Source organism: Trachurus japonicus, chromosome 13 (genome assembly GCF_045865225.1).
Source record: "Trachurus japonicus isolate A0001 chromosome 13, Traja_1.0".
Taxonomy (NCBI): domain Eukaryota; kingdom Metazoa; phylum Chordata; class Actinopteri; order Carangiformes; family Carangidae; genus Trachurus; species Trachurus japonicus.
The window spans coordinates 34,352,055-34,640,412 of NC_140919.1; the positions used below are offsets into that span (position 1 = coordinate 34,352,055).

The 288,358-nt window shown below is 41.5% G+C and overlaps 2 protein-coding genes across 2 annotated transcripts; one reads left to right on the forward strand and one right to left on the reverse strand.

Moving 5' to 3' along the window:
- Positions 1–8,327: 8,327 nt before the first annotated feature.
- rtn4rl1b (reticulon 4 receptor-like 1b) lies at positions 8,328–165,954 on the reverse strand. Its single transcript, XM_085796155.1, has 3 exons — positions 164,940–165,954; positions 11,406–11,857; positions 8,328–10,785 (listed from the first exon to the last, which is right to left on the reverse strand). Exons 1-3 carry the CDS (start codon positions 164,950–164,952, stop codon positions 9,889–9,891), a joined length of 1,362 nt encoding a protein of 453 aa, XP_085652281.1. The 5' UTR covers positions 164,953–165,954; the 3' UTR covers positions 8,328–9,888.
- A 761-nt stretch (positions 165,955–166,715) lies between these two features.
- dph1 (diphthamide biosynthesis 1) lies at positions 166,716–225,037 on the forward strand. Its single transcript, XM_085796156.1, has 12 exons — positions 166,716–166,795; positions 168,126–168,275; positions 178,697–178,760; positions 201,308–201,429; positions 204,788–204,942; positions 206,328–206,449; positions 210,482–210,550; positions 211,110–211,266; positions 215,317–215,417; positions 221,023–221,101; positions 223,650–223,784; positions 224,182–225,037. The coding sequence occupies exons 1-12, from the start codon at positions 166,744–166,746 to the stop codon at positions 224,260–224,262; spliced, it is 1,287 nt and encodes a 428-aa protein (XP_085652282.1). The 5' UTR covers positions 166,716–166,743; the 3' UTR covers positions 224,263–225,037.
- The last annotated feature ends 63,321 nt before the right edge of the window (positions 225,038–288,358 follow it).

Here is a 288,358-nt window from a genome sequence, read left to right on the forward strand (position 1 = left end):
TCTTAATGATACCACATTTCACACTTGATCTTATTTCTCTTCATCCTATCTTTTAATTATGCAGCATTTTGGCTCCCTCTTCTAACGCTACAGTCGGCATCCTACCTGTCTTTACACAGAGGATCTTCCAGCTGAACTGGGTCCTAACTGTATGTATACACTGATTGCTCCTAGATTTCCTGTGCAATAGACAATTACAATTATCTCTGCCTTTGATGTGCTTTCCAAAGAAGTGGGTCACGTCAGATGAGAGTATGTGAGTCAGATTTTAGTTTACCTCCAAGTTGAGGGAAATACAACGGTTCTTTGTAAAACTTTGTAAAAGATGAGCTGGAAATGATCACCAAAATATACTCAAGTGCTGCTTATTTTCAGGTTTTTTGTCTGACCTTACTCCAGTTTTATCAGTCAAGCAAATAGTCAGACTAGTTTCCTTCAAAAACAAATGCTTTGGAGAACGTCACTGGTGATTATGTTAGTGAAGAAGTCTATATTCTGAATTTGTATTGCAGTAAAATGCTCATAATAAATCCATAGAATTTACATATTGAATGAATAAAAACAGATAATGACTTTAATCTTTTTGTGTAGTTTTTACTATGAAAACATTTTGAATAAGTTACAGTATTTGCACATGGAAAAACGTGTTTCAAAATAGTCACATTATAATCTGAACTCATTAGCTCGTTCACACCTTTCAACCATGACTGATGATCTGCAGCAGCAAATAGACCTGACTCAGTCATTACCATGATACATTCAGTACGTGTGTGTAACAGAGGACACGATAACAGTTTGTTGTTGGAGGAGGAGAGATGGTAATGTCTGTCGGTCTTTGGTGATGGATCAGAATGTCCACGCTGATCTTTCGCCGGTCGTCCAGCGTCTTCTTGTCAGCAATGATGACATCGACCCCAGTTCATGTTCAGAGCTGATGCTTGGATCTAGCCAGCGTTGTCAAGTCAGGCGTCGGCACTTACCACAGAATTTCAACACCTCAAAAGAAAAAAAAAAAGATTTGTTCAACAAATACTCATTTGCTTTCTTTGTCAACAGTTGAGCCCTTTTCACAGGAAGCAGTGAGCGCACATGTACCATATGTGTTGCGCAGTGCAGTGCCGCTCTTGCGCGGAAGTTGAGCCAGGCTCCAAGAGGACGGACTCCAGAATTCGGGAGTTGAAACTCTCTCAATTGAGCCTCCAGGGTTTTTGAATCCACTCCCTCCCCCTCTTTGTGTTTACTGCTACTCGTCTCCTTCTCAGAGAAATGAATGGTGGGACTTTCTTCGGCATATTTGACAGATACTGTAGATAGGGCATCGATATTCACAACATAGGCATAGGTGGAAAGAACCACTTCCTGACGTCATTTCGATCACACACGTGATTTGCGCCAGGGTCCTGGTGCACATGGAAAACACTGCGTCCTACTGTATGTATGCTTTACAGTGAATAAGAAATTTAGTTTATTTATTTATTTATTTATTTTTTTTTATTTTTTTTTTTATTTATTTATTTATTTTTATTAATGGGAACAGGCATATACAATGTATAAACCGACAATACACTGACCAATACACAAACAGACAGAAGACAAACACACAAAACACTACAACAACAACAAAAAAAAAAAAAAAAAAAAAAAAAAAAAGGATGTGAAACTACTAAATTTATATCAACAGTAACTACTTAGTATACCTTCACTCAAAAGTAAGTTTTTCCCATTTTTTGTTATGCATTTCTATCTTGTCTTGATTGGATGCGATAATTTTTTCCAAAAGAAATTGGCATCGCACTTTATTTCTAAAAAAAGCCAAATTCAGAAGTGTTTTTGTTTGGGTCTTAAAAATAAATATTTTCCCCAAAAGGATAATGGTGTTCACAATCTGTGGGCAGTTTATCTCCAGTACTCCCAACAAAATATTTAGTGGTGTAAATTCAAAGTGAATATTTTTGGGTCTTAGCCACTTTTGAATGTCTAACCAAAATCTGACTACATGTGTACAATAAAAAAATAAGTGTAACTGATCCTCCACTTCTTCATTGCAAAATTTACATAATGGAGAGTGGTTAATATTAAAAATATTTAATTGTTTATTTGTGGCGGTAATTCTATAGAAAATCTTAATTTGAAAAATTCTAGAATATGAATCAATTGTTCTTGTATAAATGGACCTAAAATAATCTTTCCAGGGAATCAAAGTGTTAAACTCATCTTCCCAAAAGGAGCAGGCTGCGTGTGGAAAAAGAGACAGACATCTGCTAAATAAGAAAAAATTATACATCATTTTATTTATCTTAATTTTTGTTAACCATTTAAGAGTTTTTTGAACTGGGGCACTAACCTGCTGATTGTTACTAGAATTTTTTAATTTCCTCCTCCAATTTAATGGCACTGTAGAAAGCAGTTGATTAAAATTATAACTGTCACATAATTGTCCATATTTTTTATTAAACTGTTCATATGAAAGAAAGTTACCTGCATTATCAAGAAGATCATTTATAAAAATAATTCCTTTACTCTGGAAATGCTTCCATAAGAAAGGTTTTCCATTAATTAACAGTGAAGAATTCATCCATATTATTTGATACTGGATCTCGTTTAATGAATTTGGGGGATAGTACTGGAAACTTAACCAAGCTTTGACTGCATCTTTAAAAAATGGCGAAAGGTTACCCAGTGGTTCTTTTAGTAGCCAGTCCACATGTTGCGGCATCAACTGAAAAAAAGGAAACAATTTACACTCAAAAAACGTGTATACTGTAGCTAACGTTTGGCTTGTTCTCCAATGAGTATTGTGGTAGATTTTGTTAACCCAAGATGCTTTCAAGGCTAGATCCATGGCTACAATGTTCTTCAAATTTAATCCACCATTTTCATAGGAATTATATACATACTGTCTTTTAATCTTGTCAGGCTTATTGTTCCAAAGGAATTTAAACATTTTTTGTTCAATAAATTTAAACAAGGATGCTTCCGGAGAGGGAAGTGTCATGATCAAATAAATAAACTGGGGAATTACCAACGTATTAATTAATATTACTCTTCCTTGTAGGGACAAAATATTTCCTCTCCACGGTTGCAATACTTTTTCTATTTTCTCTATTTTTCGTTCATAATTTATTTTGACTAGATCTTTCGGATTTTCAGGAATATGAATGCCAAGTACATCAATGGCGCCGTTACTCCATTTAACTGGAGCAGGGCATTGTAAACTGAAATCTGTTCCTCTTAATGTGCCTATCCTCATGATAGTACATTTCTCAAAATTAGGCTCTAATCCGGATAATCTGGCAAAAAGTTTTAAATCCTCAATCAAAGCGTGTAAGGAGCTTTTTTCTGGATGCAGAAAAAAGATGGCATCATCTGCATATAAAGTTATTTTTGCTTCGAGATCATATGGTTTTAAACCTACAATACAGTGATTATTTCGAATTCGATTGGCTAAGATTTCAATACTAAATAAAAATAAATATGGAGACAGTGGACACCCCTGGCGAACTCCTCTAGCAAGGGTAAAGGGATTAGATAGATGTCCATTATTAATTATTCGACTAGTTGGTGAATTATATAACACCTTCACCCATTTTACAAGACTTACCCCGAAATTGAAAAAGCAAAGTGTTTTCTGGATAAAGTCCCATCTTACTTTATCGAAGGCTTTTTCAAAATCAGCAATAAATAAAAGTCCAGGTTTTTTCTCTTGATCATAACATTCTATAGTGTCAAGGAGATGCCGTATATTATCACCAATGAAACGCCCTTTAATAAAACCTGTTTGGTCGTATTTAATTATTTGATCAATTATTCTTTTTATTCTTAATGCGATACATTTTGAATATTCGTGTATCAACGCAGAGAAGTGTCAAAGGTCTCCAATTTTTTAAATATCCCGGATCTTTATAATTTCCTTGTGAATCCTGCTTTAATAATAACGTAATGATGCCCTCTTTTTGTGTCTCAGACAAAAACCCTAGATTATAGGAAAAATTAAAAGATTCTAACAGAGGTTTTTTAATTTCTTCAAAAAATACTTTATAAAACTCAATAGGAATTCCATCAATCCCTGGTGATTTACCAGAGGAAAAGGAATTAATAGCGTCTAACAGTTCTTCTTCTGAAATTGCACCTTCACAACTTTGTTGTTGATGTACCGAAAGTGCATAATCACAAGCATGTGGAAAAAATATATTAACATTCTGGCCACCGAGTGGCTCTGGCTCCTTTTCCAAAGAAAATATTGTTCTGAAGTAATCTACCTCTTCACGCAATATGTCCTGTGGCGCCATAAGTGAAACCCCTTCCGTCGTATATAACTTCATTATATTTTTCTTAACTGCATTGCTTCGATTTAACCTCAGAAAATGGGCAGTACATTTCTCACCTTTTTCCATCCAGTTGGCCCTTGCTCTATTAATGATACCATTGACACGCTCAGAATATAGGTTTTCCAGTTCCAATTGTTTTTCCTTAACTAAACAAATCATTTCAGATGAAGGTTGTTGTATTTCCTCCAATTTACTATTCAGCTCATTTATTTCACCAATTAAGGTCTTCTCCCTCATCAAGTACATTTTTTGTTTATTTTTTATTATATGGTCTGTACATGACAAAAATGCAACTGGAGTCAGTGACGACAAACAGGTTAACAGCTAAAAAGCTAACGATCATAACAAAATCTACCAGCATCCCTCTAAAGCTCACAAATAAACACATTACCTGTTGTTGTTTTAAATGAAAATGAACTGTTTCCATGCCAAGATATCAGTCTCCTGGGTGTGTCTTCATTTTTAAGAGACAGATATGACAGTGATTCTAAAATCTCAGCTGATGGAGACTAAACACAGGTTCATCCAGGAGGAAAACCGAAGTGGTGTGTGGCATTACAAGCATGGAGTGGAGCCTGGACAAGCGACTGAATGCTGAGCGCTCTCGCCCACATCTCATGATCTTCAGATGGCTCAGATATCTTCATATGTAGTTGTACAAGGGCATGGATTGGCTGTGGTCGGACGCTCCTAAATTGATCTCGACACATTCTGATCCCTAGGTCAGAAATAAATATCTTAGGTAACTCTGCAAAGGGTCGGTTAACAGGGGTGGAAAGTAACTAGTTACATTTACTCAAGTTACTGTAATTAAGTAGCTTTTTTGTGTACTTGAGTACATATTGTTGGAAGAAATTTACTTAGTTACATTTTAAATAGCTTAAGTTACAAAGTAAAAAATATATAGCTAACTGTGTGGGTTGTCAAAAGTAGCTACGCTGCTGCCGCCTCGATTTCTCCCCCTTCACAGACGCACACAGCAGCAGGCAGGTCATCTATGCAGGCAGGTACACACCTCTTTCCCCCTCACCGCTACGTGAGTTTGTGCATAACAGGGCTCGTCGCTATGTTGTCGTCTTATATTAGCCATTAGCCACAGCTAGCGGCTAAAAGCTGACGTTAATGATTAAAGACAACGTTATCAGGCATGTCCATCTATTCGGCTACGTTTATGGTGACCGTGCCAGACACACCGGGGCTGAAGGCCGGACCGGCAGTCCGTTGAGTTAAATGTAGGAGCCCAGTCAGATCCATGGCCATGCTCAAAAGAACAGACAAGCAGCCCACTGCTTCAGAGCAGTTACAGTAAAGAGGCAAGAGAGAGAGAACCTACAGTAAACCCCCCCCTCCTCCTCCTCCTCCTCCTCCTCCTCCTTGAGAGCAGACAGGAAAGACAGTAAAAAAACAGGTGTGTGAGTGAAAGAGGGAGAGAGAGATTTTTCTTTTCTTTTTTTATCCGTATTGAAAATGGTATTGAGTATCGAATATTTTCCTTAATATTGATATTGAGTTGAAAATTTTAGTATCATGATCATGGTCGTGACAACCTTAGTGCCAGTAACTGTAACTGTCCATCTGATTAGCTCTGGACAACTGCAGTGTCAGAAGGTCAGAATCAAGTTGGTGCCACAGGAGCTAAAAGATGATGGAGACCAGTGTATCGATGGAGAAGGGACAAGTTTGAAACACAGAGACATGCACGGAGAATGTGAGGCCAATCTCTGGCCATTATACCCCCCCCCCCAAAAAAAATAAAAAAGTAACGAAGTAACTTTTACTCTGAGTAAATTTTAAATGAACTACTTTTTACTTTTACTTGAGTAGATTTTTACACCAGTACTTTTACTTTTACTTGAGTAAAATTTCATCAAGGTAACTGTACTTTTACTTGAGTAGATTTTTTTGGTACTCTTTCCACCCCTGTCGGTTAATAATTTATTCAAATGGATCTTTTTCGGTTTATATTTAAAAAAAATGTTTTAGCTTCCATATGAAGTTGAAAATTAGCCATGATTTTTGATTTAACATAGTAAACTGTATACATAAAAATGTAAAATGTTATTTCACTGCATATAGGCACTTTAATCCTCAGATTTATAATATTCTGTGCACATCATTTAAGTACATGTTTAAATCCCCCACCCACCCCCAAACATTACAGTGATGGATGTTTATCTGCATGTGAACAAGCTCATTAGAAAATCCACACCCCATCAGCCCCTGCAAATAGTTACAAATGGATGCAGGGATACCTCATTTTTTCCTGTTGATCATTTAACATCTCATTCAGCTCATTCAAACATAGTAAATAGAAAATCACTCTTTTGACTTGATCATTATGGATGAGATTGACTCGGCATCCAGGCAAATCTACATATGCACCATATATTTGGACACATCTGTGTCCATTAAAACTAAAAGATTTTTCACATGAGAAGCATTTCACTGCGCACATCATCATCAAAGCCAGAAAGCTGGCAAGACGAAGTCCACTATAATTATGCCAACCTGTTGAATATGTAGCTTGATAACTGATGTGTCTTTATGAATTGTATTTAATTGTTTCATTTTTTGTTTTGGAACTGTTCTGGGAGTAAAGTGTTTAAACTACCAAAACAGAGGGTTTTAGTGAGCAGCGTAAAGCAGAAAAGCATTCGCAGCTAGAGTTAAAGCAGTTACGCCAGATGCCAGACCTGCTATCAATTTAAATATAATTATACAGCACTCTCATCCATGCATATAACCTCTCCTTCTGTGCTCATTTATCATTTAACAGAATTTGAGAAAAAAAGTAAAATTGGACACTTACTTGTGGATCAATTTCTATCATGGTGAGGGGTATTTAGAGAGGAGGAAATGGAATTTATGTTCTAAAGGCCCATTAATAATAATAGCTTGGAATATCTACAGATTCCATGTGACACTTTCATTAATATCCTTAGTGCTTTTCAATGATTTATTGAACTGCAGTATATCACAGCACAGGCTGCATGTCGTCTTTGAATTTTATTTTTCTTCCAGGTTGGTCAGAAACTTATTTCATGTTGAACTTCTGTGTGTTGTTGATAACATGGGGGTTTTAAAATCCCATTTGTAGCCAAGCTTTTACTAATATTTGCACAGTATACTGTACATGAATCCTAGATATGTACAGGGGGAGTGGATCTGTTTGTAGGAAGCAGCCATTCAGTAGTTTAGCCGGCAAGGTCTGATCAGCAGAGACAGATTGCACAGCAGAGCAAAGATAGAGGAGGAAACAGGATGGAAAAAAAGTTACATTTGCTGACAAAATCAATTTCTGGTTTAAATGAATTAAAAGGAAAGAGAGGCAAGGAAAGTGGGGATTGAGAATGCCTTTTACTCTCTCCAAATAAGCCTATAAAACCTTTAAATGCAGCAATAAACAGACTCAGATTGCAACGGTAGACATAAGAAGATATAGATTTTAATATCTTTATAAACATTTTTGTACTGTTCTCTGATGATAACTTACTGAACAATTGAGATATGGCAAAGAAAGAAGATGAGTAGGCATACAGTAGAACAAGAAAGAGTGAGGTGGAGAATTGTGCCTCGACAAATAAAAGGTTCTAAAAATATAACATGAAAAATACGTAAATAAACAAATCACCAGAAAATCAAAAAGCTCCTCCTGACGAGAGGAGCGAAAAAACCCTGTTATCATCATTGATGTCACTTATATTGTTTTTCTCATAGTAATACAGTAAATGATTAATATCAGCACTGCAAGAAGTCCTCCACCGTCTCCACTGTTACTGGTACAGTTCACATCATTGATACAAACACCATCTTATCTGTAGATTTATGGGAGGCACAAACGCTGCAGACGTACAGCACATTGTTCTGTAATTGTCCATCTGTCAGTCTGCATTGTGCCGCATTCCCTCGTTACTTCAGAAGCGATTGTCTTGGTCTTGGATCCTCACATCCATGGACAATCACATCAGTTAATTAGGAGGCATAATTTTCTCTGCATGATCCCTGTTTTGCCATGCTCCATTCAAATTGTTTTTTGAATGTTTTTTTTTCCTTTTTTTTTTTCTTTTTCGATCACGAGTCATTTAAGGTACACACACATTTTTTTTCTCCAGTCTTGTTCTTGTATTCCTTTTGAAGTTCAGTAATTAAGAAAAAAATGTGTTCCTCATATTCTCATTGAGGAAAGTATGCCCTCGCTTTTGAGGGATCAGTTCAGCACAACCTCACTGGGAAACTGAGAAAGCCCCGTCTGACCCCCGACCTCTAAGGCTCCTGTTGACCCTGCAGCAGGGATCCATGTGTAGGTCCATTTTGTGTCTTAGAAAAAATCAAATGAACAACATCTGACACAAGATATAGACAGACTCTTCAATATTCACAGCTTGATCTCCCAGAGACACACAGATTTTCCAAGCAAATGAAAATAGCGCATGGCAGTCCTCGTCATCTTGAGACATTTAGCAGCTTATTATTCAGTTGCACAGGAGGAGGAAAGTGATGGAAATGAAGATGGATGAAGAGGTGTGTGCAGAAATGCAATAAGAAATACAGCAAAATAATGGGCAAAAGGGTCAGCGGGGGTTGCCCGAGTATCTCACCTGTTAGGGTGCACCCCACTAACAAGGCTGAATCCTTACCGCAGCTGCCTGGTTTCACTTTCAACCTTTGCTGCATGTCATTCCCTCTCTCTCTCCCTGACTTTGCTGTCATTCTCTACTGTCTATCAAATAAAAAAGCAGACATGTTAAAAAAAAACATAAAAACTAAGAAATAGGCAGAAAGGTTGGTACAGCACCTGGAAAAAAAGCCAGCAATATGTAAAGAGTAGTTGTGATTTCTTACAGCTTCATACAGCGTACAAGCTGACTGGTTGTTCTGTTTATGGCCTTAATAAACCTGTGGCTATAGATTTCCATTCTGTAACAAGAATGACATTCTTACGTCTGACTCTGACACTAACAATTTATTGCCATGCTTACACTTTACATCTGTGTTTATGAGAAATGCATCCTGTTTGGAACAGCAGGAAGGATGAGAGCAAGATGGGGCCGGCACTGAAGGTTTCATTTCGTGCCTTCTTGTTTACGGTTTACAAACAGTGGATTAAAAAATTAAAGCTGGATGCAGCACTTGAAGATGTAGCTCATCTGTTCTGAAGCTAACTGGCTGACTAGTTTTACCTCTCTTTATCTCTCACTCTTTTCACCAAATTTTGGTTACCCCAGCTCCGTTTGAGTGAAGAACCGAAGTTAAAAAAAAATAGATTAGATGCCATGACATATGAAGATGAAATCATACTGGCTTAAGTGGCAGTGCAAGCTTGGTCTGTATTCATCTTTTCATTCTCAGTCCCTCCAATTTTTGTGCTGCGAGTCTCTCCGTTGTAGATGTTTAATGCTTTGTTTGAATCTGAACAGTAAAGCTCCCTACACAACATTTACACATATAATCACACTCACACACACATACATAAAAGACACACAGGCCTTGTAAGTGCAGGAGCAAGAGAGGGTCTGAGGGCTGTGTTTTTTTTCTGTGATTAACATTTGCCCTCTGAAGGTCAGCGGAGGATGTAGTCAATATTTGTTGTTATCAAGGCCACAAAGAGGGCGTAGACATGTAGTAAGGACTGGGATAAGGTTGCCCTATTGTTGGCTTGCTGAACCCCACTAGGGGGGCGAACAGTGGTCCGCGGAGTGCACTTGTGCTTCCTCCTTGTGACGGTGCCGTCAGGGGACGTGTGGTCATGTTTCCCCCCATCTGTGAAATCTGAGGAGGAGTCCTCCTTGTCTGCCATCACCTCCTTTGAGTGGTGAACCTCGTTGTCACCCTTCCCCTTGCTCACCCTGTTTCGAGGCTTTGTGCAGTTCCGAGGACGATTAGGCCTCGAGGGGTGCACTATGTTGGTCTGCCCTCCAGACCCCCCCACTGCTACTCCACGATTCATTGATGGATTGACCGTGCCAGATAAATTGTTAGTCTGGGCTCTGGACTCAGAGTTGGGAACAGTTGGTGAACAGTTGGGGAAGTCCTCCTTGCGCAGCTCTTTGAGGTCTTTCCCAACCATATTAGCCGGTGCCTCGCAACCCACTGTCGATGTTGAACCTCGGAAACGTTTCAACCATTCCCATAGCGTCAGGGCTTTGCAGTCACATGACCAGGGGTTGTTGTTTAGGCGCAGGTATTCGAGAGCCGGCAGCATGTCCAGGCACTGTCCGGACAGCTGTTTCAGGGAGTTGTTGAAAAGGAAGAGGGTGGTGAGACGTTTCAGGTCATGGAAGGCCAGGCGGTCAACCCACTCAATCTGGTTCTGGTGCAGGAGCAGTCGGTCCAGGGCTCGTAGGCCTCTGAAGGTGTTCTGGTTAAGGCTCCACAGACGGTTTCCATGCAGGAACAGGTGGCTCAGGTTGTGGAGGTCCATAAATGTGTCATCCTGCAGGAACTTGAGGTGATTATCCTGAAAAGACACAGAGAGCATACAATCACAAGATCACAAATTACGCAATTGTTTCATTGCAGTATACTGTAATTGTTGTAATAAGTTTTGTCTGTATGAGATGAGATGAATACAGTGAATTAGTATACCATGCACACAGTCTGTCATCTTTGAACTACTGATCAAACATGGACAGAAATTACATATTGTTATCATAGTGATCATCTGTTCAAATTCAAAGTTCTCAGTCAATAAGTGATAACGGCTGGGTGGGTGGGCGTTTAAACTGACCAATTGTATGCTCTTTTGCATACAATGCTGCTGTTGTACAATTTTGAATGGATAATAACAATTTAGTCCCATCTGAATAATGTATGGAAGTATGCCACCATCTAAGAAAGTGATGAAACTAGGGAAGCTTGGTTGCTGTAAAATGCAACAGCATTCCAGTGATATTAAAAGATAAAGTCATTAATTTGAGGTAGCTGGAGAACTGCACATACTGTACACTCAGCAACATTTTAACGTATTTCAGGATTAGGTTACATGGGTTGATGTTTGAATGAATTTTAAGTTCAAGTGACAGCAAAGTTTGAGTCCTTATTGTAAAATGAACCACATGAATTGTGAATTAAGCGCACCTGCAAGTAAAGATACTGTAGATTTCTCAGGCCTTGGAAAATGTTATTAGGAAGTGAACTGAGTCCACATCGGTACAGATGAAGTGAATTGAGCCGACTCAGCCCGTGAAATGTGTCCTCAGCCAAGGAGCGCAGGTGGCGGTTGTCTCCCAGATCCAGCTCCTCCAGCAGTGTGAAACCGTGGAAGGTGGAGGGCTCGATGTACGTGATGTTGTTGGAGTAGATCCAGAGAGTGACTGTGTTGGAGCTGAAGTGGCCCCGAAGTAAGCGATGGATCTTATTGTTCTGTAAGAAGATGCGCTCGCTGTCAGGAGGAATGCCTTCGGGGACAGACAGGAAGTTGTGGGCTTGGCAGGAGACGGTGCTGGGTGCAGTGTAGCAGACACAGTGACGAGGGCAGGACCAGGAAAACTCAAGTCCACAGAGAACGAGCAGGAACTCAAGCCCGCAGCCTGCAGTGAGCACACACACACACACACACACACACAGGAAAGGTTGAGAGAGATTAGACAAATATATCACACACACAGACATGAAAGAACAAGGAAAATGAATTAAGTGCATAATTCAATTTAATTTCAAAGTTAGACTTAGTGCCTTCATCAAAACCTGAGGAGGAATATGCAGGAACACAGGAAAATAATGACCATGTATACAATCGCAACAGGTTGAGACTGTCAGCATCTTAGTTCAATGTGTTTGAAAGTAAAATGAAAGTCCTTTAATCCTGAAACATGAGTGTCTTTACAACCAACACGTTCTCACTCCCAGTGCGTCAACCCCCTGACGAACGGTCACTGTCCCTCCTCGTCACATGCCTGACTCATTAGGTACCCGTTTTTCGTCATGAGGTGACGAGCGGGGATTTCAATTCATTCCAATGCAACCCCCTTCGCGGCGATATGTGACGCTCAGAGTAAAGTGATCCAGCCGACCGGACGCGGCGCTGAACGACGCACTGAGCTGAAAAACTTTTTTTCCCCTTTGAAGCTTTATTGAACCTGGTGTGTCTGACATAGCTTTCATCCAAGCCGTCATTTTGGTTATTATTTATTTACTGATCTTGGCGTTGGTGCAGAATAATAAACAAACAAACAAACAAACAAATAAATAAATTACATCCTTGTCGGAAGACCAGACGGGGTGGGGGTGTATAAATAAATAAATAAATAAATATTTTTTGTCCCGTGCGTAATTGTCAAGATCCGCATTTCGATTAAACTCGCCTTTCTTCTTTTGTACGAGTTGTTGGACGACTGCATTTTCATTTTATTTACTTATTTCCCTGTCCTAAGTCATGTTTATGGATACACAGTTGAACATATTGTCATTTTACCCTCGGCATTTTCCCCTCACTTTGCTGAATATCTGTTGATTCATGTCATAAACACGTTTTGTTCATTAAAAATATGTGGTGTTTATTAAAAATATGTTGTTCATTCAAATCGGTTGTTGTTCATTGCAGAACAATAGAATATTAATACGGTGATTTATATACAGATATTGATCGCGCAGTGTGACCACAATCACTACGCACGGAGGCGTGAGGGACATTTGAAACAGCTGTATCAATCGTCCCTGCAGCGACTACTGACACTTCAACCTGTTTTGGCTCTAAACTTCAAAACTATGACATTGCATAGTTTAGGACCTGTTTATGTACGAATTCATCTGTTGTTAGGTCATATTATTATTGCATGAAACACACAATACAACTTTTGATCACAAAAAAACTACCGCACGTAACATTTTACTTTCCGTAGTAAAAAAAACAGGTTCGCGCTAATAACTTTTGAATGGCGTGACGTAATTTCACAAGCTTTCCCAGGATTGGTCGGTGTTGAGTGCTGAACTAGAGGATGTGACGTCATTGCAACGGCGCCACCATAGACTGCGACACTGCCATCTACGGCGTCTGGACGGAACTACAACACCTTAACAGTGTGTTTGTGATCATGAGGAGTGGAAATTAAGCCATGTTGATTTAATTCAACAGCATGTGAATAAACAGTGAGGAATCAGAACAGTTAGACAGCTCTTTTTCAACAAAGTCCAAATAATTCAAGTAACTCAAGTCATATAGGCCTTTTTTTTTTTAATTGCAGAAAACAACATTTCTCCCCCCTTCTCCCTCCTCCCGCCCAGGAACCTTAGTTTATAATATAGCGTAGAATGAACCCGTCCACTGTAGTAATGTTTATGCACAACTGCACCATTTTAGCCAGCTCCTTTATTTCTGGTTTTACATTGGACAAACTGATTAAGGCTCCATTTTCAGGAGACACAGCTATTCTTTAATAACTTCCACATTCGTTGGGTTACGTTCAGAGGTTTATCAGGGCAGGGCCTAGGGTCATCCAGTGTTAGCAATTACAGACCCATCTGACCTTCACAGGGGTCACAGGTCAACTTTTCATGTGAAATTTGACGATTTTTGCTATCAATTCAGGCATAAAACAACAATACTTGGAGCTGGGAAGCTGAAATCTTTAGATTCTAGTCCAGACCTTGGAGCAGATTGAAGATCAGAGCTGTGCTCCACTCAGAAGTGTCCAAAATGGCCATGGTAAGTGTCAAAGGTCACAGGGGTCAAACATCAAAGTTAATCCTAACAAAACACACACGCTTTAAGTAATCATCATGAAATTTAGATGAGTTGTATATCAGAGAGTCCTCTATCATTATATTGTATTCCCATTGCTCTGGGGGCCACGGGGGGCCCCTGGGGGCCACTTCGCTTTCCCATGCTCTCACAGATTTGGGTGTCGGGTCAGTGGATAAGGGCCTCACAATGAGTCCACAGGCCAAGTTTCAAGTGATTCGGTTGGTTTCTATGGAAACAGCGGCCTCCTGGAGACAGAGGAATGTGGCTGTTTGAAGCCCCGCCTCTCGAAAAGTAATGGCTCAATCAGGACCGAACGCACATCAACGCGTTCGTCTTGGGCCCCCGGAACCACTGATATCAAATTCAGAACTGTACGACTTTTAGAAATATATTTCATCCATTTCAGCTTTTCTGACTCAGAAGGTCTCTCAGGCATTAAGTCTGAGAGGCTCTGAATCTCAAAAGCTGAAATGGATGAAATATATTTCTAAAAGTCGTACAGTTCTGAATTTGATATCAGTGGTTCCGGGGGCCCAAGACGAACGCGTTGATGTGCGTTCGGTCCTGATTGAGCCATTACTTTTCGAGAGGCGGGGCTTCAAACAGCCGCATTCCTCTGTCTCCAGGAGGCCGCTGTTTCCATAGAAACCAACCGAATCACTTGAAACTTGGCCTGTGGACTCATTGTGAGGCCCTTATCCACTGACCCGACACCCAAATCTATGAGAGCATGGGAAAGCGAAGTGGCCCCCAGGGGCCCCCCGTGGCCCCCAGAGCAATGGGAATACAATATAATGATAGAGGACTCTCTGATATACAACTCATCTAAATTTCATGATGATTACTTAAAGCGTGTGTGTTTTGTTAGGATTAACTTTGATGTTTGACCCCTGTGACCTTTGACACTTACCATGGCCATTTTGGACACTTCTGAGTGGAGCACAGCTCTGATCTTCAATCTGCTCCAAGGTCTGGACTAGAATCTAAAGATTTCAGCTTCCCAGCTCAAAGTATTGGTGTTTTATGCCTGAATTGATAGCAAAAATCGTCAAATTTCACACTAAACCTTGACCTTTGACCCCTTCTGAATGTGGGATTGGTCTGAAATTGCAGATAATGGGTGGCCCTAGGCCCCTGACAAAACCCTGAAACTTTCAGACTTCTAGCTCAAAGCATGTGGAAGTTATTAAAGACTATCTGTTGAATTTAGTCTTGTACACAATGGGGGATTAGAAATGAACACTGCTTTTTGGCCATTTTGGACACTTCCGAGTGGAGCAGAGCTCTGATATTTGGCACCGTCAATCTGCTCCAAGGTCTGGACTAGAATCTAAAGATTTCAGCTTCCCAGCTCCAAGTATTGTTGTTTTATGCCTGAATTGATAGCAAAAATCGTCAAATTTCACATGAAAAGTTGACCTGTGACCCCTGTGAAGGTCAGATGGGTCTGTAATTGCTAACACTGGATGACCCTAGGCCCTGCCCTGATAAACCTCTGAACGTAACCCAACGAATGTGGAAGTTATTAAAGAATAGCTGTGTCTCCTGAAAATGGAGCCTTAATCAGTTTGTCCAATGTAAAACCAGAAATAAAGGAGCTGGCTAAAATGGTGCAGTTGTGCATAAACATTACTACAGTGGACGGGTTCATTCTACACTATATTATAAACTAAGGTTCCTGGGCGGGAGGAGGGAGAAGGGGGGAGAAATGTTGTTTTCTGCAATTAAAAAAAAAAAGGCCTATATGACTTGAGTTACTTGAATTATTTGGACTTTGTTGAAAAAGAGCTGTCTAACTGTTCTGATTCCTCACTGTTTATTCACATGCTGTTGAATTAAATCAACATGGCTTAATTTCCACTCCTCATGATCACAAACACACTGTTAAGGTGTTGTAGTTCCGTCCAGACGCCGTAGATGGCAGTGTCGCAGTCTATGGTGGCGCCGTTGCAATGACGTCACATCCTCTAGTTCAGCACTCAACACCGACCAATCCTGGGAAAGCTTGTGAAATTACGTCACGCCATTCAAAAGTTATTAGCGCGAACCTGTTTTTTTTACTACGGAAAGTAAAATGTTACGTGCGGTAGTTTTTTTGTGATCAAAAGTTGTATTGTGTGTTTCATGCAATAATAATATGACCTAACAACAGATGAATTTGTACATAAACAGGTCCTAAACTATGCAATGTCATAGTTTTGAAGTTTAGAGCCAAAACAGGTTGAAGTGTCAGTAGTCGCTGCAGGGACGATTGATACAGCTGTTTCAAATGTCCCTCACGCCTCCGTGCGTAGTGATTGTGGTCACACTGCGCGATCAATATCTGTATATAAATCACCGTATTAATATTCTATTGTTCTGCAATGAACAACAACCGATTTGAATGAACAACATATTTTTAATAAACACCACATATTTTTAATGAACAAAACGTGTTTATGACATGAATCAACAGATATTCAGCAAAGTGAGGGGAAAATGCCGAGGGAAAAATGACAATATGTTCAACTGTGTATCCATAAACATGACTTAGGACAGGGAAATAAGTAAATAAAATGAAAATGCAGTCGTCCAACAACTCGTACAAAAGAAGAAAGGCGAGTTTAATCGAAATGCGGATCTTGACAATTACGCACGGGACAAAAATATTTATTTCTTTATTTATTTATTTATTACACACCCCCACCCCGTCTGGTCTTCCGACAAGGATGTAATTTATTTGTTTGTTTGTTTGTTTGTTTGTTTGTTTGTTTATTATTCTGCACCAACGCCAAGATCAGTAAATAAATAATAACCAAAATGACGGCTTGGATGAAAGCTATGTCAGACACACCAGGTTCAATAAAGCTTCAAAGGGGAAAAAAAGTTTTTCAGCTCAGTGCGTCGTTCAGCGCCGCGTCCGGTCGGCTGGATCACTTTACTCTGAGCGTCACATATCGCCGCGAAGGGGGTTGCATTGGAATGAATTGAAATCCCCGCTCGTCACCTCATGACGAAAAACGGGTACCTAATGAGTCAGGCATGTGACGAGGAGGGACAGTGACCGTTCGTCAGGGGGTTGACGCACTGGGAGTGAGAACGTGTTGTTACAACAAGTCATACAACACAGGTCAGGAAACAAGCACTGAGCAGAAGCAACAAAAGACCTCAAGTCTCAATTTAACAAATGAACTCTTCATTTGATTTTGTGTCCATTGGAGACATGGATCGCCTCTTATAGGTCCATTGTCTCCGTCTTATCTGTTGCACTTGTGGCACAGCCCATTATATACATAGGACCTTCCTGTCACAGTCTGCAGCCCAAATCTACTGAGTTCATTTAAGGCGCACTCACACTAGGCCATCGTAACGTGCCCAAGCACGTTTGCCCCCTAAAGTCCGGATTCTATTGCTAGTGTGAGTGCAAGTGTACCGTCCTTGAGTACAGTACACTTCCCTGGCCCGGTACGGTTGGAAGAGGTGTGCTTGAGCATGGTACACTTGGTCGGGAATGGGCACAAGCACGTAACGCTTCGGGTTCGTTCTCCATCACGTTTCTTCAACCGCATGTAAACAACAGTCACTTAACGATTACATTGTGCCATGCATATGTCAACATGGCTAGTTAAAGCAGAAGAAAGCGATCCGGTCGTTTTGGCTAACTTCTTGTCAGCCGATGGAGTTAGCAGTCGCCGCCCTCGTCATGGATCTATTGGTCCTCGTCCCTACGTCACCACATTCACGCGCATCCCTTGGCTGCACACACAGAGAGGACCGCCCCTTTATGCCGTTCTCTCTCCTCATTGGATAAAGGTTGTAGGATACAAGGAAAGTTTTCTCCTCGGCTCAGAGGAGAGCAGAGTGACTGACAGACCCGTGTTTCAGACCAAACACTCTATATAAATGATTGCCGTCGGAAGATATAACTATTTAAGACTTATATTAACACAAAAATTCTGCTTACTTCTGCTTTAACATCGCTTTGAGTAAACTTCCAGATAACCATGACAACCGGTCATACAGTTAAAAGGCGCCATTCTTTCTGCAGTCAGGTTAAGCTCGCATCTGCCGTGTTGGTAAACAAATAATCCCCCTATATCAACGTGATGACGTATGTGTCAGAGGAAACCGTGCTTGAGCACAATTGGGCTCGGGGTGATGTGAGTGCAGGCCGGCGGGGGGCAGGGGAGTGGGCATTTGTACGGAACAACTGGCCCTAGTGTGAGTGCGCCCTTAGTCCAACAATGAGGAGTCTGCTGAAGAGAGCAAACAATGACACCTGCTCCAGTGAGTCACACAACGTCCTAGTGAGGCTGATTGAATCCCCAGTGCAACACTTGTCTGATTTGAAACATATGCAGCCATTTCAGAAATCACCCTTTCCAATATTCTGCCACCTTGGGGAAATGAGCTATTAGGAGTCCAGTCTCTTTCCTGAGTCCATTGGCAGTACTTTGCAGTGAGCAGAGGCTGCCATCAGTCCGTTTGTGTTGTTAAATGGGGCGTGGAATGCTTATTTAAACTCGTAGTAAGCTGCTCTGAGGCGCTTTCTGATCGGTGACATGATTCCCCAGATCCTTGAGTGGGAGATCTGACTTATCCATGGTCTCATCTAAAATGAGCACAGCTCACTCCCCCTCATCACGAAAGTTCCATCTGACAACCCCTGGCTGTCTTCTGCTTAATTTATTATGCACAGCATAGCGGACGCCCGATTCACTGCCTCTAATCGATAGGCCTCTGTTGCCTTTTAACTCACCCTGTAATCCTGGGTCTTTTATGCTAGAAATTCAGGAGCTGCAGAATTACTCTCCACCAAGAGACAGGCGTATTTATCTGAATGTATTTTCTCGCCAAACTGTGGCTAAGCTGTGACATTCAGCGTCTGACTCCACTGACCTTTAACAGTAATTCTGTGTCTAGTTGTGGAGCCGGAGCACAGAGCCGTGTGCCACCTGAACAGGAGTGTGCTCGTGCACGAATCTAATCCTATTTGTTAAGCCCTGCCGCTGGGCAACAATGGAAATGCATGCATCCTCCTAAACCAGAACTGTGGCCACTAAATGAGGTGATTCTTCACGGTTGAACACTGTCAGAAGGTTGAACGTGAGAGAGTGTTCACATGTGCAGGTGAAATATTGTGTTTGAGACCATAATAATGTGCCGTTGCAGAGGGCTGCAACAGGCCTTGGCTTTATTTGAACTTTTCATTTTGATGCCCTAACCTGCATCAGGACATGGACCCCTTACCATATCACTGGCTACATCCACATTTGTCACACCGTCAAGACCAAACAAGGAAGCCGTTTCACTATTTTGTCACTTGCTTGCTGTTCTCTCTACTTGCCATCTCCATGAAGATGTATCAAGCATGGCACCCGCTGACTGAGTAAATAGGGGAGAACGTTTTTCATTACTCTTGGGAAATAAAGGTTTGTTTTATTTATCAGATAAATAAGCAAGACAACACAGGAAATTTTCCAGCTGCTCTTCAAGGAACATTTGCATAAATCAGCAGCCACCAGGTAACTGAGATGCAGCTTTCTTCTCTCTGAATTTGGTATTAGTGTGTGCGCGTGCGTGTGTTTAGAATGTACAAACTAAAAGACATGTATTTTGCCTTCAGTGTTTACATTTGTTCTGAATATAAATGACTTGTAAGTCACCTGCCTTGTCCTTTCCCTGCAGTGATATAATTCAAGGCCTCACACAATTTCCATTTACTCTTTGCTTCATGCATGTCTTCCTCAGAATTAGGTATCAGATATCTAACAAGCAAATGATCTGCGAAGGCAAGAGACAGACATTGATAAGGGTGATGCACAAGGAAAGTGCGGGAATGAGAATGTAGATGCTGCCAAGATAGTGAGGCGGTTTGAATCAGCGATCTGCTAATCATGTTGGACACATAAGGATGCGCCTCCTCTCACTCTCCTCAGCTTGTCAGGACAAAGTAATAGATTCTTTACCCTACTTAATCTATTCCTCTAAAATGTCTGTTGTCGGCGCTTTGCCACATGTCTCTCTCTCTTTGTGGAGGAAAAAACACAGGGAATAAAAACATGGTGTATGGGGTGTAATGTCTTCCTTCCTTTTCTGCCTATGAACAAAATCTATTAATGTGAATCTCCGTGGAAGCTTTAGAAGTGAACTTATGATAGGCCCACTCTTTAGATGCCGAAAGTATCTCATACAATCTCTTCTGCATGCAGATTGAGTGACTGGAGGGGAGCATACACCGTTTCCTTGTTTTCAGCCACACCAAGGGCATGTGTGCTCTTTTGTGTAGCTGGCATAACATGCACTTCCACTGGAGACTGTAACGCCTGCCAGCTCCCTGATCCCAGCACCCATGTGTTTACAGCGCCAAACATTTCTTTAAATACAGCTGTTAACAAAAATGCGCACACGCATTCACACAGCACAATGTCACAAATATGTATATGTGCATAAGCTCTCTATACAGTCTCAGATACTAACGCGTGCGTCAGGTTTGGAACTGAATGCTGCAGATCATGTCAGTGTGACAAGCATAAAAGGCTGAATGACACTTGTTTACAGAGCTTTGAGTAGGGAGTCTGGTTTTTAGCACTGGGGAAAAAATAAGTATTGTGTGGGAATGCTCTCCTTAAATGAAAATGTAAGAAATTAACGTGTGTCATAACTACATTGTGCGTTCACACAATTGAGGCATTCAGCTCAAATTGTATTATAAAAATAGCTTTGGACACAACGGAGCATATACTATATGCCAATAGTGCCTATTGGAATTTGGCAGAATAAAGGAGCGGCTCTAAAAGAGAAATAATGTGTTTTTGGAAAGGCGAAGGCGCAGCTATTTCTGGTGGTAGGAGACTGAGCTGTGTATTAACACTCTCGTCACAAGTCTCTCACCTCCAAGTCTCTCTCGATGCAGCTTTCTGTCAACCCCCTTTTTTTCATGCCTACTGGTTACTGATGACAGATGCTATTGATAGCTCTTCACAGGGAAAATCACGATTGACACTGTGACCTCATCTTCGCCAAATTTCCTTTTACCTTTGGCAGTGTAGAAGGGAAATGGATAAATAAATGAATAAAACAGAATGGTGCAGGTCCCCTGACAGACAATGAGAAGTGACTGAGTAGAATATCAATGAAACATAGTTCACACTAGATTTGCCCTCATGAATAACCCATCTCTGCTAATAGGAGAGAAATGGTACGTCTGTAAAGCTGCGTGACTCTGCCCATCATTAGACTGGACAAACTCAATTTCCTGTGTCTCTCCAAAGACTCAAATAAGCACCCTGGTGTTTTCGCTCCTGTTATTGGCTGGTTCTAAATAAGATCTCGATTCCACACTCAGATGGTGTTCACAGTCGTAGAAAAGCTCACAATGGTTGGTTAATAACGGCAAACTGTGTTGAATTTAACGGTGTAGAGCTGATTCAGGTTTGATCTTGTGGAACGTATGTAGAGAATATTAGCAATACAGCCATACTATATGTATCTGTATCGTTATACTACAAAAATATCTTAAGTTATACCATAAGTCTGAACCAATTACTTTACAGTGGAGGACGCTGAACTACAGCTAAACAACCCTAGAGAGAAATCTAGCATGTGTATACAAAATTACAACAAACAATACAGAAAAGACACACGCAAAAAGTAGCTTCATGTTCACAGTTGCTTCAAAAAAAAAGTTTTAAAAAATGGGAATGTGCTGCATTGGCTTTGCTGGAAACAATAGCTGCTTTTGGCTGTGGTGATTGTTCCTGTGGTTATTGTAGGCTGAGGAGGTCTGTCCATGACGATGCTGTCACGGTGTGAGCACTGGCTTTTGCTCTTGCACTACACATACTGCAAGTGGTGACTGCCTGACGAATGAATTGCCTGGACATGGCTTCACAGTGGTTGGGTGGAAGAAAAAGGAGTCAGTGCTGGTCAAAGGGGTTCAATCACAGTAGACATGCAACAGCAAAAAAAGTAATTCAACAACTTGAATCAGTATCCACATAGTTGTAGTTGAAATACCAGAAAGCTATTGTTAGACTACTACCCCAACACTGATGACACTTCAGCCATGTACGTTTTATTTGCATTTGAACCACACCTTCTAAACCCAAATCTATGGAGGATTTAACCACTTTTTTTTTTTTTTTTTTTAAGTTGGAGGTAAGGTTAAAAAAGCTATGAAACTCTGAAAAGTTATTTCATACATTTTGAATGCACATCTGATACCACAACTCTTTACTTGCCCATCTACTGTCAAGTCATGCATGGTGCCAGGATTCAATATGATTTATTCATGATTTATTTATTTTTAAAATGCTATGGAACATATTAATAAACATTCAGAATGTATATATATATGTGTGAGATTGTAGCTCCGTGGCTAATTTCCATCTCGTCCCATTGACCCAATATTAGATCATGTGGTTAAATGATTAATAATGCCTGTCATTACTGCAAAAAATAAAACATAAGTGGCTATTCTCATTATGTAGTCTATTTGTATTCCTTATTATAGATCTCTAAGACACAGTTTAATTTCTTTAGACTGTAAACTTGACAAATCAGGGTAATGATAAGGAGTCATATCTAAAACTCAGATATTTACTCTTAAAGGATAAATAAACATCAATAGAGACACAATACTAATACTCACAATAATAATACTGAAGCTGTTTCTTATCTTTTGTCTCTGTTGACTTGTTAAAAATCACTGATTTACTTCCATTATTTTCTGACTGAACAGCAAACTCACACATGGACGACCAAGCCAGTAGCTGTGACCAGCAACACTTCTGCCTGGGAAATATTTGTTTTTGTTTTGTTTTTTTCACAGCCAGTCGCAGAATGTAATAGATTTTGTCTCATTTGCCATTCTCCAGCCCCAGTGTAAGCCTCATAAGGCTGTCTGACTATTCTTCTAGTGAATGAAAGGAAAATGGGAGAGAACAATGACAACGCTGAGATCTGGGAGAGAAACAGAGCAGAATAGAAATATTTCAGAGATGCATCACTTTACTGTGATATTCTTCCAGTGTAGTCTCTCTCTCTCTCTCTCTCTCTCTCTCTCTCTCTCTGTTTGTGTGTGTGTTGGAGCACACTGCTAATAAATTAGGTCACCCAGAGCTCAAAGTGTAATTATTACGTACAGTGAATTTACAGATTCTTCCTGGTGAGTTCAAGCCTTTTTTGTTTTTTGGAAAATCCTCTTTGCAGTTGCCAATTTACTCTCTTTGTTTCTCTTTCTCCATCTTCTTTTTTGTGATTGATACATTTTATAAGACTGTGTTTTTTTTTTTTTTTGGGAGAGATTAGTCAGCGTTGACTTTAATTGACCTCAGTACTCTTCTTCATAAAAAGATCAGATCATAGTGCAAAGCTGGTCCTCAGGGTTTGTTCTATTGATTTTGGTTGTTGTTGTGCTCCATGTTTTATTCCTTTGATTTGTGGCATTTGTGTTGGCACAGACACTGTGAAGTGTCAACACACTTAACATTATTGTCTCTTCCTGCACAGTAATTATGATTTGATCATTCTTCTCTCAGTTTGGCCTCACTTCAAGGCACTGAACTCATGCCTCGTGTTTCTAATTGTATCCCTGCAGAGACAGAGGAACAGTTACAGTAAAAGAAGAGCACTGGAGCCCATTCACAAGCAGGTTGGCATACAGAATGCCAAGTTATGTCAGGGTTAAATGGACCAGTGTATTCCCCACTGCATTGATGTAAAGTGCTATTTTATAGTTGTTTGATATTGTGAGTAGCAGTAATGAGGTGGACCAGTCGATCCAAAGGGAAATGTAGAGAGAGAATAATTACGACTGTGCCCCAAGGAAACTGTGACTGTGGTCTCTCTCACCTGGAGACTTGGGGCAGATACTTGAAATTGCAGAGTGTTGAGGATCTCATTGGTAAGAGTGTGGCTCAACATAGCAATCAAGTAAACCAGACAGAAGTTGAACATGAAAAAGGCAGAGATGATGTGAATGACAGCACTGTTTCTCAGGTTGAAGAATCACAGGGTCCTAAAAATAACTGCACCATATGGAGCATGTACAGAATAAAGAGGATGATTTGCGGATAGTGTGCAGGTGAATAAAACTAATTTATTTCAAATACAGTATTTGAAGATGCTGAAAAGCCAGGCAGAGAGGCACGAAGCTGATGGTGAGCTATCCAGTTTTTTTTAATCTACATTTTAATTAACACAGTTAATGGATGTCTAGTAGGTGCTATATGTTTGGGAGCACATCTGCACCTGCTGCTCTTCTACTCTTAACACCCTCGCAGCATTAAATAGATAGATGCCATATGGGCTACATGCAAGCACATGCATGCAAATGCATACACATACTGTGTACACACACACACTAGCCAAATCACCACTGTTGGGAAGCAACACTCTCAGCCACCGACTACATTAATTCATGATGACAGCACAAAGCCAAATGATTCAAATATATTGCACTCCCTGTGGCGGTACTGCACAGCACTGGCCAAACTAAACTAATGGTTCTGCCAAACCTATATAAATCATCCAAAGTGTATCCATATGTAGTTCCTATACTGTAGTTCCATTAAAGTGATAGAGAGCATTTATAATGCAATTCCCGTCAGTGAAGTGGCTAATAATTATCTTTCATAGTTGATGGTCTGCACCTCTCAGAGGTGTTTGATATAATGTAGGGCCTTTTAACAAATGTAGAGAAATATTTACAGTCTCTTTCACAAGAGACATGATGGGTCATTGGTGTCGGCATCATCTCACAAGCTGAGTGTGGCCAAAACGGTAAATCTGTCCCATTATCACATGGGAAGTTAGATTTTTTTTCCTGAATAAAAGTGCAGTAACATATTATACATGCTGATCCTGGTTATTCTGGTTATAACCACTTTTTTCTTCTGGACATTTTTCCTAAGAGCAATTTGCTTTGAATGACACTAGTCGAAGTACAGCAATTTACCCTGTAGGCAATATGAGGCAACAAAACCCTCATCATGATAGACTTGTGAGTATGAATCAATCAGTCATCTACAGCAGAGTCTTTGGTTAGCAGCACTTTAATTAACAATTTTGATCAAAAGGTCTTGAACCACTTGTAGCTACTGCTATTAAAAGTTTAGGGAAAAAATAATAATGAAAGGACTTTAATTAAAGGCGGTAAATAAAGGACTTAGAATTTGTAATTATTTCCCTTTTTTCCCTAATTCCTTTTTATAGATAAAAATGGTGATGATAGCGTTAACTATTCCTCAGAATTGCACAAAAGTACCTTACTTAGTCCTACGGAAATGTTTAGCATAGTAAAATGTCTCTGTTTAAGGAGTGCAGCCGTTGGTTAGAAACCTTTTTAGAGCAATGCACGGTGATTACATCATGGCATCTAACGAGCAGCAGTTACCTCTGACATGACGGAGCAGTCTTCTGCTGTACTTTTATATTTGATTGTCATTGGAATTTGGATTTAGTGGGCAGGACATCTAGACTTAATGTGGATAAATCACATTTATTTATCCTTGATTAAGTTCAATCAATGGAATAACACTCATTTTACTATTTTAAGTGTATTTTTATACAGCAGATTCAAGCCCAAGCCCTCTGATCACACCTGTTGCCAGAGTTTCATTGTGTTACACAGTGTGTCAGTATGTTTGTCTCGTCCAGTGTATTCTCAATCATGTGCGTGTGTGTCAGTGACAGGGCCAGCACGGTCAATCATTGTGCGTCTCTGTCAGGGTGACAGCTGAGCTCTGGTGATGCTGTGTATAGCAAGCGGACGGAAGGCAAGCAACCGGAGAACAGATACTGCCGAAAACTATTAACCATTCTGACTAAATCTATGTGCACACACAGAGAAGGAAGAGAAGATGAGTTTATTGTGCACTGGTACTGTAGTTACTCCCTGAACCACATGACCTGGTTACAAGCCTTGTGTCAGTGAGCTTCTGCCTTATGAAGAATCTGAGCAAAGGATTGAATCATTACCAGCCCCAGGGCTGCTGCTCTTTAACTGACCCCTTGCTTTGATGTTTCTGTTGCAGGGGGCAAACAAAATAGTGAAATCTCCCCATGGACTTAATGAATTACCACTGTGTTTAGAAAAGCAGAGCAGAATGGCCAGTTCAGGGCTGCAGCCAGAAGAGAAAATTCATACAGTGATACAAAAATATAACAATCTATTACATTTAAAATTCCAATCAGTCTGGCAGCATGCAGATGTACCCTACAATTTATCTCAATCTGCTCTGCATTTTTATCTCTGTGTGCTTCATTTCAGATACCTGTCAGCTCAAACACTGTAATCCTCATGAGTATAGCCTGAGAGCAGTTTACTGCATGACTTAAGTGTCCATGTGCTAACATGAATAATTTCACATTATTTACCAGACACATATTCAATTTGTTTTAGCTCTGGAAATGTTATTGTGTTGCTTCTTGGTTATCAACAGCAAATATAGAGAGTAAATTATGCTGCTGAGTGTTTTGTTTGCTCCAAGACAAATTTTCTTTTTCTTTTCTTTTTTTAAATTTTCGGTCAACTTCTGTATCACCACCTCGTTCCCAAATTTTCCTTCATTTTCTGTTTTTATGCCTCCGTGTCAACGACAGCCATGACCACAGGTGGTATGTTTTCTGGTTGTTCACCCATCCATTCCATTCCACCCTTGTCAATGTGATGTCTCAGAAACACCTAGGATTTCTTCAGATTTGGCCAAAACATTTACTTGGACATGAAATGAATGAATTGGTTATATTTTAGTGGTGAAGGGTCAAGGTCACTGTGACCTTACCAAAAAAGAAAAAGGAAAAAAAAGAAGATTGAAAATATTATGATAAAATAGTATCCTTTTAAATTACTTCAGTGTTCAGTCTGCACAGACATAGATTTAAACTGCAGCTTGATTGCTTGGTGAAGGCATACAGCCATGAGGTGGTAATTGTAGTTTATGTCATACATTGTTGTAATTCAGCACATCAGTCCCTGTTTGACTGCTTTTTAATATTGTATAATGTTGACATGTAGGACATTCAGTGACCTTGGAGACACACACAACACTTTCAGGCAACAGTACATGCCGCTAAAAGCTTTTTATGGATTAATGATTTAGAAGTTGCAAAGCTCTCTTTGGGAACCATCAGGTCAGTATAGACCTAAACCTGCACTGAGCGGCGGCATTTTCCACTTGGCTGGTCTCCACCTCCTGGTACCCCATACATATATCTCTTAAAACAAACTGTAAGGTACCTTCATTCTGCAGCAGCTGCCTTCTTGCATATAAAGCTCATGCGCCCTAGATTCAGCAGATCAATTATTTATATCAGGTGAGAGGTTGATGCTCCATGTATGTAAAGGTGCGCGCACACACATACAAAGGGGCTTACCAGTCTTAGCTAATGGCTTCAAAGAGGCAAGCAGAAATGTGAAATCAAGCAGAAAAGTGTGTGAGGGACGAGCGCTGCGTTGTGGCTCGTTAGATTAGGAGACAGTTGGACAACCAAGAGACCAAAGTGTTCGACAGGATGTTAGTGAGAGCTGAAAGACAAGGTGCACAGATGTTTGAAAGGTGTACAAATGAGCACACAGGTATATGCTTCTGTAACTCGTGAAGTAAACAATGTCCTACTGTCTTGATTCTTTTTTACTCTTAGAGAATATTCACCAGTTGTGATGGAGTCTCTAATATACCAAAACATTCACACAAACTTGTGTTGCACCACAAATCTCTATGCTTAGTGTACGCAATAAAATCAAAGCAATCCAAACAAGCAATCAACACAACAATTCACTGCTACATATCCAACACATGGGTCTTTGGTTGACACTTTGGAGCTGTGAAAAGGGAACAGCATAACATGGAAAAGATGTGTTTAGCTAAATTGTAGAGAAGCTGTGAACCACATGAACAAAGCACTGAACATTGATCAGTGGTTTGATCATTCTGGAGAAGTAGTTTGTGATGTGAATCAGTTGATAGTTTAGTTTAGTGGTTTAAAATATAAAGAGACAGTGCACATTAACAAACATTTCTATAAACATGCCGGTTTATCCAAGTTGGCTAATTTTCAACCGTATGTCACTGGGGCAGGTGACTTGAGCACTACAATAATTAAGATGCATTATAAAACAGTACTATGCCTATACTTATTACAATACAATATATTACAGTTCATACAATAAAATACTAATACATTACAGTGTCAGAGCGGATGGTCACATACTTGACCTGCTCTAAACCATAGTTTCAAAATTCTTTTAAAAGAAAGGTAAGTGTCATACTCCCTGAGCTGCCCTGGAAGAATATTCTAGGTGTGAGTAGCTGCCTGACCAAAAGCAGTCCTTCTGTTTGGAACTACACAGTCCCCTCTGCTGATAGACCTAGGCCTGTCAGTAGATGTTTTCTTTGTTATAAAAGCACCAAGGGGGGGAGGAGCCAAGTCATGCAGGATCTTATAAGTAAGACAGGCATCTTTGAATTTAGCAAAATTGTCCCAGCTCACTAAACTGTAGTTTGTAATGCTGTGACAATGATGATGAGCATTTGACTTCTTGTCCAGTACTTTCACAGCCTGATAATGGACTACTTGTACAGACTTTAGCGTTGTACAAGAGGCTTGTGCCCAGCTAGTCACACAGTATGACAGGTGTGACATTATAATAGCATTAAAATACAGTACTGCTGCTTTTGTTGATGGAAATTTGACAAGTGAAACTTTGCTGTTTACTCTAACTCTTAGTAAAAATCATGCATACCGTCTTCTTAGTATTTAGATGCAGACATGAATTATTCAACCATTCAATGACCGGGGTCATCACTGCTGTTAACTTATTTGCAGCTTGCTGCTTGGTTGCTGCATGAACATAAATGACTGGGTCATCTGCATACATCTGGATGTCAGACTCATTGCATACAGATGGAAGATCATTTATGTAAAGACTAAACAACAGTGGTCCCAATACAGATCCTTGGGGGACACCAAAACTACAAGGGCAGAGGATAGCTCACCATTGATCCTGACACGATCTGTATATGAAGAAATTTCTCAGAATGCATTTTAAACATTGGACAAATTCCTGGTTGGGCTCAATGTCAAATTCCTACAATCTTAATATCTTTACTTTATGTCTAATGGCACTTTTCCACTAGTACGGTACGGTATGGCATGGCACGGCACGCTTTTTTTGCTTTTCCACTAGTACCTGGTACCAGGTACTATTTTTAGTACCGCCTCGGCCCTGGCTCCGAGCGTCGTCACTGGAAGAGTGCTACGTCCGACATGAGAATCAAACCGGAAATTTCAAAAACAGAGCGGCAACAGTGACCAGTGATCTGTGCCGAGATGTTGTTATTCCTTCACCCGAGTCAAATGATGTTGTGTGTAAAACCACACTGTGGTCTGTTAACGGGGTGCAGACGAGTGAGTTTGGAGCTGACGAGAGGATCGAAAAAAGAGACACGGACAATGCGGCCCCGCGATCACCTCCGCGACAACCCCGCCCCCGCTGAGGAGGAACTAGAGAACTCAGTTGTGGTGGAAAAGCACCTTTACCGAGCCATGCCGTGCCATGCCGTACCGTGCCGTGACTGTGTAGTGGAAAAGCGCCATTATAATGTAATAATAATTTTATAGTGTTTTCTCTCCCCCAGTCATAGTAAAACAAATGACATTTGGTATTTTCACATTTCCAGACAAACTCTGCATTTAAAACAGCTAGCTGGTGTGGCCTTGTCAGACTGTGGACATAATTAAAATTTTCTTCAGAGAGGGTGGGGATGAGGGGCGGGAGAAGAAAACACAATAGAATACAAAAGAGCAGAAAAGAAGCAGCAGAGGGGATGAAGAGAAGTGGAAGACCTTGATCTTAGGAGAGTAATCCCTTTTCATTAAGTGTAGTTTTTCAGACCCTGAGAGCTTCACCATTGATCCTTGTGTAATGTTAATTCATTAATGTAGCAGGCCTCTACAGGGCTTATCACCTTGAAGGCCTTCAACACTCTCACCCAACAACCACGCTCAGCATTAACTGTAACTTTCTCACAATGCGAAGGGTGGAGAAAAAAAACCCTGACTACTATACTGTACGTTAGATTCTCATCAAATCAATTTTAAGTCTGTTTTGTTCCCAATTTGATTCCATCTTGATTTTTCCGCTTTTTTAGCCCCACTGTTTTGTCTTCATTCAGTCCATCTTTGGTTTCATAAAGTCTAGCTCCAGCTAAGGATGATAACTTATCATCATTTCATCCGCTCAATTCTCTGCAGTGTATTAGAGTTGCCCTTGAGTCACTGTTGTCTCTATCTAGCAAATGTACACATACCTGTGCCTGTTTATTGAGCCTACACTCCTGAGGAATTTACCAGCTTTCATTGTGAAATCTTTTTAAAGTCTAACCAGCAGTAGTTTCTGGATGTTACATTTCTATAAAAGGATATACTAAATGTCTTTCTCGCTCGTTCAAATTGCTGTTCCTCTTTACGACCTGTCTCTGCCATTATTTACTCCTCATCCTCCCTCCCCCTTGGCGTTTAATTGATTCTGTTGTTGTTTCCCCAAACTACAAAGCAGGAAGCTTCGCTGGATAAAACAGTCACTGTCTGGTTGTGATTAAAGAAACCCCGGTCTGGCCGTTAGAGATACTATAGCAGCTTATGGGATTTAGTGAGTCACTGAAAAAGCACAACACCAAACCAAGGATTCACTTCAAAGTGTTCCATCACCAAAACCTTAAAAAACATACAACCCAATAATGAATTTCTTACTCCTCTTGCTTTGCCCAGATGCTCGTGTTTTATCCATGAAGTGGAATTATAATCATGGCAAATCACTTGATCTTTTCACAAGACGTTCTGCTGTGTTATCATATTGCGAGGGCTGCTTCTTTTTCTACAGCTGCTGCCATTTTCTTTTTTGCTTTTCCTCCTGTCCATTGTAAACCTGAACCCTCTGGAGGCGAACCACACAAACTACTCAGCTTTGTGAGTGCTCCCCCCTCCCTTTTAGCTGCTTGTCTGCATGCAACTACCACTCACTAGCGAGTTCTCCCAATCCCCTCTCCCCTTATAAAGCTAAGTGCCTTGCTGCAGACGTTCCACAGATAAGTGGTTTATTTTTCCCCCTCCACAGTGATGGCCTTAGACTAATTTTTGTTGCAAGTAATGACGTGGTCCCTTGAAATTATTTGACATGAACCAAAAAAAAAACATAGCTTTCTACTGAATATTGCACCACGTCATAAAAAACAATGATATTCAGACAAGCAGCTGCAAAAGAAGATGTCAGGCTCCATCTCAGTTCATATTGCTGGGTGATGAAACATGATTCCCTCCAGCCACCCCCCCCCCACCACCTCTCCTTGAAGACAGATAACAAGAAGTAAAGTCAAGGACAGAGGGTGGGAAGGAGGGAGAGAGAGGGAGAGACAGTGAGGGTTTTGTTTACACAAGAAATTGTGAGTGTGGTATTTCAAAGATGGATGGAGACGCAGAAAAATGAAGTGATGTGGCAGGGAGGAAGACAATATGGAGGAGGAGAGTTAAAGTGGAGGGGAGATGTAAGTGGAGACAGATAAAGAAAAGCAATGGATGCTGAACTGAATTAAGCCCATTTCGACTTTTAATGAGGCTCTGAACACCTTAATCTTTGTCCACTCTTTGCTCTTATTAATAGCATATGCCTCCTCAACTACCATCAGTATGGAAAGAAACCCTATGCGTAAAGTCTTGTATGTTTTTCCTCATATTAGTGGAAAACCTGAGAGCGCATGATTTCCAAGTAAATTTACCTAAAAACTTAAGCTTCCGCTCTTCTGGTTCTTTCTAAGTGGGGAAAAAAAACAGAACAAGCCTGGACGTTTCAGGCCAAATTGACTTGGACAACACTGGATGTTGTTATTTTCCAAAAATAAGCAAAGAACATTGAACCAATTTACCTTTTTTTTTTTTTTTTTTTTTTAATATGACGAAACTGGCTAATTTGACTCAGCCACCACATTGGGTTAAAAGCCCAAGCTCTCATCAAAGCTCTGTGTTGCTATGAGGAGATAACTCCCATCAGCCAGCTGGGCGTGAGCCTCAACTCCTCCAGCACAGCTCTCGCACAATCTGGACCAACCACATTACAGCCAAAGAAGAACATTCATCAGCCGCTGGACATTTATAAGAAATACTCTATGCTATTTAGCACTGAATGGATGATACCAACTGGCAGATTGTCATGAGCAACAATAAACTGAGAAAGACCAGTAGCGACTGAGCAACCACAGTCTGGTCACCACTAAGACTGGTGGACACCCACAAACCTGGTATCCTGAGAAAACAGACACATAGCCGTGCCAGCAGCAAGATAGAAACACTGCAGTCTCTAGAAACACATAGGCACTGAGTTCTTTACCAAAATAAACTCCCTGACACCAAAACAAAATTCAATATTTACTATTGGGGGAAGTGGTATTGCCATTGAAGCTGCAAAATATGTCAGAACTGCACCAATCCCCCTCAAAACTTGCCTCCCCATTTCTGTTTTTTTGCCCTTATAGGTGTCATAAACATTAACATTAACATTACAGTCATCTCATCATATCATACGTATATACGAAAGTTTTATTTTGATATGTTTCTGGGCTATTCATTGCAGTTTATACTTATTGTTAGTTATTGTGCATGCCTGCGTGCGTATGCATTCATAAAGGCAGGTACTTTATTTATCCCATTTATTTTATAAATTGCAGTAAAAGACAGAGCAGCCATGCACATCCAGTAAAGTAGGTGCTGAACTCAAAAAACTAATAACCAGGATAAATAAATGACAAATAATCAGGATAAACAAAAGGAAAAAAGATATACTGTATTTAGCACATGGGTGTGCTAGATAAATGCACTGAAAGGGGAGCTGAAATGTGCAGACTTTTTTCCTTTTGTTTATCCTAAAATGTGTGTAATATAAATATGAAATAAAGTAAACCTCAATGATGAGAAGAATGTATACAACTGGTGATGTGTGCAGGAAGAGAGAATGTAGTGATTATTTCTAACATAATGTTGTATAGCGTGTATAATGAGGTATGAGCAAATTACATGTTTCTTGTTGTATTCAGAATCATAATACGTATAAAAGAGAAAAATCTTGTAACGGTACTGAAATTAATTTCTCTATGGTCATGCCAATAAAGCAAATTTAAATTATAGATAGGAAGAGAAAAGAGACAGAATGAATATGGAAGACAAAACAAGAGAGAGAGAGGGAGTGAGAGAAGGTGAGCTGCAGAAGTAAAAAACTGAATAAGTTGAAGATTACTCTTTCAGTTTCTGTGTGCAATACAGGACTCCTTCACAGCAGACTGACCAAGCCTCATAAAGCACCCCTGCCTTGCATATCTCCCCATTGGGGCTATTATCTTCACACCTCTCTGCCCTCTCTACCACCACAAATGTTACCTCCTCACCATGTCACCCTCTCTTGCGCCCACGTATACCACTCTACCCTAAGGCAGCATTCTTGGTGAGGCCTGTTTCAGAGGTTAAACTGCTCCCAGTCAACCATGATGAGTCTCTCTGCTGAGCTCACACTGTTGACAAAATAACAAACTTGACTTGTGTGCACCACTTTCGTTAAAAGGAAATGAAATATACTCTGCAAAGGACAAACAGACAAAACCATTAATAGAAACAATAAAATGTCATGACTGATCAGATGCAGGAATAAACAACCTGCATGCAAACAGACATCTTTAGTACCTAAATGACAAAACATGTCATTTAATCACCTTCCCGCAAAAGGCCTTTTTGTTATTTTCTTAATCTGCCTGCCACTATGGTTCAAATTCAGGCAATTTACAACATGGTTCAAGGATGAGGCAGAATAATTTTGTCATTGTCAACAAAATTAAATGTCATATTCAGGTTATGCTACTACTGTAACTACAGTCTGTTCATCTGTGGCACAGACTTTCACTATTAAAAACATGAACTGCTGCACTGGATGACATGTGTTGGTTCAGAAAAGTTCATTACATCTCAATCCTGCTGCTGTAGCTTTGACTCTGAATACAGTCCTCAGAAAATTCTTCATTGGTTCCTTTTTGAGTAACATGTGCAAAAACTACATGTTCCAGCTGTTTTGTCACTATTTTAAAGGTTCACATTTTAGGTAATGAATAAGCTTAGAGCTCCACTGACAGAAAAGGGAAGTAAAAGTATTGAGGCGATATAGTCTTGTTTAGTATAGGAAAATATACAATAACCTTGTTCTTCACGGTTAAAGGAAATTCACAGTCATTGTTATTAGACAGTCTGTTGCTATTAAAACGAAATAATTGAAACCACTGTTTTACTGTGTCAAAGATGGGCAAAATATTTGCAAACTGCAGTTACAGTGCACCTCCAATATCAACATACAATTTTAATCTTTTGCCTGAATCCTGTACTAATTTTATTCTTATTTTTTTATACATTAATTGTAAAAGTATGTGTTTGCACTACATTTCTTCCAAGGGTTGTTGACCTAACCAGCAGCCTCGTCGTTTTGGAAAAGGGAGAAGAAAAACATAAAAACATCTTAGAAAGGACAGTTTTCATTAAAAGAAACAAATGACAGAACATCTGCCTCAAATGTTTTTCTCAGTGAATATGGTGAACAAAAAGATCAGCAAGACAGTAAGAGAACAAGAGATAAAGTTCAGTCATTGAAACCTCTCAGGGCCATAACAAGATCCAAAGTTATGCAGCAAATCAGCCAATACTTGATGTTCTTGGAGCTGATTCTGGATGTTCTTTCTACTTCCCTTGTGGAAATGCTCACAATTCTTTATAGAGATTTTCTTTCTGAGTGGAACCCCCCCCCCTCACATTTGGCTGCATTAAAAATAGGGATGTGTGGGTGGCTGCGTAGGCGGGTGGGGTAGAAAGGTGGTGGTGGTGGGGTCTCTATAGTACTGTTTGCCTACAGTGATGATGTGGCTGATTAATATACAGTACGTGGTTATCTTGTCTCGAGAAACAGAGATTAGTACAATGTTAGAGATAATTAAAAATAGAGGAATGTGAAAATTTCATGGTATGATAATCTACGAGGAATATAACACATAATGCAGATTTCAGGCTCTGTGTTGACTGTGGCTGGGATTCCCCTACAACTGAGGCTTCAGTTGAAACCTAATTGCCATTCAAATATATTTCATGTGATAAATAGTTGAAGTAGTATCTCACATTTATGGCTGAGGAAAGGGAGTAAAGAAACAGTGAGTCAATAAGCGGTAGATGCAAATAGTTCTGTCTTTTTCTGTCTTCTGGAAATGATCCACACCACTGAAGTGTGCAATTATTCTTACAGTTAAAATTATGATGAAACATAATGTACATTGCATTAGTGACTATCAATTTCAACATTTAATACTTTTTTTTTTTTAATCTTCTGCATAATTCTAATTCTCCATACTTGAAATCTATCACACTATGCTCTCATCCAGGCCATTGCTATGAATGTAATGAATCTTTCTCTCACAGAGACATAATATAATCTTCCTTGTTTTTCTCCCCTCCCTCTGCCTCAGACACTCACTAACCAGTTTATTAGACCCCTCTAGTTGGTGCTGTGGTGGTTGTGTGCTGCTGCTTGGCTGTGACTGTGGCTGTGCAGGCTTCCAGCAAATAGAGACAATTGAGTGAGATGTTGTTGTACTTGTACTTGATGGCCAGTCAAGACTGACATAACAATGTTGACACCATAAAACAATATGTCCATACTATCCAGTATCCATGAAAAGACTGTAGCACTATAGTATCTTTAAGATGAACTAATGTGGCCAAAACTGACATCAAACCATACTTAAAGCAGAAGTAAGCGATCCGGTCGTTTTGGCTAACTTTCTGTCAGCCGATGAAGTTAGCAGTCCCCGCCCTCGTCCCTATGTCGCCACATTCACGCGCATCCCTTGGCTGCACACACACAGAGGACCGCCCCTTTATGCCGTTTTCTCTCCTCATTGGGTAAAGGTTGAAGGATACAAGGAAAGTTTTCTCCTCGGCTTACAGTAGAGCAGAGTGACTGACAGACCCGTGTTTCAGACCAAACACTCTATATACATAAAGGGGCATTGTGTAACTTCTCCTGTTATCTATTCATGAAAATTGATTATTTTGTTCAAAAGTATGTTTTTCATTAATCAGTGATCACCCGCATCAACAAACTGAAGTGTTCCAGTAAGCTCTGAATTTGCCGTTCATATCATTTATACTATACATCGAGTGGGCGTTACACTGATGCTGCATTCACATGCAATCGGGCAGACGGCCGTCGGTAACAAACCAGGTGTCATTTTAGTCACAGAAGTCGAGAGAAAGCCGGTAAAATGTGGGTCAGGTAAACAATTATATATATAATAATATTGTCACATGTGTTGTTTTGCCTCGTGCTGATGGACCACTTGTTTACATAGAGGCTTGTTTATGCCGTTACGTGCAGCGGCTGTCGTCTGTCTGCCGTCTGCCCAATTTCACGTGAATGTAGCATGAAAAATACGATTGAGTTGCTTGCGATATACAACCGCAATGCTAGATGAGAGTAATTTCTACACAATATACCTTTAAACCATACTTAAAACATAAAGTTTGAAACAAGGCTAAAGTTTAATACATCTATGAACATCAACTAATACATTCATTATTGTGTCTTACAAAAAACATACAAATCACTTTTTAAGAGTCATAAAATAATTTTTTTTCAAACAAATCATGCTTCTCTGTCTGCTTGGATCACTGTGGTACAGGCGGCTCCAGATGCTGTTTATCACAACCCATTGTGCTGATAAATTCTTCACTCACCGTGGCATCTTCTATATAAAAAGGTGGGCTGATGCTCTCATGAAAAACAAAGTGTCTGCAATGTCATGTTGAAACTGAGATTGGGAACAACTAGTTTCAGACACTGTGCCAGCAGAGGCACAAACAAATTAAACAAATGTCTAACAGAAGCTTGTGGGTGTTTGGTGCTTAAACTTAATGTAAGGTGTTTACTCTAAAGAGATCAGGGTTGCAGTGAATCAATGAAAACAGCATGTGTGGTCCATTGGTCAGTGCAAAATGAAAACATAGTAAATAAAGATTCAAATTACAACTCTAAGCAAATTAATATTTTGTTAAAGAATAATAAAAAAAATAAAAACAAATTTAAAAAAAACTTTCACAGTCACATTGTTAGCTAACTGCCACTGACTGGAGCTGGTTTGGCAGCCATACAATCCATGCGCCAGACCCAACTCACAGTTGGTCATCTGCTGCCAGAATGCTGCAAACACTCAGCTACAACCAACACAACTTGGCTGGTTACCTGGGAGCACCTGAATCCCTCTGCTCCTTTCTGCCTGCTTAATATAGAGAAGCATCGCTGGTTTCAGAAGCTGCAGGAGATAATGTGATCACTTTAAATAAAATAAGGTAACATGTCTTATAGGCTGCTCTCAGTTTGCAGCTGCCTTCCAGCCATCTGCATGTGACACATTTTCATTTTATTTTCATGTTTGCAGGTTCAAAACTCTTACAGCATTCCTTCCAACATCTGAAGATATTTGTGCGCTGTTGAGGCACTGCATAAAAGCCAGGCTGCAAGTGTGTGTGTCTATCTGTTCATGTCTAAAGCTTTTTAGGATGTCATCTTCTTAAAGGCATTATATAGTGAGCGCCTTCCTCAGAGAAATACAGTGTGTAGTCATAAACCAGGCAGGTTGCATGTTGAACTAACAAGTAACGATTCTGAAACCAAGTCCAAAACCAAAAGTATATTGAAATTAAATTAATTCGATTTCCTACCTTTTGTATATTATTCGTATCATACAATCACTGCTTTCAGGTAGTAACCTTTTCTCAATCTTTGGTTATCTTTATTTCTTAGCTGTGACTAAGAGTTAGTTTGAAGACTGCAGGAAACTTAATAATGAGAAATGTGAGATTGATTTTTTTTTTTTTGAGTGTGTGTGTGAGAGAAATCTGAAATTACATGATGCTCCTAGAAAACAGCCATGTTTTCTCATTTTTCCCCCAGGTTGGAATTTCTTAAAACATAGCTTGTGACTTTGATGCCACTGAATGTCAAATATCCCAAGCTTCCTTGAACAAACCAAGTTTTCAAAGCTGTCTTCACTTGCAGCAGCAAGATGGTAACATAGCTTTGTAGCAATGAAACATATAATGGGCTAAAACATGAAAAAAAAAACTATGATTTAATCAAATCCACATATGAAAAAACTAGTTTCTAACACATTTTTATCTAGATTAAAAACTGACATTGGGGGGGGGGGGGTTTATCTTAACTTTTATTGTGACTGCCATGGTGTGAATGTGTGATGATGAAATAATAAGAAAATGCAAATAATTGACTCATGTCCCATTTCAAGTTGCCATTGCATCACCTTGGCTCAAATAAATGTATCATGGGATATGAACTAGGTATGCTGATTTTGTCAGTAAGTGAATGAGTGACAAATGGCACTACTTTCATTACATCCAATGCCTCAGCATTATTATCCCCATGCTGCTCCTCCACAAATGACAGGCCTCATGTTTGAAAGTGTAAATCTGCAGTGCGATAATGCACTGTGCGCTGTACTTGGAGGGAAAAAGAAAATTAAGCTTTTTTTTTCTCACCCAGAGACTAATGGCACCAGGGGAGTTTGAGAAATAGTGATGGAGGAAAAATTGTGCAGCAAATGCTTCTCAGTCAAGAAGAATTATTCCCTGTTAAGCGCAGGAGATTTTTTGTGTCTGTCCCCCTTTTCTCTCCCTGCCTCTTTACCTCTGTGTCTCTCTCTCTCTTTCTTTCTCTCTCCGACATGTACTTTGGTACTCCGGGAATTCATTCAGTAGATTGCTCCAGTTAGAAATGACAAAACAGAAATTGGAAGCATATTTCTCTTACAGAAATAACTGAGCTGGGGCTGTGGAATGAGAAGCATAACACTGATGTGCTGAGGGATAGAGGGAGGAGCCTTGCATGGCGTATGAAGCATTTCAGATTTTTACAGTCCACCTGTCTCACAGGCATTAGCAGTGACGTGCCTCACACTGATGAACTCATTCATGTTAAATGCTGTAAAATCAGCCGGAGCTCTCTCAGCTCCCTGTAGGGGCTGAAATGGAATCTGTTTTGCACAATTGAGTTGGTTTTGAATCACAAACTTAATATCGTAAGCAAAGGAAAGAAAAGAAAAAGCAAAACTTCATTTCTGCATCACTTTTCATTCCAGGTGGAAGCAGAATGTGCACAATGCTACCATGGATGTGAATAGTGGAAAGATAAAACATAAGTGAGCAAAATGAAAACAAACACAGAAATTATACATGAATTAATGAGATGCAGAAATGAAAACAATAATTATGATAATGAAATCATAAAAAAAATACACATTCGTAATAAAAATGTATGCAATAACCTACTGTTTATGTAGTTCCACATTTTAGTAATTCAGTCCCCTGCAGAGTCAGTGAGACCTTGGTCAGCCATTTTGGATGTACAGTGCAAATTATTTTCCAAACAAATCAACACAAGAAAGAAAACTGAGTGGGAGTTTGAATTTAATTTTCTATACTTTTTTATATCCTTGTAAATACTAAGCTTCTGATTGGCTTGTCTTCTTGAAATGAAACCCTGGAACTATTCAGTAGGATTGTCAGCATTTTTAAGTACAAATATAGATGTCATGTTTTGTTCCAATGAGAGCAAGGTTGCCATTATTTTTGTGATTATTATTTGTTATCCTTGATTTCTAACGGTGTAAAAAGCAGAACCAAAAATGATTTCACTCTCAATCAACAACTGTTCCGTCACAAACAAACTGGAACAAACATTTGGGGCTGTTTTCTTTGTCGGGTTCCTTCACAGTCACACTTACTATTATCCTGTCTTGACAAACTGTCAGTGGAGTATAAAAACATACTGAGTTACCAACGTGGCAAAGTGGGGCCAAAGACCACCGACACCTCTAAAACACAGGACTCCATTCAGTCACTGAGCTCCAGTCTGGCACATTAATTCCCCTTGAAAGTAGATGATGTTGTTTCTACACCTTTGTTTTGTTACAGATTTAACAGACAAAATCTAGTGTGTTAGCTTGTGAGCTTTTGGGCTGCTGGAGGTGGATGTTGGCGAGGGTTGTTGTTGTTGTTGTTGTGGTGGTGGTCAGTGCGAGGATACTGTAGCTGTTTGACCCTGTTTCCTGTCTTTGTGTTAAGCTAAGCTAACTGGCTCCTGGCTGTAGCAAATGTAAATTATTCCTTCAGGTGGGTCCTACTGTATATTACATTTCATAACTTGACCTCAGGTTTGAGGAGCTGTGTGTCAACATCTGCATGGCGCATAGTGATCAATATCTTTGAGTTTAACCAAATCAATCAATATCATCAGTCAAGTAAGGGCCGGTCCATTTATATCCCAGTAGCCCCCAAGCAGGTTATGTGAGCAAATTACATTGTACGTTGTGTATATTGTGACAGTATGATAGTGGGTGTCTAGAAAATATAGCAGAGGGCCAGAAACAATATAATAGTGCTATTCAACATTATGATAGTGTTTGGAGAACAAGTAGATTTATGGCTTCAACAGTCTCTCTCATATAAACCTTATTGGTCTCTTGACAAATCTGTCCGCATATTCCCACTTATGTCCCTCTCATATTTCGACTTGTTGTTCTTGGTGGTCAGTTGGCATATATTGCCTTTTATCTTTGCTTCTTCCATACTTTTATGATTCAGAGTTAACACATAAAATCTGCTTTGTACATCACATAGTAATATTTGTGTTGCATTGCATTAAGCTATTAAGCGTTGATGCTTTTCTAGTCCTGAAATAGCAATAAAACACAATTCAGAGGAACAACACTGCACAGCTAGTGTAGCTATATGTTTATGCATTCACTTGTGTCTTTTAAAGAATTAAAGTCAATTCAAGTTTTTCATCCATAGAAATGATCTTTTTTTTGCAAGTTTTCTAACCTTGTTTTATTTCAAGCTAGAAGGAAACTTCTGTTGCTGGACTTTTAGCTTGAAGTTTTAGATTAAAGTTACTGTTGGGGGGAAATCTCTGCCTCTTGTTGTGATTTTCTCTGAAAATTTATGCAAAGTGTTAGTTGTCGAGAGAAGCTTTCGCTTTCAGATTCAGGAGGACTCACAACAAAATTGAATGTTTAGCAAGGATGCTCTAGATGGCAGGAATACCTTCTACTATCAGACTCCTGCTGGAAGTAACCCACTGTCTTCACGTTTATGTTTGAACCTGGGGCTAAAAAACAGAGGTGAAAAAATGTGCAGACAGGTGGTGGGTACAGCAAGTCCTCCACATTAAACAACAAAATATGTAATTTGTCTGTGCCCTCCAGGATGACACACAGGAGTGTTTTTCTGCTCTAACAGGATGCGATGATGTTATGTTCGCCATGGTAAAAGTTTGGCTCAGGTACAGAATCAGTGTGGAGGGGAAACATCTAATCACAAAGCTTAAATTTAAGGGACCTTCGTCCTTTTGGTTAAGGTTGTGTTGGGACTCAGCCCAATCAAAATGGAGTACAAGACTGCATGGCTTCTTTGTCTCCCAGACAAAGGAAAACCATTGAACTCAACCTCCCAGCGTCCTTCACCTTTTCACACTTAGGTGTGGAACCTCCACTACTGACCCCCCATTGGTCAGGTATGGCCCCAGGACCTGTGAGGTCACAGGCCATATAAAAAGGAGAAGTTCGCTTCTTCTCTCGCTCTCTTCGTCTCTTCTCTTGCCCGCTCTTCAGAAGGAGCTGCCGCTCCTCTCAGCTCCTCACCTGGAGCTACTGCTACAGCTCTCCAATCTCCATGAGGCCTGCCTGCACAAGGCAGACGCCTCCACTGGTAGCGCCGCGAGTGCCTACCAACGGATTAAAGAAAAGGAACCAGCTAGCACGACGCAAGCTCTGCTAGTTGAGCTACGGAGCCACAAAACAAAGCAAGCAACCAAGGACTCTCCTCAACAGAACTCAAACTACACAGCCAGGGCGGCTGTAGTTCACTGGACAAAGACACAATCACTGGACTTGACAAACCGCAACAGGACCGGCAAAACCCTGCAACCGCAGGATCCCCACCAGCACCGGGATCTTCTCGCCTTCATGTGACTTGGTAACGTAACTGGGCCTAGTTAGATTACCTTGCACCTTGACTAAGCATAGAGTACTTCAACCATGCCAATGTATGTATTGATTGAAATCAGTTCAAATACTTGAGCTTTGTTGTTGTTGCTTTGTTGTTGTCAGCTATAGCCTCATATTTAGTTAACCTATGTTTAAAATGCAACTTGAGCGTTGAACAAAGGACACACCTTTGTTCACCTCCCCCACATCACATGTGGTTGGTCTTAGAGGCCATCTTGGAGGCCATTTGGTTGTAACTCCCTTTGTCTCAGGACAAAGCAACCATCCTCCATCTTTTCCATTGTCTGAGGTCACACTTCACACCTCACAGACACATGGTCACCCACACTTAGTCACACTCTCACCAACACACACACACACACACACACACACACACACACACACACACGCGTGTACATAGTGTATGTAGCTTGTCTTAGTTTCATGTTTTGTTATTCCATTTTCTACATGTGTCCAATAAACTTCCTTGAAACTTTACTTGTCTGTTAATGTTGTACAATAGTGAGTATGCCAACCTCTACGCAGTAGAACTTCTAAATCCTTCAACTTTGCAGCTATTGATAATGTTAATTTGTTTATAATTATTAATTTAATCATTAAACAAGGTTCTATATTAATAGTTAGCACACCCTTATGAGACTGATTTTGGTACATTGGCTGTCTGGTGCCCCGAGGTGGATTTAATAAAATTAAATCCCATTAATAATTTTTATAGTAATTATTAATATTTTGGTATTGATATTTTACTAATTTGATAGCCAATAACCCTCTTAATAACACTTTTCTTATAAGTTGGTATAACCCCAACATAAATGGTGCTTCCGTTGTGAGGCATCTAAATATTCTTAATAAATTACCTATAATTTGTGTTGGAGCACAACATTAAATGGTTTCCCCGTGCGAGACATAATTACACTTTCTCTTTAGTTGTGCTAGAGCACAACATAAATGGTGCCCCGTGTGAGGCTGTGTACTGTTGGCATTTATTCACATTTGTACAATATTAATTTTGAGCAAAAATTTGGACATTACTGAAAGTGAAATCCAAAACTGAACTAACCCAAAGGTTGCCTAAAACAGAGCTATTCTGCTACACGAGTAGACATCTGACTTTACATGCAGAAAGTGAATTGTGCTGAATTTTGATTTATTCCTGAGTTTTGCTAAAACTCTTTTGAGAATTAAGCCCATTGTGCTGCATCAAGAATTTGCGACTGTTGCTAGTCTTTCCAGTTGAGTCTTCTCTGTAGGAACTTTAAGAATTCCTGTCCCGCATTTGAATACCACGTATTCAATGCTACTTTGTTCTGTCAAAATTGGTTGTTAAGCTAAGTGCTCCCCTGACCCTTAACTTTAAGACACAGCGTGCCACCGGCCCTGTGTAACCTTGAGAGCTTGTACCGGTTGTCACTGCCATGCATTTCAACCTGATTAAGAATAGAGCTTGAAGATAGAGCCACAGTGTGCTGCCAGCCCTGTGAAGTTTTGTACCTTGCTGTCACTCCCAGCTTGAGTCACTGTAAGAAACCACTTGAGTAGTGCAGAGCCAAAGCTACACTACAAGGTGTCTGCCAAGCAACACCACTGCAAACAATTTGCTTTGTTTTATAGGTTTCTCATATTTGCTTAATCTCACCTCCCAGAGTAACAATGGAGAACCCCTCTGTAGAGCAGTTCATGTCTGCCCTGGCTCAGAGCCTAAACCCCGGCTACTCTGAACTCATCAACAAGTTGAATCTCAGTGAGTGTAGGAAAGAATTGGACTTGCTACTTAATGACAGGTGTGATGCTCAGACAGCATCCAAGGGCCCGTTGTTACGATGCATGCTTCTGATCTGCCACAGACAGGCCAGTCTTTCAGCTCAGACCAAAGCAACTCTGGAACAAGAGGTAGAGTCCCTAAGAGTGCAAAATGCTAGTCTACTTCAAGAAGTGAAGACAGCAAATCAGAAAGCCTTACGTTACCTAGAAAGCTTGCACTCAGCAGAGTTAGATCTCTGCTCACAGAAGGAGGAGTTGTTTAAACTTAGGTCAGAACGCTCTGACTCTCCACAGTCTTTCAGACAAAGTGATTCAGGTTACTCGGATTCACACTCCTCCCTTGGAGAAAGGTTAACTCCTTCCCCATGCAGATGGGGACATTTCCCACCTGACCTGAAGTCCTTGGGAACTAAGCCAGCTCCCCAACCTCCACTAAGGTGCAGAGGTAACAGCCACCTGGCTTCCCATCTTTCTCACGTAGATAGTGAAGAGACATGTAGCGTATCATCTAGTGTATATACTGCACCTCATTCTCAGCCAGTTAACTATGCTTTCACCCGTGCTCAGCCCTCCAAAGGGGGGACTAGAACATCTCCGAACTGTCCATCCTCTTCCCTGCAGCACCAGGAGAGTGATGACAGGTGTTCAGTCCTTGCCTTCCCACCTGTAAGACCCAGAGCACAGGCGGTAGATGTCCAGGATAGCTTAGTCTCGCCTTCATCCGACAGGACCACCCAGTGCCCCCGCCTTGAAGTGCTTGAGTTCATAGCTAAAGACATTGAGCCGTTTGATCCCGACAATGGTGATCAGAACATCAATGATTACCTCAGTGAACTAGACAACAGCCTAGTTGACTTACCAAGCGCGACCCACAGGGAGAAAGTCAAACTTGTGTGGAAAACCAGCTCAAAAGCTGTTCACAAGTTTATACTGTCACTTCCTCCCAGAGTCAAAGACAACTACCATGATCTTTGTCAGGCACTATTAGAGGAATTCTCTTCTCCTGCTGATGAGATCTCAGGAATAGTTGCAGCTTCTCAAATTAAACACTCCCGTCTTGAGCATCCTAGAAACTTTTACAAACGTTTCAGACATGCATATTTTCAGGGAAAGAATGCACCAGGCAAGGAGGAAAGCCCCCTTTTTAAGTCTATGTTTGTGAAAAATCTTCACCCCTCTATACGCACTCACGTCACACTCATGACACATAATGGTAAGCCCACCACGCAGGAAGTAAGGAAGATGACACAGGTTGCCTGGGAAACTCTCGTCTCTTCCAAAACACAGGGGCAACCAACTGAGCCCAGCAGATCAAACACCCATGTGTCACACAGACCTGCAAGCTCAAGACCTCACCCTCGCGACACGCCAAAGGGGGGTGACAGCCGGCCACGTCCAGACACTGAGCGCAACCGCCGTGTCCACCAGCTGCATAGAGACAGGCATTCACACAGTAGAAGCTGTAGGAAGCCTTATGATGAAATTGTGGCCCAAAACTATGACCAATCAGATGACAGCATCTCTGACCACAGTGAAGAACATGGTCAGCACATTTCAGATAGTGACACTGCTTCTGAATGCCTCTCTGTCTCCAGCTACCAGGAGCGTTACAGCCCTGAGCCAGGTGTGAGGAAACACCAAAGACACAAAAGCTCCAGAGCTTCCTCCTCACACCACAGACAGTCAAACAAGTATTAGTGCAGGATTCCTTGATTTCCTTACAGTTAGAGCTCAGCATGGTTTTGTTAGCAACAGCAGCAAATTCTGATTTGATTCAGCCATCACTGTGATTTCTGCAAGTAATCTTGGATCGACTCCTCTGCAGTATCTTATTAATGGCATTGTATTCACTGTTAGACACCTATAATGACATGTCATTCCAGGTGCCACACCCCTTCTCACCATAGCATCACTTACACTTATGAATAACTAGAAGATGTTATTTGTTGTGTGTTATGTTTCATTCTGTATGTAAGAGGATTTTGTTCTGTAGCCTGTCTATGCTTAGTCAAGATAGATAGAAACCAAATGCCCAGTTGGTTTGTGAACTGCCCAGACATTTTGAATGGACTATGGACTATGGTGCTCACAGGATCACACATCACGTGGGATCCTGAGACCAAAGGGGGGATGTTGGGACTCAGCCCAATCAAAATGGAGTACAAGACTGCATGGCTTCTTTGTCTCCCAGACAAAGGAAAACCATTGAACTCAACCTCCCAGCGTCCTTCACCTTTTCACACCTAGGTGTGGAACCTCCACTACTGACCCCCCATTGGTCAGGTATGGCCCCAGGACCTGTGAGGTCACAGGCCATATAAAAAGGAGAAGTTCGCTTCTTCTCTCGCTCTCTTCGTCTCTTCTCTTGCCCGCTCTTCAGAAGGAGCTGCCGCTCCTCTCAGCTCCTCACCTGGAGCTACTGCTACAGCTCTCCAATCTCCATGAGGCCTGCCTGCACAAGGCAGACGCCTCCACTGGTAGCGCCGCGAGTGCCTACCAACGGATTAAAGAAAAGGAACCAGCTAGCACGACGCAAGCTCTGCTAGTTGAGCTACGGAGCCACAAAACAAAGCAAGCAACCAAGGACTCTCCTCAACAGAACTCAAACTACACAGCCAGGGCGGCTGTAGTTCACTGGACAAAGACACAATCACTGACTTGACAAACCGCAACAGGACCGGCAAAACCCTGCAACCGCAGGATCCCCACCAGCACCGGGATCTTCTCGCCTTCATGTGACTTGGTAACGTAACTGGGCCTAGTTAGATTACCTTGCACCTTGACTAAGCATAGAGTACTTCAACCATGCCAATGTATGTATTGATTGAAATCAGTTCAAATACTTGAGCTTTGTTGTTGTTGCTTTGTTGTTGTCAGCTATAGCCTCATATTTAGTTAACCTATGTTTAAAATGCAACTTGAGCGTTGAACAAAGGACACCTTTGTTCACCTCCCCCACATCACATGTGGTTGGTCTTAGAGGCCATCTTGGAGGCCATTTGGTTGTAACTCCCTTTGTCTCAGGACAAAGCAACCATCCTCCATCTTTTCCATTGTCTGAGGTCACACTTCACACCTCACAGACACATGGTCACCCACACTTAGTCACACTCTCACCAACACACACACACACACACACACACACACACACACACACACACGCGTGTACATAGTGTATGTAGCTTGTCTTAGTTTCATGTTTTGTTATTCCATTTTCTACATGTGTCCAATAAACTTCCTTGAAACTTTACTTGTCTGTTAATGTTGTACAATAGTGAGTATGCCAACCTCTACGCAGTAGAACTTCTAAATCCTTCAACTTTGCAGCTATTGATAATGTTAATTTGTTTATAATTATTAATTTAATCATTAAACAAGGTTCTATATTAATAGTTAGCACACCCTTATGAGACTGATTTTGGTACATTGGCTGTCTGGTGCCCCGAGGTGGATTTAATAAAATTAAATCCCATTAATAATTTTTATAGTAATTATTAATATTTTGGTATTGATATTTTACTAATTTGATAGCCAATAACCCTCTTAATAACACTTTTCTTATAAGTTGGTATAACCCCAACATAAATGGTGCTTCCGTTGTGAGGCATCTAAATATTCTTAATAAATTACCTATAATTTGTGTTGGAGCACAACATTAAATGGTTTCCCCGTGCGAGACATAATTACACTTTCTCTTTAGTTGTGCTAGAGCACAACAGTTGGAATGACTGTGTGAACAACATTGTACTGTACAACAACAACACTAGGACACAAACAGTGGTCTGCTGTGTGAAAGTCTGATGTTTTATTCATCCATCTTCTCTATGCGCTGTTTCTCCATGGGATAACAACATCACCTGACTTATTCCTTTGCCCCCCGTTATCATTTTTACAAATGCTAAAGGGCTTTGTCACTTGAATGTAAGCATGTGTCCTTGTGGTAACGAGTCAACTGCTGCTGTTGTTCCTGCAGTGCTCAATGTCATTTGCAATTGTTTTGAGATATTCACGCAAGATAATACGCTGCCAGTTTATTTCCTAAATGACAGACAAATAAGTGAAAAATAACACTCCGTAAATCATTCATTCTCCTTTTTAAGAGTTGATATCAAACACAAACTTGTTGTATCCCCGTCCTGCTCCAGCCCTGAACATCTTAGGAGTCAGAGAATGTGCTGCAGCTCCATCAACATAAATAATGCCCATAACTTCACAAGTGGGTGTACTGTAGACAGGTCCATGTAACAAGTGCCTTTTCCAAGTGAAAACCCAGTGGGTTAACACCTGAAAACTGTGAATGCCAAGCTGGATAAATGAAGTCTGTCTTGTTTACCCTGATAAATGCTTCATTATGCAGCTGCCCACTGCTTTTGTTACTTGCTAAGGTGCCTGCTTTCCACCCTCAACAACCAGTCTATGACTATATAGCCATCTGTCCCATCTTGCCAGTGACTACAGTTTGCTCCGCTGTATCACTCACCGTCTGCATTGGCTCAGATTCACATTCAGTCTTCTTTTTATCCACACTATTTGGGCAGACTAGATTATTCATGTTGCTTGTGGGAGTTCAGGTTAATTCATCCTTTTTAAATACCACACTGACATCTGATCCTCTGCGCTTATTATACATATTATATTCTTATGCACATTTAAAATACACTTTAGTGCAATTTTCACTAACATTTGCTTTTCGTTTACATTTGAAATAGATGTATGATGAAGCACATCTGTAAGGAAGTTAATTTCCAGTTGAGTTTAAACCCTGAAATGAGGCAATTAACTTATATTAATGCTTGATATTATATGTTGCATATTATGAGCTCTGTTTGCATTCCCTTTTCCATCCACAAAATTACTTCTGAAGCACAATTTCCTTTGCTTTCCACTATGGAAGTCTATCACATTAAAATAGGCTGTCTGTAGTTGACTCTCATATTGCTGCAAACCGGCATCCTCATATTCCACAACTGATCAGGGATAAAAACCAGTGCAACGCCGATACAGGCATGGTCCGACATTTGACCTCTATATGTGTTTTTTTGGAAATCCCAGATAAGCTGGGAGTCACCTCTGAGCACACAAAGTGATCCATTGTGAACTTGGAGAAATCGTTCCAGGTTGAGGGAACCTTTTGCTGCGCTGTGAAAACATGCTAGGACTTCTTTCAGAGCAGTGCCATTGTGTTTTGACTGATCTGCTCTGAACCCTGTAGTACTGTAGCTCCAAACATCCAGCATCTCATACTTTTAAGCATTTATGACCCTCTCCCCGAAGGGCCTCTCCTTTTTAGTACTCATTTTATAACCTCTCCACATTTTCTCCTCACTTCCTCCGACTGTCTGTTTTCATTCACTGTTGTCACCTGTTGCCGGATGCATTGGCTGTACTTTCACTGCAAGAACTAACAAGCCAGTCCTACAGAGGAGACATTGATTGATGACATTTTTACCAATTTCCCCACTCACTATTCATGACAGGCAGCACTGCCTCTGAGTTCAACTTGCCACTTGGTTTCTGTATGCTACGCTTTGATCACTGGCCCGTGCTGCTGGTCCCATTATTAATCTGACTGTTAAAGCACTGGATGTTGTTCAGACCCTCCCACAAGGTCACACTTGGGTTTGGTTCAAACACAATATTAGAAGAAGTATTTTCAAACTGAACAAAAAGAAAATGACCACAGTGTAAAAATACTACAACATAAGTAAAAATAAAAGTATTTAAGTGCATTCTTCCTATCCAATTGAAAGTATCAAAAGTAAACAAAACAGCAGTGTGGTAAAAAAGTATATCAAATGTAAAAATTGTAACTCCAAATTGTGCTGTGAAACTTAATCCATTTTGATAATTATTTGATAAATAATTAGAATAATGAAGCATTGAGGTGAGTTTAGGTTGAGTTAAAGCAGAAGAAATAGCCCCTCTGTGAATTTCAGGAAATCTAAGCTGCAGAAAAACATTTGTAAATTAGTTTCATCCATTTCTTTTTCTTCTGAAAAGATAAGTGGCCAACTAAACCCTCAGTTATAGCAGAACATGGATGATTTCAGAGTTTGACAGCAGAATATTTATGTTGTTGGTAAAGATTTTGGTGTCAGCGTCACAGAGTGAAACAGCAAATTATCCCCAACCACCATTTACACTGTCGTTGGATGCTCATACAGAGGGAAATGTGTCATATAAGGGGCAGAGATGCTGATTTGTTTAGAGTGACCTACATACAAAGAAACTCCAAAACATTTTGTATTTAATGTTCCAGGTTTGATGCTCACTTTTCTTCAATTGGAAAAATTCTCTCTTGTTACCATTGCTCTTAATGTTACCGCATGTAACTGAGCTGAATGCATCATGGTGTCTGTCTTTGTAAGCTGTTGAAAGACATTCTGTAAATCACTATTTTAAGCTGGAGATGTCAGACCAGGTTGAGGCAAAGTGAAATGCAACAGGTGTTGACACGGAATGCAATATTTTAATTTTTATGTTTTAGACATTATGAATGTTTTTATTGCCAAAAATTCCAGGCATGCCGCGGATGGTAAAACCTGCATAAACTTGATGAAGTCAGCCAATTACACCTAATAAACCTGAGAATGTGGCTGCAATTAAAAGAAATGTAGCCAGAGGAGAAGTTCTCACTTTGAAGAGAGAACAACCCTGCATGACATTGAGGTAATGAACTCATAACATGGATTAAAAGGCACCATCTGTTGGAATGCTATCCATGATTTGGTACAAGTGTTTATGAAAGTTTTTAACTAGTTTCTCTTGATCATGGAGTGGCTCTATTTTCTGAGTCATTTGGTGATGTTGTGCCACATTTTGTACTAACCGCCAATCGGAGCATCCTGAGGGGAGGGACTGTCTGGCCATATTTGAGTGAGACACTGTTATTCAGCGATGTCCTGGTATAGAGGAAATGGAAAAAAAGTGCATAATTGCTGCCCTTAAATGTGACAGGCTATCATTATTACTGGACAGCGGCTCTCTTTGAGCCAGGTTCATTCTTTTATAGAGTATATGATGTGGTAAATATCGAGTGGACACAAAGCCCCATATAGTGATTCAACTGTGACGCCTCTCTCGAGCCCAAAACACTTAAAAGCTACACTGTCAAGGCAATTACAGTCACACAGCTCTGATCATTTGCCAGAAGTTGGATATTTAATCTTATCAGAAACAATCAGCACAGGAGCGGCTTCCGTATGCCTGATGAAAGAGTGTAAACGCTGTGTCTGTTGATGGGGTTTCATTTTTATTTTGAAAACCATTAAATTTGTATTTCTTTTTATGAATTAGGCTGTCTGAGCTCAGGAAAGTGCCAGTGGCTCTGCCATGCTCCATTACGGCTAAGCATCCTGGGTTATGACATTCCCAGCTCATCTTCCAGAATTCTATTATCACAAACAAAGCTTTAGATTATTTTGTTTATGTTTGCAACAGAACAAAACTACCTGATAATTCAAACTCTGCATTTTGTTATTATGTTTTCATTGCTGCAGTATCATGTCCTAATTAGGGCTACCCGTGAAAACAGCCTCTAAGAAAATTGAAAATGAACAAGTGCAGACACAGCAGGACCTTACAAGATGTCTGCAAACCTCTCAGTAGATGTGTGGACATTACTGATTATTCTGTATTTGTAAGCTTGTGGACAGCATCCACTAGATAGTCCATTACCTCATGTAATGCCTTCTCCAAACTCTGGCCACTAATGTCTGCAGCTCTTCCTCTCAGACTACATGCAACCACAACAACCTCCTCCTGAAAGATGAAACCCAGGGCTAAGATACAACATTTAATGTTTGTTGATTGTATAAATTTGTTCATTAAAGTTTCCTCTCTAAAAGTGAACAGGACAAAGATAGGATTTTGTAATAAAATGTGTATGATGTGAACTGTCAGTTAGCCATAAAGCCAGCTGCCATAACACTCAGAGGGGTTCATGCACTTGCACACTTGAGCTAACAGCTAATCACCCTGTTTGTTAAACCAAGATCAGAAAATTATGGTCTGATTTCATCTGAAAGAACGCAGACGCTGTGTTCCTGTACCTTGACCTAATCAACACTCGGTGAAAAACTCAACATGATTCCTTCATGCACTAACAGAACACATTGATTCTATGTAGGCTATCTTCTGGCTCTTGCCTCACTTCAATCAACAATCCCAAATGTTACTTATACATCAAATGTAAGTGATGTCTACCTAATGCTTTTCTGATGAGTAAAGGTAAAGGTTTGAGTTTGGCTTCCAAGAGTTAAGTCAGGCATCCAGATGATGCACCCCCCACCAACTCCACCCTCCTCCTGCTCAGGGAGGAACATGTGAACACAGGAGCAGAGGCAGCATAATCACCACATGACATGCATCTGCACTGCCAGACATTAAGGCGGATTAGGGTCCTTCATGCCAGTTTAATAGCATCTTCATGGGACAGAAATTTTGTGTCATTTTATGGAATCGGGAAAAAAAGCGTTCTTCACGTGGTCTTTACGGACAGATTTGTCATCTCACAGATGAATTTTTAATAATGACCCAGGGAGTTTTAAATCAAAAATTCTAAGGCACATACAACACTAACTTTCTTGGCATTGCTACAGTGAGGAAACCTCTCTTGGTCTAAGCTCTTGCGATCTGCAGTTTCCTCTTCAGCACTGGAGGTTGATTGACTTTGCTGTGCTAGAACCCCGCTCTATAATTACCAGTAATTACATGTTTCCCCTTCCATGCCAGTGTTTACATGTGTTGTGTTTAATTTTAGATTGCACCATTAAACGATTCCCAACTCTCACTTATTTGTGAGAGCAGTAATAATTATGGTGATTGTCAGTGCTGGGTAAAAGCAGGGAATCAGAAGAGGCTTTCAGTATTGCGTGAATGAGGGCTGCATTTCCTGTTTATTGCTGCTGCTGATAGAAGATGAGGGGTTAGAAGCTGAGTGAGGTGACAGTTTCAGTCTAGACCCGTTTTTTCTGGCGTGTGCATATGCAGATCTGTCTATCTGTCCGTCTGTCAGTCGGTCTCTGCAGTCTCATTTGGTTGCTGGCAGGTGAAAAGCCTACAGAGAAAGGAGACTGTCTTCCCAAATGTGGACAAACACCTGTCTCCCCAGCCTGAAGATTGTTGTTTTTAACAAACTTCAATTATTTTCCCTTAATGAGCTCCCGTAGTGGTAGATCTGCTCCCCCATCATCATTACTGTAGGGACAGCAGTTGCAGTGCTGGGCCTGACTGGCAGCTTACATGGACCTGTTTCCCATGACTGACTGCAGGCTGCACTCCCTGACAGCTGGAAGCCAACTTCCTGGAGCAAAGCGCACTCACTCTCTCACTTACACACTCTCACACACAAGCATGCAGATGGATGAACGTGTACTGTATGACCACACTAAGTAGATATTGGAATTTTGCTTCAATATCAGGATTCCTTTAAATAGCAACAGAATCAATATTACTATTGCATAACATAGTGTTTTCCTCTCTTATTTCTTCTATTTGAAGATGAAAACCATGACTCCACATTGTTTTGTACCTGTATCATTCCATCAATGGTCAAGGTGTATTTTTGGTTCCTGGCACAATTTTGGAAATTAGTGGGATCTGAACTCTCCAGCACCATCAGTGCAAACTCAGATTAAACAACATTGTCTGCCCTTCAGTTTGATCAAGTTACAAAATAACAAAAATGACAAACAATGGTCCATGATTGGCTTCAGGTGCCAAATTCCCAACCATCTTGGGTGCATTCAGACTCCAGGTGGCCACATTTTAAACTTTATTTCAAACCAACAACTAGAATGAACAATCTGTAACTTACTCAAGTCCCACTATTTTAATCCATTCATGTGTCTCTATAAACCCTCTGAAGATGATATTGACAATGAATTTGAGCTCACAGAGGCTTTAGCTTGCTCACTTGATGAAAGTATTGAATATTTATCAAATGAAATCTCAACTTCAATCATTCAAATTCCCTCCAATTCAATCTTAAAAGAGAAAATAAGGATTGCACTTATTTGTGATTAGTACACAGAAGAGTCCTGTGATCAAAGCAGTATAAAAGGCAACAGCCATAACAGACCCATACAAGGCTGCTTTTAACCTACAGTAGCATTGTGCTCTCAGTGTCTGTGTTATAAACATAAATACAGTGGTAAAAAGTTCCCCTGTCTTTTATGACTTTTTGAGAGACTGTGGTTAAAAGTGCAATAGCTTATTTCCAAAATATGTCATTCTGATGATTAATGTAACTTGCATGGCTTCACAATAGCTTTCACATCACATTTCACAGTATTGACTCTGCCTGCCGGCGTCGCACGTAGACAGAACTGAAAGAGCCTGAAAGAGACGCTGGAGGAGAGAGTTATGGCGCTGCAGGGTGCTGTATCTACACTGTCACCTGGCTGAAGGAAGGACGGTTCCTTCCCCATCAGACAACACAGTCCCTGTGCTCCAAAGAATGGATGTGACTTGATCCTGCTGATGATGTTTTCACCCAAACAGTGTCAGGTGACAGAAAAGAGCTGACACATTCACATCAAGGTAAACAAGGAGTTGCTTGAAGTCAGCACACATTGTTTACTTGTGTAGGTGGTTACTGTGAGGTTGATGTTTGACAATAAGTATGGTTGGTTTAATCTACTCAGGATTAAGCAGATACAGTACTTCATGTTGGGGACACAGCTGATCTCAGTGCTGCAAACTGTCAAACAAACATGCAATGAATTCACTTGACTTGCAGTGAGCCATGACATATTTGTGATCAGGGGCCCAAGAGCCATTGGCCACTTTGCCTGGTTGATGATTAATCTTAAGTATATATGTTCACAAGCACAATGAGATCGTCTTCCACCGACGATAAAAAAGAGCAGCATAGTGAGGAATACTGATGTCTGTTTAGCTAAGTGTTTTGTGCTTGTGCACCCTGGATATGCATGACGGCATAACCAACCTGCTGTGCCTCTCGTGCTTACAAAGGCTGCAAAGATATCAGCACGGATTAAGTATATTTCATTAACTTGCCTATCATTTCTACTGAAGTTGTCTTAATATTTTACATTAATTTAATTTCATTTGGTTTAGCTGTTAATCCCCAGTTTATTCTATCTGCAAGAGAATCACAACAGACTGCAATGTTTATTTATAGTTTGTCTCACTGTAATGGATAATGACAGATTATTTTCTGCCTTTTCATATGTAAAATTAATTGTGGTTGCCGTGGTGACTTAATGCTAATTAATTTTACTGGTGCTCTGTGTATGCAAACCCTAAAATGCACAATAACCACTTACGATTTTTTTGTGCTTCTTCCCTAAAGTATGCAGTGGAACAATACATGGCAATTACCTTCCCACCATTAATGGAAGAAGTATCCAATTTAATAAATATACTGTAAATGTAAGCAGCCCATACATACTACTGTATATATATCATGATCTTAGTGAATCGTTATTGATATAGGAAGAATGCTTTCTCAGTTTTCCATATACTGGACCAATCTCAATGCGTTTACAAATTATATCTGACATAACTTGAGTAAAGATACACATTAAGTAACTGACTCAAGTTATTGTATGTCAAAGTTTCAGTTTAGAAAACTACTTAAGTAAATGTAGCGAAATTGCATTACTGCTTCTAATTTTATATTTTATAACCCTGCCTTTTAAAAATAGACTACAGCCTGAAAATGACAATCGATTTGAGTGTTCCCTCTGACAGAACATTATTTATCATGCCATCCTGTCATGTTGTATGAGGCGTGTTTGTCACTTATAGTTGGATCTCACAGTCATGCTTCAGAATTAGCACACATAGCTTGGACTTTTGACCGTTTTGAGAGGGGACTGCTGGGAAATTATAGTGTGTCCTACATATCCTACATACAGTATGAGTGGGTCTATTATAGTTACAACACGAATATTTGCATGGAGGGGTTTCTACATTAAGTGTCACCATTGTCAGCCACCGCAGCTCCTAATGCCACCTTTGCTGGTCACAGGACTCTGGATATCTAATGAATGAATGAAGGCCAGCTGTGAACAGTGGACCCATGAGCTGCCAGCAGCATCACGCCGAATGAGCCGAACACAGTGACCTTGATAGCCAGGCTCAGTGTGGGAAAAGAATGAAGATTGACAGAAATGTAATGAAGTGTTTGGGAATATTAAGTGCCATTCTCACTGACATTGGATTGCAGTTTAGAGGAGATATTATTCCAAAATTGCCCACTGCAACTGTGGAACGTCTGTCCAGGACTCAAAGTCACCCCATGAACCACATAAAGAGTAGAAATCAAATGCTCTGGGGTGATATTGCAACCTGTGATGAAATGCAGCCAATTCCCTGTTTTGCTTTGATTTTTATGTAGTTGAGATACAATCGCCAGCATCAGAGCAGACTTTAATTTCAACACTGGCAGAGGTGAAGTGTTTGTGCTACTGCTTAATTGCCCAAGAGGTAGAGACATTTCACTCTACATATTACATGTAGGCAGACTGTGCAGTGTGCTTCTGTTTCCCCACAGAACTATTTGCCATCCTCCCATTTTTCTGTGGCCAGGATCCCCACTCCGTCGAACCAAGATTGCTTCTTGATAACACTGTTCTTACTCCTCATTCCCTACTACTCACAGCTGCAAACACTCCAACAAGATTCAGAATGGGAAAAAGAAAAAACAAAAACAAAAATAATGGCAATAGGTATCTTACACATATCTGGAGATGAAAAGTAAGATTTGTGTGTTCAATCTCATACTCCAGGTGTGCTTCATCTCTAACAGTGATGTCAAATTTCTTGGATTTAAGGGGAGCTTTTCCATCAGGGGACTATTCTAGCCAACACTGTTGAATCCAGTGAAGTGCAAATTATTAAGGATGGTATCTAAAACTCTAAGAGTAATCATACTGTTTCTGACAGCAGGCGTCAGCATGGACTACACCAATTTACAACTACTTTTGCTGTGGATGTCGAATAATGAACAATATCAGTTTCAGATCATCTTCGTTGTGCACAGAATTTTAGAGCGTCTCGTTCATCAAACCAGGCATTAAAAAAGGACTGAACTGTGCTCTCAGAAACTCTGGTGTTTTTACCTTTCAATCATCTGAATACTTTTATCACCAAGAATTTAATTATCCTAAAAACCAATCAAAATCATCTCAGGAATACCTTTCTGAGATTTAGCAGGTTTAAAAGGGTTTGAACTTATACAAAAATGAAAACTTTGACTCTGCATCCTCAACTTTCTGTCGCTGTGTGTTCTCCCTGGTGTACTAGTTCTACAGCTCCAGTGCCACTGTCATTCAGGAGACCATGTTGATAAAACTATTGTTTTGATGGATGATTCAGGGATGGTGGATGAATCATTTTTGATGCGCCTTCAGGAAATTTGCACCATCACAGTGACAAACCGAGGGTGCAGGAAAACTCCCTGAAAAACTCAGCAAAACAGAGGAAATTGGAAGCAAGTCACAAAAAAGAGAAAACTTTGTGGTTTATATATCCGACAATGCAAAACTATTTCTCATGTTTTGTGACCCAGAAATAATGCAATGTCTTCAAATCATCAAATCATAACTACAGGTTGCCCAAACGCCAGCATAGGTTGTGACCAGTTTGGCTATAGAAGTGGGATATTTATTGACATATTTTTGTGTTGACTTACATAATAAAAAAAACAAAGTCTATAAACAAATCTGAAGGAATAAAGTCAATATTCGGCTGTTCCATGCATGAGGACATTGCAAACAGACACTTTCACACAGGTAGCTGGTTTAGAATACTTCTTAAATCTATCCTGCAATATAGAGAGTAGTGTTAACATTTTCTCACTAAAATCACTGGGGCACAGTAAATGTGATTTTTCTTCATCAATAAATCATTAACAGTGCCACTATGAACTGTGTGGTGAATTTTAAACCCAAATTGTGCATCAGTTCCTTGCTTCTTATTCCTTCATGTGCAAACTCATACATGTGCATCAACAAAAAGTGGAGCCCCATCTTAAAATCATTCCTCCATTGCGCTAATAGGGATCAAATAGTCACACAGACATGCTGAAAATGTTCACAGTGGGTATAGGTTTTATATCCCACAACTATTTATTTAATTGTTACAGGTATTTTCTAGTCTATTTCTACAGTTTGTAGTCCTTTTTATGTCCCACTACTATTATTACATTAGTTTCACCTCAGTGGAAGCAGATATATTCAGGATGTTCTGGGGACTGTGAAGACAGTTATTGAGGTTTACACAGGAGCCACCTGTGGATTTTCAAGCTTATTCCTCTTGTGCGATGTGTTGTGTTTTCTGTCTCAAAGATTTGTGTAGTGGCTATGTGCACTCTAAATTGATTTGTTGGGATTTAAATCTAGGATATCACTGAGCCCTGCGCTGTGTGTGGGACGGTGAATAAGTAACAGGCTCCTCAGGAAACCAGTTGCCGGCAAGCAGGGTATTTTTGCCCCATAATGAGCTTGTGACTGATTTAAGTAGAAGATAATTATAGATTAAACATGTAATCCTAAAGCTCCAAAGGCAAAGAAAGATAGATTGCTAGATTAGGTTTTCAGTAGAGCAAGGATTTGGGACTTTGCAGGTGATAATAAGGTTGTAAGACAGAGACCTGCACTGCTCTGATATGCCTCTAAGACGGGATTGGATTCAGAGGAACCCCCATGAGAGGAGGTGTCCCACAGTGACACATCTTCTTTCGAGAAAATGGGTTGCATAACTCGGAGTTGTCATCCGCAGTGGTATTCAGGAACAGTCACCTCTTTCATCCCCGTCTAACTCGGCTTCATCACAATTGCTTTCTGTGACATGGCCCACTTCAACAGCAACACAACACACACTCAGGCACGGTTTATTTTATTCAGCCTGCATACCAGTCCATACAAGCTATATCCAAATGCCTAATTACTCCTCCTCATAAAAATTCTCTCTGCTCGTCCTTTTTCACTCAACCTGACACACTGTAGAGAGAGTTTAACTGGCAAGAGTTCAGGCAGTGAGAATAACACTCAACCCACCTTCATCTCCATTTATCTATTCCTAATACATTTTGCATTAATGCTAATATTTGTAAATGGCGCGCTGAAATGCAGCTCAATGTTGTTTGCTGAAATGCCTCACTGTTTGCGAATACGTCGAGCAGAAAACAAGGCTGAGCTAGCTTGAGGAGATAATGGGGAAGGAGTGTGTGTGTGTGTGTGTGAGAGAGAGAAAGAGAGAGAGAGAGAGAGTGAGTAAAGAGAGTAAAACTGCAGCTAGCTGGCACCAATATAGACTGGATGGACAGGCCTGGCTGGTCCAATTATACTTGAGCTGGGGTCAGGAAGAGTGAGAGGTGGTAATGCAAAGCATTCATGTCACCTTGAAAAACTAGAACGACATGCTGACGGGGTTTATTACAGTTTCACTGCCTTTACTGTGTAGAACATAAATAAGTGCGGTACACAGATCATCACAAACAAGAGTCTGACAACAGAAGATCCTTTTCCATGTCAGCCGCCACCCATTGCTGATGTGCTTCAGTGCTACTAGCACTTAAAGCAGAAGTAAGCGGAATGTTTGTGTTAATATAAGTCTTAAATAGTTATATCTTCCGACGCAATCACTTACATAGAGTGTTTGGTCCGAAACACGGGTCTGTCAGTCACTCTGCTCTGCCGTAAGCCGAGGAGAAAACTTCTTGTATACTTCCTTGTATCCTACAACCTTTATCCAATGAGGAGAGAGAACGGCATGAAGGGCTGTGTGTGCAGCCAACGGATGCGTGTGAATGTGGTGATGTAGGGACGAGGACCAATAGATCCATGACGAGGGCAGGGGCTGCTAACTCCATCGGCCGACAAGAAGCCATCCAAAACGACCGGATCGCTTACTTCTGCTTTAAGTGTTGCTCTGCATGAAATATTTTGATTCTTAATGACTGGCTCAACAAAAATCAAGATTTTAGTTCAAGAGAAAAAAAATCTAATTTAGTTGGCATTCTTTAAGAGTTTAGCTCTCAAATAATAGTCTAATTTACTTCATTAATATTGTGCAGGTGTAATTTGATCATATTTGATTGACAATGGCAACATAAGCAAACAACCCCACAGCTGCCATCAGATTTAGATTTATTGTTAAATCCTTATCATTGCAACACCATTCCTGCTGTCTTAAAAACGAGTGAGAAAACATTCACCAAGACACACAAAAGTTTTCAAAGTTCTAATGTTTCCTCTTTTAACATATTGTGTTTCCCTGTTAAAAAGGGTTAGGGTTAGGGTTAACCCTACATCTTGCTATTTCAGTCCCATAATTCTTTTACCTTCTCTCATACTATTTTATGTCAATTCTCATTTCTTTATGAATGTGGTCAGGCCAAGCTCACTGAGCAACACTGGCCAAAACTATCTGCAAAGCTGGGCTACATTTTGCTGTGTCAGGGTAAATAGTGATTGTAACTGGCTCCTTATTCACAACACACAGTAACAAAATCCAGACACTTTTTTCCAACAGGACAATACAACAGTATTGTTTGGGGGATTGCACAACATATTCAGGCTCCCCTGAGGATGAACCAATCATAGTGTGTGATGAACACTGCAGCTTGTAGGGTTGAGCTTGATATTTTAGCTTGAACACCAGAAAAATATATCTTTTAAGCATCAAACAGTTTATGCTTGTTTTGCTGCATTTTCCACTATCATCCCAATTGCTATCAACCGAAAGCTCCTTCTTTTCTGGGCTACAAGGGAGCAACATTTTTGCCTGGAGTGGGTAAGTTTGATACTTGTTTGATGGCATATCACTTTTGTTTATAGCTCTGGCATTTTACAGAATCACTGGATTGTTTCAATGTGTCTGCTGATTTCAGAATAGAATAGTAATTATATTAACGTTTCTTGTGTTTATCCAGAAGGTGTCATCTCTCATTTTGTGGTGGAATTCTAACATGCACAATTAACATGGGAACAATGTTGTTAGGAAATGCATCAATTTTCTTTTCATTTGCTTTGATATTGCTCAATGTTCTATTACAAATGGGACTATATGTGAACACCCTTGGTATTGATAGTAAGCTATTTTCTGGCAAATTTCAACTCTGTGAGGGCAGCTGATTAGTCTGACAGAACTATTCCTCCAAGGCCTCTTCTGTCTTGTGTTGTGGTTTGTTTATGTGTCTGTGTTTGTGTGCATGAGCCAAAGTCTGCTCTTGTAATCAACCTGTTTTATTAGAGAGCTGTGCAGTGCATAGGTTTTTTTGTATTACTGCGGGAGCAGGTGGTTTGTCATTTTGGCCAATCGATATTTGATCCTTTTGTTTGTTGCATGATGGTGCAATAAAAGCAGGAGGCAAAATAACAGGGTGCTCCTGTGGGGCACGAGGTAGCCCCCAAGGCAGACAGAAAAGCCCTTTAAACTTCTCCCCAGGAGGCACAATGGCCGTGAAATTGTTGTGACAGACGGAGGAGTTGCAGAATGGATAAGAAGGAGAGCAAAATGGAGTAGGAGAGGAAATTACATAGCGGGGAGGGTTTGACGGAAGTGGTGCTAACTTGTTTAGTGCTGGTTTAGCCAGAAAATGTTGCTCCTTTCAGCTGCAGTATGTGAAAGGCTTGCCTCTGCTGATGAATGTGCTTTCCCCCCCAAGTCTATCTTTAATGAGTATTTTTCAGATTTCTTACTGACCACTCTCATCTGTCTGATGCATGTGATTGGTATTTGGTGGATCCCTGTGGGACAGAGCCCTTTAGAAAACCGACTCCAGAACTGCCCTGCATCAACCATGGAGCTGCACTGAACTAATATGAGGAACTGACCACTCTCACACTGGCTAACTTAAAGCAAACTTGTTCATTAATTGCCTGTTTTAAAATATCAGGGGGCAATGTGTCTGCACAGACTGCAAGCTCTCATTACTCCGGCTCGCTCTCATCATACCAACTGAAGTGTCAAAATATGCATCACAAGAGCCAAAACGATGACACTGGTGAGCATATACATAACAATTTTGCTGTCTGCAAGATTGGAATGGCAATTTAGGAATAAATAATGTCTGCATTCTACTTCTGGGGCATTAAGTGGTGTTTATGCAGGGAGATTGTCGCTCAACGTAAATATTTATTTGTTGTCATGCTTCCCTTGATTGATTTTCTGGCAACTCCTTTCTCTGGAAAAAAAAACAGCAGAGGGCTTGTACAGCATTGTTAAACACAATTCCCCTGAATAGCTTCTAACTGCAGCCACAATCCCATACAAATCCATGATGACACAGGAGTCTATCTATTTAATTTTTTACATGCTGCCTCCATTGTCCTCAAAATACAGCAAAGCCAGCATGAAATTGCAGATGCATTTCTCTGGCTAAATTACAGCTAGCGGGCTCGGGCAGCGCTTCCTAAAATAGATGAGAGACAAGGGGTCAGTTACACTTTTGTCATCCACTGATAGGAGCTGCTCATTCCAAGTCTGGTCCACCTACTTATGTCACCGGAGACAATTCCCACATGTGTGATGTGCACAAAAGCTGTCGCTTTGATTAATGAGACAATAACATTTACAGCCACTATTGAGTTTATTCTCCCTTCAATGTGTCCCCCTGAACTATGCAGTTTTACTGGCAGATATTTTACTTTTATATCTGGGGTGATATGAGAAAAATAGTACAGGAAATTCTCACTCTTCCTTTCTAATGACTTCCCCTCCACAATGAATTAACACATTTGGGTGATCTTATCCATAGTCAGATCGTCCTGTTGTCACACAACATCCCAAATCTCGACTCCTTCTGTGGTGCTCTGAGCGAACACAGCCACAATAGGATGACAAATACATTTCATGGCTGTGTGAAAACTAAGCAGCACTGTCATCACAAACAAAACATTAATTATTTATATTCAATAATCAGAACAGTCACAATAATCACTCAAAATCAGCAGGGGGAGATGTAGAAACAGCCCTTTCTTTCCTTTTCTTATTGACTGTCTCTTCACTTTCTTGGCTGGGACAAAAGTTAAGTTACAACCACACAATTCAAAAAAGCTATTAAACTGAAATAAGTGACATGTTCTGTCGGTTGATCAATCAAGCAGGTTGATGTTGCAAGCATTTTTATATGCAATAGATAACAATATTTAAACATTACCGGGAAAATTAAAGTTAATTCAAAAAATTAAAAAATATCAGAATAATGATACTAATGATAAAGTTAATATTCTTGTCAAAAAACAAGCCAGATATGGACTTGACAACAGTCCAATTGACTGATCATCGATCACAGAGACCATCCTCAATTCGATTCACATATGAGGAAAGCAGAGCTTAATTCTCATAGCTGATGTTAAATAAAGCTTAAAGCCAGCAGCAGTAGTTTAGCACAGAGACGTGGGATTGTGTATGTGTAACCTGAAGGGGGGGGTGGGTACAATGAAGCCCTAAACCTAATTACAATTTACCCCCAACCTTCAGTGTCACTCCCGGGGTCCCTTGCCACCACACCTCCTAGTATACGATTGATCTCATTTTAACTCTGCTCATCCCTTGTGCTCAACCCCATTTCATCCATCCCACCGATTCATCTCATCTCTCTGTGCTCCTCTATCATTACCTGCCGTCCGAGTAAAATAACTTGCATACTTAAATGATGTGGTCTTTGTCCCCGAATCACAATAAGATTCTATTCCACTCACAATGCCTTTAGAATGTGTGAATGAGATTAGTTTGTTCATGTGGGTCGATGCCGATTGTGTGCGTGCATGTGGGAGGGAAATGAATGGTTTGCTTGCCACGGTGCACACTGAGTTTAAATGTGTGTTTGACTTATACAGTATGTGCATACGTTTGTCCTGAGCTGTCAGGCTGAAACCAGGGCAGTGACAGGTCCTGACTGTGAGATTGACAGGCCTACTGGGAGTTGGACAAGAGATGGATTTGGTTCCACTAATTGAACTGTAAGAGCACTGGAGCTTTCAAAGCAGCCAGACCACGCTTTGTTTTCACTTTAAGATGCCTGTGAGTGTGTTTATGTGTGTGAGAATGCATGTGCGTGTGCTTGTAGCCTGCATGTGTGTGTTGGCGCATTTGTATCCTTATTAATGACTCTGCATTCTGCCAGTGTTGATGACAAAGCATGGATGTGGTTCATGCTTTCCGTCGAAAGAACGCCTTGATTGAGATTTTCCTTTGTTGCTGTGAATTGTTTTTGACAGGCTGTGCCGAGGCCCCATGCCTCACCATTGACAGCTCTAGCTTTAGTCAGTGTTATGTTACATTTGCTATTTATCAGCAGCCTCAAAAGCCGACTTTATTAGGCCTATAAGTCGTTCTGAGACCTCAGCAAGGATATTCCTTTTTTGAGGGCATTGTGATATCTACTGTACAGCAGTGTTTAACACAAAAGGACACACGCAGGTCACCGTTCAAAGGTTGCACTTGCACATACTCATGCACGCACACGCCATAGCCCTCTTCCATGACAGATTGATGAATCTTTTATATGTTTATCCATTTTAACTCCATGCCTGGTGTATTATTAAAGCGCTAGCGTGCAGCTTACATTAACCCTCTCAGACAGGGCAGAGACAGGCTAGGACAGGGAATGCTCTCTCTTGCTCTTGCAGCTCACTGTCCATCATCTATCATCATCTGTTCATGTGCCTCTGTCTGTTTACTAGCCCTGTCTCTATCCATCTCTGTCCTGCCTCTCATCCCCCGTTGCAGCTGCCATCTTGCTCCTTGCAGCACCTCTGCAACACACTGCTTTCAGTCACCCCCACCTTCGATCTTCAGTGTGTGGGTATATATATCCATGCTGTCACAGAGTCCCTGTGCTTTCTCTCTGTCTCTCAGGAGTTATCCATCAAGACGAACTGTCTGTCTTTTTCTCTCTGTGTGTCTGTGCCAGGAGACCCAGTCCCCCTCATGGACCGCCTTTTGAGGCTGACTCTGCTTTGGCCATGGAGCTGTGACAGAAACTTTAGAGGGTCTGTCTGGAGCAAGACAGTGAGATGAAATTGAGAGGCCATTGAAGAGGTTATGGATCCCTATACCAAATCCTCTGCTGACAGACAGCACATCCCTCCATGCTTCCAGTCAGAGGCTGAGATGGATGTGGGTTGGGGGTATTGGACATGTCCCAGCTGGAGAGACAGCTATGAGTGGCGACAGTGGTGAAACAACATCGACAGGGGATAAACTGAGTGATGAAAGATTTTTAGGATGACACCATGAGCGTGAGCGTGCGTATGTTTATTTGCAGCTACATGTTCTTGTCTCTTTGCATTCATTCATACGGGTGCAGGCGAGGGGGAGGAAACCAGGAAAGATGCTAGCAGTGCTGAGGCACTGCAGAAGGCAGCTGTGTGGTCTGTGAGAGACAGAGACGGAGAGAAATGGAGAGAGAGTAAATGCGAGATTGGCCACACTGTTTCAGTAAGCTGTGCCTGATTATGGCCTCAGCTTCTGTCATGCCAACCTTCCTATTGTGATACACCTTTCCTGGCACCGGGCTCCGGTTTCCGCTCTACCCGTCCCACCTGGGCCTCGGGAGGAACTCAGTTTTCCCTCTACACAGACATGGCCTATTGATTGCTGTGTCAGAGGCCATATTATACCATCCCCTCACTGGACTGGAAGAGCTTTTATTCAGTCTGTCATGGGCCATGTGAACAGCCAACAGATGACATTTAAACTATGGCTGGTGCACGCCTGCTGGACTGGAGCTGCCAGCCTTACTAATGGCTACTTTACAGATGGCATTTCACTCTTGGCTTATGAACACTATTAAAACACAGCTTGTTCACATGAGGTGAAGGCCACTCGCATTGTTTTGGCCAGATACTGTACGTTGTCGAGCAAAAAGGTCTAAATATGGCTCATTAGTTGGAACTTTATATAGCTCTTGCGGAGTAACTGCCTTTTCTTTCCTTTCTGACCTGTATGCAATGCTACAGCAACACAGAGAGAGAGGGAGAGAGAATCATCGAGGGATGTATACACAAGCATGTAATTGACTTGATCTACAGTACTGGTTATGCACCTCATACAGCGAACATAAAGGTCACACTGGTGCTCTGTAATACATGAAGCGTCCCAGAGGACCACCATATAGCCAAAAGTTTTACAGCCAGTCCACAGACAATGAAAGCTGGGGTACCCATTAGCCGCTAACCTGCTCTTTTCGTCTCAGCAGTTCAGCCAAGCGCACCAGCTCATTTAGGTCCCATTTAGAGAGGAATCAGTCATTATTGTCATGGTATTAACCTCCTTGATGCACACCGTAGCTCAAAGACATGTCAGAATTGGTTTAACATACATTTAGGTCTAACTAGGTATAGCTCCTGGGGTGATTGATTCTCAGCTCACGTCTGCAGGCAGGTGATATGGTTTCATGTGGAAAGAAAGGATTGCCTTGATTGTAATGGAAACCTGATTATTAAATACAAATGGAGCAGAAATGACCATAGACAAATGCACATCGTCACAGGAAACAGCCATTGCAATTGTTTTCATGCTCTGGCAATTTCAAGATACTTTTTGTCCACACAATCTCATCAGATGTCTTGTTTGTAGAACCATGATTTACATGTAGAGCATGTGCCATGAAAATGAATAACACTGGGACCAGCATCTAATAATTGATGATGCAGTGGGGCTAACAGATTGCGGTTATAATGATGTCCTTCAAGGGGATTGAAATACTGAAAGTGATGCAAGGTGCTGCTTTTACCTGCAGGAAAATGGCTTGTTAATACTTGTCGCCTAACAACAGGGCATCCCAGAGGAGATTTATGCAATCCTAAAATTACAATTGATTAGATACATAAGTGATTTAAATAATGTAAATGGATGTTTGAAAATAAAAAGGTTTTAACTTTCTTAATTATTTGCTTTGCCGCAAATCAGTCCATATCATGAATTAATAATACAATTACTTTACTCTACAATTTACCATTTACTCATCCGGTGTCTCTGTTTAACTTTTCAGCTTCCTTAATTTTCTGGGTTCCAGTCTGCATTTAAATCAAATCTTATTTCTTTCCGTTCAGTTTCAATCTATTTCTTCAGTTCCCACATAAAACGTATTACCTGTATTAACCGATGGTGAGGCAGGAATTGTCATAAGTGAGATTTTTTTTTTTCAACACACAGGAGCCTCACTGCTATGTAGCACAATAAAAAATATGAACTTATTTGCCAAAACAGCTTTTTAGTTATCCCATTGCTGCATCCAACTCATTGCTAATAAGGAATATTAAACATACATCTCTTGTAAGGCTTGTCAAGCATTTCTTATAGGCCCACATTGCAGATGAATAATGATCTGAGTCCAAGAGGCTGTAAATGACGCACAAATAGAGTGAAAATGCATTGTTAATTTGTTTCTTTTTTTAGAGTGTTTAGAGGCAGAAAAGACTGTTTTTATTTGCATTATTTAACTTTATTATTTGTTGTGAATGCCATTAAACACACACTTCCTGTTGGTGATATTTGTCACCTTTTGGATCCCATGGTGAATCTATGTTTATTTCACAGCTCCTGTCTGTGCTCACGCCTCTTTGAAGGTGTGGTATTTATAACAGCAACACCTAGGACAAACAACAGCCATGTGACATTTTCGTTCACATAATTAGCTTGGTATAGATGGATACTCAGTAAACAAATGCAGTTTAATCATCGCTAATAAGGTGATAAATAGTTGTAGTCACTGTCCTGTCAAAGCAGGAGAGGAGAGGAGAAGAGAGGAGAGCCATCCGTTGGGAATGTCGGGGGTTGGGGTGAGAGCCGGAAAAACTCACCCGCACCACTGTTGGGGGAGAGAAAACATGTGGAGTGACAGAGGACAGAGGTGTGTGGGATAGCGGAAGGAGACATCAAATGGGAGAGAGAGAAGTGGGATGCTGTCATTACCCCTGAGAGGACAGGTGTGGACCACGATTAAGACTGAGTTTCACTGGCAGCCATCTGGAAACAGTCCTCAACATCACCCGCAAGGGACAGGACATTTGCAAGCATCCACAGCTGTGTGCGCACACAAGGACACACATTCAGATGCACGTCTACACGTGCACACTGAACATCTTTATGAGCGTGCTGCTGGGGTGAAACAAACAAACTCCATGATGGTGAAGTTGAGTTTGAGGCTAGAGGGATGCTTGAAATGAATTATGAATACAATAATATTTCCCTCCATTTTAGATCTTCCTGTTCCAACCCAGCCTCAAAAACAGACACCACCCCTGCTATAGGTCTCAGTCAGTCTGTCCTTACTACTCTGCTGGCTCAACTCAAATCATTTCCCTTCCTTTCTGAGCTGCAGGGTAATAAGGGAACAGGAAAAGGGAGGGAGAGAAAGAGGTAGAGTCTAAATGAAAAACCAGCCTCGGTTTAACATCTTCTCTTTCTGGGGCATGGCTAAGCTTTATTGGATTTTTTTTCCTCCTACTTTCGTCAAATCAGAAAGAATTTTCTCATAACCTTTGGCACATGTGCAATGTCAAATTTAATCACTTTCCTTGTCGAAATTCACTGGACAAGAAATTAAAATGCAAAGACATGGACAAATAATAATTTAGTGTCTGACAAGTATTGCATATTATCTGGTTCCCTCACCTTCTTCTCCTTGTTGGAAAAAGTCTCTGTTCTATGTCTTAACACTACTTTAATCAGAAGATATATGAGTCTCAGGAATCTCATGAACCCACTTAATACCAGGCTTCATTGTTGTTGCACTAAAAGATAATCCTCACACTGCTCTCTCTGATTGGAGACAGTGCACTGATACAGTCAATTTCAGGCTGCATACCATGAGGGTCAAGAGTCTTGCTGGAGCCAAGGCCTTAAAATATAATAGCATGACGCAGTTTGGGCTGCTTTTAACAGCACACACTGCAAAAACTTTGTTTCCTCATTTGTAATGCCAGCCAATCTCAGTAGAAGTAAATCTTGCAGCTGTGGAATCGAGGCCAGTCTGAGTTTTTCTTAAACATTTCTTTCCTATTTTTACAAACGTGCAGCTATTCCGTTCACCCTTCCTCCCATTTCTGCATCCATTCATTCACCCATCAATAATGCACTAATATAATTTGCAGATGAGGAGATGTAATACATGTTAAAGGCCGGTCATAATTGCCTCTAATGGCGCGTAGATTATGGTTCTAAACTAAAGTGTTGCCCTCTTTAGATTTTATTGCAGTCTCTGTCTCATTAATTCTAGTCTAGTTTTTGAGAGGACTCCATATCTGAGTGTGAGCTATGATGAGCGTGTGTTCAAATGTGGAGGAATTTAAAATGGTACAATTCATGACAATGTTTAAGCCTTATTCATTACTGTACTTATATGAACTCATCCTATGCTTTTCCAACAAGAACACATTGGCATGTCAAGCGTATGCTAGATATGTTGTCATCAACTTTAAAACTGAAGTGGTGGAGTGGCATTAATGATTAAAATGTTCAGCGTGTGGTCCATATTGCATTTCAGTGTTTTGATATTGATGTAAGAACCCAAACTCTTCTCAGTATATAAATAATTGATGATAATAACAACAGTGTCAATAAAAAGACATTAAACAGTCTGACCAGTGCATTAACTGCAAAGCTGCATTTGAATGGGCTTTATATTAGGCTTGCTTCCTGCTCGCTGACCTCCTATTAATGGATAGTTCATCACCATCAGAAGCTCAAAATCCTTTCTGCCCAAAATGCTGCTAGTGCAAGTCACTGGGATGGAAAAGAAAATCATAGAAAAGTAATATAATTCATATCTGAATGGTCTGTTTTGGGGAAGGGAAGGAGATCATTGGGCATTGGTAAACACTGAGTGTGAGTTCCTGCAGAAAGCATGCAGTTATTCAAACCAATGCTCACAGTGCACACTGATGCACTTCTTCATCTGATGGCTACAAAACCATGGCTGCAGCAAATAATATTGAAGAATGTTTTAAGGTGATATACTGTATGTATTGGAAATGAATCATCATATGCGTTAAACAAAGATGATTATAAGGAAGTCCTCACCTTATTTTAATATAGGGAAAGGCAAGAATTCATGTGGTCTTTTAGAATTGACTTTCTCTCAGTAATGAAAATAGATAGCACAGCAGCATCAAGAAGTAAAGTGTTCTCAATCATGCATGAACTCTTGAGGTGGAGCCTGAAACGAAAAAGTTGCTCTCATGGAAAGACCTCATTTGGTTACAGTTGATAGTGATAGCTGATATGATGTTTTGCACATGATGCACATTTTTTAAAGTAAGCGTTGCCCTCCTCATGATAAATATTATTCTCAGTAAGTTCATAGATTTACTCATAAGAGTTGGTGTTGTGGTATTAAGATGACTGGTGGTTGTACACTTAAAGCAGAAGTAAGTGGTCCGGTCATTTTCGCTAATGCTGCGTTCAATGCAGGCTTTTGAAATCGTAAATTACAGCTTCAAGTCACAACTTACGACTTTGTAGCGTTTCAGGCAACCCACTCGTGTTTTTCTGACCTGTTTTACCGGTGAAAGTCACTATAACGGCCACTCGTAACTTCCGACCGGTGAACTCGTACCAGATCGAACTGGTACCATTTCACGGTCGGAAAAATACGAGTTTCCTTGAACGCACCATAACAGTCCTCGTCCCTACGTCGCCACATTCACGGCGTTCCTTGGCTGCACACACAGCCCTGCATGCCGTTCTCTCTCCTCATTGGATAAAAACTGTAGGATACGATAAATGTTTTCTCTTCGGCTCAGAGCAGAGCAGAGGGACTGACAGACCCGTGTTTCAGTCCAAACACTCTATGTAAGTGATTGCTGTCGGAAGATATAACTATTTAAGACTTATATTAACACAAATATATCACTTACTTCTGCTTTAACACTCATTTGTTTTGATGGGATTTATGAAACACCCTATGACCCCAGGAAACAACACTGATGATGCATCCCAGTGCATCCAGGAGATAATTCTTAAAATGACTGTGAGCACTGATTAATAAAACACACCAGTTTTTAAAGTCTAGTCTAGTCTATAAAGGCAGTAACAGTAAACCCTAAATCTTCTTTGAGTCAATATTATATTCTATCACCCCAATTTTTATGGGGATGGAGATTTAAAAAAGAGAACGAGAAGAGAAAAAGAGATACAATAAGATAATGAAATGCATTTCACATGATACAGCTCCTCAACCTAATGATTATCTAAAGGGCATGTGTCCTAATGTAAACTCATAACATCTCCTTTTGCTGACGTCACAGACTATATAGTATGTATTGCATCTAATGTACTACACCATGTTCTTTAGCAGTCCATTACAATAGTTCAAGCCTGTATATCACCTGTCCGGCTAAGATGACCTTGAGCAAGATGCTTCATTTCTACTCACTCCCGAGGCACTCTTCTTTTTCTGTCACTCCAAGGATCAATGTAGGATCACAATCACATCCTAATAACAATTAGTATGATTGACTGTCACAATCTAAGCTATTATAAAAGTGCCAGAGAGGCAAAACCAAACCCTTTTTTTTTTAATCATATCTTGATCTCCTGTCTATTTTAAAACAATCCCCATTCATTGCTCAGAACTGTATATCTACTGCATATTGTACCATGTGTGAGCCTGGAACATCTCCACCCAGTCAGTAGCAGTTTAAACCAGGCGGCCAGCTAATGGGCCAACGTGGTTCACGACAGGGGTAGGCGGTCCTAATGACCCGAAACTGAGCGGCACTGGGCTGTACTGTAAGAGCACTCAGGAGCCTCGTGAAATCTAACCCTGATCTGATTCTGGAACAGCTTCCTCCATCGCATGGCATCACCAGTGGTTGTGAATATTAGATGAGCAGGACCGAATCTGAGCACACAGGCTGACACGAACGATGCTCTCTTTACTACATTTGTTAGAGCAGGGGTCGCAACCTTTGGCACGCCGCGGCATAGTCATTGGCACGTTGGCACCTCCACCGCTAAATTTCTCACCGCTACCAGCTGACGAGTCAGAGTTTTTTTTGTTTAGTTTTTTTCCCAGGTTTTCTGTGCATTTATTTTGAAAGGACAGCTGGAGAGAGACAGGGAGGGCGGGAGAGTGAGAGGGGAGATTGACACGCAGCAAAGGGTCCGCCGGGTGGAATCAAACCCAGGGTCGCTGCAGCGGGCATGGACGCTCACGGCTCGGCGTATTTAATCAGAGTTTCAATCAAGCATTTCAGTGACGGTGAGCGGCCTGACGCTGCGTCATTAATGCCGCTGTTTTATTGTTGGGGCAGACGCACTGTTACCGTTACCTTACCAACGAGCTATGTGTCCCTTTTTAATCTCCTCTCCTTCATAACTGGGATTTTTGTTTTATTGTAGTGGCACACTCATTGACGAGAAAATTTCAAACTGGCACTCCATGTCACAAAGGTTGCCGACCCCTGTGTTAGAGTTACAGAATCATCTCATGCCTTGTGTTGACCCACTGGCATTGTTGACCAGCTAACACAATCTGCCCTGGCTCTGAGATTTTAATTTTAGCCCACATTTAGTCAAATCTATTTCTGCTTCTCTAAAGTCACTCCTACGTGCACGAAGACCGGTTCAGCTATAGTCCATTGTTGAAGGAGTGAGAGAGCCAGAGAGAGACTGTGCTGATACTTCACAGCCCCTAATCGTATTGGAAGTTAGGCCTGCTGTTTCCCTGTGTTGGCCCTATCAGTCACACTTAGATGAAGCCTGAGGGGAAGTAATATGGGTAGATTGGGCCTGAGCGGCACAGAGAAGTTGCCAGGGCAGATGGGAGACTGCGGAGTATTACAGTGTGAAGTACCACAGCCAGGGGTTCAGCTCACTGTGGATGGATGTATAATGGTAATGAAGAGAGATGAGATGAATCTGATATTCAGGGGAGGGAAATGTCTCACACGCACACACAATACTCTCAAAAATGGCCGTATATGGATTATGCGCTGAAACGCTTGCTAGCGATAAACATCATTCAGCCCGGTGCTATTTCTGCAGTGTCTCCACTTTTAAATGTTTCAAGAGAGATAGTGAGAAACTTAGAAGAATAGAATGCACTGATATACATGTAACCCAGGTCCCATGTAGTTAAAAATAAAGCTAGAGTGGTTAATACGATGAGACTGGGCCTGGGCTCGTTGTACGAAAATACAACTTTTTTTATGTTACTTCTAGAATGTGTACCTTTAATAATGTTTTCTACTTTAATAATAATGACCACCACAACTGTACTTTAAATGCAAAAATATTCCTTTCACAGGTATTTATTGACAGGGATAGATAAAATAAGACTCAAATGTATTTTAGAATAAAATATATATAAAATAAAAACACAGAATTACTCACAGTATGAATAAAGAGATTTTTCAAATAAAATTCAGTTTCTTTTGATTTCACACTTTCCTTTAACTTAAAAGAAAACCCTTTTTTGTTAGATACTTTACAAAATAAAATACCTTTAGTACCTTTTTAAATACTTTTGTTACAATCAAAAACCTTTACTTTTCAAAAGAAAACCTTTTGTTTTTATACTTGAAAATAAATAATATTAATCCCTTTTTTAGAATCTTTAAGTTACCTTCAAACAGTACTCTTTAATTCACAACAACACAAAACTCAAAAATGTACCTGTGGGCCCACACACATTCATATGAAACACTTAAATGAGATTTAACCCGTTGCAGGCCTGTTTATTGAAGCTTGTGTGCGGTGGGGCCTAAAAACTGTAATGGCCGCTTCACTCAGAGCTGAGCACAAAATAAAAAGCACGTGCATGTGTATGTTAGTACTCACGAATCCAGGGTTAGTTAGTAGGGGTAGAAGGGGAATGGGGGATGAAAGTCTCACGATGATAATGGCAATGGCGGTGGCAATGATGATCCAAACACACACTCGCGGGCAATGGCGTAGCGAAGGAAACACACAGCAGCAGCAGGACTCGGCACGACACAGCCGAACGCAGAACAGGGCAGAAGAACACACACAGCAGGGCCATTGGCTGGAAAACCCGTCTCTCTCTCCAACGTCCGTCTCCTTAAAGCATATTATCCGAATTGAGCCACAATATCAAAAGCTATCTCATGGCGAATTAGCATTAGCTTTGCTTTAGCTTCAGAAATATCACAATGCAAAAGCTACGATATGCAGGCACATTAGCACTAAATGCTACCGCTAGCTAGCACGTCGCTAACCTCGTTACACATTCAGTCTCAGTTCACTATAACTGTTAGATATAGCACAAAATACAGGCATACACATTATATTCACCTCTTGCAGGTCACACAGAAGTTTATATCAGGACCACGAGTAGTCGACCTCCACGATAAAACTTAATGCTTCCCACACAACACGATGCCTCCTCTCTTTAGCTCTCTGGTCGATAGCTTCTGGTTCTTTCCTCATGCGTGCTCACTACTTCCCACACTAACCTGCGGCACTAGTCCCGCCCCTTACACGGTGACTTTACTCTGATTGGCTTGCGAGTTTAACCACCAAAGGTAAAACAGGAATGAAATGATTGACAGGTAACAGGTTAGGTTACACATATAAACACGGCTTCTTCCTCTCTCTTTTATCTCGAATCACAGTTATTTTACAGATTTAATGAACTTAAAGACCTTTATATGAATTTATCTTTTAACTGTAAAAAATCTTATTTATTAAACTGTACATATTATATTTATGCTTTTAACCAGCACACATTTTAACAGTTTTTAACTATTATGAACCCTATTTATTTATGAACTTTTTTTAATAAAGCATATTATTATACTGTTAATTACTTTTTATGCTCTGTAACTTATATGATTTTTGTACAGGGCTACACCCTCCCTCTTCTGAATGTGTAGATGTCCTCATCACACCTTTTGTCTCTCTTCAACTTGGAAGGGTGATTCCTTTTCTCCTCCTCCATGTACCTTTTGGATGTTTTGGACTTTTTCCTTGGTTCTTTGTCTTTGTCTGGTGTGTTCAACTTGAGTTGGATGACCATGCCATGGTGCATGATGGTAACTGGTTCACAAGATGGATGACCAGGTTTCTCATAAGTGAATCTCATGGATGGCTTTGGTTTTCTCAGAGATTTCCGGACTGTAGAAGACCTTTCACTTTCACTTCTTGCACTTTTAGCAGCTTTGTCATGTCTGGTTCTGTTTGACGGAGGTGAGCTTTCTCCCTCTTCTGAATCTTGCAAATCTTCTCCCGCAGATTCAGTATTTGTCTCTTGGATATCAGCGTCTGACAGAGGAGGTGCAGCACCTTCAGGCGGTTCCTCATACTCTGTTTCTCTAAGTTGTTGATTTTCTGTAGCTTCACAGATTTCCTCTTCAGATTTTTCATCCTCTTCAGAGCTTTCACTTTCCTCCGAACTCTGACTCTCTTCATTCTCCACAGATCTTTGATTTTCCATGTCCAATTGTCTCCTGACTTCATCCACATCAAAATCTGGAGGATTGTGGACAGTTTCAAACTCTGAGTCTGATGACTCCAGGTCACTTTCTTCAGACTTGGTTGGTTGACGTTTCCGGTTAAGTTGAGCTCGTGTTACAGGTCTCCGAACAGAGTTTGTGTCGTCTGATGGGTTTGACATCCTGACCATGTAACCGATAGGCAACAGGTGGTCTCGATGGAGAGTTTTCACAACACCTGTACCATGCTCTGGTTTGACCTTGTAAACTGGCAGATTAGGCAACTTTTCCACAACAACATATGGTGTTGATTTCCATCGATCTTGGAGCTTATGCTTGCCTTTGAGACCTAAATTCTGAATGAGAATTCTGTCTCCTTTCTCCAAAGGTAAGTCTCTCACACGGTGATCATAGCGTGCTTTGTTTTTCAGATGACTCTTTGTAGCAGCGTCAGATGCCAACTGGTAAGCTTTTTGCAACTCTTTCCTCATCCTGGTAACGTACTGTTGGTAGGAGGTTTCACTTTCACCATTGGGCGAGATTCCAAAACAGATGTCAATGGGTAACCTTGCGTCTCTTCCGAACATGAGTTGATACGGTGAGTATCCCGTGGAATCGTTTTTTGTGCAATTGTATGCATGTACCAGGTAGGTGATATGTTGACTCCAAGATTGTTTCTTTACAGTGTCCAGGGTACCAAGCATCGCTAAGAGTGTTCGATTGAACCTTTCTGGTTGTGCGTCCCCTTGAGGGTGGTAGGGGGATGTTCTTGACTTCCGGACACCAAGCATGGACAAAAGTTCTTTGATCAGGCGACTTTCGAAATCTCGGCCTTGATCCGAGTGTATCCGTGCAGGTAGGCCGTAGTGCACAAAATACTTCTCCCACAACACTCTTGCAACGGTGATAGCCTTTTGGTCTTTTGTAGAAAATGCTTGTGCGTAACGTGTATAATGGTCTGTCACTACTAACACATTAGTAACACCTTTAGAGTCAGGCTCTATTTGCAAAAAGTCAATACACACTAAATCTAAAGGGCCATTACTTGTTATTTGGTTCAAGGGCGAGGCATGCTGAGGGAGTGTCTTCCTGGAGATACATCTACCACAGGTTCGAATGTACTGCTCGACCTCAGCTGTCATCCGCGGCCAATAAAATCGGTCCTTGATCAGTTCGGTGGTGCGTTCCATTCCCATGTGTCCGCACTCATCGTGTAGAGATCTCAGCACCATTGGGCGATATCTCGCTGGTAAGACCAGTTGTTTGATCTGTTTTCCACACATTTTTTCTTTTACTCTGTAGAGTAATCCATCCTTTAACTCCAACTTGCGACTTTCACGTAGGAGCAACACAGTCTCAGGTGAGTCATTTTTTGAGCGAGTCAGTCCTTTATTTTTCTCCAGTGCTTTCTTTAATGGTCCAATTGTTGGGTCCATATCTTGTGATGTCTGGATATCTTTTGGACTTAGCTGGTCCAGCACGTTCATGCTAAGGTTCACTGGGAACACGTAGGCTTCTGGTACAGCGGCAGCAGGAGCTCCCAACTGATCCACCAATCTGTCGGGCTCATCTGTTTCTTCACTGATGCAGGCTCTTTTGCAGAGGGCTTTGATGCCAGTAGGTGGAACACTAGTCCACTCTTTAGCCTCCTCTGGAGTGTACTGTCGAGACAACAAGTCAGCATCGATGTTGTGCCTCCCAGGACGATATTGGATGGTGAAATCGTAGGTGGCAAGGGCGGCGAGCCAACGATGTCCGACTGCACTGAGTTTGGCAGAGGTCAACACATATGTTAATGGGTTGTTGTCAGTTCTTACAATAAACTTAGCTCCATACAAGTAATCGTGAAACTTGTCCACGACAGCCCATTTTAATGCCAGAAATTCCAATTGATGGACTGGATAGTTGTGTTCTGAGTCTTTAAGCTTCCGACTGGCGAAGGCTACTGGTCTGAGGCCCTCAGGATATTCCTGGTTCAAGACAGCGCCTAGGCCGTTCATACTGGCGTCTACGTGTAAGATGTACGTCTTCGTGGGGTCAGCGAATGCTAACACTGGGGCATTGATCAAACAGTCACGGATACGCTCAAAAGCGTCCTGGCAGGCCTGAGTCCACCGTTCTCCAAAAGGCTCTGATGGCTTGAAATAGACTTTGCTTGGGTCGACACTTTTTTTGAACTTAGGGTCTTTCCAAGTGGGGGCGTAACCCTTGGTGAGCTCGGAGAGAGGACGGACAATGGCAGAGTAATTTGCAATAAATCTTCTATAATAACTGCAGAATCCGAGGAAGGACCTAAGCGGTTTCAGGTGAGTGGGCTCTTTCCAATGCTTGACTACTTCCACTTTGTCTGGATCAGTAGCTATTCCATTAGCGGAAACAATGTGACCCACATACTTAACCTCAGGCTGGCAGAATTGACATTTATCAATAGAAACCTTCAATCCGACCTCCTCCAGTCGATCCAGTACTTTGAAGAGACGTTGCTCGTGCTCTTCAAGTGTCTTGCCGAAAATGATGATATCATCCAAGTACACGAGAGCTTCCAGGAGATGCATATCGCCAACAGCTTTTTCCATTAAGCGCTGAAACGTTGCCGGCGCTCCTGTGATTCCTTGTGGCATGCGCTCAAATTGATAGAAACCGAGAGGGCAAATGAACGCCGTCTTCTCTTTGTCCTCCGGAGCCATCTCTATCTGGTAGTAGCCACTGCGCAAATCTAGGACTGAGAACCATTGGCTGCCTGATAGAGAATCCAAGGCGTCGTCGATGCGTGGCATTGTGTACTGGTCTGGTGTGGTGCGGGTGTTAAGAGTTCTGTAATCAATACAGATTCTGATACTCCCGTTCTTTTTGCGGACTACGACGATCGGTGAGGCGTAGGGGCTACGGGACTCGGTGATAATGCCAGCGGCCAGTAGTTGTTGTATGTGCCGCCGCACATCGTCAATGTCTGCAGGGGCTAGTCTCCTTGACCTTTCCCTGAAGGGTCTGTTGTCATGCAGGCGTATGTGGTGTTCAACACCCTTGGCGCGACCAACATCCCACTCATGAAGTGAGAAAACATTCCGCCTCTCAGCCAACTTCTGCTGAAGCCGACTCTTCCACTCTTCGGGGATGGGGGAGTCTCCGAAATTGAAGAGACTTGGGTCTATGGTTTCAGCTGTGAGGTCGGAAGGCTGGACTGGGGTAACTGTGTCCACAGCATACATCTCAGCAACAACGGTCCCAACTGGGATGGAAGTTGTCTTTTTGGACTCATTCTGAATGAGAACAGTAAAACTGTTGTTGTCTATGTCGGCGTCTGAGAGCACACCAGGCTGTACCAGCAGACCGGCAGGGAGTAACTGGGCAGTGGGTGCATCAATCAGTACAATGTCTTTGGACGGGGCACTCTGTCTTTCCACTTTGCACGTTGCATAGTACTTTGCACCTGGAGCAATGGAGAGTGAACCGGGTCCTTTCCACTTTATCTGTCCCAAAACTTCATTTTTTGTCATCTGTTCTTGTGCTTTAACAGGAGCGTAAACAGACTGAATCCTCATTGAGTGCACAGTGTTCTTGTCACTTTTTGTCTTCACCAGTTCCCATAGGCGGCGGAACAGAGATGTGTTGGTTCCAACCAGCACGGGGGTTTGTTGTTGGTTTCTTGGCTCAGGACAAATTAAGGCGAGCACTTCTACACGTCCCGACACACCAGTGATCTCCTCTGCAAACTCCATCTCAACAACAACGTATCCTTTGTAAGGATACTCGGCGTCAGCGAGGCCCCAAAGTCCAAGGCCAGAGAGGGGTTTTATCAGGACATCAGGTAAGTGTTTGTTGTACCAGCTTTCGAAGATGATAGTCACATTAGACCCACTGTCGATGAGAGCATCGCAGACCACATCATTAACTTTGATGGTGTGAATAAATGATGGACCTACAAGACCTTCAGGTAAGTCAGTGTTGTTCTCTGGGACTTCAACCTTATTGGTTCTAGCTACACACTGCTCTTCAGCTGTAGGTTTTGGGCTCTCTTTGCTGGGGGGAGGGGAAACTCGCACCAAGCGTATGAGCTTTCTGATGACTTTTTGAAGATTCTCAGGGGCAGTACATCTGGGGGCTATGTGGCCATTTTCCCCACACCGATAACAGAAAAACTCCTCATTGTCTTGACGGGGAGAGAAGACTCTGGACTGAGCGGGCTTGTGACCTGGAGCTGCTTTGTATCGGTGGGGCTGGGGTGTGTGTTCTCGTGGGGGGTCTGATATGTATTTTACTGTCATTACACTCATTTTACTTTCCAGGGCTTTCACTTGTTTTCTCAGTGATTGCAGTTCACTCTGTGACTCATTTTTCGGTTTTTGTTTCTCTTTAGGACCTTTAAAGGGCTCATCAGATGGTGACTGAGGTTGTAGGTTGCTTCTCTGCTCTAACTGCGCTCTCAATTCTTGAATCTGAGCTTGCAGTTCACTCCTAGAGACTGATTCAGGTTCTTTCTCTTTTTCAGCTTGAACGGTGCGTACACGCTGAGGACGCAGGTGTGACACTTGGCTTTGTCTAGCTGACTGGCGACCTTCCTCTTCCATTACTTCTCTTAACAGGTTCAAGAATGTAGGGGGATTACTACTTCGCTCCCTAATTTTCAACTGAAGCAACATGAGTTCAGAGGTGGACCCTCTAAGAAGCTGCTCTAAACGAGCGCTGTTGGCAGCGCTAACAGGTAAACCACCTCCATGTACTACTTTGACAAGGGATCTCTCTACTCTTCGTAGGAACTCAGACAGACGCTCACCAGGCTGTTGGTGGAGGGCTCTAAACGACAGATATAGTTCTTCTGGGGACTCTACTGTACCAAAAATGCTCTCTATAGCCTGTACGTACTCACGTGGGCTAGCATCAGGTTGAGTCAGGCGGACAGCTTGAATGATTTCAAAGGCGGGCCCTTTGAGACTTTCCAGTATCCGACGTCGTTTCTCTTTGTCTGAACACTCACCTTCCTCCACTAAGAGTGTTGCTTGCTCCAACCAGTTGTCTAAGGTCTCTTCTCCAGCGGGGGTGGGACTGATCCCGGAGAATGTCCGCAGACGTCTGTATGGTTGATTGTCAGGTGGCTTGTTTGTTCTGCTCATAACATCACCGACTGCACGGATGATGTCTTCAGGGTTGCTGTTACTCTCTTTGGTCTCTGTAGGAGGGGGACATAGACCTTGGATGTCCTCTAAGGTTCTCCCTTCACTCTGCAAAAAGGTAAGCAACTTCTCTTCAAAGTTATCAGACTGAGGCTCTGTGTAGTAGACAATTTTCCAACCACTTCCTTCACTTACAGGCATTATCTCAGGTGGGATTTTAGAGGGGTCGATCTCTTCACGACACTCACATAACACCATCAGCGATTGTTGTTGAGGGTGAAACATTTTGCCTCTAACTGTAACTTTTCCCAAGGCTTTGATGGTCTCTGCTGTGTCTTCAATGTCTCCTCTTGAAGCACTTTCAGGCACTCCATATAACAGGAGGGCATGCTTTAAGTCTACTGATTCTCCTATGCACCAGTTAATTAGCTCACGTTGTGATGGACTGCTTGTTTGGACTGCCATTGTTGTACTTTACTTTGGTTACTGTTAGCACGTTACTTTTACACTAATGCTCTAAAGTTGTGGGGTCAAGTTACTTTTGCTTGTCTAATTCATTTTACTTTAATAAATCTCAGTTTATGTTAAATAATCCCAGCGGTGCCTCCATTTTATGTAACCCAGGTCCCATGTAGTTAAAAATAAAGCTAGAGTGGTTAATACGATGAGACTGGGCCTGGGCTCGTTGTACGAAAATACAACTTTTTTTATGTTACTTCTAGAATGTGTACCTTTAATAATGTTTTCTACTTTAATAATAATGACCACCACAACTGTACTTTAAATGCAAAAATATTCCTTTCACAGGTATTTATTGACAGGGATAGATAAAATAAGACTCAAATGTATTTTAGAATAAAATATATATAAAATAAAAACACAGAATTACTCACAGTATGAATAAAGAGATTTTTCAAATAAAATTCAGTTTCTTTTGATTTCACACTTTCCTTTAACTTAAAAGAAAACCCTTTTTTGTTAGATACTTTACAAAATAAAATACCTTTAGTACCTTTTTAAATACTTTTGTTACAATCAAAAACCTTTACTTTTCAAAAGAAAACCTTTTGTTTTTATACTTGAAAATAAATAATATTAATCCCTTTTTTAGAATCTTTAAGTTACCTTCAAACAGTACTCTTTAATTCACAACAACACAAAACTCAAAAATGTACCTGTGGGCCCACACACATTCATATGAAACACTTAAATGAGATTTAACCCGTTGCAGGCCTGTTTATTGAAGCTTGTGTGCGGTGGGGCCTAAAAACTGTAATGGCCGCTTCACTCAGAGCTGAGCACAAAATAAAAAGCACGTGCATGTGTATGTTAGTACTCACGAATCCAGGGTTAGTTAGTAGGGGTAGAAGGGGAATGGGGGATGAAAGTCTCACGATGATAATGGCAATGGCGGTGGCAATGATGATCCAAACACACACTCGCGGGCAATGGCGTAGCGAAGGAAACACACAGCAGCAGCAGGACTCGGCACGACACAGCCGAACGCAGAACAGGGCAGAAGAACACACACAGCAGGGCCATTGGCTGGAAAACCCGTCTCTCTCTCCAACGTCCGTCTCCTTAAAGCATATTATCCGAATTGAGCCACAATATCAAAAGCTATCTCATGGCGAATTAGCATTAGCTTTGCTTTAGCTTCAGAAATATCACAATGCAAAAGCTACGATATGCAGGCACATTAGCACTAAATGCTACCGCTAGCTAGCACGTCGCTAACCTCGTTACACATTCAGTCTCAGTTCACTATAACTGTTAGATATAGCACAAAATACAGGCATACACATTATATTCACCTCTTGCAGGTCACACAGAAGTTTATATCAGGACCACGAGTAGTCGACCTCCACGATAAAACTTAATGCTTCCCACACAACACGATGCCTCCTCTCTTTAGCTCTCTGGTCGATAGCTTCTGGTTCTTTCCTCATGCGTGCTCACTACTTCCCACACTAACCTGCGGCACTAGTCCCGCCCCTTACACGGTGACTTTACTCTGATTGGCTTGCGAGTTTAACCACCAAAGGTAAAACAGGAATGAAATGATTGACAGGTAACAGGTTAGGTTACACATATAAACACGGCTTCTTCCTCTCTCTTTTATCTCGAATCACAGTTATTTTACAGATTTAATGAACTTAAAGACCTTTATATGAATTTATCTTTTAACTGTAAATAATCTTATTTATTAAACTGTACATATTATATTTATGCTTTTAACCAGCACACATTTTAACAGTTTTTAACTATTATGAACCCTATTTATTTATGAACTTTTTTTAATAAAGCATATTATTATACTGTTAATTACTTTTTATGCTCTGTAACTTATATGATTTTTGTACAGGGCTACATACAGTGTGAAGGGAAAGTGCTGACATAATACATCGTCTGTACTCGAAACATGGATGCCTTGTGATAGGCAGCGCCACATGGTCCACACGCTGCATTAGTGGGTAATAGACTTCCTTTGGTATGCATTGAATAAGGTCCGCGGGAGATGCAGAGGGAGATTTTCAAATGTCTACACTGGCTCTGAACTCTATCTAGCTTGATGGGACCACAGTGTCAATGGGACGATGCACCATGCCTATTTTTCAGCATCTACCAGACACTTTTAATGCATGGCTAGCTCTTCTTTTTTTTCGCAGAATGTGCTGTGACTTTTAAAATATGCAGTGAAAGATGTCACATTCAGTCATAGAGTTCATTTCTTTCTGGTTGCAAATGAATAAAATAGAGACATGATCTATTTTTTACTGAATTTTATTCCAAGTGCTTAAATAAGCTGTAATAAAATCGATAAATGGACCTTTGACAGTGCTTGTTATCTTATTAAGAGCTAAGTAAATACATCCAGTGCTTTCTCAGAACAGCTCTTCTAAAGCCCATTGAGCTACATAATGAGAAATGAAAGAAAAAAAAGAGAAATTATTTGGAGTCTGTTTTCCTACTCTAGCCTGGTAGCTAATGAGCTCTGAGCATCTAACAATGTCTCTCAGAGAATGAATGGGAGGTTGGGGTTGCACTTTTATTCAAATTAGGGTAAAAAACCATCAATAATACTGTTTAGTCGGTTGCAAGGTGCAGATTAGTGCTTGCACCGTGACTTCAGACATATCCCTCTATATAACAAAACACTCCTAAAGAATCAGAAAATAGCTCCTCTCTCATATTCTACCTAACTAATGAAGATTTATGGCTGGTGTTGTCACATCATAGATGATTTACATAACACAACGTGTAGCCTGCCACCAGTGGAGGAAGAGCGGGGAGGGCTATTAAGAACTTTGAGGTTCTCCAGCAGACATGATGCCCCATTAAGATGCACACATGCAGTATGTGCCTGTGTGAAATTATTTAGGGCATGATCATATGTGTCAGATTCATGAAGCACAACAAATGCAAACTGATGATATAATGGTGATTAATTCACTCGTACTTAGTGCCTGCAACTAAATAAGTAAAAGTCAGAGGCAGTCTTGGTTTATAATATCAAACAAGACAATTTGTTTCTAATTTGCATGCTTTCAGCTGAACCTAACAGCAGCCTTAACCCTCATACTTCACATTGTTTCATCAGCTTGAGACCAGTTTAATAACAAGGGATGTTTGGAGTCTCAGGCAGAGAATGTAACCTCTCCGAATTCTCATTGACCCCCAAAATAAAGTGACAGTTCTTTGTTTGTGAAAGACGTGATGGCAAACAAGTTTAATATATGCTTTGTTTGTTAATACAGTAACTAGCCCATAAAATATTTTCTCAAATGTCCCTGAGGCTGTCAAATGTCCCTGCCAGTATCGTGTTTTATAGCCATGCGATTATTTTGTTATCTCCATCAAATATGCAACCTCTGTTTTTTGGCAAAGGGAAGGATTTGCACTTAATTGCTAGGTTTTTAGAAGGTCAGCAGAAGAGAAGAATGGCAGGAAAATATAGTTGAATTTAAATTATCATAATTTTCAGTACCAGAATTATAGCCTATAAACGATTGGAACCTACCAACCAAGAACTGTTTTTTTGTTTTTGGTCGGAGTAAAATCTGTGCAACCCCTCTATGACTGATTATTACAAACAGTAAAAGAAGGTATTGAAATGAATGTAACCCTCGTCTTTTATACCGGCCAAGACAAGAATGATAGTCATCAAAATCTCATTTCACTTTGCCTTTTAAGGTCCTGAGAAGCGGGTGGACATTCCAAAGCCTAGAGCTTGGAAAATCAATCAGGAACGTAAGCGTGAATTCCACACAGTTCTCTTGTATGGCTGTCTTGCTATGCCCAGGTTAGCTTTAATCATCACTGATCCCTCGCTGCTATTCAGAAGCTCACAGCTCCTACTCCTGCCCTGAAAGCCTTTGATATGGATAGGTGTGAAACTGGCTCTCACTGCTGATCCCTACCACCACCAGGCTCACCATCCCAATAATTCAGTTTGCAGTCTCCGGTTTGTGAATTGATTACTTTGCTTTGCCTCTTTAAATTGGTGTCTGGAGAGTGGATCTCTCTCTCTCTCTCTGTCTTCTCAAAAAATTCTGCCATCAAATCAAATCTAATCTAGGAGGGTAATGGGAATGGGCAGTGGGTGACCTACAGTTCAAAATGTGTGCAGGTGATGGTTTGATGTCTGTAGACATGCATCCCACTCGTCCTCTGGTGGGCTTCTCCCAGGGTCTTAAACATGTCCACTGCACTCAAAGCCAGCAGGCCTGCCTTAAGGGCAACACAGCAGTGATACATGAGATCTATGGTCAGATTTCTAGCCCTCTCCTCTCCTCTCCTCTCCTCTCCTCTCCTCTCCTCTCCTCTCCTCTCCTCTCCTCTCCTCTCCTCTCCTCTCCTCTCCTCTCCTCTCCACCCATTTTCCCCTTCCCTTCCTTGTATCCTGCAGCTCAGGCCTCTTGAGAGCACTGCTTGATGTATGTTGAGATTACATGCTTCATGGCTTGCCAGCACTTTGGATTGTGACTGCCAATGCAGGAGGAGGTTGGGTGAGAAAAAGGGCCACATAGTAGGAGGTGAGAAATTAAGGTCACTATAAATAATTATGCAGGTATGTGTCAGTCTGACTAGTAAGTAATGCATGTGAAGTTCCCAGTACATTTGGACTGTCTAGACTCGCCTCTTCACTTTGAGCACTACACTTTTTGCTGTGTTGCCGTTTTGCACATTCATCTCAACTTTCCTCCGGCTCGTTTCACATTTCCGAAACCCTGTGTATCTCAGTATGCCACGCCACATTGCCATGTCTAGACAGTCACCGTTGAGGCAGACATTGCCATATCACTGATCGATGACTCACCCGGGGTGATACATGCAGCACAGCTGGGCAGTGTCTTTTTCCTAGGAGGCACAACTACACAAACAACGCATGCAAACAAAGGTTTTTGCTTTACATACTGACTGAGCCTACATATAGTGTAATAGATGAATATCATCCCTATGGGTTTCCCTGCACACCAATCAATGCGCCACATGCATAATATCCTGCTGCGGTGTTATTATTGTGCATGAGGAACGCCAGTAGGATGGAATTTCAAGGAAAAGGGCATCTGAAGGGCAACTTTATCCCAGTAGGTTAGAACACAACCCATGAATTACTTATGGTGTTGTTGCAACAGACATGGCCACACTCAACATTCTCACACTTAATCCATCCTTCCTCAGTGTCAGCTGGATATTGTGAAACGTCACTGACCCCATACCGGCTGCAGCCCCGATTCCTAACCCTACAGACCAGCTGTAGTCTTTGTGGAGGCTGTGTTGACATGCAATTAAATAGGAACAGAAATGTTGTTTAAATATTTCATCACCCGAGTGAGGGAAGAGCAGAACTAGAGGACGGTGTCAGTTTTAGCGCATAGGCACAATTCTCTGAGAGCTAAGACATGTTTTTTTGTGCGTGAAGAAGCCAATGAATGAGGAATGTGAAAAGGGGATGGGAGAGACGGATAGATGGAGAGGCAAAATGTGACAAGGCAATGGCACATGGGAAAACTGAGCGAGAGAGAAGGGAGTGTAAATAGAATGAACAAGTCAATATGTTTTTGCTTCCTGACTCAGAAAAAAATGGCCTAAGGGTGTGAGGGTGCCTTAGCTTAGCCACACCTTTGTGAAAGCATTACGCATTCTGAAAGCAGTGCATATACTCAGTGAACATACACAGCGAGCCATAATTGTGTTCCTGCTGCAAAATTTAAGAAGATTGTGTGATGAAGAAACTTCACCTTGGAAAATAAAACACAATCCAACACGAAGCACTCACTCAAGGTCATTCCTTTTCTGCTCTCACAACAGCCTTTTCAAAGCAGAATCACTTTGTATCATGCAGACCTGAATCACAGTTATATTCCACACACACATGCATAGGTTACAGAAGCAGCAGATGATCAATCATGACTAAGGGGTCTGCTTGATTTTTTTTAGCAAAAGCAGGTTAGTTTGCCAGGAGACATCAATATATCAGATTACCTGCAGCTCCGAGGCGCTTTGTATGTATAAAAATGTGTTTTTGTATTTCCCTTGTTATATAATTGTGTTTGATCCATCAACAGTCGACTACTGTATATAAGGAATATTAAAATCAAAAATAACATTTTTAGTAGCACAAACTGAGATTTTATGAGGACATGAACATCTATTTTCTCTTCTGGCAGTTCTGTAGGTTACACTTTAGTTTATGGGTACTTCATAACACTAGTTATTGCCTAATTATATTCTACCTTGAAACGGGGGGAAATAAACACTGCCAAATTCAGACACCCTCCCCACTGTCACATATTATGTGAACATATATCTTTTAATTCTTCTTCCAAGAGAGAAAAGCCATAATTAATAACTGCCTCAACTTCCAGCTTGTGAAAAACCTCTCGAGATTGGCGAGGCAACAGTGGTGCAAGCAGAGCCTTGCATGTCTTCTTCTTTGTGCAGCCTACATTTCCATCTCCTGAGATTGGTGTCTCCCTGGCGACTGTCTGATCCAATTCAACCCAGTGCTGATGGCCTGTAAAAATCCCAGTTCCTGGAGCGCTAGCTTCTAAAACATTCATCATTCCCTCACCTCCCTCTTGGTGCAGGCTCAGCCTACATCAGAGGATTTGACAGGGGCTTTTTCTTCAGCCCTATTGGAAGACTTTACAGAGTCCCCCCTCTACCCAATGCTCAAAGAGCTTTCTAATCGCAGTTCTTTTCCTCTCCCCGGTCAATAAGATGGCTGTGTCAAGAGCTATGTGCTTGCCATGTCCTAAAGCCAGCTTGTGCTGACTCACCTGGCATGTGTCAGAGTGTTCATTGTCATCTTCAGGTAATGTGGCTGTGTCACAGCATTGGGGCAGACTATCTTTATGAGATTCTCAAGCAGGTCTGAAAGATCATTACTCACAGCTAACACTGTGCAAACGTTCAAGTTTACTTTTTCTTACAGCTCATTTCAGCAGCACTTAATCTGGACTAGCTGCATGGACGGGAGCCAACGTTTCGCTCGTGGTGCTCAAATAAACATATCCTCGCCTGATGGTGTGCATGACTGGTTTCAGATGAGGTGATGCGAGGTCATTTTCTGGCTTTGATTCACTACTGTAAAAGCCAGTGCTCACACAATTATTAGTTGCCATTCAACACCAAGCCGCTCTGCTGCTTTACCTACACAGAATGAAATTAGTTGTTGCTTTAAATCAGCCAACGGTGACAAATGTGCAGTTTTCCACAGTACTCACCACACCTCTTTACAGCCTCAGGGCTATTTGTTGCTAAATAACGATCGATACAGAACAAGAGATCCATGCAGATACTAGTACTCAGGGACTTCTAGTCATTGGTTCTGCGCATTTGTATTTGAAATGGTCTTTGTACACAAATGATTCTCCTGCTATGGAGACAAAGGTGTAAAGAGCGAAGAGGAAAATTAAATTACAAATTAAACAAAAGGCAAATTAAAAAAGGAGATAATATATTGTGATCTAAATAGTTGCTTATGTAAAGAATTGTGCAGGGGAGCTACATTATAAAGAGGTGGCGCCCAGAAACTCGCCTTGCCGAGATATAGTACATGAAACTGTAACCACTCTTTGTGTTGCTGTTACGGCTTTGATCGGCGCAAACAGAGCACATGTCCTTCACTTGCCACCTGCGCCACAATTTGCAGGCTGTTCTCTTCTTGCAAAAATTCAAACACCCTTCTGATTGTGTTTTTCTCTCATAAAACACAGCGTTCATCTTGTTTGATTTTATCTGAAAAACTGTGATTAACTACATTAAGAGTCAGTTCAGAGACCTGGGCGTGTGCACAGTGTTTGTGCAGTAATCCAAGGCTGGGCCCTAAACAAATGTATCTCTTCTCTGTTTCTGCTGATGCAGTCTGTTGATACAGCCCTAAGTGTTTTATCACTACTCCTCTGGGAAAGTCCAGCTAATAGAATTAATTGCATTTCATGTTCTGTTTGTATTTCCAGTTGTTGCGCTCGTGTTCTTACGTGCTCTGTTAATTCCTCCCCGTGGTTGTCTTTATCAAGGTAAAACCTAATATTTAAATGGCCTGCCTGACAACAAACTTGCTCTCTCCAGTCATCCGTTTGCTCTTGGTCTCTGCGTGTGATTGTGACCTCTGCTGCAACCAACCATGAAAACAAAACATCCTGCTGATAAAGAGGAACAAAACACCGAAAGGCTTCACATCTGAAAATCCACTGTTTCTCTTAATGTCAGTTTTATCCAATACAGTCAGACAGTGCCAGTCAGTCAGATGGGCAGATCGGCATCTTGGGCACTGGAACAGTTACTGGTTTGTACCTGTCACTGATAGTGCCCAACATGCCTGCTGCAAGGGCACCTTAAAACCATGCACAATACTGTATGTGTGCTGATGTCCCCCAAGGTCTGGTAGTGGATGCTGTCAGAGTAAAATATAAATTACGCACACATAGACACACACACACACACACACACACTGTGTCATAGACAGTGTAGGCAGTATAGCTTCCATTTCCCCTGAATATAAAACAATTTACAATCTTGCCCTTGGTGAAAATGCAGTGGACTATCTCTTATCTCCTCTGTGTGTGTGTGTGTGTGTGTGTGTGTGTGTGTGTGTGTGTGTGTGTGTGTGTGTGTGTGTGTGGGTGTGTGCATGTGTGTGTGTGTGCGTGAAGCAGTGAGGTATTAGAATTACAGAGTGGCTTGGTTAATCACCCTTTATCAACCGCTCCCATCAGCTCCTTTGCAGCCCCCTTCACCGATCAGCCTGACGCAGCCACTGAGACACACTAATAACATTGCTCATCCACACAGAATTAAACCTGTAGGGCCTCGGCTATTGGAAAGATCCCTTTGGAACTACAGCTCAAAAGCTTGGACGCAGACATCACACTGGGACAGTCTAAAGTGATTTAATATGTTCATATGGATCCATCCAGCTGAGAAAGTGCAACATTCAGCATTTAACAAATATCCGAACGCTCAGTGTTTTTTGAGGTTATCCGATTACATGAGTTATAATGCAGCCATATTGGAATCAGAATCCCAAAATGTTCATAATGTCTAAGCTCTTTGGTCCTCATAGCAGTATTGTGGTGTGAACAAAATGACTGCTGCATTCAGCTATTGTGCAATTCAAAGCCTATTTGAAAGGGATAAAGGGCTTTCTTATGAAGTTCATGGGGGAGTCAAGTTCATTAGTGGTTTTGATGGAGTAGGAGGTGTGAATCAAACCTGAAGCAGAGAGAAATAAAGAGAGATGATAACAACCATTGTGGCTTTCACTTAGAGCTGAGCAAACCACAAATGGGCTCCAAAAGAGCTCGTCTTTGGGACCCACACAGAAAAACACACACACACACAGTTAATGTTACAATGATCACCAGCTTCACATTATTCCCACAATCCATTGCAATTTCCCTTTTATTTGTCATTGTTTTATGTTATGTTATGCATACATGTTGTTATTTATAGCCACAGAGACACTTAAGTAAGAGTCGACAGAACTGGGTCACATGCAGCACAACAGAATACAGCCAGTTTTCACTGTGTAATCTGGACTAGATTGTTCCGATAAGGTTGTCAGTGGCGAACACTTCAGATGGTGTCAGCCTGCATTTTCTAGTGTGATAACTTCATAGTTTCAAAACACTCTTTTTGATTCCCAAAGCATGTGTTGACTGAGGATGTGTACCGTTGCCAAGTGCAGTTAATGGAGTGCCAAAAGTTGCATCAGTTTTGGAAGTAATTTCACCATTTACTTGCAAGTTTCATCATAGGGAGGACATGATGAATTTAATTGCTGCTGAAATCTACCAGGTGACACAAGTGGCTAAATGACTCTAAACTTGTTTTAAATAAACCCGTTCAAGCTGCAAATTTTAAGATATTCAGCCGTGTATGCTGAATATGAACCTCATCTCAACAGAAGGGAGATAATCTGCTCATTCTGCAATGACGTAGCATTGACGGTTCACACGTTTTAGAGAGCAAATCGACAGATAAGAAGCTAACAGGTCAGCAGCTATGCAGACATTTTTTCCAGCCATTTTTCAAACATGATAAATGACATAGTTCCACTGGTGGATATAAATGAGCTGGAAATGAAAGCTCATAGCAACTTAGCAATAAAATTACTTTTCAATGTGTAGGCTTCCTGTCATGAGCAGTGGGAAACAGGCCCATTAAATCCAATAAAACAAACGAGACTGGAAGCACCTTGATGAGATAGTATCATTTGCTGACAGGCCTCATACATCTGCGAAGAGGCTACTGTAACGTGAAGCAGAGGCTACATGGTTTAACCTGAGAGCTTCTCCCTCTCAGGTAGCATCAAAACAACAAGGGACAGGGACTTAAAATATAAAGGAAAGCTGCAAGGTCACTCTTCACAGTGTCAAGTTCACATGTCCAATTTGTTCATCAAGAAGCTCCCACTCTCCGCTGTCTTATTTCATTCAGAGCGAAGGCTGGATGAAGGCTCTTGCTGGGCTCTGCTGAAGCATTTCCCTACCCAGTGGTGCAGAATTAGTGTGCATGACACAGGCAGGAAATTAAAAATATAAAATGCTTCCAAGATATGCAGCCGCGGTAAGTCAAGTAGAACCACAGAACTGCACGACCTCAACACTGACATTCAATCAGCACTGAGGGGGCGTCTGGGTGAGAATAAGCTGCCTGACTGACGGTGCTAAAAGGGGTCAGGAAGTCCAAGGCTACTGATCAATAAATGTGCACAAGTATACAGGGGATAGAAGCCTGACATACACATACGCTAAAACACACTCATTCCCTGTCTCTCTCCCTCCACTGGATATATACCTCATTTTAGAGATTTCATGAGAAATCACTACTAGACCCTCCACCATCTTCACTCCCACACATCTTTATTCCATGAATGGGGAGGATAATAATAGTGGGATGACACCAAGCCTCTTGTTCACACGTCTCCACATCTCCTTATTGTGTATTTACTACATCAGACCTATGATTGGGTTTATGTTATCTCCCCCCGAAGCCGACAAAGCATTTAGCCATCCTCCTCCCTACATTATTAAACATGCCTGTCATTGTTTCTGATGACTTCTCTCAGGCATTCCTCTGAAAATAGAACTCCCTTGTACAGTGGCTGCCAGGCGAGAAAAGACAGACAGAGAGGGCGGTGGTGCTGGTACTGCTGGAAAGGAGATGGGTGAGAGCATGTGTAGTGGAGAGAGGGGAAAGCTGATCAAATGAGCCAATCCCCATGTTTGGTACTAATGATGAGCCTGGAGGAGAAGCTTCTACCCGCTCACCAGATGTGTGTAAGATGATATCTGGGGTGATAAAGAGATAAAGAGAGCACGGGCCATTATGGGTAACTGCCTCCACTAAAACCTTACCATAATGCACAGTGGAGGCTTTACATTACAGTGAACTATTTCGAAAGAATACCACAATTTCTTGACTCATCTCCTACCTTCCAGGCAGCAATTCAGTTTATTTCAGAGTGCTATTAAAATCAGCTTGAACAGACTTGATATTTGAGTTCCATTACATCTCCAAGCTATTCGTCACAGTGAATGACTCGACTTCTTTATTTTTTCTTCTTAAAGTTTCATTTTTGTTATGTGACCATCTTCAGCACTTGTGGCGATGGTGCATTTAAGAAAACTTACGTTTAATCATCTGGCAAAAAGAAGTGATGAGGGCTGTTTTCAGGCAATCTCATCTTGAGGACAGAAATGCACAAAGCTCACACTGACAATGTGAAAAGGATGCTGTGAATTTCCTAATTTCTTTTTTTCGATACCAAAGAGGATTGCTGATGAGCAGAAAACTATGAAATTTCAGATGGCGGAGAATGGAGGGTTTAAGTTCTTGCATGCAGGGACATGTGACTGTAACACTAGACACTGTCATCCAGTGAGAAACATCAATATTTTTGCTGAAACATCAGCTTCAGCAAATGAATTATGGCTCTGTCCTGAGAGGAGTAAAAGAGGAAATGGTGTGATGTTGTTATGGAGCCGCAAAGACTGCAGAGGAAGGAGGTCAGAGTCGTTAGATGGGTCAAAAAAAGGTCAGACTTTGACTGTTCAAGATGACTGAGATGACAGTTTGCTGACAGTCAACCTTGGTTTCCTTTATCATTTTGGTATTGAAACCTTCACCAACCTGCACAATAGATCAGAAAACATTTCTATTTTTTTGGTGGCTTTGCACAGCACTGACAAATCATTTTCTGAGGGGCAATTAAATTCAACACATTTTGGATTGGATTCATTGTAACTTTCACACAGAAAGGGGATTTGTTGTTTTCTGTGTATGCAGAAAATCAAGTAGCTACGGCTCAGTTTGTTTTAAATAGGCTACAACATCTAACACCACTGATACAGTCCTTTTAAAATGTATCATTTCCTGTTGGGGACCAACTAGAACCTTTTTTCTAATTCTAATAAGCTATGCTTGCAAATAACTAACTTTCTTTGGGCCCAATTACCGTCTATTTATTGAACAAGGCATTGCTGATTGATGTGCGTTCACAGCGGACGATCCATGATTCATAACCATTCTTTCTTTGAATATCATCATGTATACTGCACATGTACGTTAATGAGTCATGGCTGTAATTAGGTCAATGTATAATTCATTTTGTTGGTATTGAAACATTTATTCCTGCACATACATGCATCAAGCACATGAGATGGAGTGTGTCCTCATGCCCTATTTGCCTTACAATGGAACAATGAAAGGACATAATGAGTGCTGATTGTCAGGGCTTTAATCTGATTTCCCTTTAAAACGGGGCCAGATGGAGCCAGCTAGCAATTTCTGGTTGACTTTGTTGGAGAAAGTTGTTCTACGTTAACAATGATGTAAATAACCTCTGAATTTAGTATTGAGTGTATAGTCTTCTGTTTTAGTTATAAACATGAGCTCCAGGCTTTATAGCAACATACTATGGCTCCAGCAGCTGTAGTGTTTCCTCCATTTTCTCTTTGTCTACTTAACCGTTGAGTGGCTAGTCTACTTCCACTTACATCTATAATCTGTGGCTGCATGCTGTGAAAGGGCATAAGATTCACATGTTAGCAACCCGGTGGGGTTCCCTTGAGCCCACCGTTAAGGCAGTAAGAGCACTGAATGTTTCCTGGTCCCAGCACTACCTCCAGCCGTTTATATTACTGATGGGTATCATTCTGCTTTTCACTCATTCCACTTCTCCTCTTTCCCACGAGATGCTCGCCTGAGTGTCAATTCCTGGAGAGGACCCATGGAGTGATTGAATAGGATAGGTCCTCTCTAGCAATAATCTACACACCATCTCTCGAGACCTGCTCATAAACAAGAATTCGCACATGTGCTTGCGGGTACACGGCCACACACACACATGCACAGACGCTCTATACCTGTTCCCCCGTTCAAGCGTGGGGACCAGCACGATTTCTGCCTCATCTCTCCCCCACTCTGCCCTTTGCTCCTCTCATTTTCCGCCTGTCTCTGATCCTCTGCCTCTTTTACAATTCAATCCAGTGCCTGTTCCTTCTCGTCCTGACAGGAAAGTGAGCAGAGAGAGAGGGAGAGAGCGGGAAAGAGGGAGTTGTCCCCTTTGTGTAGCTAAGCGATTACTGTTTGAAAGATCCAATCCCTTGCATCATACCTCTCTCAACCTCCTCTGCTCTCACATTACTCTGTGGGAACCCGTTTCTGCCTCCTCTGCACGTCTGGCGCCTCCACTCCTCTTTTCTTCATCTCCCCTTATCCGTTTACTCTTACTTCATTTATGACTCCCCTTGTTGTCTCTAATCCCACCCACAAGTAAGCCATTTAATTCATGCTTATGAGTTTCTATGTTTGGGCTGTCATTATTCCTTGTGTATCCAAGCACCACACTGAAATATACAGTACTGCAGGCCATAACCAGGCATTTAAAACTACAGAAAACAAGACACACAGGACTATGAGAAAGAAAAAAAAACATCTTTTTTTACATACTGTACCTGTAGCTGTAGCCTATGTGAAAATCCACACTTACATTTTGTGCCTCTGTGTGTGTGTGTGTGTGTGTGTGTGTGTGTGTGTTTATATGTAAGCACATCCCAGAGTGTGTGAGTACTGTATATGATTTGAGCTGCTTCAGGAGCCGTCTCTGCCTGCCTTATCTGGCTGAGTGGTGCTGAGTGCTGGCTGCTCCAGCAGCAGAGCCAGAGCCCACTGCCCACTGCTTAAATGGAAGAGGACTAATCCCTCTTCTCAAAGCCCACTCTAGTAAACACCACTTCTCCAAAGCCACCCATGCACACGCAGCCTTGTCCAGCCAGTCCAGCCACGGTCCCCAAATACTCTGTTTTGGTTATGTGAAGCCGGGGGTAGGTCCATGACGGGAGAAATTATTGCAGGCGCCTGATCTCATATCAAATAATTACCAGTACCATGTTTCATTAACAGTTGAGGGAAAAGAGCTTTTTGCACATACCAGCTCACAACAGTTGTTTGTTCCTGGAATACCGCAGTGAGGCAAAGCATGCCCATGTGCACTTCCCTGCACTAATATACTAATCTGCCACGTTCATTATCCTTCATCTCCATGATAAAGGGAGGAGATATTGTTATGGAAAATGAAGCAACCGGAGTTTGAACGTCAGAAATCTGAGGCCATCTAACAGCTGGAAGCTGGAATAGATGTGTTTCTAAATGGGTTTTCGTTTTAAACTGGGTGGGTGGGTGGCTCGGGGTTCAATTTTTTTTTTCAGCTGAGAAAACTATCTTGAGCTGGGTGTCTTCGAGGTACAATTTAATCTAATGGAAATTGATTACATCTTGAATTAAAAAGGGCTCCATGCTGACCAATACACCACACGGGAATCAGCTCTGAGACAATCAAAAGATCCCAGTTTTTAATAACTTGCACCCATAGTATATAATATCTGTTTAAACTCACATCTCATTCCAATCCCTGTAACACTATAGTCCCAGATGCAATGGTTAATACCTTGCTGTGAGGGGCATCACTTAGCACGCAGCACTAATGAGAGTGCACGATGGTTTGGCTCATAGGACCATTTATTTTTGGTTGAAGATTTTGTTTTGCTGCTCTCTGTGCTTTGTTTTGCACTGTAGGAAGAGTTTGATAAAACAGCAGTTCATAAGAGCTTTTCTCGCCCCTGCAGTGCAGCTGAAGGCCTTTATCTGCTTACCTTGCCGCTATGAAACAAGGTATTTAACAGGAGAAGGTCAGATGCAAAATAGAGATCTGCCGTAAGGCGTGACGAGTCTTTGATGAGGAAATTCATCAAAATCACTTCTGTATCTGGCAGGCTTGTGATTTTTCGCCATAACACTTCCTTTAACCATTTTGGGTACATTTTTAAAGGTGGGCTGGTTGATAGAGGGACAGGGTGGTAGATTGAAATTCATTAAAGTGAGCTTTGCATACACGCTGCACTCTGCTCTGCATGGATGGTTGGCTCCCTACTCAATCAAGTCTGGTAAAAATTGACCCACATCATCCATTCCTCCGCAAGTCAGGAACAGTGTGTAATGCAGCATGCTTTTTCCATTATTTCAGGGTGGTCTTTTGATTTTTTCTTTTTTAGATGTAGAACAATTACAGTGTCGTCAGAAAGCATGAAAACATGCCCCTCTATGGCACAACTCTACTTCATACTGTACTCTGTAGAAAGCAGCTTTTCCATAAGACAAAAAAAGCATATTTAAAATGTGTTTCTTCCTCTTTAAAAATGATGATGGGAATTACTTTGTTTAAAATGAAAGGGATGCTCAAACTCTTTGAGTCAGATTGATTGGTTGTGGTGTTTCAAAACAAAATGCAGTATGAATCAAAAGTCAATAAACACCCTATGTAGATAATAATACCCCATTCATCTTTTTTCTTTCTTTCCAGCATCAACAATTAGACTGAAAGTTCATTTATTTATTTATTCAAGCTGACTGGCGCACACTCACACAGCTTCTCCAGTGACCTTCTGTGCTGGAATTAGGGTTAATCAAAGTTCAAGTCTGTTGGAATCCCTAAAGAGGACACTGGGGAAACTGTGGATCGAAGAGTAATCATTATGAAACACATGCTGACAGGGGAGGGCGTCACATTCTACCGCAGCCTGGGTGGAGCAGGAGAAATTATGTTGAACGACATCAGAGCTGGATTTGTCGAGTCAGGACAGAAACGGGTCCAGTCAGGATGTACTGTATCTAGAAGTTCCATTAGTGGTCCGGTCCCCTCCTGCACCTGACTGAAGAGACTGAAGCACACTCTAGCTGCTCATCAAGCTTTCAGGACATTGTCTGTGAATGCTTGGTGGCTCTGGAGCTGGGTCACTGCCAGATTCTGAGCTGGTCCAAACAAGCAGAGACAAGCCGCAGCAGCCGGCTGAGCTTGGCTGGTCTGCCTCGGTCTGATGGAAGGGCACACCGGAGGAGCTCAGCCTGTTTGTCTGTCTGCAAAGCAACAAAACAGTCCAGCTCAGCACAGTCAGGGCCAATATTTTGGCCACAGTCAATGCATGCAAGTGTGGAGGACGCTTCAGTAACAACAGGGAATGTGCAGAGCTGGGAGGACTCCAGGAGCACGGAGCATGATGGGGAAAGTGCGTTTCACTCTGCCAGTGAAACCACACAGCACTTTGATCTTTTTTTTACTCATCTAACCCAATACACACAAACACAGAGGCTATCTCAGACTGTCTGTCAACTGTCAGAGAATACACTTCAACTGAGTGCTGTCTTTTTTATCTTTTTCAAAGCCGGTCACCCCACAAAAGCTGGAATGTTATTTTCTGTCAGAAATCCGTTATAGGTGTAACCCTCCAATGGTACTGTCAGGGAAAACTAATGAGCATCAATTCTCATTCATCGCTTTTCACTTCACGCAGACTCATCGCCGCACACCCATCAAATCTTCAGCTGCACCAGCCGTGGACATACTCTACTACACAGCAGGAGCAGACACTCTGTTTGCTGCTGATTCTGTTTGTTTCTTCTGTTTGATGAAGTTGAGTATCCCTCGGGCACAGTCACAATACTGTGGGCAGCCACAGAGCATAAACAATCTCTGAGGTTTGCTTTTTAGGTTGTGTTCACCATCACAAAAAAAAAAAAAAGAAAAGTTTGCTTTGCACCAAGAGGCAGTTTCTGGCCCATAAAAAGCAAAGCTCTGATTGTATGTAGATTTAGGCGAAAGCAGCAAAATGTTTTATACTGAAAACCACTATTAGTTGTGAAGCATTGTGTGTTTCAATAATGATGTTCGCTGCATGAATATGTTGATTTTTGCAAAGTTAAATGGGGATAGCATCCTCAAGTGCTATTAAGCCTTTGGATTTCAGAGTGGCTTCAATTAACCTTTTTAGTGATTGCACTGGAAGACACATTGGAATCCATTGTTAATCCAATAATTATTGTCTGGCGGATGTACTTGACTTCGCCCCGTCAGCCAGCTAATTCACTTCATGTGTTTGTTTGCCGGAGTCAATAATTCTTCTGATTAGAATTGGATTTGCTATTTAAAAGGGGAATGAGTCTATCAGGTTGCTCTCCACACACCAGTTAACATGCCAAACACATACTCATTTACCTGTGAGATGGCAAAACATTAAAGACCTTGCACACATTATCTGTCACTTTAAATCTCAAACACATTCAATAATTTACGATAAATATAATGCTTAAATAAAAAGCATATTAACCCTGCCATTACCTCCTCATTCTTTTAGCTCCCACAGACCAAAACATTAAATGTGTTATACAGTAATAGTAACAGCAAAATCAACCATCATCTTCTCCTCTGACCTTATAAATATTCAATATATACTGTAGAAAATTGCTGAAGTGGGAGCTCATCACTTTGTCACAACGGAGCTTGCACATAAATGAGGGCAAAACAAATACATCATGAAAAATGGTTATTAAACCAAACAAAAAAATAGCTCATAAAAGTTATGCATGAATAAATATGTACTCTTAAACTACCTGTTTGTTGCAGTAAACTCAACATTGCTGACAGACAAAGCATATTGCTCACTACTGTATGTTTAGCAATGTTTTATGGACAACAAAAAAAGGGAATGTGTCTTTTTATTTTTGTTTTGGGATTTCTGAGACACGCCACTATCATGTTTATATAGAGGGACACCATACAGAACGTTTTGATGGATATATAGATGCCTTGAGGACGAAATGAAAAGCTCCACTGTTCTTGAATCCACTTGAAATTTCTTACTGAATTGGTCTCACAGGCAAGTGATGAGCTTCAAACCACTATCATCTGTCTGCACTGCTCCACAGCATCATAAGAGCACTCACCATCACGAGAGCACTATTCCCTGTCAGCTGCAGTTCAGTCAGTGAGACCACAACTTGAGCTGTATTGGCCGCCCGTCTCAGAGCCTTTTAACGACTCGCTTAAATGATGCCCTGTTGGCTGTGCAGCGCTGATGCTTTCTTGCTTATATGTTTATGGAGAACTGAGACACAAAGTATTCCTTTCAGAAAAGCAGCTCCGTGACAACAGCAGCCAGTCATCCCTGTCCTCCTCTCACCATGCTTTTTCTCCTCCCCTCCAGGAGACCCATCTGTTGTTAGAAATCTATTTATTGATAACTATTTGCTCCTCTTGGTTTGCATTTGTGCCTCAATTTAGCTCCTCGAGCTGTTCCAGCACTGCAAGTGTTTGACTATCAATTTGAATGGCCTAGAATAAACCACAAGGGTGTAGCCAGTGTGGAAACCCTGTTAATATTCTGACAAGCGACAGCAGAGGGGAATTTTGAAAGCGGGGTCTTTTTAAAGTGGTTCATTTAGCTGGTGTGAGGTGACTCTGCCCACACTAAGACATAGAAAAAAGACTTACAAGTAAAATCCCAATCAAGCATTCAAAGGCTTTTCTATGGCCATTTGCTAAAAATAAAACCGTCTCTGTTCCTGCATACTCTCTCCTGCTAGAATCTGCTAAAAAAGATGTCTCCAGAACTAGAGGTACATGTTATGACATAAGGTGTCTGAACCAGAACGGTACAGCATCTACCCCACCTCATCACCAACAATGAGCCTTCAATGATTAAAGCAGTTCTTTTGCCATTTCAGCTCAGCCGCTCAGAGTGAAAGGTTGGCTTCTGAATTTTGATCCAAAAAGGGTAAAATGCAGAATGTGAGATGGAACTGAGGCAGGATTTTTTATGGGTGACAGTAAAGGTTGAAATTAATGATGATGAAACACGATGAGAAAATGAGTCTGAAATTTTCTACCGACGCAAAATGGCTCTAATGAAGTGAGACAATATCAATTAATGAGAGTGGGAGGAGGGGTGGAAAGGAGCAGAGGAGGTGGAGCAGGAGCAGGGGATAAGACACTGTAATAGTAAAAGAGAATGTAATATAGCAAGTGAATGTTTTAAAAAATATTGTTTACACTCCGCTGCATGGCCAAAGAGGTCAATTTGAGCATGGCAACAAACGGCTGCGTTTAATGATTTATCTTCCTAATCTGATGCAGATCATTAGGCGGAAGCCCCTGTACAACCACAACAAGGCAAGCGTTAAAACATCAGTAAATCTGTTTTCACTAACAAAACATCACAATTCTTCCCATCTGCAGTACTCGCTAAGTATGTTTGGCAGTCTGCTTGGATGCATAGAGTCGAAGGAACGGATCCAAGGTCTGTCCTCCTTCCATTGAGGACTGCCAAAACCTGACTGTACAATGCTGAATATGTATAAGTCCTATTTCAATGCAAGCTTCTCCTCCTCTTCTTTACTTGGTCTCATTTTTCGCAGATAGTGGGAGGTGGGGGAGAAAGGGTTGTGTGATGGGCTGATGATTGAATTTTCTTATTAACAGTGACTGATCAGGATGGGTATGAGGCAGCAGGCGGCAAGCTTTGAGGGAGAACCAGCCCAGCTGAGACACAGCCTCACTGCTGGGAAGTCACCAGCAGGACAGACACACATATGGAGGAATGCATTCTTTCCCGTGGTGTGGAATTTGTGTCTGACTGTGTGTGTTTGTGTGTGTGGACAGTGGAGTGTGCTAATGCTGGAGCCTGTCACATAGGCTCAATTATAAATGAGCATGGCTTACAGGGGCAGCTGGACCAAGCATGGGGCAGCTGGGTAATTTGGAGAGTTGTGGTGAGTGGTTTGTTGGCCCAGCTGTGCTAGCTGAGGTGGCAAAATGGGTCTGAGCTGCATGATGGAATGTGTGTGTGTGTGTGTGTGTGTGTGTGTCCATACATCGATGTCCACTGCTCTGCATGTATGCACACGATTCTGCAAGAATGGCAGCACCAGGGGCAAATCATCTCACATGCTTGATGTAGACAGCAGGAATAAACAGGCCTGGAACTGAAATGACACTTCACTGAAATATTGATCATCTTCCACAGCAGAGGGAGAATGCAGAGTACAGACAGACACAAAGATAGATAGATGAAACAGAGTAATGCAGATATGAGGGAATAGGTTTCTCAACAAAACCTTCTGGAAGCACAAAGCACTACATAAACATGCTTTTTTCCCCCTACCCTTTGAACCCCACACTGATAATTTGCTGGACGTCAATAGGAGCTGCATAATTTATTTTGATGGATTCTGTGTTGACAACTCGCGTATGGAGGGTCCTGATATGTAGTATAAAACTTTAAATAAATAAACAGATGATAAATAAACAGATAGGCACACCAGAGAGCTGTGGAGGGAAATGTTGCGACTAGTCTGGCTACTCCAAACAAATAAATTATTCAGCCTTACAATCAACTCACAATCCCTGCTCCTGTGCGCACACACACTGCAGGTGCAGGTAGGAACAAAGGAGGAGGAGCTGCTGCACCACTCGCCCTCCCTGTCATTTGAAAAATACAGCTACACATTGTTCTGTCTTGACACAGTTAAGTCCTTTAAATACCATGAGGAACTCTGTGCCTTTTAACATATCAATTAGCACTATCTCCCTGTGATCCAGCAGACTGAGGAGTGAGAGGGAGGAGAGAAATCCAGAGGCACTGAAAGAAGAGAGAGGACATGTGGAGGGGAGAAAAAAGAAGAGAAAAAGAAAAGAAAGGCCTTTGTTTTTCTTTTTCTTTGCCTCACTCTAATTAGACAGGCCAGTGTGAGCAGAATCCCAATGGCAGGATGTAGGGAGTAACAGATGTAGAGAGGACGAATGAAAAGCAGAGACGGGGGTTTACCATGACTCTAACCTGAGACTACACACAGGGAGGAGAGCTGGGAAGGTAAATATGGTCTTCCGCCGCAAGATGGGCTGATAAAAATCTGGCATATGTAAAACAGACAGATGGGGAGGTTGAGATTTGCTTGGTTGAAAGAAAGGAAAAAAGGATGAAAAAGACAACCAACCAAACTCTGTGTGTGTCTGGCTGCACACAAAAGGTAATTTAGAGATGCCGCAGAGTGCAGAAAACTCCTCATCTTGTTGAGTTATCAAAGACCGTGATGGTCTTTACTAGTTTTATTAATTCTATGTAACTGGCTCACTCAAAGTACAGATGTTTCCTCTGAAGATTACCCTCATGCGTAACTATTTAGCATGATCCCAACATGTAGCTTTTGCACGAAATGTAATGTCATCCAGATTAAGTTCTTTCACATCAAAGTCTCTGCACAACTTACGTGTTCAAAGTGGTCACAGTCAATGTTAGGGAACTAATCTGAGGAGAGGATTGTTGTCATTAGTGAAATGAAATGTTAAATGAAAGCGAGATGGGAGACAAATAAATAAACAACCATCCACACACCTTCACTCTATAAACATCACATTTCTTCCTCTGCTGCCAGTTTTGCTTCTGAACATAATTTGTAATTGCAAATCATTAGCATGAGAATGTAATTTGACGGTGAAGGGATTGCAACAGCGCTTACACACATAACATCCCTCCTATTAAGATCAAACAGGCCATTATCACAGGTTGACTATCAATTAAACTGTCTTTTGAAGCCCCATCTAAAAGTCCTGTGTTTTAGAGCAGCCACAGGGCAAGAAGAATACCTCAGCTGGTGTAGTAATTAAATAGCCCTGGATCAAATGAAGCCAATATCAAGACAATCTAATACATTTCTGATGTTATAACAATTAAATTAACTTTGGAGCCTTTCTTGTATTTTCTTGTCAAATTAGAATAAGTATTTGTGAACTAGGAACAGCAAAGAACATAACTGATTGAACGATAGTGGAGTCAGATCATTCAGAACAACTGATCTAACTCTTGTCTGCGTACTCATGGAAATATGCACATCATCTGTTACCCCAGACAAAAAGTGATCAAAGCTGAAGATCTGTGCCGTCATCAGAATCTTGTGCATGTGACAAATAAACCTTTGAATCGTGAGACACATGAGTCTTTTGTAACTTTTTTAATAAGTGACAACTCTCTCTGTTCTTCAACAGCAGGGCTGTAAATGTCGCTGTCAGCCTTGTCAACTTTGAGCATAACTATGGAGTAGGTATGAAAAAGGGAAAAAAAAAACTCTACAGAATTTTTTTTGGGGGGGGAGCAAATGGATTATATGCCTCAAGCTCAGCCTCGTCGTCATAGGCCAGATTTGTCATTCTGCAGGATTTGAAATGTCTTCCTCCCAGCTCTTAAATTCCTTGATTTGTGCGACTATTTGGATACTCGAGCCTGCCGATGAGTCAACACGAGGCGAAATTTCGCAGGTGCTGAGAAGAGGATTTCCAAACTGATAAATTCAAGCAGACCTCACCTCAGTTAAACATCATCAAAGCCATTCTCTAATCAAAGACTTTAATACTTGAAATACACTCTGAGAATGTGCATCATCACATGGCAAATGGGATAAAGTATGAAAATAGAGCAGTTCAACTCTTATATTTATAATGACAGAGGAGAATCTCGTACAGATTGTGCAGCTTAATACAGTGGCTGCTTACTAAGATCTGAGGTGGCTTCATCAAATATTGAGCAGCATTTCAAACAGAACTGTCAGACTATGATTGAGAATAACACACTTGAAAGTGAGATAATCCATCAACACATTTGAACCTGCAAACACTGATGGCCCATTTCTCCCTGACACCTGTTTCAACACTTCAGTTGAAAGATGCATTATTAACAGTATTTATCTTTCACTTCCTGAGCGAGTGGGTGAATGTGTCTGTGTGCGTGCGTGTGAGTGTGCATGCGTGCTGTTTATAACAAAGAGAAACAACTCGTGAAAATATGAAAAATTAATTCAGTGACCTCTAACAAAGAGATAATAACGCTCCCTTTTGACACCTCTTAGTATTATACAAAGACTGAAAAAAGAATTTTACCTTTTCATATTTAGACCGACAGCAGGTCATGCCAAGAGCCAATGTAGCTGACATTTGATTGCAACATTTGAGAGAATGCTAGTTTTTATTATGTAATTTGTCATCTTGTTTTTCAGCCCTTTTAGCCAACATTTTAGAAAAGGTTTCTCTTTCGTATAAGAGCTTTAATTCAGCACAATAGCCTCAGAATGACAGTGAGGTCCACATCCCTGTGCCACATTAAATGGACTTGTTTAATGGTGCATTTTGTCTAAATCCTGTGTCTAAATGGAAGCGGGCAAGTCTTAAAACTGTTCTGGAAATTTCCTGAAAGCCTCCCACCCTGAAACAAAGCTTCATGACCACTGTGGATAATCCATCTGATTCAAGTTTTTTTCAGGAGCCGTAATTAAATTTCCTAACGATCGAGGCAGTATAACAGACGGGGACCGGACACTGAGTGGAATTGAAGTTCAGAGGAGCGAGACCTCTATAATGAAGCTTATTCATTTAAAGAATATGGCATGCCACTGAGCAGTACTATCTCACTTTTACCATGTAGTCGCCAAATGACCTGACAAAAAAAGAAGAAAAAAGAATGATATACTGTACTGTATGTGGCAGCAGCAATAATCCAGTTTAATATAAAACCTAGTGCAGATCGCAAAGACACAACACATGTTTTTTAATGAGGGAGGCAATTAGGCTGTGATTCTGATGGTCCATGTGAATGAGATTGTTAATTTCAATTACAGGATACATCAGTATCCACCTCAGTTCTCATCCCCCTCTGTGGGGAAATCTTAGAAGCTTCACTATATTATGGAGCATTACTGTGTTGAGAGTAGAGCGAGGGGGCATGGCTCAGGTGGTTGAACAGTTTGGCTGCCGTTTCCAGGATTGGCGGTTCGATCTCTGGCTCCCCTGATCCCACTTTGTTTCCAGGAGGGCATCCTGTGTAAAACCTATGCCAAATTGAATATGCTGATGTTGATCTACTGTGGCACCAGAAAGCCAACAACAACTGTGTCAAGAATAGTTTGGTAAGCCTGCAATCAAACCCAACAGCACACAGTTAAACCAATTAAAGGAAGAGACAATAGAGAAAAATGCCTCTACTTTGAAGATGAGAAAACAACTCCGGCAAATGACATTTGGAGAGCAGTGGCCTTGGCCTGAAGATTGAAGTGATGATGCCTCTTTGTATTCATCTCAGTTTTTTGTTAGTAAGTTAAAATAAAACATTTGATCAAACAGTAACTGCAGTCATACACACATTTTGCCACGTTGCAGTACAAAAAAAGGCTCTCCTTGTAACAGGTAATCTGTATTCTACACCTCACATGTTGCCACACGCTGTGCTTAGTGACTGGAAGGCTAAGATTGATCCTGAGGGAGATGGTGAGGGACTCGAGGTAGAGCGGCTGCTCCTTAGCATGAAAAAAACACCAACTGAATTGGTTCAGGCATCTGATTAGAAACCCTGACAGTTGTGTCTGTTAGGAGGACATATCTGACAGTTAGGTGACACTGAGACAGCACCAGCTTTTACTATAAGGTAATTGAGAAGTTGTGATAATTTGCTTGCTATCTGACTTCATTGTGGATTTGTAAAAGACTAATTCCTTTGGGAGCCTTGAATAGTTTGCAGGAAGACATCTGGCCCCTGTAGTCTCAAGATGAAAGCTGGGTTTACTCCAGTTTGTGGTATTTTTTGGAAAAGATCTAAAGGAGCACCCTACAGATGTCCTATTCAGTGACATTTTGATTGATCTGGGATGGCTATTTGCAGATGATGCCATCCTTCTGGCTTAAGACGGTTTTGATCTTCAGTGCATGTTGGCACATGTTGCCGCCGAGTGTGATGAGTTAGGATGAGCGCTGGCACCTGAAAGTGTGTGGTTTTCTGGCTTCTCCATCCACGTGAGAGGGGATAACATGTCTTCAAAGTCTTACTCATGTGTGACAGTAAGAAGGATCATGGGATTAATGGGGGGTGGGGGGGCAGGGTGTCAGTTACAGTTATTGCAGGTGTTGTGTTGGGATACAGTGGTGAAAGCAGGCGTGGGTCACAGACCCATGAGGCTTACTTCACTGCCACTGGTTACCATTGGTCAAAAAAGACAAAAAGAGAATAGAAACTGTGCTGAGGTTTCATTCTACATGATAAAATGTAGACATTAACTAAAACACACACACACACGTCACACACACATGCACACTATAAGAGGGTAAAGTTGTTGGGAAAAGAACATCTGGCCTACTCCCTACCGGCACTGCAACATTTAAAAAGATTACTGGGTGAAGATGGATGGATTAATGGATGCAAGAATAGAAAAAAAAAAACGAGAAACATACACACACCCACTTCCACAACTGCTACAGCTAAACTGAAAAACATCAACATGAAGGCTTTGCAATGGCAACAAATGGCTCAACTCCTTAATCTTTACTGTAATGCCATTGTTATTGGTGACATGGTGTCAGCTCAAAAGCCATGATATGGAGCATCACAGAGTCATTTTGTGTTCATATTTCACCATTGGATGGGGAAAGAGCTGCTTGCTTGAAAAAAGGAAAACAAAATTAATCTAACGAGCTTTCGCTTGTTAAGTACGTGCTCCGTCTCCAGCTGAATGACAATGACGAGGCATCCGCTTACCACGATACACATTCCATTGTGAATAAATGAATATGTGAGCACACTACAAAACAAAAGGCAAATGGTGGAATTAATTCAATGGAATGAAAAGCCTGCATTGCCAGATAAGCCATACGGCTTCAAAATATGACAGCATTTGGTGAGTCTCATGGATGCTGTAGCTGGGTCTGCATGTTACAATCTGTCCATGCAGTGTCCACTGTGGTAGGTTTTTTAGCTCCAGGAAGAGTTTCTTGCATCATTAATTCAGCATCTCCCTGGCGTAGTGTTTTGGCTGCTTTCTCTGCATATGGACGAACTAAATGCCAGGACAAACGGAGGTAGGAGGGCAGCAGAAAGAAAAAACTTTCACAAGAAATGTAACTTGCTCTCACAACCTTGACACACGTCTATACTTTGCTATTGAGAAAACAAGAGTTTTGGCCCAAGGGATCTGTAAACCAAATGGTGGTCTGTTTCGAAGAAGTTTGGCCTAGACCAGGCCCTTAAGAATAAACATGTGTTTGTGTGTGTCTACTCCCAACTACAGTGGAAAAGATCAGAGAGGGAATCCACAGCAAGATCCACATTCAGCCAGACCCACAGCAGTGCATCAGAGCCAGCAGCTGGCCAGGGGGTGGGAAGCTGCACGTCCAGCCCCAGCAAGGCCACTCGGCTATCAGGACAGCTAAAACAGGCGGGCTGTTTGGCACTGAGCTACAAAGAGCTTAGGCCTGCAGGGGGACTCCTGTCTGATGGGGAGGTGATAAAGATGGACAGTCACCCTGCCAAGTACCTCTAAGTCATGAAGCAGGGACAAGTTGTTGGGGGTGGGCAAGGCGGGGGAAAAAATAGCAGTAAGATAGAAAGAGCTGTATGGTTTGAGTATTAGCTGCACTGAGTAGCTCTGAATGCTGGGTAATTAGGATAGGAGAGCCCTTGATGAGAGTTTGCTCTTGGAGCTGTGAGGATGAGCTGAAAGTGATATGTTCCGCTGCCACGTACTTTATTTCCTACCGTAACTCTGCTGGATTGCTTATTGAGAGTTTGACTTTGTCCTGACTCTGTATCACAAACCAGACTCAAGCCATTTAAAGAGCTGTGGTGAGGGCAGTAAGGAGGCGTTCAGATGCCTGTAGTGTTCTTACTCCATAGAAACAAAGAGAAAAGAGAAGACAAGGGTTTACATTATATGACTTATCGACTTTACGAGCTATGGCAGCAACCTCGCAGCACGCTGTTTCGCCTGAATGAGCTCATATGGTGACCAGCATGGTGGGAGTCCTTACCATTCAGCATAAACAAAAACAGCTTGTGATGTGCAGTGAGTTTCCAGGAAGCCACATCTTTTCATGAACTAAGTATTAAATGAATTAAAGTGATGTGGGGTTAACAGCATGACTCTGACATTTCCTTATCCACACAAAAACACAGGAATTTCCACAATGTGAAGTGAAGAAAAATGAATGTGCCTACAGGGCATCTGCAGTGTGAATCTGTTGACTTGCAGCAGCTTAAGTGGACAAACTGCCATACACAGTATGAGCATTTAAGAAGGTTAATTTTTCTTTTTCTTTTTTTCTATTAACTATATTCTTCACACCGATGGCTCAATAATAGATTCTTTAAAAAAAGAAGCATGGAAAGATGAAAAATCAAAAGGTGTAGACAGGCAAGAGGCCACATTAAAATGCAGCTCAGCAAATACTCATTATTTCTACACTTGTACTGTACAGTCAAAGAGGAGGAAAAAACTCTGCATTATATGAGGGTAACACTTCAGATTAGTGGAGTGTAAAGGGAAAAAAAGGAGTGAATTTGAATGTATTCCATCTATGGCTCTCAGTTCTTCCCTCTGAAGTGTTTCCAGAATGAAGGGAAGGTACATGGAAAAGGTATTTAAGCATGACAGTGGAGCCGGAATTAGTTAAAGCTACAAAATACTGCTGTCAGAATCCCTTCTGTTCAGTCACACAGGCTAAGCCAGGCCTGCGAGTGACCTTGAATACATACATAAATGTATGAACACATGGAGATGCTATAGAAACATTTACATTTAGATATACTGGTTGTCCACTCTGGCCTATTCTCAGTTTCAAGTTGACACAACTTCAACATTTCATTGTCCAAGTGTCAACTATGCACTGTAAACAACGTGTGCAGATATGAACTGTGATTACCTGAACCATAAACAAGTTTTTCTATCAGAGGTTTGAAAAAAATTGTACAATGAGATATTCAGGAAAACACGTCATAACTCCAGTGTCTCCACCTCTGGTGAATCCTTAGATACATGAAAGAGATGAAACATGTTAAAATATAGAATAAAATTTGTGTGCCCATTATCTCAGAATCAGTTAAAAAAAATAATTTTGTTGCTCTTTATTTACTGAAAGAAATGTGCATCACTGATTGAACATATAGTGAATTTTAGAGGGAAAATTTGCCAGTTTTACACATCAAAGTCTGTTTACAGGTTTGCTGGAGTGCTACAGAAGCTGAAAGAAGTTAGGCTTTTTATTTTTTAAGGAATTAAATTTACTGTGTGTTTCCCAGTGCTTCCATTTGCTTCTCTGTTTTCAACTGCTTCGGAGGACTGTCACATTTTATTTATTCATTGACTGAAAATGTAATATTTTTTCATACGACATAAAAAAATCTTGGACCACTTAAGATTGAAAGCTGTTTCAACCACTGGATATCTGAATGCGAAATAAAAACATTTGTAACTAAAGTAAAAAAATTCAAGCACTGCATCATTCATTCATTCATTCTTAAGGCCAACATATTGTCAGATCCTTAAGAAATATAGATCAATTATTTAATAAATTGGTCACGTTTTCAGTGTATTTTTTTCAGACAGGCATCAGCTCCGAGTCAAGGTCAGGTTCTACACAGCCTCCTTACAAGGTGATTTAGCATATTATTTAGAGCTGTAGGCGTTGATGCACATCATTTCTCTACTGGTCTCGCTGCCATTTTTAAACATTTATTTAGCCTGAGAAAGTTGACTTGGCAAGCCTGCCCTTTCTCTCCAAAGCCCTGCTAAACAGTCATACAGCTACACATATTTACACCTGGGACCTGCACAGTGCAACTGCAGACCTCCGCTATTAGTCACTGTGTCACTTTGAGGCAATTGTTGGATCAGTGTTTTTCTCAAAGGATCATTAACAGTGATTGTAGGAGGAAGGAGGGATGTACTACAGTACTTGATTCACTGCTCCACTTTTGAGTCTTTTATCCACTCATCAGGGGGCATTACCTTCTTTTGGTGACAAATCCAACTCTCCACCTGCTTAGCAGTGTTGGGGGAGACTTAAACTACACGTATAGCTATATATATATATATATATATATATATATATATATACGTATATATATATATAGGTATATATATACCGTATACTTGCTAGTAGTTAAACTCCATTCATATTTTGTGCTGCGTCAAGTATTTCAACTACTTTTTGGGTCATTTTTTGTAGTTTAACTACTCAATTTACAAACTACTGTAGAATTTTGGCCAATAACATGAATTTTTTTTGCCTATATAGGCCTAATATAAATTTTATTTTACCATACTGTGTTCCAGAACTCTCTTTGAAAAAAGGCATGAATCATGTCATGACATGCCAAGCCAACGCTGCCTCTGATTGGCTGGCCCTGGCGCTCCTGTTTTAAACATTGTTGTTCAAGATACACTGATCTAGAATATGCCTACCTCTTTGTATTTTTTATTACATTTTTTGTTGACTGATTTACATTTCTGATTTACAAGTGGGTATTGAGGTAGGATTGTATTACCCAACATGTCTATAGATTACCCTACATATCTGTGCTGAACCCACAGTATGTTGACCAAAAATGTCAGCTCTTTTTTTTTCTTTAAAAAATAAAACTGAGTTGAGAGGCATATTTCTGCTGGCATGTGAATATTTAGGCTATTATATTGAATTTCATATACACCACATGCTGATTTATTGAATGCTGAATCTATAATGTGTTGCTAAAACTACTACTACTACTACTTTTTAGCTGTAGTTTTACAAACTACATTTCTCCAGTGGTAGAAATGTAGTTTGTTCTAACTACTGCCAGGCTGAACTACATGCAGTTTTACAAGCTACACTTGCAAAGTAGCTTCCCCAACACTGCTGCTTGGCCACTCTTTACCTCCATCATCAAGTACTGAATTGACACACATATTTGTGTGAAATCACACATTCCTTTCAAATTTAAGTCCAATCTGGGTCACCTAAGACATTATTCAGTTTTTGTTTCCTGGCTAATGCTTCTAATTGAGGCTCACATTGACATTGTCATGCAGCCAGAATAACAAAAAGCAGTAATGACTGTATGACCTGTTACTGCCTTCCCTTTGTTTCCTCTCTCTCCCAGTCACCAATGGCAGCGCTGTTTATCCCTTATCCCCATGCTATATATTTGTATCACGCCATATCATGCATTCTCAGTCCACCACCAGCTATGTTAACCTTTGCACACTGCGCAAGAAAAAAAAAATCCACAATGAAAATCTCGGGAAGTCTCAAGGGGTGAAAGGCCATTAAGTGGTCTACAAGGAGCCTTAAATTCTGCCACGCCTGCCTTGCCACACTCCCTTAAGTCCATTACAGAAGACGAGGGGTAATGCAGATACCACTGGCTTTTTTCCCCCCTTGTTCCCAATAGAGAGCTTTACACTTTCAAGATCTTCACAACCCACTGACCACAGAGTTCACCAGTGTTTGTTTGAAGTCATGACAAGACAGGAACCCTTCAACTATTTACAATATGACTGCGGACTGGTGCAGTTCAGTAAACATCTACAGCATGGATTGTTCAACCAGGAGGAAAAACTCTCTTTTGATTTGGGGATAATATGAAAGTTGTTCAGTGCTCTCTTTTATTGTTGCTCATGGAAAACTAATCACCAGTGTAATATTTCCGTGGTCAGAAGCTTCTACAGTCTCCTCGACTGCAGCCCTGCCACTCACAGACTTCCATTGTTGTCAAAAATTAATTAGAAACAGCTCGCACACGCACACTGCAGCTTAGACTGATGTAACACATCATGATGAAAAGCTTGTGTACTGCAGTTCAGCTCCAGCAGAAAAGAAGCAGTTTTGATACAACTGCAGTGATCTTAAGGAGTGATGGAGTCATGCAAAGAAAACTTTTCCTTGTATGAATTAATTTAGCTGTCTGAGCTGCCTTTCATGGACTGATGACAACAGCAGGCATCTGTCATGTTGATAGGAACGTGTAGTGACAGTAATGGTCTCTGATGTGTTGGTACTACACTATTAATTGGCATGGTTTCCATTGTTATTGTTATTAGTGGTGTTATAAGTTGTATATAGCACAGTACATTTCTAATATGAATATCCAACATGTAAGAGGCAGAAGTCAATTTTAGTTAAAAGACAATATCTGTGATTCTGCATGTTTTTACTCATTTAATATAATTATTTTTTAGTGTTTTAGTGTTTCTCTCTCCCTTTTCAGTTTCTTTTCACGAACCTCTTTATTTTTGTTTCAAATTGTGTCTATATACTGAAAGTGCTTTAAGCAATAATATATTAATGCATTAAAATGAGTAGGAGCTTCAATGGCATTTTAATGAAGAGGAATCTGAAAATATATAAACCTAAGAGTCAGCAGACACTGGCCATTTCCATAAGCTTGTAATTAATATCACAATCGAGTATGAGTAGTAGTACCAAACTGGAAAATCTTCTTCGGAGCACTAGAACCAAAAAGCTGTGATTTGTTTCCAAACACCTCCGCCCACATGGATGCAGCAGAAGTAACCTCTAAAGTCAGTGAGAGGGTGAATGGCCTCCAGTATGAGGAAGAAAAACCAAACTTGATCCAGCAGCCCCTGAGGCACTGGGTGTGTGTGTGTGTGTGTGTGAGAGAGAGAACTAAAAGTGCTCTGTAGGCCATTGTGTGCACTGGCCTACATGAGTTCTCTTTGGCACTGCAGCTCACTGTACACTGCATTTAGTATTTAGCCAATATGGTGTAGAACTATACACACCTTTTCCTCATGTTGTTATAGGGCATCAAAGGTTTGTTTGAGTATCTATCTCAATTATTTAAGCTGGCCATGGTCAGTGTTTGCTGGAAAGATAATTTATTCATGGCAAAGTGCTGCTGTGTTTTATTCAGTGCAGGTTGGTGGGGATGAAGTGAGAGACTGCTTTGTTTAATTTTACTGGTGAGATTGACAAGGAAATGCTTTGCCCCATCCCTGCCTTTCATCACCTCGCCATCTTACAGTAGAGGAAAAAAATCCATCCTCAGATGCTCTTACACTGTTACACATCATCAATTTGTGATGTTCAATTTGCGATGAAATGTGGTAATTGTCTTTTTTTTTTGCCGGGCCCCTCTTTGTTTCAACTTGCCTCATCAACTTCTGCTTCAGTCAGTGATTTCCCAGAACGACTTTAACCAGCTGCCAGAGAACAGCAACAGAAACAACCATTGATTCCCTTCTCTCCAGGTGGGGGCAAGGCTCATTAATTGTTAACCTATTAGATGTGTTATCACAATCAGCAATTCTAAATTTAGATTATTATGTGATCCTGAGCTCGCCTCTCTGTTTCAGCATCATTCAGCACTCTGGTACAACTGTAAAAAAAAAAAAAAAAAAAAAAAAAAGACGATAACAGAATTGTTTCTGCAGCCATACCTTGGTGCTGCACTGCAGTGTGTGTGTGTGTGTGTGTGTGTGTGTGTGTGTGTGTGTGTGTGTGTGTGTGTGTCACTGTGTAACTTTTAGAGAATATATGTCTTACATCTTACCTGAAAAAAGTTATCTGGCCCAAATTTAATTATACTGGTACCACTTAGTTAATATATTTATTACCAATATAAATTATAATTTGTTAGATATTATCATTAAAATATTGGTAGTCAATAATTTAGTATTTGTAGGTTTCACATTTTATAATAAGATGAAGTTTACAGATTTGTTTTAACAAGTTGTTAATCCCCCTCAGGGTTTTCCACTAGTTCTCCATTAGAAAGTCTTCTAGATGAAATAAAAAGCTAAACGTGTTATAGGTAAGATAAATAGCAGCCAGAAAGATTTTTTTTATAGCCTGGCAACCTAAAGGTTGTTCTTATTTGTGGTTTAACTGTCCTATAAAGCATTTGTAAAGTCTTCTTTAACTATCGATAAAGCCATGAAACAAACATTTATGAAGGGGGATTTATTAGACAGTTACTGTTAAAAGCATGTGTGTTTGAAATAGAACAAATGTTTGCCATAGTGGGAATCCTGGAAATCTAAATAAGTACACCTTTATATCAAAGTTAACTTGTCCAAGATAGCTCAATGCCATTCAAATATTCTAGATGAACCCATATAAAATTAGACAATCTTGGTCCTTTACTTTTAAACTTTCAAATTCTACGCATGGTTGCTTTAAGTAGGACAAACTGTATCCGCCCCTGGCTCACATAAAAGTGAGATGATGCATTTTTGGCACTGCTCTCTGACATTTAAGGAAATACACTGATTGTCCTGATGGGTACAATAAAATGTCAATATTTCACAGTTTATAATGCACAGGGTTGGGCATCTTCATTGATCGATCCAAGGGAGGGGGCTGCATCTCTTTCCTGATGTTTGCAATCAACAGCAAAACCTGTCCAAGTCACTTCTCTTCTTCCGCCCACCTCCCTCACTGCTGCACTCTTCACAGCCCAGAGGACCTTACGCATTGTCAGCAGTTGCTGCATGCATACTGTCTTCATTAAACACTTTTATGATGGTGATGAAAGAAACAAAATGCCATTTAAGGAACACATCAGGACATAAATCACAAGAGAGCTCTCCAAAAACTGTGGTGCGTTACACAGATGGCACGGCGTCATTTATCACTCTCCAGACCCGTGGCCGTTTGACGACTTCAGGTTGGCAGGCATCACTTTCTCTCAGTGTTTCACCTCCAGCACAGTCAGCCATGTCATCTGTATCTACTTCATCATCTGTCTCGACTGCATGTCATAACGCATATACAGTCTCAAAAATACCTGTATCTCCTGTGGTGAATAGTTAGGGGGGAAAAGAATCATGTCTATATATAACTGGTAAAATTCAGAGTGAAGGTGCAGATCAGAAGTGATGTAGACTGCCTTATGTTTTTCTTGCAATCGATCACTCTGATGTAGACACACCCAATGATTTATGTTGTCTCCACACAACACTGCTGAGGAGAGTAAGACGTGCTACTCTTTTAAATCCTGCCTGCTAGGAACCCAAATAATAAACAGTGCACAATGTAAAATGTGAACTTGAACGCTTGAATTCTTTTTCATTTACATTCAGATCTTCATTACTGATAAAAATCATTTTGATGTTTTGTAGTCTCTGTTGACAGAGGATTGCCAGACAACGTTGCACAAAGCTGTAGTGACTGTGACACACACTCACACAAAAGGAGTTAAGATCTGAAGATATATTTAATGTGATGTTATCACAGCAAGTATGACAGCTGACAAAAATACAGACTTAAGCAGTGAAAACTCTATTTTATCAGTTAAGACTTTTATGTAAGTAATTGTGTTTAGCAAATGAACACACAGCATTGAACTGCCTGCATTTATGTAATCAGGCCATACAGTCATCATGGGGTGGATTTGTGGTGGATGATGTTCTTATAATGTGGATTTATTAAGGCCCAGAGCCACCTCGCCCTGCCGTGTTGAGCATCACTCCAATCTACGCCCCTCTCCAGAACTGCAGCGTCCTCTCCCTGTTCACGTCTCTGTCCTCTAATCTAACAACAGTTTCTAATAACACAGAGATTATGTTAAACAGAGCTATTGTTCTGCATTACAATGTCTCAGATTGCCCACTGTATTTCCATGCATTGTCATGTTGTGATCACAAAGGTTAATTACCTCATAGAGTAAATGGATGGCAGAGTATCTTGGCAGGAAATCCTGTTAGTCTCTTGGATCGTGCACATTGGCTGCATTGTCCACTGAGGGTTCTATATGGCACGTGCATGACAAGCTAATGAGTGGACAATGAAAATTTGCAACAACTCATTCGTGTCATGTAACATGAATGTATTTCAAAACAAAAGGCTCCTGGAAAAAAAGGTTTGGTTTGTTTGCCTGTAATTCCAGTTCAAGTGTTTGTCCTGTTTTGTACACATGCCAAGAACAACATAACACACTCAATATTTTTACAGGAAAAAGCTTCCTAGTAAGAGGATTATTTGTTCTCATGTAGGTAGAATCACCTCTGTGTGCTCTAGAAAAGGGGCATCCTTCTATCAGTGATGGAGAAAGAGAGAGAGAGAGAGGGCCATGTCTCCATGACCCCTTCACACAACAATGCTTATTGATTGATTGCCAGTACCACAGTTAGACCCTTTCCAAGGACAAGTGACTTCACACACTCATCGAACACACACGCACATGTGCACACACACACATCGAGCGCTCACACAAGTCTCCACAGCTCTCGCTTTGAAGTCCCTAAAGTACACTGTGCACACCTTTGTGTTTGATGGCAAATTCAGTACAGGAGCTGCTGCAAATACAGAGTGTCCCTGTACACCAAAAGATAGCTCAACAGAGTCAGACCATAGTGCTGCTGGAGGACACACTTCTTGGTGTGTATTTTGTGCAAACTTCAAATGCAGCAATCTGACACTTGAGCAAGTACACTTTACAGACAGGCGTGTGCACATGTTTTCATTCTTTGGGCTGCTTTTCATGGTTTGGTTTTAGTTCCAAATGAAGGAAACTCTTAATGAAAGTTGATTCGACATCAGTGTGCTTTTGACTTTGTAGTGTCAGTTTTGGGAAGACCTGTCCAGTTTTAACATGGGAGTGCTTTTCTGTACAAAGCAAGGTCTATACAGAAATAGTTTTCCTAGTTAGCTGTGGAAGAACTGAGCCCATGACCTGAGCCCCATTCAACAGCCTAGGAATGAACTCAAATACTGACTGAACCAGGTCCTATCGACCAACATCAGTGGGTGAGTTGACTAATGCTTGTAGCTGAATGGGAGGGAAATTGTGCCAGCCAGGTTCCAAAAATGTCGTGAAAAGCCTTTAGAGAAGAAGGAAGCTGTTATAGCAGTAGATTAAGTGCCTTGGGTTTTAGAGTGAGAAGAAGAATCACAGTTGAGTGACCCTTTGTTCAGCTGCCCTCCTACTTTTATATGTAGGTGCCAATAAATTCAAACAAATAACCTGCCTGAGTCCACAAGTGTTCTTCTGTCATAGGCACTGATGAATGTGCCTTTCCGTTCACAGGGGATTTGACTCGGGTACATAAAAGTGCTGCAAATCAATGGTTCCTAACAGTAACAATGTTTAAACTACAGTAGAATTGATTTGGCAGACAGACTTTAAAACCTCTGCAAAAATGCTGAGCTCCAAACAATAACTTTTTTTCTGACAGCTGTAACAGCACAACCTCTGCTCACAGTACACTGTGTTAATACATCACATTAATCTTTGTATCATCAAGCAGCATTTATTTTCTGCTGAAAAATGCAGTGTACATATACAGTACACGGTTGACTTAATCGCTCTAACAGCGAGAACCTGGCTGGTGTGTGTGCATAAATATATTTGTTTTCCAAGTCTTTTACTTCCTTCTTTTCTTCTATCTTTCTTTTGCTATCTATTACAGAGGGATTTTAGTCAGTGCACCCCAGCTTCCATGTGAACATCTACAGCAATCATCGACACCGTTGCAAAGCCTGCATGTATCACAGGCCGATCACAGATACCCTACTGTCTGCTTTACTCTCATCTACTCTCACGCCTGAAGGCATGTTTGGATTGTACACATGCAAATAGACAAAAAACACCCAGTGCCCTAGGGTGCATGAATATATGAGTGGAGGAAGCGATGGGTAGACTTATGAGGTTATGGGTGGAGGCTGCAGGGCAGCCGGGCGAGGGATGAGGAGTGGGGATGGGTTGTGGGGGCAGTGGAGGGACAGGCTGCCACCAAGCAGCTGTTAACTTCTGCTGGCCCGCCGTGTGTTATTTATTGCAGCACTGGTTAGGATCTCAGCGTGGTGTCTGCAAAGTGGGTCAGCATATTATCTACCTCCCTCCTTTGCTCCTTCCCTCAGTCACTATCTCACAGTCTTCATCATGCAGCCCTTTCACTAACACTGACTCTGTCTGACATGTGTTTGACTACACATCTCACATCTTGTCTCCATTCACCCTTTTCCCCTATCTAATACCTGTCCATTAAGCCTCTCCTCTCCTCAAACTTGACTTGCCCCCTTCACACCAAACTAATTCCTTTTATTATCATTCCTATCCTTCCTCTCCTGCCTGCCTGTCTGTCCGCCGATCGCTGCCTTATCGTTGGTTCATCTCTGCAGGTTCCCTCGCCCCCCATGCAGTTTCAATGGGAAAGTAAGAGGGAGAGAGTTGGAGATAGGTGGGGGTATAGCCAGTAAACAGCAGGAGTAAACTACTGCAGCCCAGACACCCAATGAGCTTCATTAGCAGCCTACCACTGCGATTCAGGAATTACATTAAAAATAATAAATGCGCAGTGCTCACAGGAGAGTACACACTCACATGCATATCCTCACGCTCGCACACTGAAGCACACATGAATACAAACAAAGTCCCATGCTCAAAGGCTTTTCAACAATCAGAAGTTCACGGACATTTCACTGCAGTGTAAGAATATGCTGGAGCATGTTCTGAATTCTCTCTCCTGACTTTGCAAATCCTCCTCGCAGCACTTGATCATCAGGCCACGAGGCTATAACCATGTACCTGCTGAGTCATCAAGGTTTCTCTTGAATCGTCGTCGGCTTCGGTTTTTGGACCCTCAAGGTTTTAGAGCTGCCAGGTTCCCACAACTCTGAAGAGCTGCACTGATGATTTTCAATCCCCTCTCCGACTGGCCTAAAGCCTTAATCAGAATCTCAATCCCAGCAGCCCTTGGGGCATGGGCGGGGCACTAGCCTATTCCCACAGCCAGGTTGCTAGGATACAACACTTGGATCTAATAAAAGTGAGCACCTGTGTATGACTTGCACCTGCTACTCTAAGGGAGAAATTATTAAAATCTATGCCAGCACTTCTCCTCTAATCTTTCTTTCCTATTCAGCCTCATTTGAAGCGAACAGGTTCAATCTCTGAAGTCATTTGAATAGTTCGCAAACACAGTCAATCCTTCCTCCTTCTCCAATGACAAAAATAAGCATATCAATCCCAGTGCTACTAAACAAGCTTCATTTCAACAGTTTTTCCTCAACCTTTCATGTTTCTGGACTGACTTGGAAAAAAAAAGAAGAAACAACATTGAATCTAGGCCATGCAAACTGAATGTTTCATATTCCGCATTTGGGAAACACACATGCACGCGCAGTGAGGATATGATAAAGAAAATTAAGACATTCCAGCAACTCTTGCAGCTGTTCGTTTTTTCCAGATCCCCCTCCTTCTCCCTTCTTACCCATGGTTCCTCCCTTTCCCCCCTCCTTCTTCCCAACCCTCTCCCACCCCTCACCCCCCCTCAGAACAATACAGAACATGTGCTGGCTGTACAGCGAGAACGGCTTTGGAGGGATTGCAACCAATTAAAAGGAGCAGGGCTACACTTTGAAGAACTGGTGCACACAAGACAAAGCGGTGTGTTTGTAATCTAGCCCAGTGTCTCCTCGCTGGTCCATGCTCATCAATCCTGGCTCCAGCGGGTGGCAAAGGGGCAGGGAGGAGAAGAAGCAGCGCTTTGCACCAGGGTCACTTCATCATAACCCTGCACAGACTGAACTGCATCCCTCGCCCCTATTGCCTCATCCACAAGGCACTATAAATGTCAGCAGTGCCCACCCCACTCTGTGGCCCATGCCCATATACTGAGAATCAGCCCCCTGGGACTTGATACATGTTCCTGTCCTTCTCTGTCCACTCCTCTGCTACCCCGGAGAGTGGAAGGCTACACTCTCCACTGCATAATGGGCATCAGTCATGGAAGCTCATTCATTCTGCTGTGAGGTTGTGATGGTGTTTTATGGTGACAGCCATTACAGGTGCTGTGATTCAAACAACCAATCAAAACTGCCGGTTCAGTGTTGCCCGAAGAGTTTTAACAAGATCACACATTTCGCCAGAAACAACATTTGCTGTTTTCTTGCATCCTTGATAAACAGCAATTTGTCAGCACTGTTATAGCTCCAAAAACAAAAACAAAAGCTGCTGCATGTCCTGTGGCATAAACATGTAAGATTTGCCTTGACACTGGCTACTCCTGCTTGGCCCTGCTGCAGATAACAGCTATTTAAACAGTAGACCTGCAGGGCTGTGAAACAGCAAATGAAGCCCAGTGCAACGTTGAAGACAGTATCCGGTAAAGACCTACTAGCCATGTGGTACATGTCCCACTGGACCACTGCTCATCTCCTCCACTCCTCTCCTCGCTGACATTTACTTACTGCATGCCTGTGTCCCTTCCTAATATCTTTAAAAGAAATTCCTTGTCCATCTGTCATTTTTTTCATCTCTTTCATTCTCCTCAAGGGCGATGGATATTTTTATCCTTTTGTTTCTTGCTTGTGTCCTTTTTTTTTTATTCTGCGGAACACCCTGCTCCCCTACAATAGGATCCCACTGTTCTTTTTGGCCTTCACTCAGTGTTTCTCAGCCTATATCAGCAGTAACCTTGTCTCTAGGACAGAAAATGTTTGTCTGGATTCAGTTTAGTTTTTAAAATATTCTTTTTTCTTTAAGTTTTTTTTTTTTGTCTTTTCATGCCTTTATTTGATAGGACAGTTGAGAGAGATAGGAAATGGGAGGCAGAGAGAGGGGGAATGACACGCAGGACAGGGCCCCTCAACGCGGAAATCAAACCGGGGCTGCTCGCAGTGAGGACTACAGCCTCAACACATGGGGCGGGTGCTCTACCAACTGACGTAACACCGCCCCATTTTTAAAATATTCTTAATCACTTTTGATAATAGGTTAAATCAATTTAACCATTCACGTTCAAATGTGACCATGTGATACCACACCAAATTACATTATTCTAAATTAACAGTGTACAATTAAATCTCTATCAACACATTGGAAGACATCCTCTTATTTTTCATTCATTTCTGACACAAAACGTAAATAATAATTCAAGGAATATCGAGATAAATGGATTATGAAAATTGAGCTGTTTGTTATGGCCAGAATTAACAAATGTATGCATGCTGCATAAAAACAAGTACCCACAAACACACATGTGCATGTGTATGATAAAGGAAAATGAAGACGCCTCAGCAACTGCTTTGCAGCTGTTTGATAAATCTTCTTCTTCTCCCTTTCTCCCTTTACTTTCCTCTTCGCCTCTCTTTTTCTGACCCTCTCCCCTCAAAACACCATAGAGTAGAACTGTTGCTGGCTGTGCACAGAGAACAGCTTTGGAGGGGTTGGCTTGAATCCATTAAACCATCAAATTAAATTAAGCTCTGCAAATGGGACGATTTGATTCTTAACATCACTGTGAATCACCAATTTGTCCATAGACAAAGTACGGTACACAAATAAACTTGACTCACTTTTTCAATACTCACACTGAATTCCTCTCTCATGTTCATTCATGCTGATGCTTGCATGTGTGTGTGATATTCCATTTGCCTCTTCCTTGTCCAGCCTAAGAGCCACCACTAAACAGTGTACTTTCTTAGGCAAAAGTAACCTTGTAGGCCAATTGACAATATGTTACGGGTTGCAGTGTGTGTTATGCAAACTCTGCTGTCAGGCTGGCACAGTCTACGCTAACAGTGACAGGTACTGAGAGAGACAGAACAAAGAATGGGAGAGATCAGGACTCACTTATTATCACCTCCAGTTACTGCATAAGCAGCATGCAGACTATGGACACATGGCATTCGGATGGCTGCAACTACAGTCATGCAGGAGCTTTATTGTCTCTGTCAGCACCACGGACAGCTCCACAGAGGATATGATGCCCTGTCCTTTCATAGCACTGAATAAGTATTGCAATCCTTCAGTCTTTATTTCAGTGAGTCAGTGATGGGGGAAAAAATTATGCGTATGACAGAAAAATGAGTGTATGAAAGCCTAAACCAGCTGTGGCCTGAATGTGTCAGGTTCAAACATCACTTTGTGTATTGAATGAGGAATGGAACATAAGCAGGAAAAGCACAGAGAAGCTTTATGGGGGCGCCATCAGCCTTAATGGAGTCTGAGAGGCAGCTATGTACACCACGTCCTCTTGGATTGTTCTAGCATTTTTCTCTATGTCCCTCATTTTCTCCACCATCCCTCAGTGGCCTAAACACACGTTTCAGTGCTTATTAGAAAATGTCAGTTAGAGGGAGCACACAGAATAATGCTGGGGCACATAAATATTGACTTGACATCCATATTGCAGCACACTTTACTACTGTTATCCTTGCTGTCACATTTGGAGTAATTTCATTCGTATACTCATCACAGAATCATGTTTCCTCTGAGGAGCAGATAAACTCTCATACATTGTCTAGATGTGAATAAATATCATTTCCCTCTTGAAGCCACTGCATCTTCTTAACTATTTTTCATTGTTCAGCAGAGGCCAGTGGTGTCATAACGACTGCTTGTACTATAATCCACTATAGTATATTCTGAAATGGCTCCCTCTTCTCACTTTACCCCTCCTGCGCCGTTTGCCTCACTCTCCCACCATCCATAGCTCTGTCTTCCCAACATGCAAACGTGCGCACACAGTCCATTCAGATACCTCCTCCCATCACCATGACTACCACAACACACTTACTTGCTCATGCACAGTTTTTCACCTAATGATGTTAAGAAAATGCACATTTTTAATAGGCCCAAACTACAGCCGCTGTATTCATGGAGCATTTTTCTCATCTCATTAGTATCTCCCTTCCTCTGCCCACGTGAAAGCAAGAAGAGAATACAGGCTTTGTATCGTTTGGTGCCCTTGATGAGGTTTGCCGCCATAAATGAAAAATAAACATGTCTGTCTGGCTTGCTCCTTGCAGTTCCTACATTAACTGCAAAGCCCCATGGAAAAAGGAGTTTGGAAGTGGTGGATTAGCTCCTCCTGACATGATTTTTTTTATTGCTGTTTGGTCTGTCTTAGAAAAAGCAGTTGACTGAAGATCATGTGTGGTACAAAGCTCTGTCCTGTGTACCCCAAACATAGACGGTTGTATGCCAAATGCCTGCCTGAGCTCAAAACAAGTGCAGACGAAAGACAGGCTCTGTTTGCACACCACCTGGAAAACATGCAGTTTGAAAACACACACAACTGTAATTAAGAAGAGAAAATAAAAACAAACACGGACTGGGTGAGTGATTTTCTGTTTCGACTTTTGTCCACAGCCAGCAAATTGGCAGTGCTCTGATTAGATGAGTCTAGATTGGTCTGATTACAGTTTCACTGCTAAAGGACCATAATGATCAGGATCAATGTGAAAAAAAGAAAAGATAATAAAACCAACAACTACAAAAGGACATGGCTGCTGCCGCTGCCTCTGCTGCTTCTGCAGACAGCCCACTCTCTTTGATGCACCCAAAGCAGAAGTTAATGTGAATAGCTTATTGGGCTACTGCTGTGCCATTCTTTGAAAAACATATTGGACATGCATTTAATTTAAGCTCTGAAGCTCGGCAAGGCTTTCTTCCTGGAGTAGAAGGGCTGAGTTCAGAGAGACAGAGAGCTGAGTGGCTGGGAGCAGACTGGGCTACACTAAAGAGCTTCCAAACAATAATGACCGATTGAATAATATTGAATATTATTTTTTTGAAAAATACTCTGTGTGCACACACTTGAATTAATACACCCGAGCATAGTGGTGCTTTCGATGTAGCTCTTTTTATCCTCTGTTGATATATTCTTTCCATGTTCTGGCATTATCACTTTCAAACAGCACGGCCTCCAAAAAAAAAAAAGATTTAAAAAAAGAGGAATTACCGTATTGATAATTATTTTTATGCCATGATATTAATATATTTAAAATATAAAGAACACCACACCCCAAATGTATACATTTATAGATATAGAGTCAGTAATAATTCACCAGTCAGGAATCATTCCTTCACAGCAGGCCACCAGGAAAAAGGATTCATCCCTAAATAGATAACGTGGTTAATAATTTGCACGTTGCCCATGTAGTGTAAATGCTCTCGCCTGCACATGTCTGGGAAGCACAGACCGGTTAATCAAAGCATGCTGTAAACAAATGGATGTGATTGGACAGTCTACCTGCTCTGATTCACTAAACCAGATCACACACTTGAAACAAGAGACATTATCACAGCTTATCCTGTAAAATTATAGTGGGCTAATAATGCCTGTTGAGACTTTTGTGTGTTGACTTTACAGCATATTTCTTTGTATTTGTGAATATGTATGATGGCACTTTATATATTCCACATCAGAGTGAAGATGATAGTAAGAGAAAATGAGTCTGGAGGCTGGATTTGATGAGATGGCGTGCACAGTTCTGAGATAAGAAACATTTTATCTACTGACTATCCATCAGCAAGCAGACTACTGTTTGCACACTACTGTATATCATATAATCAGGACTCCACACATGAACAGATGCTGATGAGGAGCTGGCACACCAAAGGCTCCGATCGAGAGGATTAAAAGCTAGATATATGTGTATCTATATTCATGAATTACGGTGCATCACCCCACGAAGGCTGCAGAGGGAACGAGAAGGGAGGAGCTAGGATATGGCTGGCAGATGTGCTATGCAGCAGGAACACAGGTGCAGGTTGGTATAATGAGCAAAGGGAGGCCATGTGGACTAAACTCCCTCATCTGTTGCCATCACACCTATGATGAGTCCATTTTGGGGTCAGTTCCGCTCCGTTTACCCCCCTCCAGGACAAACTGGATTCCAAGCCCAGCCATATGGAGGCCGGGCCAGCAGAGGGAAGCTCTTGGCTCTGACCTGTTGAAAATATATCACTGGTGAGCAGGGCTTACCCTAGCTTATGCGGGGGTGTTGATACTGGTATATGTTTACGATTACGGGTAGAGCACTGAATGGAATGGATGCCATATACTGTATTTACCTTCAAATGTTTGTTATCACAGGAGGGTAAGGCACTGTTATCTCATATAGGTAGTGTCTGGTATTTGGCATTCAACCAGACAGTTGCACAGACATAGTGGGAAGTTTAAATTGTGTTTTCCTTAGACCAGAATTTGAAACTCACTGTCAATCATACAGCTTTATAAAGATCACTTGGCGTCTCACTGCTGCCCTATGGTTCTTGCCACCCAGAGTTACGGTCACTTGAGATTATTTACGGGGAAACTATAATGTCAAAACCTCTAGGGTATGCAGCACAAGGAGAGGTTTTTGTGTTTCTGTTATCAGAGTAAGAATATAGAACAAAATAAATATGGAGTTAAAAGAGTGCACAACCCTAAATCAATTCAAAAAATGTAAGGAAATTGTGTTTATGCAATATAGGAGTGAGGAGGGTGTTTAAATGTCACCAGGTTGTCATTGTTTTTTTCTTTCTGAAGCTATAACTGCATCCATTGTTACGGCAGATTGTTTTCTATTTGTTTTTCCTCTGTTCTGATTTACAGAACAAACATATCAGCTGTATGATGCTGGTGCTACATCAATGTTCTGCTTGGGGTCACATGCAGGGACAAATGTAGGGCTGGTCGTGGGCTTTTTTGGAAGCGGATAAAACTGCATTTGTGTTTCTGCCTTTTTGAAGTCACTCTTGTCTGACACGGCTGTTACGGATGGGTTGCACAGCAAATAGACTTAGCCAGGGCAGGGCACACGTGGGAGATGGCGTATGGGCATGGACGGATGAAAGATGGTTTTGGTAGCCTGCTTGTGACAACAGTCACAGATCTCTGCTTTGATGGCGGCACCCTATCCTCAGCACCTGCCCCATCCTGCTAACCTCCTGGCATTCCTGTGGAGGAGAGACCCACCATCTCTCTCTGCTTTCTGCTCTCTGCTCTCTCTCTCTCTCTGTTATTCACCCTCGCTTCAGCTAAGTATCAAGTTCTTTGTACTTCATACAGTGAACCGTCAGATCCCAAGCATCACTGTTCATTACCATCAGCAATTACAGATATCTGAGATTATTACACTGGAATAGAGCTGGATGTAACTTGCTCAGCATTGATTACAATGACTGTGAAATTGGAGAATTAATGGCTCTGGGTTATCACAGTGATTTATCAAAATCATGTTGTGTGTCTGAATATGTGTCTGTCAACATAGTAGACTGTGGACAAAATATTGTTTGTCAGAAAATAATTTGTGTTTAGTCCATTTCACATACAGTAATGCTTAAAAAACACAAGTCTCTGGCACCACGTAAAACATGATACAAATGTTTATTTTCTATCCGGGTAAGGAGGACTGGGTTACTCTGAACTTTGGGAAATACTACCTTATTTTTCAGCTCTGCCTGGACTAAATAAGATGTGAGCCCTTTTATGTAAGCCGAGACTCTCTCTGAGTACATTTTGAGAGGTTGAATTTAGTTAGTCTCCATGGATCCGGAGATGCCGATAAGATGCGGGATCACATGGACAAATGGTCCTTCCCTCGATGGGGAGTTATATGAGAGGATATACTGCAGGTCATTTAGGCCAAAGAAATAAAAGTAGCCCTGTGGTTTTTGCATCCCTCTCTGCATTTGACCTCTGAGAAGTAACACAGTATTCACTACAGATGGCCTGCATGCGCCTCGCTGCTCATTGCTCACTCAGGTACCATCGCTGTCACCTTGTTACCCCCAACTCACATACACCAGTCACATAGCCAACTGACAAAGCTAAGAGCTGGCATGTGCCCAAGAGCCCTGGGCACACCTCAGTGCAGCTGGGGAAGCTCTTACACAACTCACTTCAGAAAGCGCTTGGTCAATACAGTCACGACTGCCTCAAATGCAAATACAAGCTTTAACTGTGTGCCACAAATATTGCACACCTCTGTAGGACTACTGATAACTCACTTTGAAGACCCAAGTGGAACACCTGACTAAGAAATTGAAGTGCAGAAGTGGATTTTGGGAGAAACAAATCCTGTTTATCTTCTGCTTGTACAATCTACAATAATGCTTGTGCTTGATTATGGTGATTATATGCATCTCTGCCCCGCTCATTTGAAAGCCTCTTAACTCGGTTCATCTCAGTGCACTGTGTTTTATTATAGGTGTCAAATTCTTGTCTCACCATTGTGTCTTATTAGAAGGAAGTAATTTGATGGTCCCTATTTAAAGGAGCTATTTGTAAAGTCCTGCTGGTGCTACAGGGCCAACTTTTACAGCTGTTTACTTATTAGTCTAGAAGACTTTCATTCTAATTGAGTTCAGCGTTAAACTTAATTCCTTAACCCACCAACAACAAATAGATACTGTCACTTTAGCAACCTACAGTATATTAATATGTGTTGTAAATTGTAATCATTTTTTTGTAAATACAATCGAGGCTGAAGCTCATTGCAAAAGACTATTATCACCATCATCACATCTCTTCATGTATATCCAAACGTACATACACTGTATGGTCTTTTTTAAGTATAATATTAATATTACAATATACTGTAATAAATCATCTTTACAAATTCAGCTTGGAAAAACAAAACAGGTTGTGTGATGCCCCAATTAGTATGTTATAGATGTTTATGTAAACTCATATTATTATATTAGTGGGTAACTTTGTGTGCATATTACTGAAAACACTACCTTTAATTTAACTATCAGTAGTTGGTGTTGTACTACTATACAACAATAATCTATGTGTAATTATCTGCTTAATCATTACTGCAGGAAAAACAATGTGGAAGCACATTGTGGTTTATGCTGACAGATGCTGCCTTTGTTCATCTCAAGATTCAAACTGTTCTGTCACCCACTCACCTTCTCCCCGCCCATCAGGCCGCCACTTCCTCGCTGTTTGTCAAATGCAGTAAAACACCCCCTCAAAAGTTACATACAAACAGTGAAACATATGGACACACAAATACATAGCAACTCTGCACCCTGCAGCATTTTCATCTGCAGAGTCACAGCAGCAGAGAGAGACTGAAGGAGGGAGTGAGACAGAGACAAAGAAAAAGAGAGAGGGAGAAAGAGATAGATCACTAGAAGTCTTTTTGGTCATTGTAACAAGCATAGTGCACTAGTGCCTCCAGTAAAGATAAACACAAAATGCAAAATACACATATGCAGCCATTAGAAGGGAAAAAAAAGTCTGTGAAAAATTTTTTTTCTAACATGCACTACTCATTCGTACGTATGAATTATGCTGTACAGTAATTGACAATTTATATGTAAGAGCACTTATTTATATTAGTATTAAACATATGTGATACAGTCATAGACGTATGGATACAATGTATTTCTTTCTATATCTTTCAGTTTGTTGGGCTCTAATTGGTCCATTTGTAATTGGCTAGTTTCACAGAACAGACATGATTCTGTCACTGCGTGATGAGAATATATTAAATTAAATCAAACTGTTGGTGCAGAAAACCTGGCACTGATAAAGCTTTACCGACCAGCTTTTGTGCCAGGTTTGGCTTGAATCACTACCTGCCTATCTGCACAAGGTTTTCGATTGTTAAGTAAAATTTAAAGCTGCAGTGAATCTGTATTTTCATGCTATGATCGGTCAACCTAGATAGAAATGATACCTCCTGATGGTCAGGATGTTGGGTTCTTTAAGGATATATTACTTGGCAGAGTTGCAGGATGTTTTGAGAATCCTTAGGGAACCATTACTATAGGGATACATACAGGGAACACCCTGTATGTGTGCATCACATTCCCATAACTTCTGCAAAACCTTCAGTGATAACAGGAACCTATACGGAGCCACGCAATTTCCTTTTTTGTCCTTGCACCACCTTCCCAGTCTTGCAAAACTTTTAGTAATGTTACAGGAACTTCTGCAGAATATTTAGGGGACAAAAATATTTTTAAAAACATGTTAACACCATAAAACATTCATGTCTAATGCAAAACATTCTCAGCATTTCAGTTCTTATAAGTTATTTTATTGAGTGTTATGTTAACTGTTGCTGTGGTAGAAGAAGGCTACTGCATAATGCATCTTGCATGACTGATAATTTATAATGAAAGATTTCATTTCTGTGTATACTGCTGAACTTGATATCCTTGAAGCATGCAAGAAGTTACATTATCTCAGTTCTTTTACAAATCAAAGAGGTTTTTTTAATCATTTTTTTCAAGGGTGATGTGTGATGCGTTACTGTATGTCTGATTAACACACTGGTAACTAGATATTGTCTATAAATGTCTACTTAACAGCAGGGTGAAGGATATATTTTACCTTACTGAAATCTATTTTGTATCAGATTTAATGAAACAGAGTGTGGTGTTTCTGGACTGAACAGAGACTCAGATGCAGAAAAACAAATGAGGAAAAGTCTTATTAATGACTGTAGTTTTGCACATATAGCCCAATTCAAGTAAATTGTCAGATTCTCAAAGCAAAGAGTCAATCAGAGGAACATTTCTGGAAAGTGATAAACACGCAAGGATGAAAAAAGAAATATTGCAGGGAAAGCAGGGTAGTATAGAATACACACAATGGTTGGCTGACAGGAAAGCCAGAGGCAGATATAAGAAGTAGAAGTGGAAGTGGAAGTAGGTGTGAATGATGAAGGGGAAGGAATTGCATGACAAGACATGGGAGGTTTCCAAAAAAACTGTAAATAAGACATGTAATAATTCCACTGACTGCCAAGATGTTACTTACTGACTTGCCACTATTTGATTGATGAGTTATTGCATTAGTTTTCAGGTGCACAAATGGTCATTTTCAAGAGGCCACTGGATGTAATTCAAGCAGGCTACACTCCATCCACTTGCCATTCACACATAGGAGTCATTGGAATTACTGCATAGAAAATGATCAACCATTTTATCAGCTTCATGATGTTTTTGGTCAGCACTCGGTCAGGGACGTGTAGTGGAAGAAGTATTCAGAGGTGTTGCTAAACTGAAAATATCATCACAATTTAAAAATACTTCAAGTAGAAGCCTTGCTTTAAAAATATTTTGAAGTTATAACATGAGTATTCTCAGAATAAAATCTCCTATAAAAGAACAAAAGTAAAAAATGTCTCATTAAACAGCAGGATGGCTCTTATAAGTGATACTATATTATATAATTATTATTAATGGTGTATAGTGCAGAATTTCCATCTTAAACGGTGTGTAGTTGAAGTATAAAGTAATATTCATTTACCATCAGCTGAATTCCACTGAGATGGAAATAATGTTTTTGAGAGAAAATTCAATACAGCTTAAAAATGTAATCAACAATAAGTCATGACCAGATATTCCAAGAGGAATTTGCAACACAATTTAAATAATAAGAATATAATATAATAAAACAGAAACTCAAAGTAGCCTTCCAGTCTAAATTGTACTTAAGTGCAGTGCTTGACTAAATAAACTTACTTCCCACCACAGGGAGCAGGCTGTTGTATTCAGTGAGATGGTTTGTGTTTACCATACACTATACACTGCCTGCCAAACCCAAATTGGCAAACAGACAAAGTTAGCACCTAGCTAGTAAACAAAGTTTTGGTGGATCAAAAAATTTAACTAAATAGCATCTCTTGAATAATTAATTTGTTAACATATTGTCAATAACAACTTTGTAGGGTCAGTGCTTTTGTTTGTTTTTTATTTAGTTGCACCCACGTGGCTAAAGAAATCAGACATTGCTTCTTCAAACTTGCTTTGCTTTGTTTCCATCCCATATTTCAAGCCAGGGCTCACCACAGTGGGGCTGGCTCAGGCAGACAGTGACTTTGAGATGTAAGTCTGTGTGCCTGTGTATAATTAGTGATGCATGACTGCATCAGCGAGAACAACTGTCTGTCAGATAAGTCAAGGACCTAATATGATGTTGCTTTAGTGCAAATGAAAACAACAATATCACGCTGATAAAATCCTCTTTCTTTCTGTCAACTCATCCTCTAGCAGTATTTTGTTTTGGCTCCAGCCCACATCCCGTGTTGGCTTCAAAACATTTCCTCTTTTGATTTGGTCCCCCAGTAAAGTCAGCAGTGGAGTGAGACAGGAAGAGTATGTTTATAATCTGAGGCTTGTTTGTAACACGTGAACACACCTATGTGCTCACATGTGCCATCATATACTGGTGGTAAGCAATGGTGCAAATACCTTTTAGGTTATTAATAGTGTCCTTCTTGACATTCACCCACATAAAGAACATAAGGTAGCTTGCATGTGAGGGGAGACACATGTGAGTCTGAACTGTGTGCTCTTTCAGATCTTTGGCTTAGTGTGTGTGCGTGTGCAGTGTGTTAATGTCAACTCAGGGAGCAGTGGATGAGGCTCATTGTCTTTGAAGACGTCAGAAAGAGATGAAAGGACTTACTCTCACTGATGCTGCCCCTCCCTGTTACCCCTTTCTACCTTCCTAGCCCTAATCCAATGATGTGCCTAGCTCTCCCCCTTTCCTCCTCTATCCACACATTGTCATATTGACATGCTTAGGCCATACCTTTCTCATCTTTAAAGGAAAATAGATTTTGCAGAAGTGAGTCCTGAAGCACTTTTGCTATGTTGAATGTCCCAAGGGTTTAGCGAATGGATAGATCTTTCCTAAGAGCAGGTAGAAAAAGAAGAAACCCCCTTTAACACACACACAGACTTAATCTTTTAGCTCTGCATCCAGCTCCATACATCTAAAAGCACCCCGGCAACTGCAGAACACTGACTTCAAAAGAGATATTTACTACTTCCCTTCCCTACATGTAAAGGTTAGTAAGTAAAGGTTACCCTGGGAGAGGTGAGTAAAATGATTTTTTTTAAGTTAAATTTTATAATGCAGGCATTCAATGCAGTCATTTGAATCACGTGTCTGTCTTTTAAAATCCTTGTTGCACTTCTGTTTGGGATGATATCAGGATGCAGAGCTGTACTAGCACAGACTGCTGCCGTAGGATAACGAACTTCTTTGTTGGGCTGAGAAGTGATGTACCCAGGTACTTTTTGGTCTTAAGTTTGTACTGAGGTGTGAATGTAAAGCGAATTTCAGAGGAGGTACGGCTGCATATAAAGTCAATGCAAAGACACAAGTGAATAGATATGCAAATTCAATCTCAGAGGTTGAATTAAGGTTAAGATCCTCTCATGCAAGTTCCTTATCCTGAGGCGCTGTGACTCCATTTCTTACACATAGACAGACAAGAAAAAAAAAAAAGGAAGGACAAGGGTTTAGAGAAAAACAACAGAAATAACTGGACACCCTTGTAAGTTCTAAGACCTGTCAGGGGCTGAGCTGTCACTCAAACACAGCGCAGAAACACCAAACACAGTGTGGACATTGCCAGAGAGCTAATGTCTTTTAACACTGCACTGTCTGTTTGGCTTGAATAACAGGAAGTGGTAACTTGTTTTGCTCGCTGCCTGAACCAACCCCTGGACATCTACGGCCCACCGGAACCAGACTGCTTAATTTGCTGTTACCTAGCATTTAGGTCAGTACATCAGGGGCCAGCCAACATCCCCTCTCTACCTGCTCTCACCGATGAGACAGGCTCAGCCATTCAATTACTCAGTCAGTTAGGAGGCACTGGCACAAGGGTGAGGTAGTAAAGGGCCGAAGATGAGTCCTCCTCCTCAATCTCTGCCTTACGCCAAGTCGGGTGTCCTATATTCATCAGCAGCAGTGTGAATGTCAGAGAGGAGAAGAGATTAGCACAGTGTCAGCTCTGACGGAGGTTAATGCAGGAGCAGGCCGACCATTTGTAACCCAGATTAATTACTGTCGGACTGTGCGTGCGTTAGCTTGAGCAGTGACTGTTTTGTTCACTTTGCTGGCTTTTTTTTGTTGTTGTTGTGTTTGTACTTGTTTCTTAGATTGAAAATCTAGCTTCAATAGGAATCATCTCTTGCTCTCCCTGGTGCTATCTTCCCTCAGTGTTGATCACCCTCACCACTCCTTGCATCAGCATCCACTGCACCATTTTTTTTTTTTTTTTCAAATTAGAAAGGGCAGGCCATTTTGTTTTAGTATTTTATTAGTTTTTCAGATACACAGAGAAGACAGATTGGGAGCTCGAGCCAAAACACACCCACTGCTACAAACACTGCATTGTAAATTCACTCTTTAATGTAGGCTCTGCCTTACTGGGCAACATTTCCTGTCACAATCTGTTTTGTTTTTGTTCAGTATAACCCTCCCAGCAGCTCATACAAACCATAATGTATCTAAGGTGAGCTCAGTGATCAATTTCACAGACGCTAAGATTAATATACCAGGTACAAACAATATGGTCTTTCACTTTCTACCACATATTTTAATTCTTGGAAGTTTTTAAAAGGTCACTCACCCAAATTTATTCTCAATTTTTAACTTGCAGTCAGTCAAAAACGGCACTTTACCTGAACAACCAGCACTGCAGGCGGCAAGCATTCAATCATTTCCATATGGATATCTTGCATCTCTTCCCCTGAGAATGTTCTACTTTAAAAATCAAGCTGATAGGATACTATCCATACTTGTGAAAGGAGCAAAGGAGGGAGGTTACTATAAGATGCATAGTTCATGTGAGGGCTGGGGAGGATATTGGGCTGGATTGATCAGTCAACAATTCACAGGCCTTGAACATTGTACACTGTTGATCATTTGACATTTGAAAGCAACAGGCATCATCACCAAACCATGATCTTAAACCAAGTAGGCATGATGGCTGCTGCTGTAGGGGTGTTGTTTTCAGAAAAGCCTTGAAGGGTTGTATCAGAGGATAGGGACAGATAGCTTGCATGGTTGGAGGACCAGTTGCATGAATTCTTAATCTTTTCAATTTAACCTCTCACTAAACTAGCTAGCTGTTTTGTTTCTTGACTGTTTAAACAATTCACAAGCCACCATAAACGAAAAAAGAACAAGTATTGAGGTACGGGCTGAAGGCTGATGACAGACTTTTGTAAGAGGAGACCTTATGATCTAGCAAATTCCTGCTACTAATAAAGGGCTCTTAAAATTTGTAATAGTGCTTCAAATGTCAGAGGTTTGGGAGACTATTGAAATTGCAGTTTTATTTGGGAAAAATGTTTAATAGTTTTCATTCTCCATGTAAAATGGGATTTCAAGAAGACGGATGTTAGGGGTCGCGCTGGTTCAGGGAAAGGTCAGTGTAGGATTTGAAAAAAAATGTGGTACTGTAAGATGTGGAAACACTGACAGCCAGTGACTCTGGATGTGACATAAAAACTCTGTAATTCAAAAATTGCAAGTTGAATTGTATGATTTCTGAAGGACAACCAACCAAGTAAAAGACACAAAGACAGTGAAGAAATGGTTGGCCACTAGATAATTACTCTAAAGCTTTAGTTCCTAATTTGTTTCAGTTTTATTTTTTATTTCATTTATTTTAACTTTTTTTTTTACCAGGCAGATTGCTTGAGATAAAACATTTCTTTTCCCAGCAAGGCCTGGCCAAAAAAGCAGCAAACAAAATATACACACAAAGAAGAAGGGACAGACATGAGAGGGAGAGAGAGAGAGAAAAGAGAGAAAATAAATGGTAAATGATGTCCAGAGCCCTATGTTCTACATTAGCAGACATACTACTGTAGCTGGACTTCACCAATATGTTGCTTCAGATGATGCTGAATTATTTAATGGGTTAAATTATTCTTAAAGATTATGTAACTAGCTATCCACGTAATAGGGGATGTCGAGCACTGCATTTCTTTTCGAGAAATGGTCTATACAGTCTCTAAAGGCAGATTTACACATTGTGGATCCCTGCAGATGGGTTTTCAAGTGGATCCGAGGGGCCAAAGCCCTTCAAGGTCATTTGGAAGACAAAGTGCTACAGAAAGACAGTAGAGGAGAGAAACACTGTGTAGAGCAGGAATATATTATCTTTTCCACTGATGGTATTTAAGGGCAAATAATAAATTCCAACCACTGAACACCAACATCAGTGATTATCATGGGAAATCAAGTGTCGGAGTGAATTACAGCTCACAATAATCTCAAGGTGCAACACATGTTTCTCACACAGCACCTGGAGCAGAGCAAAGATCGTGGTGGTGAAGCAATTTGTACCCTGTCACATGCTGACATTCTCTGTCTTTTGCTATTCAGCGCGGGTTTCCTTCCACTGATCCAACTGTGACAAAGCTGAGTCACGTCCCACTGTTGTGGAATAAAAGGTGGGAGATGGAGGATGCTATCCGTCTAAAGGTTTGCATGGGGGGCAGCTTGGAGAGAAAAGGCTCATGATGGCACAGTAGGTTGTGCATTGTCCCTGTGGTGACCCAGTCTGATGAGAACAACAACACTGCTAATTGACCACAGATGTGCCCGCACATATGTGTTTTCTAACAGAGAAAATAGGGACAATAACCTTTTCCACCTCTCCTCCTGTCTTGAATACCCACAGGCTTTATCTGTGGTTGTGCAGGTTATCCTGCTATGATCCATCCTGCATTTAGCAGCTAATTGGTAAAGCTGCAGCAGCAGGTACTGTATAGTGCAAGTATCCTTGCTGATCTTCATCATTTTAACTCACACATGCACTGTGATTTCCTGACATTAACATTCCTAGGAGTCGACCTAAGCCAGGGTCCATTTCACAGTAAATTCCCATTTCAATTAAGTGTGTCAAAGATTGTTTAATCTAGAATCAGATACAGCTTCATTTGAGGGGCTGCGTGTGGTTGGAATTAAGGCTCAGTGGGAGCTGCGGTCCCAGAGGGAGGCAGGGTCTCTAAGGTCAGACTACCATCACTGTCTTCACATGTGGCCTGCCTGCCTCCCTCTGCACTACAGAGAAATCTGAGCTTCCAGGCAGGTGACTTTATTATCAGCAGCCTAATTGGGAAAACATGCTTTTCATTGGCTGGGTAATGACTGTGAATGGTTTTATAGCTTGTCAAACAACAGGCTATTTTCAATTACCTCCAGACCCAAGTGTTCAAATGCCATGAAATCGAGCAATGGAGGAGTTTAGGTGGGGGGGGGGGGGCGCCTTTTGATGTGCCTAAATCTGTTCATTTGGAAAATGGACCTCTAGCACTGATGGTCGTATAGTCACAGCTGAAAATGTAAAAGCCTGACTACTCCCAGATCACCAGTAATGACAGTAACGGGTGCATTTTCACCTGGTTTTATGCACACTTTCAAACTGAGCAGGGGAGAGAAAAAACTGGAAATGCCACTTAAAAAAATGTATAACAGGCTGTGGTTGTAAGTTAACATACTGAAAAAGAGAGAAAGCGATAAAGGCTGATAGAACTACATTTTTCCAATATTCCTTGATGTTTCTGTGCCTTCTTTGTTGATTTTAAACAACACATTTATGTCATGTTGTCACTTACTGTTACCTGCTTCCACTCTACCCGAAAGCCATAAAAATAAAGAATGAAAAAGAGCTGGGATGCCTGGATTAATTATGTAATCTTGTCACATCCTATTGAATACATTTGCATCTGGTGGAGTTAATGTGAACACGGTTAATCATTTTGTAGTTAGCACAATGCTCAACAATTTGTTTGCGCCACGTCTTAGTGGAAACACAACTTGTCTTTCAGCTTTACTTTGGCCACTGTGAACGGCACACTGCTCTCTCTATCTAGGGATTTCAGCATGACAGTTAGAGTTTCAGGGTGACATTAGAGAATGGCTGTACTGCCCTGATCTGACCTACCTGTGGTCCCACTTGAATTCAGTCTTTTCGCCTGCTTGACTTCCGGCGCATAAGTGAAAATGGATTTGGAGCTGAGTTCTTAAGTGTTGAGAATGGCACTTTAACTTCACTTTATCTCTGTCTTGTTTTGTTTTCTCTTCACAACGTTTTATTATTATTGTACAGCAGCAGCAGCAGCAGCAGCAGCACATCTTCTGTTTTTCTAAGCTCTTTCTCCTTGACTCATCGTTCCAGCTCTGCCTCTTTTTTCTCTGTCCCTGCTTCATTAACCCTTCCCACATTTCTCTTTGCTCTTGTTCCTCCATTCACATCACTTCCACCCTTATATGCTGTCACTCTTTATATTCTCCACTGCCCAGTTTATGTCCACTAGAGGGTGAATTCTCTAGCAATAACATTGCGATGTAAGGAGAGGAAAAAAAGAGGCAAAGAAAGAAACAGTGTGAGAAAACAAAGGAGGAGCGTGCACCCAATGATTCCATGTCTAAGACATGGATGCCTGTTGCATGGCAAGCCGCAGTGGACAGTATACACACCATAGATCCTACTATTACAAAGAGCTGAGCCTCGTCCCACACCCTGAACCCCTAAAGCAGTCATAGCACTCCTACTTTAGCAAACCTGTGTGGGTTTAATAATGTGCACAATGGGGTTTAAAATCCAGGCATTCCCTCTGGACACTGTGAATCACAGACAGCAACAGCTCACACTGCTTTTGCTTAAAATTCAAGCTACACGCTTAGATTTGTCTGTTTTTCAGTTATATAATACTCATAAAGAGCATTAAGAGAGAATAAATTTGAAGAATCCCTACATTATCACCCTTCAAGAGGAAAACAGGCTCAATGTTCTAAACTAAGAACTAATTGGCACCAGCGCATATATTATTATTTCTTTTTACACTTTTGTGCATTTGTTTCTAGTGTGGAGAATGTTTATTTCATTAGGCCTTTATCTCACGATGCCAGACGCAGTATTTTTATCCCTAGCTCACGTTCGCTTACAATGAAGAAGCCATTTGGAGAGTAAAGAGCCGGGGAGCGAGTGTGGTTATGAAGGAGCTGACAGGAGAGACTGTGTCTCGAGGTCAGCTCAGCTGGCGAGCAGGCTCATTCAATCACTTGAACACAGATCAGGAATAGTGAGAACTTGCATTTCTTGCCTTGAAAATAATTTCCTTTTCTGTCTAAAAAAAAAGAAATGCAAATAAGTGGCTGCAGAGAAGAGGGGCGAAGGAGGGAGCAAGAGGTTCATTTTTCTTACACTTAGTGTCATGATGGATATGTAGCTGGAAGAGAGCAATGATAAATCTGCCAAAAAGAAGAAGTATCATGGTGGAGAAAAAAACAGGAACAACTGGAGAATAAAGGACGGTCTATCTGAGATTGTAATCACAGTATTGCAGAGCTCGAGGCATTACTGAGTGCCATATCTGTCATGATAAGGTGGCAGGAAAATGATCCTGTAAACTGATTCAGAGGCAGTGATTGCGATACACAACAAGTTTGTGTGCACATGAGCATCTTAACTCAGATGTGTGCAGCTGGTAGTTTATATGTTGCACTGGTTTCATGACTACTTAAAGGCTGTGTTGTCATTACTCTTTATTGTTGTTTTTAGCCATACCTGCAGCACTTTGACCAAATCACCACTAGAATATCACATTTTCTTTAATGAGGCTTGAACAACAATAAGAGTTTTGTGTAAGTTACAATACTTTCATCAGAAAGCACTGAACAGTTTATGCAGTTTCCATGTGTGATTGCTATATGGCACCATAATTTAGATATTTCTGAGTTGACTGTGTTCATGAGCAATCTGGGTGAAAAATCAAACCCAGAGAATAGCAATAAGCATAACAACATGATGGGAACTTTCCTGAGCTTCTCTTATGTACTGAGCATCCTTGAATGCAGCACTAAATAAAGTTTTCAAAAACAGAACAGAGGTTTCCTGGAGCAAAAACTAAAATTAAAGTGAAAATAAGATAATACCTGAAATTGCCAGGCTCCAAAACTGAACCATTTACTTTAAGTAGTACACACTGACAAGAGGGCTATGTTTAGAGAAGCTGTGGGCCAGCGAAATGTAGATGGTTTTTCAGGCTGTAGCGTTTTTGTTTTGTTTTTTTTTAAAGAAGAATGTGGGAAAATGAGCAGATTTGTAAAGACTTCATGCTGGGCTCCGGGTCACGACAGCAAGATGTTCTGTGTACTCAACCCCACTGATTACCTGTGATTGCGGGGAAATAACAAAGCCTTTATGCCGTCTGAGCCCATGTGTCATATCATCTGATTCTCAAATGGGCTTTGAATTATATGTTTGAATATGGAATATGTGGTTTTCAAGACACTTAACACGGAGCGCATGAAAAGGTCAGAGAGAGGTGAGATAAAGCAAGAGGAACAACAAAGAGCACACGGTAATGGACACAAATTACATGCGCCCAGTCAGAGTCATTCAAATACATGAAAAGATATTTTCATGTGTGAGAAGGACTTGAGCTTGTTTAAAGTACCGTATATAGGTTTTGCCAGCTATTGTTGCAGTGTGTTTGTCCAAGGAGTTGTGTGTTTGGCTGCTCATTTAACCTGACAAACAATCTTTTGTTTGATTTTGTGTTTATTTTTTTCCCCACATGCTGATATCATACACTTACTTGTTCTGTTGTTGCTGCATGGCTGCCGTTTCTTATTAATGTCAGTCGTGATGGTTTTTCTTTCCTCTGGAGTCTGTGCCCTGACATCTCAACACTCACAACCTTACCCTGTTTATACTTCAAAACCTATTAGTCAGTCCCAAGTCACAAGAGGCCAAGCACTCCCTACAAGTATTCTGAAGCTGCTATCACAGGTCTGTTCTACCTCTACGCAGCCATGTCCAGTCCGCTGACTCCACAGCTGACAAAGGCACCCTACATAGAGACACTGACTAACACATTATCACAGACACACACATGCACACAAAATCCAGGAGGGGAAAGGATATGGAGCTGTAATGTATCACCCCCGCTGGCATGGCCTTTTCACAAGCTGTTGTGGGTCTCTTATCGCCCACACTTCTCTCATGTGCTGTGGCAATATTTCTACACTGAATGGCTCGGATGTAACTATACATCAGCAGAGACTCTGTGGTCTCTGTAGGAGTGTCCTAGAGGACAGAGAGGTAAACAGTTTCAGGGCTTGCTCGGATGTCTCTCTCTCTCTTATTTTTTTCTTTTCCCCATCCTGTCATGTTGCAAAGGAGAGGGTGAGCGGAGATGGGAGGAGAGGATGCAGTGAATAAAAGGGATGGGTGAGAGGCAGTGTTTGATGTGCATTAGTACACAGGCATACCTGATTAAACAACAGAACAACAGCATTTTGTGGCTTTGCGTTTCAGCTCCTCCTCATTACTCTCTCTTGCAGTGTCAATAACAAATTGTGCTCTCACACAGTGCAGTCTGCAGTGCAGGGGTAGCAAGTAACTAATTATAAATATTTATCGACTCCCAGAATAAAACTACTTTTAGCTAGAATTATAGCATGGCTACAGGTATTCTGTTACAGTACATTTAAAGTGTGGTCAACTTATATACGTATGCTCCCCGTTACCAATTAATGTTTGACCTGACAGTTCAGTTGGACGAGGGCCTGCAAAACTTTGAGGCCGCAGAGTCCTGCATATTTTATATTGGGGATCAACTGACCCCTAATTTTGGAATTACTGAATGTAATTTGTTTTGACTGTAAAACTTCCCTGCAGAATGATACGAGTAGGAGAGGCAGAAGCAGTGATGCTGCTTGGCTGCAGTAAAAGCAAGGACAATGATACAAGATAATGACAATGAAGTGTTTTATGAGACACTACAATGTGCAGCTTGTGGAACGCTATTATTAGCCTGCTAGCATTGCTAGCTAGTACACTTTATGCATAGGCACACACTGCAAGCACTATTTATCCTTCCACCTGCTTTCCACCAGTGTGTGCAAGTACATTTTGCCTTAAGTCCATTTGCCTTAAATGCCTTATCCCTCGTTAGGCAGTCTTTTAGAATACCGTACTAACTTATGATTATGTAATTAAGTTAATGTTACTGAGCAAGTTCTTCAAAAGAGCTACTTTTCTCCTTGTACTTATTACAAGTCAAAGCCAAACTCATCTTTAGATGTCACAGTAACAGTGATCAGTGACGGGCTAGAAGTACATTACTTTTCCTACTCCTGTAGTTAGTTGTAAGTGTAAAACCTGTAGAGTATATTTACCTGATAGCCAATGCATTCATTTTAACTGCTGCCTAGAAAAATCAATAGCCCTCTCCCCATAGGGTTTTCCATAGTTGTCCAACATAACCATAACCTGTGTGTGTATCTCTGTGTGTGTGACCATAAAACCTTATTTCTATCTTTTCCCTCTAGCTAAAATGACCCTGAGATTGTAGTTTAAAGTCAGAGTATAGAGATAAGGGACAAAGACAAAGGCTTGCTTGGCTGTCTCAGCTGTATGCCACTCTTACTTTCATTAAATTCCTATCCCTGTCTTATTAACACAGCTGTCATGTTTCATATCCACCTTCCACCACCATTCTCCTTGTGTGTTGTCTGGATGTGCCCGAATTTGGATTTTCTCCTTCCCCGTATCCTCCACACGTTGTCTCGTGCAGTTTTATAGCCAGACAAAGACCTGGCCACCACATAAACCATCTGGTCCCTTATGTCCTGCAGAGCAAATACCTCGTCAGGATCAATCAGGTAGTTCACTGGAGCCAACGAATATCAGCTGCAGGGAGGGCATGTTTATTCGCCAGCATATTTTAGATTCTGTTGCAGTCACTGCAGTATGTGGGCACCTGTGAGCAGTAATACATCATTTTAAAAAATATAAACTTTGGGTAATATTTTTAATTAACTATGATTCTAATTTATAGAAATGGTTATGTCTGTAAATGTTTTACTGATGATTATGTAATAGGTCATTTATTACTTATAACAGTCAATTTTCCAGAATAATCTGTATGAACATGTATATATCTGCCATCTATATATTTGAGTTTCGTTACTGGATGTCCATAAAACTTGGCAGGGAAGATAGACTATGCATTTAGAAAGCCTGTTAAAATATTTATCTACAGACAAAGCAGATTGTTTGCACAGGCTATGACCCGGTGGAATTACAAGCACTATGACACTGTTAAGCCGTTGATCTGCGAAACCCCTCGAGGAGTTGTTGCCTTCAAAACCAAAGAATGTAGCGAACGGGTTATTGACAAATAATATATTGCTGCACTTTCTTGGAAAAAAAACAATCAGGGTGCATTGTCTTGTAGCAGACGGGAGATTCGATATTGTCAACACACTTGGCCTTTTACAACAGTCTCTTAAATTACTGGCCTTCAGAAGAGTGATATGCCTGTTGGAGACATGGAGGAGACATTTTGAGTCTTAGTGGAAAGAATGACTGGACTTATGTAGGAAAAGTATTCAGGTCTAGTATAGAGGAATAATCACTTGTTATGATTACATGATTAATGTGTTTAATATAAATGTAATGTTCATGATTACTGTCTGAAGAGTACTATTAAAATCGTATTTGAGGCCAGGTAATAAAGCAAAATAGAGGACACTATTATGTTTTGTTCCATAATCATGAATACATATGTGTTACTCACAGATTGACACTAGAATATAGAGTAGCCTATTTATAGAATGCTGCATTCAACAGAAATTATTATTTATTTTTTTTAAAGAAATTAAATATATGTAGAAATGTGAATAATTAGTACCTTCTATAACTTAATAGAAAATGCATAAGGAAAAGAGAATTGAATGCAGCACCTACTGTACAGTAGAAGAAAGGTCCATTTCAAAATTGACGCCAAATATAAAAAAGTAAAACATTTGCAGACAATCTAAATTTAATTATGATAAATCATCAACTGAAAAACAAAACAAAACATTAAGCACAATGTAGTTAAAGCAGAAGTAAGCGATCCGGTCGTTTTGGCTAACTTCTTGTCAGCCAATGGAGTTAGCAGTCCCCGCCCTCGTCCCTACGTCACCACATGCTCGTGCATCCCTTGGCTGCACACACAGAGAGGACCGCCCCTTCATGCCGTTCTCTCTCCTCATTGGATAAAGGTTGTAGGATACAAGGAAAGTTTTCTCCTCAGCTTACAGCAGAGCAGAGTGACTGACAGACCCGTGTTTCGGACCAAACACTCTATATAAGTGATTGCTGTCGGAAGATATAACTATTTAAGACTTATATTAACACAAATATTCCGCTTACTTCTGCTTTAAATATCACAGCTGTTAGTTTGAGGGAAATGTAGAATCAGGTTTCAAACTCTGCAGTGCACATTAAGCAGACTTTGGGACAGGAAGGTCCCAGACATAAAACATCCCAGCAGCTCTGGCAATATAAGTCTGGGTGAAAAAAAAGAGAGAAAAAAGCGTGATCCCAAAACCTACTGTCCTAGATGCTGTCCAAGACATTTAACTATGGCGTCAAAGTATTTCACATTGCAGGCAGAGCATTTGATGGTGGTTGTCATGGAAACGGTCAGTTTCCAGTATCATGTCTGTGGCGGTGAAGGGGCACTTGATCTTATACCACAATAAATAAAACTGACCAGTCCATGAGGGGAGGCAGCAACATGGGGCCTCTTGTTATTAGTATCTCTTAGAAAGTCCTGCGTGGCCATCCACAGCTTCTGCCAGAACACACTTTATTTTCTGCCTTCTTCAGTTTGCAGCCATATCTTTTTTTTTGAGAGAGAGCAGCTGGGTAATCATGACACAGTCCTTTAGCATTGCATTATGAATAGATAGGTCAAGTTCTGAGGAGGAAAGTAAAGGGCTGTAATTACAGTTTTTTTCAAGGTGACACAGAAAGGCTGATTCAACTTTGACCCTCAGTGAGTCATGAAAGGAGCACAAGGTTTACTCCCTGTGGCAGCCAACTGTGTCTTGCAGTTAAGATAGAGTCCCAACTCATTTCACAGAGCTTCTTTAATATCTGAAGACGTACTGAAGATGACGGTTATGCTTGGTTTCCCCCTCTGGAGAAGCTCTTCCCATCATCTTGTTTTGCAACACCTCTCTTTTTATCTGTTTGGTGAAGAGTAAAAATAGAAGGTGTTGCCAGATATAAAAACAGAAGTGTTTTTGCACGCTGATAATGTGATGTCACATCTCTGGAATTCTTCCAAACACCTGCTCAAACTTGTGTGTAAACTAAAAATCTAGGTTTACAGGATTTATACAGTGACCAGACTGCGATTCTTCGTTTATAATATATTGTGGGGACTGAAACCTGGTCGACCACTCACTATCAGGGAGCTCAGTTCCATTCAGTGTCCGTTCCGCTGTGTGTGTGAGCATGTATTAATCATGACATGGGGAGGTGGGGATCACCTCACCTCCCATTTGGGAGCAAAAAGTGGTCCCTGTGATGTTAACAACTTATTTTAAGACAATGTGAGAATGAAGAATGGGCTAAGGCCTCTAATACTTCAAAATGAAAGTTGCAATCATCTGACAGTAATCAATCTTTCAAATTTCAACTAACTGCCAGATCTGCACCAGTGGATATATAAAGCAGGGTATGATCTTCGTTCTTAGGTCTCCATTTTCATTCATCATACACAGATGAGCCGAAAGATATTGATCACTCACATGCAAAGATTGACCGGAGCAAGATGACTCAAAGTCAGAGCATCTCAGAAATGCCAAAACTCCTGTGGTCAACTACAATGGACCAGCTCCATCTTGCAGCTTACAGTACTTGAACGATCCACTGCTAATGTCTTGGTGCCAGATACAACATGGCACCTTAAGAGGTCTTGTAGTCTTGTGTCCATGCCTTGGCAAGTAGGAGCTGTTCTGGCAGACCAACAGCGTATTATGCAAAGGCAGTCACAATAGTTTGGCTCATTGGTAGAGTAACAATTGAAATCATTTTTTGCATGGACAATTGGGAACAACACCATGAATGCCTTCCAGGAATTACCCATTCATACGATTCATTGTGTGGATACTACAAAAGACTTGAAAAAGCGAATTCTTTGACAGAGATTGGGGAAGCAATGGAATGTGGTCAGGGGGAAGCTATGACAGCAGGTTATTTGCCCATGTCTTCGACTGTGGCCATTCACAATGGGCATAAAGGCTTCATTATATGCCTCAGCCAAAGTGCTTGTCAGATGGGTGAATGGTACTGTATCTGACACTCCCACTGCCTGCAGTTTTCTGACAATTTATGTAACTTTCCAAGAGGGAATTTGACAGTCACCCTGCGCTTGGCGTGGGAGTAAAATACAAAGTTTAGTATCATTGTTGTCTGAAATCAATATGGGACAACACATTCTACTATCACGCTTGTTTGAAGCACACTGACGCCTATAGGGTTATGTATGTTGAGCTCAATATAATATTATGAGTAGACCTTCAGATAACAACTGTAAGTCAACTTGAAGTCCTCACAAAAAAGCAAAGCAAGAGCATGTTTGAGTATTGTAGTGGGATGGGCGCAGAGGTTTTCAAAGACCACTTTCATACCATCATTTCCAACAACATCCATGGGTGCAGGATCATTATGTGGTCATGGATTAATAGGCATAAAATCTCACCCATTTGTATCAGTACATTGTCAGTGAATCAATATAAATTTGGCGCCGCAATTAATGCTGTGTCGAATGAAATTTTCCCTCCATCTCTGACTACCAGGATGCCATTAAGTATACATTGGGGAAATCTTTTAAATCCCAGTTAACAGAGCTCCCTCACATGTCCTCCAGCCCAGTAAGTCTGTGCAGAAAAGAGGGCAATGGGGCCAATAACTGAAGGCTTTCTTGACTCCGACTTGCCTTCTATCACGCCACATTTAGGTGCATTATGAATATTTGAGCACATTAATTCAATATTTGAAAAGGCTGAGGCAATTTTGTCCATACATCCCACATATCTCCTCTGCTTTAGTGTTTACTTAATTCCCCGATGACTGACACATCTTACAGTGCTTTTAATAACAGGAAGGACATGTTTATATGGCAGTTATCCTATGTATGTGAAATATTGTAGTCTACAGTTTCTTTCCTATTAAATGTGTCTCTCATGAAGCATCAAAGAGTGTGAATTTTAAACGGCTATTATTCTCATAATAAGCCTGGGCTTATGACACTCACAATGGAGTGCTTTTTGATTGGGTTATTTCATTATTTTTGCAGGGAAGCTTACATTTGCATGTGTGTAAACAAGTAACGGCACAGGCTGCAGTCAAAGCATTGAGACCTAATTTATCTTTCTCAATAAGATGCCATTTGTAGCTGAGCTACATGTACACACGGAGCTGCAGACCTAAACACACACATGCTTGCTCTGTCTGAGGAACAGATACAAGCAAACACTGAGAGGGACAAACACACATTTAGATAGCCAACACTGCTCACTGTGCAGGGGCCCGCCCCTAGTTGTTACACTCACACAAAGACAAAGCAGAGAGAAGGGAGAAGGGGGAAAGAGGGCTAGTGCAATGAATTCCAATACTACACTGCAGATCCATTTCTTCCAGACACATGACATTTAGTTAGTTATCAAAGCTGTCAAAACAAGTGTTTTCTCCTCAGCAAAGCGCAGTAGGTGCTGACATAGGAGACAAACAAGGAGGGCGGGAGGAAGGGAGGGAGGGAGGGAGGGGTGTAAGGGGAGGAGAGAGCACGTTTAGTCCAGAGTGGTGATCTATGAGGTGGAGAGAAGCTTGTATGGTAGCTAAAGAGAAAAGTACCATTGAGCAGGATTTAAATCATCTGATGGAGTAGCATAACACAGAAACTTTATAGCACTGAAGACCAAGAGTCAGACCCCCGTGTTTCTGCCATTAACGTTCTATTCACCACCACTCTCATGCCACACCCATCTATAATTACCTCCACTCCAGCCATATGCTCAGTATAGTAGTCTTCTCTGAAGCGAGGCTGATCACAGACTGCCTCACTGTGGACACATCCAGCCCTGGAGGCATGCCCTGGGGAGGAGAGGCCTCTGGATTTCATTGCAGAGCTGGTTCTCTGATGATCTAGCTCAGTATTTTCTGTTCCTGTCGGGGTGTGATTAGGTGCATGCAGACAGGTTGCATGAATATGCTGTTGACAGCCAGCGTGGATAGATGCTATCTAATATTGCTTTGAGAGGCTACAGTAAATGCACGGCCAAGTGTGAGAAGCCTGTTGATTATCATTCAGAGCAGAGTGAAACCACAGGCTATCCACAGAGCAAGACAGAAGTGTTTAATGACAGGACACGGCTAAAAGTGTTGTCCTTTATTATACCTTGTTGCCAAGCCTCTGTTGCATCATGACTAATAGCACAGGTGAATAAATCTGGTAGTGCAAGGAGCCAGAGTCTTTCAGTGCTTATTGAAAAGCATTATCATTCTGTTGCCAATTTCTTACTGTAGCTGCCATAACACATTGTAACTCTGTATTCATTTTCCAATCCTCTTCTTGGATAATCTCCATTGCTCCCTCATTACCATACATTGATCGGAATAAAGGACTTCACTCCTAGTCGCTCTGGGTTGCACAGTCCCATGACATCCACCTACTGCCTCATTAAACTACTATTCATAATCCCTATGGCCTTTTTATTTAACATTCATCCCTTCTGTGTTTTTGTGAAAATATTTCACATCGCTAAACACTTGAACAAGTCAATATTTATATGATTTCAATTGCCAGTGGTGGATACAATTTCACCATTTCTTCTGACGTAGGTGTTCATGGCACATGCAAAACATCAAATGTGCATTGCATTATCCATCCATCCAAGTGCAGCAGCTTCTTGTTGTCTGCCTAATATCCGATCTTAAATGCATTACATAAACATTATTGATTAATCATGGCTGCAGGATGACCTGGTCTGAGTAAAGTTCAGCTATGGCCTTTTACTGTCTTGTAAGATACTGTATATCAGTCGCTTTGAGATAATATTATAGAGCATTGCCTTCATGTGCATGGGTTTAGGTGTGTGGGTGTACCATTACTTACCCATTCATAGGAATATGAATATAAATATGAATAAAGGAAAGACAGACATCTTTCTTACAGTGTCATCAGACAACTATGCTTAGCTTGCATGGGCTCACAAGACACATATAAGCTAGTGCAGCATATACTGTACATTTACAAACAAAACCAAGTGAAACAACCTTAACGATGACACACAATTCAGACCTTCATTGTTTTTAGCAAAATTCATAAATCATTGCCAAAAGCATAAAAAATCAACCCATTCTCTCTTTTGGATATCTGCACATGGTTATGTTGAGGAATTTCATGGAAAATTGACATTGTAATGTTGTCATAGCGTGTATGCATATTAAGATCTTTAGGTTTCTGTGGATATTTATGAGGTTTAAACACATTTTTCTTTTGATCTTACATATTATGAAAGGACAGCTAGCATAAAGTACATCAACTCTGCCTCCACACGTCTGTTTGACATCACCTGGCCACAGTATGCAGAAGTATTGTGAACTGAATTCATTAATGTTTTGTGTGCCCTGAGGAAACAGAGAGTTCTCTAAAGCTCCCTGACACAATAGAATTTATGTAAGGAATCAAGTTGTCATCCTGAATTTCCAAACTTTCAAAGAAACACCATATTTCAAAGGACTGAGCGACGGGTCTCATGAATAAAGCCCTGTATGATTGAAGTTCAAGCATCTGACTGAAGAGTATCATAACACGGCTCAGATTTATGGAACAGCGCAACATTATCACTGTGCTGTGTTAGAGAACTTTCCCTTGCAATATACTCATAGGCTTCATGTGCTTTAGATTTATATCAAGAAATGTATTTCCTTCTTATTGTTGCATCACAAACTATTGCAGAGGTTTTTGAGCTCATGTGTTTCCACCTTAAGCTCTGCTCAAATGGAAGTTATTGAGTTATAGGTGGTTAACATTTAGTGTAGTGAAAAAAAATTTAAAAAAACCTCAGTTTGGAGGCAAAATGGCAAATATTCTTAAAGAAATTCATGTGCACTGAAAGTATCACAGATTCAAACTCAGTAGCTCAGGTCCTCTCAGTCCATTCAGCTACTTAAAGGACTTCTCTAGCCATCCCTTTCTCTTTCTCTCCCCTCCCTCTCCATATCTGCTTCTCTCGTGGTCTCTGAGGATCCCTCTCATGTTTTCTGCACTGGCCTATTAGAGTGTACATCCAGCCAGTGCCATATTAAAATCCCTACAACCCTGTGCTTGTGGACTCAGATAAAGATCCCTCTTTTTACTGAATAGTTTGATCCATCTCAGACAGCACACACTACATTAATATTCTCCCACTGATCAGAGACAAAAGAGCCCCAGACCCATGTGCTGTACTGACTGGTATGTCATCTGTGCATCATCCAGAAAGAGAGAAGCTAAAAGAGAGGGGGCAGAGGATGAGGCGGGGATACTCAAATATATGGTAACACTGTATGAATTTTTCATCTGCCAGCAGCTGTTTTTCTAACCTTTTCTCAGGGCAGCCACTGTGGTTTCTGCAACGCCAGAGAGTCATTGGCAAGTCAAGCTTGGCAGCCATGGGATCTGAAGGAGCACGAAAAACAGAAGAGGTGGGGTCGTTGGCCATGGTGGCAGGTCAGCTGCAGGGGGACGAATTTGTTGGTCTCTTGAGCCTTTGGTTATATTTGAGAAGACAACGGGCATGTGTGTGTTGTGGTGAATGGATGTCCCTGGCAAGTTTCCCTCGGAGGGAGTCAGGCAAGAGACAGGATGCTTATCCCTGAAGAAACTGCCCAACCCTCTGTGCCAATTTAGGCCCTGCTGCTGGTGCATGATGGGAAAGAAAAATATCCCTCCCTCCTTTTTTTTCCTCCCCTGTGAAAAGCACCCTGACCTGAATACAGATTCAGACGAGTAATACTCGCTCTGTAGACGAGGGCAGACACTACTTTTTGAGTATTCATCATCTAAAATCCCCTCTCTTGCTCCTTCAAGGTGAGACTTTGGGCGTGAGGACTGCAGTATCATGCTCTGGCTTGTGAACCAGGCGAGAAAGCACGAGGAAAGACAGGGAGAACACTGTGAGGAGAGAGAAAAACAAGCAAATGTGACTGCGCAGTTGAGAGCTGCAGCCCCAGATTCACAATCATACTGGGAATCACAACACTTCTTAATAATTCAGGATGAATAGAGGAGTAAAAAAAAATTCTGCAGCAAGCAAAGAAGCTAAAGAAATGACAAGGAGGAATAGAATCTAGCAACACTCTCCACACAAAATCTCCCAGTCTAGAGACATGTCTGAGTGACTGCTATAGGGTCACGCTATACGTCAGCATATAAGGAATTCTTTTTGTACTGAGAATGACTGTGGGAGTTGTTATTTGCAACTATACCTTACTCAGATATTCTGTAGCAACAGCCTGCATCCCCATCATTATTTCACGTACAGCTATAGGCTCAAAAAATCTGTTAATTCTCACATCGATTCAATTTCATGTTGTAAACATGTAAACAGAACACTTCTTGCGGGAGGCAGGCTATCTGCTGCCTGTAGCTGAGGCCAGATTTCAAGTAACAAACTAAATGAGAATTTTTACAATTATCTTGCTTCGATTTTTCAATTTGTCGCAGCACTTGTACAGTTTCTCTGACAATACTTTCCTTTTAACGTAGAGTTAAATTCTAATTGAATTTTGTCTCAAATGAATCAGTTCATTTGGTTGTTCTGCTTCTGCCGACCCCGGCCCAAACCACATCTCATATTCTTAATTTTCTTACCGCTGGCAACAAGGTAGTGAACGAAAAAAAAACATTTGCCAATTAGTCTGAGCTCTTGTGATTTTGCCACTCTAACAATTCCAATTTACATTAATTATTCATTTTGAGGCCGCACACACTGTTGTCCCTGCCAGAAGAGCTTGAAAGAGAGGAAGTGCTGCGGTGAGATCTAATCGTTCCTGTTGACGCTGCTCTGTTCCGAATACCACCACTTAGCATGTGCGTCAGCCTGTACTTTGTATGTGTCATTATTTCATGTGGATGATGTTGTGGAAGCATCACATTTGTATATATGTGTGGGTTTGTTTGAAATGGAACCACATTGTGTTCAGTATGTAGAAAGCAAATTGTAAGCTGTGTGTAGAAATGGCCCCCTTGTGTCTTGCAGAGTGCTTTTCTTTGTACACCAGGTGCTGCTAAGAATAATGTTTCTCTGTGACCTTTGTGTTCTCTTTACTCTGTCCTCACAAATCTGCATTCAAAATGAAACAGCGCCAGTCATCCTGCAGTCTCAGCAAGAGGCAATGGATCAGACAGCAAACACCTCGGCTCATTGTTCATGTTTCTATCTCCTTTCAACAATGCCTTGTTTATTGTTGTGACTGGAGATAAGCTGGAGCTCTGTGGGTGTTCACAGGGCTGCAGGGGCCAAGCATGCTGAGCTGCAGGGTCACAGGACTGGTGCTGAGAGGTCACGGCCTTTATGTTTCGACATACTCTTCGGGGAGCACCACTTTCTTTGCCCAGCGTAAGTCTAAACACAAATGCTAACACACACTCACACAGATACACTCACATGCTCTCTTTTTTTAGAAATGGCTTATTAATCATAAGCCAAAGAAGAGGCAGAGAGCTGGTGATACACACAGCAGGACGGAGCTGACTGCTGGCCGTGGGAGCAGACCTGGCTGTGAGTCAACACCAGCCCATACAGATGTTGTGCACTTGTTGCTTCTCGAGGCATGAGGCTAATTTGTGCAAATAAGGATGGAAGAAGTCCATTACTTTTTTAAACCAAAAGCTGAAAACATGGTTATTATCGTAGTAGTAAGAATTATTCTCTGAGATAAATGTGCCGATTTGGTATATGTGGGTTTTATTATAATCACACTCTCAGGTAAAACACAATTTGTGCAAACACAAATGCTGTTGATAGAAAGAAATCTACAGACAACCACAATGATATCTCCCCAACTGCTATACCTTTTATAAGCCAGTTAATACCCACCATAAACAGCTTCAATCTCTTGAGGCTCCTGTGATTATGACCAAAGTCGGAAATTGCCAAGTTGGTTTCTCATAAACAATCTGCCAAAAGTGCCTTTATTCCAGTAATTGTTTCTCAATAACTGGCTCACATGAACACTCTGTTGAGCAGCTTTGCCCCTGTGCTTGTCAACCTGATCTGTTCTTGACATTCCTAACAGCTGTTTCCTATCATATTAGTCAAAACACTTGTCAGAGGTGACTGTGAGAGACGTGGATACAGATGGATAAGCTCACTCACTCACACATATATAGTATGTTGTCATATGTAATGATACAGATGAATATACTTTTACCACCACATAATCAAAATAAAATTCTAACAGTGATTCATGCACAAGAGTTTCCCAGGCCAGATGTCAACACAGAAATTATTCTGATGATTTCCGACCTGCTTGGTTTTATTGCTAATCAACCTGGTCTAACATATTTTTTGAATCAACTGATATATTGTCAGTGATTAACATCAGACACAGAGTGAGCATTTCTCACAGATTTTTTGTCTTGATTGATTTAATTTGAACTGCCTCCGATTTGTAAATTACTTCATCCAAGACATTTTAACTCCCAGCTCGATATGCAGTAACACACAGACCTACTCTACTAATTCGGTTTGGTTTTCAGAACTGTCTTCTTTTATGACCTATCTATATATTTTGACATCTGTCATGTCTCTCACTTTTCTGCCGTGTCAACTTCAACTTCTCTTATTTTGAGGTTGAAGCATTTGTGAAGACAGAGTTAGTGAACTGTGCTACACCTTCAAGGCTCGATCACACAATAGTCAAGGATCCATTCTGACAGAGGTTTTCTGCAAACATGCGTATTTGTCTGGTGTGACACGAACTGTGGTGACATGGCAGAACGCTGTAGGGAGCTTCTTGATATGACTCGCCATCTTCTCACAGTCAGCAAAGTTTCCACTTAAAATGTGGCATTTGTGTTGTAATGTCAAAAACAAACATTTCACATTAAAACTTTGGACATGTTAAAGTGCAGCTGTTGGTCCTTCAACAATGAAGGACCAACAGTGCAAACAGATGTGAGTCATCACAAGACCAGGAGCAAAGTTTCTCTGAAAGTTGTTCTTTTACAGATTAATCTCACTGTTTAACACAACAGTTTGGTGTCAGCAGAAACAAAACAGAACATAATAGTACAAACTGTTGTGTTTCCCACGTATGTGTGACCATAATATCACATTCTTCAGGAGGACAATGTGGGCAGTGTTGAGTAGATGAGTAGTATATGGAGAGAGAAATCCGAAAGCCTTTTACTTCTATAGAAGTGTTTACACCTGCAAGGTGGGAGGCAGAGAGCTGAAGAGGCCTCATACATACACGGATGCAACAAAAATGGTGTGAATCTCCAACAGAGAGGGAGAGACGGAGTGCAGCTTGTGCGTGTGTTTGTGTGTGTGAGATCGCCCCAGCTGCTCCCACACAGAGCCAAGAGCTATTCCGATCAGCAGGATAATAGTGCCATCATTGCATGGTTTCATAAGCAGAGGTACTCCGTGCAGCGATGAAAAACTGACTAAATGTATGCATTCTAACAGATAGCGTATGTGTGTGTGTGTGTGAGAGAGAGAGAGAGAGAGAGAGAGAGAGAGAGAGAGAGGGAGAGATGGGGCCTGCTGTGAAGGGGCCCTGACAGATTGGGCTGTGGGTGCGCCTTCTTCTCACTGCCACATCATGTAGCTTGTACTGCATGGAGACTTTGGGACACGGATGCTGTTTACATCATAAACAAGGTGTGAAATTTGGAAATAAACACAGCTGGCTGAAACAGTCTCCTGCTAAGGAAGGGGCGGGAGTACTGATGGTTTGTTTTTTAAGCTCTATATTAACTGATTACTTTTCTCCTTCTGTATTTTTATTGTTTGTTTGTTTTTACCCACCTTGAAACAGATACTACAGTAAACAACAGAATAGCTTGAAGCACCAAGAAACAATTTGTGAAATTCAAATTTAATGACATTTACAGTCACTAAAAGACCTATTAATTTGCTTAATTTGCTTTTAAGTGGTTAAGCATTTTCAAAAGATTTTAAAACCGTGCAAAAGACTGTGTTTGCCTGTAAACCCATCAGCTACAATGTTATAAGAACAGGCAACTCTTTTAATTGTTGTGGCTGATAGGCGTGTGCGTTTTTTCTTTTTTAAGAGCTCACTCTAAATTTTTAGTAATTTGATTAGAAACTTGATTTGTAGAATTAGTTGGTTTTCCAAACACAAGTGTAAAACAAATGCTGTTGACAGAGAGAAATCTTCAAGCAACCACACTGATATCTCCCCAACTGCCACCTTACAGTAATACCCACCATAAACAGCTTCAATCTCTTGAGGCTCCTGTGATTATGACCAAAGTTGCCAAGTTGGTTTCTCATAAACAATCTGCCAAAAGTGCCTTTATTCCAGTAATTGTTTCTCAATAACTGGCTCACATGAACACTCTGTTGAGCAGCTTTGCCCCTGTGCTCGTCAACCTGATCTGTTCTTGACATTCCTAACAGCTGTTTCCTCTCATATTAGTCAAAACACTTAGCAGAGGTGACTGTGAGAGACGTGGATACAGATGGATAAGCTCACACACACACACACACACACACACACACACACACACACACACACACAATGTGATGCTTGCTTACTGAGTATATTACGAGTGTTAGTGTTGTAGATCAGTGTAAAACACATGTATGTTGTCATGTATTGATATGAATATACTTTCACCACCACATAATCAAAAATAATTATAATAATTTTAGAACATTTTCTAGCACAGCTTGAGCTTATCCATGTGCTATATGTTGCTTTTACATCATTTCTCTGTGATGTGAGTTTAGCACCTTTACCTCAGTGCTACAATTAACTAGCATGTTTGTACAGTATATGCCCTCAGGAGAGCTTGTACACGTACACGTGTTCGTCATAAATGTCTGCTCGTTCCTTGACAAAGTAGAATAGCTTCATCTGCACCGTTCACTGGAGAGGGACATCCGTCTCAGGGGTCAATGGGCTATTTCATGTCAATGACACCATCTCAAGAACACATATATTCTCCCAGACATCATTACAGCCCATCTCCTTTTCCCTCCTCTTTATCCTCCTTCATCCTCTTTCACTGTCTCCTTTACCCCCTCTCCATTTCAACAACTCTGTGTACTTTCTTTTTTTCATTGTTGACAATGTCATTGATTCTATTAACTTCCTTTTGACCCATGCAGCACAGACTCTCCCTCTGCAACACAATCTGTGAATATGCTTAGAAAGAGATGCTGTTTAGGCATGCACACAGACTTCCTCCCTGCACCTCTTTTGTATACATTGTTGTCTCTCAGTGATGTTTAATTCCACAGAGACTGCAAAGCCAATATGTACAGGGCTGCACGCATAGTAAACAATGTAGCCTGCCAAATATACATGCATCTGAGACAACATGGCTTTAATTTTTAGTTTGCTAACACAATGGGCTGAAAGTTGAAGACTCAGATTGGTTGACTGTCTAATCAGCAGGTACCGGAGGGCTCAGTTGGGAAAGTGGCTTCAGAGGATGCTGTGCACTCGGCTACCTAACTCGCAGTGACTGTTAACCTCTCCATCCATCAGTGGAGAGTAGCCGTGACACAAAAAACCTGCTTTTTCCATTAGAGCCCTGACAGACCCTAATGCCTGTCCTTGCTGTCCCTCTCTCTCTCTCTGGCCCTGTATCTCTCTGCTATAATAATGAAGTCCTCTGCCTCCTTCTGCTCCTATGAAGTGAGCAACTAAACAAGTCTTTAATATTTTTTTGTTACCTTCTCCTCAGTGCCTCTTTGTTTTCCCTTGATGCCCTCGTCTTTGAGGGATGAGGGTACTCACATTGGTAAGAGTGTGAATTAGCACACAGACACATAGGGATGAAAGACCAGCTCTTATTATGGCCTAAATGCATGAGCACACTTCTGGGAATAGAGATGTGTAAATGAGCTCCGCACACCAAGCGCTGTCTTTTCTGGGCTGTTGTTTTGCTCTTTTTAATAATTGACAAGGCTGTGCGTGTGAAGACTGGGACAAATCTGGCGAGTTAATGTCCCAGCCAGAGGAGTTTTAGCACCAAATGCTATCAATCCCCCCTACAACGAATTGTTACCACCATGGTAGCTCATACTGTATGTATCCCCAGCTCAAGATACAGTTTGTTCCCGCCAAACTGTACTCATGTAAACCAGTTACATTGAGCAACTCTCTGTGAAGATCTTGTGTGAGGAATATCTGCCAAATGGACAAACAAAACCGTTAAAGCTGTCAAAATGATGAGAGCATCCTATTCTTGCGTACCTGTGAGTATAGGTGAAAGGTCTTGACAGCATGGCAGTACTGTAACCTATTAGCACTAACTACATCGAGAGCAGTGAACAGCATCTGATTGGAGAAAGGCTGAGGAGAAGGTGATGATGCTAGAGGCAGAAAGGTCTGTCCTAATGGTGAAAAGCTGGTAACATGATATAAGATTGCTGATGCCAAACTGTATATATAAAAACAACTTGTACTCATCACTATTATTCAGTTTTGTGCTCAAGTCTTTTGTATTAACTAAAAGATCTTGGCTCCAGGCTCTTCCTCCTCTCGGTTGTCTACCAGTGTCCTGTTTATTGTTTCACTGAGCTAGTAGCAGATGACATCTGCTATATTTACCTCTAGATTATGTTCCATTTCCAAACAACAGTTTAGCATCAGGCAGGTCTCCACAAGGGAGCCAGGGACACATTAACGTGATTGCTGAGGGCAAACTGTAGGCTGTTCCCTGCCATCTGGGGAATAAAAAAACTTGTATTTTTAGTCAGAGTTGGAGCTAACAGGGTTGCACACATGGCCCAGACAGTGATCTTATAGTGGGGCGTTGGGGCAGAGCCATGGCAGTGTTCACTGTCAGACTGTGGCGTCTCTGTGTTCCTCGGCCTCCCATGGGGATTGAGTTGCCTGTGATTGAGGCCTTGACTAGGAGCAGCAGCCACTAGACACGGCGTACGTGGTACTGACTATCTATTAGCCTGACAGTTTTTTTTTTCTTTTCTCTTTCTTTGACTGAAGGCGATGCAGGATGCAGCTTTCTCTTCAAGGGCCTTTGCCAACCACAGCAGATGGGTGGAAACCTCTCTTCGGAATAAAAACAGCTCTGAGCTTTCCCCTTTTGCTCACCATTAAAATCCCAACAAAAAAACTATTCCCGCACTGCCAAGGGAAGAAACTCCATATTTGATGGTGTTTTCATACCAACGGCGTCACTCTCATTTTGCCTTCAGACCACACTCCTGTGACATCTGTCCCTTTGTTGTTCCAAAATAACGGCCAAGAACAAGATGACAAAACATTCTGACTGAGAGTTGTTTGGTTTCCAAGCAGTTTCATCCTAAACAGAGAAGCACCTGGATTTTATCCTAAGAAACTTGCAAAGGAAAACGCTTCATTAGGATGCACAACTGAAACCCTGCAGGATCAAGGTGATTTGAATGTAAAACAGCCAGCTTCCAGTCCCACTACTTCTCACTACTGTTCCTGCTCTGTCCTAAAGCAAGACCCCCATAGCCACATCAATAGCCCAAAAAAAGGCACTGCAACATCAGTTAAGGAGGCCGTGGATGAGATAAAGCTTAATACCAACACACATTGAACAGTCTAACTGCATACACCATGCGTTACAATCCACCACAGTGTGTCATTAGAGTTGAGCCAGGGCGCTGTATTCTTTACCAAGTACTGGAATAATTAACATGCTTATCGCTGGCACACAAAACAGCACCTGGCACCTCTATTGTTAGTTTGTTACCCAGTGTTTATAATGCAAAGTCTTAATGACTCCAATAATTTCTATGAGTGAGGGCCAACGCTGAAGAGCAATGCTTGTTAGAGTAGGGAAACAGGCAAATGTCAAGGACTCCACTCTCATTCAGAGCACTGAAATATGTAAAGAGAGAGTATGAGAGAACCAGAAATAGATAGGTTGCTCCTGAATGTAGGAAGACATTTCTGACTCCCATTTAGGAAGATGTGGGGGAAAAAATCAAGTAAATTGAAACTGGTAATTCCAATCCATTCTTATCCCCATTGTACCATCCTTAATAAGGTCAAAACATGGTTCTGCTGCTGTAAATGACTGATTTTAAGAACATTCTAAGACAATTGTGAGGGATTTGCATATAAAAAGATGTGTGATTACAGAAAAGACCTTGGCCTATATTCTGTAATTACTACAACTCCATCTGCCTTTCTGTCCTGCCTTTTAAATAATACTCAACCGATCCTCTCCAACTATCTTTTGTCCCTCCATAAGCCATTATACGTGACAACATCTGGTGCCAGCCTGTATCTCATCAATTCACTCTTGAATGAAAGTATGCTGCTTTCAAATAATTGTTGGATATATAGGAATCCTTCTAAAAACATGAGATGAATGTATGGAAAAGCCAGAACTCACTTTGTTTCAGTTGAGGTTTTTCCCTGATCTGTACCCAAAGCCTGACAAGATTGCAATGGCACCCCACAATTAGCCTAATCACCCTGCAGTTAGTTAGAGTGGTTCCGCGCTCGCAATATCCCAGTCCACAGCATGCATTATAACATCACAGGGCAGAATTAATCCTAACAGGTTGCAGCAATTACCTGAGCCCTAACTGTTACTAAAAGTCAGCCTGAGCCCTGACAGACGCATGAGCACAGATAACATTTGCCAGAACAGAGACACAGCAGATATTACAAGCACAAAGCTCAGATGTGACTGTGACAGTAGCCTGTCTCATTAAAGCCAGGGACGAGGGGGCCGGCTCTGGTGGAGCTGAGGAGCAGGAGGTGAGTGGAGTGACAAAGCCAAAGACAGGAGCCTTGAAAATGGAAAGATGATTGTTGTTCCTTTTCCTCATCACATCCCCCACAGAGTATTTTAATTTTACCCAGCAGCCCGAGCAGAAATTGTCATTTGGATGCATCTTTAAACCTGCATACTCCCCAGGCTGAATTAGCCATTGTTTTCATGTCAAACATCTTGAAATAAATGAGTTCTGACTATGACATGGATGGAGAGTGAGATTAATCAGAGACATAATAAATAAGTTGAATCAATGCCAGGAGTCAAATCAGTTCAGACTTTGTGTCACACTGGAGAGTATGAACACCGGTGTGCACACACCCAATACGTGTCTGTGATGATGGGCCGACATGAAAACCAAATTAGAAATATGTCTCTTCCCTTAACTTGAGGACAACAAACGAATGTGACAGACGTTCCCTTCCCTTATTTTCTTAACCTCTGCTCTATCCTGTGATGATATGCCATTCCATCTTGAGGCCCTGCTAACTCTCAATGCCAAAAGGGCAGATGCCCAGGTGCTGGTGTAGCTGAATTGCTGTTCTCAGCACACAAAGGCAATGTCGCCTGGGGAGGATGGCTCGGGAAGGGGGAGAGCTGTCAGAGTAACAGGAGAGCACCTGGGATTACTGTCAACAGTCTCCTGCACTGTCTCCCCTCAGCCTCTCCCCCACCTCCCTCCTGTCTCGTAAGATCCATGGCATTCTCATTGACATTGACCTTTAAACTCCAATTAGCTACTTAATCAGAAATTAATTATTAATATTAGAAAAACCAACAGGGCTTAGGTTGTTTGTCTCTTTCACCTCATTATCATCCACTAATGACCATCCTTGCATCTCATTTCCACAACAAAGGCTGGGGAGATGGCATTTGCACAAGAATCAGGTGATTTTTTTTGCTTTACGGGCAAACGCAAGATGGACACATTTCTCCATACATGTTCTATAATTCTCACCTCTGACTTTTCTTTGGAAGAGGCTCTCCCACGCTGTAAAGTCCAGTGGATTTAATCATTAAGATGTCATTAATAAGTGAGCCCTGAGCTGCATAAGAGCACCGCATCCACTTCTGAACTCAGTCCCCACATGCCCTAATTCAGTGTGAAACGGTTGACAGGGAAGTGTGACAATGGCTCCCGGAAAAAAACAACCGTTCATGGCAGAAAAGGGACATGCACACTAGTCAGCGCTGTCTTTTTCACACACGCACACGCACGCTCACACTCACACTCACACACTTGTTTAATTATTTGTCATCTTCTGTTAGGCATCACATGGTGAAACAATCCCAGAGGCTTCCATGGAAACACTCCTGAGTATTGGCCACTAAATAAATGGCTTTTGGATTTTTCAACACTCTCCTTTGACTAAACAAGATGTTTGGGATGCACTGACAGAGCAAGAGGTGCACCGTGTGGCAGCATAATAAATATGACTCAGCTATCCAATAATTGGTAAAGCTCCCCTGTCAATTATCCTTGATATTGTGTTTCATCGGCTAAATCTACAGACTACCAATGGGTCAATTTATTCAACTTTTTGGTTCCCTTACCCTATTAAATCGGGGGATTTATGCAAAATAACTCTTTGCTTGTGTAATTCATTTTAATGCATCCTGGTGGCATTATCAGCCCAGTCTAGCATTCTAAAGAGAGGACGCGTAGAAAAGTCTTAATATGTACCTTCTTAAACAAGTGTCAGAGTGGAGCAGATGTTGTCCTCCTCTCAGATTTGCTTTCTATTTTTCGAGAAGCTTATATAGATTTAGGGGATCAGTTTGAGGTTTATATTTTTGCTCCCCTCTACATTATCCCCTTCACTTCTCTTGAGACCTCCCTCCCCTCCAAACCCTCAGTCATCAGTCCACGCTTGCTCTCACCAGTGCGGAAACACAAGCCAGGCTGAAAAGTACAACAATACGGAGTTGACAAGGAGTGATAGCAGAAGGCTGACACAGTGAGAGGATTAGGAAGATGATAATATGAGTGGGAATGTGTTCTCTTTAAATAGAACTCTCTCCGGGCCTTCACAATGGCTTAAAGTTTGCAACACATTACAGAGACAGCTGGGCATTTACTGCTCTTGTGCAAAATCATGTCATCATATCAAATCACTGGCGTGGGGTCGGCCCCCAGGGCACGTTCAGGAAAGGCTTCTGTTCGCCGTTTGGTAACAAAGCTGGAACATTTGTTTTAATGACTTTAGAATTTTTCCCTTTTAATCATCAACATAGCACTTGATGTTGATGAGTCATATCATGCTTTGGTTAAAAACATCTCCCTGACAGAGGAGAGAAGCCCCTTGACATCTGTGGGTATTTGATATTGTGGAGAGCAGAACAGCCGTGTTGGCTGAAGAGCTGCTCTGACGCCACCGACTCAGGTCCATGAGATACGACCCAAACAAGTGAGCAAAGCTGGAAAGCTCAAGAGCCCACAGGTGTTTCCCTTGCGTTGCATTCATTGTGCTGAAGCCATCCTCTCTCTCTCTCTCTTTCTCTCTCTCTCCCCCTGCTCAAAACAAAACAACACAAGCAATGTGCCAGTGTGCTACTTTAAAGTCTGGGCTCATAATTGCGGTTGATTTACAAAATACGATAACTAAATGCTACATCATTTCATAATGGCTTAGATTAATTATCTCCGCATATTGTCAATCACTGGAGATGGGAGATTAAGGAAGAGACTGTGGTGTGTTTTATTTTTTGTTTTGTTTTGTTTTGTTTTGATGACATGTTTTTGACGGAGCTTTCTTAATTTGAATTAATTAGTATTCATAAAATCGCTGAGGTGTATGTCACTGCACACAAACATGAAGCTTGTAAGATTTGTGCTGTTGTTACAACCCCCTTTGTTCTCCCACAGCTAAATTTCATTAAAAAAAAAAAAGCTTGTCATGTTAAATGAAGTCAATGGAAATGCATTTTCCAATTAGTCTTATCTAGCAAGTCTGACACTTACTGTACAGAAAGTGAACCTTACCATAATGTGTAGGGGTGTGTGTGTGTGTGTGTGTGTGTGTGTGTGCATGCGTGTGTGCGTGCGTGTGTGTGTGTACACTTGCAGCAGCCCTCAACTTGGTGCTATCGTTTTGTTGAGGTGTTGGATTCATGGTTGGTGATGGATTAGCTTTAGGTTTGGATGTAAAGGTTGAGGTAAGGCATGTACTGATGCTTAAAGCTGCTTATCAGTATGTAAGCATGTTTTTTAGCCGGTTAAGTGCAAATTATGTACACGTTATATCACAGTCAATGCATACCAGCTTTATGGAGCATGATGTCGGTTGTGACTGATTTCCTATAGCTCCTGGGCAGCCATCAGGTTCAGTATATGTCAGTGGAGTAATTAGATCTACTTGCAGGGACTAAGCATATTCGATATGGGTGATCCATCACAACATCTATTTCCCTGCCTTCATTTTTTTCCCTGCAGGTTACATTGTCACTGGTCAGTTCATGCAGATGTAGGGAGGGACAGTTTTGTTTTGCATTTTAAACGGTTGCTTTGAAACCTTGGACTGACATGTACTTATATGCACCAACAACAGAGGACTTTAAAATACTTTCTGTCTACAACAGCATCAGAATTGAACAATGACGTAAGTAACTGAAAATAATGATGAATTCGTGCTCTCTGTGATTTTCACAAGCATGTTTCAAGACTTTGCAAATTGATTTTCATGCTGCTGTGAAATGAATAGAAACCGGTGGCTGCCCATGGGAGAGAGAAAATCTATGACATCCAGGTCAGCAGTACATTTGTAGTAAATGAGCTACACCATGCAAAACATAAGCATGTGGATTAAATGTAATCAGAGAGCAGACTGTCTTCATAATGATAGAAGTACATGTATCTGCGTTTATCTTTGTGTTTGCACACTGACACAAGTGTTTCTTTTTCATCAAGTATGTGAGTTGCATACCTGCCTGCGCATGAATCTGCACGACTCACAAGGTTGAATAAAGCAAACAGAGCCACAGTTTAGCCTCCTGTAATAATCCTGAATAACATGTAGCAGAAATTATAGCGCGTCACTGTATGGTATATTCAGTGGACATCTCATCCTTTCCATCTCAGAGCTGTTCTGACACATCATCCCTTGTGCCCACTCCATGGCTGACTGGGTTTGAGAAAAAGAGAGATTGCGAAAGCAAGACAGAGAGATTGACAGAAAAGCCGAGACAGAGATTGAGTGATATGTATGCTCGCGTGGTTACATTGATGTTCACATGTACTCAGGCACATACTCCCTCACTCATGTCGCTGAATAAGCCATTAGAAAAGACACATACACACAAAAGCAGAATCCCAAACAGCATTCTGACTGTTCAAACAAAGATACCGTGGACTGTGTTGTCTCACCTGCAATTGAATACACACCACAGCCAATGTTGCACATGTCTGGACATATTTGGACATCGCCGTACCTTGTCATAGCAATGATCAACCTCCACAAACTCATGGGCCCACAGATGGCGAGATCAGCAGACCGCCAGACAAAGTGTGAACCAAAAGGCCATCGTACAATCAACGCGTTCACTCCATTAACATGCTAATTAGGCGCAGCTAGCCAAAATGTGGCCACCTGAGAGCTGCTGCCAGTGTGTGTGTCAGCTAAGACACTTTTCCTCTTCATGTTTGTGAATGGTGGATGTGTCACAGTAAATGCTGCGCCTGATGCATCAGCCAGACTCCCCTTGAATGTGTTATTTTAGGTGAAAAAAAAAAATCAAATTCACCAGAGAACTTCTACGTTGTTCCTGCCAACACTGACGCATCCCTGCTTCAGACACGCTGGCATACTGAGCACTTTTGGCAGACTGGTGAAATCTGTACTTTGAAGTCATTTGTCTTGAATTAAGTGATTTTCTGTCCGGCAGTGTGCAGTGGTAAGACAGCTGATTCACATGCAAAAAGCCTTGGACAGAGCAGAGGCTGAGCATGTTTGGAGGACAAGCTCCTTAGATGCCAATCACTGGTCTCTGCTTTTTAAATCCTAAATGTAAATGGAAATTATTGTGTGCTATCAGTCGTCTTGTGGAGGATCTGTTGATGATAATGATACATTATTAAGAGTAATAGCATTTACCAGCATGCCCATTAGTTTGATACAAAACAGACACATATAAGATACATTCAACTCTAAAAAACCTCCTCTGGAATCACACATTATGACTCAGACTTGTTTCCAAAAGCAAAACAAAAAAGTCCTGATGTATGATTTCTCATAAATGAGAAAAATGAGCTGTTCATTTCTCATGAAGTCCAGTCAGTCATGAGAAGCTGTCAAGATGCAGGTTTAGACAACAGGCCTTCCGTCAAAGCTGTTAGCTATAAACACTCATCACTATTGCCATGTTACATCACGACTGTTGGAACAGCAATAATCGATCTGATGGCAGCAAGAAAAACATGTTGTTTTTCGTCTCCCCCTCGAGGCACACAGCACAAACACACACAACTCAAACCAGATGGTTTTTCACGAGATGCACTACATAAATACAAATATAATACAGACAGTGAGCATGTTGTGTAGTGACCCCCGCTGAGTGTGTGTGTGTGTGTGTGTGCGTGTGTGTGTGTGTGTGTGTTTGTGTTATGCACTATGTGTGTTTTTCAAAGTTTGTCTAGCTAGATCAGGCGAGTTCCAGTTCATGACAAAGTGTTGTGTGCAGTAAAGCCTAATGCAGTGCCTTTTAAAGCGGGGTCCCTGTCGGGGCTCTAGGGGCCCCAGCTAAATGAGAAACAGTTTAATTTCACTATTATTTCAGTCTCTGGATGATAGCACAATAGGAGCATGTATTACTGTAATCTGTTCTCATTAGAGATGTTGCTCTCCTACTGTTGTCAGACATCCAGAGCCGACACTTGCACAGATGTGTGGCCAAATTAAAGCCAGAGAGAGAAAGAAAGAGGGAGAGAGGGGTGATCCTTGGGACCGAAGACCATCAAATAAGAGTCTGGTCTAATGTAGACCGAATCTATCTGGAGGAAGCTGATATTAAAAGTTTGAGGAGCACTTTCCTTTCATATGAGGTGCTAAAGGTCTTTCGTGTTCATTGTGTTGCCAGCGGTGAATAACCTTGTGAACTGCGGTTTGATCCATCACAGCTAGATGTACTGACACGCAGCAAATAATAACGCTCCGGCAGAGTGCAATGCTCGCAGAGATAGCCTTGTGACCCGGGTACAACTCATAAACTGCAGTGCGGCATCAGCTGTATAAATATCACATAGTCGTCCCCATGTTTCCTTACACGGATGAATATTTTATCCCTAGAAACCTTCGGGTGCGTGTTGTGCAAATTAAAGATGCGCTTCAAATGGCGCATCGTCTGTAATAACATCTGCCGGGCAACGTGGTGCATTATGAACAGCCTGTGTCATATTTAAACCAATATTTAATAAAGCTGTGGAAAAAACAACACACATCACTGGATTCATATGGGTGACAGTACCGGGACGCAGATGTCACCTCAAGGCTGCAGAAAAACTACTAAAATAGGCAAAAACAGTCTTATCGAGAGAAAAATTCAACGCTTAAAGTTGAGACTTGTACTCACCCCTTTTGAACATTTTGCAGGCCTAGGTGTATTTTGTCTGTTGTCCTCGGAGAATCATCTATTCTTATATTCCAGACTTTAAACTTGTGCGCGTAGTTTTGAAGTTGATCCGGAGCCTTTCGTGGCTCGATCGGGTGAATGTCAGTTGTCACTCCTCCGGATTTTCTTGCGATCCACTGTGTTGAGTTGCAACCGCAGGCTGCCGTGCTCTTAGATGAAGACTGACAATAAACAATAATCTCCTTTCCCCCCCACCCCCACCCCAACAAAGTCTGACAGACCTCGGCCGGACCTGAGAAAAATTAGGCGGCAATCATTGCGAAACACACGCACTAAAATGATCCGCCTCAGTCCGGAATAACGGTAACTCCAGCATGTGTGTGTGCGTGTGTGTTGAGTGTAGCCTATGTGTGAGGAGCACAAATGCACAGTGGTCCGATACAGCCTCTGATAGCCAACTCGTCTTTTTTTCTCAAGACGCAAATGACCGTGGATGCTGCAAATCAGTTCTGGGGCAAGTCGACGGTGAACACAGGCAGTCTCCAACAAAAGAAAAAAAAATACAGATATTGAAATCCAAGTGGCCAATCTCAAATTCTCCTCTCGGTGCTTCACAGCCGTTCAAATCGCATCATATTCGTTAAAATCTCTAATTAACATAAGTTATTTGGATTCACATTCCGCCTCTGATGTCGGATTATAAACGCAGACTCCTCAAATCCTCCTTAATAATGTAGACTTTGATGCCTTCGGTTTCCTTAAACCCCCCTTTTCAGCTCTCCTCTCCACTCGTAATTGTTACATTTCTGTGATCTTGTCTGTGTAGATCTCTCTGCTTTCCACCTATGAATCAGAGCTCGCTGATGCGCTCAAGGAGGGAGAAAGTGTGTTGTACCGCCTCAGCCCCTCCACCGGGCAGCATCCTGCTCCATCCATCTCACTGCCTCTGCCCCTGTCTGCGCCAGCCTCAGACACGCTGCTCCCTGACACCAGAGGTCTTCATGATAGTCAATGTGATTTTAACACAAGTGCATTAAACTTACAGATACAACCAGCCACACACTGAGCATCGCGGGATATTTGTGATGTCCCCCAATCTTTCATTATTTCCCACTGCTTTCATAAAAGAAAGTGATTTGCTGATCAAATAATGCAAATCAATCAAGCACACTCTCATATGCGTTATTGCATTAGATAAACTCTCTCTCTCTCTGTCTCTGCCTCCTCTCCCTCTCTCTCTCATTTCTTTTTTATTTCATCTTAAATTGTAAAGCACTAGCTGTATAAAACTGTCTCATTTTATTAGGCTACTTATGCCGTAAAATTATATTGATAGGCCCGTATGAATTTTGTTTAATTTGTCTTGATGTAGCCTATTAAGTAAGCTATATTAATTGTTTAGTGTTGTTAATTTCTGTCTTTTTGTTGTCTTTATTTTCTTTTTTTATATTCTGACCCACTTATTTTTAAAACCTTTGTTCATAAAGCACTTTGAAAATATTTGTCCTAAATTGGCCATGTTTATTTTGTCTTGGCTTGTTTTCGTTTATTTTATCTTATTTATGTGATATAATTTGACATAGCCTACTGCCACTGTTTTCCAGTGATTGCCACTGCACTTTAGCCCATAGAACCTAATACACCGTGATGGTCTGCTCTGCTCGGTCGGTATGGTCCGCTCCTGTCCCCCTGTCCCGTTCACCGGCATCTTTACATCGGTGCTCGACTTCCCTCCCCTGTTCTCTTCGATCGATTGGTTTCCCCTTTTTGTTCCTCACATGTTTTATGTTTGGGAGAAGAAAACATGGCTGCGCCCTCGAGTGAAGTCCAGATTGTTCCTGCCAAAAAGCCCACAGGTAAATATGAACGTAGGGAATGAGGTGTTGAGCACGAGAGGCGGAGAGGCGGTGACATGTAGAATAGCATCGGGGACGGGAGCTCTTAATGCCGGAGACTGACTTCCGCTTCAAGGCGGCGCTGCGACACTCAGCGATACTGAGCTCTATGTCATCATGATGTCGAGTCTGCATGGCTTTTACTGTAGCTGGCCAGCTGTCTTCATTGTAATCAGCTTACAAGATAAAAACAGGCTTATTTAGCCTCATAACTAGAGTCCAGGTCGAGTTCACGTGACTATGTGAAAGATGCCATGTTTCATGTGTGATAGTGTCAGTGTCTGCCTATTAAAACACTGAAATGAGATATGAACTGAAAATATGACATCTCCTCCAATGATACAAGAGTTTAGGTGACGTATTTAGCCTCTGTTCTATTGAATTGCAGTGGTGGGCTACGTTAAAGGATGTAGGCCTATAGCCTAGTTGGTAGGCTACTAGGCAGCCATCCTTTTCCACAGTGTGACATCACATAGCCTACAGAGGATTAGCTACATTGATTCTTTCAGGCAAGACAAGGCAATTTTATTTGTAGCCTATAGCCCGTTTTTACAAACAGTTTGTCTCAAAGGGCTTTACATGGCATCATAACAACATCCTCTGCCCTTAGACCCTCACATCAACTGAGGAAAAACTCTAGAAAACCCTTTTAACAGGGAAATGCAGGCGGTGGTTGGTGCAGGGAGATGGAGCTCCGGTGGATCTGTGGAAACACAGAGAGAGTGCGAGACACCAAGGCCAAACTACAAAATGCAACAGATAATGATAATGACAAACGTTTTCCAACATAATGTCAAATAATCCATCATCACTTTAATTTATTCATTTTCTGCTCTTGAAAGAACACAAAACACAAGGAAGTTGTTTTGGGTTAGAGTCTAACCCAAAACAATTTCCTTAGACCATAACTCTATGCCCTGCTGCACTGGCACTGCACTACGGTAACAGGAGCTCTTTGCAGACACTACAGTTCTTAGCTGGGTCCTGCTTTCAAAATGTCAATAGGACAGAGGCCGTCCAAATGGGATGAACTGCCAAAATGTTTTACACATTGCAAGTCATCTGTACAGCGATTGACATGATTCAGTAGGCTACAATTGACAGAAGTGAAAGCTGTTGATCTAAAATGTATAGCATAATTTGATGCAGAGTGAACAGTGCAGGCAACTAATGAATAACTTCACCTTCAACCCATTTTATTTAGTAGTGTTGGATAAGTTAGATAAAGCTATACCCTGTGTTCACCACATTACGGTATACTTACAGCTCAATCATTTACCCCTCTCTTCAGTCCGAGGACCACGGCGAGTACTCAATCAAATTCCAGATGAAATCCTGCAAGATGTCGAGTTACAGGAGGCAATCAAAGCCCTGCCTGCCAATTACAACTTTGAGATCCACAAGACCATTTGGCGAGTGAGACAAGCCAACGCTAAGAGAGGTGAGCCATTTTCTTTCTACTCGATCCATTGTGCAAGTGATAGGAACCCATATTTTCTTATTTAACATCTATAGTTAAACTGCAGCTGTTGTTGGGGGGGGGGGGGGGGTAGTGTCTCTGTGTTGCTCACTTCAGAAAACTAGAAAATCTGAGTAAAGTCTGAACATAGCTATAACACACACTTTTTTTACTTGGTGCGGTTTGTATTCACATTGCATTTTTTCACAAGCGGATCAACTTTGTAAACAAAAGCACGTGTGTCCCACAGTCGCTCAATCATTGGATAAAAATTATCAGCGGGATCTTCCACGAAATGTAGCTACACAATGAAGGTCATGAATGCCTTTCTTGCTGCCCTTTCAATTTGGTAGTATTTCCAGTTGCACCTGTCCTGTGATTATTCATCACTTGAGGCTATGTGGCCGTTATGCAGCAGCAGTCCCTGTGAAGGATGGTCAGACAACAAACACACACGTCTGCATGTGCGTCTGAAGGATGGTGCGCTAAAAAAAAAGAAAAAAAGGATGGCACAGCAAAAAACAAACAAACAAAAAACATAATCATTCTCTCAGGATGCCGCGTTGCCGATCGGCATAAGCCAAGTCACATTTATTTCTGTTAAGGGTTATTAATCGGATAACGACTTTCTGATCATTTAAAAAAAATATTAAGAATGTGCATCCTTAAAGCAGAAGTAAGCGATCTGGTCGTTTTGGCTAACACTGCGTTCCAGGCAGGCTTTTGAAACAGTAAGTTACAGCTTCAAGTGACAACTTACAACTTTGTAGCGTTCCAGGCAACCCACAACTCGCGTTTCTCCGACCTGTTGCCTGTGAAAGTCACTATAACGGCCACTCGTAACTTCCAACCCGTGAACTCGCACCAGATCGAACTGGTACAACTTCACAGGTCGGAAAAACACGAGTTACGGGCTGCCCTGAACGCACCATAACTTCTTGTCAGCCGACGGAGTTAGCAGCCCCCGCCCTCGTCATGGATCTATTGGTCCTCGTCCCTACGTCACCACATTCAGGCGCATCCCTTGGCTGCACACACAGCCCTTCATGCCGTTCTCTCTCCTCATTGGATAAAAATTGTAGGATACAAGAAAAGTTTTCTCCTCGGCTCGGCGCAGAGCAGAGTCACTGAGAGACCCGTGTTTCGGTCCAAACACTCTATGTAAGTGATTGCTGTCGGAAGATATAACTATTTAAGACTTATATTAACACAAAAATATCGCTTACTTCTGCTTTAACGGCGACGGATGCGTCCTCTCCAGCATCTGATAAATGTTTTCCACTGACCAAATATCAAGGAGGCAGCGTGTCTATCTGTGCTCCATGTTGACCCACTCGCTCATTGTTGATAATTTCCACATTTTCTGACAACAGCGAAAGCATGTTGAATCCAAAAAGGCGCTTGGATTTTGCATTTGGTTCGGTTTGCATTCACACCGTACGCAAACCGCACCAGGGTTCGTATGGGACTCTGGTGCGGACCAAACAAGTGAACCGAGTCCCAGGTGGTCTCGGTCCACTTGTTTGATCCACACCAGAGTCCGCTGGTTTGTATTCACACGTCAGTTTCAAGCGGACCAAACGAGCCTGGTGTGAATACGCCCTAAAAAACAAAACAAAAAAAACAAACAAACTGACAACCAATGAGACTTTATCACCATTTCTTTCACCACCTTCAATCAAAAATATTTATCTCTTGCGTCTGAAAACTATTAAAACACCTTAGCATTCAAGTGTTTATTTTTATATTGTTATTCATACCTCATTAACACTGTTTCGCAAGTTTATGGCACCTTAGCATGTCAGTGTGAACATCACAGGTTAGACAGCATTAACCCTCTATGGTACCATGTTGCCCTCAGGCAACATACCACTTTTTGGCCTGTCACATCTCCACAATTCATCCCATTTAATGCTGTAATACTTTAAAAAAGAGAGGAGACCTTAGAGGACCAATAACAATGCTTTAATTTATCACATGACTTTCAGGAAGCCATACTGAAACCCTTTTTTGCAGACTTTTTCAAAGGAAACAGGTTTGCCATTTTGCTCCACTAAAACGGTCTGAAAACATAACTTCCTGGCCCTTTTTTATTTACACTAATAGATTAGTAAAGTTTAATTTTTAATAGTTCCATGCAATTTATTTACTTATTAAATAATGGAAACTTGTTAAAATGCACCTGTTGCCCGAAAGCAACAACGTACCATTATAGAAAATTGCAATGTTGCCTTGAGGCAACAGTGGACCATTATGGAATCAAAATTGCATTATGAGACTATGGTAGTGTGTGTTTAGGTGTAAATATAATGTTCAAAAACATATAATTCATCATAATTTTGTTTTTTTTCCTTAATAAATTTGATTTTGGATGCAGTAAAGTAAACATCAGGCTATTATGATGATGATGAGGAAGATGAGAGTGAGAATTCGGATGAGGATGAGGCCAGTGAAGGTGAAAGTCTACAGAGACTGGTGTTTCTAATACAGTATATGATGAACCGTAATGGTACAATGTTGCCTTCAGTCAACAAATCCCAAAAACTTCCAAAAATAAATAATTTTTAAAAATGTCTTTAGATTATGTTTATTTAGTCTATTTTGAGACATAAAAACACTCCAAACATTTTTTCCCCCACTGGCATCATGATGCGTACCATAGAGGGTTAAGAAACCTGTGTTTAAATAGACCCTGTGTGCGAGCGTTAATACAGAAAGCCTTCCATGAGCACATCTGTGCTCTGACCTACTTTGATGACTAATGTACACTCCTGCGATGTTCACACAGGGTTATCCTGTGTTGTGACAAATCAATGACAGACCCACTTTTCAAAAGGCCATGCAGGTCGTCCCATATGCGATGACAATGCTGTTCAAATGTCACAGCACTGAGCGCACATTGAACAATAGGCAGAAACATGAGAAAAAAGAGATACAGTAAAAAGATGTGATGCATTTATGACCGTCCTCGTGTCATTCAGAATAGAAAGCATTTTTTGGTGGTGTGTTCACTGTTATTGGTCAGCACAGACACCAACATGAAGAAGGATGCTGTTCAGTCTAATCCAGTACATTATGTCCAGTGTGTTTTGCAGACAGGACAGTAAGCAGTGAATTTGTGGAGGGGATCTGTAATCCTTCTTTGATCTTCGGGGAGGGGACAGGGCCTCTGGGAATTGTGCTTATGTGTTATTGACAGAGTCTGAAGGATCCACTAACACTGCAGCTGATCGTGCATTCACGCTCACATTTCTCACAGATGTAACAAAAAACAAATACAAGAATTTATATATTTTTATTTTTTATGCTCATCAAAAGTAGAACTTGGCCTCATTAACAACAAAGCGTTGAAACCCAGTCTCAGAGCAAAAATAAATATTATTTTTACCAGCCGGGAAACAATTTCTGTTGCCTCTCTGACATGCTCTTCACATGTTGTATCTTTTGTTGTGATGTCCTTTGTTTTATTGGTGTTATTAGAGGATGGAGGATGTGGGTCACTTAAAAGGAGCTATAGCTTCAAACAGAATCATTAGGTGTGAGCCGAGGAGTGTGGCCTGCAGTGGGACTGTAGCCTCAGAACTAAGTGTGTGGACACAGTGGGAGGCTTCACAGACCTTGATGTTGTGGTGTGTGGCGACAGGCTCATCATTTTGCTCTAGGACTCCTAACACACGTTGAATATTACATCTTAACTGTTAAGTGAAAATGAAAACAGAACAAATAATTCCAGTCTTTGTAATTAGTATGAGGGAGCTCGTGTCAGTTTCCTCTCAGCTTCACAGTGTGAGACCAGAGATAGTTTTCAAAGTCGAGGGGAAACAAAGACACAAAGAAACAGAATGACTGATGATGCCATACTTCACATTCACTATCTGTTTCCTCAGGACTTATGGTCACAGATGACATTGCTGATGTATAGCGTTGATGAATATGCGTTCCACAATCGATCCATAGATTGGAGGGTGAGGCTGGACGAACAAACCCAGGGTTCAGATTCCTGCTTACAGTTCAAGTGAACTGTTTTGGATGTTTTCTGCTTTTCTGTGAAGTCATCATGACATGAGGTGCAGCCCAGGAACTAGGCTCTGCAACGTGTTAAAGAAAATCAAAATAATACACTCTGTGTCCCCAGGTCATCCCTGTCCTCCAAGTAAAAGATCCAAACAAGTCAACTCTTTTTTCATTGTCCTCATTTTTTAAATATATTTCCTATTCACTGAAAACAAACAAAACTGAGTGTTTGTCTTTGCAACCCTCAAAAGCTTATCATTAATTTCACCCGTGAGTTGTCAGTGTAAAGCCAACAAAGAAAACAGCATGTTTGATGATGTTTTAGGAAATGTTTTAGTAGTTTTTTAATTAATGGACTAGTTTCAGATGGACAGCTCACCGACCTCAGCTTCTGCTTCAGTTTCAGTCTTTTCCCTGATCCCAGTGAAACAGGTCATTGTGTAGTATTACAGAGCTGGCCTCCAGCCTACTAGGAAAACTGTCCTTCACTAATATAAATGTCAAAATGTGTAGTCCTCCAGTTGCTCCTGCCTTGGGTGGAAATATGCAGATGGCATGCCAAGAGGATTGAATCATTCTTTTTCTGATGTCCTTGTGGGGAGAGTGTGGTTTGCCACCGCCTGCTGCTTTGCTTTTTGTCGTGTGACGTTTTTCTTTTTTTAATTTTTTTGAGCTCATCCTCTGTCTCTGAAGTCAGAAAGTATAACACACCTCTTCACCCCTCTCTCTCTCTCTCTCTCTCTCTCTCTCTCTCTATTTCTCTCTCTCTCTCTGTTCTTCTTTGTCCATCTGTTTCTTTGTCAGCCTTTGAACTCCTGTTGAATCGCTTTTGAAATCGAGGACTGAGGGACGTAGAGTAGGATGTTATTTTTGCTGCCCAGGCTCTTTTGCTTAGTTTTATAAATAGTCAAAAACCATGTGTTGTTTTTCTCTTTTTATTCTAATTGTGTTGTTCATCTGTTGTGCGTCTCATTTCCTTATGAGAGCAGCTTTTTATTTAGACCTTGGCAGGTGGCCGTGTCCATTATACTGTCACACATTCAGTGAAAACAAAAACAAGTGAACAGAAATGTGATTAGATGATAAGAACTATCTGATCCGAGGCTTGGGTTTTGTTAATAAAGAAGCAACAATGACTGACATTCCTGTATTAAACGGCAAGATCGAGCTTCTCGGGCCATTAACAAGAAAGATCAAAGCAATGTAATTATTCATGTTTGATACAAATAAGTGGTTTTGCACCTTCCAACACTGCAGCATTTACACTACTACCGGTATATGTTTCTCCAGCTACATGATCTCCCGCTCTTGTTGTATTGTTGAACTATTATGCCCACAATATCAAGAAAACAAGGCTGTATTTTTCTTTTTCAGCTGTAAATCATGTTTATTTCACAACCAATCCTTTGTAATATAATTTCATGTAGGCTGATCTCAGGTTGCTTTACAATATTTTATTGTAGCCTGCAGTGTGTTACACAATAGCTTTTCAGCCTTGAAACTACTGAATCACATTTGGAAAAAGAGAAAAATTAGACAAGACACAGAGATAAAGCCAAAGAAAAGAAAAAGCAGGACAGCCACGAGTGTCTTCGGGGACCTTGAATCCATGAATGAGCTTCCCTTGGGGGATCGTGAAATGCCTGAGGAGTTGTTCTGTCTCCCAAGGTCTTCTCACAGCTATAAACTACAGACAATCAAAAGCTTAGCACGGATGACAGTTTCTGTGTGAATGTTTCCTTGAGCTTCAGGACAATAAGCAACACGTGGAGCATCTAATTCTTCTCCTTTCAGTTTTTTGTGTGCCCATGATAAAGTTATTTCTATGGAGCTCTGGGTGTGGAGAGAATATGAGAAAAGCTTTAATGAAAATAATAGTAACTAAATAACAGTTGTTATCACGAATTCTCAAAAAAAAAAGAGGTGAATTGTTAATTGTGGCTTCCCGAGTGCTCATGTTAACTGCACATCCAACTAAGCCACAGATGGCCCACCACATTAAACTCAAGTGCTTCACGAGTCCAGAATGACAATTACGTCCATTGCTGGGAACTTGTGTTTTTCTCTAATTAATTAATTAATTAATGGTCCTTTTCTTAATCGTGTTTTTTGTGCCACCCCCAAATAACAGAACCAGTGTTTTCTTTCATCCACAAGTACAAAACAACTTCTCAGTGAACAGTCCAAGATGGCCTTTTCCGCTCTGTCTGAACAGCGTGCTCCTTTATAGAAAACATGACAGTAGTGAGAGTGCCGGCTGCCAGGGGAAAGTTCAGGCAGATCACAGTCATTGTTGGTGTCTGCAGACTGGACACGCAACATGTGGAAACTTTTGTGTTGGAGCTGATGGAGCTTTATGGAAGGCAAATACAGACATGTGTACATGATACTATGGGAATGGTGGCTATTGGGTCTGTGTGACTTTTATTTATTTAAGTGTGGCTATGCTCGTGCTCTAGACTTTCATATGGACAATTTAAAAATGATCAAGTCATTATAATGAATAGAATTGTATGTATTACATTATTTTATTGAATATATTAGTATAATTAAAATATGAATCAGGTTTTAACATCAGGACTATAGCAGGACTGTTGCATTAGTCAGTTCACAAGCAATACATTAATATTTAATCGTTTAGTTAATTAATTTCATCCCATTTTCTTTATTAGCCACTTTTAATTGTATGTATCAGTTGTTCCTATTGAAGTTGACATTTCACAAAGCATTCAATCTAAACCTTGACGTCTAAATGTAACTGTTAACATTCACACAGCCCCAGTCTGAATCTGCCACAACATGAACCCTATCTATAGCATTATACTCATCCTCCTGGCCATAACGCCCCTTTTGGAAATTCAGAGTAATCCCCCGGCTTTGTCCGGTCAGTCAGCCATTCACTGATAAATTGGTCTTCCCAGCTATTTCTTTAGTTTACCTCCTTTCTTTGATTGTTAACGTAATCCCACATGTAGCTCTCTTGTTGCCTGTATAGCTCATAGCATTACAACAATACATACATCACAGGAGAACATTGCCAGGTGATTGGTTATTCAACACTTTTTGACTTTTTGCCACTTTAACTTGATTAAGGCTGCACAAAAGCAACGTCTCCAAAAATAAGAAACATCCAAACTTCTTATCTCTTTTTATGTCTGCATGATTTAGGAGCTCTTTCTTTCTTTTTTTTGAGCAGGTATATATTTCCAAAGCAGCTTCTCATGCTTGCGTGTCGACATCCATTCAACCAACCAGTCCCACCTCCAGCATCTGATTCACCTTTTCGCTGGGGGCAGCAGATGGAGAAAGCACTTTGCTTCTGTCAGCCGGGGCAGAGGTGTGCTCTGAAACCTTTCTCTGTTAATAAACTTGCCCTTTTCGAAGTAATGACCTGTCTCTCACTGTCTGCATGAGCTCCTGGTGATCCCTTAACCTTTCATCAGTAAATAGTGCTCCTGCCCCGCCTCTGCGCATCGCTCCATCTATCACTCCATCTCCCTGCCATCCTCCCTCAACTCTCTTGGCCTTTTGTCTGTCCAAGCTTTTATTGGTTAATGCTGTCTGGCACTGAAGTCTTGAAATCGTTTCAGGCCTAGTCATGTGAAAACGTTCAGTGTTTTCGAATTATACGTGTCCGCGGAGACATTGATGGATTTATTGAAGTAAGGTGTGACAGAGTGTGACTGGGGGAAAATGGTACGGTTGATTGCAACAAAGCCACACGGAGTTCACGCTGAAATGGTCAACACTTTTTGAACGCACCTCTGTGATCATTTGAAATTTACACCAAACCTAAATAGATTTCTTCACAAAGGACATTAAATAGGAACAATAGACCTGTTGACAGGAGGCCTTGTTGGCACACACTCTCACACCCAAAAACAAACACACTCAAACACTGAACAGCAGAACTGACCAAAAAACTGGCAAGAACACACACTTCTGCTAAAATCTGCTGAAATCCATCTCATTCATGAAATAATCCTCAAGTCTGGAGTTTGCAGACAGTATGTCATCATCATTTTGAGTTGTGTATTTGAGACACTAGCTTTAGTTTAGCTAATTCCATCATGTTTACAGTAAAGGTTTTTTTTTTCTACTTTTCAAAAATATGTTCATCTTTATCTGAAACAAGAGATTGCCTTTTATATCTGGGAAACACATCTGTCTATCATTGAAGCCTGTGCTCAAACACTGGATGGGTTTTTTTCGCTCAGTGAATAAATGTTTGCGTCATTTATCAAGTTACATTTATATTTACTTAACATTTTAACATTTCCTGGTTCCAGCTTCAGTAACAACAGTTTTACATTTCTTATTTCATACAGGACTGCAAATGTCACACATGGCTCTAGGATATTGTGATTTTTACCATGTCCTCATGTTTTACAAATCTTATTTCACCAGTTGAATTGGAAAACAGATTTGTGAAGAATGAAGTAGTTAAAATTTCACAGTCTAATTGCATTTTTAAAATTGCAGACCAAAATGAGGAAAAATGTGGAATAGTGAAACTATTATCATTATTATTAGCATTGCACCATATTTGCTTTTCTTACTTATCTATCTGCTGTCACTTGTTTTTTCCTTCTTACCCACTTCATGCTCTGATTCCTTTCACGTTATCCCTAACTGCAGGGGTTTTAGTCGGTAATCAATACCTGACTTCACTGATACCAAGATGTCATCATGTTTATTGATGACAAGATGGAAGGATTTAATGTATACTGAATTATTTACTCCTGCTCTGCCAAAAAATATAGAATTATCTGGTTAGAAATCCCCAAAGGACAGTTATTAGTGCAATGACATTTTATCTCTGCTATCATTTGTTTATAATTTGTAACTGTAAAAAACATCTCTATCTATGATGTTGAAAAATGAAAGCACTTGCGGATTTCAAATAATCTTCTAATCCAGTGGTCCCTACTCAGCACTGAGACCATATGTTGTTAATGCAGTCTCAGAGCACTTTTTATTTCAATGATGATCAAACACATTGAATAACCAGCAGCAGAAACGTGAGGCTCCACAGTGGCTGGTCTTTAATATATGGAAAAATGTATGAATACAGTTCAGGAAATGCAAGACATTACAAAGTGGAGCACACTGGTGCAGGAGATGGAGCTGATCCAGAGGATCCAGAGGAACTGGTCCACTGAGGAATTTCTGTGACTAATACCATAGATCCAACGCAAATAGCAGCTTCATGAACATTTGTAAACAGATTAAAAATGTGCTGTATGCAGCTTCACAGCTTCATGTTAATGTTATATAGAAGTTACACCAGTAGGGTTCAAACATAATGACTCATTGCTTCTTCAGACGCTCATATTTTCGCTTGAGCTCATTAATTTCTAATCCCTCCACACACGTGTTAGTGGTGAGCTCGCACTTTCCATCGAAACATGTTATTCAAAATTTCCTTTTCCCATTACCACCTTTCTGTTAATATACCTCCACCTGCTTTTTAGAGGTGGAGACTTTTTCATGCAACGCTGATCTGCACATTTCTATTTTCAAAAAAATCCAGCAGAACGTGCAATCCTCGCATCACATCTCCGGTCGTCATTTGCGTGACTTTTCCTGAGATGAATATGCATAAAGGAACGAGCTGTACTTCACTGATTGCAGGCAGGGTGCAGTCGAGATGACAGAGAAACTGTGCTCTCAGGCTTTTCTGCCTGTTAGATAAAAAAAAACTTGTTCATCTCTTGATGCTGAGTGAGTCTGAAATGAACCACTTAAAACCACTTAGTAAATCCTGCCCTAATCGAGATTTTTCCATCGGCTCACCTTCAGTTGTTGTCAGTGGATCAGCAGGTCTTCTGTTGTCAACACGCTGCCCTATCAGTGGCACCAGTGTTTGTTAATTGGCTGCTTAATTTCAGTTTTACAACTGCGTCATCAGTTTGTCTGTAATAGAGTCCAGCTTTGACACATAAAGCTGTGTAAAGCTCTCGGAAGGTGGCGTTTCAGTAGCAGAGAGAGAGAGAGAGAGTTGAGAGAGAGAGATAGAGGATGAGTGTGAGTCACAGAGCCAGTGGCGGACTCAGAGAGGCAGCAAAAAGAGAGGGTTTAATGGCTCTGTACAAGCCATGAGCTGTACAGATAGACCTGTGGTGATTGGGTTGGACTGTATTTCCAACAGCCCCGTCACTTGCTAAAATAAACCAGCAGTACTGGCGTGGCAGAGGGAGAAATTGCCCTGAAATGTCACTATTTTCTGTCAGTGGCGCACTCCGAACCAGCAGCCGGGGCTATGTATGGTTGTGCTGTCTGGGGATTTATTAAATAACATGCTGCCGCCACTCTGCTGCAATTGTGTAACATTTCTGTTTGCTCTTTTTTTCTTTTCTTTTCTCTCTTTTTTCTTTTCTTTACAACAGTGGCCCTGCAGCTTCCAGAGGGCCTGCAAATGTTTGCCTGTGTTATCGCTGACATCATTGAGAGGTAAGGAGGAGAGAGAGAGAGAAGAGAGATGTTTTAAATTTTGATTTGCTTATGTTACATGAGAGTCTACGAATGAGCAGCAGCTGACGAACTCTAATTGCCTCGGCCACTTGATACTCATTAGGAAAGCGGGAGCTTTGTCGTAATTCCCCGCCTTCAACTCAACTCAATCAAGGATTCAGCAGAAAATGAGTCACAATGACACTGTTTTTACGACAGAGCAGATATTACAGCTTCCCCTGGTCACAGTTTAGAAGAGGGGAGCGATATTATTCTTGTTAATTACATCTTGTCTCGGTCTGCATGTGTCCAATTGCACACCAGCACTCCATCACAGAGACACCATGTAGTTGTTTTCTTTGTTTTTTTCATCTTGCAGTGAGATGTGCTTCAGCATTTAAGTGCTTCACTGCGGTTTGGTCCACACTGTGCTCAACATTTGCGCTTAAGTGCTGTAGTGTGTAAGCAGAAACACACATTCTGAACTACACTGTGATCTACAAGAAAAAGCCAGAGTTGTTTTTCCACTTCTTCCTCTTGCACTTGTTGTCTCTCCGGCCTCATCTCACCTTGAGCTGACCTTCGTTTCTCGGGAGCTCTGTTCTGCTAAGTGTTTTCTCTAAGGGAAACGGCTGCTATCATTAAACACCTAGAGTGGATCTCTTTCATAGGTGTTTAGTCAATACTAACCAGATTAGGAGATGGACAGGATGAGGAATAGAGTTCGTGAAGCTTCCAAACATTGTTCAGGCAGGCTGGATATTAGATTTTACACAGGAAACTGGGATCACATCAGTTTGACCATGTTATTGTGCTGTTCATGCTTACATGCATTTTATATTACTATGCAGAGACAATTATTGACCAAATGATCAAACTTTGGTCTCACTCACAGAAACATCTGGAGGGTGGTTGTCTTTCTCCCTTGCCTCAACTCTTTTATCTATCTTCTCTTTTTTCGCTGTCATTTTGTTCATTATTAACCCAGCTGTATCGGGCCTATCATTTTATCTTTCTATCACCCTCTTTGCAGTCATTTCGACTTTTTTTTCACCACAAAAAATGTGATAGAGTGAAATTTTGATGATAAGGTTTGGTCTTATCATTCCCGCTGCTATCGGGCTGAGAGCTACCAACGCATGGTGCATGACGTTTAAAACCACACACCAGTGCAGTTAACATTTGTACATTTGAAGAGTCACTGTCCATCATAGCGTCTGCTAAATCACCCCCATCTATTCTAGTAAGAGCAATTAACGAACACTAATTAGTTTTCTCACTGTCAACGTCTATGGCTCGTGTCTGAATTTTTCACTCGCTTTTTCACCATTCACACAATTTCTCTGTGAGACTGCAGCAAAGAAGTGGCTCTCAAGGTTTCTCTTTATTTGGTCGTGTTATATAGTTTCCCTTAAGGCTTAAGCCATTTGCCTCATCACGTACTTTTTTAGCAATTTAAGTTCTTCCAGATTTCACAGATGGGTTATTTAAGTCCTGGAGAAACATCAGAGCCAATGCAAAGTTCTGAGTATCTTCCATCCTGTGTACCAACATCTTGGTAGTGCAGTTTCATTCTTAAAGGATTTTTCTAGTTTATTTCAACCACAGCAGGTTTTTTATGATGGCATTTTACTGACCAAAGTAACGACTGAGATTTGAGAACATTTCGATATTGCTACAATAAAGTGGGATACAGAAAGAAGCGAGGCAATGAGAGAGATTGCAAACAAGATGAGAGTTTTAATTGATTATCTAAATTAACCATTTCATTTGGAGGGTGAAGTGAAAGTGAGTCTACCAGAAATGCTGGCAATAATCCTTGATTGCAAAGGAAAGATATCTGTTTGCGCATCTGCAGCAGGCAGAGGTCGAAACTGATTAACAAAGTTGATTTGTAAACTATGATGTGTATACGGGATGTATGTGTATGTATATGGCTCTGTTGAATGCTGCACTCTGATTAGTGTAACACACAGTTGATAGGGATGCCGCTCTGATCAGAGGAGCACAGAAGAGAAGAGGTTAAAGAGAAACTATGCAGGATATTTACCTTATGTTTCATTTTTACTTTCATTAAACAGCTTTGGACTAATTGTGATGTTGGATAAATTACTTGTAGCTTGTTACAGGGAGAGTGGAGGCTCGCTTCCACATTGTGGCTGAAAACCAACCTGTATGATCAGAGCCTCTGACATGGTGTCACAGCTCTTGTCCCAGTGGCACTGCGAGTCCGCGACACAAACCTTCTCCCGTAAACTGTAATCTCTTGTTTATGACAGATAAATGAGACTACACAAATACACACATCGTGATTGATTATCAAAGGCTTCGTAGAAAACAAATGCAGGAGCGTTGGCCAAACAGCGGAGAAGTGGCCACACTTGCAGATGTGGTAAATGGTGCGATTTTTAAATCGATAAAAGTCGTATTTTGATCAACATTATGTCTCAAATTAATTATTTCACTTGTAAGCCAGCCGTGTAATAAGCAGGATAATGTAGAGTTAGTCGCCTCAGGGTTTATTTCTTCATAACAACCGACTAACTCTACATTATTCCTTCGCACACTTATACACCTATATGGGCTTATGGGAACAAAATAGTGTCTCCAAGGTTGTCACCATGTGGTGGCACCATACCGTGTGGTTGCTCTTTACCGTCTGATCCGTGATAGTCAAGACAAAAGTAGCCTTGATAAAGGCATCTGTACAGTGTGACCATTTCAGAGCACTTCACTGTGGCAACAACCAAGTCAGTTGCTGAATCAATGAAAATCCAACCCATCCTTATCTAGCATTGGATTGGAGGTTGGTGTTTGGCGAGAGTGAATGACAGTAACCTTTGCATGTTGGCACAGCAGGCAGCTGACCTTGTGTCACTTAGCTTATGTTGGGGGTTACCAGAGGTCCCGGGGGTTGGGCAGCTGTGCCACCACCATCAGTGCCACAGTCCATCGTTCTCTGGAGACAGGGCTGAGGTCCATATCAAAATGGGGATGAAAGCGCTAAGCTGTCCTCAGAGTAAGGCGCTTCTCTGGGATGGACTGCTAAGTCTTAATGAGGACAAGCTGCTCTGAATTATGGCCATGCTGCAGTTAATACACTTAGGTCAAAAACCCATACCCTTTATATATGCAAACTTTACAGTCAACCATGCTTAATGTGAAAGGCACTACATGTATTTTTAATTTTTTTTGGCATGGTCCATACATGTCTCATCATCATCTATTTATACATCTATCTGTATGTCTTTCAGCCTCACCCTCCCTCTCTCTGCTTGTGTTTCTGCTTTAGTCACATCCCTATTAACAGCTGGGGGAATGGACATGATCTTATTATTCTGCTCATATTAACTCATTTACAATGAAACAGCATCATGAACTGAGCCCTGCAAAGTGGCTAACACATTTCTGACTTCTGACAAAATGGTAAAAGAAAAAGAAACAAAAGCAACGTGAATCAGTCAACAACAAAATAAATACTTGTTCAGTTGTTTAAACAGTATTCACTGACTGCTTAGCTGCCAGAATCCAGTCGAGAGACACTGAGTGCTTAATATTCGCCTTCGCCTTCTTTATTACAATGCAGCAAATACAGGCTGTCAATGATGGAGGTTGTTGTGGCTGTAAGCAACCTGAGAGTAATCCTGCAGACAGCACTCAGGGCAGAATAACATCAATACATAATTTATTAGGTCTCTGTTAAGGAAATTATAGGCAATTAAAAGGTAAAAAGGTTCTAAGGTTATGGATTATAGGATCATAAGGTTCAGACTTGATGCTAAAAGAGACGAGAAGCTGCTGCACTTAGGCCAAGATTGTGTGATGTGAGAATTGCTTTACGTAATTTGGTCAATACAGCTGAATTTTGGACTTGTCCCACAACATGTTTGTTCACATGAGTAGCTAAACAAGGCATCAAGGCAGGAGGATGTGTGAGTGTGTATACAGTACACACATATCATAAACATTAAAGCGTCCGTGTAGAGATGTTGAAACGTGATCTTAGGTTGGTTCTACTTCAGAGCTGTTTTATTGAATCTCATTTTATATATATATAAGTACTTAAGTTAATCTATAATGGCAAATCTTCCAAGTTTATTCCTGTTTTTTTAACATTACTTCATTATTGTCCTGCAGACACACACATAGTATATTTACTTTCAGCTCATGCTATGCAGGCATAAAAGATGAATTCCTCTTGGTACTGTAAAATAAGGACCAATCTCAATTCTCCTCCCTTAACCTTACCCCTTGGTTTGGTGCACTAGATAGATTCCCCTCAATGACGAAGGGATAGTGTTGATGGGTAGGGAATTTTACCTACAAATTGGGACACCACTTCATGCAAATTAACGTAACAGACGTCTTCTCCTACGTCACGCGTATCGTCGACGTACATTACTTGCCCTCATTTAAAAAATGCCAGCTCCAGTGGTGGCGTTACCGATTTGGCTGTGTTTTTTCTCCTTCATCTGGCAAATCAACTGATGTTGTTTAAATCCAAAAAATGTCACACAGTGTCATCAGCTGTTGTTGTTGCTGTTGTTACATGCACATGTTTTTATTCCCATTAAGAATTTAAAAATTCCTTGTGGAAATAGTGAAATTCGATTAAATGTCATGAATATAGATACAACGTTTATGAAACAATGCAGATGGAAACAGTTCTTTGCTGATTTTGAGGGGAAGTGCAAGTATTGGGACGCAGCCTAGTTTACGATCTTTCGCTAAACTCCTCTGAAGTCTTAATACCCACAGTGTCGTCGTCCTCCACCTGATTCTCTCTGTGCCATTTCATACTTCTATACTCCTCCAGCACGGAGATTGTCACAACAAATTCAAAACTACTACAAAGACTTATGTTTTCACAAGTAAACAAAAGAGGAAAAAGCTTTCAGAATAAAAGACAAACACGTAAGTTGGGCAGGCAGGCAGTGATGCATGTGCTGTCATCGTACCATATGTTTTATTGCCGTCGATGGTACGCCAGCTGTCTTGGTCTAGTTCTGAAAGATATTTTTTATGAACTCGTGTATTTATTGCTGCTGCTTTTGGGACGACAGAGAAATATAAAGAAAGTAGCAGAAAGCCGGGTGTGTGGGACTGTGGCCATGCCCTAATCCTGAGGAACGCAGTAGCATTTAATGTTAATCACTGTTCTCCTGGCACAAAAACTCTGGGCCTCTACATGGAGATGTTGGCCTGTAACCTAATCCGAGGTCTTGTTCTCTTCTGTTTGTTGGTTGAAAGACAAATTCGCTGAGCACACAAGGCCACGGGGTCCGTGTTATTGAAGTGAAAAACAACAGTGAAAAATGAAACATTGCTTTTCCCAACTGATCAGGAGTCATCAGACTCTGTTTCTGAGATCACACAGCAATCTACATGTTTTAATTGGGCTGTTGTTCCGTTGTTTGTTTCATATGTAAGAAGGACTCCCTGTATGAGTGGATAATCCTTAAGTAATTAACTGAAATTGTATGAATACAACATATTACATCAACTAGCCTAACATAATTTTATATGTTGGTAAAAGAACCTGTGCAATGACAGTTAGCGTTAGTGTGTGTTTTGATCTGAATACATTCTAGTCTATTCTCTATTCTCTGTCTCTGACTGCACAGGGAAACTGCCTTTAGCAGAGCTATTACACCAAATTAATGAATTAATATAATTGACATATCTGTGGTTGTCCTTGTTTAGTATATTTATACTGCTGTTATTCTGATGAGCTGTTATGTGGATCTTTGTATTTATTTAATCTGGAAAATTCAGACTTTGCTTATGAAGAGATACTGTACATGATACAACACCTCAAAAGAGGTAAAGGCACAGTCAAATAAAATGCATTAAGAATAGTGAACAGAAAAAAGAGACAGGTATAGAGGGACTGGGGAAAGCAGAAACTGGTAGATTTAAATGTATGAATAATATTTCACTAAGGATTACCTCAGTCAGCACTCACCAAACTACTCATTTTCTTTAGGTCTGGCAGTTTTCCTAAACCAATTCACCACATTTTCATGCACAATAATAGTCAGCAAAAAAATATCCTAGGCATTCAGACGACAGAATAATGAGGCCCACATTTCTGATTAATATAGAAACAAGAGTAGGAAGGAAGCTTTCCCAAAAATGGCCTTATAAATAAAGATAGACCAGTGACTAAGCCTGCGCATTGACAGAAACGGCCAACCAGCCCCGGCAGTGAGTATACAGTGATGAGTCAGAGATTTACCATTTGTAAGAGTCTCAAAACAGCATGATAAACGGTGTCTAACATCCAAAGACACTGAGCTGATGGAGGGAGTCACAACAAATCACCATAACAATAGTAAATGGTGCAAACAAAAGGAAGAAACTTGTGTGTGAAACATTATGGTGTGGAACCAATTTAGGGGATTAGTCATGATAATACTTGATATCAAGCACAAAAAAAAAGTTGAGCTGATATGAATTCCAATACAGATTTTGTTGCTCACGTTTAAATTGGAGCAATGAGCTCAATAACAAAACAATAACTAAATCCAATCTATAGAATTAGCACAGAAATAACCTTGTTAAATATTTCCAAATTAAATCCAAACAATAATCATATAAACAAAAATATGCCAATATTATCAACCAATAATCAGGCAGTAACAGTTTATCAGGCTACATTTGTAAGGGTGTTTGGTCAAAGCAGTCAACTAAATCAAATACAAATGTTGCAATGCTTATCACTTATCAAAGGAGACATTCAATTAGAAATGTAATCACAGAGATCACTTGGTGGTTTCTTACCCCTTTGAGTGCAACCTTGAATCAGACTGAAATTCCAGCAGAGAGAAGAGCAATGGTCTTTTTCAAGCCACTCACACACGGACAGAGTTTCCCCAAGACTGTACTTAATCAGAACTGGTAGATTTTCTGTGGTGCAGGTGTTTGACACGCTGTGGACGTCTGAAATTGTCCAAAAGTGTGAGGGCAAATGTCTGAAAAATGTGTGACCAGCAGTAACATGACTGTCAGAACAAGAGCGCTATTCAGTCAGGTTTGATAAGCGAGGCGAGCCAGTAGGGAAGGAACAGGTTCTCCCATGTTCATTGTTAAGGATTCTGGAGGAGTTGTGTGCTTGTATGTATGATTCAACAAAACATGCGATGGACGACGCACACTCGGTGATCCCACTGACATACTGTACCTGTTTTCTGTCTCTCTCCATCATGTACTATCCGAGAGAACTGTCAGCATCGGCCCCAGATGGCTAAAGTAACAGTCATGTCCGATGCAGTGTGTTTGGTAAATTAAGGTTCAGTATGCACACACAACCCCCAGACATCCCCAGGTCCTTCATCGTAGCCCTCTGCATCCATCAGAATGGATTCTTCTATATTCTGCACGGCAGGTTGAATCATTTCTGTGGGAGCAACAGCCACAGCCCACGGCCTCCCGGGGTAAATGTCAACTCTACCATTAGGAAGGAGCCTGGTAGGAGCCTTGAACGCCTTCTTGTCCTCACACCGTCACAGTCCTCACAGCGCCCACAGCACAGCTGAGCTGTAGCAACAGATATGGGCGTTAAGTGACTGAATGTGTCTGCGTGCCAGAGTACAACGTTACAATGTGTACACACTGTTTTTGTACATACGTGCATTATGGTCGTGTGTCTGTATCCGACTCCAACCTTCAGCCTGCTCCCCAACCTCATTTATGCAAGGTTCGTATATATGAGCTCCTGGCTCAGTCACATACTGTCTAATTAGCCCTCCTGCCAAGCACACCCCAAAGCTGCTGAGCTCCAACAACATATCATCATCTGCAACCACCTGTAAGCCCTACAGAAAGCTGTCGCTGTCGATGGGGTTTTTCTGTGTGCCCTCCTACAGTCTGTGGAGACATAGAGACATAGACTGGAAGACAAAATGAGCAGAGGAAGGTTAGAGCTCTCACTTTGGACCACTTGCCAGATATATTGAAGAAAGTGTTAGATTTGCTAACATGGCAAACACAGCCACAAATGATTTATACAGAAGAAGATTTTATTTATACTGTATAGTACATTTCCTGCCAGAGACAACTCAATGTGCTTCACAACCAGAAATAAAAAAAACAATATGTGTTGTTGACTGAAGATTGACCTATGGAAAAGAAAGTGCAAAGAGAAATGTCTTGAGTCTGATTTTGAAAGTACTGAGAGCTGATGTGCTCCTGATATTAAATGGTAGCGGGAACTGAGGCACTCACAGTAGGAAGGTGATTTTAAAAAGCCTTTATTGCAGCACGGCCAAACAAATTAAAACCAAGCTAACACATTGCGGCCACAGGCCTTCATCAGGGCTGATATAAACCGGCCGCCCATATGTAACCTATATATATATGTAGGAAAAGGTCACATGTCTGGGCGGGCCTTATTGTAGAAACACATGCGATGTTAATCAGTAGAATGCAGTATACATCCACATCTAAACAGACAAGAAAGATCAACAATATAGAACATTTCAAACACTATAAATCATCAGGTTAATTAACAAGGGTTTCTCATTCAGGAGAAGCTGAAGGAAAACACATATTGACACATATTGCTCCTGATATTGTGGGAGGGAATTCCATTTTGCTCTGTTCTGATCCAGAGCTGACCTGAGATATCTTGTTGGTGTGTATGGGTTGAACAGTGCCGTGATGTAATTTGGAGCCATTTAATGCTTGCTTAGATAGTTAAAAGAATCTTAAAATCAATTCTTGATGTATTCAACCACCTCCGCATTGCCTTTGTTCTTTTCAAAATGACAAACAGAAGATAGTGAAGAGAAAGTCTAGACTTTCATTACATCTACACCAGCTTTTGTCAGAGCAGGTCCTTGTCATCTCCGACACTGCTACCTCACGGGTGAATTTGTATGGGAGAGCGTTAAGTACATCAGCCACACCTAAGTCCCTGTGCTTCTCACAGACAAAGGCCTGGAAAACCACTAAGATACCTGTAGGTTCTGTCTTTACTAATCTCAATCACATCTCATCTAGGGGGACATCATGACCAGAAAGGCTGGAAATCCTGATAGGTGCTGACATGCCGTGATATGATATCTGGGCAGATAGCACCTTGGAAATTGCCTGAGTTGTAGATCTGAGCTCCCTCTAGATATGGAAAGAAAAAAAATAGTCACTTTGGCATCAGCAAACCAGATCTAGGGGGTGATTAGAAGTGTTCACAGGTCCAACATTTTGGATGGTACCCAAACCCAACTATTGGAAATTGTGAAGAGACCCCACAGCTCATTAGACCAGATTCAGAATGAGGATGACCCACACATTCTTTAACAGAGAAAAGGATGTAGAGGGTTGTAGATTGATCAAATTAATTGATAGCGCAAAAAGCTGTCTGCAGAGCAGCACGATAATGATATTCTAAGACCATTTGGTCATAGAAACTAATCTATTTTGTTTATGTGCTTCAAAGACACAGTCATATAAATAATGTGAAGTCCTATTTCCACTTGCTGCACCAACAATAAAAAATTTATGGACAAAAGAGCGGTTTAATATCGGTGAATCAGCTGCCAGAGCAAAGCTCCAGTGAGCTGTGAAGTTCACAGTTATCAATCTCCCTCTCGCACTCAAAACGCACCTGATACCGAGCACACTTGAGTCCATTCAGACCCACTCAGGTATTGGACATATTGACACACATACCTCAGACCCACAGCAGTGAAACGAGGCTGCACCCAAACCAATTAGACAGAATTTGGATGTGGACCCAGTCGAACCCCCTGTGCCCTTTGAAGTCCAAATGAAATCAGAAGGTAGTAATGAGCTCTTGGGTGAAGGCAGCAGTTGCCTGTTCTACTGGTGTTGTTGTCCAAGGCTGGATACTTTTTATTTATGAAGTAATGATACAAACACATTTCCCTCTTCTCAGCAGTGTGTAGAAGAGATAAGAAATGCTTAGTGCTGAAGGTCTCAGTCCCACTGTTCCCCTCTGTTCTCGCTACAGTCATTCAGACTCTCATTTTGGATAGCACAGCACCCGGCACATGTCCATGTAATTGCACTCACAGAGAGCCATGTAAAATTATGCGCAGTTTAGGAAGAATATATCGGGAGAATTATTATGTTTGCTTTTAAAATGTCTTTTCACAGTAATTCCACTGTCATTGTTTTGGCAGTTGAGGGACACAAATTGGGGTTGCACAATCCACAACATGTGAAGAATAATATCAACCTAGAAACATAGCCAAGTATCATTTGATCATGAAGTTCTTTTTCTTATGAAAAATCAAGTGTTGTGAATTCAGCCAACTGGATGGCTAGAAAAAAGAATCCAGAATGGAACAGCTGCTTTTCTACACAAACATATCTTAACATATCTCATATTTTGTATTACTTTGTACTGAATTACTTTCGAGAATAGAGTTGTGGCAAATACAACAACATAACTCACACAAAGTGTAACTCAACCCTGTCAGGAGAAGAGGAGAGGGAAAAGCAGCGACTATTAGACTGTCCTTTTTCATTAGAGTATAAATAAAGAACAACTCAATCACTAGATTCGTCAAGCATTGAGAGATACTCTAACGACTGGGTGTTCCCAAAAATTAAGTAGGCAATGTAATGACAGACAGCAGCTCAGAGAAATTATGACAAGGAGCGTAAGAGGAGAGGAAAGGAGTCAGAAAGCCAGAGAAAATGAAAAGAGAGGGGAGAGACTGAAATAACTTCAGGGAGGGGTGAGTGACAGATGATGGAGGAAAGCCTTAGGGGTGAGTGAAAGGGGGATTAGATGAATGTGACTTCATCAATCGCAACAAGAAAAGGTTTTTAAAGTCTTTTATTTTTGCCAGTTGAGTTTGTTGTCATGAGGATTGTGGCTACCGAGGGAATGCAGTGATAAATAGAGTTGTTGTCCAAACAGGAATGTGCAGACGCAGCACGTAAATTAGGTCCAGTGGGCCTGAGTTTAGGATACGCAGCTGATCAATTTTAAAGGGCCACAAAACCAATTATCTCAGTCAGCTTCGTAATGTGTGAAACTGCAAGCCGTTTATGAAAAGTTCAAATATTTATGATAATTTCATAAGAGATCTCTGTTTTTCAGTTTGTCTTCACGCTGGTTTGAGGTGGGAGAGGCTTAATTTATGACATCTTAATCAAACTGTTGATCAAATCACACACAGTATTTAATACTATTTCATAGTGTTTATCAGTGCAATAGTGGATATTTTGCCCATATCGGGCCCGGCCAGTGTGTCCAATGCTGAAATTTAGGTAGTCGTTGCTGGGCATTTAATTGAAAAAATAATCAAAACCAAAATTCAGAGACTTTAATTTACGTAATCCTGCCCATGTGTGTTATTTCAGATTCCCCCCTTTAATTATCTTCCTGCTAATGCACCATCCCCTGAAAAACATTACTGGCTGTGTAGTTGCGTGCCACCACCCCATCCAGTCCGCTACATGGAAGCCATGGAGGAAAACTCAAACACCAAGTCAACTGCGCGTACCCCCCAAAAAAGGATAATCCAAGGTTTCTGCTATGTACATTAACTGCTACGTAATTGTTACTGCCATTGCTTCAGAATTGGGGCAGATGCACTAAAGGCGCACACAAGCTAACATGTCCATGGTTTCCTCTCCGTCAGCGCTCTCCTTCTCACTACAGGCTGCTCTGTTGTCAATTAAACACACATGGCGTTGATGCTACGACCGCTGCTGCGGATGTCCTGCCTTCCTCCGCTTAAAAAAATCCTAGAGGATTAATCGGTCATTAATTGTATAAAAAGTTCAATTATTAGTGATTCAGATTTCTGCCATAATTGCCAAGCCCTAGTCGTTAACTGTGAGTTTTTGTGGAAAAAAATCTTGACCACTTATGGCACTTTTCCACTAGCACGGCACGGCATGGCGCAGCACGGCCCGCTTTTTTTACTTTTCCACTAGCCCTAGTACCTGGTACCAGGTACTATTTTTAGTACCTCCTCGGCCCTGGTTCCAAGCGAGCCGAAGCGATACTAAAACGTGACGTCAGCCGACTGCCTTCCACTGATTGGCCAGAGCGTCGTCACTGGAAGACTGCGAGCGCTACATCCAACATGAGAATCAAACCCGGAAATTTCAAAAACAGAGCGGCAACAGCGACTGCTGCTCTGTATCGAGACTGTTGTTATTCCTTCACCCGAGTTACAGTAAATGATGCTGTGTGTAAAACCACGCTGTGGTCCGTAATCGAGGTGCAGACGAGTGAGTTTGGAGCTGATGAGAGGACCGAAAAAAGAGAGACGGACAATGCGGCCCCGCAATCACCCCTGTGCCGACCCCGCCCCCGCTGAGGAGGTACTAGAAGAACTCGAGTCGTGCCGTGCCGTGCCGTGCCGTGCCGTGCCGTGCCGTTCCGTGCCATGAAAGTGTAGTGGAAAAGAGCCGTTACAGTGATGGTGATGTGAACCAAAACATTAATGACTAACAAGAAAATTGAAACAATGAGTTTACTGTATAAAGCTCAACAGAGCTGAAGAGACCTGCAATTTAAAGTTTAACTTGTGTGTTTTTTGTCACTAAGAACGACCCCTTTCCCATTGACACAGTCATTTCATCCATTATTGTAGAGAGACACTGATAATAAATGATGCGCAACCTGCAGAGCTAGTTCAGGCAGACAACTCAAGCTGCGCCCATCTTGAACAGCTGATTGGTCACATGCTCTCCTCATCCAAATAGGGCGAGTTATTTAAACCCCCCAGTTTACCTGCTCATCCTTGGCTATGCTGCCGCTGCTGCCACTGCTTACATCTAGCTGCTGCTGCTCCTGCTCCTGATGCCTATGGGGTTTTGCAAACCCACCTCCTCCCCAGCATCCACCTGTGGGCTCTGTCTCTATGACCCCATGCGGGGGTCTGCTTCATTCCCTGTAATGTCTGCTGCAGCCATGCTCAAGGATACCTATGCTGTGCTTCAGTTTGCCATACGCTCAATAAATGATTTGTTCTCATTCCAAAGTTGTCTGACTGAACTCAAGAGTTTTTTCATTCAAACTTATTTGGTCATGATGAATATGTAATGTTGAGAAACAGTTGATAGTTGAAATCAAATTACCAGGGGCTGTACAGCAGTCTCTCAACCAGTATACACATGCTGACTTTCAATGGCCGTCTGTGGTATGATTAATTACATCAGCTTAAGCAAGAGGTGAATAAATAGTTTCAGCAGCAACAGCAACTTCAAAGAAGCTTTAGTGCTGTGTTCTTGTAGCTGCACAATAGATAGCACTTAATACCCCTATTATCTGTCCTCTGTGGTTCCTTATCCTGATCCCTGTCTTCATACCCTCACTGATCTGATAACCACTGTGTCAAACTAGATTTAGTTTTCTGTATTATTTTCTTAGAGTTCCTCGGAGATCGTATCTCTTCCTGGTTGCAGGCCTAGCCCTGATATGAGTTTTCACCTCCTACAACAGTATCAGCACACTTGTAATGACTGTTGCCATATTACCATTTTGTTTTGTTCCCCAAATTGGATTGCAGCTCTTTTAAGCATAGTCAGCGATGCTGCAGTTTGGGGCTCTATCTTGATAACGCTGTAGGCTTTCCCATAATGACCCATGGCTCAGGCTTTTGAATAAATGCCATGACAAATAGATGAGATACACTCACAGAAATAGCAGTAATGATCTTGTTTTTCAGGGAGTTAAAGGATTATCTAATGGTATTACTGAAAACATCTGTCTAAGCGTCATCCCGTACTCGCTGCCTCACGTCTCTCTGTTTACTCATTTCTGGCAGATGTTCAATGACTGCAGTTAGACTGTCATATTTTACACGGGGTTTTGTCTCCAAATTTTCTCAGTAGGAGACAGGCGGCTCAGGAGTCCTGTGTCAGTATGACAATGAAATGAACTGTGAAGAGGAGGAGAGAGACAGAGTGGAAGATATACTATATATAACAAAAGAAGGAATGGAGATCATTTAATCCTCCTGCCCAATGCCCCATGCCAAATTTGTTTTTGGAGAGGAGTACTTTGTCAGGATATTTTCTATGTTATATGTGCAGAAAGCAGATTAGAGATATCTGATTTGCTAATATTTCCAAACATGGCAGCAAACGGCTCATCTGTCAAACATATTCTGTCCTCTCCTCATCATTGCACTCACGTTCTCCTTCTCTTTCCCTTTACCTCTATCTCTCTTGATCTCATGTAGGAAACACTCCTGCCCTGTTTTTCAGCTCACACATTCCCGTGTCATCTCCCACTCATCATTAACTCTTCCACTGGACTTTAATTTTGCTCATTTCTTCCTGGTTTAATCTTATTTTCCCCTCATTTATTCAAGCTGAACTCATTTAAAGAGGAAATCATGACAGTTCATCTCTGCCCTGCTCCGCTGCTACCTCTGGGAGAAGCCTCTTTTCCTCGGCCAGTATGCTGTGCCCTGTGCCAAAGCCCACACACACACACACACACAATAAGCTGATGTCTGAAATGTAATGGAATAAAAGATGAACCTTTACCAGATGTAAGGAATTATTCACACATTTATTTTGTTTACAGCGTTGGTCTGTGTGTGTGTGTTCACAGTGCATGCATGGCTTCACTTGGTATCCAAGCACACTGCATATGTTCATTGGAGCTGTCTACCCTCAGTCTATCAGTGGCAAAAGTGCATGAGCAGTGCTGCTCACCTGTGCCCACCTTGCTGACCTGCTTGTCACTTTGTTTCCTCTGAGACCATTCAGATACCTCTGCTATTATTAGACTTCAGATGGTAAAAAATCTCACCGGCAGCACTGTCATATGGACAGACAACCTACTGTGGAGTCTACTACCAATTTCCTATTAGGCTGCTAGAAGAGACAGTAGCAATACAGACTGTCAGTGCCCCTGGCTGACTCTAGTCCTGTCTCTTTTTGTGTATCAGGGTCAGTCAACATCAGGCTAGACTATATTCATTCCAAACAATCTTAAATGTACAAATGTTTAAGCAAACATGAAATCCCTTAAAGGGACAACGAGGAGTTTTGGAAAAGCTAAGCGTTTTCACACTACATTTATGAGCCTCCGCGCTCCGTACATTAATAATGTAAAAATAATAATAATTAAAGTCACAGGTTCGAAGACTATCACATACCGTCGTAGTTCCGACCATAAACGGTGATTCGGCTGCGTTATTCCCATGACTCGCCACGAAACCGAAAGTAAGGAAACGCTGGTCGGCTCGCCCAGCATTTCCACCACCACTAATAATAACAAAATAACGATAGAGACGAAACGATATATTTATCGAAAATGGGCCCATTAACAAGTGTGTGTAGCGGAGATTCATCCACATTAACGTGAGACTTTTTTATAACCAAATAGAAACTCCTTGTTGTCCCTTTAATCCCCCTGTGTTTTATTTCAATGTTTCATTCTAATGTGTGCCTGAAAAATATGCACAACACACTTCAAGTAATTTCAGTCATGCCTCTGTGTTATGGCTGCATCACTGCATACGTTTTTGTTGTTGTCTTATGTAAAAATGCCTTCTGTCAAGTCTGTGGAATAGATTCTGCCATTTATGTTAAGATAGTAAAAGGCCATTTTTGGCAAAGTCTAAGAGTAGGCTACTAGCTATATCCAGCATTGGACACTGAAAACAAAAGCTGCCTATACAGTTGCTGCTTTGCTTTCTGACATAAGTTAAACAATTTTGTCATCCTGACAGCCAGATTTAAAGTCTCTACCTGAACTCAGTGATCGTACTCAAGGTCCCTATGATCTGAAGTAGTTAGACTTTGAACCATTTAGTGCTCTTATAAGGACTTTGAAATACATTTTATTGAGATCTGTTATATTGTGACTTCTTAGCGACAACAGAGAATGATAAAACACTTTTTGAAGAGATGTTAATTGGATCAGAGTAACTATTCATCTTCTGAAAATTTCTTACACTGCTCTATATCATAAATAAGCATAAGAGCAGCAAAATGATTAGTCTTACCTGTGCCCAAGTTAAGTTTCGCAAATCATTTCATCATTCATTTGTTGAGGTCATGACTTTATGCTGTAGTAAATTGAGCTGAGAGGCTTAATGGGCCTACAGTGTATATAAAAAATGTTTGTGGTGAAAGCAAATGCACATTTTGCTGTAGAGAGACAGCATTAGTAAGAAAACAACAATGAAAGGAAACCATTCCAGCAGTTCCGAAAATCACCCTTCAGTATTGAATGAATGAATATTTATTTTGATAAAAATCAGGGGACAATACATATTAATAGACACTTTTGTGTAAATACACAGGATTATAGCAATCAGCTGGGACAAAGGATGGTGATGGTTAATGATTAAATGTAAAGAACTTTCAGCATTTGGTGCATTTCATATAAAGACAAAGGGGTACCTGCAATGTTAAGTTGTTGCCTAGCAACAGCTCCGGTAATCTTGAAACCGATGAAAGCTAAAGGATGATGGAAGTGATTTTAACCCCAATTAAGAATATAAGTTTACAGTTGTTCAAGAAATCAATTTGGTGACATAGTTCATGTAAAATCAAAAGTCCGAACATACACACATGTGCCCATGTGCTATAGCCTATTGTTCCTGCAAGTTGTCTATATGCTTATCAGCCACCTACATAAGCAGATGTCTTACTATAACAAATTTAAGTGTTGCTTTAATGAACAGTACATAAACACTAATACCTGACAGAAAACTGTTAACAGCCTGTTAACAGTTGCCAGTGAGCTTTAATATGAGATGAATCCACACCCCTCAACTGCAGGATGTTCGCTATAGGTATTTATATATATGCAGTATACGTATACCTATATGAATATTTGTATAAATACAATCGTGGATTCCACAGAACTCAAGTAATATAACAGGTTGATGCGACATAAAAAGAACTCAGGGTAACAGAGTCCATCCCAGAGTGAAAGGCAGTGAATAGATTTAAAAACCAAGAGGATGATGTTCACAAACATGTGTTTACATGTGTTTGTTTGAGTATGAGAGAACTCAGAGACCCTTGAGGAAACCCACACACTGCCAGGAGAACATGCAAACTTGATATACAGATGGATGACAAATATGAAAAAAAAAAAAAAAAAACACTGAATAAGTGAATGGAGAAAAATAACGAATGCAGATGCTTCCACACAGCTGCACTGTACGGTACATTTAAGCAGTTAACAGCAACTCTTCCTCAGGTGACTGAAAATGTCAGTGCAGGACGTGATCAGACTGTGTCAGCAAGAAGACTCAGTCAACATACACAGAGCAATATTATACTTTATGCACTGCCACACTGGGGCTGCAGTGCATACACCCCTCATTATAAAGATGAATGCACATTAGAGTGCATTGGTGCAGAAGCTGCTTTGGTCAACAGAGATTGATTGAAAAGAGTGATATGGTGAAATGATTCTTCCTTCACCGTGTTCTCCACAAGAAGCTAATGTCCAATTTAATACAGTATATAGTTTTTATAAGCAAATCATTAGTGATGACACATTTCTATACTGGGAGTGGTCTCCTCCAGGATGACCGGGCCATGGGGTCAGAGAATTGTTTGATGAATATGGAAATGATAGGAATTGTATATAATGGCCTTCTTCTCCCTCTCCACCCAGATGAACTCTCATGAGGGGTTTCTGACCGATGTGATAGACAGTGCTCATCATCAAAGCAACTAATGAGAGAATATGTTTTGATGTGCAGAGACTTGGAGAATCAATACTAAAGAGCTTTGAAGCTGTTTGAGCTGCACATGGTGGGCCAACACCTCACTGACACGCTGTTTGTTGCTTTCTGTCTGTATGAAGAGCTTTGACTGGTGACTTCCAAGTTAGTATGCTGCCAGAGTAACATGTGGTGTGTTGTTCATATTCCCTGTCGTAGTTTAATATCATGTTAATGACTTAATTAGAAGGCAGATGCGCATTAGATACCATTGAAATTGCCATTAGATACCGCGAAAGTGCTACGATGTTAACCACTGACCCCAAAGGATGCCAAACTTTAAAACATGGAAAGGTTGGAAAAGCACTAATTATTTCCACATCCATTTTTCACTTGACTAGTAAAGTTACCACTGAACAAATTAAATCACATCAGTAGGGAAATAATGAAGCATGCAAATTTGCAAATTGGATTAGCCCACCTGATGATGGCATACAACTGTGAAAAGTTCAGCTGTTGCCAGTTTTTCCCCCGTTTTCCTTTTTTTTTTGTCTGATGGGCTTGTTGACCAACCACACACTTGCCCAAGCATATGCATAAATGCATGACAAGCAGTACTAATGCGGTTTATGAGAGCTTTTTACCATCCGTGACAGCGTGGCTGGTGTTGTTTTCACCTTGTGTGTGTGTGCGTGTATTGTGTGTCATCAATACCACTGAGACACATGAGTACCTTGCAGGTGTTCATACGTAATACCTGTGGACAATTATTGTCGACACATAGCGTCACAACTGTGTAAGAGAAGAGCACAAAACTTTGCAGGCTGAGTTCAAACTTACCAGTACTGGCACTCGTAACTCATGGGTCAGATTGTCAACATGTTGATTTGGCTCATCCCATTTCAAGATGGTCTTTTCTAAGATGGGTTTGATTGCATTTAATATAAGCATCATATGATTTTTATTCTCACCCACTGTTTCCTCTATATCAGCAGAAGGAAAAAAGGGGATCAGGAAGTCAAGCACTAACATTTTCCCTTCATTCTTTATTCTTGACTTTGAGCTATTTGAAAGCTAGATTGGTTAGAGTGTAGCCACCAATTATACATTTTACATGCACAAATACAAAAATATGGCACTGTGCAGTGTATTGCATAGCTGTTGCCTCAAAATAAGGGCCAAGTCTTGTGCTTTTAATACAAACTTCCACATATTCTAACATGTCTGTCTCATCTGTCTCAAGGGAGGGCTTTAAAAGATCATTAGGTGCTAATATCGATGTGTGTGTGCGTGTGTGCATTTGTGTGTCTATTATAAATGTGTGTACATTTTCATTCATTCATTTATTCTTTTGTGTACATAGGCTACTTGAAACTTGAAACTGTGATAGATCTGTCTATGTGACTTATCTGAAACACTGTGAAGTCAAGCACTGATGCTATATTTGACATCTTTCAATGTTTGAAATTACGTGACTGTGAAACACTGTCGCATGAAGTCTGGTGAGCCCCCTTCCCCTTAATAAAGTACAAAGACATACTTTTGGCAGATATGTACCCATATAGCACCAGTGCACCACACACACACTCCTACTTCTTCAAACACATTTGAAATGTATTTATGTAACTACACTAAAAATGGATCAAAAACAGAGCCTTGCTGCTCAAGTATAGTGTACCAAAATTATCTTGAAAGTTTTAGGTAGCTGTTTGTAAGTTTTCTTATAGCCAACGTTAGCAATAACATCTGCTTACTGACTTGTTTTAGAAGAAACGATGCAACCTCAGCTTTGCGAGCTTCACTAACAGTTGCTGCCAGCGGTAGAAAGAAACTCTCTTTTTCTTCTCTTATTTCTATCACTACTTTTTGTCGACTTAAGTCAGCATGCTTACCTACCAGCTAGCCCTGTTTGCTCATGCAATACTGTGTCACTGTAGTATGCTAATGCTAACCTTGGCCATGTGGCAAAAGCAAAACTTAAGCAGATAAAACCAACCCGGGTAATAAGTAATCAGTTTTTCATGCAGCTTTTGAATACAAAAATGTCCCTGTCAGAGCCTTTTTTAACTGGAATCCTGAATGTTAGAGCAAAAATACCTGCGAGTTTTTACATTTCAAAACTGCACAAACCTTAAATCAACAGTTATTCAAACAGTTGGTGGAAGCCTGTTAGTTAAATTCACCCTTGTAATTTTCATCAGCAGATAAGTGTTATCCGTGACAGAGTGGCTTTGTGTGCGCGCTAATGGGACGGTTCGGAGTCGGAAGTTTTTCATTCTCTTTGTCTGCTGCAACATCTCTGAGCTGTGAGGCACCGGTGGCAACAAGTCCTCTTCCTTTTATGGCAGCATCAGAGGAAATTCCTGTCAGCATCAGAAATGGATATGATCTCCAGAGGACAGGAGCAGAAAGATTAATCTGCTTTCATGCCTGCTCTGCCACACTAGAACAATAATGGAGATGAGTGAGATGCTATTTATATACAACATATCAGCTACTTAACCTGTTGATAAACAGTGATACAATCAGCTTGCACAGAATCCGCAGTTGTATGTGTATGTGCATGTGTTCACCATTATATGGGCAGAAGTGGGTGTGCATATGCATATTGCAGCTTCCTCAAGGACTTGCATTTTCACCACACACAAGCACAGAGTTTTTTTTTTTTTATAGAACAAAGATTCTAATCAGTTGCCAATTTCTCACACATATTGAGCTGTGAGCTAAAGAGCTAATTAACAAGGCCTGCTATAGAGTTCACAAGCTTCTCTGACATCTTAATTAGATCTTAATGACATTTCAGTTGGAATGGCTGAACTGAGTATCCCGAGATGTGGCAAAACCAGCGCTAATGGGGGGGGGGGACTGGCGCCGAGTGCAGACAGGAATGGAGGGAAGGACAGATAGCTGAGTGGATGGAGAGAAGCATAAATGCAAATTAGGAAGGTCTGGGGGCATTAGTGCTTTATATGTGCCCTACGGTCATATGGTATATCCCCTGTGAGAGGAGTGTATGGACTTGATTAACAGTTATACACACTAAATACTGTCTTTCGGTTATTTCATCCTGCCCTCTTTCTTCCCTCTTTCCCTCTCTCCCAGTGGGATATGGGACTATACATTGCCCAGTAATTACCCTGCCAGTGTCCCAGTAGCATCACATGTCTCATACAGGCCTCTTAATCGGATTCGTAGCATTTATTACCATGAAATTTCAGTGTACTCACTCTGGAAATAACTAGATATGCCTTGCCCTGCCAATGGAGATGGTGGTGTGATAATGGTATTTCTGGCAGATAGATGACTGATTAGATACAATAATCTTCTGTAGTGTGGTGTTTTGCATTGTAGATGGTTCTGCATGGTGTGTAGTGCTTTGCAGGGAAGAGATTGAGAATAGCCTCTCTTATGTTTTTTGTGGGCTGGCTGTGTATTTTTAGCTGAAAGGTTGGTGCACACTCTAAACTTCCTCCACGTGAACAGGTACACGGTACACACATGCACGGGCAAAAATAAAAACCTTGACAAGAGAGAGGGTAATTGATTCAAATCTTCTATGGCAAATATTTATCTACTAGATGAGTTGCTGTCTATGTTTTCCTGGGCGCAGCTGGCCTGCAGTGCCCTTCACTTGAGAGCAGCCATTAGAGGAGAAGGGACAGGGAAATAGGGGGAGAGCGAGAGAGAGACAACGTAGAAAACTAGGGGATGATGATGAGGAACCCAGCGAGAGTGCAAACCAAAGATTACATCAGAGGAAAGAGGGAGGGAAGGCTAAATAGAAACTTTGTCTGAAGCTCTTCTAAAGCGCCAGAGTCAGGAATAAACAGAGTGGATGTGGGTTGAAAGATTGGGCAGCAGGAGACACATTACTAAGAATCTGTTGGCTGCTACAGATGTTGTTGTATGTGCTGCCTTGTCCGTTTATCACTTCCCTCTTCTCGAAGCTCTCCATCTCATCTCTATTCTCTCCCCCTCTGTCCAACCTACATCTGTCAGAAAACAGCCACAGATACCTGACAACTTCCACCATTTACAGCCACCCCCTCATCTACCCGTCTTTCTTTCACAACAATACCTCAAGCTTCTGTTCATACGCACTTCCTATATGTTGCTCATAGTCATTATCCATTTTATTTAGTCTTTATGGGTTTACTCAGCATTTTATCTGCCTATAAAGGATGATAAATGAAAAAGCTGTTTTTTTTCCATAGTGTGATCATCAATTCTTTCCAAATCTGGGTCCTCAGATGCCTGTATACCATGGTAGTGTGTATTCAAAAATGACTTTTTTTTTTTTTTGTTAATACAGCCACAAAGTGGAACATTAGGTACACATGGTCTGTGCTTGTGCTCTGACAACCTAGTTGTAGCATAAAGCATCTACTCTACTCTGAATAGTTTATTCTCATCCTGCAAAATGCAAACTGTTGCTCAGGCTGTTTCTCCTGTTACCAGGCAGTTGTGCTATAAATCCAGGCCAGAGACAGACTGGCCAAGGTCCTTTCAGGCTCTAATCTGTTTATGTGTACCAGTCCTAGCCTCTTCTCCTTCTTCCCCTTCCTTATGAGAGTCTTCTCTCTGTGGTCAGGCTGACGGGTGACCTATTAACCCTGTCTGGCAGTGCTTTAACCAGGCGGCTTCTGCCACACACGGGCGGTTGGCTCCCGGTCACAAAGAGCAAAAGAATAACAGCGTGTGTGAGTCAGTCATTGACTGACAAAGTGGCCAGATACTATATAGTCGCATATACTCGCTCTGTAGCAACTGGATAGGAATTGATCTTGTTAAGCTCTCTCATAATCACACCGTGCCTGGCATGCTATGGGTATTGATCGCTATGGAAACAAACAACAGGAGGTGCATATGGTCTGTGACTGTACTGATTAATGTCTCTTTGTACATACATCCTAGGTTCACAGAGGCAGATACCATAGTGATGGGAGACGTGACGTACGGGGCCTGCTGTGTGGACGACTTCACCGCCCGAGCCCTGGGAGCCGATTTCATGGTGCACTACGGACACAGTTGTCTCAGTGAGTCTCTTCAGCTGTGTGTGAGCATGTTTGTCCCTCTCTGTCATCACTCCACACAGTCATATTGTACCACACAGAGGACTATGTCATAAAATAGCACCAAGGACTCCCACCTACTGAGAGTGGGCTGCTTGAAAAAGAAGACGGACCGTAGGCAGATGGACGGACGGACAGGTGCTATTGATCAACGGGAAGCATACCTAGTTCAGGCTGCTCAACTCTAGTACGGAAGGCGTATCAGACCTTTGGAGCCTTGACATCACATTTACACAGCAGATCAATGGTGAACATGCATTAGAGCAGTCCTTTGAAAACCTCAAGTATTTCTTGAGGACCTTCACCCTCGCCCCCGCCGACTGTCTCTTGCAGAATATGGGAATATGGGAGGAAATGCTAAATCAATAGTTTTGATATATCCCTGCCAGAACAACCTCACCTCTCCCAAATACCAGAAATGACCAACAGAATTTTAATACAACAAAAAGCTCCCTCTGTGTTTTTTTTCTTCATGTTTGTGTTTCTCTTTGTGATGGTGTGCGCACCTGATTGTTGTTTGATCCTGGTGATGGAATTACGTGAATGCATGTTTGTATGTTTGCAAAAGAGATAAGATGCATTCCCATTCAAACTCAGACGCACCAAATAAAGGCAAAGATCCATTTATTTTGTTGGTTGTGAAGATCAGACGTTAATTGATGGAGGAAACTGTCAAAGAAATGGGATGAACTACAGATTCCCATAGAACCCACAATGTAAATGTTCCAGTGCATATGTGATCCTGACCTTCATCACTCAGTCACGAGGACGTCAGCTGCGCTGCTTCCCGAGATGTCAGACACCCATGGGAGATTAAAGACAGTGTGTTCTGACTGACTCACAGAGAAACCTTGTCTCTCCTGTGCTCCTTTATTTCCCTTTCATTTCCTCTGTGGTATCTCCTTTTGAATATTGGTGTCGCGTCTCCATCTTGTATAAGGGGCAACATCATGAAACTATATTTTTATATGTTTTAACGCTCTACAGTATTTGCTGATATGAAGTTTGGTGATTTATTTAACCATGCCGACTTATTTTTTGTCTGAATCTCTGACTAGTCTGAACAAAAAAAAAGGACCAAAACAGAAAGTGTGTGGGCCGAAGAGGGAGAGAGGAAGCCAATAGTTGTTGTTTTTTTATTATCTTAATATTACTTTTGTAATATTTTTAGATTTGCCACTTATTTCATTGTGATATTTACCAAACTGAAAAAAGCACAGAGAAAAAACTGGCAAGATAAAGCAGCCTTGATTACATAATGCCCAGCCAGCTGCCGTTGCTTTCAGTATTACTGGACATTCTTCCACATCGCAAGCAGATCCTTACTATTTTGGTGACGTGACTCATTTCAGAAGAGCTTTATAAAGCCAAGGCACAATTTTAGTATAAGCTGGCGTTACTGACATTATCTGATGGATGGTTTTAAATAAGAGGCCAGATAACAGTTTATAGTTTATATCCACAGACATTACTGACTGGATATTTAGTACTTTATTTATTATAGGGTGCACACAATTTCACACAAAATACAGCTCAGATCATGTTTATTATGGTTTTATGGTTGTTTACACCACGTTTCCAGTTGCTCCTCTCTGAGTTGACCTGCATGTTCAAAAGAGCAGCGACTAAGAACAAAGCTCTTTCGCTATAATCACTCAGGCTTAGACATTGACCGAGGTTTTACTGAGCACCATTTATCTGATCATTAATTTCAATTCAAATCGGAAGGTGGGATGAACAGGCGAGTTTTTATTGGTGAAAAGTCAGAACAGTGAGCTCTTCACTTTACCAAATCACACAACACTCGTAATCAGTGTCGCCTTTGATCACCTTGTTGCTCATTTGTCACACACACATCTGGGAAGTCCACATGGAAGTGTTCTCCACCTGCACAACACAGAATGGACTCTGGTTGGACATATTGATTTGTAAACAAACCAGAACACTATTATATGCAACCTTTTCTATTCTCACTCGCCCCGCTACACATGTGTGTGCGTGTGTGTGTTTGTTTACATGGGCACTAGTAAGCATCTCTGCTGAGTGACCTTATTGCTATAGCACAGATTAATAAAACCAGTGATGGTGCAAGTGAGTCCTGTCCATCTCATTGACTGTGTCTCTAATTGCAGCATCTAAGTGCTCTCAGGCTACCATGCTAATGTGAACACAGATCGATGTCACTTTTCTTTGCCCTTTGCGTTTTAGGAGTGGCTATAAACAAGCAAGAGACAGCTGTTAGTCTGAGTCTGGGTCTTTATTCAACTCCTCGAACCCCTTTTTAGTCTTATATGTTTAACTGCTTGGGCTCTCCCTCAACATGTGGCAGGCAGCTAAATTCCCTATCCATCCCCATCCTTACGCTCTCCACTGAGATGTGAGCCCATTCATCACTTCTCTTGCCAGTTAATTGACAACCCAACCCCAACCCTCACTCTCACACACACAGTATCCTATTACCTTTTCCACTCCTCTCTTCCATCCCCTATCTTTTGGAATTTATATAGTTCATTATGAAATCCCCCCCCCCCACCCCAAATTGAATTTCAGTGTTTTCCAGCCTACATTCATAGAAATTTCTTATTCCTATTCCTCGCATTCCTCAACCCGTTTCCATCCCATCTGACATCAGCCCTTTGTAAAGATATGTATCACAGCACTTCAGTCTCTCCCACGCTACCCTTTGCTATTCACCCCCCATGTGTTTTCTTCCCCCTCGTCGTGCTTCGCTCCACTCTCCCTCTTTCAGTTTTGCTTTAATCAAGGCCAGCGAGTGATCTGCATTTGCTCCTAAGACATTTGCACCATAATGGTCCATTTGCTTATCATAACAAAAAAAGCCCCCTCTCGCCCCTGATCTGCAAATTAAATATAACACCACAGGAAAAATAATTACAGTGATCAATGCAAATGATAATTCTTCTCTCTTATCCGTGACCTTTCCCCCTCTTTTCTTGGACTCTCGCCTACTTTTTCAACATCTATCTCAGCACGTCTCTAGCTACCTCTCCCCGGCCCGCGTTCGTAGTAAATGGTCTGTGAAATTAATGGCATTAATAGTAATCACATGTGTCCCTCTCCTTCCTTAAATAATTGAGGTCTTTGCATCAGTTGCTGCATGTGCCAGAGACTCGCACTGAATGCATTTTACTTATATCACATAGGTACCAACCACGAGCTATATAGTATACGTATGTACGATGTTTCTATGTAGCTTTATCACTGAATGTTTCAGGTACCATCAATAGTGTATACTGCAGGCCTACCTGACATAACAGAGTGAATTATTCATCTGTCTTTCTTTGTCTTTGTCTTCCTGCAGTCCCCATCGACTCCACAGCAGGCATTAAGATGCTGTATGTGTTTGTGGATATCCAGATGGACAACGTGCACTTCCTGGACACGGTCAAGTTCAACTTCCCCCCTGGACAGTCTCTGGCACTCGTCAGCACTATTCAGTTTGTAGCAGCCCTGCAGGTGATTGAACACTGGCTCTATTTGATTTTGTGTGTACGTGGCTCCATTTTTGTGCAGAGAGAACCGAGGGAGAGTGATTCAGTAGCTGTAGCTGAATAATAGTCGTCACTTGTGTATATTTTCAGATTTTTCTATGTACAGTACTGAAACACACACACATGCTAACACACACTTCTACACAACATAATGTGTACAGTATACTTTTTCTGGTCACTGGCTTTTATGAACAAGCTCATGCTCCACACTTAAGCTCAGTTCAAGAGTGGGTTTTAGAAATCCGCCAGCAGTTATTTTGGATATGAAAGGTGGAATGAACTCGGAAGGCCTTTCGGTTCAGCGTCGTGCTCGGCTCTGCTCTTTACATAAGCAGTGGCAGCATCTATAGCATTAAACTTGAACACATTTTTTTCCCCAGCCTCTCTTCTATAATGCCTCCTGCTGCATTTGCTATGCTGAACCAACACCACTCTACTGTAGGCCCTCACTAATGTAACCGCCGTTATTTTTAAACCAAGCTTTGCCCATGTGGGTCATATTTTATGTTGGGGTGTTTGAGTGCATCCATGTGTGTACATGTATCTGTGTATTGTATCCATCCCTCTCATGTCTTATGGTGTGTAGGCTTGTTAAGGTCATACAGTATGGGCGAAAGAAGCTGGGAGTTCATCTGTATTCCCTGCTGACTGCCTTAAATTAGCCTTAAATCCTTCTGCTGGTCCTTCCACCTCCAAGTGCAGCAACACTTGTGTCTTCTTTTTCCTCCAATTGTTTGATCTTTCATCCTCTGATTTTCTTAAGTAAATGTAGGTGTTTAGAAGAAGTCAGTCTGTGAAGTACAGAAAATATTTATTTCCCCCGCTGATGTTGAGTTCATATTTTTCTCATTTGCATCTCTTCATTATTTGTGATGTGATATTACAGGTGACTGCACTGATAATTAAAGCTCTTGGAGAATTTGTGGCATGTATTACCCCTTCAGGATCACTTCACATTTTAGTGTAATCTTCTCAGCCGTTGCATCACTGCCCTCTCTTGATCCTTTATCTTTTGACATCCTGTTTTTTCCTCCTGCATACATATTCAGTATCTTCTGTCTCAATTGCACCTGCATTCTGTTTTTGTTTTGTTTTTTTGTCCCCAATCAATGCAGAAATTTGAGGACATTAACAAAATATGTGGACAAATACAGGCACACATCAACCATCTTCACCATTTCTGCTGGTCTTAATGCATAGTGTCTGTTTTGCTATCTTTTTCAATGGAGCTCTTTTGTTTTGGAGAGCCAGTCCAAGCTGGGAGCTACAGTAGTCCAAAACAAGGAAGAGAGGTTAAAGGACAGAACCTGTAACTCTCTAACTATCTCTCCGTCCCCGTTTGCTCCACAGGCTGTGAGTGCAGCTCTCAAGTCAGAGTATGACATGCTGGTCCCACAGTGTCGACCTCTGTCCCCAGGAGAAATTTTGGGCTGCACCTCCCCTCGCTTGGACCGCCACGTCAACGCTATAATGTAAGAAATCCGCCTCCTGCTCCTCTTCCTGTCTTCCACCTCACAGTTCAACCCAGGGCCCTGTCCCTTCTTTCTCTTAGTTATAGGAGATGCCCAGATATCCAGAGACATCCAGCCTTGACTCATCCACTGTCACTGCTCTGTTCCCTCCCCGCCCATTAACTTCAATAATTATCCCTGCCAGTGCCATTCCCACCCATGTGACACAAGGAGAAATCAGTGAGACATCATCACACATCGCACCAGGCATACATACATGCAGGTAGTTGTGACAACCAGCCATGTCTGTGTGCTTCCAATCAGGCTTCTGCTATAGCCAACTGGATATAACAGCCAGATGCTGATCCAGGGTGGCAAGGCTAAAAATACCTTCACACTGTGCAAAGCAGTGAATTGTATAAAGCCAGTCAGACACGGCCACTTTGGGCTGTTTCAAACCAACCACAACGCATCCACATGCTTCCCAGTTTTTTCCTGTTTTAGAGAAATGTTTCCACAACGTATTCCACCTACTGTAGAACGAACATGCTGAAAGAGGTGATAGAACTGCGACATGTCACCACTTGTCTGTAAATCACTTTCAGCCTGTGTGATTGCCTGTTTCAAGTTGTTATTTTCCTCTTCATTTCCTATAAATAGAGCAAAAAGTGTTGGTTGTGGTAGTGGGTAGCTGCACGTGTCCTAACAGACTTGCTCTTCAATGTTTTGACATCGATATAAATGCTGTGCATGTGAGACTTGTCAAAGTGATGCTTATCTCACTGTGCCGCAGGGAAGAGAGCGCTCTGTCAAAGTAACGGGTCCCAGCAACAAACAACACCTCCGCAGCCACTTTGGTGTCTATACATCTCACAGAGCTCAACAGTAGAGAGAATCATATGCTTTACCATGCATAGCCAGCCGAAGTAATTCCACAGGTATAATTATGTCTGGGTGCTTCAGCACATCTGATCCACACACACATCTGGTGCTCGCCCATGTGATTAGAATCACCCGGTGCGTGACATTAAAACGACTACACGAGGACAATCTCTGCTATGCGCATAAGCCGGTCCCTGTGGGAGACAAAAGTGCTGTGCGTGTGTGTGTCTTTTGTACATGTGAAGGAAGTGGAGGGGTTAGGGTACGCTTCACCTACTAATCCAATGTGCGTTGTCTTTGATGTGTGAGTCGGGGTGTGTAGGGGTGTGATGGGAGACAGAATCGATTAGCCTGCCTGAGAGCTGGTACGCTTCTCTCTTCCTCTCTACCTGCCTCCTTCTCTCTCACTCTGTGTCTTCACACACAGACACACACACACCTACATGCAGTACACAAGTGTTTGCACTGTACCTTAATAAATTACTGCCAAGGCATTGACGCAATTGATTATCCACTATTGCACACAAAAGCTGCACAGAAGAAGCTTTTCCTTTAACCAATTCATGGCTTTGTTCATCACCTTTAATAGCACAGTAAATTCATATTTAACAGTGGGTTATATTATGTTAATTAAGAATTAGTCAGAGCTCCAAAAATGTTACATGCACTGGTTGTAATTACATTTTGCCTAAGCTTTGAACTACTTGAGCATTATGAAGAATGAGTAGTGGTCCATTAGTCTTTGAGGCTTTAGAAAGGGTCCGGTCTGTCTCGTTTTTATAATGAAGAAAAGTATTTTTTAAAAGCTTGAAAGTGCATTGAAAAGAATTTTAAGAACTTATCAGTGGACCATTTCTATCAGCTGCCTGTTCTCTTGCTCTCTCTTCATAATAGAATAATACGAAGATGTAAATGTGAAGATAGGGTATTGCGAAACACAAACACATTGCATTTACCATTGAAGCGACGGCACTTTTACAAAGAACAATATGGATGGAAGGACTGTGATCGTGGAGAGAGCTAGAGTCGAGCACACCAGCCTCTCAAAGCTACAGAGAGTTGAGGACAACCGTGGCTGAAGTGCAGCAGGCTTATTGTTGGAACATAATTATATGAAGGCCTTGGATGTTGCTAAGCAAAGAGAAGCAGTGATACAGAGGCTCTGCTCAGGTTCATTTTGTGTTGTCTAGCGTTATTTGTGATACACATAAGTACAATGAGATAGATGTGTGTGCATCTGAGATGCTTTCACACATACACGTACACATTTACAGATCAAATCTCAGTAAGATGTCTCCAGGTGGTGTATATAGAAAACCACCCACAGCCAGTTCTAAGCTGCTCCAAACACTGGCCAATTAGTGGGCTTAATTGCATGTCCTGTCTCAGTGGGCCCACTGAGGCTGTGCAGTAATGAGTAGGGGTACCGACCCGAGCCCCCTCACACTAACAGCAGGACTCTTCTCAGCCTGACCCTGAGATACGGGTTTATGTAAGTGTTCTGTCTGAGCTTGTGTGTTCAGGCACCTACATGCCTCTGTGTACTTATGGTTTTTGAACTCTGCGTCTGCTCGGGGCCTGGTGAATCCCCAGCACCAGACCCTGGGTTAATTGGAAGGGCTCACATCCTCTGTAAACAGCATGCTCCAATCGTTGGGGTCATGTTCCTGGACAGCAGAGACGGTCAGGCCCCTCTACCCCAGCCACAGGCTGTCCGCCTGGTAACACTGTGGTCTATTGTTAAATGACTGCAGAGAGGAATATACTGTATCTTTAAAAAAAAAAAAGAGAGAGAGAAGGCACGAGCTGGTAGAGAGAAAAGTTGAAAAAAAAAAATAGGCCAGTATGATTGCATATTGGACATTGATTGTCTAGTGCGGGTCTCTGTGGTACAAATTATGTTTCTTCATTAGGGTCCCGGCAGCTGCCCTATTGTTTTTGATGGTATTCTTTCTCTCTTTCTCTCTTTCTCTCTTTCTTCTTCTTCTTCCGAGGAAATACTGCATGAAAAATCACCAAACTTTGCACAAAGGTCCAGTCCCATGCCAGATTTGCTCAGCTCAGCTCAAGCATCTACATTTTTAAACTTTGAATATTCATAACAATTCAACCATACTGTACTTGCTACAGTTTTGCAACTTTCACCAAAGTGTAGCCCCAATACTCTAGAAAGTTTTGTACAAATAAACCAAGTGAAAATCATGAGGTCCATCACTCTGTTTTTTTTTGTTTGTTTTTTTTCAAAAACTGTGACACTTGTAAAGCTATATCCTCCCATAATTTTTGCTCAATTGACACCAAATTTGCTACACTGAATCTTAAGATTTTTTTTATTATTTAGCCAACAGTGCATGAAAACATTTGACTTTAAACAGATCTGTAAACATTTTTGCTAAATACATTTTCAGTGTTCCTGAAAAAAATGACAAAATTTTGGAGTCATACAGTAGTAGATGAAGTTTGGCAAATATCAGAATTTTATCTCAAAAAAATATTTTTTGAAAACAATTTGAAGGAACATGAATTCTGTTCTCATGTTTACAATTGCAGTCAATGCAAGAATGGCATTTTTAAACATCAGTTTTTCACTTATGGAGCAAAACAATCATTGTAAAAATCAAATGACCAACATCTCCATGCTGTCAAGATGCAGGTGGCTGGTTTAGTCCATTTGTGAAGCCACCAGCACCGTGAGCTAGGGGAGTTAGTGTCAAAAGCCTATGTTGGGGCATTTTGCTGTGTGGATTAGAGACTACTACTACATAAAAAAAAATTAAAATAATATATGATCCAGAGAGCTTCACTGAGAGAAAAACTCTTTATCAACACTTTCCAGCATTTATTTGGCTTAGCTATCAGCCAATGTGCAGAATCTATTCAGTAGCTCCTTTTACATTAAAAAAAATGTGTTTACATCTCAGTCACCTGGACAATAATGTTTAGCTTTACGCTAGATCAGGCCAACTTGTTATGTGTTCAACAGTTGCTTGTCACTTGCTAATTAGCTCAGTGTGATATTGTAATACCAATGGTTCTTGTTGACTTCCTATTCTGCCTCTTGTTGCTCAGAATTGCCTAAAATTGCCTGGCCCTGACCACTGCTGCAAAGCAGCTTTAATTTCTTTTGTCCATTTCTAACACTGAATTGATGTTTGATGTGTTTTTCTGTAGTTATCTGGGAGATGGAAGATTTCACCTGGAGTCAATCATGATAGCAAACCCAGATATCCCTGCCTACAGGTATCGTGAAGCAAAGTTCCACCTTTTGTCTTCAAGTATTTTGATGTCTCTACACTTAATTTACCAGCCGCAGCAACAAAATCATGACGCATTTTATTCACACAACTGGAATGTGTTAATGGATAAATAACTTAAAAAGAAAAGTGAATACCTATTAAAATGTCCATACATAGAAAAGTTTTGTATCACGCTGGCAGTCATGATTACAGTGTCATGATAACACTTTGTGAGTATGAAGTTCTGTTTTGATGAGGTCTTGTTTGTATGCAAGTGAAATTGTGTTGTTATAGACATATGCACTGTCGCACAGATCACAGGTCTCTCTCATAAACAAGATTCTAATCTCAAGTGAACCCCTTGTACCGGAGAAAAGGAGATTAGATGCTCAGAAATACCTCCATTTTCCCAAGGATACACAGACCCTAGTCATACTTGATGGCTTTTCATGATTGGATTTTTTTTTCACCTTTTTTGCATTTTTGTCCTCAAAATAGATACCTGAACAATACATGGTAATGTGTATAATGAGGTGTGTCTTTTTGCCTGTGTTTGTTTGTAGATATGACCCCTACAGTAAGGTTTTCTCCAGGGAGTACTATGACCACAACGCCATGCGTGCCCTTAGACTCCAGGCCATCGACAAGGCTCGCTCAGCCCAGAGGTGGGGCCTGATCTTGGGAACACTGGGCCGGCAGGGCAGCCCCAAAGTCCTGGAGGTGAGAGTCTGCACCCTCCTTTCAACATGTCTGCACATCCTAGGGCCACTTATGCAATGGTTTGTAATATTTTTCAGTGTGAGTTTCTCTGACAAGTGTGGTGACATGAAGTACTAATAGGACAAGCAGTCTTCACACTGGGAGCTTGTTATTTAAGATTTGGGATGATGCAGCCACATAGCCATAGAAAGTTCTAACCTTGATCCCACAGTTTGGCCTCAAGGTTGACTGTGTGGAGTGTTACTGCTAGGGATGTGAATTTTAAGCAATTCCTTGTATCAGTTTGGCAATATAAATGAGAAATAATCAACCAGACATGAAAATCAAAGTCTCAAAATACTGCACAAAAGTTCATAGTTTTCTCCAATGAAAGCTTTTTCAGTAATTTTAGAATTTGAATCTTTGATTAATCTGCAAAATTCAATCAATCACAAACGGCGCTCATGTTGTTATTCAGCAAACTGTGAAACCAAATTCACAAGGTTAAGTATAGTAGCACTGGGGATTTTTGCTTGCCTTTAAAACATATATGTTTGATGTACCCATACTTTGTTTTCCTGTGCTGTTGTAGGTATTTGGCCATGACATGTCATCGTATCTGAAATTAATACAAGTTAACATTTAGATTGATTTAGAATTCATCAATCTCCACTTGTGCAAGCTGTAAAAGGTTTAAAGCCCCCACACCTGGGTTTTGTTAGCCAATACAATACGATACAAATCACCTTATTAAACCCCAAAGGGAAATTCATTTGTCTGGCAGCTCATCTACCATTTGTAGAAGTATTAAAAAGCCTGATGATGATCTTCTACAGTATATCTCTCCAACCTGTATTGAAGACAGAGGAGCCTTCCACTACCGCTCCTTTTTTGGTCCATCAAGGTGTTATGAAGAGGATGATCTGAGTTGATCAGAATGGCCTCTACCAGATTCAGGGCACATCTCTCCACCACCACCCCAGTGAATCCATCAGGGAAACATGATTGAAGTCTCCTGATATTATTAAAAGTACCTCAGGATGTTAAGTCTGTATCCTAGCAGCAACTTCATGAAGAAGTTCAGGTGGAACGTCAGCAGTAGATATTGGTGGGATGTACAAAAGTGTTGTTATGATATGAAAAAATGTCTACTCTCTGAGGCTTCGCCAATATCTCCAGCTCATCACTCTTATTGGGAAGAGTTGACATTTCCCATTATGAATGATGGCAGAAAGAGCCTACCTCTCCGCTTCCAAGCCTCCACCTTTGCACCAGCACAGCAACCATGAAGACGCACCTTCATCTCAGCTGACACTGGGTGGCATCCTCCAGACTCCTCTCCCCACAGAAGTATCCATCAGTAGTTGACAAAATACAACAAAATAATAATTTTGTTAATAATAAAATAAAGCAAAGGTTGAGTAAAAACTCAGAGCTACCAGACTGTGCTGCTACCAGTTGAAGTGCATGTTCTAGAATCTAGAACAATGTAGCACCATGTTCTAGAACAATATACACCCAAGTTAGCATTGACGTAGAAATCTCAACTGGAAAGAGAGAAGTTTTTCTTAAAGGTGATGGGAGGTGATGGATTAAAAATGGAGGATTTGAATAAAAAGACCCACCAGCTCTCCCAGAGTGATCTGTCGAGATTAAGTGTAGTGTCAGATAACCTGTCAAGCAAGGGGACAGTACTTTCTGTGATAAGAGCACAAGTGTAGAAATGTCCCATGATAGTCCCAAGGACAGTGGATATCAGCTAATACTAAAAACTTTATCCCACCAAAGGGACTTAAAAGATTTCTTGGCTGCCTCCTACATCCCCAAATACCAACCCCACCTCAAAACCTTAAAAGCCAAGGAGCAGGGTTCTTTAAACTGGGTAAACATTTATAATTTACTGATTTATTATTAAAGGTCTGGTGTTTGAGCTTGTACCCAAGCAGCCTGGCAAAGCTCAGCCTGAGGAAATACAGTAGGGGCCACTCCATTTGAGTCCAACTCACTTCCAGGGTGGTTGAGGGGTCTGGTGAGTTGGGAAATGCCAAGCAAAGAAAAATCTAAAGTAGACACGCACATCACACCAACGAGGGCAGGTGCTGAGTACAAACAATAAGCAAAAAAGAACAAAGGTACTCGCAACTCTGCAGGACTCTGCGTATAAATTTATTGTGACGTACGTTGCGAGCAGTAGGGGTTTGCTCTTCGTCAGACAGTAGGATACAGTAGCTGTGAGTAGCCATCTTAAATACTACTAGTCACAAAAATGGCAAGCAAAGCTAAGGATCCTGCAGAGCACCACTGTTTTCCTCGATAGAAAAGGTTCGTCATATCATATTTCTGTGTCAAAGGTCTGACTGGTGTTTGCTCAGTCAGTTGTTGAATCTCATCTTCAGAAGAATCAAAGTGTACTTCCAATTGTTTGTCAAGCAGTGGACCCTTATTGTACTTGCCAGGAAGGGTCATAGCAGTTTTTCATGGAGTTAAGATTGACTGTACTGTAGCCCTCTCGATGTCCTGTTGGGTACTTCAAGAATACAATGAGTGCTGTGTCTGAATTCTTAACAAAAATCAAAGTGTATACTCAGTGGGAGGTTTTTTTTTGTTTTTTTTGGGAGGGGGGGTTGCTTTGTTACCAATTCTATGATCTTTGTAGAGAGATTTTCCAGCTGCACCCACAGGCTAGAAACACCAGCTTGTTGGCTACATCAAACTCTAACCTCCAACACTCACTGTAGCAAATCACAGCTGAATGTGAAGTGATTGTGAGAGTCAGCTCTTCCATGTCTGAGGGCTTTTGATGAACAGGAAAAAAAACTGTGTACCAAATCTTAGATTGAAAATGGATTATACTGTCCAGCAAGTCCAAGTATCAGTTGATCTTGTTAGTTGATGTAAGATTTACTATTAGACTGACAGGTGGATTGGTTCAGTGATGGCAGTGATGTGGTCATTGTGTTGGATATCAGTGAAGAGGGAATCTGAAGCAAAAGAGCTTGATCTGAATTCTCGCCTTCTCCAGTTTTGAGCTCTGGGCAAAGACTGAAAGAATGGGATTGTAACAATGAGTCCCCAAACTGTGTTCCCTGTTCCCTTCTCCTGCCATATAGTGACAGGTTTAGGAGGCTGAACATCCGGAGGTTGAGGAGAACTGCTGCTCTTTTTAGGATCTAATCCAGATGCTCTGCTGTGAAGGCTTTTGGCCAGAGCCAAATGGACAGAGACCCAGAGGAAGCCCCAGAAAATGTTGGAGGGATTATGCATCCCAGTTTGGCATGAGAATGCTAGGAGGAGCTAGAGGACATGGCTGAGGAGACAGATTTGTATGTCACCTCCTTTAAGTTGCTCTCAGCACAGTGTAGATTTGGAAAAACAGCGGAAAATGAATGGACGGACGGACCATTTCAAAACACATGACAGCTGCATAAAAAAATCTTTGTGCTAAGGTCAATAGAGTGAAACCTTCTGGATGACCTTACATTGAAATGCTAAAAAGATTGTGATTGTGATTGTGGGTGGGTGGAAGGTCATGGGCAGTACAACTTGTGATTTTATGCAGTGAAGTTTCATAACACTAGAGAGAATTGTATTCAGTATTTGGATTACAAACCATTTCCATTAGTTTTTTTGTTGTTGTTGTTACGCCTCGATGACAGTGACAGCCAAGGCCGGAGGCATTATGTTTTCAGGTTGTCCATCTGTCCGTGGATGAGACATCCGTGCCGTTTTACTGTACACAATATCTCAGCAACGCCTTGGGGGGATTTCTTCAAATTTGGCACAAGCATTGACTTAGACTCAGCGATGAACTGATTGAGGCCAAAGCTCAACGTCACAGTGACCTCACGAAACACATTTTTAGCCATAGCACACAAATGAATGACACTAACACAGTAGGATAAAATGATAACCTTTTATATTAAGATGGTCAAAAGTCATCTTCATTCTGACATCATAATGTTCTGAAACAACACCTGGCTGTTATTCAGTGCTTTGGTCATATTTCCTGCAACTTGACTGAGGGCTACAACCACGAGGAGTTAATTCTAGTACTGTACTTTCTCTTCCCAGCACCTAGAGTCAAGGCTTCAGTCTCTGGGCAAGAACTTCACCCGAGTGCTCCTGTCTGAGATTTTCCCCAGCAAGCTGGATCTTATGTCAGATATAGATGCGTGAGTATTAAGAGACACACACACACACACAAACACAGCCCCAAATTAGGCCATGTGCTATTTATTGCCTAAGAACTGCTTGGTTGTGGCAAATGAAGTAAAAACAATGGCCCATATACTGATCACCTTGTAGAAGTTAACCCAAATTTTGTAATTTCGGTTTTGGCCACGGAACATGAAAGCCATGGAAGCAGAAAACAAATCAAGCAGTGTGTTTAGGTTGTGGCTTTGGCTGGTTTAAAGCCGATCCAGTTGCTTGCAAAGGTATTTTTGTCCATTTATTTTCACTCCCTCTTTTCTTCATTTTTTAATTCTTAATCTAAGTCTTTGTTATAAAGAATGAGTTAATTTTTCTTTGACATCATGGACCTCGGCACAGCTATTACAATCAACACAAGTAGTCGCCTAAAAGTTGTAATCAACAACATTTGAAATGTATTCTGTAAGCATCATTGCACACATAATTGGGGAGTCAGCATAATTTCCCTGTACACACCATAACAAGGAGCTGGCAAACAGTAGTCTGAAGTGTACAGCTTCATAAATAAAATTGGCATTCATGCCTCGGTCAGACTGCATGGTTTTGCCTTCGTAGCAAAAACAAATAGTCTGGTGTAATGAACTTGGATGCTCGATACAGTTTCCTCATCTTTGACACATAGGGCATAGAAAGAAGAATTTTATACATGAATAATCCATTAAAGTGCTTACTTTTCACTCTGTACTTTTGCAATAAGGTCAGAATAATATAAACCAAAGAAGAAAGAAATTTGCCACCCCTTTGCTCCACATGGCTTATTATTTATTTATTTTTACCTTTAGGCTCCAAATTCTGTTTAATCATCTAAGCACAATCTAAAAATATATTGCCTTACCTGAAACTATGGAAACTGTGAACTCATTAAACATAATAATCACTCATCACTACAGAAATATTACTAAGGTTACAGTAAGTGTGAGCACACTTGTCATCAGTGCATGCTCTTTTTAATGACAGTGGCAGGTACTGAAATATACTCTGCCTGATAACACCAGCACCACACATGACTGTAATCGAGAATTAAACTCCTGATAGCTGAATGGTTAGGTGCGTACTACGTACTGTACGTAGGCCATGAGCAGGAAGGAGGTCCGCAATTCAGCTCCCAGCCTGTCCAACTATTTGCTGTATGTCATTCCCACACGTCCCCTTGTCAGTCTCTGCTGGTTTTATCAAATAAAGGCATAAAATGACCAATAAATAATAATGATTTTAAAGGTTCCTCAATGAATCATAAAGTGCTCAGTCTTCAAGGTGCAGTTCCTCTGATTTATCTGACTTCCAGCCAGGTGTCGATGGACACAGGGTTAGTGACACACTGATGTGCACCAGCTCCGTGCACAGGCACTCACACACTCACAGTCACACACGCACACTTCTCACACTCCCTCAGATTGGCCTCTCGCTGTGGAGTAATGAGAGGTGTGATGTGTGAGGGAGGAGTGGGTGAGAGAGGGACAGAAGGTCTGAGAGACACAGAGAGTGAGTTGGAGGGAGAGAGAGAGAGAGAGATGTAGAGGTAGTTGAGGGGGCTGTGTTTGGAAAGTGAGCGATCACGGTAAAAACAGTTTTTTTTTTCTTTGTTTTTTGGCGCTCCTCCTCAGATTGATGCATGAGTGTAACTTGAAAATTATGTAAGTCAGACACGATTCACTGAACCAAAACAAACCCTCATTACAGACAAAGAGCTTTTCAACAAGGTCTGTTTCAGCAGCATCTATGCTATTGATGTCAAGAAAACCAAAATGTTTGAATACAAAATTAAGGCCTGTTAGTAAGTATAAATATATGTCAGATTGGAATACACTATGCTTGTAATATGAGTTGCCTGTTTATTAGGTACACTTAGCTAACTACCATCCATGTCAAAATACTTTTATAGTCAAACATTTTTCTAGTTTTTAGCCATGTCTGTCCAAAACAGAACATAAGCAAATAACACCACTCACCACAGCCTCGAAATAAATCGAAATTGAATTAACACCTCGCTAAAACTGAATTTAAAAGTTTGTACAATCTGTTGGAGGATTGGTGGATTCTAATTCTTCTTGGTATTTTTCAGGATGTGGATTGGGTATCATTTGAGAATTTGCAGTATTAGTGCCAGCAAAATATCTACTATAAGAGTGCGAGCAGTAACAATGGGAGCAGGCATTTGATGCCAGCTTTTAGCCACTGACACTTTCTGATACTTGATGCTCTGGTCAATACCAAAAAAATATTAAAGTTCAATTTCCTGTCTTATTGGACAGCATTACATTTACTCACCATAATGGTGCTTATGTCCATGTAATGTGGTTGAAAAAAATGTTTCAATGTTCCTTAATGAGTCTAGGTTGGAGATGAAAGTGGAAAGTGAAGGTTCATTTTGGAAGACATGACATACTGACAACATTGTTTACATCATTAATCACGGGAGCTTATTCAGAGTGAGATTAGACAGCACACAACACTGAGTGAGTCCGCTGCTGGTATTTTTGGCATTTTATTATTTATTTGCTATTTTTTTTCTTGTATTTTTCACACTCACTGCTCAAAAGAGTTAGTCAGAACACAGGTGAAGCTACAATAGACATTAGAAACCATCAGGTGGTTTAAGCTGTGTTGGATCCGACTGTGTTGAAGAAGGAATAGCAGGGAAGAGAAAGAGAGTGAGAGGAAGAGATTGAGCAAGACGGTGGGGTGGTAAAGGACGCATGAGTGCTCAGCACTAGCGGACACGGCACACTGTACAGTGCCCACCCCCAGGCTCTCTCTGTCATTACACACATACTCACTCATATAAAGAGAGAAGCACCATTAGCATATGCTCTTAAGTGTGTAATTAGGCTGTCCCCAAGCAGGTTTTAAACTATTGTACAGATATCTCTACACCACATACTTATCTCAACTAGACTGCAAATACCATCGAGTTCATCGCAGCCTTTTATCTTCCTGTTTGAATATTAATTTTGGGCTCAATTGATATTAAATTGTTTGTTTTAATTGAAATGAATTAGCAGTTAAAGGTGACAACTTTCCATTTTCACGCAGTGCTGAAAGGTTAATTGTTCTTGCTTTCAACGGTTTCAAGAGTGTGAGTGTAATTGAAGCAAAGCAATGCAGGTGGAGGTCCTCTCTAACACTGTTAGGGTGCAGTGTGCCACAGCAGGTAATGTAGCAAAGCATTACCTGCAGGTTCACGTTGCATGGTCGCATTAAATGTCATGTGATCTTACCTGAATATGTCAGCGCAGAGCTCTCACCAGCCCTGCATCCTGCTCCTCCACTCCTTATCTGTGTTGAAAGGGTTGTACTTTCAGTAGAAGTAGTAAACAAATTCTTTAGAGGGGGACTGAGGAGATGCGATTTACATCAAACCTTTGTTCATTTATTCTTTTCTTTTTTTTTTTCGTTCAGTTTGTCTTTGCCTGGAAATGTTCTGAAGTTGTGAAACAAGCCTCAGCTGTCAGAGACAAAACCCCGCCCTATTACCTGTGTCTCTCCTTGTTTCCTCCAGCTCTCCCTTTGTTTCTCTGCACCCCTTGCTGTGTGTTCTCCACTGTGCTGGCTAGATTGAAAGGCCAGATAAGGGCTGGCAATACAATTTGGGCTGCATTCAAGGGGGGCAGTACCTGACATGGCACCATGTATTTTACTGAACTTCCCCATTCAGTCAGTCAGTCCCTGTGCTAATATTAGAAAGGTCCCCTCTAGCTCTATGTGCCAATCAACTATCTTCTGCTCAGGAGGGATCCTCTCTGGCTTCCCTTTCATGCTTTTCTGTCTTACTTTCTCAGTTCTCGCCCCGAGGATTTCATCGAAAGAGTCCTGGTGTCCTTATTAATCACCCTCTCGCTTTTAGCCACTCCCAGCGCTCCCTTCACTTCATACTACAGCAGAAGCACACATGCGCGTCTACTCACGTACATGTGCGCTCCCATGTGCAGACTGTCAGCCCTCTCCTGTAATTAGTTCTCTCATCATGTGTGAGCTAATGCAGGTTTTGGTACATGTTCACCGACCAGCTACAAAATACGTTTTGGTTGTGAATAGAAGTTGATGGACTTAAAGGTCATATTTCTCCATCTGCACTAGGCTAACTTAGGTCTGAGGAGATTGGTGCTTTGTACAAATATCTCTGACTCAGCTGGCTCTCAAATTAGTAGGATGAATAAGAATTTTCTCTGTTGGGGGGGGGTAGCAATTTTTTTTTTCTAAAGTGCTATTTGAAAATGAGAAAATGTCATGCGTTTGCCCAGAGGAGGAGGAATATTTCTGTGACAGAAAGCAGAGTAGAGAGAAAGTCAACGGTGCAATCAATTCTGCAGTTGAGAAACTGTGTGAAAGTTGGCAAATGAAGAATAGACAGATGGGGGAGTTTGACGCAGTAGACATGAAAGTATTCAAGCGATTACTGCCAAAGTTTTTTTTTTTTTCTCTTTGATGTGCTTTCCATCCATACCTCCGTACTCACCTGTACTCCTTTCCGGTATATCCTTATTGACATACTTACATCTAGCGCTATCTCCGGGGCCTTTCTCTGCACTGTGGCTCAATTCATATCTGTCAATATTCCTGATGGAGCTCCATCATTAGGATTAGGGACAAGGGAGGGTCTTGCCCCCTCCGTGGAGATGGAGCTGTGGATAACATTGATCTGTGAGAGCTAACCCCCGTAGCCGCGGCCCCTGCGCTCGTCTCCATTTTCCCATTGTTCGTTTTTTCCCTCCAGCTGTTTACATCCACGCCCCTCCTCATCCCGCTCTCATGCATTTTCCAGAGTAAACACTTCTCTCCCTGCCAATCTTCCTCCTCTCTTCTGCCTCTGTTGTTCTCTCTTCTCTTCTTGCTTGCGCCTTTTTCACCTCCCCACCCTCCACCCTCCATCCTCACCCTCTCCCTCCACTCCCTCTGTTTTCATCTTCATTGCTCTCTCTTTCTCCCTATCGCTGTATATCAGTGTCCTCTCTTTTTTCACCCCCTCCCCGTCTCTTTTATACGCACCCCCCACCACCACCACCACCACCACCATTACCCACCCCGCTCCCACCAACTCCACCCCACCCCACTTCCACCACCCTGTCTGCCAGCTATGTAGGCTACCTCCGTGGAGACCGGGCTGGTGCAGCTTTTTTATTCACACTCACCTATTCTCTCCCTCTTTTCTTTTCGCTGCATTTCTTCTCTTTTCACCTCTGTTCACTTCTTCCCCTGTTTTTCTGTTTATGCCTCCTGCAACCAACCACCCCCCACCCACCCACCCCCCTTTTCCCTCCACCAACACCTTTTCTCCCTCTCTCTTTTCAGACTCCCTCTTTCACTGGCTTGCTATGCATTCAGACAGTGTAGTGTGGCTGTCTTTAGAGCTGTTGCAAATCAGGACAGATCTTTCCAACAGATGCTGGAGATCAGGTGGAGGGAGGCTCTCTGCACAACCCATTGCATCACATATCCACATGCAGCATGAAGTCGCAGATGTGCCCTGCCTGTCTAATAGGATCTTGGGCTCTCGCCCTCTCCGACTGCTACACACACATTAGTACTCGGCCATGGATGTGCATCTGTTCTTTGTCTTTCTTACAGGTGGGTCCAGATCGCTTGTCCACGCCTGTCTATCGATTGGGGCACAGCCTTCTCCAAACCCCTGCTGTCTCCATATGAGGTAAACATGCACCGTATAGTCGGTCAATGAGATCACAGCTGTCACTCTCTTATCAGATGAGCCTCATGCTCACATACACCCATGTCTACACACACACAGAGAGACCTTTAAGCCAGTTACCCGCACTTGGCAACCGTCCTACTGAAGCCTTCGGACTACAGGAGATAGGGGAACTGCTACAATAACACAGAACGTGAATGTGTTTGAATGGATGGTGAATTTGTACAGGACTCATCACGGCCTGCTTGTGCTAGAGACGGAGTAGCACGAACCCTCCTCCTCATCCTCCTCTCCTTCTTTCCCTCCCTCTATCCCCAGCTATAAAGCACACCAGCACACATGCACATAAAACCAGCATCAGCAGCAGACTAGCCCCCCCTACTGGCTGAAGGCATACACCGTCCCTCCCCTACTGCAGCTGTCTTGTTTTTCTAAAGGGAGAGAGATAGATCGGACAGCAACCCATAAAGATCCATTTCAAAGCAAGTGTTTGTTTGTGTGCGGCTGCAGCTGGTGTAGCAAGCCTGCAAAAAAAAAAGAGGCTTGCTTTGTGATGGGTTTGGCAGTTAGGTGCTATTATGTGACTTGGCTGGTTGCATTTGATGTCAACTATTAATTCATTCAATGATTTTCCTCCAATATATGCAACTGATTTGGATCCCTGTGAAGTGGATGCAGGGGGAATGGCTTGTCTCGAGCACTGGATTTTGATTTGAAATGGTTGCTGATTTTCTCCACTGCTTGTGCTGGCACTCGTGTTTCAGAATGAGGCCATTAAGAATAATGATAGCCTTCACCTTAGAGGAGGAGAGTGAGGATTGTTTTGTATTGTTTTTGACTCAGGTCTACAACGGTGCATTTGTAGTCTGAAATTCGCCCCCTGCTGTAATGAGGAAAGCAGCAATCTGTTTTCTTAAGCCGTTTGTGTTACAGCTCACGTCGCTCTCCCCGCCAGCTATTTGGGAACAATGTCTGTACATTTAAATAATTTGAAGCTGCGCGTGTACTCATGTGCTGTTTGTGATGAGTCTTAATTCACCGCCGTCTCACACCTATGAGTGTTATAGGTCTCAGTGCACTGTGCCTTTTTCCACTGTGGCATTTAGAATGAAGATGAAGAGGAGCGTTATAGGAGGATGGGGTAAGCAAGGAGAAGGGGAGAGGAGAGAGGGGGGGGGGGCAGCAGCATTTATTTTCAGTGCGTCTCATGTTATATTTATAGTCAATAAGACACACTTGGCTCTCCTGTCAGAGCAGGGATTAGCAAGAGAAGCTAGCTTCCACAGAGGGAGGCAGTTGGTGTGAGAGGGGAGAGGAGGAGAGCAGTGGGTAAAAGCTGGAGAAATGAGAGACGGGTGGAATAAGGGCAGAGGAGAGGAGGAGAAAATAAGGAGGACTCAGCACACACGTCTGGGGAAAGGAAAGCAAAAACATAAGACTATGAAAGATTTATTCCACTGTATATTTTTTTTAGGATGAAGTACTATGGGATTTGGTTGACCCATATATTGTATTTTTAATTGCTGGATATGAAGGAAGCAACTTCTGCTACTGTTGTTGTTAGGTGTTGCCTTTTATATAAGAAATCATACATAGTGTGTGTAACAGCACCTGTGTTTGGAAAAGTTGTTTTTTTTTAACACACTTTCATCTAATTTAAAACAGTGTTTTTATTGCTGTTGCTTTTATCATTTTAATGCTTCTTTAGATGGAAGCATGGGTGTTTAAGGTGATATTCCTGTTTCTGTTTCAAGATGCTTTGCTGCTACCCTGTCGATGTTGGTACACACTGTACTAACAAAATAAACTATGGTAGCTTCACACAAGCTGTGATGAATTATATCCCGCTAGAAGAGCGATTTCATCACTTTGAAGCTGCATTTTTTTATGCTTTCTTTGAACTAGATTCTCTAATGGGTCAGATGTGTTTTTTATGATACTAATGTGACTTGTTTTCATCATCATCATGTTTCCATACATTATCTAATAAGTATCTCAAACACCCTATGATTCCTAAGGGAGCACTCTTGGCACCTATATATAGAGATGGATGAGTAGCTGGAGAAATGAATGAATAAAACAAACAGTCACATGATTTGTTCTTTCATTCAACATGCTAGTTTATTCATCTGCTCAGTCACTGTCCTTTCTTTATTCACAATCAGTATTCACCGGCACTTCTCCTCCATATGGAGAAGTCTGCACTTATGTCACAGCACTGTCATGCCAGTACTGTTGCTCTCCTCTAGCAGCTGTTGTGTCGTGCAGTGCAGCTGCATAGGGATAACATGACAACTCTTCCTGTTATCCGAGCTTAATATTATGACACCTGTCTTGTCTGTACAGTCAGTCTGTTGTGTCTTCTCATCATTTTTAAGTTTCCTGCAGCCAATCCAGAATTGGATAAGTAATAATAACGTGGGTGGGGGGGGTGCAGCAGAGCTGGGTATCATAGCATCTCATAGGTTGTCGGTACTTTGTTTTTAGCTTGTCATCTTTCTTGTTCTTTTTTGTTTTTACATGATTCATCTTGTGTCTTGTCTCTCAGGCGGCTGTGGCTTTACAGGAAGTAGGATGGAAGGAAGTCTACCCCATGGACTTCTACTCCAATCAGAGCCTGGGGCCGTGGGCGCCCAACCACCCTGACAACCAGCCTGTGCGGCCCACTCGCAGACAAGCCCAGGTGAGCAGGGGTGGGAGATAAAAGAATGAATGACACAGGGAGGAGAGGGGAGGGGAGGGGAGGGGAGGGGGAGGAAAAGGATCTGGTAAAGCGTGTTCAGCATGTGTTCACCAGCTTTTATCAGCACATCACCACACTGACACCCAGTGGTACAGTGACAGTAGGACACACATCTGGACGTCTGTCTGAAAGGCGTGGTTATGACCTTGACCTTGATACACATCATAAAAATTCTCATGTATGGAGAAAATAAAAGAAGACAGTTAGACAGTCATTTAATTGCTGCTTTGTGAATACACCCAACAATGGCCATATTGCTCCATATTAACGCTAATCTGTCTGAGGTAGGTACTGTCACTATTCCAAGTGTTAATGCTATCCCACTGCCTGCCTGCAGAAGCCAGGCTCAGAGCCAGCTCTTCCTACCAAGCAGTGTGGGCAGACCCAGTGCGCCCCCTGTGGCTGTCAGGAGAAGTGACACGTCGTGACCAGCGCCGTCTTTGACTCATCTCGTGCCTGCCAGTGCATCGGTCTCTGCTATCAGCTGGAGGGAGGTCAGAGCAGAGCTGTGAGGGGAGAGTAAGTATATGTCCAGTCTATCAGCAAGAACAGCTAAAGCCAGAGGACCCCCCCTCCTCTCAAACCCCTCCTCAAATGGATTACTAGCCATAAATAATCCCTCATTTTACAGCACAGCAGATCAAATCAAATACACTGCTCTTATTCATATTTTTGGCATGTATTTGGAGCTCAAAATCCATGCAACAGAGAGAATGGCATTTGTGTTTGAGCTCACACATGTTCATGTGAGTCAAATTTCCATGAAGGTGCTGCTCTCTCTGCTTCTGCTGTGCTAAGAAGGGAATTCTTCCTGCATGGTGGGGAGGGGCTGGGGGGCAGTGTGTGGGCCTTTCTCTAATTCAGACACGGCTTCTGTGATTGTTAGAGGGACAGAGCATACAGGATGACCTTGAACATGTTGTAAGGAATTTAAGTGTTAATGTGGGTGGCTTTAGTCAAATGCAATCCACTTGTCCTTGGATAAAGCACTGCATGTTGTTGGACACTTCAAATACATCTCCCTTCATGCTGTATTTCAAAGAGAGTCAAAGACTTATTGTATGACGCACTTTATTTGATGTACTCTACTGAAATGCGGATAGTAAAAATGTAATAGAGTATGGCATAACCTTGTTTCTCTTTCTCACTTTTGTAGTCCTTTTATGAAATAATAAATGAGAAATGTAATCCTCCTTCCTGTGTGAGTGTTTTTTTTTTAAACGTGGTGTCATCCTGGAGCCACGAGTCCGTTCCTAAAGGCTGAGGAGTGTGAGTTCCTGCATGTGTGCGGTGCTAGTCACGACTGCTCTCTATCCTCATTATTTATTGATGGTGGAGCCTGTCAATAAATAAGTAAATAAATAAAACACACTATTGCTTGTTTGGTTTGGGTTGCACAGAAGAAACTAACAGCAATATACCACAGCCTCAGCTGATCCCGAGAGCCTGCAGACTTCCCCCAGGTGGCAGCATGCTGTCTCAGGTGGATACAATCTTCTGAGAGTTTTGTTGTTTGCCTACAAATCACTAGGCTTCTCCAGTCATGTCCACTCTCTACTTTCCACCGTTGTATCTCCTTGGCAACAGAGGCCAGTGTGATGCAGCCCATCCCGCAAGACGTCCGTCTCATGTTGTTTCTCGCGTGTCCGACTGGTGGCTGTTATTTTGAAGACCTCGGTGCAGTTTGATGCACAGCAGTCAGGAATGCATCACTGGGCAGCAGAGCGCTCTCTCCCAGCTGATGTTTGATTTAGTTTTTGATGCACTGTTTCTCTCCCATCTAGAGAGTGCAGGTTTTAATCTCACAGCCTTGATTTGCTTTAATTATTGATTAATAATGGTCTTAATGGACATACCTAATGTGTGAAAGGTTTAGAATTTAAGTCATTTTAGACATGACAAGATGGAACTAATGAGTATTTAGATCAATATGTCAAATGTCAGGCCCCTTGTTAGATCATTGTAACAGGTCTTAACCAGTGTAAAATGTTTCCAAAATCAAATTAATGATCCACTCTTGTCAGTATGGGTGAAATTGAATTAAATGTTTGTGATATTTTGGTTTGGTAGGTCATGATTTATGACAACAATTTATTCAATTTTTATTCTGGCAACAAAAAATGTTTTATAGATCTATTTTTTTAATACAATTCCAAAATAACCAACAGAGATTCCCGCTAAATAGGCCTACATAAAGTACGTAATTTACAGTTGTGCAAAAACATCATAGGCCTAATTTTCTAAACAAAATCATCATTACACCCATCAGAACAGAATTATATAAGAAATGAAATACATGAGATGCAATCCATGAATTTTTCCTTAAATCTCAAAGTCAGGGATATATCCGTTTTTACAGCACAATTTTCAAGTAAATTCTATAATATGCTTCATTTAACTACAGCAACATTTAATATTCCAGTGACATGGACGCTCATATCTAGTCCATTGGTTGAGATTGTGTTGTATGCCCCCAAACATATTGTTTTCTCATATTAATAAAACTAAACATTCAACTTTAGTTTAGAGCGTCTGGTTACTCTTTACTGTGAATTTAAAATGAGTTTTGGCCTGTGAGTAAAACAGAAAAAAAATGGATGGAGTGGTGCTAAATTCTCCCAAAACTCTAATAAACGTGAATTTCTGAGTATTTGGAAGGAGCTATCTCAAAGCATTATTGTTGGTTTCTTGATTTGGCTCATTGAAATGCAAACTAATAGGGTAGTTAGAGTCTAAAAGTTAAATGAGGCGTTGATTCACAGATCTGTTTGTAACCTCTGCAGCTGCAGACAGAGGCTGTGAGAGTCATACATATAAACCTCAGTCAGTCCTGGCCCCGTTCTCTCAGATATCATTAAGGTTGCTGTGCCAACAGCTGAAGGGGCCACTAGGTGGCACTGTTTTGCTTACCCCTTGATTTTATTTGCATCCCGTGAGGCATTCAAGTCACACAACAGTTTCACAGTGGATAGGCTTTGGTCGAGCATGGCAGCATGTGAGTGAGTGAGCGTTGGGCAGAGTGCAAGGCTCCCAGTGGATACTTTTCTAACCAGGTGTGTTCAATTGTTTCCAGATTGTTGTAGGAATGTGAGCTCCGCTCTAGCTCTTTCATCCGTGGCATCTCTTTCCATCTCGTCTGCCACCCTTCCTGCCCTTCAGTGTGTTTTTGCCATCTCAACCTTCCTCTGCCAACAGCAAACCAATTTTCCTTGTCCTGAGGACACAGCTTCGCCACGGATATACTGTGACATGTTCATTATGGGCATTATAAGTCGGCAGTAGCCACAAGCCTTCCAGCTTGTCCATAGCACCACAACAGGTGCTCAGGTCACGGTACTGCCCGCTGTGATATCAAGATGCCACTGACTGCATGATCAGCGGGTTGCTGGAGCCGATTTCCTTGTCTGCGTAACCCACAAATGTGTATCATATGACCTTTAAAGCTGTTGGCTAATGCATCCCTTCAAACACACATCCTTTAGATATTCCGAAGAGTTGCTTGAGAAATTATCACATTTTCAGTAAATTAAATTTTAAAGCGTTGCCTTGTAGTTAATGTTTTTTCTGATGGCTTCCGTCTGCTATGTGGAAAAAATCATGTCAAGCACCCATGAATGCATTTAGGGATGGTTTAATTTCCCTGACAAGAGTCTGAGTCACAGCAGCCTCTCACTGTCCCCTCCTCTTTTTCATTTTCACTGACCCACTCGTTCACACCTTTCCTGAACGTCAGCATGTTACATACACCCTCATGCTAAGTAAATTGCATTAGAACATGCGCTTCAACTGGGAACAGCAAAGATCTGATAGCTCGTGAGGTTTTCAACCTGTTGCCTTTTATTTTTTTGTTGCGGTTTATTGATGTTTTTTGTCGTATTTTGTCAACTATGGATATGTTAGAGATGAGCTTCTTTCCACTGAAAAAAGAGGTTGGAGCAGGTCCTGGCGGACGCCGCCCGTTCCGCTGGAGATTGAAAGAGGTGCATTTGTGGTTGCCAATGTTGATTGTGCAAGGGTTAAATTCTGGAAGTGGAGATGAACTGGGTCCCTTTTCTGCTGTCGGTCATCGTGGAAACGTCAAACTCTCTGGCCCATCAAGAGCGATGAGCCGGGAGATATTGGTGACAACTCAGAAAGTAGACATTTTTGCAAATCATAACAATACTTGTGTACATACCAACCAACTGCTACTACTGAAGATCCATGTAAAGTTCTCCATGAAACATCCTGAGGCACTTGACTTCAATCCATGTTTCCCTGAATGGACTCACTGGGGGATTGTGGTGGAGAGATGCACACTGAAGATGAGGAGGCCATTCTGAACAACCTTTGATCATGCCACATTCATGCCACCATGATGGACCAGGAAACGGCTCCTCTCTCTTTAGCTGCAAGAAAGAAGAGAAGAAGATCCTTTGTACGTCAGCCATCATGCTATTTTTATTCTTCTGCAAAATGGTCGATGAGTTGAAAAAATGAATTTCCCTTTGGGGATTAATCAAGGAATTTGTATTTGTATTTGTTTGCCATATGTTTTCTTATTGTTACTGGATTTTCATGTCCAAAAGGAAACGTCAAATATGCTTACAAAAAGACAGAGATGTTTTGAAATAGACTCATGGAACTGAAATAAAGATAAAGAGAAGAGGACAAGATTTTGGTTTTGCAAGTTTGGTTCTGGCTTTTCCCCCCTAATTAGTGTTGCTTTGAGGCAGATTATGCTCACACATCCACATGTGACCTGGGTCTGAGGCTGGAGATGGAGTGGCCAGGAGAGTCACATGTACAGTATATAAGAACCCGACAGGACCAGGGTTGATATTCAGTCTGTATTTCATTATTCTGCTTCCCCTCCATGTATTTTTATGATATGTTTCCTTTTTTTTCTGCCGTTCAGCCTGGATATTTTCGAAATGAACAGACATGACAAAAAGGAGGCGTCATGTGGTTTGCATGGATTTACATCAGTCCAAGACACTCTGAAGTGGGTGAGGAACTGTTTGGAGAAGAGTTTTGACGAAGAAAGAAGTTCAATCCTCAGCTGCAGAGGAATGCACTTTTGGAAGATTGTATCTGAGTGTGCCCTATGGTAATGATAATTGGGTGACTGAGTGTGGATGAATGCATGTTGTAATTACGAATTTCAGACGGTGGACGAGGAAATGAACAGCTGCATGTTGTCAGAGTAAAGTAAGTTTTCGGCATGATTTGATTCAGCCTTGATCATGATCAGTGATCCAATGGTGCCTGCAGGTTCATAGAAAAACCTATCTTAGCTGTTGGCACAGACACAGCATGTCTAATCTACTACTGAGGAGTGGTTTTTTTGCGTTGCTGCTATTGAGGACCTAATAAACCAAGCACTACTGTAAGTAGAAAAGATAGACTACAGAACTCTTGAGAGAGCTCAGCGTAACTTTGGCAATGACAGCCTTTTGTATTTAAGGTAAAAGTGTCTCTTTGATGTGGTCTTGGTTAAGTATCACACGTGATAATGGTGGAAAAATTAGACTAACCCCTTTAATTCTGCATCCCTGAGGAAAATTTGAACAAGTAAATGATTATGTCCATATGCTGCCGACACTAGTGTGTTGTGGTGTGTGTGGGGGGGAGAAGAAGGCCTGGGGCGGCCAAGCAGCAACATGAAAGAAGGGATTGCTAGAAGGTTGAATAAGAGTCTTTAGTGGAAAAAAAGAAAGGTGGAGTAAAGAAATGACTAATTCTGCGTGGGAAGTCTAGCCTGTCCCTGATCATCCGGCCAATGAGCCACCCCGGCAAAGGGCTGTCAATAAATGTCACTTCCTTTTTTTTTTTTTTTTTTCCTCAACCACTCCTGTCCTGCCATGGAGTGCCAGTCTTTTCCTCTCACGTCTGTCTTTTCTAATTATTTATGCTACAGCTGTAAGAAAAATTCCGTAGAATTTACGGTAACAACTGGCAGCTGTGGTTGCCAGAAGTTTACCGTTAGAACATACGGTCACAATGTAGTACACATTACGGTATGCTGTTTGACAAACCGTAAATTTCCCACATACGAAGAACTGTTATTTGTTTTACGAGTATATTTGCTGTAAAAATAAAACGGTTATAAAGATTAAACCTGTTTTAACAGGTAAATTCTTTTTAAAAATTAACGGATATACTGTAAACCTAATTACAGTCCATCAGTGAAAAAACAAGGTAAAACTGTAAGATATAGTACGGTATATTATTGCAAAATTCACAGGGTAAAATACTGGCAGCTGTGGTTGCCGAGAAAATTTCACAACCTGTTAAAAATACGGTACCGCACATAATGGAAATTTAACCAGTTTTGTTGTAGGCGTAGATTTTTACAGTCAGCAAAATGCTAATGGTATATTATTAAAGGAAATGACCAATTAAAGGGACAATTTCCAGGCGAATTTCAACTCGGGGTGTGTATTTTCCTATCAGTTTAGGTCTAAAAGAAGGAATCTGAAGATTTTCAGTTAATCACTCCTGTTTTGCGGTAGTTGCGTCTGTCCCCGTCACTCCGCCACGGCAAGCAAATGAATGGGGTAGGCGGATGGTAAGTTCCCCCTGTTTAGTGCTGTTTTACAGCCTCTCAAATGCCGCAATTTTTTTTTTCAAAGCAATGCCGACATGTTTGTTGAACTAGAATCAAATTCAAAAGTTCTCCTCAGAGTCCTTGCGCGAGCCCAGAAGTTGCAAGCTGGTGTAATTTCAGGGTGCAGGTTGGAGCTATCGCTTGTGGTCATAAACACAGGAATACCAACTCTTGACTTGCTTCAAGTGGTACATTTTTTTACCACAGGACAGGCGTCAGGTGGCTACTCAAACATGCCCGAGAAGTTTTTTTTTTACTTGAAGCACGTAAAAGAGTTGTAACTTGATATTCCTGTGGTTTATGAACACAAATCTGTAGCTTTCCTTACTGCACCGGAACACACCGAGCACGGCAATCTGCGGTCTCGCGCGAGACCTCCGGGAGACCTTTGAATTAGATCTAGTTTTACCAATAAATGTCGGCTTGCTTGCTTAATTTAAACTTCTCAGTGCATGTTTGAGTAGCCATCTGACGCTGTTCTGTGGGGAAAATAAATTTTGGCGGCTTTGAGCTGGTGGAAACAGGCCTAAAACAGCAGAACTTACATCCACTCCCATTTCATCTGCTGCCGTGGCGATGCCGGGGACAGACGCAAATACGCAAAACGGGAGCGATTAAACTGAAAAATCTTCAGATTCCATCTTTTAGACCTTATATTATAGGAAAATACACCCCCCGAGTTGAATTTTGCCTGGAATTGTCCTTAAGCCCAATTGTAAACCAAAGTACAGACTATAATTTGGATAAACATTAAGAAACCTCTCTTTGCATATACACATTCTTCTGTGAAAACAGAACTTGTCCAGTATACTCCAGAAATATTTGAGGGAAAAAAAAGCAGTGTTGACATCTTGATAAAGACAGTGTGTGTCCATACATATGAAGAAGGATAGTCCATGATTAGAAGAAAAGTAAACATAATTGAAAAAAGGGAGCCCTTTTGCCCTGTGTTTGATCAACACTAATGAGTCACTGAGTCCAGACTTGGCTGAAGAGGGCACTTAACATATACATGGTGTTCAAGAAGAAACTGGATACTTAAAGCCATCCAGGCAGTCACCTGTTCTGCTTGAAGGAACTCATATATTGTCCATTTGGTGTCACTGTAGACTGGCATGATCTCCTCTCTGCAGCCAGAAAACTGAAACAAAGCAAAGGTTAGATTGATGCAGTACCTGGAGCATGGTGCCTACAGAGAAAATTCAGCCTTCTGTTGTTAAACTGAGCTCCAATGGAAGCTATACCATATAAAATAGAAGAAGAAAACCACCCCCCGCACTCTGGAATATAGTTTTGCAGGTCATACAGGAGTATTTCATTATTTATGTAATTAGTGTGAAAGGCAAAACGGTCCACTTTTCAGGACATAAATGATCATCAGGTATTTTGTTTCACCCTTGTCGAATTGCAGCCTTAAATCCTGAATCCTGTCTGTAATACTGATTTTTTTCTACCTGTATTTTGTATGAAGCTGTTGGCACCGTGCACTAGTGGGAGATCGATTGAGTGAAGTTTGAGTTGTGCTTGCAATCTCCTCATTTGACTAGCACTGAACATAAAACCAATGCTTTCCTCTAATTAAGCCTTGGGACAAGACTGGTGTTTTGAGTCATTGTGGTCCCAGGACTTGGAACTGAAAAGGTTCGGGACAGAGGTCTCATTCAGACATTGGTTACAATTGTTGAAGAAACGGGAACTTTTGCGGCAGCGTGTTGTCATTCATTCCTGCTTGAGAAATTTCACCAGCAGTCTTCAATCAGGTGTTTACTGAGTGACTGGCTTGAACCTCTCTTCGCAACCAGACAAAGATAAAGTACAACAAAGAAAACATTGTTAATGATAATGATAATTATTATTGATAAAAGCACACTGTTGCAAAGTGCTTCCTGCAGCAACAACAACAACAAACACAAGCATTAATAAAAGTTGGAACATAAAAAAAAATAAATGGGAGAATGGAAGAGTAGGTTTAAAAAATCTAATAGAAAGGCCAACCAATAAATAAGATTTCAGGAGGCGCTTTAAACAGTTAACAGATTTAGCAGAACTAATAGATTAAAGAGAGATTGAAGGGGAGAAATCTGTGGGAGGCTACACTGAAAATCACACACAATCCTTTGGAATTTGACATTGAATTCAGTGATTTTGATGCTTTTTAAGGATAGTTCCGAGGATTTATCCTTAAGGGAAACCTACCAGATAATAGGGTAGTAGACATAAATGGGAGACATAAATTATTGATGTGGCCATAGTAAATATTTGACAGGGTATGCAAGAAACAAAAAACTTTTAATGGCAGCCCCAGTTCAGAAGCCTACAAATTTCAATTGTACTCACTGAAAGCTGAGTGTTGATTATACGCTGAAGATGTACTGGCCAGGCCACATCCTGCAAAGTAGGCTGCCTTGCATTCTCCAGCTGCAACATGCTGAGGAGAAGGTAAAATGATTTTGTAGTGGTTTTTACAAATGTGTACAACAAGGATGGGAATGGTTCTTGTACAACTTATAGATAGTTGAAACACAAAATGAACTCATGTAACACATCAGTATTACAATGATTAATGGACAGAAGTAACTACATGGATATCTGAACAAGGCAAAGTTTTAGGCTGGTGGACTTTTCCCTCTTACCACACAAAAACACAGTTAACTGTTAAAACAACATTAACTTTACCTTAACTGTAATGATTTGGCCTCCCATTAGAACTTCTGCACCTCCATGAGAGCAAGGCTCCTCTTCAGACCGTCCTAGCTCCATGTGCTTGCTTCCACATACATTACTCTGATTAGTAAAACACAAAAACTCTGGTTACTCTCAGGTCCTGTCTCTCATGCTAGACAGTCTCATGCTATAGTAAGTCATCGTTATTAAGCTTAACGATCCGACCGTTTGCGTTAGCTTATAACGACCGTTAGCTGTATTAAGCAAATAACAATCGATATACGGTTGTTAGCGGTAGCCTAGCCATCGTTAGCGTTACCTCAGCTCATGTGCTAAACGGCCAAAGTAACACAAACCATGCTTATTTTTTAAATACTTACAGGTTCATCTGTAGCTTTCTCCACGACAGTTGGTATCGATCACAACCTGAAGAAAGTCCCAGTCCGATCCACCGCCACTCGTTGCTGAAGCAGTCAGACTATTTTGACAGACTGAAGCTGGGGCATTTCCCTTCAAAAATAAAATTAATCCACATTACTATATGTCGTCTGTTGGCTGACCACAGAGCTGCTTGGTTGTAAATCCAGGTTGTTAACGGCGCTCCTGGCCAAAAAATAAACGGATCTTGGTGGCAGCAGCAGCCAAAACCAAAACCGTTGACCCAAACAAATGGGTTACTATGGTTAACTTCGCTGGCTGGGTCAACCTCGTGGGTCCCAACCCAAGCCAGAGCTGACCCAAACTTCGTTTTTTTTTTTTTTTTTTTTTTTTTTTTTTTTTTTTTTTTTTTTTTTTTACTGTGTGTATGGTTATGGAGACTAAATTGTTACAATTAGAGATGTTTGTATTTTAAAAAATATATATGTCTTAAACTCCATGTTTGGCACATTGTATTCTGGAAATATATTTAATTACATATAGGCTATTACATGTTATTTTGACTTAGTATCTTAATCTTATCTTAATTCACTGTGTTTTGACAACATGTAGTTTCGATTGGCATTAAGTGCTTGGGGGCATGCGCTCGACCCGAACAATGCCCACGTGACCAACAGCCTGTCCCGATGTATTGCCCTACCATACTTTTTAACATTCTACTTTCTATAGAAATTGATGTATGAATTTAATGGTTTGTGTACCGTAAAGTATTAAACGTAAAACCACCAGCAAAATCTGTAATTCAGACAGAATGATACCGTCAATTTTAGGTAATTACTCGCTTGTGACATTATAGGTATTTTACCGTGAATGTTGCAAACTTTTACAACATTCACAGTAAAATTTCCATATTTTCTACTTTAGTAAGACCGTAAAATTTAAAGTTATTTACTGTAATCTTGATTTACGGGTAAATTCAGATTTATTAACTACAGTTGATATTACTAATTTTTGATTTTTACGGTAATTTTACTGTTCTGCTAATTGACAGTTTTTTAACCGTAATTTTACAAATAAAATAAACGGACATTAAAAAATTAAAAAATAACCAGTGTAAGTACTGTGTAGTACTGTCTTACTCAGTCCAGAGATGGACGGATGTAGCTTTGTGGAAAACATCTCAACTCAAAAGGTTACTTTTTTTCATCTGTTGCTTTCCCTGAAGGCTTTTTTAATGGTTGTGAGGGTCACTGAAATCCATTTAAAACTTGAGACAGGTTTTGGAAATACAAAACTTAAATATAGCTTTCAATAGCTACATTCAATTTCAATGTTTTTGTTGATGTTGTTGTTTTTGATAAAAACATGAAGCATTCTCATTTTGATGAAACCCTTTAAGATAATGAGTGCCTTTAGTTAATTTATCAAGAGCCTAGTGAACTTTAGTTCCCAAATAATGTGATGGAGGATCTAATGGATCCTGATAAAGTTTTAATAAAGAGCAGCAGCAGCTGTATTTTTGCACAAGGACTCAACTCTTTTAGAGAAATTCTCGCTAATGCACAGTCGTTCAAACACTGTTCAGATTAGCCAGTTTCTTTATCTTAGCAGTTACCGATGGCCTTGCTGTGTATCAAACGGATACTTCCTTTCACTCACATTCACTCCCTCACAGTTCACAAAGTATATCACTGGAGTGAATTCCAACATGGTAGTGTGCTCCCTATGTCATGTCGGAGGAAATTAAGCCAAACCAGTATGAAAAACTGTTGGAGGTCCCTCCCCTTCTTCTGGCTACATAAACAAGATGGAGACTTTCACGGGTGAGAGTGTCCATCATTGAACACTCAGGACAATGCATTTTTTGACCAGAGTGAACTGGGCACATGTTGTATATTATATGTTGCCAATACAATGTGAACACACTTAATCACTCAGAATAGCAAGTGCATGGAAATGGTAAAACAGCATCTAAATCTCACTCACTCCACTGCTCTCTCTTGCCCATTATGCCAAATGTTTCGTTATTATTCCACCTCCTTTAGAATAAATGTTGTTGCTTTGTTGACATAAAAGGGCTCTGCATTATGGAAACCCTGGAATTAGCTAGTATAGTTAGTCAGTCTCCAGCAACTGCTACTGACCAGCCCATGGTAGTTCCTACTTTCCCCTCATCAGCTCTTGAGCTGCTAAGAATCCTGGGCAGCTGGATAGCTGTTGGTAACAAAATTCCCCAAAATGATGCATGGCCCTAAGCAAACGCCCTAACCTGTTCACATTACCAACAGGTTTACTCCACTCATCGACACACCCACTGAGACTATTCTAATAATCTTTGACTTAGAGACACTCCTGATTATGGTCAATGTACTCCTAAGGCCATTACAGGAAATGATGAGGCCTCTTTAAAACTTCTGACCACGGGACAAAGATGTATTTAGCCAATCAGAAGTCACTAAGATTAATGCTGACTGAGTCTGCTACAACATTGTTCAGACAATAGTGGTTTTCTCTGCGCCCCTGCCTTGTCTGACCAGTGATGACACGGTCAGCTGCATGTTAGCATTCAACTGCTGGCTGTCAAGGTGGTGTCCAGCAAACGATGTGGGCTTTGTAGATAATTGGTAGACTTTCTGGGGTAGACCTGGTCTGATTAGGAGAGACGGCATACATCCCACGCCGGATGGAGCGGCTCTTATATCTTCAAGTCTGGCTGAGTTTATTAGAAAGCCAAAGCCATGACAACCAAGAGTTGAGGCCAGGAGGCAGAGATGCAGTCTGACACACTTCTCTCGACTTCTCTTCAAGCAGGCGTCTGCCATAAACCCCATAAGAACTGTCTGCCCCACAACTGCCTACATTTATGAAATCAAAGGTAAAAAGAAGATGAGTTATACATAAAAACTATGAATATTATTATTTTTTAAAAGAACAATTGAGCAGTAACATTTATCATTATTTTATATTTATTTTTATTATCCTTTCATATAAGAGAACTATAAATCCCTGAGTCAGTGATCTAATAACTGAGCAGTAAGAATACAAGCAAACAACCCCTACTCATATTTTTTCACTTTCCTCAAACCACAGGCCAAGGAGAGGTTGCAGAGATTTTACACCCCAAAACTAAATGTAGTCATTACTAATTGAAAGCTCTACTCTTTCACCTCCAAGATGGATAACACCAAACCAGCACTAATAGTATCTTCACTCTCCACTTGACCCTCACTTGTTGGAGTTGCTTGTTGTTTTGGTACAGACAAAGCTAAAACTATTGTACTAAACAAATCAGAAGTACTGTTAGTTTGGATGGCATTGACACACCTTGGATCATTTCAGACCAACACATGTCCTTTAGCCTACTACATACATAAAACAAGTCTACAGGACTTTGTAGCTGTTATCAAGTTAGTAAAAGCACAGAGGAAGTATGAATCTTTTGCACTCAAAATGCTGCATGTCAGTAAGACATTTTACCACACACTGGGGCTCTGTTATAGCAAATAATATGACACATGGATGTGAATATTAATCCAAACATGTTTTGAACAGATTAAATTATTGTCCTGTTTGGGGGCTTCAGCTGTCTGTCTTGTGTCATTCATGACCTTATGATGCTTTCCCGGTACAGACTGTTACTGCTCAAACTTGTGACATAACCATCTGATTTAGAATGATCAGTGATCAATAGTATTTTATATCATTTATGATTTTTTGTATTTATTTTCTCTTCTTTGTTCCTTTTTGTTGACTCTTGATATCTGCTCCATATTTTATTTAAAATGTTTTATACGTGTTTTGTATAAAACAGCTAATGACGTTAATATAATGTTGGCTCCTGTAAAGTTTTAGGATACAATTGGTAGATCAAAGATTTTGATGAATATTCATTATTGTATCAATAGTTCATTAAGTCATCATGAGCTCATTCTTAACTATCAACACATTAACATTCCTTTTAAAATGTTACTAAAGACTTACAGACTAAACATGGGAATGTATGTTTTCTCTCTGTCCTCAGGTAGACGAGGAGAGAATCCCCATAATTTCAGAACCAAATGTTTTTTTTTTTCTTTCTCATTCTATTTACCCAGCAACAACAAAATAAACACTGCACAACTTCAGGCCTATAACATTCCGGCAAAAGTCCTCTTTGTTTCAATTGTATAGCATTTATGATGCATCTAACTCATACTCAATCAGCTTTGTAGAAAGAAGAAATCTTGTTCTTTCATGGTTTTTATTTTTCAAAAGGAGCCTTGAGTTTAAATAACCCTCTAGCACAAATAAGATGAATGGGGATGTGACTCAAATGCCACAGCCCTTTGAATTCTTCTGCTTAAGATGTCCTTATATAAAGAGAATAGTTCTTGCTATATTAAGTCTAAAGGCCTAAAATGTTTATTTGTATCAGACTATCTTGGAATATAAATGGTTTCTTTCCCCCAATTCATCATAAATTTAAACCTTAACATGAGTCTACCTCTAATTGAATCCACCTGCATTTCCAAAATCTGGTGAAAAGTAAGAAACACTTTTTGTAACCAGGTCAGTTGCAGGTATTAAAATCGGGTTGATTATAATGTGCACTGGTGCTATTGTTATGATCTGGGTTTTGGTCTCCGGACAGTGAAGAGTTCATGTGCTGCTTAAATGGAGTTTAGCATGCTGACTCTTACAGTGCAGAGACCAACTGTATTCATCCTCAGAGGGTGGCAACGACACCTTCAGGATGAGGTTTTGATGTGTCTGATGATCAATGTATTTCATTGTTGAACCAATACAACCAAGTGTCCTTGAGGAAAATATTGAATGCCTGCAAAGTCCAAAGTCACTGCTGTGTGTGTCTGACCCTGAGCTTTGATGTCATTGTTAAAAAACAATTTGAATCAGACAAAGAAACAAAGTTCTCAGTTACTCAGTTTATTGATAAAACCTTTTTTTAAGTACAGTGCACACATACAGTATGATTCAGATTTGCACACACCATAATACCGACATGGATATTAGTTCAGGAAGATAAAAACCAACAGCTTGTGTTATTTAAAAAAAAACAAGTGAATAACCTGTAGAGCAACATAATGTTCTCTGAGCTCCTCTCGCACAAGTGTAGCAGTTTCCATCAGGAGTGGACAGGTAGCCTGTTCCTCACACTGCTGCTCTCATAAGCCCTCAACAGCCAAGACTTTCATCTACTTCTGGATGAGTCTCCCCTCCTCCAGGATATGGATATACTAGAATATTCCTTCTCAAATGTGCAGGAGATGTGAAGCTTTTTCTTCTCTTTCTGTGGGCTTAATCATGATCAGGTTCACAGAGTTTGGTTATGCACTGTATACCTTCATACAGTATGTATATTGCCAAGCCTGACTTATTTTGCATTGCACATCATGTATTTTTTATCATCACAATTTGAGTTGCTTGTTTTTCTTGTCTTCTTTTTCATATGAATCAGGCTACTTGAATGACTCACTTCATATCAACTGCTGTTGAATATCGTAGAAAGAAAATCCACTCTTTCTGTGGTTAACACTACACTGCTGCAATTCTTTTGTAAATTTTTCATCACTTTTCCTCTCTCCTCCTGACTCTTGCACGTTGTGTGTCTTTTTTAACAGCTTTCTCTTTTACACCACCGTGGTTCAGATGTGTTTTTTGCCCCCTAGCGACCATGGCTGTAGACTGTTACCAGTGGTGCTGTTGCTACAGTAACAATCTAATGCCACGGTCACCATGGAGACAGCGGGCGAAATATGATTGGCTGTGGTAACCACTGACGTCCTCGGTGGTTTGATGATGTTGGTGATGCAGCCTTCAGTAGTGCTGAGCTCTGAGAGGAAACTTCACACAGTGCAGCAGCATCTTCCCACTCGTCTTAACTCTTACAGTCACAAAGGTGAATTTGATCACACAGAGCAGAGGCTTGCCAGACGTCAGTAGCCATGACTGTAGACTGTTACTGTACTTTGGAGCAGTTTTAGCAGTAAGCAGTCTAGAGCCAAGGTATTGATGCACTGACTGAATAGAGCTGTAGCATTGAATTTACATCAGACTGCGGAGAGTAAGAAAGCTTACAAGCAACATAAAAAGTCGGTGTGTGTGTGTGTGTGTGGGGGGGGGGGGGGTACAAAGAGAGAGACACTGCGATGCTGCTCTTCGTTTAGCAGTTACATGTAATCTATAATTGCATTACATAAATAAATCAAGGTGTAAAGTGTAAAGGAGAAAAATCTTGTTATCTGCCATATCTCTGTGGCGCACTACTCAGCCATTAGTCAGCGCAGATCATACACTATGACACAGTGCTCACATACATCATAGCTTTTCCCACCAGAGGCCCTAGGGCTATGGGTGGCCAGACAGGCGGTTACATAGCCCACTTGTTGTGTTTGTAGTATTGATTTCCATGCCGATTATCTATGAGTCAGCCACAGGATATGGACAGACAGGAGAACAGGGTGGATTGGTGGCTTATGCAAGCTCAACTGAGTAACTCTAGGACTGACGTCAGCAGGCAGGAAATTTGAGTACTCACAAGCACTAATCTCTTGTTTATATACTGCCTGCTTCAAGCTACAGTATGTCAAGTGGCTGACGGTGGCGATCTGTCTCTTTTCATGGGAACAGTTTTTCTTCTTAGGGAATTAAAAATAAAAAGGACAATGAAGCAAAGAAAGGAGCAGCGTGAGTGGACAAGTACAAACTCAAATGTCATCAGAGGTTACAACTGACTTGGCCTTTTCCCTCTGACGTATCAGTGGTGTCACTGTATCTTATTTACCTTAGTGCTAACATAAGTAACTGTAAGATGGATATATCATAAGCAAAAAATATAGGCTACTTAAAATAACAGCAAACTTTGTGATTGGAGCAGTTTCTCTTGTGACAGACCGAGCAGCTGGACTCTGTCTCTGTCCATGGTCCTGAAGCTCATCTACTGACCGACAAACACTGCTGGCCGACTTTCTGTTGCTGCCTGTGCCGTAAATAGCTGTGAAGACGCGCCTCTCTATTGCTGATAGACATACGCGTTAGCTAGAGGTCAGGGAGTTTAAAATAGGCCTATTACTGCTGTGAAACTATCGAGCTCACCGGAAACTTAGACGCAGAACAGAGTAAAGAGTCTCTAAGACGATGATGACGAACATCTCAACAACATTTCATAATAGAAATTATATTTTTTATGTAATATAGGCTAATAGGGTGGTAAACTAATTACACTATGGAAACAAATCAAATTTAGTGTAATTTTTCAGTACATGTGTATCAGGAATCTGCATGCAGGTCAGTCCACCGACTACGTTCAGCACCGCGGACAGCGCCAAGCAGCTTCAATGGTTATTTCACATCTCTAAAAAAAAAAAACAGCAGTGCTGATATTTTTTCACTGCTCATGTTGTTTCCGGTATTCTCGTCAAATCCGTTTAAAGTCGGTGTGAATAAAAGGATATGACCCGTGCTTTTGAACTTGAAGGCTCAAACGCAGGGGGAGAGCTTGTGCTCATTGTAATTCTGGTCATAGGCCCCTCCAGGAGTTACCTTGGGGAGTTTTCATCAGATCCCCAGGCGCCCCCCGCCCCCCAACCCCCACCTAGTATAGAGACACATCGCAATGCAGGCTGTGGACGTATATAGGCGACTCGCGCTGTGTCTTTAAAGCCCAGTGACGGGTGATTGGAAGTCGTCTGCATGTGCGCAGGAATGACGCAAAATTGACTTCATCTCAAGAACGCGTCACGATGTCATTTCAACACGTTCAAAAAAAAAAAAAAAAGAAGGAAAAAGCTGACGAACTAAGGAGAGGATCTCTGCTCCACCTGAATGATAGCCCCCCCTTCATTCAAATAAGCCTCTCCATCGGGGCGACACGCAGCGTTCATCTGATGGATTTCTACACAGGGATGCGTCTTTATGATTTGGATCAGCCTATACCCCCAACAAGCATCACATGAGTAGCTACATGTCCCACACCGACCCCGACTACAGACATCAGTCTTGGCTGTTGTTAACCACGAACAAGTCTAAGAGGCAGCCCCGTTAAGGACACGTCCCACATAGACCGTCCGACAGCCTGGTAAAAAGAAAATTAACGTCGTGCTCCTCTTACTACGTGCGAGAATACAGCCTGGTTAACATGCAGTCAGCGTAGCCTACACCCTACAAGACATTCTCTCCCTTTTTCACAGTTGTCACTGCCCATGTGCGCCAAAGTGACTCACACTGCAGTAACTTCTAGCTTCTGTAATCTACCGTAGATTCACGACATGACACGCAGGGGGAAATTCGCCTCGCAGGAAAAGAGTGAGCTTACCCTGATTTAACAAGATATCTTTCCTGTTGTAATTTGGTCGCCACGCGTGGAATGGGTAAGACAGCCTCTGTAAGCATTCTACATTTATAGAGGGCAAAAAATAATAATAATAATGGCACAAAGAGAGGAGAACTTACCTCTGTGGTCTTCACCGGTCCAGCCGAGGTGTCTTCAGTTTACGACTTGATCAAACTATTAGGAAAGCACAGTTTTACCATTTCCCACCTCGTTATATTACAACTTGATGGCGGCATATTTTGCTCATAAATCACAGTCAAATCCTATCTAACCTCACCGTCAGTGCTGGTGCGTAATCTTAAATCTTAAATCTAATTTTGCCAAAAGTTGCTCGAAAAGATATTGATTTGTTTCTTCTTCTTCTTTCTGCACTGGTTTTTCAATCTCGCGTCTCTCTCTCTCACCTCGGTACCTCATGAAATTCAGCGGGCTGTCCCGGTGATCTGCTCTTATAGACATCCCGTAGTACTAGCAATGGAGATGGGAGGGGACACTCATTCATTCAGAAGCATCACCTACATGGACGATGTACGTGGACTCTTACGTCATCGAGGAAATTTAGTCAACAGGAGGACGCTAAGGGTTCCGTGAGAGGAGGAAGGAAGAGGGGGGAGGGGGTGGGCATGACTGGGGGTGTGGGAAGGGAGTGAGTAGGGCTGACAGGGGACAATTGTTCCTTATTGGGTACAGTAATGCTGGTCCCTGCTTGTGTCAAGCTGGTCTCAAACCAGTGTTTTAACATCCCACAGGAAACTGACTTGGAGGTGACAGTCTGTGTGCCAAAATGAAGAGTGAACAAGAAGTCTCAAAAGAGGAAGCAGAGGAAGTTAATTAAGAAATTAATCGCCTGGACCTCACTGCTGTTATTGTGAGTCTGTCTATGATTGTGTGGGACCTCTTTAAAAAAATCTCTAATGATTTTCATACCGGAAAGCGAAGGGTTTCTGGATTCTGAAAGGAATTAATTTCAATTGAAAAGAAGATATTATGGTGATGCACTTTTACTAGTTCAGCAGTCAAATTTGGCACCTGTGTACAATAAGTCAGATTTATTCATGATACCCAGGGGGATTTGACTGACTCAACAGATGCTCGTTGAAGTAGCTCAACTCACAGCCATTGTTCACCTGTTCTAAATGATGCTGTTGTAGCTCATGTTTCTGGCATATAATTGCTTTCTAAGTACCATAGTTTTGTGAGAGTGGCAAAAGTTACATTGGTATTCTAGACAGAGGGGGAACTTTCTCAGCATAGATTAAAAGTTTCTGAGGTGGCAGTGGGAGGGACTCTTAACACCTGTAGAAATTGGATCAGTTTAGAACATCGAGCTTAGTTCTCTGAGAGATAGAATTTTATTTCATAATTTTAGAGTCTGCTGTCTTCCTGTTGGACCAATAGCTCTGTAAGCCATTTTTCAGCAGGGAAACCAAGTGTAATGCTTGGGGTGGGCCAAGAAATACTGGCATTTTTCTATGCTGTTGACTGTCAAATCCAAGTTGGGGATTAAAATGGCTAGCCTGACCAACGGGGTGTTGCTTTCTATTCTTTAGAGACACGCTACATTTGGTTTGCATCTTTGTGGAGAAGGATTCATCCTGCAGGAGGATAATGATCCTAAACACACCTCAAAGCTTTGCAAGAATGATTTGAAGACAAAACAGGTCCAATGAGTCTTGGTTGTCATGGGCTTTCACAGTCACCTGAACATTTATGGGGAACTTGAAGACTGAGCAAGCCAAACACTCTGTTACATGACAAGAAGATTGTTAGATCATGCTGAGATAATGTGGGTTCTCAGGTTTTCCACAAATGTGCCGAGTCCATGCCTGAGCGCAAGCTTTTATTAAAGCAAAAGAGGAACATACAAAAGATATTGTGAAATTCATATTCATTTGTCTAAAATTCAACATTTCAGTGAGGATGTTCAGCTAATACAGTATGTGTGTATATTTAATATTACATTCAGAACAAATGCAACAGAAATATGTTTGCTTGTGGTCTTAAACTTTTGGGAGCTATTGTATATGTATAGGAGTGTTTGTGAGAGGGAGATTATGAGTAACTCACTTTCTTCATTAAACCCGTTATATAACAAGTGCCCTCCTCTCCTCAGAGAATAATTACAAGGATCAAACAGATCTTTGTCATTCCTGAATCATTTCTGGGAGGCACTATGGAGCTGTGGGACTCCACTGTATGTGCTCTATCTTGGGGTTGTGGGGCAATTTAAGTATTGTAGCTTTATAAAGTTGGGAAGTTTGTGAAAACAAATTTTAAATGGTCAAAATCAAAGCAGCAAAGGTGGAGATAACCTGGCTTAAACCTTAACCCTACCCCGACTATGAGTCACAGCCCAACATGATAGCTTCTTTCATTAGACCTTTTTCAGACCTCAGACACCCTGTTTGTAACACACACACATACACACACACTCTCTCTCAAGTCTGAAACTTTATCAGACTTTGGAAAGCTCCTGCACAGTCACAGCAGACAGGATAAAACTGTTAATCAAGGCTGAGTAATAGGCCACATATCATGATGAGTAAACCGCTCTTCTAGTGTTAGGTCTGTGCAGTGCCGCTCTAAAATTCTGACGTATGTGAGAAGCAGTGGAGAACAAGCAAAAAATCAAATATGTACTCAGCTTGCCTTTAGGCAGACAGTTTATCAATTCATCATCAATCCAGAATTTTTCATGTGATCTCCAGAGACTTTTGCTGATACAATGAAGATAAAGAAGAAAGAGCCTCCTGACAAACAGTAAAGAGATTATTGCTCAACTTCTGTTTCCAAGACCAGGATTGAACAGCCCAACTGTTAACTCACCAGTGACAAGCCCTAAAATTGCATGAAATAATGAAAACTTTGAACATGCCCAGTTTCATGACAACACAAACTTTACCTACTCGATAAAGACTGTGTATTCTGGTTGAGAGCTCCAGAACTAGTTGAGGCGGGGTTTCAGCGGAGCTTGTTTAGTCAGCTGCAGTTTCCCAAACCAAGAATGAATTGTTTGAGGAGCTATTTTTAAGTTTTGTTATCACTACATAACTAGCATTAGTTTTCAATTCAATTCAATTCCTTTTATTTGATAAAGAGGGACAATGTACATTGATAAACATTTTAAAGATAAAATGTAAATAGCTAAAAGGCTAACTTCCATTGACAGTCCCCTATACTGAAATAGAAACAAGCAGGTTTAAGAAAACACAAGTATAAGTACAGAATTTAAAAACATAGGGCAGGTACCCCTTTTGTTTTTAGAAAGAAAAAACAAAGAAAGTAATACAATCATAGGTAAGACAAAAACTGTACAACATAATACAATTGTGGTTCACGCTAGGCACAGGTGGTAGGTGGTGGGGGTTAAAGTGCTGGAGTCAGAGATTTAAATTGCTAGATTTGGAGGACAAAGGACAAAGGAGGAGTTAAAAAAAGAGGGGGGGGGGCAATGCAGGTCCGGGTCATGTTTCTAGTTGTGGTACAGTAGTTGATGGTTGGTGCCAGTTATAGGGGAGGGGCCAAAGGGGGAGGAGAGAAAGAAAAAAAAAAAAAAAAAAGATTAACATAAGTAAGTGTTGAAGATGGGAAAACACAGTCAATTAGTTAATAAATAAAAGTACCAAAAATGATGACATGACATCATTTTTAGTACTGTAACATAGTTACATGAAAGAAAGTGACATTTACACATTATGGTGGTCATGATTGTAGCTTTGTTTACATAGTAGCCACTTCTTTGAGTTAGTTTTGAATGTGGCATACGTATTACAGTCTCTTATCATAACGGGTAAGCTATTCCAGATGCGACAGCACTGTCTGCCCACACGAGGTGCGTCTGAGTGGGATTATACAGTCCCCTCTAGTAGTGGCCCTGGTTGTATGGCTGACGTTCTCATTCTGTCTAACGTAGGCAAACAGTGGGGGCGGTGCTAGGCCTTTCAAGATTTTAAATGTGAAATTATCAAAGCTAAGAAGACCATATATAAGTGTCATAAGTATATGACAGTGCTGGTTATTTGTTACTGGTTATTTGTCCAGTATTTTTATTGCTCTTTTGTACAATGATTCCACCTGATTGAGTGCAGTTTTGGTAGTGAATGACCAGTTGTGAAACCGTATTCAATGAGATAAGACCACTGCATGCATAAAAACTCTGGCTGCCTCTGTTGTTAATGATGACCTAATTGAGTTTGCAAGATTGAATTTGATTGTTTTCGAGATCTTATTTATGTGACTCTTGAAGGAGAGGGTAGGGTCTAGAGTGACTCCTATAGGTATGTGAACTCGCCTACAAGTAGCCAACCAACTAGCTAGCCACATCATGTTCTGATACCAAGTCACAGGGGCCATACTGTCCACCATGAGAAAAGTCAGAGTTTAATTTTTTTTGTCTCTCTTTTGGACATTGAAGAAATACTTTGTTTGGGGAAACTCATGATTAAGTCAGAGCCTAGAACCCACCAGAAGTGTTGAGTTCAATAGTTTATGCAGTAATGGAACAATATGACCTGCATAAGAGATTTTTATGCGCTCAGCTTCAGTTTCACACGCAGCTGCAGGGTCCCAGGGTTGCGAAAAGCAGGTAATATTGGATAATGATTCAGCAAATAGAAGCACATGAACCAAATCTTTGAGAGAACCCTCCAGGTCGCATTGCTGCCTCTCTTGCTCTCTCTTACTGTGTCTGTGTTTCACTCTGACCACGATCTCCCCTTTCTGACTCAATCAGTCACTGTCGCCTCCTCAAACAAAATACTTCCTCCACTCATGACACATTTTTATTATTATGCTAGATTTAAGATTTTTTCAGACCTGACATGGTGTAAAAAGGAAGTCCTTAAAGAAAATGTATTTCATGTATGTGATTTAACCCTTCACTGGTAGCTCCTGTGATTTTAAGATCGGGGAAGAATTATTTTAAGGGCTCAGCCACTATTTTAAATAATTCTTTCAAATATTTAACTCCTTATAGGTACAGTTGTTAACATCATCAACATATTATGTCTTTATAGAACAGACACTGAAATGACATCAACTTCTTGAAACTTGTCTTATTGTAGATGTGTGTAGGTGTAGCTACAGGAGTTCGAAGCAGTTACAAGGTAGGCGTCCCTTTTTCTCTCCTCTGCTTCTTTCCCATACATCTCTCCCTCTCACAGGTGGTATTCGGTGATTGGCTGCTGATGGCTGAATTTCCATGTGAGTGTACAAGCAAGAAAGCTGCAGTTAACAGCGCGGGGAGGGAGCGACAGTGATGATTCATTTGTTTAACGTAAGCAGGAAAGCAACAAGAAGGAGGGAAATATCTACATCTGATGGGCTGATGAACAAACACAGGCAAAAGGGAGGGTGACAGACAGGCAAGCGCTGGCCATGGGCCTGCTGTGTGACTGACAGGAAGCCTTTGTGCTCATCATATGGTGCTCTCAAACCTGAAGACAATCATGTTAACAGTGTTTCTCGGACAGCTGTCTCCTCACCTAAGTTAAAGTGATTATTTTGTGGAAAGCCACATGTATAACAAAAGAATTTCTGCAGAAACACTATTGTTATATGATCATTTGAGATTGTGTCAGTCAGGCAAAATGATCACTTCCATGAATGTTTTAGTTTTTGTGGCCTTTTTGGACAATTACAGTACACTGTATTCTGTGATATTCCTGTTAGTTTGCTGGTGGTTAAATTTATAGACATTATAGTTTAGCTCTTTACTGGTTCCTAAAGACTTTCCTACTTTTTTCTCAGTATACCAATTCTGATTTATTCAAATATGCCAATAGCTACTAAGCACCAATCCAATATCACTTCTTTCTGTTTCCCAGATTCAAAATCTGTTCACCATACTGTGTAATACTGGTCACAAATTTTTAATATGTAAGGAAACCCGAGGGCATCGATTGCTGGCACTAAAAACTGAGTTATGGATCCACTATGACTGAATAAAGGGACCTTAAATCAGAATGCTGAAATTCATAAAAACAGTCAGAAAAATACTGTATTCATGTTTTTTATTCATGTCGTTTTCAGCATTGATACCGACACAAAGAAAAACAAGTATCTTTACTGTCAAAGTTTATTCTTTCACAGTTGTTTAAATCAGTATTTCAAAGTATCCCTGTATCATTATGGCAAGCAGTTTCTCAAAAACACACTTACTCATTAAGTGCACAGTCGTTTAGCTTTAGGTTTCTATAAGTCATCCCTTCTCCTACACGCCTCCCTCCACATGCTCATTAAATCTTAACTCTCTCAGAGGTCCAGAAAGTCATCTCTACAAGAGAGACCAACAGATGTGATAAGTTATACAAACTAATGAACCAAACATTAATAAGTCATACAGAATCAAAGGTAACGTTGGTCAGTACTCATACTCACGAAAATGCCAGAAGCAGCCATCAGTGTTCTCACAGGGGTGTCATGAATTAAGTATGAAAAACTAATACGTCACTGGGAGCGAAGATCCCATTGCACCTCATGTTCATTTCATAAGAAATGAGCATTTTCACCCTTAGGCTATATTTCACAACTCTTCTCTTCGGATTCCCTCTTTTCTTAGGAGTATCATCTCCAGCTCTCCCACCTCAAACCTCATGTTCAGAAAACAGCAACAGCAACAAAAAAAGCATCTTCTCTTCATTGCACCAATTGCATGTGTCAGAGAGAACGAGGGGGACAACAAAACAGCGAGTAAGAGAAAAAGCAAGAGAGAGAGACCATAGGGACGCCACTTTGATGTCCAGGGAATGTCTCTGCACACACTGTCTGATCCCTTGTGTCATTTTTATTCTGCAAGTGCAAGTAATCCTCCCCACTACGAACATCTTTGAATTCTCCCCCTGTACCCTTCCACATTGTCCGCTTCTCTTCCCATCTGGCCTGTATCTGGTTGCTTCTCTGCAAGCTGGTTACATGAGCATCGTTTTTGCAAATAGAAAGAGAGAGAGAGAGAGAGAGAGAGAGAGAGAGGGACCCCACAGGGCTCAGCATTCACCTGCAGAGTGCTACTCCTGCCCCACCTCCCCCCTCTCTCTCGCTCTCTCTTTCTCTCTCACATACACACCACTAATCAGTATTCTGCTTTACCACTCTTCCTCTTCCTGCTCATTCCCCTTCTTTTTTTTCTTCCTCTTTCCTTCCCACTCAGTCACTCTCTCGCTCTCCTTCTTTCCTCCTCTCTGTCCCTCAGCCTACCACAGCTGCATAGTTTTACATGCACTGAGGGGTGAGCATTGACAATGATTCAGCCTGGTTTCCAATCTGCAGCTTGTTAGAGCTGAGGGCCTGGAGCCATGTCAACAGCACTGCTACAGTACACTGTCAAAATAGGGAATAACCCCTAAATCAGTGCAACAATAAAAGCTAATCACTATGGATATTTTCCCCATCCTTTGTCCCTTCATGTGTTCATTCCTCCAAATGATGGCACATGCATCTCGATGCATATGTATCTGGCTGTCATGCATATTTATTTTGGGGGCTCATTTGGTTACAGCATCCCTTTCACATACATTGACATAAAACCCCTATCTTCATTCTAACATCACCACTCCTCATGAATCTTTCATCACACACCCCTCTCCTCCTCCTCCTCCTCCTCCTCCTCCTCCTCCTCCTCCTCCTCCTCCTCCTCCTCCTCCTCAGCTCTCCCTCGTCAACCCCCCTCCCTCCCCGTTGGAAAGCCAGTGTTAGTGGGTGAGAATTAATTAAACAGGATTCACCCAAAGGCAGTTTGATTCCACCAGACGTGACCGTTCATTCACTGGTACAGGTGTGGGCTCTGTAGAAGAGAGGGGGGGAAAAGAAATGTAGGTCTGTGTCATCGTAACGTCTGATGTTCTTCTCGTTTTCTTCAAAGTCATATGAAGAATGTAAAGTTGCTGCTGTCCTTCCCATGTGCGCATGGATACGGTACGTCACTGATCATCTTGGGGGCAGAGGGCTGTCTGATTGAGGTGTGGACCTGGAGTCTTCTCACTGACTCACTGAGGATAAATCAGATCAATTTGGACAAAGTCGTCAGTCTGACTCAGCTGATCACGATACCTCGAACGGAAGAGTTACCAGCTCAGGAGCTCACTTTGGAAAACGGTTGCCTCGCATTTCGTGCTTTCATACCTGCCATTCATTAGAAACACTGTTTTTTTTTCCAGTCATAGGCGTGCTGTGTGAAATTACAGCATGCCATATTGTAAGTTCGTCAGAATAGCATCAGGAAAATGGGGATAAATTGATAGAGGGAGTGTATGAGCTCTGAATGAAACTTTGAAAACTGCATAACAAACCTTATTTTTATTATATGCCCCCTTTTGGGGGTGGGAAACTTACACACAGTCCCTATACTGTAGGCTTTTCTGCTCCTCTGCTCCTCCATTGAGATGTTTCCTTCAATCTGCATTATAAGGGGCCCCCTGCTGGCTGTGAACACACACTGCTGGGACTGGAGCTCGTGTGAGTAATATTAAACCATATTCGTCATTCTCTCTCAGGAATACATTAAAAATGAATCAGACAGAGCGTACAGTACAGAGGCAGGTCTTACAACAGACTTACAGTGTGCTCATTTATCCTGATGGAATAATGTCAGACAAGAAGTTAACTCACCTGTTCTATAGTTCAACTTAGTCACATGGAGCACTGAGACACCTTAACCCTTCCACCCTGGTCTGCAACACCCCGGCCCTCCCCCCTATCCATCCTTGCCTGAGTTGTCCACACACACAGCACATGACTCATCCAGATGACTCACCCCCCACCCCCCACCCCCACACACTCACGCTCACACATCTTTGTATTATCTCCCCTGGCTAACCTTGACAGAGAAACACAGAAAGGTACTGGTATTGTAAAACCTAGCTGGAGATCTGCCGCTTTATGCCACCTCCGTGTTTTACATAAGTACCCTGTATCAGGCCCAAGAAATATTAGCATTTTTAGAAATGTATCTGTAAACATCACCCTTTTAAAAATAACTTGTGTAGTCAAATATACTTTATGACCACGGGCTAAGATGGCACAGTGTGAATCCTTTTATTAAACCAATATTTTTATATCATACATAGTGGGGTTTTTTTTTTTAAACCACTGACGCATGACTGTGTCTTCATTACAGCTATTCCATTCTAAGATTTCAGCAACATGGATGATTTTCTCCCCAAAATGTAACCTTTTTGTAAGATGATTCAGACCTTTAATAGCAGTGCACAATGCACTTTGTTTTTTCAAGCCTGCAATAATTTTACCAGAGTGGATTTAGTGCTATTAAGTGTTATTACTAGGTGTCAATTGTTCCAAATGGTTACCGTTTCATTCACTTTAGTCTGTTTGGGCATCTATATTCAAGGTTCAGTTTCCAATACAGAATGGAATTTTGGCACTTTTGAATTGTATGAATAATAAACTAAAACTCGTTCCAAGTGAATTGATTGATTTCCTGTCTTTTAAATCACCAGCAGACAAAAGACTTGCACTGAGCGATCTATTTGTCTTTCTTCTTCCTTTTCCTTTCTGGGATACTAAATTCATTGCATGAAGTTTTTTCCTGTAACAATGATGTAACTTTTGTGCTGTAGGCTGAAATTACACTAAACCTAAACATATGCGACATGAATGTGACTGTTTAAGAAAAGACATTGATGGAACCTCTTTCTCCCTTCATGTTTAGAGATTAGGCCACCAATAGATGTCAGTGTTGTACAAACTTTTAAGGACAGCTGCTGAACATTATACATGTTTTAACGCATCCTAGTTAAACAAATATCCCAGTGAGCACACTGAGAGACCCAGGCCCCAAGTCTCACTCTGAAAACAATAACCTAAATGGAAGCTCTTGATGTCCTGCTTTCATGACCACACAACCTGTCCACTTCTGGCTCACATCCATTATTTAGTGATAGACCTACTGTAGGTTCACAATGAGCAACTGCACCATGAATGTATGGATGCATCTTGCAAAACCCCTGTACTCTCAGTACCTCCAGTGGAGCATGTCATGTTCATGTCACTTATATATCAACATGTTGATCTATATTTAATATCACACACTGCAGGTGTATGTTGCTCTGTCTTCGTATCAGCCGTGGACCTACTGTATACACATTTTTATATGCATGCAAAGTGATTAAATTCAGTAACTTGTTGAAAATCAAGTTTGTTTCATTGTGGATTCCTGCAGTGACTGTGTGGGTTAAGATTGCGGCTCCTAACTGCCATGTGAAGAGCAGATATGGCTGTGATATGAAATGATTTAGAGTTATAATCTAAACCACTGCTGATTGGCTGCAGCACGGGTCACCGCACACTTTGGGTGTGTAATCTTTCTCTGGTCAACCTCACACAGGATATGCCAACACACACTTGAAACCCACTGAATGCCTTCCTTTTCAAAATCTGCTTTGTACTCTGCAATCTGAGTCACAGGGGAAGATAGTGTTGATTTGCACTCATGATTTTCACAGCACTGACAACTATTCATCACTGTGTGTGGGTACCATTGGAGCAGAACATGGAAACCTTTGTTTTTTAACAGTATATGGCACTTGACTGTGTGACAGTTGGGAGAGGCCACTGGAATTCTACATGTCCACCCTTCATAGATTTGTAGACTAGTTTATGCTTGTAGGGAACATTATTTGGCCTCAGTAAGGGTACAGAGGATTCTCACATGATGAAGGGGCCAACACTTTCCAGACCTTCTCTTACACCAGAGCATGGAGGCATGATGGAGCTCAGAATTTAGGGAGTAAAATCAAGGTCAAAGAAACAAACAAAGTAAATTGCCGTCACACTTTATTTCTTAGTTCAAGATTTCATATCAAACAAAATGTATGTTTACAGTGATTATTTTGCACCAGAAATGATTGTGCAAGGGCTGACATAATCATCTGCCTTTGTTTCATTGCATAATTTCAGTGACTTTACTTCCACGTTACTGTTGTTGTTGGCACATCACAGCCATTGATTGTTGATCAGTGCAATGGTGTGAAACCTACTTCAGGTTGTGGAGTTGTGCCGACCGCGTGGCAGTAATTGTCATAAACTCCACAGATCTATGACATACATTTAACTTGCAGTATAATTAGATAATGTCAGAGAGAAGTCTGAGCATCATTAGTGTAGAAATTAGACTGTTTATCAGGGTTAGATCTGTTAAGACTGGGTTCAGGGCTAAGTCAGGGTTACTAACTGACACTATAGGCTACTCATACAGTCACTGTGCCTACATACCAATCTACATTAGGCTACCACCATGACAACGTTTCTAAAGAAGTTATTTCAAAGGCATATGGAGCTCTGAAATAGCCTACCTACATCATATAATCTATAGTGACCATTTCCAAATTACTTTGGCCTTTTCTCTATCTCTTTATGACACAAAAAACTACATGCGGAAATTGAATCATTCCCCACTTTTAGATAAAAATGTGGTTTACATGAAACTAAAACTTTTTCTGACATCAGCAGTGAGTCAGTCAAGTCTGTCATTACAGCATCTACTGCATCTACAGCATACATCTGGAAAGCAAACAAGGTTTGGCTCCATGCAGGGGCTGACTCATAATTTATTCCACAAATATAGAGAGAGGGAAAGAGAGAAAACGTAAAATGTATAGCAACTTAACCCAAAAATAGGTCAGGAGCCAATAAAATGAAAATGTGTCAAAGTCAAAGAGAAAAAAAATCGGAGGAAATCTGAGCTGCAGCTCAAACAACTGGGGACCTCCGACCTCTAGAGGGCGTCAAAACCGCAACCAACTTGGGCTGCATGCAGACCGACTTTTTTTATTTATTTATTTATTTTATTTAGACTAATTGCATTTTTATCAGATAAAATTAGCTAATTAACTGAGTGTTCATTTTGAGATAGGCTACAAGCCAATAAATGAAATTAGCTTAGGCCTACTTTGTTGAGGAGGAGTAGGCTAGTCCAGGTCACGTGAGAACAGGTGACTGTGGAAATTTAGCGCCAAACCAACCGGTGGTTGGAAAAAAGAGGCTGTTTTTACAACACTAAAACAAATATTGGAGCTGTGGAATACCGATTACAGGTGAATGGATACCACAGGAGCTGGAACCCGGAAAGATAAGACTACCCCCCAAAAACCGTCATGCTAGCTAGCAGAGATGTTAGCCTATGGAAGGACCATGCTAACCGGCTTTCGCACAGGAACAAGACGCCGTAAATGACTTTTAACATCATGTAGGAACTTCTTTCAAGTGTGTGAAGCTGTGCCATGTTTATTGCAAACTGCGATGGGAGACGCTTGTTTTTCAACATCGCGAGAATTAAGGACAGGGAACAGACGTGATCCAACAATTTTACATCCTTATCAAAAATGGCATCAGAGGAGGAGTTTACCACAGAGAGACGGCCTTCACATCACATGAGGTAGGAATGCTGCCCTGTTGCTATTATTCACTCTTTGTAATAGCTAATATACAAGATATAACATATTCTGATCTCCAAGGCTAAGTAACATTAATGAGAAAAGGGCTAAAGCATAACTATTTTAGCCATTGTTCTGATTGCCATGAAGATCGTGATTTATGGTCTTACTGTAGCCATTTAATTTTCACTGGAAAAAGAAGTCAAAATTATGACGATGGGAATCATCACAATAGCCTACTCTATCGTTGCGTCTCTGTGTCTCGGGATGTGTGATATGGGCCTTATGGAGGTTGCATATTTGTTGGAGTCCTAGACTAGCAATTTTTGTGTGTGTGTGTGTGTGTGTGTGTGTGGGAATAATCTGAATCAGAGATTAGATTGGATTGTATTGGTGGAGATGGGTCTTGTGCATGTGCAACACAATATTAGACTATGATATTGTTATTGTTGCTCCAGACTGAAAGCACTGCCACTATGAAGAGGTGTAAAACGTAGAATCTAAAGCTGTTGATATTTTGTTCAAGTTGGCTACTGACTGTAGCCAATCACTGTCAATCCAGGTGTTTTCAACCTTGCACCTGGAATTAATGAATAAATGCACACCAGCTTGTGATGTTAAGATTGTCTATGTACTTTGCATTATATTAAGGTTGCATAATAAGGATTGTAGATCATTCATGGCCTACTGTATAAGGAATGTGTGGATTAAACAATATATTGGCTGTGTTTGGTTTACAAGATGACACCTGAGTGTCCAAGTTACTACTTCCTAAATAAGATTGTGATATGGTCGAGAGCCCTACAATATCCTAGTAAGTGCACGTTGAGTTTAGAATATGTTCTTGCTAAATGCAGTCCTTCAAGCTCCAGATGATTCATCGTTCCTCTTTAATTAAACTCAAGTCTTAGAATTTCTTATGTTTCTTATGGAAAGTCTGGTGAGTCAGCCTTTCTGCCTCAGTCTGAAATGTGCACGTATGTGAGTATGTATGTGTGTATGTATGTGTGTATGTGTTATGATGCACAGTGCACAGTACTTCCTGCGGTTTGGCTGCAGCAGCTGCATGGCCAGAGTCACGTCCTTTAGTGCAATGCTTGTGGGAATGTGGGGAGTCTGGTTGAGACCAGCTCATAAAACACTGCACCCTGGCACTGTCCTGCTTCCCCTGCAGACAGGGAAGCAGCGACCGATGGGGAAGCCACACAGGCAGCCAGCGTCAGGAGCTTCTCTCTACAGCAGCTTTTTTTCAGTCCCACACATGCTGCCGCTCAGCTGACCCAAGGGTCAGGAACTTTAGCTTGTGGCTGCTGTGGTATTCTGTCTCTGTGACCAGTTTCACTTCACCTGAACAGAGAAGAAAGAAGTTATTATGAAAGCTCCTTTCGCTAATGTCACTCGATCCAACAATTCTATAGGTTGTAAAATTATGATATGCTAGTGTGGTCTGATTTTGTAATCCCATTTATTTACTGTATTTCTCTAATCTTCGCTATTTGTTGTGACAGTAGAGTGTCATTTTGTGTTGTTTTTAAAGGAACCTGAAATGTGTTAAGATGAGATACAGTATTACAACATGAGAGATTGGCACAGTATCAAATAGCACTGTCAGCTTCCTTACTGAATGAATGGAAAACAGTAAAACTCATAAAAATGTTTAGTGGTTACCTAGTGAAATTCAGAGAAGTAATGTCACAGTGGGGGCAGCATACACCGAACATTTAATTTTTTTATATGAATCGCTTCAGTTCATGTTGTTGTTGTCCTCATTTTGTCATTGCGCGCATGCACCAGGCTTGTTTGAAGTGTTGCAATGAATCTGTAAGGAGAACATTTCTGAATAATTCATTGAAAAAAACAGAAATTATACACCTCAAAGATAAACATTACAGTGAAAGGGAACTGGACTCGACTGAAAGTAGGTTCAGGATCATATATGACCTTTTGTTCCAGTAGAGGTAGCAGAAGTGACTTTGTGGTTTTCTGTTGTGAAGTGCTGCACAACAGAGGGTGGAAGTACCTCTGCCCTGTCAGTGCACTCTGGGTCTAGCTCCCACACTTTCACATACATAGACACACACACACACACACACACACACACTCACGGAACACACACACACACTGTGTGAGCCAAGCAATAATTAAAAGCAAAAGTAAATCAGTGGTTCTTGGATGTTTTATGCATCATTACAGTCCATGGAACAGCGCACCACAAGTGTAACTCATCGCTGACAGGACTCATTTTCTATGAAGAGGCTAAATTGAGACTTTACCCATCCATACATTCATATCCAGTTATTGAGATTAACCTCATTGTATATGTGTGTGTGCCTGTGTGTCCGTGTGCGCATGCCTGCTTGCAATCTGAAATGGATGTTTTGTTTGTTTCTCTGTATCTGTTATTTGCAAGAACAACAGTGTCACCGCGTGCTGAAGTTGTTTGCACATTTGTGTGTGTGTGTGTGTGTGTGTGTGTGTGTGTGTGTGTGTGTGTGTGTATGTTTGTGAACGTGTCAGGGCAGAAACCTAAGCCACCATTGGCTCCGCAGGGTTTCACCAATTTCCCAGAGGTCCCAAACCCAGGCAGCTTCAGTGTTGTCCTGGCCTCAGTCACAGTCTCCATCTCTGTGTTTCTGCCATGCCCTCAAACCCTTGGAAGGCGTTCTTCCTGCCATAAATGTCACATCTTTTCTCACAAGATAAATGAACCTGCAGTCGTGAGCCAAATGAGATAATCTAACATCAGCAGCACCATCTTCTCATACCTTCTATCTCTCTGTGGTAGGTTTTTTTTTTTTCCACAGGATGTAGTCAAGACTCTTGAATCGGTTTCTGAAATATGCCTCTTTCATGTTTGCATATGCATTTTGTAAATTAGCTTCACAAGAGAGCTTTGCCCCAACAAAGAATACTGATTTGCATTCATGATACATTACAGTCACATTTAGAAAAATAAAGAAGCTGCAGGTCATATGACATAAGACTGTTTTGAATATTTTCAGGTATTTTTTTTGGCACAGAAATGTATCATGCTCATGTTCTCAACTGGCTGTCTCCGGGCATAAATATGAAAATTGTGTACTGTTGTCAAACAGCTAAAAGGTGTCAAGATATGTATTATCAGCTGACACAATAAAGTTTTTAAAAAACGATTGTGTGTTGCAGCAGTAGATCATGTAGCCACATAAAATTCAGAGCAGTAAAATAATAAGATTGATTGCACCATGTACTGTAATGTCAGTTGCTGGTATTAGATAGCTGTTCAATACATCATCCATGTACTGCAGCATAAATTACACTCCACCTACAGTACAGCGCCCCCCCCCCCCCAGTTTTATTTTGTTGTAAATCTCATAATATTATTTATGCATTAATGCATTAGCAGCATTTTAATCATGTTTTAAGGTAATTTTAGCTTGGCTAGTCTATGCTGAAGGGCCGTTCAAACTGTTAAAAACGCATTATTTTATTTGTTGACTTAGCATTTTTTACTCTACATAAGATATAAAATCTGTATTATATGACTAGTTCTAAAAAAAAAAGTCCAGATAAGCAGTTATTAAGTTAATTATTTAGTTTAAGAACGACGTTTTACATTGCATTGAAGTACTGTGGTAATCAGCTAATGCAGCTCAAGAAAGTATCTCTCATTTTCATCAAGACATTTCTTTCTTAACCACTGAAAACACAAGAAAGACATCCAGGGAAATCATGTCAGAGCTGAGAACACGCACAAAGCACACAAATGTTTCATTTTTATAAATAAAAAAAACACTTGGTGTGAATTTGGAGTCATAGACCATGCAACAGTGTGCTGTTATCTCTCAGTGTGCAGTGCTGTTCTCTGGCATCTCTATCTGGTTATGTGTGTTTGCTAATCTTTAGTAACATTTGGTGACCTTCTTCTGCCTCACTGTGGTTTGGTTTTATTCTGAACTGTGCTCATACTTCGTGGTAGTAGGCCACACACACACACACACACATGCACGTGTGCGCTCACATTCATACCCATGATCTAGACTTTCTTTGCAGTTGTATCCATGTAACAGTCCAAGAAAAAGTACATTTTGCTTTAAGAAGTCATTTAATATCAATGAAACGCGTATGCTTCAGCCAAGGTGCATGCTTCTCATTCACTCTTCTCACCGTTCCAGAAACAGTGATTGAATCTTGAATGGATGTGATTATGATCTGCTGTCAGAGTCTGGGGCCAGATCAGACAGATGAAGGTGTGTGGATGCCAAGCCAGCTGTTCTTGGCCATGAATGGGTCTTGGCTAGCCAGAGTAGCTAGCCTTTCAAACACACCTTATCTTCTCTGCATATCGGATGCTGGAAGCCCTTGGGTCACAATGTTGGCTCTTAACAATATAACAATCTTCCACCTGTACATGTATCACAGATACATATGGACAGCTGGACTTGATAGGGAAAAGCCCCTGAAAGGTAAATAAATAGCTGATTAAAAACCTGCAGGTATTCTGAAAAGTGTAACAAAGTACACATTCACACATCTTTATATTTGCACTGTAATCTCACACTGATAAATTTACTGAATGTGTAAGCTTCAGGCGAAGCTGTGATGTTTTAACCAGCAAGTTTTTTCCACTCGTACCTCAAACTTAATTATTCAGTAGTAAAAAGCATCAAGCTTTGACGTGATGTATTTTCATTGCAGTGATAACCATAATTTGTCCTGCGTGGGAACAGAAACACACAGATGCACACTTCTAGACACGTACCTCTTGTCACCAAGTGGGAAATGTCAGAGAAAATGAAAACCACATTAGAAGAAGTGGTGTTACAGGAGATGTCTGAAGCTTGTGATGAAAAGAAAGTGTTTTCAAAAAACATGTTTTAACACGTGCCAGTTCAATGAACCAAAGGTTCTTATACGTTTTTGAGAAACTGTAAAAAAACAGAAAATAATTTATTTAAAACTTAGTGATATGAGGCTGATTGAAAATAGAACAAATCAACCACAACAGAAAACGCAGTAATTATTTTAAGCTGTAGCACATGCACATGTTCGCACTCGTGCACAACACAAAACCTATCCTTGGTGCACTTGAGGATCAGGGTGAGATGTTGCACAGGAAGTTGATGAACATGAACATCATCATGACTCACTAAAGGAGAGAGAAGAGGGGGGGTACAGGGAGGTAGAGTGAACGGGTATCAGTGGGCAGGGAGAGGAGATAGAGCAGCAGCACCTCGGCAGCTGTTGCTAGGGTTACAGCCTCTCGTCAGCACCGGCAAACATAATACTCAGGAACAGTGCTCTTAGAAAAGCAAGGCCAGCACGCTTCTTAAATTGAGAGGGACGGACCCTGGAGAAATTTGCTAATTCACTGTAATGTATGTGTTTAGATGGGGGGTGCATTGTTGTGGAACTCGTGTGAGCTATACACTCCTTTAATGAGGACATCATTGCAAAATGAGGTTAATTATAGCCCAAAGTTAGGTTTAGGTTAGAGCTTAGGTGTTAGGGTTAGGCCTGTGGTTATGAGTGTTGAGGTTATTGTTGGAAATGCGAGAGCGTCTGTTGTCGGTGGAAGGTCCTGCACATCCGTCTGCGTCACCTGCTTCCGACCAGACCCTTTATAGGATGAAGCTAATAATATTCTATATTTTTCTTTGTGGCAGTGAAGTCCATGAAAGGACACAAGAAAAACAATGAATCTGTCTAGCTCACTAACAAGTATTGCCTGTATAACCGAACCTCCATATGCGCCCTATAATGTCCATGATTGTTGCCCAAAATCTACTAAGATGCAACAAAAAGCAACTTGGTGACATGTTCCTTTAATATCTGTCTGGTGTCAGCCACCCTGCTGCTACTGAAGTATCAAATGGATATTAATTCTTACTGTACAGCCTCTTAAGCCTTCTTGCATCACATTGAACATGGGGCTAAATGTATTTGTTTAATCTGCAGCTCAACATCCCAAACAAATATACATTTTGATTCTTTGTATTTGTTTAAAGCAACAGAGCCCTGCTGTTTGCAGAAATCACTAACAATGTTTTCCATAAGACTGAAGTTATACAGAAATGAATAAAGGTGAACTTTATGGTTTACCTAAATGCTAATGTCAGCAAATGACAATGCTAATGATGTTTAGTGATTATTTTATCATGTTGTACTGAGGACGGTCAGAAATGACCTGTTGATGGGCTAAGGTGGTGATGGTTTTTAGTTTTATCTTGTTTTTTTAATCTAAATTTGGTGAATATGAGAAAACTTAAACCGTACCTTAAAAATGAAAAGCTTACTGTATATTAATGACATGATGATTTTGTGTGTGTGTGCACCCTCATGTGCCGTGTGTGCGTTTCATACTTCTGAGGGCAGCACATAGACTAACAGAGGGATTACCAGCTGACTGTGGGATAAACAAGCTCACCGCTTGTGCTAACACTAAAGTGCCAGACCTGCTTGAGGGCGTCTGTATACACACCCACAAGTGAGTGTGTATAATCTATAGAAACACTCTTATGGTGTGTTGATACTGAAGGTGATTCATGTGCGGTTCAACAGAGACTACTGTATAAACTATTGTTTTAATCCTGCCTGCTCTGGGTCAGTGCCTTGTTAGCCTGTCTATATAACTCTGCATATTAAAGACAGCCATTAGCTTTTGACTAATGGCCCCGTCCCTGTGCCCGAGGCTACCTTTAAACACACTCCTGTCTCTTGACACAGCTTCAGCTCAGCGGTGTCAAACACATAAAGCTGCTGTGTTGTCACTGAGGCTTGTCCTGCTTATTGTCCAGTCTGCTGAGACGTTGTCCAGTTAATAGGAGAATATTGTTGACACATATCTAACATAACTTATTCCACTGTGTCCTGCTGTTATTTTTATCTGCTTTTCTGCTTTACTTTTATTCTGTTATATCAAGCACCATGTTTAACTTTTGGAAAGACAGATTAACTCAGTACCTGAGGAGGAAAGACTATGTACAGTACATTATGTAATTTAAATGTAATTGAGGATGAACTGCATTTTGTGTTTCATTGTCTGTTATATGGCGAAGCCAGGCAGTTTTTGTTTCAGAAAATGCTAAATGTGAAGCCTGAGTTGTTTTGGGTTGATGATGAGGTAAATTTGGAATGGTTCTTCAGAAAAGAAGTCTTTACTATAGCTACTTTCATAAAAAAGTGCCTGGTCAAAAAGAAAAAGTGAATTATTTATGTGAATTCCATGTGGTTTTTGTTTTGTCTGTGCTCTGATGATTTTGTTTGTTGTCTAAATATGAAATGTGTCTTGTAAGCCCTTATAGGCTGGGCGCCTCAATTGGTGCATGATACTTAAATAAATATAAATTCATTCATTCATTCAATTTGACTGAAAATCATATTATAACCCTATACTGTTACACATAAAACAATAATTCAAGTTTTCTTTAAAACCCATGAGATTCATTCTGTGAGGCGAGTGTTTGATCAAAATGAACATGTCATGAAATGCATCAGTGCATGGAGAGTATTCATTTGAAGTGTTCACAATGCCATGAAGGCATTTCCTAAAGACAGAGTAGATCACATAGATTGTATTTTTTTAACTCAACTTCTCTATTTTGACAGATGTTTAATTGTCTGTACTGCTGCTTTGTGGAGCTATTTCTATGCCTACTGTGTAAGGGCTACCAAAATAACCTGCCCACAGCAAGAGGACAAATGTTACTTTCATGATATGCAGGGAAAGTTTTGACATGATACACAGCTCAGTAATGTTAAGATCCTTACACAGAAAGATAGAAATGTCTGATATGTTATGTGCTAAAAAAAAACATAAAACAAATCAGTTTGTCATGATCACAGCTCCACTTGATTTTACTTGAGTGGACCAGCTGTCTTGTCTAGCGAGCATATTTTTGTCTCTTTGTGTTTGATATCAGAGCTGCAGTCCTTCCTGTGTTTGCTACTTCTGCTTACAGCTCCTTTACCCATGAGAACAGACCCCTCGCCTCGCTCGACATCAGGCTGCGTTGATGAGTCTCAGTTGTGCTGGTGTAGTCAGAAATGCTGTCAGCAGAGGGCAGACTCCTCCTTTGACAGAGAGAAAGCCTGTTTATTGTGATGTTTGTGGCACAGGCTGCTGCCATGGTGCATTAACTGTAAAGCTGACTGACACGTTGACTTTCTGTCGTTCAGCGTCACATTCGTTTTCACCCACTTAGTCTTTACGGCTCACGTTCTCGCCCTCCTGTCTCCTTGCATTTGTGTCAGCCCGTCTGCCTTTTTTTTTTCTTCTCTTCTCTTTATCTCTCTTCCTCTCGTGTTCTTCTCCCTCTGAGATACGTGTGTGTGCACGCCGCGTCTGCTCTCAGTGACAGTGTCTGGGACTTAACCAATCACAACACAAGAAGAGGGTCCAAAGAGGGCTCAGAGGCCATGAGAAAGACTCGCCCACCCCTCCCCAACGCCCGCAACCTCTCCCCCCAACCAGCGCTACTCTCACCCCTGTCGACGCTCTGACACACACACACACACACACACACACTTAGTCTGTCACATGCGCTGAACACAAACAGAAGCACACACACACATGCTTACATGCGTCAGACTGGTGTAAAATTGTCTAATCTACAGCAAACGGCAGCTTCTATTTCGACTATTTCTACGAATAGCCAGAGTTCACAAGGTTACAGATAAGCGCCACTGGTTGATTAAGAAATAGTCTTCAGATAGTGTGACCATGCAAATGAGGCCCAACACAGTCCCTGCTCATTTCCCAGGGTCAAGTTCCCCATCTCAGTATAACTCTGTATCGTCACTGCAGACGCAGTTTCTCATGTTCTTATTTCCCCTGTAGCAACGCTGGCAAGTCTGTGCTCTCTCACCAGCTTTACTTCCCAAACTCTGATTCTGACACATTTGAATAATGAGTGACATGATGCACATACTGTACTGTACTGTGCACTGTTGGTCTCTTCAGTTGTGAAGGGGTGCCGCTTTTTTGTGCCTCCTCTTGGTGCCCACAGGTCCTCTCATTTTCTTTTATTCAGATATAGACTGTATTTATTACTCCTATCAAACTTTACAGGCGCTTTAAATTCAATTGTAAAAGCACGAAAACAGGTAAAGTGTATGTACAGTACCCTAAATGCTTCTACTGTAATGTTGTTTTTCGTTTAACTCTGTAATTGCATTACTTGAAGTAACAATCATGAGTTCTTCTTCTTCTTGTGTGTGTGTGTGTGCCCTGACCTGTGTATGAACCTTAACCTCGGTGCACTGGTGTTTCAAGAGCGCTGCCACACCAGGCAGAAGTGAAACCTGTGGGTGTGTGGGTTTGTTTCAGCCTGTGTGTGTTTCTCTAAACATGTGCCTGTATGTGTGTCTTTTCATACCCACATTTGTACAGACGGCACACTGCTGCACCTCTGACGCCTGCCTCTCTTTTTGTTCTCCAATTCTCTCTCATTTTCTCCCTTTGTGGCGGGCATGTTCACTTCACTGTGGTCACAGATACGCACACTTGTGCTGTCACTCTGGGGCTAAAAGTCATATACACACACTTTCGCATACACACAGGGGCAGGTCGGCACGTACTCAACCTGCTCGGCGCACGTAACCGTCCTTTGCCCCTTTTGTCGTCGCAACCACCTTTTGCATGGGAAGGCACATGTGTCCAGTTTCACATACTCACAGACTTAGCTGCTAGTGGATCTGATTATGAAAGCAAGTTTGCTTTCAAGCCTGACATGCAGCATGATTCGTCTTTTATGTCCACAGACAGATAACAGTTGTCATGAGTCTGTGTGGTTAGTAGGGGGAAACATGAGATGTCCACTGGCCTCTATCAGTGGTAGAGCAAAGACAGTGGGAAACTAGAGAGTCTTGAGTGCAACTGCTTTTTTTCACACATCACGTAGATTGAAAGAGAAAAAAAGGCTTCTCATTACGAAACTGCAATACCAAGGTAACCTGCAATACAATATGACAGTTGATTGAAAACCTTTATATGAATGTTTGTTGTTTCTGTTTCTATTAGAAACCAGTTAAGATGTGACACGATGATGGCTTTTGATCTTCATCTGGTTTCAGTGTCAGCCTCAGTTCACTCGATTAATAATGTCCATGCCGGCGTTCATAACTAAGAGATAAAGGTAAAGAATGTAAATACAGATCTCTTTGTCAGCTGATTTAGCTTTTGAAACATAGATGATATGTCATCAAAAAACATTTTTAACAGGCTCAGAACAGGAAGTGTGATGTTATCTAAAATGAAACAGTTTGTTCAATTTAATATTCACTTCTTATCCTCTGTAATTAATGTAAATTAATTTGAATAGATTAACTGTAATTCCCAATAGATGCATGAATGTGGATAAATAAACTGAACCTTAAAGTTGAACTCTCACACTCAGAGTCACAGTATCACAAAAGTTTCAATGTCCTTTTACAGAGACCACCAATACATTATGATTCATTCATGATGTTATGCACCCTCCAGATGGACAATGCCAATGGATCAACAACACAATCTTAATCAGCATCATTCTTTTCAGTGGAAGCACTGGATGAATATGTTGTGCCATATTTGGTCACTGGGATGAAGATATAAAGTTATCAGAATCGGACAGAAAGACAAATACTCGGGGGCTAGATGTGCATAGCCAGCTTTTTACTTCTCAGTAAAGCAGCTGAGAGTGATTCAGTCGCTGATGGAGTTTCCAGGGAAGGTCCTCTCAGTTTTCTGCCTCCCTGCCAACAACCACCAACCCTCTCTCTTTCCTGGCTTTAGCCCCTACCCAGGGGCAACCAAAATTAGGCCCAGGGGGCAATGGGGGGGGGCAGAGGGATCAACAGGAACTGGTGTGTGGGTGGCAATGCCAAGGGATGGATGAAGGAGGGGAGAGGAAGAAGAGGAAGGTGGGAGGCCAATGCAGAGGCCTGTGGGGATTTACCAGCAAATGGAGTGAGAGATTGTGTGAGTCAGGCCCCAGTCAGGGGGCGAGTGGGCAAAAGGGCAAAGGGATGGACAGGAGGAGGAGGAGGAGGAGGAGGGAGGAGAAGAGGCAAGGCAGAAGTAGAGGAAGTGCTGGTAGACTTGTAAAGAGAGAGTAGGGGAGAGGTGGAGGGAGTGACAGAGCAGGGAGGGGTGGAGGGCTGACAGATGCCACAGTCCAGGCCCATAGTGCAGGAAGTCATTCATACTGGGAAGTGCTTGCTGCCGGCTCCCACTGTCCACTCTACAGCAGAGTCAGAGTTTACAGTTACCCAACTCTGGATGATGTTGTGACAAACCAGCTCCCACTCATCAGACCAGTAAAAGACACCTGAGTATGACACATTCCAGTATGATATACGTCAGTAGCCTATACACACACACGGCATTTCTGGTGAAGTCATGCTGTAATTTCTCTTGAGTGCATCATGTGCAGACTTTAATGCCTCTCGACACTGTACAATAACTCATCCTTAGTCCAGGCTATGGGTTTGTTTAGACCTCAACCCCAACTGTATTGCTTTTTCAACTTGGACACAGAAGTTTTAATACATTTTGGAAAAAGGATTCCCTCTTTTAGTTTGTTTCTAAATTAGCCTAAACATCCAGCACTGTGGCTTTTATGTAGTGTAACTGTACTGTATTGCTCCATATTTGTAAATACATAGGTCAGATGACATATTTCCATTTGTCTGCTTAGAAACTTTCCAGTAGAAACTGGAAACTCAAGTTTTGTAAACATGTTACAACAAACCTGTGTCTAATAGAAATGACAGTACGACCATGTTAGTCCTCTCATTCAGGTATTTGGTTATTATTTAGTAAGGAATACAAAATTATATTGTATATTGGACTCTGTCACAAAGCAACATGAATATAAGTAACATCATGTTTTCCCCAAATATGCAAACAGATCATGCATTTAGATCACTAATACATGAAAGTAATGAGCTGACATCCATCAGGTGAATGAGCGAAATGTAAAAGCCATGTGGGTGTGACAAGACGAGCCCTCAGTCGACCAGCAGTCAGTTACTGAGGTGTGTGTGCGTGTGTGTGTGTGATGAGAATGGATGGGGATGAACAGGGATTGAGGGATTGGGGGGTAAGAGGGGTGGGGGTCAGATTGCACTTTGGCAAGGAAATGCTGTTGTGTGCCAGAGAGGGGTCTGCTCATCTCATTGCCCACTCGCACACATACACACACACACACACACACATGCTAACCCCCGCTCTTAAGCCCATTTCCTTTGCACAGGGCATGGGAACTCCCCTGATCTCTCTCCTCCCACTCTCCTCTCTTCCTCCACATCATCCCTGTCCTCTTGCTCACCCTCTCTCCTCTTGTCCTCCCTCCATCCCTCTTTCTTCCCTCTTCTTTACCTCTGTCCATCGCGTCCTTCAACCAGTCCTGCATGTCCTCGCTCTGTCACTTTTTTTGCGCTGGTATACCCCCTTTCCTCCCTCTCGGTCCTCCTGCGCTCCTTTTCTCCGAGTGTCTTCTCCTCGCTCATTTTTATTTCCTGCCTCCATCTGTGCCCAATTTATCCCGAGCACGGTCTGTGTTTTTTCCCGATAATTTGTTTTTGATTCCCCAGAATTAGAAAAGCATTGTGTGCACTCTCACTAAGGCTCGCACACACACAAACGCATCCACACACAAGCGCTCGCACACACGTACGCACACATTTTTATTGTATTATTCTATAAAAGTTCCTATAAATCACTGGTTATTAATCGGCCCCAGACGGCCGTCCCCCTTTTGCTCCCCCTCTCCCTCTCCGCACAAACACAGACCAGATGCATAGGAAATGGGATGGCAAAAAGGGCACCCAAGAGACAGGCTGCACTTTTTTTCTTTCCCCCTCCTTCTCCTCCTCCCTCTTTACTCCCCCTCTCCCTGTTTTCTGAGAACGTTCATTTATGTAGCAATGCCCAGACCCCAGACTCACAGAGGAAATAAAGTTTAAATTAAAGTTTAGAAAAAATAAATTAAATAATAAATACAAATGGTGATCTGCTGCCAAACAGCCCGGTGTGTGGGATAGAGGTTAAACGTCCATCCTCTGTAGTTGAAGGCAAATGGATTCAATTCCAGTTGTTTGAGTCGAGCCCAGTTCGTCTAAAATGTGTTCATAATGTGCAGTCAACCAGGCATTCACCCTGTCTCTCTCTGTATTTCATGCAGCCCTTGTAAGGTCACTTTCTTTATTGTAGTGGGTACACCATATCCTGCATCTGACTTCTTGCACCTGTGCAGCTGGACTTATCTGAGACTGAATTTCTTAACTGGCTGAGACATCTTTGTGCCCTCAAACTGACACTTGTCTGAGAAACAGTGCCTGCCAAACACCCGGTTTCCTTCCTATTAGCTCAGACACTTTCACATTAGAAGCTTTCCCTCATCAAAGTACAGTAACGCATACACTCACACACCTGCATTCAGCTGGCTCACTCAGACAGAGCGAAAAGGGCAAGTAACCACCAGAGAGAGGGATTTGGCCGGAGCGAGAGTGAATTATAGAGAGACTTTGGAGACAGAGAGAAGAGAGACGGGGAGGATGTGGATGTAATGTAAGTGAGAGGACGTATCTGTCCCACCCTGTCCTACAGTGCCTGGGAGCCTGGATGATGTGAGGAGACTGAAGTGAACTGTTCACAGAGAGCAGGCAGAAAATGTGAGAAATGTGCGCGTTGGCTGCAGGGACGAGGGGGAGAACGCTGGTTTTTCAGGCACGCAGGGACAGCCTGCAGAGTTCTGCCAAGAGAAACATGGCGCTGTGTTCCTTGCAAGAGCTATGGGGGTGAGAGACGAAGGGAAGGGGGCAAAAGAGTGGGAGAGGAAAGAAGGTGTGTGGGGGGGTGGTGGTGAGGGGTGAAGAAGAAGAAGAAGAAGAAGAAGGCCAGGGGTTCCCTGGGGCACTTCCCTGGGGCGCTGCCAAAAGATGGAAAAGATACGACAAGGCATGACATGACCTGGTGTGTTGATCATGAGGGAAACTTTGTTGAAGTCGGTACATTACAGTAATTATGATTACACTTAAAATATGCTCTATAGCTTCACTGTATGTTATGGATGATAATCATATATTACGTCTGCTTCTACATGTGTAGGTTCACTCTAAGTTTTCACCGAAGATAAAATCTTAAGATGTCCAATGAGCTGTACAGAGCTGTCAAATTTATAACGTTTCATCTGTAAGAGATAGGGTGATAAGGGTAAGGGAGTGAGCTACAGCCAAGACCCAGGCCCAGATGTCCACTTTCAGCTGTCCTGGCTGACCACTGGCTCGCCTGCCAACATTCTGCTGAATATCCCCACATCGCTGCAAATATGTAAATATGTTGACTTGGAAGGATGTCCTCTTCTCTTCCGACCTTGTAGCACTTCTGGAGAGAAGCAAGACAGCGGAGAGGAGAGAAAACAGCTCCAGCGCTCCATATAAGGGCCTGCTTTGGGCTCAAACAACAGCTTCTCATCACTTTCTACTCCACTGGGCCATTACACAACTAGGGGGAACACATACAGGAACCCTAACCTTCAACACTTAATATACACACTCGCACACACACAAACGCTACGTGGTGAGATGTGGAGTTCTGGGTGTAAGATTTAAACGGACACCTTGGGTAGTGTACAGTCTGTTCCACACTAAAGTGAAAATGATGCTTTTGCTGCAGGCAGTGTTCATTCTGCTTTGCTTATTATAAACATATTCAAACAAGAAGCAGAGGGGGAAAGTAACCGAGTGGGTTCATTCCAGCTCTGTATTTAAGTGCAGGGAGTTGTAGTTTACTACCCTTCTGCATTTCAGAATAAAGTTTTTACTCAGTGAATTTATATGACAGCATAGTTACCTTGCGGGTAAAGATTTCACATATGCAACGTTTGATAATAACATGAAATATGTTGAATTGTGATTGAATTGACTACCCAACAAGTTGGATTCTCCACTACCTGCACCACAACATTTAAATGATCTGTACACATTGACTAATGAACAATTTATGTCCTTGAATCATCCTGAAAGAGATACATTTTTTAGACTTTTAGACATTTCTAGACATTTCATAATTAAACACATCCCGTTTTTTTGTTTTTTGAGGAACTTGGAGTTTGAATTTATCAATGAAATGAACATTAGTTAGTCCTCTACATTGGCCTGACAGCTGTAGGTACTTTGCACATAAAAGTTTAACATGTGAAAGAAGTAATGAACTAATGAAATAGGATTTATTGTTACCAGTGACTAACCAACATTTTACAAAGCACAGAGGCTACACTCAGCAACATCTGGATCAATTTACAATAAAAACAGCATTTGAATGCTTTTTACTATGGATGATCCAATGATGTTTTTTTCTCTTTCTGCCAATACAGATCATCGGTGAACGAGATTTGCTGAGCCACATCGTATACTGTAATTTTTTTGTTTTTTTGTGATTTACCCATTGGTCTGTCACCATCTTTCTCAGTCACCAACATACAAGGATCAATAACAGTCCTTCACTGGGGACAACCTAATTCTACAATGCAATATTAATTAATCAATTACATGTTAAATTATGTGAATAAACAGAATTAAAATGAATTGACAGGTTGGAGAAAAAAGATGAAACCTATTCAATAAGCTAGCCAGATAGCGTTTAAATTGTTAGTATTTTACTGTGGCGTACATTATATCAGTGAAAGTTCCACTCGGCTGACATGTTTTGTTTCGGTGGGTGGGGCTACACCACGCCGCACACAGTGCTTCTTTCAGCCACAGAGATACAGTACACAGTATTAACCCTGGACCATCATCACAGACTAGAAGCTTTAATTTCCGATCTTGGTGTTTTTAATAATAATGATAGGCGGCTGTTGAATCGGACACACCTATTTTCTACTTAATAATGTAACTGTTACAGTGAGTGAAGACAGTGAAAGTGGTAATTTTTCATGATTCGTGTTGCTGCTAGTACATCTGTGTTTTACTTGAGAAAAATTCAAGCAGTTTTAATTCCTTTTGATGATGTTTTATTGCTTTGTGCGAAAGCTAATTTGGGTACATTTTTAATCTGGGTAAATAATTAAAACTTCTGAATTTGGTGCCCCCCTGTGGTTGTATCAATGAGGGAGACACTTACACAAGATCACTGCAATGAAAGGGCTTAAAGCAACACATACAGCATCAGCTTAAACCTTTACTTACTACCATTACTTCTTTTACTCCTGACAAAGAGCGCAACTGAGCACAGACAGTCACACACAGACGCACACCCTTGTGCCCTGTGACAGACTTATCTCAAACCAGTCATCACCTCCGTTTCCCAGGCCAGGCAGTGTAGTATGTAGTAAGGCTGTTGCTCATCTCTGTAGCAGCACCTCCCCGCCTGCAAGCCTCCTCGTCCCCGCTGAACTCTGAGTGCCCTTTCAGGCCCGGATGATTAAAAAGGGGGAAGAGAAGACAGAGAAAGACAGAAACCTCACTCATTCTCATTTTCCAGAACTCTACCTCTTTACTTGGTATGTGTGGTTGGTTGACTCTGTGTGTGTGTGCATCTGAGTGTGTGTGTGTGTGTGTGTGAGGTGTGTGTGTGTGTGTGTGGTGGTGGGTATATTCATCCAGGCCTCTCTGGCTTGTGGGTATTGGCTTGTGGTTTGGGTCTTGGTGGAGAGCGAGGGTGAGGGTGGTGGAACACCATGGCTGCCACACTGCCACAGACATACTGGCACCACTGAGCCAGTACAAGTTCCTCTTTCCAAAATACGGAACCACCACTCTGTGTGTGTGTGTGTGTGTGTGTGGGTGGTGGGAGGTTGTGTGTGTCTGTGTGTGTGTATTCACCATCATGAGATTCAGTGATTGCTTGTGTGGTTTTCAGTATCTCTCTTAAAGTGATGAGCTTTCTCACAGATATAATTACATATGTTTTGCATGTTGCATGTTGCAAAGGAAAAAAAGAAAAAACCTAACTCCTTGGCTTTGTACAGAGGGTGTGTTGCTTGTTATGGATATCACACTTGCTATGCTACTTCCATTCAAAATTACAAACACAGACATGCATCGGTTGCAAAGGGGAACTACTTGGGGCTGATGACAGCGAGCTTTAACTTTCAGGTAAACTATAGTAGGTGAAGAGGTTACCCAGAGTGAAGAGGCACATTTCAAGAAGTTGCCCCGAAGTCATGTTATTTTACAGATGGTAGCACTCCTGGCAGGCTACTCCTCCTGCCAACCCTTCTTTCTCTTTTTTTTTCTTCCTCTCTCTGTTTTTCTATGTGTGTGTGTGTGTGTGTGTGTGTGTGTGTGTGTGTGTGTGTGTCTCCATTCTCCATCCCTCCCTGGGGCTGGCAGCGGTGTCTGGGCACTCGTTTCACTGCTGGCCCTGAACCCAGCAGGATGTGGAGATCAGTGCTAAAGTGTGTGTATGTGTGTGTGTGTGTGTGTGTGTGAGTATGTGCATGTATGAGCGCGGGCATGCGCTTCTGTTCTTCTTTTTTTTCCTCCTTTTTCTGATTTTGCGTCTTGGCTGACTTTTTTACCTCTCGAAGAATTTGGAAAGGCTGTGAGATTTTTTTCTCCTGCATGACTTTCAGCAGTTCTCTCTCTCTCTCTCTCTCTCTCTCTCTCTCTCTCTCTCTCTCTCTCTCTCTCTCTCTCTCTCTCTCTCTCTCTGCTCCTCTGTTGCTCTCTCACTCCCTCTCACCCTGTGTCTGCTGTGGCTCCTCGCTAATAGATTTCATATGTTGCTGCAGTTGACATCAGTCTTAAACTATTTTACATGTGATCTGCGATATTTCCTCAGGAAATCTGTCAGATATTTATTAAAGGCTAATAAAATAAACCTCTCTTGTTGTCCTTTTACCTTTCTATCTCTTGCCCCCCCCCCCACCACCCCCCACCCCCTCCTTCTTCTTCTTGCTGTATTGTGTCCTGTACACCGTTGTCCTGCTCTCAGAAGCTGATCTGACTCTATTATTATTACTCATGCTTTTTAAATAGTTTTTTTTTTTCAGGACACAATTTCCTTCCATTCATAAGAAATGCTGTGGGTCAGACAGCATACAGGTTGGGTCTGTGTGGGCAGCTGGGGGTCTTCCCCTTCCTCTTTCTCCTTGTCCCAGTGACTTTTCATTCTGCTCTTTCTCCTCTTCCATCCTTCAACATCCACTTTGCCCCTTTTAATGTCCAAATTTACCAGATTTAAGGTTCTTACAATCATCTCATTCCCCTTTGTCCGACAGCGTCACATACTGTGTATTGTCTATCGGCTTGTTGGAGCTCATTTGAGGACAATTCATTCACCCTGTAGTATTTGGTATCCTTGGAAACTTTGGGATCGCCACAACAGTTCTAAATAAAGTTGCAACATTTTAAAAAATGTTCGTTGCTGGCCGGTTGATGGGGTTTAAGAGGCTATACCTATACCGTACCTTCACTTTCTTGTTTCTCTCTGTCTTTCTATTCTTCCTGTTCCCTCATCCCTCTCCTCTGCCCTTCCATTTTCTTGTCCATCCAGCTGCACAACTCATGTCTCCCAGTGCACATGCTTCTCAGGAACTGATGGAGGCAAGCCGCTGTCTTCTCTCTCCCCCGTCTCTAGCGCTCCAGTGTTTCCTCCACCTCTTCCTCCGCCCTCCAGTCTGTCCCATACATTGCCTTACAGCGCCAGGGCGAGACAGTCCAGCGTGCCTGGAACTGTCTCTGCACGCAACAGGAGCAACACACTACCTTATAAAGACAGGTATTCACACTTAGCGTAAAGCACCACTGCACAGTGTAAAAGTTGACAGACGCCACTGAAACGATACAGTAAAAGTCACGGTTTTGAACAGACGCCATGCCGTGAATGCGTGCGCGCTCTGGTCAAGTCATGGTGATGGCTAATGTCACCAACACCAACCAATCTGTTCAAGTTCATCTCAGCAGCTGCACAGTCTGTGTCTGTGATGATGAGTCTGCTGTGAAGACACACCCACACTTACAGGATTATTCTGTTCATACATCGTTAAGGATTTTTTTTTTCTTCCCTGTGAGCAAAACTGTGTGTTTTTGAAGTCGGATGTGTGTCTTAAGACTCTGTGTGTGAAGATTTGATATGAAGAGATAAGCGTGCTTTGACGATAAGTAAGACACTTTCATTGTAGAATTACTGCTTTGAGGATAGAGTTGAAAGTCTGTATGTAATATATCAGTGTTGCCGTTTGTTTTCTCTCTCTGTCATTGCCCGGAACAGCAGTGATGGAAAACAAACACATCAGCACTTGGCATTCTGAACCCTTAAATTGCCCTCCCTCCATCCCTCCCTCTTCTCTCTTTCTCTTTCATCCTTCTCCCAACAGTACACTCATTCGCTTCTTTCTGGGGTCCCCTGGCTGTTGTACCCATAACTCACCCTGAGACACCAACACCCACACCATGCTCTCACTAACCTTTATAGAGCGGCCAAGACACAGCCAGAAAGAGGGAGAGACAGGGCAAATACTTTCTCTGCCTCTCTCTGGGCCTCAAGCTGGAAAACAAGAGGAGGAAGATGGACTGGAGGAGTGGGACCCGGTCCACCCTGGGCACTGGAGACGGAAACCAAAGAACAGCTTGATAGATGATTTGAGGCGAAAGAAAAAAGGGGGGGAAAGAGCAATGCCAGGGAAGTGAGGGTTAAGGTTGCAATGATGGTGTGGCAGGGGCAGAGGGGAGAGGGGAGAGTAAGAGGGGGAGAGAAAGAGCAGATGTAGAGAAATAGCTATGGCAGAGGGTGCCTGTCTGTCTCTGCACTCGGCTGTGCGTCTGTCTATGGCGGATTTATGTGTTTGTTTGTGTCTTCGTCCTCAACTCTGTCACTTCCGTAATGCATTCCATATTTTGTGCCGTCACCAGCAAGAGTTCACTGGCTCGCTATAGCATTTCAAAGTAGCTTCTCTCTTCTCTCTCTCTCTCTCTCTCTCCGTCGCCTCGTCAATGCTCACAGCCTACTGTAACCCATCATTCTATTGACTTCTATAGATGCAACGTTTTCTTTAAAACACATAGTAATTACGGAAATATGTGATGCTTTAACTACACACTCAAGTCACACTGGGATGTTTGGGTTTGGGGTTATGGCTCCAGTCGAGGCTGGAATTTGGATTAGATATGTGGCCATGGGGTAGGTCATATTCAGGTATACTCTGCGCTGTACAATTATGTGGTTTTATTTGTTTTGGTGTAAACAATCTTGTATAATGAAGATAACACTGTTGGGCCGTCTGTTGAATAGATGCCAGTACTCAGTTGGATGGTAGTGGCCAAACACAAAAGACAGTAAAATCCACTAAACACAGGATTGACTTCTGACTTGTCAGTTCAGCCGGCACTCTACACCAGAGTGGATTATCAGCCAAGCAAAGTGGCGGCCGTGGTCTGGGGCCTTTGGTGTACAATATCAAACATCTGTATTACTGTATTACCTCATCAAGTCAAAACCAAATTTTAAGTGTTCTCAAAAAGTTTACTATTTTAATTCAAATTGTACTCATATGGTGCATATAATTAAATAAAGATGTATAACCAGATGAATTGACAGGAAACCCTGTAGCTGGCTAACTTCACAATAAAGACCCAGTGAACTAAAGTGAATTGGGGGTTATATGAAGAAGTCAATGAAGCGCTGCAGAAATTGGCACAACATCACTATACATTGTGTATGTATCTGCATGTTTGAGCATATTGCAACAAGTGGTGGAAGCAATGCTGCATGGTTTTGTTCCTTCTTCAGATCTAGTTGGGTTGTGAGGGTATGTGCAGCTTGAAGGCAGCAGGGTACTGTACAGTATAAACACGATGCACAGACGACAAAATGTGTTGGGGAGGGGAGGAGGTGGGGGGTCCACTGGGGCCCAACAGCAAACCTTTGCCCAAGGGCCTCCTCAGAGGTTAATCCAGCCGTGGTTGGTTCCACATCTGTAAACAAAGATCTAATCCTATCATCAGCAGATTTTAAACTGTGAGATCAAGCTGGCCTCGAACACTGTGACTCCAGACACGAAAGTTTGCAAACGCACAAGGAAACTGATCAATGAGAAACTTGTGTGAGTCTTTGGAAGTTCACTCATAAGAGTAATCACTCAGGATCAGGGAGGCTGGCTGTGGTTGGAGTCGACTCACTGTAGGTTCCTCCTAGACTGACGGATCAGTGTATGGGCATGGCTTTATCAGAATTACTGAGTGCTGCATAACAAAGGGAGTGTTTGGAGAATGGGTATGTGCTGTATTGTTGTAAATGAGTGTGACTGAGAGGTTAGATACCATATGGCAATGAAGTCATCTGGCCTGGCCCTTCTCTGGAAGCCCCACCCGAGTCCCAGTGAGAGACAGAGGGTGCTGAGACTGAAGAGAAAACAATTTTTAATCGATTATGATAACCACCATCTAAATCAAGTCCCCTCCGCTCTCCTTTCCTCCCCTGCTGTACTCCTCCTCCACTCCTTCACCTCTCCCTCTCATTTATTCCACCCCACCCCGGGGTATTCAGCTTTCTTGGCAGAACACCGGAGCAAGCCACCTGCATACCCCCCCAGCCCCCACCCCCACCCTCTTAATCACACATATTCACACACAAAGGCACAACACACACTCGCATGAAAATGCAACTCCCTCAATCAGACACACAAGACAAAAAACGCACAGACATTGCAACATGCACCGTGAATGTGTGTGTACAGAGCGCACGCTGTTTCCTCTGGAGAGGCTCTTAACTCTCTTCCAAGATGTGGAGTTGTACACGTGTATAGTTTTTATCAGCACATCAGAGCCAGGCTACATGCTACTTTTTTCCTTTTAAATGATTCCCTTGATTCAACAGATAACCCGTACGATACGCCTTGAGACCTACACAAACAAGTGCAGCAGTTCACCCCGGGCTATGATATGGGAGACACATCTGAATCCAGCACATTGGAAACTCAACCTGTGAGACAAAGTGGGAATTTCCACCATAAATTACCTCTTTTCTCTCAGTGGCCGTACCCTGTTCTGTTTGCTCTTCCCTTCTTCTCATCCCTCTCTGTTCTATCCCATTAACTGTGTTTACCTTCTACACTCCTTTTCGAGTTCATCGTCTGCTTTCTCTGCCTCTCATCCTTCTCGTAGGCACTGATGGATAGGACTGGATATTTAAAATCAGCTCGGCGCTGTCGGGTAACGTCTGTGTTACCATTTACATCCTGCAGGAACAGTAACCCGATCGTGCTAATATCTGTGCCTGCAGGTGTCTGAGGCAGGAGATCTACTATGTAAGAAGACGGCTGGTGATTTGATTCTTAACATCCAATCCAAGTTTTAGATTGCAAGCACAAAGAGGACTGAGATATAATCCAGAGTTTTGTCTCGGGATCTAAACTGAGATAAGCACCGTGCCACATGCTGCATTAGTCCTCCTCCACTGTCCCTGTGATAAATGTGCCAAATCCCATATGGCCCAAGTTACTAGAAAAATGAATATTACACTTTCCATGGTTTGAAATGTTTAAATTCCACACTGTCAACTCTTACAGGACCTGTATCTGTGCCTGATGTACCAGAAGGTTTGCGCTGACAGGAACTGCTGAGACAGCCTCGTAAATGGGTCACGTTGATTTGCCATGGGTCATGAGAATGAACTGACTCAATTTAGCAAAAGGCGAGGCAGAGTGTCAGAGCTCAGCTGGCTCTTGCTGAGCCGCCAGCTCTGTGTAGTGTGCATAGCACAGTGTCGCAGGGCGCAGGGCTGACACGCCTGTGTTTGACTGATTATAAACCAGCGGTCACTGGGTAGTCTCACTGCTCTCTTTACTGCCTGCGACAGACACATGGGTTGCTGGATGGGCTCGTTCGGAGGCATTATAGCTCATCCTGGATGACTGCCCCGTCTGAATGGGCGCCCAGGTTAGAGGAGCTGTTTACAGAAGACATGACGTGCACCTTTATTGTGTTTACTCTGAAGTGAGGGTCCAGGCACACACAGGTATGACTGAAAACTCATCAAGTGAACAGTTTACAGTTCATCTTGGATGGGTGCTTCGCTGTCAGAGCAGGTGGCGCTTGACTCTATGTTTGTGAGCAGGTACAGCAGCCTGTTGTTGAGGCTGTCGAGAGCGGTGAGATTTTTCTTTTTAGTTTTGTCCCACGTGTGATTAAGACAGATTTTTTTGTAATGGGTCAGCAGTCAACTGTTAGTAATTACATTTTAAGTTTTCATCATTAACCAGTAATTCATTTAACCAATATTTTTATGTTAAAGGGATAGTTCAACATTTTGGCAAATTGGCCCATTGCCATAATTGCTATAGTCATAGCAGTAGGTTCGTTACCTTTAATTGTAGGTGTAAGCTATTTTCAGTACGGCGGAGCGCAGCAGCTGGCTGCTCAGAGCTACGCTATGGAGGCTAACGGAATTTCTTGGTTTCCCTCATTAAACTCATCAAATACAAAATCCCAAAACTCCACAGCGCTTTTGTAGACAATTTGTGACCTGCACAACCACCACGCTATGAGATAATGACAGAACGATATGAAACGGAGCCGTTTTCAAGGTAAATTCATACAAAACCGCTGATGCGCGTTGCGTTCAGGGACAGTTTTTCAGCAAGCAGTCTCCGTATTTACCCTGTATTTACCTCGAAAACGGCTCCGTTTCGTATCGTTCCGTCATTATCTCATAGCGTGGTGGTTGTGCAGGTCACAACTTGTCTACAAAAGCGCTGTGGAGTTTTGGGATGTTGAATTTGATGAGTTTAATGAGGGAAACCAAGAAATTCCCTTAGCCTCCATAGCGTAGCTCTGAGCAGCCAGCTGCTGCGCTCCGCCGTACTGAAAATAGCTTACACCTACAATTAAAGGTAATGAACCTACTGCTATGACTATAGCGATTATGGCAATGGGCCAATTTGCCAAAATGTTGAACTATCCCTTTAACAGCTGATCAAATTTCCAAGTTACTCAATGGGCACTGTTTGCTAACATGTAGCCAATATCTAATTCTTAAGCTAATAATATATTAATTTACAGCTAGTTTTGCTACTTTCCTGTGGACAAAAGAAGAAAAGAAGAACTTCACGTCACATTTATGTGTTAAATCACTGAATCTTCACATCTCTTGTTTTGTCCAGCTGGCGGTTCCATCTTCCCGTAGCCGACGTTTAGCATTTTCCTTTGATGAACGACCTCAATGAAGGAGAAGTTACCAAAATTGTTGTCTGATAATTTTCTGTCGAGTGAATAATCACTGAAGCAGTAGTTCGGTTTCAGCACCAACGGAGATTCCAGCTAAACAAAACTGTCGGTGCACCTCAGCTTCCAGGTAGTGTTTCATTTTAAGAATGAAACATCTTTTCCACATCTCTATCTGCCTTTAAAAACACAGCAGGGAAAGTCAAGACCCAGCAGACTTGCGTATTGCCATTTCTCTTCTGTCCTGGAAGACAGAATCAAAGGAGTGTTTCAACACTGCCTGCTAACCATCTTACCCTGTGGGTCTTGATCCACACACAGAATAGCCAGAGGGCAGGGACTCTGGGGAGGGAGCTGGTTTCATCACTCACTCTGCTCCTTAGGTCAGAGGGGGGAAAGAGGGGGAATGTAATGAAATGGCTGTGGCTCACATCAGTACAGAGGAGGGTCGGAGCACAAGACAGTACCACAGTGACTCCAGCATTCCTAATGAAGCATCTGCTAAGGTCATTCAGACTGGGCCCAAATCCGAACCCAAAGCTTGTGAGTGGCCCAGAGCTTCATTGAGGGAAATCTGGAGGAGATTTCCCAGATCGGAATGTCAGGCCTGGAATCATCTCCCTCAGTTGTTTTTGTCCTGATTGGAAATCTGTAGCAGCGCTGATTGTCTGGTGTGTTACAGTGAGTAAGTATGTGAGGATGGATCTGTGATCATAAGAGTTGTTTTAGAAGCTTAGTGCTCGCTCTGTGAACTGAAGCAGTTGCAACCACTGAAAAACCACATGAGACCAGAAGTAGTGACGCAAGACGCACACCAGAGCAAAGCCTGGGAAACTGTGTCACTGAAAGTGCAGCAGTGCATCTTACATCCTCTTCACGTCTGTTTGTGCACTGTAATGAAACATTTGGACAGTTATGTTCAGTAGTGTCAGCAAGCTGCAGAGTTTATGTGCTGAGAGACTGATCCCTGCATTTGAACAGTTCACGTCCCTTACTTTACTTTTGATTCACTCAACATTAACAAATATCTGACATTTTTAAATTACTGAGCACAATCTGAGACTCATATATATTTTTTAGTGCTAGCACTGCAATGCTCATCTGGGCAGCAAACGTCATTTGTATTTGTCTAAATAAATTCCCGAACTTGCCAATAGGATGATGCAATTCTGGACTTCTTTTTAAAAACTGGAGGACGTAACCACAGGAGTACCGGAATGTAACACAGCTGAATAAGTCTTTATTTGTTGGATGATTCAAATATAAACCCTGAATCAACACCATTACTTTACCACCTAGTGTATGGGCAGGAACCTGGATTGCCTTGTTTGGTTCATACAGTTTACTAACAGTAATACACATATTGTTGAATTAAGGCCATACCAAAGAAAAAAACTAACACAGCTGAGGTGTGTTTCTTGGAAACAACAAATCACTCTGTGAGTCAACAGTGAAACTGGCATTATCTGGAAATGCCAAAAGATGAATGCCTGTTATCTCTGTGTGGAGCATGTGCCAGACTGGGAGTTTTAGGTGATTTCACATGAGTGGGTACACTTCTTCAATTCACTTCTTCTGCATCTTGCATGACCTCCTGTAGCTCTGCGCCTGACCTTCTCTCGGACAGTAATATGCAGGTGCACGAGAGTGTGCGTATGATGAGATCAGAGTTTGTTAATGCATGTCTGTGGATCTACGTAATGTGTGGTCGGATGTGTATTTTTGAACTCTGTGTGTGTGTGTGTTGGTGTGAGCAATAATGAACGTTAAAGTAGTGTGCATGAAGTGTGATGTGCAAATCACATATTGTGCAAACACAACATGTAAGAAGTAGTTTCTATGTGAACAGAAGCTGTATTATGAAACAATACCACGACTTGATATATTGTAAGGTTAACATGAATCATACATGCCCTCTTGTTGTGAATTGGAATAGAGGAAAATAAGGTATAAGATCAGGGTTAACTGCAGGCCAAGAGTGGGTTGTGCTTGTCAGCTTGGAAGTGGTTAAAACTATCTCTCGAGGCATGGCCCACAGGCGAGGCAGTTTCCTGGGTTTGGGGTTAGTTTTAGGGTTCACAAAGTGAACAGTTTTGTAATGTATCAAGCAGAAGCTTTGTTTTCGTTTGCAATTTGAAGCTACCCACTTCATTTTTTTTCTAGCTTCCTCTGGTTTTGAGCAGTCCTCGTCCTAACAAATAGGTCTGATCAGGTTTGAAAATCCTATGTTGGTTTACATTTGGTCAATTTGTATGTCTTGAGTTTTTGTGCAATGTCGCAAATCTTTCCAACCGAAACAAATCCATTTCAGGAAATAAAAGCAATATTGTTTTAACCTTAAGTGGAACAAGCAGAAAATCCAACAAGCAACATTAAATAAGTGCGTGTGAGGTTCTGTGTGAGGCCTTGTGGTATGTATATCAGTGTGTGAGGGCATGGGTGTGTGTTTGGCTGTGAGAGGCCCAGTGAGTGGGAGAGTCAGGCTCTGCTGGGACTCACAGCTGCTTCATGGTGCTGTTCCAGGAAGAGCTGCTGGACTTGTTAGTGTTTACTGGCAGCCAGTTTGTGTGTCTGCGTGTGTGTATCTTTGCATCAATGTTTTAGGGTGGGTGTTGGCCCGCTCTTGTTCGGCCACTCATGCTCTCCTCCTCAGCTGCCCTCACAACGCTCTGCTCTTCCTTTGAATGTTGCTACAATAATTACTCAGCAGCGCTGAGCCATGACACAGAAGCAGAACAGTTGAGGCTGTAGTCTGATTCTATCTGATAATATGGTTTAAAATTGGGCAACACATGTCCAAAACACAATACACACACAATAACAAACACACATTACATACAACATGCTCTCATTGCACCATTGTTTCTTACTATTTTTGTATTTTTAAAGATGGAAAAGTCATCTTGTTCCACCTTCTAAAAACACCATACTAATATTGAATAAATCCTCCCTTAGCTCTGAAAACAGCCTCAGTTATTTGTGGCATGGATTCCACAGTTTATTGGAAATATTAATTTGAGATTGTGGACATGATGGCATCACATCATTCCTCCAGAGTTGTTGCCAGCTCGCACATTCATGCTGCCAGCCTGGACTGTTGGACTGGCGGGTTGGATCCCGCCTGTCCAACCTTTTCTTGCATGGATTCATGCCGCTGATGCCAAGTTTGACTGTACCACCATCATCAATGTGCCTCAGCACAGTCGTCAGTTGTCCAGTGTTGAGACGCTGTGCCCACTGCAGCCTCAGGTTTCTCTTCTTGGCCGACAGGAGTGGAACCGAGTCACATGTTCTTCCACTGTTGTAGCGCGTTCACCCCGAGGTTTGACATGTTCATCCCGAGATGCTTTTCTGCTCACCACAGCCATGAAGAGTGGTTGTCTGAGTTACCACATACAGTACAGTAGGAGGCCTGCACAATATCAGCAGAATGTGCGATGACACTTAGTTCAATATTGCGATGACGATATGACTTTGCAGTAAATATGCATATCAACCAACCATGCAGTTCCTGTGTCTTTCTGCTTTGATAAGCGCCCTGAAACACTGAATAAAAAAAATGGGGAAAAAAATATTTTGAGCATACTTTTATTGAACACATTGAACATGGATAAGCAATCAACAGAACATTTAGTTAACCCTTTCCTGGCTCCTCTCCTTCCTCATTGCATTTTAGGCAACCTTTTGTGATGTGTATGTCTTGCACATTCATATTGCAATGACCATAAAAATATTAATCGGTCAGTCCTATCACATAGCCTTTCTGTTTTTCTGTTAGCTTCAGCCAGTCTGGTCATTTTCCCATCGTTTTTTTGGGTTTTTTTTCTCGCACTACCCACACGGAAAGAACCTATAGGTTTTAATACAGGTTTATGTGACATACATAAAAGTTGGCCGTTTCCATACAGTATATATGCATATATGCTAATGGTGCATATATGCACCATATATATTAGCATATATGCGTACAGTATATATGAAAATGGCCAATTTTATGTATGTCACATATATTCAAACCTATATTAAAACCTATACTGTAGGTTGTCCGTGGAGGTTCTCAGTCATCCAGGTCATCTTATTCTTGTGGAGTTGTAGTAAAAAGCAACTGGACTTCTTTTCTTGCTTGAAGACGTTTCACCTCTCATCCAAGAGGCTTCTTCAGTTCTGAGACTAATGCCAGAAACCCAGGTATTTAAACCCAGAGTGGGTGGTCCTGTGATTGGTTTCTAGTGAAACCAAAGTCACATGACCACACCCCCGAAACTGGAGGGGGGGTCTCCAGGTGTGTATGGGGTTTAAACTTCCTGGGGAGAGCTCCCAAGACAGCATTGTAGGTGGCAGATCTACATAGGGGAAACCAAACAGCCCCTCCACCGACGCATGGCACAACATAGAAGAGCCACCTCATCGGAACAGGACTCAGCTGTACATCTGCATCTGAAGGAGAAAGGTCACTCTTTCGAGGACTCCAATGTCCTTGTTTTAGACAGGGAGGACAGATGGTTTGAGAGAGGGGTGAAGGAAGCCATCTATGTCCACTTAGAGAAACCTTCTCTAAACAGAGGTGGGGGCCTAAGACACAATCTATCTGCCACCTACAATGCTGTCTTGGGAGCTCTCCCCAGGAAGTTTAAACCCCATACACACCTGGAGACATGTGACTCCTAGTCACATGACCCCCCCACCACCCAGTTTTGGGGGTGTGGTCATGTGACTTGAGTCTTGGGGGTGTGGTCATGTGACTTTGGTTTCACTAGAAACCAATCACAGGACCACCCACTCTGGGTTTAAATACCTGGGTTTCTGGCATTAGTCTCAGAACTGAAGAAGCCTCTTGGATGAGAGGTGAAACGTCTTCAAGCAAGAAAAGAAGTCCAGTTGCTTTTTACTACAACTCCACAAGTATACTGTAGGCTCTTTCCGTGTGGGTAATCTGGGTTAAAACTTCAGGATTACTCTAGCCAGCTCAACATGATAAAAGTCACTGCAATCACATTTTTTCCCCCATGTTCGATGTAAATTTTGACTGAAGCTCCCGACCTGTATGATTCTATGCATTGCACTCCTGCCACATGATTGGCTGATTAGATATTTGCTTGAACAAGCAGGTGTACAGGTGTTTGTAATGAGGTGCTCAGTAAATGTAAATCAAATTGTTGGAGTGAAATATTTGTTGTCAAGAAATAGTTCAGTTCTGTCTTTCTATGTGCAGTAGATCTGGTAACATACTGTAAAATAAAAAAACGTGGAACTATGAACTTGTTCCTTTTCCAGCCTAATGCAACCTACACTATATCACAGTGACAGAGACAGAGTAAATATTCACTGAATATATGTCTGCAGGAGAAGAGTTGTGAATCTGTCATGACACTGTAAGTCCCCCGAGTTACTCCTCAGCTCCTCATGGGTCTTGTCACACTCTGAAAGGCCAGAAGAACAGACTAAACATGGTGAGACTGGCCTTTCTCCTCTCTAAGCCCAGAGGTGTCTGCTCCAGGTGCAGATGGACCCGAGCACTGCAGTATGTGTACATGAGCGTGACTGCGTCTGTGGGCCTGCTCTTCTCCAGGTGATGTGGAGGGGGGGGGGTGAACATGATACCGTACAGGACATGATGTCAGTTGGAAGTCGGAGCGCCCGATGTGACGGAGGGGTTTGCCGTTGTGTTGCTTCTCGTGGAATGTTGAGTGTTTCTCTTCACTTACCGTCCATATTTTCACTGGGTTTCATGTTCAAAGGAATTTCCCTTGAAAACCCTCTGCATAGCACAAAAACCACAAGACGTGTGTGTGTGTGTGTGTAAGAGAGAGAGAGCGGGAGAGAGAGACTGCTAGTGTGCTTAAATGGGAAAGTGGTCATTCGAGTTGTGTGTGTGTTTTTTTTTGTTTCTGTAATTCAGAAACTATAGAGCCTGATTGGGATAGAAAAAATCAGGACACTGCTTCACAATAAGGAAATTATTCTGTTCCTCTGGTAAGGTTGGGATTAACAGTGGTTGAAAGTGATATTTTATAATAGACAATGTGCTAAATGATTATGTGAAGACAATGTGACAGTGTGATAGAGGTTGTTGTGATGAGTCAATAGAGAATTGTCACTCAGATTTGTAGCTCATTATTTAGTTGTCCATGATTGTACTGTCCTCCTCCTAACATAGTTAGTGGCACCAGTAGCAAACACCCACTCTACACAACCACCTGAGGACCAAACAGCAGATGGGTCAGTGACAAATAAAAAAAATTCATGTTGGTTTCATGTCATTTGAAATGATCCTATTATAACAAGTAAGACTGAGCCAAATGGTATAACCACAAAAGAATGATAGATATTAATTATTTGATCCACTTACACTGTGTACTTATGAAGAATATACTTTCTTCTGAAAACATTAAATTGAAACAGATTTTTTGGTGTGTTTCTATATTTATATTTGAATGCATTTTAGCAACATTTTGCCACAGGACATATAGCCTACTAAAAACACTGCGTTTCTTCTAAATGTTGTGACAAATTATGTAAAGTTTGTCAAGGATCACAGTGTTGCATTGCAAAAGTGAATTATATTTATTTCACATTTGAGTCCAGATTTATTTCCCTGTGTATATAGTCAGAGTGGAACATTTAACATCTAAAGACATTTTCATCAGGTAGGTGGAGCCCAAAAACAAAGCTAAAACAGAGTAAATACTAGATTCACACTCATAAAACATGACTCCAAATTAAGCCAGTGTTTCTCTGAACTGCTGTCTGTGTAAATAGACAACTGTTTGCCATGTCAATCTGAAAGGTTGGAAGTATACATATGTCAGTGCTTTGTTCACAGCTGGTTTCTGCTATCCACCAGTCGCCCCAAAATTATTGTAGGTTTAAGTGTATGGTTTAAAGGATAACTGTGGTGGGCCTCCATGTCATAGTTGTGGGCATTATTATCACTTGTGATAACAGTATTCCCACCAATGAAATCCAGACATATGGTAACATTATTAAAAAGAAGGAGAGGGAGAGAGGGAGAGAGAGGGCGAACATTCAAATTGTCTGTTGTAAACATCCGTCACTGTTTACAGACAAACTGACCTCTTGGTTCAGCTTGGAAAGATTTTACTTGCCATACTTGTGGGACTGTTTCCTGCATTTAAGCTTTGTTCACTTTTGCTTTGGTCATGCGGCTATGTTAACGTGTTTACAAAGTGGTAGGACACGTTTCTTGCCTCTTCTGACATTGTAATGCAACTGTGTTCCCAGTTCATAGCAGTTGCTTTGGTGTGAGTACAGTGTTATCGTAACTGATATAAACAATGGCCAAAACCACAGCAGCATGAAACCAGGTTGTAATTCCTGAGGAAGCTATCTGGTGCTTTAGCCGCTAAGTCCTCCTACGTGGAGTGTCTGCTGTTTGGTTCTGCAGAGGTGGTGTGTGTGTGTGTGTGTGTGCGGCAGGTTTATTTGAGAGAAGCTTGCTGAAAATTACACTGATGAGAGTGAACCAACAAACAATCCAACAGACAATCCAAACAACCAGCTGAAAGATGCTGAAATGATGAGCAGAGCTGAGGGGAATCGAGTAGTCTGGTGACCTTTGACTGTGGCTTTGTCACTACAAATGACCCCTCTGACATTAAATATAGTCACTTGATCCACCACCAACAAAGAATTATTGATCAGTGCAGCTTCAAGTTAGGTAATTTGACCATTAAAGTTTAGTTCAGGCTGTCATGTTGAGGTTTGTGTTGAATATAATATGGTGATATGTAGATTAAACACAAATATAGTAATTGCTTGCTTGTGTGCATGTGTGTATGTGTGTGTATTGAGGGTATATGAGGTAGAGATTACATGGAGTGTGGACCTCGGCGAGGGGAAGAGAGAGGAAATGGGTCCAGAGGCCAGACTCAGCTGTGTATATATTCTGCGGGGATCTGAAAGTGGCCGTGTACCCATCCTCCCCTGCCTCCCACCACCCACTCCCTCGTTCCCTCCCTCTCTCTCCCTCCCTCTCTCGCTCTGTTGGCCAGCGCCACTCCGTGTGTCTCAGGGCAGATTTCTCCCACAGTTGGGAGTGCTGGGTTGTGTGGCGGCCTGTTTATACTGGAGCATGGACTTCCTAGTGGCAGCCTGCACCTATCTAAACATCCCCCCGGCCGCTGCTCTGTGTTCCCGGCCTCGCACAGCCTCCCCCCCAATCCCTCCCCCCACCTCCACCTCCACCCCCTTCGCCTTCACCTCCACCCAACTCACTCTGCTCTCTCTCACACCCTCTTTTTGCTTTATCACTCCTTCGCTGCGTGTCTTCTCGTCATTCCTATTTACTGTCTATCTTTCTCTTTTTCTCTCTTTCTCTTCCTCATTTCTTGTGCACTCTCTTCCGTCTTCTCCCCACTTCCATCTTTCTCATCATGCTCTTTTTTTTCCATTGCTGCTTTTTTCTCATGATGCTGCTTCTCTTGCAGTTTCACCCTTGACTCCATCTTGCTGTAGAAGAGAGAAAAAGCAGGTTTGGTTAAAGAGGATGTCTTCAAAACACATTGTGTTGTTTCTTTTTTTTTCTTCTTTTTATTTTGGCTGCTCTGGGGTTTTTTTCCTTCATTGTTGTTGCTTGCTTATTATTTTTATTGTTACCACATGTTAGTTTTTGATTGTTTAACAACAGATTTTATCCATAATTCTGTCTTGAGGTGACTGTTTTGCCATACATCATGCAGAGCAGTAAATGAGATGAGAATGTCATTAGTTTTTAGTCACAAATCAAAGTACTGTGCAAATTGAAATTTTGATTATAACACTGTGTGGAGAGGTCAGGGCCTTAACAAAGTTATTATGATTCATACTGGGGGCATGGGGGGGTGGGGGGGTGGGGGGGGGTAGATATATGATGGGATGGAGTGTAAATTTGACCTTCTGGTGTCACTAGGTCACAAACATCATGAAGTCTTCTCCTCTGTGGATCATGAATGTCTGTCTGCACAAAAATTAATAAAGACCATCAGTGGATTGCAGTGTCTCTCGCTATTTCACACACCCACGCACCCACACACAGACACATACACACGTCAGACATATAACACACCTCCCCCTTTGTTTGTTTATTTGTATGATTATCAGCTCCCGTCCAAAAGAGCAGCGGCAGGATATCTGGTGTAACACAATAGCGGGGTCTGCTCCCCGGGGAGCTCGCTCTGCTCCGAGTCCACTGGAGGATCCAGCTTATAGCATTATCGCTTTTGTTCAGGGAGCCGCACACTCTCTGCAACAGTCACCTCGAAGGCAAACTGAGAACGCTTCATCATAGGGTGTTTATGCGTGCAGGCAACTGGTTTCATTCCCAGTCTCTCCACCTTCTGCACTGGCGTGTACTTATCTTAGTCATGGTTTTACACTGCTGAAGAATGTGCTCTCTCTCTCGAGGGATCCCCTCACCCGTTTTGGTCTGTTTGCTTGATGCGAGCAGCGATGATTGAATGATTTGCTCTGGTGTATTCGGTCCGAGGTGAAGTATGTTGGACAAGCAGTGACTGTTAAGTCCCCGGGGACACGTGTGTGCATGTTCACGTTCGCTCGGGGTGAAGAATGTGTGTGTAAAGCGTGGGTGAATTTTTGGGGAGTGTGAAGTATGGAAGTCCGGCAAATGCAGGACCAGAGAAAGCTCCAGTGAAAGCGCGCCCTTGCTGACAGATGAATTGCTCTAATTAGAAATCCATAACATCCTGCCACATGGCTGCCTTATCCCCAGCACACTTCCTGCTCTGGGCCAGGCTGACGACAGCCAGCCCCGCTCCTTCCGTCACTCCAAGTGAGGGAACGAATCGACGAACGAGTGTGGGTGTCTCCTCCAGCACATGCCCCAGGCACAAGCCTTATCTGTCAGTCCCCCCTTTTCTTGGATCACCAGTGAGCATATGTCTCTGTGTGTGTGTGTCTGTGTCTCTGTGTGTGTTTGTGTGAGTGTTTGCGTGTGTCATCCCAGCCCTTTGTGTCTGGGGTCTTGCTCAGCTGGCTAGCTCTCTGTCTCTATCACTTCCTCTGTTTTTGCCACTCTCAATCA

Excerpts from the sequence above, each read along its gene's own strand:
- rtn4rl1b (XM_085796155.1), bottom strand. Across the intron at positions 10,786-11,405 it reads TACAGTATCTTTACTTGCAG|GATAATCACCTCAAGTTCCT; the intron begins GTGCGCTTAATT and ends GTGTCTTTTCAG.
- dph1 (XM_085796156.1), top strand. The coding sequence starts at position 166,744 with ATGGCTGCGCCCTCGAGTGAAGTCCAGATTGTTCCTGCCAAAAAGCCC. Across the intron at positions 166,796-168,125 it reads TCCTGCCAAAAAGCCCACAG|TCCGAGGACCACGGCGAGTA; the intron begins GTAAATATGAAC and ends CCCTCTCTTCAG. Across the intron at positions 206,450-210,481 it reads CGCCACGTCAACGCTATAAT|TTATCTGGGAGATGGAAGAT; the intron begins GTAAGAAATCCG and ends GTTTTTCTGTAG.